Source organism: Corvus hawaiiensis, chromosome 2 (genome assembly GCF_020740725.1).
Source record: "Corvus hawaiiensis isolate bCorHaw1 chromosome 2, bCorHaw1.pri.cur, whole genome shotgun sequence".
Taxonomy (NCBI): domain Eukaryota; kingdom Metazoa; phylum Chordata; class Aves; order Passeriformes; family Corvidae; genus Corvus; species Corvus hawaiiensis.
In genome coordinates, this window is record NC_063214.1 from 8,043,795 (window position 1) to 8,332,152 (window position 288,358).

Below are 288,358 nucleotides of genomic sequence, written 5' to 3' on the forward strand. Positions count from 1 at the left end.
AATTAGCAGTAAAAATGAGATTACTTTACCTGGAAAAGGAGCCTCTTTCTGAACAGTGCATTTTACTATTCTCGTCCGCATTGCAAACGTTCACGTGTTGGAAATACCCCAGTAAGAGCAGACCTTTCTTCTTGCCAGAATTAATACCTTCCTGTTGGCCATGAGGAAATGGAGAGAGAAGCAAATTGCTCTTTCTTTCTATCGTCCTGCCTCTGCCTGCCTTCCCCTAAAATGTGTACCCAGTTGTACCTCTTTTCTTTGGGACAGTACCTCGTACCCTGTGCCACAGAGAGCAGCCAAGGCAAGGGAAGGATGGTCTTTAGTGGACTCTCCCTTCCAAAAAATCCCATCTGGCCAAAGATCCCTTCCTGCTGCCTTGGTCAGCTCAGTCTTACGTGAGGAAACAGCATTTATTTTCTAGGAAGTCTGTCAAGTCCAGAAGAGGTTATGAGTCTGGAATGCTTAAGCCCTGAAAGAGCAAAGAGTTGGGCAGTTTTTGGGTTTTTTGAGGTATCAGAAATGACCGATCTTTGACATGACTTATGTAGCCAGAAGACTGGATTGCTCTCACCTTAGCAGCATCATGCAAGTCAGGTCCTGCAGTATTCAATGTCTAAGTTATCCATTGAGAGACAACTAGAGGAAAACCATTCACCAAATCTGTTTTTTCCCAAAACATTCTGCAGAGGTACTACAGAGTAAGGAAGTTTCATGCTCCAACGGGAAAAAAAAATGAGGTTTGGGGTGTATCTTTGTTCCCCACAGCAAATTGGGATGTTTCCTGAGGAATAGATAGACCAGAACCTAAATTTCAGTAAAAAAATTCAAATGTAGGTTAAAAGTGAGCTTTGTTGGAAGGCTTCAACTTTAATTATTTTTTATTGACAGGGAAAAAATTCTATCCCCATAATACAAATTCCATCAAAAAAAAAAGCCTGAAGCCCTGCTGGATACTTTGCCAAATTTTAGTGTATTTAGAACCTTAGTACTCATTTTCTGTTTCTAGGTTTGTACATTACCCAGAACAACACTGGGTTTTTGTCAGTTTTTTCCTTTGCACTTAATATTGTGTATATTTTAAATATCAGTGTCTTTAATTGTCTAGGATTGAGAGAGGTATGTAAAGATAGTTCTTATTTACCTTTGGTCTTGTGTCCATCTTACAGAGCGGAGTGCATTTTACAAACTGTAATTACAGGAAAAGTCCTGTTGTGGAGAAACAAAATCTTACCTCAACTTCTCCAGTTTGCAGAAGCAAAAATGCAAGAGAGAAAGCCTTGTAGAAGCTTTAAAGCCTTTTAGTTCTGAGTTTATTTAAGGGCAAGTCATCTTGGAAGTGGACTGAGGAGGTTGTTTTGATTCTGTTGGTTTATTTGGGCTTTTTTTTTTTTGCTTTTACACAGTGTCTTTCATGTTAGAATTTCCTCTAAAGAAAAGCATTTTCAAAGTTATATAATAATTTTTTCATTGTTAACTGCAAGTCAAAAGGCATTATTATTCTTTATTTTTTTTTAGAAAATCTGTAATTTTACAAAACTTTTCACTGCAAGCAGTTTCTTTCCCTCTCCTTACTCTTTTCCCCTGGATTGCCATTTTAGAGAAAGAGCTGGAAATATCTGCCTGGCTCTTTTTACACCACCCCTATTTCTGTACTTTTCTACTGCTGGACTTTACACATGACAAAATGTGACTAAATATCTGTCAGATGCTGTCTGTTATCTCTTTGTCTCATCAGAGGAAGAAGTACGGGCAGTGAAGTGTTATGTTTTGATTGGGATTTAGGTTTTTTAATTTGCACACGTTGGTCTGTATTTCTGTTAGTATGTTCAAGGTCATAAAAATGTACTTTGTTCTTCTGGGGAAAAATAGTGCTTTCTTCATCCAGGATTTCTTTTCTCAGGGCCTAAGAAAACTGTTTTCAGCTCAGCCCAGGTTGGCTCAGCCAGCAGAGCCTGTCACTGGTTTGCATCCTGGAAGTGGGGGGTAATTTTTCACACCTTAGGCTGTTAAATGTTCAGAGCAATTATACTTTTCATTTCGATTATTTCTCATGTGGAGAGTGGAAGAGAGATTTTAGCATGTGTCTTCATTAGTCTGTGGTACTGGGGAGATGAACTGCAGTTCAGCAGCAGCAGACAGAGCTTCCCAAGAGGTGATTTTTTAAGAAAGAAAGAAAGAAACCCTCCAACCTGTCACTGTAATGTAACCAGAAATTTGCAATGAAACAAAACAGAGGTCAAACATCCATTTTATTTTATAAAAGTGGTATCCAGACCACTATGAAGAAGGAAATAGTAGCTAGTGTAGATGACACAGAGAATTCAGAAAAATCAGAATTCATTCATGAAGTGTGGAAAAAAACTGAGGAAATATGGCAAAGCATTCATAATGTTAGTACATATCTTGCTACAAGATTTTCAGAGCTCTAATCCCCATCTCCCAAAAATCCTGCTTGTCTTCTGAGACTCAGTTTCAAGCTTGGAGCAAGTTTCAAGCACTCTGGATACACTTTTCCAGACTCTGCTGTCTTGGTGGAAGGCAAGGGGTTGGAAGTAGAGGATATTAAGGTCCCTTCTAACCCTAAGAATTTTGTGGTGTTGTGTCAGGGAGGATATACCAACCTTTAGATGTTGTGAGCCATTGTGTGGCTGCTGACTGTTTCACCAAGTGGTTGTCTGCAGATGTTGAAAATCAATGTTAAATTAGGAATAACCCTTAATTTTTCAGTGACAATAAAAAATTCTGTGTATTGCAGCAGATTCAATTTGTCAGTCAGCACACTTAGCCTGCATTCTTTTAAGAAGGGCTCAAAACAGTCAGATATTAATCTCAATATTTTAATTTTTTTTGCAGTACAGTAATATTGTATAGAAGAGGTTTGAGTATTGAGAAAGAAGCTGAAAAATATGTTTGAATGTCTTCCCAAACTGTGACTGATAGAACTACTGAGTTGAAAAGGCTGTACTCCTAAGGCTTGGTGAAATTACTTTCTTTTAAATTGCTTGAAATATATCAGTTAATTCTGTTAGCTGGTTGTCTTGATTGCCTATTTGGATGCTAGAGAGAAGCAGACTGTGATTAGTCTGATTTATTTTAAATGCCTACCTTAAGTCAAGGTCAATCACATTCCTTGATCTTGCAATTTCCTTTAAAGAAATTCCAGATGAAGAGCTCAAATGCACATTCCAAAAGGCTGGGGAAAAAGTGAACTTTATATTCATCTGTAGAAAACGATTTTATGTATATTTCTTGTGGCATAGACTGTCATTACATTTGTATTAGTCATAACAGAACATATTGTCACTTGATTTAGATTTTTACCATTCAGAAAACTTCAGTAACTGTAAAGAAACCTGATCTGGGAGGCTACCATTGATTTTTAAGAAAATTTCAAAACATCTGTCTGAATTCCTATCTGTGCTATTAAGGAGAAAAATACTTTCTCTAGCAACAGTTCTTATTTCTTTGAAAAGCCTCATATCAATTTGAGGTGCAACGAGAACAGGCCTAAACCTTGAGAACTCAATCTTATTTCAGTACTTTTCTCACTACATTGATAGAAATTTTGATGCTTTTCGCTAATCTTCTTGCCTAATCTCAGTTCACAAGGAAAAATGCACCACTTCTTTAAGTTCAAAGTCAGGGAAGAGTGTCTCCACTGCTCCATGAAATAAGGGTATGATGGTTCTACTGATGAATGCACAGCTGTTCACCTACAATGAAAACAACCACCAACAGAAAGGCAGAATTTTCTGAGTCAGAAAAATGGACCTCTCATAAACTAGAGGCATTATAAACAGCAGATATTTGCACAACTACAATTCAACCTATTTTTCCTTTCAAAATGAGAAACTGCAATACAGAGGACTAGATTTCTACGAGCATAATTTATAAGCTTGGGTTTTTTTTGGAATCCTGCCTCTACTGATGTTTAAATATGTGACATTGATCTAAACAGTAGATACAGTAGTAGTAGGTATTACGTAAATTTAATAATGCACATTTCATTGTAGGCATATCTTTGTGATGTCATGCTGTCAAGAAATAAATAGTGGGCATTTTATCTTGCAAGGGGTTATCACAGACACCTCACTGTCACAACCTATTATCATCCCTGTTAGTGAAAAGTAGGGGAAGATCAGGTTTATCTTGCAAATGACCTTGAAGCTTCCCTAACTCAGCCCAGCAGAGGCAAGGAAATGTCACAAACCTCTCAGCAGCTGTAATGGTGTCAGGTTTTTGTTAGAATGAGGTCTCATTATGAGGAAAGAAGTCAGAGAAACGAGAATGAAAAGGACAAGCAGCAAACCAAAGACCTCTACTAAAAGAATTTCTTGGATAAGTTAGTAGAAACTTACATTCCCACTCTCACTTGAAGCAGCAGGGTTTTTATCAGGACAGTTCATGCCCTTACACGTGCCTGTGAGTAGGAAAAGGGCAGCTGTGACAGCTATTTGAGATGACCTTATGTTACACCCTTGTTAAAGCTGATGGCAGTGATTTCAGCCGAGCTGGCATTTTGCTCTCCCTCCAGTGTCTCCTACTGGTGACACATCACAGGCAGGCGGCAGCTGGAAAGGGTTCCAGTCCAAAATTAGAAAAGAAGGTAATTAAAAACCACTTGTAGTAAACGTTGCATGCTACAGCAATGTGCAAAAACTATTTAGTGACTGTTTTTTCAACAGTTCTCGTGTTAAATGAGACAACATAGCAACCCAAAAAAATCCTAAGTTCAAATTCTGTATTTTGAAATCATTGTTCTTTCTGAAAATGGACATATAAATTAGTACTATAGGAATTCTGTTTAGGCAGGAGGAAATGGTACCTTCAGTTATGCCTGCAGTGAATAAAGGAAAATAAACCAGTCATGGTTTCCTAAGTTGTTTAAAATGGAAAAAAGAAAAGGACTGAAGAATGTGCTTCCAAAAGTCATCCATACAAAAATACCAATTTTACCACTTAGAAGTCTTAGATATTTTTACACTAGTGAAGCATCTTTGAGTTGCTGACTTCTCTTTTGTTAAGAAAACTGTTACAGTGTGTCAAGCTATACTTGATGCACCTAAAATGTTTAAGATACTCTGAATTATCCATTGCAAAAAACGTCAGATACACACTCACATGCATCCACTCTTGTCCCACTTATCGTATTGACAAGTAGAAAAGACTTTAAATGGAGTATAAATGATACAGAGCCTCATGAAGCAAGGAAACTTGACTTGATGCTCTGCTTAGCTGACAGAGAACCAAATACTTGACAGCAGTCACAGCAGCAAATGTTACTGGTAAAGTTTTAAAGGATTGCCTGGTAGAAGCAGAAATACACTTCCAAATCTGCTCTGAGATACACATACAGCGTATGTGAAATACACACCAAAATCTGAAAAAGTACCCTTTAATCTGCCCAAAACTAAATGCTGTTTTTCAGTTCAGTTTTTTTCTGATGTATACAGGAGATGTTGGAAGTCTCAGAAGTGTCTGGAAACAATTTCTCTGTGACTGTTGAGAAACGAGTCCTGTGTCTTATCCTAAAGAGTTGAATGTGCTTCCAGTGGTCATTTTCTGATTTGTCATATTTTCATGCTTCAAAAAGCATCTTAGAACTCAATAGTAATATATGAAACAAATTAATGTCTGGGTGATAGGTTATCACTCATCAAGGTAACCTGAAGTGATTATTGAAGATCAATTAGTAAGGAAAAATTTCAGTAGGGAAGATAAGATGACAAAGTACAAGTATTTTCTGCTTTTCTGCAGAAAAGTAGAAAGTATCCTTAAAAAAAGTAAAATTCATAGGTAAGTTATGAAGCACAAGAATATTGCCTTAGAGAGTACTATGTAGGTCTTCTCTGTGTTCTATCTTAATTTTTTAATTTTTTTTTTTTTTTTTTTTTTTTTTTTTTTGGCTTGCTTGATTTCATAACACTATCATGAGTCGATTTGAGTAATTGTGTGGGGTAACTCCACTACTGAGATTATTTGTCTTTTCAGAATTTCTCAGGTAATGTACCTTGGTCTATCCTTGCTCCTTTCTTTGAATCCACCACAAGGATATTTCCAAAATGGCTCTGGCTCTTCTCTGAGATAGAAGAGGGGTGGATTGGAGAGTTGACAACTCAGAGCAAACTGAAGTGGAGAGGAATTAAAGCTGTTCTTTGATCCCCAATTTTGTGGTGTATTCTTGTTAGGGAAAGACATCCCTACAGAAGGTGGATACATGCTTTAGCAAAGGAGAAGGGTTGGGTCTTGTCCCAGTCTATGCATCATCAATATCATTTCATATCTACAGTAATGTGGTAACAGCTGTGGCCTGCTCAGACAGAACTCTCTGGTTTAGTATTAGTAACATCTGAGATCTCTTATCAAATCTAAAAATACTTTTAGGGATTTTTTTTTTTTTTTTTTTAAAACTTCACTCATTAGTTCCAGTGACTGCATGAGGAGCACTCATGACCGTTTGGGAAATTCCATAATTTGAGTTCTTATTGTTTTTTCAGAATGTCAAAAATGATCCAAGGAAGGGTTCTAAGGCCCCAATGTAGAATTTATTCCATCTTTGTTTTTGTTTTTTTTATTTTATTTTAATCTTGCCAATCTAACTGGTTGTTGGAGGAGACTGTTAGATGGGGAAATTGATGTGAGATACTTTAAAAATGTATGTGGGGGAAAATTCTGTCCTTATTCTGCTCCATATTTATTTATTTATTTATCCCTACCACAATTTTATTGTTTGTATAGCAAAGGGTGTGCTGCTCTTTACTGTTTCATGTACATTTCTGTGAAGGGCATGGAGTATTAATATGGCAGATCTGGTAGCTCCTCACTTCACTGCCCATGAAATAAACTGAGGAAAAAAAGAACACAAGGTTACCTGCACAAATACAACACACAGGAAATGTGTTTAGTCTCACAAGATGGTGTATAAGAGAAAATACATTTGTGCATTTAGACTGATGCAAGGTGAATAATTCTTAGCTAGCAATGAAGTATGCAGCTGCTGTCATTCTGTGTTCAGAGGTTGGGGTTATATTACTGAGGGCTCCTTAGTGTTTATCCAGAGCTTTTGCAAAGTCTTTTGCAGCAGCTAAACATGAGCTTCCTGCTTTGCTGTTCCTTTATTCACAAAACACGCCATAACTGGGATTTTAATACTTGTATACCACTTTGATATCAGAGTTTCAAGTGAAATGTGCTGCATATTTACAAGGTACTGATTTGTTTCCATGAACTGGCCCTGGAGCACCTGAGTACAACCAAAGAGATGTATCACAAGGGGAAGCAGAATCTGGTCTGAGGGTACTGGCTGCTATCTTAATAGCAAATCTTTAGAGATAGATCTGTAGAGAGCATCAGTTAATCTCATACTCTACTCAGTTCACAATATCTGGTTTCAGTGACACATTAAGGTTTTCTGGGATTCAGTTGTTCTTGTGGTTCTAAAAGTCAGACAAGAGAGTATTTAGTAGTAGCAGGTGTTAGCAAACTATCATTATGCAGCTCCCTCAGAAACAATTTATGATCTATTTTATAGATCCTACCACGCTCATGAATCTAAGCTTCATTCTTGATGCAATTGATCAAACTAAGCCTTGTAAAGGCAATAACAAGGCAGAGGGAGGGGATGCTTTTTAGAAGATTCTTTAAGGAAGTGAGAAAATGAAGAAAAAGAAACAGGATGACACTATGCTGGTTAGTACACCCAGCTGATTGATAACCTTATTATTAGCAAAGGCTAAAATGTCCCGCTCTGGGAGCCTTTTGTACAAACACCATTGTAATTGAGTGAGGATGGAAATGGGAGCTTGTGGGGATGCATAAGGGAACAGACACAGTGTTTGGGATTTCAGGCCATTCATTATTTACAAACTGCTTGTGGCTGGCAGCGTTAATTACTTCACTTCTAAAGGAAGTGGAGGGCTTGTTCTGCTTTTCTTGTTGAGAAGAAGCTCTTTACTATGCAGGATTATTTATGTGTTTCCAAGGAAGCAAACTTGTCAGTTGATCTCCTTATTTTATTTAAAAGCTGAAATCATTACAAACTGGTGAAGCAATAGTTGAGGTGAATCATGGCTGTTGGGGAGCTGCAGGAAAAAAGCATTCAAAGCCCCTGCCACAGCCATGCTTGCCATTGGAAGGCGATGAGGCTCCTGCTGATCCCATGGGAATTCACACCATGGGGCAAGGAGCTGGCTGGGATCAGACCAGTGGCCTTTCTCAAAGCAAGACAAAGAGAGAAGGAGAAAGAATGTGTTGCAGTTGTTTGACAGCCCCTGGTAAATTATGCCTCTTACCTGTAAAGTCTCTAAATCCCCTTTCAGCATCTCACAAAGAACAATAATTGTTTATTGATCTAAACGTTAACAATGTATCGCTTGTTCTTCAATAAGGTCTAGAAATGTAACTCAAGGGCAATAACTGCTTTGGATAAACAACAGACTTGATGGATGTGTGGCTTTTTTTTTTTTTTTCTTCTTCTAAACTGTGAGCATACTGTTGAAGCATTTTGTTGTTATCTTGATGTGATCCTTGTACACACCTGTACCTGTATCGGCTTCAGTCTGTCTTTCAAAGTGGCATTCTTCTTAGCAGTGTTTAATACTTCCCTATAAATGGCTGTTTTAAAGCACATAAAATGCAGAATTCTGTTTCAAATAGTTCTTTTTACCTTCCTTCAGCATCTGTGCTTTGTCAGCTGCTCAGATGTTATATAGAAAAATAAAAAGCAAAGTGATACAAGATAAAACACTTGGCAGCATAAACATCAGTGGAGAAGTTTTCCATACAGTACCAGCATACACATTTCCATACACAACCAGTCACAATTCCAGAGGAATGTAATAATATGGAAGTTTGTATTTGTGTATATTTAGTGGATTTTTAAATGAGTCTATTCTGTTTCATTTCAAGATAGAGTGGTAAGGTTGAAATGAAAGTGATTTGATGGCTGCCTAGCAGAGCAACAGGCAGGGGTTCATCCTGGCCTTTGATAATGACACTGACAGCAGGAGGCTCTAACCAAGTATATAAACCTCTGCCTCATGCAGAATGAGTACAACAAAATTTCCAGATGTAGGGCTTTCTCCGACCTGGTAGATCTAGACAGCTGATAAACCCTAGGGTATCTCAGCGAAAATTAGTTAATTATCTTTCAATCCTTAAAATGGAGGTGGAAAGTTAAGTAGCCGCATAAAGCTAAACACCTCTGGGACAGGTCTTGGGTCCAAGCTAGGCAGAAATGACAGAAAATCACTGAGAACTGAAGACATTAAAAGGTCAGAAATAAATTGTGATCCAGCCCTGTTTGACCAGTTTATCAGTTGATATTTTGGTCTCATTTTAAGAATAAAACAACATTTTCCCTTCTCTGAAGCTGTTTGTGTTGACATTAAGGTTTTACCTACCATCTAAATATGTCATCTTATTTAGATGTGTTTCATAAGAAGGGTCATGTTATTAGAGGAAACTTTGAAAACTTTTAGTGGAAATATCAGTGATAGTGTAAGAAATGAGTGGCAGAGGACTGGGAAGATGCAGCTGCCTGACTTAGTTACATTACAGTATATTCTGGTAATTCCTCCTTCCAACACGGTGAGCAAGCCAAAAGGGAAGCTCTTCTTGATTTCTTTGGCATCTCAGATTTTTAGCTTATGTAATTTCTATGCAACTAATCAGATATAGTAGATTTAATGTAGCAAAGACTGTAAATAAAAATAAAATATAGCCCTTTTTTTTATGAATATATCTTTTAAATCCTTTATATGTACTCCTTTTAGATTTGTATCTTTCTGGGGAATTTCAATCACTAAAATATTTCCTCTTCCCTTATCTCCCATATTTACAATTTCTCAGAGACCAGTTCTGGAAATGTAGGATTTTCCTAGAAATTTTAGACCAGTCTTATGAATTTGGAAATAATAATTCCCTTTGCTGCTATAGTCCATGAGGTTCTTGGAGCTGCAGCAGTTTTTGCTAAGTCACTGGGGCCTTGGAATGAGTGCCTAGATATAACCCTATTTGTTTGGATATCCACATCATGGTCTGTGACCCATGGTTCCCGTTAGCCCCCATTTCCAGATCCCAACAAGGAATTAGTCCCTAGCCTTGTTCTGCTTGCTCAGTTATGCTGGTAGCTCAGCGTGATGCACTTCAACAGCCTCAACAATCAGTCTCTTCTAGGAACAGATCCTTGCCTTTGCTTGTGCCCAACATACTCACAATAGAGAAGCCAAAACTCAGTCTTTAGCAGAGATCAAAGATTTCTCTGCTGCTTGAACTGAAGGTAAGTTGTTGCTGTCCATTATTTGAAAGATTCTCACCAGAAAAGCTCAGACTCCTTTCTCAGGCAAAACTTTTTTTCCAGATGCTTCAGTTGCACTAGGTATTTAGGTGGATTTATATAGAGACAGCAGCTGGATATAAACTAAAGTGAAAATGGATTTTTTTTCATCATTTTTTCTTCTATTCCAACTATTTGCTACATTTCACTATTTAATGTGCTTTTTTTTTTTTTTTTTTCCTGAGGCTGAAAACTGCTTTTGGCTGCATATCTTGACTCGGTTCAGATGGTGTTTTGTTCTTCACAACTGTAATACTTTGAAAAGAGTTCTGACAAGAAACTTCTATGTTATTTCATTAAATTTCAAGATTCTGTTTCCCTGGAAATTCTTGGACTGAAAATGATTTAAAAGAAAGTAAAGAAAACACAAGGAATGGCTTCACTGAATGTAGTGGAAATGTTCCTGGAAATCCAGTGTGTGTGTTTCACTGGATACCACCCTTTCTTCTAGGTGAACAACTTCCTAATCTGTGCCAGTCAGAATGATTCATTGTGTTTTACTGGCAAAGCAGTTAGTAGGAAAACTAAGCTGAAGATGAAAAGAACAGCAAAATAGAGAAGAAAATTCAATTGTCTGATTCTTTTGTTCAGATTGATTTTAATTACTCTATTCCTGTTTATTTAAAAATCTTAACACTGCTTTTTAACTATATGGCTCCTTCTCTAGTAAATTGTATTTTATACCTGAGGAATTTGGGGATTGCTTTGGTTGATAGGTAATGGTTCACATTAAGACATGTGCCATAGTTTCTCCAGAAACAGCTCTGAGCTGCCAACAGCCTGAATATTTAATACACAATATTAGAGTTTAGAGGGAGATGCAGGCAGGGATTTTGGGGGAAATACTGTTTGGAGCAGTCTAAATCTATTCTCTGTGGTTTTGTGCCTCCTGAAATACATGCTGCACTCTCTTTTAAATCATCTCCAGGAAATATATTAAGACATATTGGCCATGTCACTGTGTGTTGTGTGGAACTGTGAGTGATTTAGAGGCCCAGTTCTACTTTTTTAGGTAGAAATTCGTAATTTGAACTCCCCTACAGATAGTTGTGGTAATGGGCACTTTAACATTCTGATATGTGGTTGCTACTTGCTTTTCCTTCAGTCAAGTGCATTAGAACTTCAGCATCATTCCTGTGGAATATTTGTAATCAAAATTTTTATTTTTAAGTCGCCTGGCACTAAAAGTGTGAACTCTTAAATATCCAACTATAATTCTGTCTCATCTCTTTTACTGCCTTCTAATCACAAAGGAAATTAGTCAACTTGTCTTCAAGGGCACAAATACTGAATTTGCTGTGGTTCTTTATCTCCTTAAAGTTTGTCAGTGGGATTGGCTGCTATACTGGAATTCTTTGCTAGCTTTGCTCTATTAAGAAATCCAGTGCTTGCTGGAACCCAGTGTGGGCCAAAATCTTCGAGTACTTTGGACTGAAACTTTCTGAAAGGTAAATGTTTTGTAGGTATTAAGAAGAGAATCTGCAAATACTTGGTCGATATTATTTTTAGGTTTGGTTTGGTTGTTTTTTGTTTTTTGTTTTTTTTTTTACTCTTGTTTTTAATTCCTTCTATGTTTCCGTGTAGATAAGTTTCATGTTGACCTGGCAATGTTTGGCATTTCTATATTTTCTGTCTGGATAACTGTCTTATAAACCAGCTGTTGATGAAGCTGCTTTTGTACCTGAGGTCAGTATGGGATTCTTTATCTCCTGTAATGGATCTTATTCTGTAGAGCTTGGTGTCAACTGAAATTCATCCTGATTTATCCCAGAATGCACTTAAATGCCCAAAGGTGTGAAGTGACTACAGCAAATGGGCAAAAGTACTTCTTTAATGACTGCAGATATCTTTTATCTGCTTGCTTCTGATATAAAGACAGGAAAGACTACTCTTTTTAAGTTTACATGATTATTTTAAGGGATGATGTCTGGGATAAAATGTTTTGCATTGCTATACACCAGGAAATAGTTTCATTCTCTCTTCTGTGTTGCCATTTTCCCTGTAGCAAAGGAGTCTAAGAGGATTAATTTCGGGGAATATCTTTGAGTGGTATCTAAGGTGGAGATTATCCAAATTCTAACACAGTGCTACTGTACATGGGTGAACTGAGATTCTCAAAGCTTTCAACTTAGCAGAATAGGAGGATATTCTTTCAGAGAACAATTTGAATACTTTCATATCAGGATGAAACCTTTGTCAAAATTAGTTTATTTCTTGGAAGAAGCAGAAATATGCTAAATGACATGGGAAAGAGAAATAAAAAAATTAAAGAAAAAAGTTGGGCTGTGGGGCTAAAAAATCTTATAGCTACAGTCAGCTGAAGAGAGAGCCCTGTCACGGGAAGTGACTCATAGATTCTACTTCTGGCTGCTGTTGTCACCTCTGCTTACAATACATGTAATATATGAATGAAGACTTGGTGAAGTGAGCATTTTATAAGTACACATTTTTTTTAAATCTGAGCATACTTCAAGGATGAAGATAGCAAAGTAAAAGCAATATTACAGGCCTGTGTCCTGCAATTCCTTTGGCACATGCGTAGTTTTATGATAGAAATTTACAAGCTGAATGAAGAATATTCTGTTGCTGGTTTTGAGTAGCATTAACACCTTCTTTGCTGTCATTTTGCAAAGCTATTCCAATATTTTTTGTCTTTTTGCTCCTGTATTTGCTGTGATACTCTTTCTTAGGCTCAGCTCATCATTTGTGCACAGGTCTTTGTGGTACACATTAATTTGATAGTTTACTGCAGGTGAAGGAAGTGGGAGGAAACTTTCAAGCAAAAGGAAATGCCACACCTGGACAAGAATAAACTGAAACACAAATAAAAGCAGAGGGCTGGCTGGCTGAAAATCTGCTGGTCAGAAGAGGACCTGGGGGTCTCTGATGGACACCAAGTTGACCATGTCCTGACAATGCACTCCTGCAGCAAAGCCAGCAGCCTCCTGGGCTGCATGAGGCAGAGCATTGCCAGCAGGCCAAGAGAGGTGATGCTTTCCCTGTGGGGAGAACAAACCACAAGCCATGGGGTAGGTGCAGATATCCAGGTCTTTAGCAAAATGCCAACAGATGGCTTTGCATCACCGCTCACTGCAGCTGGATGGATCAGGCTGCTTATATTCGTCACCTGCATACGTCTGTGTTTGGCTGAAATCTGTTCTCAAGCAGATGGTATGGCCAAGTTCTCATCATCAAGCACAGCAAACTCACTCCAGGATACTTTTGCCAAAGACAGAAGAGTGGAGTCCCACAATTTTTTATGAACAGAAGGCTTTTATTTCTTCTTTTTCCACCTTGTTGATGTGGCAAGCTGCTAGTCCCTACCACAGAGAGTAGAGGTATTTTGTTTTGTGTCTCAGTTAGAATGCCTAATGGCCCTTCTTACGACAGAAGGGTTTTTTCAGCTCAACTTTTTCTTAGCTGGGTGTGATAAACAGCTGTCAGCACTAAATGCATTGATATTAAGGTGTTCAAATGCTAAGTTGAGCTTCCAGAAATAAGAAAGATGGTTCTTACCCATCTGAGATTCAAGAAACTGAAATGCAATTCATCAAGCTGTGATGGTCAAGTGATGTAAACTTGTGGAAAGTGGAAAAGGCAAAAGCTGTGAGTCTGTGGCTGTCTGCATATATTTGGACATGCACCTTAGGGCTGTGAAGTCACAGAATTTAAATACATCCTCCCTTTTTAAGTCATTTTGGGCCTTTGACCAGACAGCAAGGAGTGCATAGAATGTATGTCTATGTCCAAAGGCAGAAGCAAGAATAACTTGTTTAACTGTATCCATATATAGAGAGACAGGGGGTTATTTTAATAGTAGCTTATTCTAATGAATTATGTAGGATTGGTGGGTGGTTTTTTTCAATTTGCATAGAAACTACTTACATTATTATATCCTTGCTGATGGTTCTGTTGATGAAAACATAAGGAAAGGGGAAAGGTGAAACTATGCTGCCAGTTGTACAGCAATGCTATTATTTAATTCCACAGCTCTGCTGTGAGGTAGCTGTGGAGGATCTGGCTGACAGATTAAAGTATGCTTTTTCTTGTTGTGTCATCTTTTCATAAGAATTCACTCCCCAAATGCTTTACTTGTACATATAATGTACTTACAGAGATAATTGAAATGGCAAAAAATGGGTTAGGAGCATGAGGGACAAATAGAGATTTAACCTGAGATATAATGGTAAGATGGACAAAAAAGAAATGGGTTATTGAAGAGGAGAGGAAGTCAAAGAGCTGGCCTTATTCCTACTGTTATCTAAGACGTAGAAGAAGCCAATCTATTTTTGTATAAAGACTGTTAAATATGATACAGGTTTGCTGTAGCAAAGGTGACAAAAGACTTTATATACCTTTTTCCCCCCATCTCTGGTATATTGTTGCCTAAATAGTGAAGCAAGAATTGTTGTAAATGATAGAGATGGAGATACAAAATCCCAGGCCCAAATTCAAGTAAATATTAATCCCCATCTGGCATAATTTATTCCATCTCTTTCAATAAATTTGCAATTCTGATCTGCTAGATCTCTGATCAAATTTTTGAAAATACATTTTTGCTTTTTCTTTTAATGACAACTGCATCTAAAGGTTTGTTAACTTGGACTTTATTGTTCAGCCACTGGCTGTCCCTGTAACTTTTGACATGGTGGCTCATACCTAACAAAGGAGACTAAGTAGGACTGCACAGAATGGAGTCCTGACTCTTGGTGTTTTTTCTGAGCAAGTTTCTTCTGCCTCAAATAGGTTATATTTAAAGCACTATAGCTCTGTGCTTTCTCTTAACATTTGATTTTTTTCGATATTTATCAATGAACCATTTCCTTTACCTGTGTGGCTGTGTATGTACCTATATGGAGAGATAGAGAAATGTAAACAATATTAATTATAAAGCTGCACAGAAAATAACTAAAATTTAATTATCATGTCACTTTCTTCTTGCAACCTATAGGGAGTCCCATGGGCTTCCTTGGAAGTCTCTTTGGATATACATGTTCATCTGTGCAAGTCAAATTTCTTGGCTGGAATTATCTAATGAGATGACACAGTTCCTTGGATAAAGTCATCTTTAGATTACTTTAGATTAAAAAAGAGATGTAAAAAAACCCCAAATCCTTAGTTTTATTTTAAGTGTATGATGACTTTTCACTTTGCATTTGAAATCTAATTAATACCTTTTCATTTTTTTTGTCACATCTGCTTCTTCTTTCTTGCCCTTTCTGGCAGACCATGTCTGTGAGCTAACTGCACAAGCAGCACTTGTTATTTGCTTATTCAAGTATTGCAGGATATTCAATTTCAGATTTGTGAATTAAGGAGAGACAAGATGCCTCCCAGATCTCCAGGTGATGCTTAAAAGAGCTCAGAATTTTATAGTTCACTAGTTAAGATATCTTTCTGAGGTTAAGCTAATGACATTTTTTATACCTTATTAACTATCTGATGGTGCACTAACAAAAATATATTAAACTTTATTTAAAGAAAAAAAGATAACGAATGCAATCACAGGAAACATCAGTTAATTCTGAAAGCCCCAAGCAATATTGCAGAGCTGCACTCTAAGTTTGAATTTAATATATTACAAAAAAATAGAATGTTTATGATCCACTGTTCCTGCCATCTTCTTTAAGTGATTTTTTTTTTTCATTTTCTTTTTTCACCTGTTGTATCATGAGTGGGTTAAAAAGCAGAATATGTCTTCCCAGTCTTGATTCCTTGTCCTCAGTAAGGAAATCAAATATACAGAGAAGGAAAAAAAAAAAACAAAACAGAACCAAAAACCTTAAAGAATTACAACATCAGTTAAAAAACATCAGCTATTCTTGGGTCTTTGGAACACCGAGGAGCAACAGAATAAATGATCCAAAATTTTATCTTGCAGGATCCATCTCTGATAATCTGCTTTAGTCTGGCTTCATTATTTCCCTAGCACAAGTCCTAAGTGATGCAAATATGCCTCTTCCCTTGGTTAGAGATGTCTATTTATCTTGTACTAACACCCAAGGATTCAAGCTTTACTGCTGCATCATGTTCTGTATAATTGTCCTACAAAAGCATGGAAAGAAAAAAATTTCTGTTCTGAAGAGCTTCCAATTCAGATACTCTGAGAGGTAATGGGTATTTAAAATGAAGGAAGGAAGGAAGAGTAAGTTGGGAGTTAATTCTGGAAAAAAAAGAATTTTAATCTGGGGCAATAACATGTAAACTGCCTTATACCTGTGAGATGTTCATAGGTGTGAAAAGGGAAAAAGGTGACAACCAACACCTGCAGCTCCAGAATCATCTTGATTCTGAGCAAAACAGAAGCAGGAATAGTGAATATGGTTGCATGCATTAAAAAATAGTGCTGCTGTTCTCCTTTGTATTATTCAGATAGTCACTTTTACCATCCAGCCTTCAGCACTGATACTGCTGACGATAGTAGCCGTAAAATGGCAAACCCATAAAATATCTTATGCTCAGAAAGGAGTTTGCAGAGATAAATGTGCCAGAAATCTATGAGCCAAAATAGTTATTTTGGCAGAAAAATTTGAACAGATAGAAGTGAAGACATATGGCATTTAGGCCAGAGGGGTGGAAACTGCAGCAGCTGAGACACACAAGAGTGAAGACTTGGATGCAAACTCATTTCTCCTCTCATTCTGGACAGCTCAAGTGCCTGAAGAACCTTCAAGATCTAGATTATGTTGCATGAGATTATATGGATGGACAGCTAAAAAAAGATTATAAATTGTGTAACTGAGTTGGAGAAAAGTTAAGGTTTTCCTGAATCTAAGACTAGACTAACAGTAAGATATCTAGGGAAGGAAAAGTGAGAGGGCTCTGTTTGAATTGTGCTGAGGTTGGAGGAAAGCTGGGCAGTAACAAGAAAACCTTTGAAAATAAGGCCAAGATGGGTTTAGAGAAAAGAAAGAATTCACAGTCACCTGGACTTTCCTTTAGGAAATATTGCATTAATAAAGTATAAAGTGTGTGTCTACTCCATAGTTTCAAGATTTTCCCAAATGTCCCTGGTTGCCATGGAGATGAGAGCCTAAGGACTGAAAAAATAGTTTGTTGAAATTTAAAATTCTGCTCTGTAATACTAAACATGGGTTTTGCCTAAAGTGCGGAGACTCTTTGGGTCAGAAGAAGAGCAGCTTTTTCTTTCAGAAAGAGTTTGCCAGTGTCAGGAAAAGTATTTTCACTGGTAGTTACAAACAGCTCAATTCAGTGTAAATTCTCTGTGTTCCTTAGAGGAGATATTGTAAGAAATGGGAGCGGAGTTGGTGAGGTTCACCTCCTTGTCTCAACCTGAAATGCTCTGACACATGGAGCAGTGTCAACCAGGCAGGACAAAACACACTTCAAGCTAATAACTGAAGCAAAATGCTCCCTCATCCGTGCGTGGCGAGGCGATAGGGATCTATTCCCCCTGTGTGCAAATTACATCATCCCGCGCATCGCGGGGCTACCAGCGACGGAAGAAAGGGGATTGCTGAGTGAAGATAAAACACAGCCCTTACATTTGTGTGACCAGCATAAAGCCAGAAAACCTGTTTCTGAAGCTATGAGTATGAATCCTCTGTTATTTTCTAAAATATGCCCAGAAAGCTTGCTGCTTCGAAAGAAAAGTGCAGTTCAGGAAATTTCAAAAGGGGAAAAATAATACTGTTGCATTTGCCATTGCTCCTCTGTTTCCTTCATTTTCTCAATACATTACTGGAAATTGAAGACAAGCTTCTGATACGTACATCAAAAGAAAACTTCCCCTGTGATGGATGATAGCAGGACAGGGTCAATAGCAGAGGTGATTTAAGCATTTGCTAAGATTTGGATTATTCCACTGCAATGTCTACAAGGCAAAAACACACTAATAAATACTGAGACATATTATTCCACTTATATCTCTCTGTTCATAGGAAGAAATCTTTCTGGAAATTCCAAATTTGACATTCCTTCCACCACTTCAGGTGGCTATGATTTCATGTTTGCTTGAAAGATGCTTAAGAAGTGTTTACAGGTATTTAGGAGTAACCAAACCATTCTATGAACTTTGAAACAGAAGAAAATGTAGATTATTAAAGCTCAGAAAGCTCAAAATAATTTACATCATGTTACCTTAATAATTGTATAAGAAAAATAGCATATATTTTTTCATTGTTTTTAAAAGAAATTATTCCTGAGTTGAAGAAAAAGAGTTTACATTAAATTATTGGCTCAGCATATTGATAGTAACAATAACAAACACTAGCAAAACATGCTCCCTTTGGGACAGTATCACTGTCATGAAGAGATATAAAAACGTGTTAGGAAGGAAGGGGAACTGGAAGGAACAAAGAGAAAGATGTAAAATAAAAGCACATTTACACATTTCATAACTGTAGCTATCTCCTCAAGTGAAACAATGAGGGAGAGGTGGTACGAACAATATTTCCCTGATGAAATATTATTGCCAGGAAGAGAGTCTTGGTGTAGCACAAGCTCCCTATAGTGTACATTTTTTATTCTACAGTCTCATCTACAGCACACTCCTCATCATAATTGCACTAATAGATTTTTGTTTCCTGGAGTGACCAAATGTGTCTTGGCAGGAATCACACAGGCAAGTGTGTCCAGGCAGCATCATCTGTGACCCTTTCCACACTCCCATGGCACAGCCCTCCCCTGGTCAGGAGTGACCAGGCCATGGGGCATAAATTTTTTGGGTCCATAGGACTGGGAGGAGCCCTCTATGCACTGTTAATTCCCTAGCAATCAAATCTGCCAACTTAGGACTTCTTTGCCCTATTGTTTCAGCAATTCAAAAATTATTGTACCACAGTGAAATTCTTTTAATAAAGATTTCATAAATAATTAATGCATATTAGGCCTTAAATAGAAAATATTTATAAGGAATAAATGGTGTTCAATTAAGAAGCATAATTTCCAGTAACTTCTCTTTTTTATTAATATTTAGAGAATTTCTTCTCTAACCCTTTTTAGCTGACTGTTCTGCTTGGGGCTGCTGTTTCAATGGTGCTTCATTCTTGGCCTTGTCATTTAAGTTCCTCATTTAATTTACATATTAAAAATTCAATCAGTTTAATGTACTAGTTTTTCACTGTTTTAAATTAAAGTGGAAAATACATCCCTTTGTATACCACTGAATATCTGAGCCAGTTAAGCAGTTTTAAAGAAATCTTTTTACAAAACTTTCCTTTTCTGTGTTCTTCCAAAAGACAAGGAAGATGATAAATTTTCCTGAACTGAATCTTGAATCTATAAGAAATATGATGATCAATAATAGAATTTTGCTTTGCCAAGGCATCTCTAGGTTTTGCTTTCCTGTAAATTAACTCAGACCACCGATTTCAGTGGAGTTTTTTATCAGACATCTGCTTTCACTATCTATGGCACAGATTGCTCTGGTGATAAGTTATAGGGTTTAAAAGACCTTTGCTTTTCCACAGTTGTGGCTAATGCTGTTGGGTTATATGAAACCATCCATTTCTGGCACTAGGAGCTCTGTATCTCAGCAGTGCCTGCTGCCTCCAAGTGGGAAGCCCTGGTTTAAGTCCAGAAAAACTAAAGAAAGAGTGGTGTTAACTTTCTGGAGACTCAGGTCAGGACCTGTGACACCACCAAATTGTTTGCCCACAGAGTGCTCAGAAAGTCCTGTCATAGAGGCTCGTTGCAGTTTTTAATCTATTTCCATTCAGAGCTTTAACAAATCAAGTCTGAAAGGCAGAAACTACCTCCTGTTCAAAGAAGTACTTCAGTCAGGTAATCTTGCACTAGATCAGAACCCCTCAGGGAAATATTTAAATGTTGCCAGTTTACACAGAGGAACGGGTCTGGGGCTCTGGAGATATCCTCTGCATATATATATATATATATATATATAAATTTTTTTTAACTGCAGGAAACAGTGCTGCCAGAGCTGAAGCTAGTGATTTAATCATAGGATTGCTAGAGGCTGCAGTACCCTATCTGCTCAGAAATCAATATCTGTACTCTCAGTTATATTAGAGAAATGTTTACTTCTTTACCTGACCAAGATATTAATTTCTATATGCTGTGTTTCTGATTTTTTTTTTTTTTTTTTGAGCTAATGATTTGTGGGGAGAGTAGCCTAATTTATTTTGAAATCCTTTAATACTGCACAATTTTCCCGTTATTGACTGGTTATTCTGTGTGTATATATAGCACCATTCACATGCATCAAGATGCTCTGCAAAGGATTTGGAATACTCTGTATGTAGGAAGCAATGCTCTTTGCTAAAATGCAGCCATCAGCAGGGCAGGGTGTAGTAGCAACCTTTTTGTTGCTGGTGCTACTGACTTCAGCTGAGGAGGTGAATAGGAGAACTCAGCCTGTGCATCAGGGGAATTTAAGCAGGTGAAATGCAATTACCTGCGTTGGAATATGATCAGGATACCGGTGCTAAGCCCGTCTGGTGAAAAGCGCTCTGGGATTTTTAATGACCACAAGTCAGAGAACGTTTTATTTCTCGTCCTGAGGACAAAACCTCTATTAGCAGAGTGTCTCCTGCCACTCACTGCAATGTTGGTTTAATGCAGACCCGCAGGGAACAGGGTCGCCTCCTGTGGCAAGTCACCGTTGCCACATCTGCTCCCTGCGCAGGGGAGGGGGACGCGGAGGCGAGAGGAAAGTGCAGACATTTGCTGGCTGTCACGGGCGGTCTGTGGCAGGACACGGGGCTGGGTGGGATGGCAGGGGCTGCTCCGGTGTGGCTTTGGTAATGGCTGAACGTATTTCCTGGTGGGAGCTGTCCCCAGGGGATTCCCATCCACAGACTGACCTACCTGCGCGTCGTTTGCTTAATGAGAACAGATGAGATCGCGGCTCGAGGTGCTTGGTTACAAAAAGCACATTAAACATGTCGGGGCCACTGATTCTCCCACTATAAAAATTGACAGTGTGGGATTAGCTGGTGCTGCGGTGGAAATCTATTAACACTCGAAGCAGTTTGAATTAGAAGTCTTGATAGAATTACAATTACTTTCCTTCTCCTCTGTGAGCTTTGTTGCTATCTTTGTGTACCTTGTAATGAGAAGACTTATAAGCCAAGGAAGATATTTTCCAAAGTCTTACATGGAGCCATATTTTTCTGTCAGATTTACAAGCCTGTACATATAAGGGAATAGAAGAAAATGGACAGAGGAAAGAAAGGCAGTGGATTTCTGCTTATCGAGTCTGACAGCACACACCAAAGCATGGAAGTGGGCAAGTGGGGAGGCATAAAGGTCACAGTCTTGGGAACAGACAGGCATTGGTGATGTTCAGAATTACCCAGGACATGGGTAAGAGTATCCTGCTTTCTATACACTCAGTGCAGGCTGATGCAGGTAGAATAATAAGAGAAGGCATCATCTCAGTCAGAGAGATGGATTCATGTAACTTCTTCTGACTGGGATTCTGTTTCCTTTTGTGTTCAAGCTGACAGACAGGAATTAACAATGTGTGCTAGTGCTACAAAGTTGAGGATATGCAATGATTTCCTCATAACTGCATCTAAAAAGTTAGGAAGCTGCAATCTTCTTCACTCCTCTGGTAAGTGACTCCTAGACAGCCCTATAGCAGCAAAGTAAAAAATTACTACTGCTGATTTTAACTTGTGAGTGGAGTGGTGCCAGAATTAGTGCAGCATGAGAGGAGGTAAAGGCAGAAAACCAGGAGATGGAAAAGTGCAGCTGCCTGTTCGGGGAGCTTAGGATGGAAACCTGGGAGAGAGTTTTGAAATACACATTGGCCTGCTGAGCAGCCACAGAAAGGCAAAAAGGGAGGGAGAAAATGATGACTAATATCATCTGGGGGAAAAGTGAGTGAGCTATCAAGAATGTAACCCCTGGCCCTTTCATCCCCATGAGAGAAGAGTTATCAAAGGAGGTCATGTAGATAAACAGATCTACATGATCTGTAGATAAATTGTGAGCAGGAAGAAAACCAGAAGGACCTGAGAACCGGTCTCAGGATTTTGACATGAACTAAAAGGCACAATATGGAAAAGTATTGCCTGCTGTACGGATGCAGATATGTCTTTACATATTTTTTCCCAGATCCCAGTTTGCTTTAAATTAATGGAGACAAAAGAGGGGCGACCATCACACGTGAGCTGCAAGAAAGAGAAGCACTATTAAGTGATTACGCATTATTTATAAAAAGGCATTACTTATAAAAATAGGCTTTGTTTCTCATACTGTACTTCAGATTTCTTATAGAAACTCAGAGACATCTTAGATTTCATTTTCATCAGGCCTACTGTTTATTTTTTTAACTTCAAAATATTTTAGCTCAAAATGTAAAACTATTCTTTTTAAAGCTCGATCCTTGTGTGTCTCAAATAACTCATCTTTGGGTTTAGTTTATATCTTGATCCTTACAAAAGTACAACACCTATATACTCAAGTAATGCCTCTTTTAAATAATCTCTGTTTGTCTTTTGCTGATGGAACTTTCCAACATATTCCAAATTGGTTTTGTTCTGTATGTCTTGGTCTTCATCTCTGGATGTTAAAATATTAACATTTTCCATTCCTCATAATGTATTTCAGACCCTCACCTGGCACAGCCATCTTTGAGTCATGCCAAGAAAATAATAATTTTTTTATCTCAATATACAAACTTGTCAGCAGACCCATTTCCAGCAGGGCTCTTTGCGGCCTCTGGTCAGCTTGTAGACCTTATCTCTGGCAGAGAGCATGACATTTCATGCCGTTTTCACCCCCTTCTCCAGCAATGTCCAGGTTGCCTGTATTTCCTATTCCTTTACATCCTCCAGGTAATCCTTCCAACATAAAAAGTTCTATCACATGCTCATTTGAGGGTGTCCACTATATATATATATATATATCACATCTGAATTCAGTTATTTTGGTTCATTTATGCAAAAATTGTATTAATCCCTTTATCTAAGTAACAGTTCATCTGCTGATAATGTCTGCAGTTTCAAAGCTCTTGCAGTTCATTGCTTAAAGGTTATATTTCCTTCAGTTGACTAAGAAGAAAATCATCTATGAGATTAAAATATAGGATTAACATTTCCTGAATATAGCACAGGTATGACAAAGGAGAACTTTTAAATTTTGGAAGCTCAAATGTATCCTAATTATGAGGGGAAGACATCTAATTACCATTGTTGATAGTCTATCCAAAGTGCTCAGGGAACTAATATTTACTAATCACTGACAATCTGGGTTTCCAAATATCATAGGTTCTGATTTTTTTTTCATCCATCAATAACTTGACTTTGATATTAGTAAAAATATAGATGGTAATCCAGTTCTGAAAACAGTTTATTTCATTAAAAGCAATAATTCCATTATATCATATGAAATTATTAAATTTATGTTTATCTTTTAATATACTTTTTAATTTCTACAAGAGAAAAAAAAATCTTATATTAATTTATGCTATGTAGCGTTAGAAATAATAAAAACCCCTGTAGTCCACAAAGGTCATATTGTCAAATATCCTGTAATGTATTTTATGGTGTCTTCTAACAAAAAGTAATTAAAAGAGTTCATGAAATGGGAGCAAATCAGATAGAGACACTTCCTAAAATCTGTAATGCTAAGTCCACTGTTAACTCCAACACAGAACATTTGAGGAAAAATGGAAAAGAATTATGTTTTAGTTTATAATAAAATCCAGAGCAGAAAGGAAATGTCAGACAAGCATCACAATTTAAGTAACAAGTGAACAAGTCAATATTTGCACTACATAATCAAAATGAACTTAACCACCTTCTCTGTACAGGTCTGGGGAAACAAATATCTACAAAATTTGAATCAAAGAAAATATTCTTCCTTCATTTTAATCATGAACGACCTTGGAAACTAGCTGGACTTATTTAAACAGGTGTTTCTTTCAGTGTATCTCTTTTTGGTATAAAATGATTTCTGGTTTTTTTTAATAATTTTTTAAATATTGTCAGTAAAAGTGCCTTTAAAATATTGGGTAAACTAAAACAAGTAAAATTTTGAGACACCTCTGTCTCCACTAGAAGTTATAAATAGATGGAATGTTTCCAAGCATGGATGAATGGAACAAATGATTTATCAACTAGATCAATATCACTCCCTGTATCTAAAACCAGAAACATGTGAAAGGAGAGCGATATTTTCAGGCAATATATTTTCTTTCCCCTAACTAACCCACAGTGCACCTTGCACCGAAAAGATCCTCTACTTATTTACCTGAACATCTGTCAGGCAATTTGCAAGCTGTTTTCTATTCATGGATTATTTTCATGCCTGCAAAAGAGGGATCCCCCAGAATGGGGGGGCCCAGGGACTCCACCTCGTGCAGCTCTATCCACATAGACGGGGAGATACACCTGGTGAACTCACTTGTAATAATTGGATAACTCTGGTAAAAATAGAAGAAGCAGGGTGCTGAAAATGAGTGCACAGGTGATGCTTTGGAGGGTGTGTGATCCCTGCTCTATTACCTTCTTTCTCTCTTTTGAACTGTTTTATAACAGAGTGACCGAGTCAGTCCACAGCGTTTTACAACTGCTCTCACTTTTCTCCAGTGGCTAAGTCACTTTCTCATCTTTTGGAAGCTCTCTGACCTTTAGGTTCCTTGATCAGTAAAAAAATCCGTCTCCTGGCCAGTCTTCATGTGCAATGAATTGTCAGGAGGCAAAAGGCCCCTATTTGCATTAATGAGGCTGACAAAGACCAAGCAACACAGGTAGCAGAGAAGGAATTTATTTACGTCCATCCGCTGCACCCACAGCATGTCAGCAGGTGTCTGTTGTTTTACGATATTGAGACCTTCTCAGTGCAGCTCTTTGGTCAAATGGCAGGTTGCACTTAAGGACTGTGTGGCTCAAATTTTAACTTCCATTGCAATCTGTGATTCTGGCCACAGGGAAGTTTCATTTGCTAGCTCCCCCCTGGACAGCATGAGGACACCTTGACTTTCTTGCCCTTGGAATGCAATACTTTTCTCTACATATCACAGTGAGGGAGTCCATTTCCCCCAACAATAAGATGGGCTAAAGAGACTTTGTGTTATAAAGACTTATACCAGCTTCTTCCCATAAGAGGTTTGAGCTGAAGAAACAAAAATTATTTCCCCCTCCCTCCAAAATCTTGAAGAAAGAGACAGAATTCCAGATTGCTCAGGACCTACATAGTATACAGAGTTCAGGATGAAGTGGGAAAATAATATCCAGAACTAACAGAAACTTAATACATAAGAAATGCTTTTTTATTCTTGTAGACTGTAATTGTATACACAGAGCATGTATAACCTAAGAACATGCATATAAACACGTGAGATAGATAGATAGATATATATATATATAAAAGGTAATTTACATGTATATAGATAAGCAGTATTATATGTTTTATATATATGGTTATGATTTTATTAAGAAATAAAGGGTAGATGCTTTATAATTAATAATTTTTTTACTTGTGGTGCTTACCTCTTTTCATGCCAAAATGCCTTTTACAATGTCTAAATACAGCCAAAAGGTCAAAATCCTTTCCTGGCACTTGCATATTCTAGACCAATCCATATCTTCTAATTTTGGCCTAGAGCTAGGGAAATTCTCTTTTTTGTTCCTGTCAGTGGCAAAACTCCACTTCTGATTCCAGTGGGATCAGAGCTTACACCAAAATGTTATGTGGTACATGTCACCTGCCTGGTGAGACTAAGGCAGGAGCTGTAGCACTTCATTCCCTCCTCTGTTTTCATGCAATACAAAAATAACCTTATAGTGTGTCATCTTCAGGCTGAGGTCTTTGGAAGCAAGGAAACATGAAGATTTCAGCTTTTTTGAGTATGAAGCTGGAGAATATGTCATGTTCTTTCCCCTCACTTTAAAGCTTGCTAAAGTGAATAACCTCCATGCTTCGAAACACAAGATCTGCTGGAAAGGAGAATGTGATGGCTTATTCCTGATGTGCAGTGTGGATATGGCATGATGAGATACCTGGATTTAGGTGAACAAATTAACTGTGCTCAGGAGCCACTTGAAATTTTGTTTTGCCCTTTTCTTTTCCCTTGTTGCACAAATGTTTGTGTGTTCTTGTTTACCTCCCACCACCTGGCTTCCCTCTTTCAGAGATTAAAATGTGGAATTTTTCGTTCTGGAAATAAACTAGTTTTTGAAAGGAAGATTATGTATGGAAAGAATTATGTATTCCAGTGTCATTTACGTGGATAATTTGGAACATGTTTTGTGAAAAGGTTTGTATTTACAGGACTTGCATTCTGAAGCTATTGAGAGGTGCCAGGGAGAATGCACTTCTCTTCCTCCTGCTCTTACAGAGTCCTTGTGTGATGCTAATCAGAGCAGATTTACAGAGTGCATAGTAAATAAAGCCTGAACAAAGGGATGTATCTTTAGAAGAAGTAAAGAAAGTATTGACTAGTTGTTAGAAAGAGTAAAGTGTGTATTATGTGCTCTGAATGGCGCTAGTATTGTAGGGAAAAGGAAACTCACAGTATTAAAGCCAGCCTGTAAGCACAGTCACAGCATATCTTCAAGTTTCCATTTAAAGTTGCTGAGGCAACTGCAAGTGGCATTTTTCTAGGTTGGTTTTGGTTTTTGGGGTTTTTTTTTGTTGTTTTTGGTTTTGGTTTTTTGGGGTTTTTTTTTGAAAGTTTGGTTTTGAAACATTAATATTCTTTAAAAGGGGAATTTTTGCTTTCACTCAGTATAATGTGTCTATGCTGGTTTATAAGTAGACTTTCTGACAATAACAGCTTGCCTTACAGATCTTTGAAGAAAACTTGGCAAAAAGACCTTAGGTTAATGCCTGGTATGAAGCTGTTATTCCCAGCCTCACAGTACACACAAAATTACTGACCTGCCTGAATAAGAAAATTGCCATTTTATCACGAGTTGATTTGCTGTCTGGATAGATCTCTTTAGCTTAAGAACTTTCTGTTTAAGTAATCCTGGAGCAATTTGTTTTGTTTCTAGCTAAGCCTGAACAGTAAATGTATAGGATTTATGCAGAGAAACTAAACATTTGAAAGTCATAGTGGATCAAAAATTGCTGCATTACTAAATTATAAGAGGCCAGGGGTTACTTAGTAAGGTTCCAAAGAGTAAGTGAAAGATACCAAAAAAAGTTTAATTACAGATGTTGAAATACTGTATCAATGCAAATTGCACAATGAACTTGTTTATTACAGCAATTCAAATTTATTCCCAGCTGGTGTGTAAATACAATAAACATGTTTATGGTATTTGGTTAAATACATTAGCAAAGAATATAATTGGTTTTCCCTCAGTTTATTAGAAGATAAAGAATGAACAAGTGACCTGAGATGGGCAATATAATGACAAAGGATATGGAAAGAGTCTCTGCCTTCTTTGGCTCAGTGTTTACTGTGGCAAGGTTGGCTTTCATGCCACTGACATGTCCTGTGTCCAGTGTCAGTCCCTAGAAATGTGGACTGCTAATGGTAGAGGAAGACCCGGCCAGGGAGAGCTTAAGGAAACAGGAGAAGCATAAGTCTGTGGGGCTGGATACGTTCAAGGATGCTGAGGGAACAATCTGAAGTCATTGCAAGGCTTCTTTCTGTCATCTTGGAGAGGCTGTGGCCATTTGAGAATGTCACAAATTATGAGAAAATGGCAAATCAATCTATAGTCATTAAAAGCAAGGGGAAATATTCAGATAACTACAGGCCTATTAGTCCACCTTTGGCCTTGAATAAGCAAATTCTACAGATTTGCTGTTTGTAGGGACACAAAATACCCCAAACATGTTCTTATCTACTTTGCATTCCCTAAGGGGAAGTTGTGTCTTACAAACCTCTGATTGCCTTTGGGGATGACATGACTGGTTTGGTGGATGAAGAGAGAGCAGAGGATGTTGTTTATTCTGATGGCAGCAGAGCTTTGGACATGGTCTCTCATAGTAGAATTTCTGCAGCCAAAGTGGTAAAAATAGGCTGGACAGATGGAAAACTTGCTGGGCTGCCAAATATGATCAGTGGTGTGGAGTCCAACTGGCATGTGATTATTAGTGGCATTCCTCAGCAGCTGATACAGGGGCAAATACTGATTAATGTCTCTATTAATGAACAGAGTGGTGGGAATGATGATAAATCCTCATCAAGTTTGCAGATGACACCAGTGCTGAGACCAACAAATAAGTTGGAGGGAAGGACTGTCATTCAGAGATAATTCAATAACCCCAAGAAATGGGCTGACAGAAATGTCATGAAGCTCAGTAGTGGCAGACTGAAGAACATAAGGCTAGGGGAAGATCTAAATGTCACTTTCAACTTCTTAAAAAGGATTTATAGAGAAGATGGAGCTAGACTTCTGTCAGAGTTTCACAGCAAAAGGGCAAGAGGCAATGAACAGAGGCTGCAGGATGGGAAAATGTAATTAGATCTAAAATAAAAAATTCTTCACTGTGAGGATGGTTGAACACTGGACTTGGTTGCCCAGGGAGTTTTGGATTCTCCATTTCCAGAGACAGCTAAATTTAAATTATCCCTGCACTGAGATGGGAGTTGATACAGTTGACTCCCAAAGTCATTCCAACCTGGCTTATTTAATGATACTGTGAAGAGGAGACTGAATCACAGAATAACAGAAGTCACAGAAGTCCAGGACCCAAGCTTATAATGTTAGAAAAGGCCTGTTAGATGGTCAAATCTATTATTTCTAAGGGACAAAAAGAGATTTTTTTTTTGACACAGGCACAGAGGAGGTCTTAGACAGACCTCCCTGTTTGTGAGAATGTAGGCCAGGAACTACCACAGTTACTGCCCTCCACAAAACATTGCTGAGAGTCTTTTGGCCTCTGAAAGACAAACTGTAGCAGAGCAGCATGCCACACATACAGCGGAGCTTTGTTTGCAGTTTAAGTGAGAATGTAGCTCACCCTAATTTATGTCCTGCTGATAAAATAAGAGTCTGGACCTGTGGAAGGACTTCAGTAGGAAGTATTTGGAACTCATTTACTGGCTGAAAACTGCTCAAGTTTTTGTATGACTCCTATGGTAGAAGATTCTCAAATCTTCTGTCCTGAAACCCTAGCAAGTATTTCCAAATACTTTGTTTTAAGGGTTGCAGTTATCCCTAGAGATAAAATGGAGCCCCTCTTGTTCTATATAGTAGTTAACCAATATGTAGTCATCCTGACTTAGATCAGATATAGCCACTTTCTTGCATTTGACTAACTCTATTTTAGCTTTGACCTTTTCACACACTTTCAACTTTCTTTCAACTAGCTTAATGCTGATTTTCTGTATGCTACTCATATCATTAATGCAGATTTTCTTGTTGTAGACTGGTGTAAGAAAGTCAGAGTTTAAAAACCTGTTCCAGTTGTTAGCAAAACCACGGTCATCCTAAGGAAAGGGGAAAGATTTAATCATTTCCAAGAATTTAGGATGTATTTGTAAGTATTCTGATAATTTTGTTTCATGCTGTGATATGCTCCCTTGAGGATCATTGTGATTTTGGTATTTATGGTCATTTGTCCCTCAGCTCATTTGTCCCCCTTTAAGGTGTGTCATGAGACATAAATACCAAGGTGCACTTGCAAAATAGATTAATTAAAAGGCATTATATTAATAATTTCTTGTTTATGCCAACAAACAAGTATTATAAGTCAATCTTGCATAAAATCATTGGCTGTGCATACACTAACTTGCACTGTAGAGTGAAATTAGAGTTAAATATGTTCTTTTTCATTTCTTTCCTTCAAGAAGTAAGAATCTATTCGTTTGAATAATTTTTGAGACAATTCAGCACAAGATGCAAACATCAGTGTACATTTTCTTTCTGACAGTACGGCCCTAAGCCTAAGGAATTCATAAATGACTTTTTTGACCTTGATTCTACTCATTTTGCAGACATGAAAATCATTGGTCTAAACTTTGGGGCTTTTTAAATTTTATTTTTGTTCTAAAGGAATGTTTTAGCTGTGATAAGCACAAAAATTACCAAAGAAGGAGAATTTATGTTGATAGTCTCTCTTTAAAAGCCAAGCATGACTGCAGGAATCTTCTTAATTGATCCTTCAGTCTGTGCACGGTAGATGGACATTGAAGAGAGAATCTTAATTTTCTAACATTTTGTTAGGAACATTGAGATCTATTCTTTCCAAGATGGATGCAAGACACTACATGGCTCAGGAAAGTGGTAATGCAACACCAAGTCTATTATTACCCAATTCACAGCCTCAGATTCAGACATGGTGATGACTGAAAGTCATTACCATCTGACAACTGCTCCATAAATTTACGTCAAAGGCAATGATGATTCCAGTCTGGTTTGTTAAGGGCATCTGTCCGCCTAATAAAATCATCTCTGTTATTGGTTTAGATTTCAAAGACTAAACAGGCATAGAAAACAACCATTCAGACAAAAAGCCCAGGAGTGCAGCAGGGTTGTGCAAATAAATACACACAGCCCTCGCTCCTCCTGGGAGCTTTCTGGAATCCTTAATTGATTCCTAGACCTCAGCCGCTCTGGAACGATAAGCAAACTAAAGGCAGTTTTCTTGGCTGTTTTCCTTGAGAGAGTCCATGATATTTCCTCACAAATATAAAGATGTTGCATTCAATCACTGAGGTTGGAATGGGGATCTGTCTCTCCCAAAAGCAATAATTTTCTGATATAGAACTTAAACATTTTCTGAAGCTCGTGAAGAAGTTTTTCAGTCCCACGTTCCCACTGTTGCAGTTTAATGTTTATAGGATTGCATCTTCAGTGTGAGGCAGTGATTAGCTCCCTGTTTCAGAGGAAAACAAGACATCTGGCAAGCTGTCAAAGCCATATCTTTTCGTACATGTCCTATGTTCTTTTGTTCTCAAAATAAGCAGCATAAATGTGATGAATGTATAGATGTGAGCATATAAATAACTAGTTCAAGCCTTCTTTCATGCAGCCATGTTAAAGGTATCAAAGTCAGGAATTTAGGCCAGCTTATTTCCATAGCTGGAAAATTATCTAGATTTATTTCATTTTCCAATAATGGAAATGAAAAAGAAGCTTTTTTTTTAATGCTATTACTCATAGTGTGTGCAAATTTGTGGGTATTTCATAAAGTAAACTTATTTTTTGCAAAAGACAGGAAAGGGTTTTATTGTAAGCTTATCATGCTTGATTTTTTTTTTTTTCCTTTGCATTGCATTTCCAAGTGAGATTAAACCTCTTAGAAACTGATTCTATTCAAAAGTAATTTCATGTAGCAGCTACAGGCCAGTGGATATTCAGCATTTCTTTGACCAGGCCGGACAGGTGTGCAGGTGGTGGTTGCCCTGTTCAGTTGCATCTTCTTAAGTTAGTTTCCCTGCTGGTGTAAACCGATGTCATTCCATGAAATTCAAAGGATATGTCTGAATTTAGTTACAGGTGCATTTTATCGGAAAAGAAAATTCTGAGTGTGTGTTCTGGGTGTATTCAGACCATGTCATCAAAAGCTGAGGCAAGACCTAAATATGAAAGCTGCAGTTCAGCATCTTGCTAAGTTAAGAAGAAAATGGTAAGTGTAGAATTCAAAACTATGTATTGTGGGTTTGGGATGCCTAAGTAAGAGTGCAGTAAAACTGAAATTTTAGATTTCATTTTCCTAGCTGTTCCCCTCTTACATCCCCATTTTCCTGTTGCTATGCAGACAAACATCCTCGGTTATGTTTAGGATGCCTGTTTATAGGGCTTTCTTTCAACCCAATCAGGAAACTGATTTGGGCTAATAAAAAAGGCAGTCAGGGAAGGCTTTTTTCATTTTTAAGAGAGAATCCTAATCAGAGCTGTTGCACAGAGTAGCAAATGATTGTGCCAACGTAGTAGAAAGCAAAGTGCACCATGAGACAGGGGAAGAAATAGTTTAAGGTGCCATTGCCACCAAACACTTTGCATTTGAAACGATATCTTTAGAGGAGTTCCTATAAACATGCAAGTACTGCCGTGTGTTTGTTCAACAACATGCTAACAGCTGCCCACCAAAGACTCCAACAAGTGTAAAAGGGAAAGACAAGTGGGTTTACTTATCAGAGATTCAGATTATGTGGGGAAAACTGGGTTTGATACCAGCTGTATGTCTTTACTTAGAAACCAGTTTCATGATATTTTAGATATTTAGTGTGTGAGTCAAGAAATTTGACTCATAACCCGACATGAAATAAAAAGCAAAGCATATGAGAAAGTAGCAGACCAGAGGGATCAGATTTTCTGGCTGTTACCTTGATACTTTTTTTGGCAAGTGATAAAGGTTAAAGGATAAAGGATTTTAAGCAGCCAAGAGGGTGCACAAGTGAAGCAGGGTCAATATCACAGGAGGAAATAAAAGACATGTTCTTCCCCAAAGTCTAACATATAAAATTGAATAAGATGTCAGCTTTATGTAATATTTACTCTAGGGTGGAAATTAGTAGTTACCTTAGCAACACTGGCATCACCAGAGACATAGCCATGCTGACTCTGATTTACAGAGATGCCTTTACTTTGACAATGTATTAAGTAACCTTTCTGAGTGTTTTACTGTGTTTTTATGATGAACGAGGCACACTGCAACCAAGAAAAATGGATTCTCCAGATTTCAAAACACTACATGCTGGTCAGATCCTTATCTGGCATAAATCTAAGGCTTCATTTGCCAAGGAAATAATGTTGATTTATTGCAGTGGAAGAACCAGATCATCATTTCGAGCAGCACCATGGTTTATTACCAGTCACTCTTTTAACTTGTCAGCTATGAGGGGCTTTGATTTTGTAATATCATGGTCATGAAAAAGAGAATGGTTAACAACCCTCAGTGCTGCCAGATCTACTGGGGTGATTGAAGTTTGTCTTTGCCTCTAAATTCAGGGTTGGCTTAGATTCCCTTCTGTCACAGAGTGCTTCAAATATTAGCAACACAACAAAGAAGTCATTACTGAAAGCACAGCTTTTTATCAGGAAAGTTCTGCGTTTAGTCCTACGATTCTGCATGGTTCATATTACATGCTAGTTGAATTATTTAATCCAATAAAGTTCTCAGCACTCTGAGTTTCCTTATACACATACCACACAGCCATCTTCAAAATATACATTAAAGTATGCTGAATCTTATTTTAAATACTCCAAGCAAGAGTGAGTCTCCTGTCTTCCTGGCTGAATTATTAGCTCTCAACACAAGGAAACTGCTCCTTATTTGGATGCTGAATTTACTAAATTTTTAGCTTCTTCAGTCATGTACTGTGAGTGAATTCTGATACTGCCGATTTTCAGGTGACTTTAAAGTATAAGTACACTACTTACCATATTCTGTAAAGTTTTAAAATTATTTTTCTCCATAGTAAACAAAACAGATTGAATTTATGGCATGATTCTCTGAGTTATTTTGGGGATCTTCTTATAACTCTACTAAAATCTCTCCTTAAACCACAAGCACCAAGTGGTGGTACATGTTATCCTTTTACCACCTGTAGACACCTTGTCCCCAGAGGCAAAAACACATTCCTAATTTTGTTTCACTTTTTTATGCCTCCCAGGTCCACAGCTTATTGGGTGCAAGGAAGCTAGGTATTGATTTTCATTTTGTTCCTCCAGTTATATATTCTCTTTGCACCTGGACGTCTTGTCCTGTCAATTTTGAGAACTTGTTCTTTTGGCCAGGATTTCCAGGCATGTATCAGCCAATTCTAAGTGGAGGGCTCCAGCCATCATATGGAAGTGGGTTATAAGATGCATGAAGGAAGCCACAACAGCTACCCCATGTACAGAAATCTGAGGTATTGGCCAGGGAAACACACTGAGCATAATGAAAAAAGATGCAGAGTAACCCCATGGCTAAAATGTGAAATTTGTCTATAGATTACAAAGATACAAGCCCCACTTATAAACAATGCTGTGATGTGAGATTTCCAAACATGCTTGCATTAGGCAATTCCCAAACAATACATATGGGCTGTTTTCTGGCAAATTCTGAGTTAACCAACAACTACTCCATTTCCTGCATTATTGACTCTAGAGCTCATGTCCAAGTTGCTCCCTGCAAAGACTCTGTAGCCTTTCTTTGATTGGTATTTTCTGCAGCAAACTCTGCTGCCCTGCAGGGCAAAATCTTCATTCCTTATTACCAAGTGCATTTTCTTGTATTTTGCCATATTCATATACAATGTTGCTTTGATAGCAACCCAATCACTGAATTTACACCTTTCTGTAGCAGATCTTTTTTTAAATTTTTCCTTACTATAATGAACCTTCATGCTACCTACAGACATCACTAGGTATCACACAGACTGCTGATAAAATTACTCAATAATTTTGAATGATAGATTTATCCTTACTGGACTTTGCTAATAATGCATTTACACTCTATAATCAATTATTATTTTTAGAGATCTACCACATATTCAACTCTCATTCCATCTATTGTGCCATGTTAATTTTTTGTTAAAAATCTTGCCAATACCACGGATAAAACAAGGTAAACACTTTTAAGAAATGCTGGTATATTCCATTGCCATATAAACTAGGCATGTGACCATGTCCAGAAAGAGATAACAGTCCTGTACTTTTTAATAAGACCCACATCTCACAACTACCATTAACTTTCCGGTTCTGATGCCACAGAATCTTGAGTGAACTGACTTTTAATTATGCATAAAGTTTGAATCAAGTAGTGTTTGTTTAGTACCCCCAGCAATCTCCTTATCAGAAACCTTTTCTAATATCACAATTTGATCTTGATTTTTAAAATCCTTTAGCACTTTCTCAGATTGATTCAGATCCTTGATTCAAGCCAAAGTCCTTGTTTGTAGGGATGAACTCTACAGCTATTTTTTTGAAAACACCCATTCTAGTCAGGTTAAAACATAATATTTTTAAAAGGTTATAGATTCTGATACTGAATCATATTCTTTTGTTATGCTAATAATTTTCTTTTTTTCCATCCTTGTATTAAATTTGTTGTTCTTGCCATAACATTTTATCTCATGTGGAAACATCCTCTTACTTTGTCTCAAGTGTGATTCCAATTGTCAGCTGTATATTTATTTACCACTACTTCTGATTTTTTCTGTCTGGGGTTGATAATGGCCTATTTTATCATCAAATATTTTTTTCTTTTCCTACTATATAAGATATATATCTCTTTTTTTTCTCTCTTATTGGTTACAGATTTAGTTTCTGATTGGTTTTGGTTTTTTTACCTAGGGCTGTAAACTTGCTTATTGTCTTCTAAAATTAAACAATTAAAATTAACTTTATGTTACTATGCAAAAATAAATGTGAACTAGTAAATTTATGTTACTAGCAAAAAGAATGTGAAATATAGCTTCAAACTAATGGATTAATTTGTAGCCAATATTTATCAAACACAAAGATTGATCAAATATTAAATATCTGCATTTTCAGTGGGAATTAGAGGTTTTAACTAATTAAAATTTTAATGGTATTAATCTGTCCAGTCTGGGGTGGAGAAGTATGTTAGCCATTTCCAGGGTTTGGGTGTGTTTTGGCTTTTACCTGCCTGTTATTTTTGTTCATAATCTTATCAGTTTGTTTTGCATATGCTGTCATTATTTGAGATGAAATCAGGGGTTTTTTTAGCTTTTATTTATTCTTCCTATTTCTAATGATTAAGAATAGCTAAGTGAGGTCCCTAGTCCTGTTTGAAATTTCTGTGATCTGTGGACTTTTAATAGATGCTCAAAAGATTACTAATGGTACTGCATAACCCTGGAGGGATTGTGGGAACTGATTAATATCCATTCCCTTGTTTTGCTAAACATACAGAAGATAAGAATATTTAAATGTGCCTGCTTGGGAGCTGGCCTGTATTCCTTTCACCATGAGCTATTTGAAGCCTTTGTAGAATGCGTGGAACAGACTAATTCCTGACTTGGTTATTGTACCACTGAAACACTTGTGAGTGAGATGCATGTTTGTGGCTCTCCTTTTCTTCACTGCTAATTTCCAGTTCAAATCCATCCTGACAGGTATTATGCTCTTTGTGCTTTCTACTGCACTCAGTTCATCCCACAGATGAACAGTGCAGGACTGGGTACATCGTTGTTTGAACCAGATCTTAATGAAGGCCACCTATTTGTTCTCATTTCATTCAATTTAGCGTGCAGAAGTCTGAACAGCTGCACATAGAGTAGAAACCCCCCTTAACTGGAAGGTTTCAGCTGTAGAATCTGTCTTCAAGGTGCACAGCTGAACACAGTGCTCTTGAGCCATTGTTCACGCTCTTGCAGCACCAAACCTCCTTGCAGAACAGGTGGGTGCAAGACTGGACACTTTGGCTCTTAGGTTTCCCTTTCTTGAGTCACTACAATATTCTCTTCGCTAGCAAGCTACACAACAAACCAGCTGCCATGTATTAGAGGTGTCAGGAGTTAAGGAATTACTTCCTAAAACCACTATGAACTTGCAAGCAAATGTTATGGGGGGAAAAAAGGGTTCTGTTTAAGTGACAGATGAAACATGTTTTTAATTGCTTTGAGAGCTGCAGAAGTGTCTAGAGAATGGCTGATCCTGTGAATCCTAGTGCATCTAGCCCTGCAGTGTTGCAAGGGCACAATACAAGTCCATGAACTAAGGCAGAGCATGGATAAAATAGAGATGTATAACAGCTCTAGGAAAAAAAAAATAAAAAGAATAAATTAGAAATACTTTTTTCTACTGGTAAACACATGGATAACAGTAACAGTGCCACTTCTGAAAATAAAGGTTAAAATCAACTCCTTAGGTGCAAAAGAAGAAAAGCAAACACTTTTTGCATACATTTCTGGATTCTGTGGATTTCTCCCATAACAGTTTCCTTGGAATTACTTCTTTCTTGATAGGAGGAACTAATTTTTATGTACAGGAGCAGTGCCTGAAGAAATCATTAGGGCAATGAATATTTCAGAAAGAGCATGGGGAGCACTTTGGGGAGAAAGGCATATCAGCAGGAAACCTGTTCTGAGGAAGTTTATGGCATTTTAAATCATTTCCTGGCCTCTTTTTTTGCATGTTAGGAGATCATTATATTGGCAACATATTCATCACAATTTTGAAAGCTGGATTTTTCCCTGCTACAAGGGGAGAGGGTCAACAATAGCTGTGTAAGAAATGTATTATATTTCTTATTTGCTGCAATAGTGTTTGCATTCTGATTTTATTGTCTGTTGGCATTATTTTTTTTTTAATGGGAGTTATGAATGACCAAAGGGTCAGAATAAAAAGCTAGATCTTGTCAATCCACAGATGCGCGGGGTGAGAATATGATACTGAACACAATGAGAGGTGGAAGCTTATATCTTGCTGCCGATCCTGTGCTTGTCCCCTTTGCTTTAGGTAAGGACACCAGCTCCTGCTCTGCCTGAGTTCCCATAGAAGTGAAATGAGCTGCTGTCACCAGAAAAAATGTTTGCATTGTCTCTATGCAAGGTAGGGGCTCAGAGTTCCTGTTGCTCATTCCTGTTGTCCTCGGGAGCAAGCCTAGTTTGTGATTCCAGTTTGTGAAGCTAACTATGGGATATAATTTTTTCCCTTCTGCAAGCAACCACACCCCAAAGACAGGAAGCAGCTGTGGTGACAGTGTCCTTTGGAGGCCTTCCCCACCCAGCCCAACACCCAGGTCTGTGTCAGCACATTCACCTGCAACTTCAGGAACTTGTGCTTCTGGGTCCTCCACAATTTTAAGGCCAGGCAATATAAGAGGGGGAGGACAATACAAATTATTTTCTTTCTGTTCTTTCCTAGTTAGTGAAAAAAACAAGAGGGAAGAAGAGAAGGACATAGTCACAGTTTTCTTGTCTGGGGACTGCCTACTCCATCAATAGCAGGCTTGCTTTCAGTTCAGTCATCCCTGAGAGCTGTGCCTGCTGTGAGGGACGAGGACTTGTTGACACACCTCCAGGTCTCACTGCCCAACAGGGACAATGAAGAGTGTGCTTAGGTGATGTTTTCTGTGCAATTTTCCTTCCAGGTGATTTTTGAGCCATCATTCCCAGTGCAGTTCTCAGTCTGACTGTGGCTGGGGTTCATAGTCCAGCCAGCAGCTCTGCCCTGCCTGTCTGCAGCTCATTCTGCCTCATAGCACATGGCTCTGAAATGTGCAACTCTGTGCCTGGGTGATAATGAAGATGGTTAAAGGAAGGAGGAAATAACCAAACTAATTCTAAACCTGCTGGAATATCCTGGAGGATTCTGGATAAACCATTGTGACTCAAGTCTTGTCAAAAGTCATCCCTGACTTTAGCCATTTGGGGAAGGATTGATGAACCTTCCTCATGCTGAAATATCTTCACAAGGAGTGAGTTGATCTTGGTTGGCTGCCAGGAACCCACCCAACTTCTTTCTCACTCTTAGTGCTTGGAAGAACAGGGGGACAAAATAAAAAGAGAAGAGATCACGTGCTTAGGTAAAGACAGGGAGATCTCCTGCTAATTACTGACACAGGCAAAACAGACTTGGCATTAATTAATTAATGAGGAAATTAGTTAATGGTAAAAATTAATTTATTGCTAATTAAGCTAGAATTGGATAGTGAGAAACAAAGAAAAAAACTAAAGCATCTTTCCTGCACCCCATTCCTTTCTCCCAGGCTCAACCTCACTCCTTCATTCCCCATTCTATCTCCTCCCCATTCCAAGCCATGTAAGAGGTTGAAGGGTTGTTTCTTTCTCTTAGCATCACCTATCCCCTGCTCCAGCATGGGCCCTTCCCGTGGGCTGCAGTCTTTAAGGATAAACCTGCTCCAGTGTGGGCTCTTCATGGGCCCCCCTTCCTTTGGGAAATATCCATCACTCTAGCATGGGGTCTCCCACAGGCTGTAGTGTGAATATCTGTCTCTTCCAGCATGATTTCTCCAAGGGCTGCAGAGGAAGCTCTGCTCCAGCATCTGAAGCACTTCCTCCCCCTTTCCTCACATCTTTTTTTGTTCCCTTTGTCTACTGTGTTCTGCTTTTCCTTAACCAAGTTTTCCTTGAGACACCACCAGCTTTGCTGTATCCTGTGGTAGTTCAATTTTGGAGCCACACAGGGCAGTCCCTGACCTCTTCAGCACCTGAGAGTTGCTGTCTGTTAAAAAACTCTACCATGGCTGGGTGGGATGGAGTTAATTTTCTCCATAGCAGCCTCTGTGGTATTTTACTTACAGAACTGTCTTTATTTCAACCCACGAGTTTTCAGCATTTGTTCTTTGATTCTTTCTTCCATCCCACTGGAAGTGTGGGAACAAGTGAGTGACTGGTTGCAGGCTTAGCTCCTGGCCAGAAACAACCCACTACAAAGTCAGGATTTTGCCCAACAGGTAGCCTCAGGAAGACAGCAGCTCCCAGCTTCTGCTGAGTTGGAAACCTCTGCTTCATGTATAGATAATATACTTGTCACAGCTCAAGGCAGCTTGTGTCACAGATCAGGAGCTCCACAGCAGAAGGAACCTCTCATTACAGGGGAGGGGGACAGGAACTGTCTTGAGATGAAACTTCACTAAAAAGGTTTTGAAACAAATTTAAAAAATGAGTAGGAATAAATTGCCAGGGCCAGGTGCCATTCACCCATGAATATGAAACTGGTGAACTGCTAACTGTGGTTTGCAATATATTCTTTGTATCATCCTCAGTACCCAAGGAAAGAAAGTGCTAAGTATGACAGAAACTTCTAAAAAGAACTCCAGAGCAATCCTAGTTAATATAAACAAGTAAATCAGATTTCCATGAGAATAAATTTGGTAGGAGCTGTAAAATAAGGAGAATTAATTAGCAGAGCCATGAATAAATATGATGCAGCAAATGAAAGTCAATAGGTTTTTTGTAAGGGGAAGTAATTTTTCCCTCTATGTGACAGGCACAGGTGATACAGTCAGTGTCATTTACCTAGTTATGTAAATTAGCCCTGAAACACAGGGCTTCCTGAAAAGCAGGAAATTATCATTAGGAGGTGCCTTTGTTGGATGATAAATCATTAGGAGGTTAGGGTTTATAATGGAAATTCATTATCAGTGAGGGTCCAGGTCCTCTGTTTGGGACTCACCGTGCTCAATATGCAAGCATATTTTCACCTTGGAGAAAGGGATGAATTGGAAAGTTAAACATGGTGACACCAAGCAGGCTGCAAAGATGCTTTGTGTGATGAACAATTAGAAAACACAGGGTCAGGCAGTAGATAGTCCCAGTTTTGTGTATGTTTCTTTATATGTGTGCATATGTGCATGTGTTTGCAGCCTTGAACTCGAAATAAGCTGTAATGCAGGAGTGACCTGTGCTATTGTGAATATCTTAGTTTTTTGAGAAATTTTCCTCATTTTGCACCACTCTGTGTATTTCTAGTACAACGAGAGTTTGAATGCTGTGATGTTGCACTTACCCCATCTCAGAGAAGGAGCATTAGAGCTCAAAACAGCATATGGAGAACAGGAAGGCCAATTATGGCTTCATATGACAAAAGATGAAAAAGATTAGGTATATTTGTCATGGAAAATAAGTGGCTGAAATAGAGATATGGCCTGAAAATTAATTAATGGGGGGAAATTTAGGTATCAATTCCTAGCTGTTATACAGGAAGTAGGGGACATCTGTTGAAATTATTGGAAAATAAGATTAAAGCAAGTGAAAATGTTTAGGTTTTGTTTTTTGCTAAGCATGAATTGTGGTGAACATAGTCATACATTTCCATGGGTGTTTGCATACAAATGAGTTCAAAAAGGACAAGGACACTGACAAGTGTTAAACTTTGGGGATCTGCATTTATCTGTTGTCTTAGTAAATTTGTATGTTTTAGTCTGCCAGATCTAAGTGACTCAGCATAAGGATCATAAGGATCAATTTAATGCTATTTTACCTAAACATTTCTTCCTAGTCTATAATTTTACAGTCCCGGGCATAATGAAGAAATTTAGCCTTTTCACATTAATTAGTTCTTTTTATATAACTTCTGTTTCTATTATTTAAGTGCAAATAACTGCACTCCTACATCCATGACCGGCTTAGTGGAGAGTCACAGAGGAAAGGCAGCAAATTCCCAGATTAACTAAAAGATTACTTTCCAATGAAACAATACTTTACCTTGGAAACAGAAAAAAAATTTAGTAATGCAAAAAACTGTACTCTTGGTATTTACTGAATGTTGGATCAGCAAGCACTTGCTAATCAGCACCAGAATAGGTGGTCACAGAGGCTGAATTTGTCCTTTTTTACATGTGCCTCCAGATTGCTGGTTGGGAAGACTGAGATATGGGAAAGAATATTTTGCAATTTCCTTAAAGTGCAGCAATCTCTATGAGACAAGGAAGCTTTGTCTTGAAACATTCTGCTGTAGTGTGCTCATAATCCTAATGATACCTAATATTAATAATATATATGGGATATATATTACTTTGCTACAGCATATATATTTTAAAAAGACACTTTGCTTTACCTAGTGGCACTTCTGTGTATTAATCTTGGAGGGAAAATTGGAAGGAGAAAGGGTGGATGTTTCCAAGCTAATACAGACAAGGACAAAGTTTCTCACCTGCAGGAAGGGATAGAGGCTGAGGCTTGCTAAAGAAGTAACCTAAAGAGGAGTTCCCTAGGCTGTAATTAGGCATCTGTCTGCTTTGCTGTGGTGCAAGGCACCTACAACAAATCATGTGGAGAGGCTGGGTGCTCATCACGCTTCAAGGCAAAAAAGTGCCTAAATATGACCTTTGGTAACCCAGCTTCAGGAATTTATGTTTAAATGATGCAACACCCTTTGTAAGAATTGTCTAGAAATGTTTGTTTATGGTGGTATGTTTCATGATTTTCACCACGAAAAGAAGTTATACTTTGAAACATCTGAAAATTGCAAGTTCACTGAAAAATCTCATTTGTAAAATTATCATGTTCTCTTTTTCTGTTTTCTGCCTTAGAATCACATCTCAACCTTTAAAGGAAAAGTGCCGCTACCTTGTGAAAATGTGCTCTCAGCCTTGCTCTTCAAAGTTCAGATCAAGCAGTGCTGCCAAGATGTATCCTTCTGTGGCAAATAATTCACAGATGCCAGCTCATTGGAGAATCCAAAAGCTTTGTCTTATGCCAGCCTAACTTCAGCAGTATTTTCCAGAGCTGTGGATTAAGTTTGCTGAAGCAAAAAAATGACGATGTGTCTGATCTATTTCAGCAGCTCTGCCAGACGTAAAGATGATTCATCAGTGTTCCCTCTCTAATAGTGACTATCTCCAGTGGGCAGTAAAGAATGACCAAACTGACTATCAGATGGCAAGGAGCACAAGTTGGAACAGCATTTGCCTTGCTCACTTTGTACTGGATTGTGTATCCAGGCATTCCCATCTAGACTTGCAGGGGTTGCTCGAGCATTTAATTGCTTGAATCCCAATGAGCTGAAACTGCTTGGTTCAGGAGATAGCATAATAATGGCATTCTCCTGAGGTGGCTATATAATTTTTTTAAGCTTTACTGACGAGCTAGAAATAGTCACAGATTTTAAATGTTGCCAATGATTATATTCAAAAAGCATGGAAAATATGAGCCTACATTTTCTGCTACACCTGTGCTCCTTCAGGAGCAGCAAAAGAAGGGAATGTGGGCTTCACATGGAACTACCTAATTATCTGTCTGAGTACACACCGGCTTTGGCCACTGTTCCAAATTACACCATACTGTGGTCTCAAAAGGGGATAGTCTGATGCTAAACCCTCCCACTCCTGTACCACTCTGTAACCGCATCAAGATTTGGGAGAACTGACTCCATGTTAGCTCGAGTTTTGCAGTGCTTGAAGTACTCAGACTAGAGGTGTTTTGCCATTATGAAGGTGGCAAGAAAGATCAGACTAGCTAAGAGACTCAGGGAAGAGGGAAGTGTAAAATATTGCAAACTTGGATTCTGTATTTCACATGTATTTGAGGAAAAATGGATGTCTTCCAGCTTTGTGTATGAATGGTGTCACTGGGGTATCTGGTATCCAACTAAGCATGCACCTACCATGTGTCAGTAATTGCAAATGAGATGATTTTCTCAAATTTGCTACTTCAAGACCTTTGTATGGGGTTTTTCAGTTGTTTTTTTTTGTTTGGTTGGGGTTTTTTTTTTAATAGTTTTTCCCATAGAGTTTGCATGAGAGAGTGAAGGTTTCCCATGTAGAAGAAGACAAAGTGCATGGACTTGGGATACAAATCCAACTAGAGAAAAACATTACCAAAGAAATCCAGATAGACAGTGACTCATGTAAAACACAGCTTGACGTTTGAGCATGCAAGGTGATTCGTGGGATGTGGCTTAAAAACTCCCAATTTTTTATGTTTCTTTATGGGGAAGGCTGTCAAATCTGGAATAGAATATAGGATTTATTTTTATTTCAGGGTAGAAATTGTCTTTTTGATTTTCAGTCTGCAAAAGATGAGCACTTGCCAGTGCACATTTATACACAGCCGAAAAAAGAGAGAGCATGCTTGGGCCAAGCAGGAGCAGAATTAGTTACAGGCTCTGGTTTTTCTCCACAGCATGATTTATATTGATACGTTCATTTTGTTAAATGGCATAAAACTTCGTATTTTTCACTGGTTTAAGTAAGAAAAGGTCATACTGTTGTAATCCTTATGGCTGTGACTTAGGTAAGTAGAATAGGAATAAGAATTCTCCCCTTACAGATGAATAATTCTCTTCAGGCTTTCACTTAATTTTACACTATGGACTATATAAATACGACCCTTTTTCTCCCTGGGAGATAATCTGAGCTCCAGTTTAACAAGCCTTATTTATAGCATGGGGTTCTTTCACTTTAAATGTTCATTTTTCTGGGATTACCTTCTCCTTAAGACAAAGCATCTTCTGATTGGGTTTACACCTGAGAAGGAGGTACACGATAATTGATGCTAGGTTTGAAGAATGGCAAAAATAGCAACATAAGATCTGAACTTCCTTCATAATGCTTTCTTTTCTCCTGGGGAGGTAGGGTGGGTAGGAAAAGACATAATAGGCCCTTGAAGAAGCAGAGAGAAATAGAGAAAAACTTGTGATAAACCTCATATTCTTGTTATAATTGCTTCTTAGAGTCACTTCTCTGCTGATAAGGCTTGTGTGCTGCTTCTTCTTCCAGTCTCAGTTTAAATTCCTAGTTTAACCATACGTACCTTCCCTCTGGTAAACAGTGATTTGACTGTGCCAGTAGCATTATTTTACTATCATAGAAGGATACTTGGAGGTGATAACACTGTGCAGTGTAACTTTACTTGGCATAGTACTTACCTGTTTCCTTAATATATTCACTTTCACTTGTAATTCTAATATGGAAAGACAAATGCCGTAATCCATGGATAATTAAGAGTCTAGACTAATTCTGTCATGTCAGTGCTTTCTTTATCTGTCCCTAATCAGATTAAACACCTTAATTTAGACATTATTGACATTGTAGATTGCAGAACTCCAAGGAAGCTGCTACAGTGTATCATGTAGTTGGAGTTGTTGTGAATTTACTGGCCATTTATAATCTGTAATATTTTGCAAAGGGTACAAAAAATGAATTATGGAATCCAAAAGTATATTCTAACATAAGGAAAAATGAAAGTACCCATCTGTCAAGACATTAACTCTATTGGCCCACTTATCTTCTCAAGAGAGAGGTCACTAAAAGAAAGTAGAGATGAGGGAATTATTTTCTCAATAACTTTTTGCTGCAGCTGAGAGTTGCACAATGAGTTGCACTGTAAATATTAGTGAATCAACACAAAATCAGTCCATTAATTAGAGAACTCACAAGCTGTTTGTTCTTTATTTCAAAATCAACTGTAGTCACAAATGTTTTGGTATAAATGTTGGCAATAGCCAACATGCAGGAGGACTGGTTTAAATTTGGACTTTCTGTATTGTAGCCAACCCTGGCTCGCTAACATGGTTTGCACCTAATAAGAACATACTTTGATCATGGGCTGCTTGTGTGTTCCTAATGGGATTTCATGGAATAAAACCACAAATGATATCTCAGGATATATCAGGAAAAGTCTTCTAGTAAAGATGAAGAACTTGTAATTACAAAATTGCATCAGCAATTATGACCAAGTTTTATTTTTATCTCTGTTCCAAAATATATTTGAATAATTATCATTAGCTTTAAAAGACATTCTCCTTCCATGGTTTTGTTAATTCTCTTCTAACTACTTCTTCTCTTGATCAGAACAATATATTTTTAAAACAGTTGATTTGAGAGTGTGTACTTATGATGATGCCAGTCAGTTCTGAACACAAATTAAATTGTGACCTTGACTCTGGAAGGTTATGGCTTGCTTTGTACTTAGTCTTTGCTCACAGCATCAGCAGTTGGCACATCACAGGTAGTGCCCATTTTCTCTTGAGTCTGCTTTGGCAAAAGAGGTCATCACAAAGCATCTGTATTCTCACTTGGAATATCCTGACAAGAGCTGTATTTAATTTTTAAGTTAAAGTAACTATTGCTCTGATCTTAAAACAGAAGGCCAGATTTATCCTGAGTGAAATGCCTACTGAATTTGTTTTACTCTGGATAAGTTTATTTTCCCATGTCAGATTTCAGCCTAAGGCAATTGCTTCTGAAAGTTTATTTTGCAATGTCTTATATGTGTTTGCAGAAATGTTTCTCTCTGTAAATAATGCCCAAAAGCTGTTGTACAACACAGTGCAATACCATTAAAATGCAGACTCTGTGAATTTGAAATACCACTGGACAATTGATGATAGAACAATGGAAGAGATGAATTTATCTTAGAGAATATTATGCTGTTCTTCATGACTCTCAGACCCACACAAAGTACTGAATCAGATTTTTTCCATTATTGGCACTATAAAATTTAACTGAGAGCTGCACAAAATGTACTTGTATAATATGCATCAATCACAGATGCTGTAATCTGAGCAATAATAGTGCTAACTTGGCTTGGAGAAAAAGGCTACTATTTGGTAAGTTGTGTTCTTTAATGTCATTTAGGTACTCAGGATGTTTTTACCCTTTAGGTTTTTTTCCTAAGCTGTAAACCCCGAAAGGAATGAATGAGACGGGAGGAAGAAAAGACAGAAATTATTGTGTTCATATCAAATGCTAGGCTAAGAAAATCTCTCAGTTAATTGTTTGTAAAATGGACTAGCTACAGGGCTGTAAACTAATTAGGATATAATTCCCACCATTTGATAGAATAGATGCTACAAAACATTGTATCTAAGCTTTTTTACCAAATGCATTCTGCACTACGGATCAAAATTAACATTTAAATTCGTCCTGCTGACTCCCCTGCCAAAAGCCCAATTTGGTTTCCAGAACTTTGCACACTCTTATTAAAATGGGAGGTTTTAATACTATAATTTTTCTCTTTTTCTTTGTCACACTTACATAATTCTCAGAACTGTTTCTCTTTCATTTGTGTACCAGTTACCAGTCTCCTGCTGGTCTAGATGGGACACAGATAGAACCCCAGTATAAATCATCCACTGATTCTTCATGAATCGCTTTTGACTTGCATGTTATTCATTCTGGTTTATTTTTGAGTTGTGTATTCCTCTTGTAGCTTATATATAAGTTAATGAAAGTTGTCCCCCCATGCTCCTAAGGCCTGAGGATCTTACCCTTATTTACGAGAAACTGAAACCTGAACCAAGCAGGTGGTGTATATGCTTGTAGCTGGATGTAACTCTGGTGACAAGGACAGTGGTGTTAAGTGTGCTAAAGATATATATTGACCCACACAAGGACCCCAAGTTGTCCAGAGAAATTTTGGCTGCCCCATCCCCGGAAGTGTTTAAGGCGAGGTTGGATGGAGCTCTGAGCAGCCTGGTCTAGAGGAAGCTGTCCCTGCCCATGGCAGGGAAGTTGGAGCCGAATGATCCTTAAGGTCTCTTCCAACCCAAACCATTCTCTGATTCTACGGTATAGAGGATGAGATGAGCCCACCTTCAGAAGGGCCAGAATGGCCTCAGTCTCACTCACACCACATGAGTCGCTGTGTGCATGCCTTGAAACCTCTCACAAGATCAGAGTGTTCTGAAGGACCACCCTGAGCTCAGGTTTCATGACATGATCGTGTGGCTAAACTTTACTGCCAGTGGTCTAGAACGGCAGGACTACTGCCATGTCCAGCTCAATTCTGACTCTTCAATCCAAAGACTAGGTAAGCAGTAGAATTTGGTTTTGTAGACATACACCCTAGCAAGATGGCAGCCTTGATTGCATTAAAAAAATTAATAGAATTAATGATTTCACTTCTTGTTTTGAGTTTCTTTTGAGAGAGGACAAAGTAGTGAAGTGATTTTAAATTAAATGACTTTATAAAAAAGTCCACTTAATGCAAAGATTATACAAATTACTGCATCTGTAATATGATAGTTGTCATGGTAGTTTGGTTTGCTATTGAATACTTGAGTCAATAGTCTCCAAAATCCTGTTGACAATTTCAGACTTCAAAATAACCATTTTATTCTGCAGTTCTTATTACATGCATTTAGCAAGTATCACCCTTTGTTTGTGATGTTAGAAGTGCTATTTTTTTAATCTCTGTTCTTATTCAGATTGTAAGGAGAGATCAACCAACATTCAGAAGTAGAAATGTAATCCGCACTGGGGTGTGGATTTACCTCTTTATCCTGTTGAAAACAGAAAGTCATGCAATGCTGTGCTTATACCCTGTGTTCCCTCAAAACTATGCACCACATGTCACTGGGTATTCTGGGGTTGGATTTTTGAGCCTCCTGGTGATGATGAAGGCTTTTGTCTTACTCTTCTATCTGATTTCAGTAAGACTCCCTATTATTTTCTTTTTAGGCTGAAGCTGTTGTGGAAGTTGCCATCTAACTGTGTTCATGTTTCACCTCTGATGCATTCAGTTTGTCTGCACTCCTTAGACTTCTAGAAAGCAGAGACAATTCTTTTCAATTTTTTAGAAGGACCTTCCTGATAAGAGCAGTGCATTCTAGAAAAGTTCCTCACTGTTATGGTGTTTCAGAAATATCTCTAAAGGTGAGAAGGTATTGGAAATTGCTGTTATTGCATCAGTGTTGATCATGCTTCTGCACCCAAAAGTATTTCAAGTTTTTGAAGGACATTTGTTGCTTAAGGCCACCTTATGCCTGATGTCACTACTACAGCACCTATCATTTTCTAGATAGGTAAAAAGACTTGAAGTTTATAAAAAATATTGCTGGAATATTAACAGGTGTGCATTTGTTTTGCCTTTTTTAACAAAACCAGGTATTTCTGTTACTGATTAATGTCATCAGCAAATGAAGGTAACTCAAAATGGGTTATGCCCATTTATGATTCTCTTTCTCTTGATTCCAACAATAAATAATGCAAAAGTAGCAGGGCATGACAAACCCTTATTTTAATCTTTAGCTTCCTCTGCTAATTCTTGGATGCTGATCATCACCTCTGTACAATCAGGATGATCACAAGGAACCTGGAGCATTTTGATTACACTGTCCTATCACTTCCTACTATTTTTTTTTCACAAAACTATTTCTCGAATGGTCTTTTGGCTAGAAATACCTTCTCTCATATAATTATTTATTATCCTGCACTTTATAAAGAGGTTTAATATTTTTCCTTTGAGGGGGTTATTTTTTGAACCTGCAAAACTCAAACTTTTTTGTGGTACTGAACAAAAGTGTATAAAGAAACAATTCTCATTTACGTATTATATAGTTGAAAAGAAAAATTATGCAAGCATATAATTATGAGGTATTTGTAAAATGGAGAAGAGAGACCTCTACAGTAAGTTGAATTATCACCTTATTAAGTGAATATTGCTGAAAATTTTCCCCAAAACAAATGCACGTACACATGTATAATTTCTGTTCTCCAGTCTGCTATCACTGCAGTTGTCAGAGTCACAAAATGTGCACAATATCTCCAGCAATGTCATATCTCTGTCCTACATGTGGTGCAGTGTTTGACTTTGTTCTCTTCAGGATACCTGTCATCTACAAAGCAGGCAGCCTGCAGCTTCCACAATCTGGCCATTTTTAGATCTTGGCAGTGCTCTGAGAGAGCTACTCATTCGCAGGACGTACTTGTCATCATCACCAATTCTTCATTTTTGTATTTTCAGAGCATCACAGGTAATAACAGAATGGAGTACTTGATAATCTGATATAGACCTTAAGATACATTTCTTCAGAGGTGTTTCACACAGCTCCTTCAATATTTGTTTGTATCCAGAAAAAAAGGATTCGGCTGGCTTCTATCTCTGCTTTCCTCTTCATCTTTCCTAGAGTTCTGCTCTTTAAACTTTAACATCATTTTTTGCAGCTAGCAGAGAAGATGATACTTTCAAACCTTGAGTGAGTCAAGTCCAGTTGAAAAATGCAGGACGAAGCTTCAAAGCCCAGGATTTACCAATAAGATCCATAGAAGCTAAGGTTCATATCATTTGAACTAAATCTTGCAAACTTAGAGATACTGGTTTTTTTGGAAAATATTTTGCAATTTCACAATTAATTCCTACTGTAAGTCTGACATGATACTATGAAGTATATATGCTTAATGCATATATTGTAATAATACCATTGTCAAAATGTTAAAATATATTTAGTATGTATTTGATAAGTTAATTAGGAATGGATTGGCAAAGCTGTTTCAACAAGCTACAAGTATATGTGTAAAGGCAAACAGCTCCAGTTTTTTTCCCTGTGTGAATAATGATATCATAATGTTACAAAACTACAGGCCACAATTTGGTTCACTGATCTGGGATGAAAAGGAAAAGTACATCTATTTTTTATAAGGTATACTATATATATGTGATGCAGAGGGGGAAAAAAATTTGCATTTTAGTTTTCTAAATATTTGTTAAAAAACAAGATCTTGACTATGGCTTCAGTAATATAAATAGGAAATCTGCTCAGTGGAATGAATATGCCTAATACCAGTATAGGATTATTTCCCTGCCAATGGAAAAATGAGCTTCTTTGTAACAATTTCGCAGCAACAAGAAAGTTGAGGAATCTTTTAAAAATGCAGGAGATTTGAAAGGCAGAGCGTCTGCCAAGCATGCTTCTGAAAACAACTTTATACAGAAACTGTACTGAAACTTTTCCTAGACATCAAATCAGTCATAGATGCTTGAAGAAAGAATTATTCAGATCCCTTAAGGCATTTAAGCATCCAATGATTTTGAGGGACACCAATTGAGATTTTCAAGGATCTTTAACAAGTTAGATACTTTTCTCCCTTTGGCTTCATCTGTTTAGTCAATTGCAGGACGGAAAAAAAAAAAAAAAGGGCTCTTTTAAAGCCTTACAAAAGTAATCTATAAAATTGCTGTTAATGACCACACTAATGCAGTATTTTGCTGGAAAAGTATTTTTCCAAAGTACGGGTAATCTAAACTACAACTCATAAAAGATTGACTTACCTGGTGTAAGGACCATATTGCACTTTTGTAATCATATATGAATTTGATTATTTTAGTAATGAAAATATGCAATTAAAAAGAACAATAGAAGCGATCGTAAAAGGTGAGGGTGAATGTGAAATATGGACCAAATGTTTCTATACTATTGAACAAAGCAAAGCAGCCTGAATACAATACTTTTATCTATAGAACAGAGACTTTGAAAGCAAAAATGGTTTATTTCACACAGTAATTTAACTCAGTTCAAAGACACACATGATTAAGTTTCTTGCAGAGCTCTGGTGCAACCAGGTAGTGACAGATGAAATAAGTATTTTCATTTTTGTTTTACTACCTGCCATAGTAGTCAATTATACCTGATCATATAAAAATATATAATAATTTTTATTAAAGCCCATAATTTAATGTCAAGATGTTAACCTTTCCCCATATTATTTTCTTCCTACAGTTTTCTGAGCATATGGCTCTTGACTCTTCCAGCTAAACTCCTCATGTTTTAACTGCAGATACCCGGAATTGACATTTCTCACAAAGGTAGCATTCATTTTTCCTTTTTGAAAAGCTTCTTGAACTTTAGAACTGCCCTCAACTTTCTTCAATAGATGATTTGTTTCACTTATTTTTCTATTCTCCATTTCTAATTTTCAAGTCTGCAATTAAAAATGTTTGACATTTTACCAATCAGAAGCAAAGAGGTAGCTAATAAAAGACATGGAGTCTAATATGTTTAGAAGCTGCGCAAAAACTCTGGTATTTTCATTCTGTAGAGGAGACCCAGACCTTGATAAACTAGCAGAAAGAATTACCAATACTCTTTCTGTTGTTAAGTTTCACTGGAGAGCTATAAATGTTAAACAGAGGCTTAAACAGAAGGTGGAAATTTGAGACCAGTTTTCAGCAGGTTTTGTTTAAATTTGTCAAAAATATGTTCTGCAGAAAGTATTTGGCTTGTGTTTGTATGAGTGAGAATCCAGTCACTACTTTCACATCACATGGAGGCAATAAAGATAAAAATGAAGGCAAAAATGCATATTATATTAAGACACAATTTGTAAACATTGAACTATCCATATGAGTTCCTTACTTGTTAGTCCTTTCACCTGAAATTTACTCCTCATTCATTCTTTTGGACTACTCTGTATTAAACATTTTCAATTAGTAGAGCTTTTCAATTTAGCAACTTAAATTAAACTCTTGATTTAACAGTTACTGCAACAACTTTTGTTAGATGTAAGAAAGCAGTTTATTTGACCAAAAGTCTCCAACTGTTAAAGAAAATGAGAACCTGACATTTTCTATGATTTTATGATACTGGCTACAGTTCAATAGCTACCTATACAGAATATAGTCTAGCCTGTTACATACTTTTGGTATTTTTCTTGTACATATAATCATGAATGCTATCAGTACGTAGGCCTCACTGGTGGTGATAACCTAAATAAGGCAAAATGATTTTTTAAAACCCACAAAGAATTGTATTTAATATTTTTATCTTCCCAAGGCTATGCCAGGAACAGAAATTAGTACATGATCTCAGACAAATTGCATTAAACCAAATGGGATCTTGAATAAAAATAATATTATTTAAGTTATAAAATGTTCTACTTGAAAATGTTTAATCCAAATGACTTATTTTTAGTACTGCCAGGAGCAATATGCAGATATTTGCAACTACATTATTGAATTTCTGCTTAAAGCTGAATAAAAGGCAAATGCTCTACTGCTTTTAGAGAGATTGCATTTATATCCATATGTATGCATATATGTATCTCTATGGTGTTCTCATTCTGATGCACAGGAGTCTCTGTGTATAGGGAGGAAGGGTAAATGGGACTTACATCAGTATTTAGGAAGGTCAGAATATGCCAGGTGTTTCCAGCAGAAGGCAATAGACTGGCATGGGAGCTGGGATTGATCCAGTGAACCATAGGATCTGCAGCTCACAGCGCAGCAAGTATGCCAGGCACATACTAAACCCAGAAACTTGTTCAGTTCTTCTGCTCTGTGGCAAAACTTAAAAGGGCTCCTTTTTATGAGTTGAAATATACATTTATGAGTAGTAAAATTTTACTTAACTGATATCTCCTTTAAAACTGAGTAGCCTGGTAAGAAAATGCCAGTATATACACCCCAAATATGCACAGAAAATTACTGTTCTTTTTTAGTGTGTATAGGAGACTCATCAGAAATGCAGCTTGATCTTAATTTCTTTATGCTGAGACCCTTCTACACTCCATTAAAGGGAGAGACCCTTAGAGACGGCTTAGAAAAAGCTCCGTAATTTCTTGTACAGTAAGCTTCCCACTCAGCAAACTACATAATTATCGGGTTTATTTATCTGGGATTCCTCCTCTGCCCCATCTGATGTCCATGGGGAGACTGGGGTGCCAGCTAATGCGTGCTCCAGTGTGGCTGCTCTCTTTTCCCAGGCTAGAAGAGCCGCGGTTCTCAAGAAGCCCAAGAGCTACACACAGCATGAAAACCCACATGAAATTGCTTCCATTTAGCCACTGTGGTAGATTCTATATGGCCTCAGTGCATGCGAGGTGTAGAAGGGTTTTGAAGTCAGCTTAAGCCCTTTTCTAGGAGTTAAACTACAAATAACATTGACTGCAGCAACAAATTTTTCCCTTAAAAAAATAGAGGGTTTATTTTTTCCCCCATACTACTCATGGGATGTTTTTTCCCCCCAAGGTTTTATATAGTGTTTTCACTGAAAAAAATTCTAGCAATTTAAAAGATTTCCACTACCTGGTGGAGAAGAAAGAGAAGCAAGAGAAATAGCATAGGTGCAGAGGATTTAACAGCTTTTTTTATTTGGGTTTTTTTTTTGTGGTTTTTGTTTGTTTGCTTTTTTATTTGTTTGGGTTTTGTTTTGGTTTGGAGGATTTTTTTTGGAAATAACACATGTAAAGCTAAAGACCTAAAACTGCTTTTGCCTTGTTGACACAGATAGACTTTCACTAATACAAAAGTAGATAGGATTAAGCCAAAACTGAGTGTACAATGAACAGGAGCAGGCCAGTTCAAGGTTGAAATGGTGTTACCTTACAAGTTTGATCCAAAACCGTGTCAAATCAGTGGCATGGTTTTTACGAAGTTGTGTGACTCACAAATTAAATGTTGTTTCAAAAGTGGTCATTATTGAAGAGCAGTATAAAAAGAAAGAATAAAATACGAGAGATTTTTAATAGGTATACTTAGTGTATGAACAGTATAAAAGAAAAGATTAAAATACAAGAAACTTGTAATAGGTTTATTTAGTGTATGTGTGCTGTGTTTCTCCATATAATCTGCTGAATGTGAACCACTGCAAAATGTCATTCTCTGGTTACATTTTCTGGGAATTGGAGCCCTGTTAATGTCAGGTTAGGTACATCAAAATTTTTGCAGCACGTGGCCTTCTAATCTGCCAGGATCTTAGCTGACACTTAGTAAATGACTATCCAAATGTCTTTTCCTAAGCTGCTTCACAGAAGAATTTCCAAACTAAACCAAATTATTTCAGGACTATTCTTAACTGGGCATAGTACCCAAAGTAGTTCTGGAAACACGTGTTGAAAACTGGGAGAAGTGGGTTTTAACTGCTAACAATACTAAGGCAATTTCAGTAGCTGAATTGCATCATACATTCACTTCTATATAACTCGTTTTAATTCCTTAGCACCAGTCATCTCAGTTATTTAAAAAAAATAATTTCTTAGATTACTAAGTTTAGCTTGTTTAAAGCTTTGTAAAGAATCACAGGAAATATCTACAACCTAAATAAGTTAATAGTCCTAAGTGTTATAATTAAATCACTGTTTTCTTGTTCAGGCATGCTGAACCATCTTTAGGACATTAAATTTCATTAATTATTTCATGATGTGTTGCTTCAGTGTTTCTTTCAATTCTGTCACTCATTTTGAGACCAGATAAAAAAAAGGTGAGGGGAAAGTGGCTATACATTCATTGGTCACTTGCTTTGCAGTCTGAAATCTACTTCTTGAAAGAACTATGAGAACAGGTATACAAAAATCTTCATACTGTTTTATTACGGCATCCCGCAGTGGTAGGGAGGAGAGGAGAGATCCAATAGGCAGGAATTGTGCAGCAAGATTGATTTATTTAATTATTTTACAAACTCTTTTATAGACTTTTTTCTTCATAGTCTAATTGGACAAAGGATCAGCCACCCCTTGGGGTGATTGGCTAAAATCCTAAAACATCCATTGTCAAAATATTTTTCTACTGTACCATAAACAAGGCTTTGAAAGGTCACAGGCCTTCATAGTTTATAGAACTCTGCTACCACGTTCGTGAGAGAGAAAAGTATCTCAGGGGACTGGAAAGAAGCAAGAAAAATTCTTGCTAGCAGCAATATTGTATCCACACTGTTTTCCAGCTCAGAAATTCTATTCAGCAATTAAATTGTCTTTTCTTGTTTCTACAGGTTGTAGAACTTGTTGTTCTAGTGTTTTAATTGATTTAATGCACAAAATGTCCAGGAGGGTGTGGAGTGGTGTCAAGATTTTTTGACTTTAAGCCAGTAAGATGTCACAGCATGAGAACAATATATGGGGGACTTTTAGGTTCCAACCAATTACTTGGGCAGCACAGATGGCCTGTCTGATTATTAGTTATTCTCTGACAAGTCAGAGGTCAAAATGGGAACAATTTCAAGTGAGGATTTGGATTATTTATTCAAGAAAAATTCAACAACAACTTTGATATTTTCCCTAAAAGGCTGCAAACGTACTTCTTTTTTTAAAGCAAAATTCTGAGGAATGTGGCAAGGCTACATGAAAAATTGATATGGGAATTAATTATTGTGGCTGGCTAGCATTATGTAAACTTGTAGGAACAATTATCATAGAAAATTTTATGACTTTACCTTTCTTTTTCTTTATCAGGTCGCCAGTATTTGATGCCTTTACATTTCCATTAGGAAAACGTGGTATGGATCAGTTGTCTTCTGATATAAATGACTGTAATCTATAATAATGCAGAGGAAGCTGAACAAGGCTCAGCTTTTCCATTGAATTCCCTGGTTGGTTGTTTCTGCTCTCTTTCTCCTTATTTCTGGGCACTTCTTACAGTCATTAATGCACTTCTAGCTATCAGGATGCTGCCTTTGGTCTTGCAGACTATCCTAAACTAATCCTTTGGTCCTTATTCTTAATTTTTAACAAACATGCAGCCTCACACAGTGGTCTTCTGTTCTTAAAGTTATTGTTAGAAGAACTGTAATTACCTAAGCCTACCTAGGCTTGAGTGATAGGCTACAGCATTAAATTGAAGTAGATCTGTGATGGAACAAATACTACCCTGAAGGAAAATCAAGGAGAAAAATCTCTATAGTGTGGAAGCATTCTTGGAATGAAATTATAACTTAGTTTTCCTTCTAAATGACTATTACAGTAGTTTGGTTTCTGTTCCTCAGAATAAATGGTGTAATGGTTAAATGACAGAATTCATCAGTTTTGAAGAAATGGCAATATTTAAACTGAATTGTTAAACAACTTGCTTTATTGAGTAATTTTGAACCTAAAGTGGCAACTTATAAATTATGCCAAATGCCATATTGTCACAACTCCTGCCTTTTCCACAGTTCCACCAATACTTTTCTCTCAAGAATATCTCCTTAGTTATGTTTTACTATCTCTTTCTCTTGGCAATGAAACTTTGAAACAATTAATGGCTTAGAATCACTTAATTGCCGAAGAGGGATCTTGCCAAATACATTTTGAAAAAGCTGAATAGAGAGAAGGCTAATTAAATTACTTTTGTAGTGATTCTAAGAATTCCTGCCTTTTTTCATGGGTTCCCTACCTGATCCTACAAATGTCACTTTTTGGATTAATGCTGTATCTGTGTATTTTTCACACTCAGAATTTATGTAGATCTTCTAAGATTGGGGGACTGGGGAATGGAGGTTGTGGTCACCCCATAATCATTCCTCTCTGCCGCTCCTTACTCCTCACAGTTTTCCCCAGCCCAAGTGTGGGTCCTTTCCACAGGCCACAATTCTTTGTGATAAACCTGCTCCTGTTCCTTCAGGTCATAGCCTTCTGCTCCACCACAGGGTCCTCCATGGCTGCAGTATGGTTATCTATTCCACAGGCTGCTTCAGCATCTGGAGTACCTCCTCTTCCTCCTTCTCCTCTTCCTTCTCTCACTTTGGTGCTCACAGGGCTGTTTCTCACACTATTTTTGGTCCCTTTTCTCCCTGTCCAGCATTTTCTCCCCTTCCTTAACTGTGTTTTCCCAGCAGTGCCACCAGTGTTGATGTCCTGTGGCACATTCATTGTGGATCTGGCTGTGTCCAGGACAGGCCAGCCACTGGGCTTCTCTGACAGAGGTCACTCCTGCAGCCCCCTTGCTGCCAACACCTTGACACAGACACCCCACACTTAAATACATCATCTCTCCTTTCTTGTAGCACCTTCAAGGTTTTGCAGTGCTGGCTTCCCCACTTCAAATCTCATATTTACTTGCAATCCATCAATAACCTAATTTAACATTGAATCTCAGTGATTAAGCTGAAAATGTGCTCTTTGAAGCTTGTACTTGTGAGAGGTGTGGGATTTGCTTCACATGTGACAAGCTGTGTGAGCTGCATAATATCATTTGCTATCCCTCGCTGGTGGAGGTAATTCCTGATTCTTCTTACTCTGGAAAAAAAATCCAAGAGTTTACAAGCATTGCTATGTCCTGCACTCATCAACATTATTTTAAGAGTAATGAGGCTTTTATTTTTTTTTTTTTAAATAAACCAGCAACAATGGACTCAACATCTAATGCCCATGAATTCTTATGCTGGACAGGCAGGAATGAAAATGACATTGTCTCTGAGGATGCTGCATGCCATACCCTGCTTACAGGCTCCCCAAGGCAGTGGTCACAGCCCCAAGCCTGCCAGAGTTCAAGAATGCTTGGACAATGCTCTCAGGCACAGGTTGTGACTCTTGGGGATGGTTCTGTGCAGGGCCAGGAGTGGGATTTGATGAGCCTTGTGAGTCCCTTCCAACTCAGCAAGTTCTGTGATGCTGTGATCCTATTTAATAAGTAGCTTGTACTAATATTATTTAGTTCTCCGTCCTAATCCATCGGGTATTTATCAAACTGAACTGTGTGCTGTGAAACTTAGCTCAGTGCACTTATCTCAGTATTTATTTGAGTAATTCTGCAGTGATGGAGAGTTACTCTGTGCTTCCCTGCTGCAGCTCCTCTGTGAACGTGCACCTGGGCAGGAGGGAGGGACATTAAAAATAGTATTCCACTGCTGTGCCCCCTGGGAATAAAGATTAATGGGAGTTCCAGCAGACTAATGTCTCATACAGGCTTTGGAGGAGGAACTTTGCCTAGACTTGGGTGAAAGTAGGAGGATGCACAGGATACACCCTCTCTCTTAAAAGTGAAGGAAATAGTACCTTAGCTTTATGCAGCATATCTGTTTTCTGTGAAAATGCATAATGAAAATTTCCATCTTACAGGTGGGATTTTGAGCCACAGAGTAAATGATTTGTCCTAAGTCACATAGCTGAAACAAGGAATTGCATTTGGATTTTTGAAACTGCAAGCCAAAATCTTTTTCTGTGTTCTATTTTTCAAAAAATAATGAAATCATACCAAGAACTAAGAAGTCATTGATATTGCAATGGAGTATGAATATTACAAACCATCAGTTATTGGAATTAACTTCAATGGCTATTAAAATGCACACAAATTTAGACAGTCATTCAAATGTGTGGTTTTGAATGTATTTGTGTTTAAGTAGGATAAAGCTCAATAGGGCTTGTTCCCTGAATTTTGACCTGGACTTGTTTCTAATTTATAAACCCTAATATTTAGCAATCTAAAGGCTAATGTTGTTTATAGATGTTGAATGCTAATAATTCTATTCTATTGTATAAATATGTATTTACATTGGAAAATCCTTATGAAGCTGAATTAAAGCAAATGTAAATATCGGGGTTAATTTTTGCACATTTTCAAGTACATACCAGAAGGGAAGAGCAAAATTGGTCATTATGAGTACATAGTGATGAAAAATGGCTAGACACAATAAAGGATAATTTCTTTGGTTTCCAGAGCATAATGGAGTATGAATCATATTTAAAATTAATGACTGAGAAGACAGATCATGATTTGAATGTCATCAGTAGCTATTTTACTCCTCCCTAGAGCTGCAACAAGCCTTTTATGAGAGATGAGTTCCTGCAAACAAGCCCTTCTAAGCTGTCTGGAAGCTCCTAATTTATAACAGAGCTTTAGAAAATGTTTTATTTTTACTTCTTTCCATGTCTGTGGTAAGAGTAGCAGACTGAGAACATCACCTTACTGTCCAGCAAGTGATGTGCAGTTGTTTGCAAGTAATTTTTCAAATGTAAATTTTTGAGGGAAAGCGTTGGCAGCAAATGTCCATGCTATTGTTTCTCTTTAAGTGAACCTTTAAATCCTGTCACTCTGTATATGGGGTAGACATTAAGTAAAGATAATGAGTCAACAATAAGTCTTTTTCAAGAAAAAGGCATCCTGGTGTTTTTGATACTGAAAGATATTGAGCAGGAGCAGCAATAAAAGGAGAAAATTAGGCTGGTTTTTTATTTCCACATGTATGTAAAGTAATTTTTTTTCTCAGCATCAGCAACAGTCCTGTATTGAAAGTTGAAATCTGCTGTTGGAGATCAAACTTCTACTAAAAGATGAAGCACACCTTTTGTTTCAAAGGGCTGCAGGTTAAACCTTTCCTGACATTCAAACTTTGTGTTTACTGAAGCTGTTGTGCACATTCAGTTCACAGGTTGTCCTTAAGCTGTTGGAGTTATTACAGTGGTGTATTACCTTTCATCCTACCCACCAAATCTCTCATGGCTCATTTGCCGTGCACAACGACATTCTGCGAGATTGTTTTCATTTTTCAGTAACTTATATCACAGAGTATTTCATGTTCAGCCATAACTCTATTTTCACTGACAGGCTCTGCTCTGCTCTTCCTTTTGGAGCTAGCTCTTGAGGGGAGCACTCATAAAGCATGGCCACTTAGGATCTCAGTTTAAAGGACCTGCCAAATTACACCTTCAAATAGGCATGAAGGCAGGATCACAAGTTGAAAGCAGGAATTGGAACGGTTTATTTTTACAAGCAGAGATAGACCAGAAGGGATACTTCCACGTATAATACCTAAAATAATAGTCGGACTTCTGGTTTAGTGCCTCATTCTTTATGCTGCACTGTCCTATTTATAGTCTTGTAATGTCAGAAAAACACTTTCTATTGTATTTAGGTTCTCTTATTTTATGGCAATATCTAGAAAGATACAGAAGCAATTCTGCTAAAGGTAGCTGAAATTTTGTTGAGAAATGTTCCCCTTCACATATACATTACAGTATATTGTTTTGCAGGAGCTGGAATGGGTACAATGAAAGTTAAGAACTCTGGTGATCTGTAGGCTGGCAACTTCAACAGTGGCCTTAGATTTGGAAGGAACAGATATACTCAAGTTATTGCTCTGGTGAAAAAAATTCTGGGGATATATATATATGTATATAAATATACACACACACGTACATAAATGTATGTATTTTATATATATATGTGTGTGTGTGTGTAGTATGAAATAACAAAAACTAAAATTATCTCTCTACATACTACTTTTGTACATCCTAGGGCACAGTATCCTGACTATTACATGGCAGGATTCTGTCATCTTAATCAATACATCCTAAAACAAAAAAAAAGAAAGTGTATAAATACACCCCACCCCCAATATTTTGTATCATTTTCTTGATAGGCTTACTTCTTATTTCAGTGTGATGAAAAGCTAAGTGTCAACAACTGGAATTTAAAAAAGAAAAGTGACTGCTGTCTCTTGATCAGTTTTAATGTTATTTTCCATTCTCACTACCAAGGAGGCTCGTGAGCTACACCCTCTGCTCCTGATGACTCCTCAGTTAACAAAGCACAAGGACTAAAGGAAAGTACCCACCTTTTTCACATCTTGGAAGGGATGGTAATGGTGGCAAGTTCATGGGAACATGAATAAATGGAAGGCATCCTCTGGTGTAGGAAGACAACCAATACAAGTTATAAAACTGCTACTTCTAAAGGTAGTTGTCTCTAGACATTTCTCTGTTGCACCTTTTATTTTGCATAAGGCACACCTGATACAGCATTGTTGTGTGTAGGAGTGGTTCTGATGGCTTAGAAAGGCAACCCAAATTACGTATGAACAGCTAGTTCCAATGCTCATAGAAACACATTAGAAAAACATTACTCAGAAGCAATAATCTGAGATCCCAAACACGTTTTTTCCCCATTAACGATATTTTAAAATGCAGAAAGCACTTCTGTGAAGCATGAAAGATGGTCAGGGTTAGCTAATGAGGCTGATAGGTACAATTGCTGCATGCTTGATCTGCCTTGGACCCTAATGCTTATTTGGACATGTCTTATTATTGTGTGGGTGTTAAGTCTGTCCAAGCTCATAATCAGTAGATATATGGTCATTCACAGTGTTTATGTCTCTGTCTTGGGAAGCTGGAACAAAGTGATCAGGATGTACTTTGCTAGGTTCATACAGAAAATTTCTCATGGACAATCTGAGCAAACTAATTGCTGGCATTAACATGGGAGTCATATGAGCTGTGATAATGATACAGATAATGAACCCCCCACCTCTGGCCATCACTTTATTACCTACAAGGTCAGTAAAGAATTTATTCAACCCTGAGTTGCATTTTATAATTGCCTATTTGTACCTGGGAAGATTTTGATACTGTACAGTATCTCCAGATATCATTCATTGACTGTAAAAGGGCTTTAAGTGTATCCGAAAAAAGAATAGTGGGGACCCACTGTCAAAGTGTGTTGGGAAATGGAGAGTCAAAAACCCCATAATTTTCAGTCATGGATCTTTGAGCTTTAGAGAAAACAGTCTGAACTGACAGCTTAGCAATAGCTTAGCAGATTTATAAAAAGCGTACATCAACAAAATGGTGATAACTTGATGGTGCATGAACATACCGAACCAAGTAGGGCAGTGCTTTGCTAAGTGTAGTTCTGTTGTGTTGATATGACTGCTCAATCTCACAGACAGCAACATTCAGGCTGCATTTCTTTTTTAGCTGTATGAAAAGCCTGGGGAGAGTAGGATTTTAATTAAAGCTGGTTTTGCAAAGGCTGTGGACTTGGGTTTAGGCAGTTTGAGTTAATTATCCCAGGCACAGAGGCACAGGTGTCTGTCAGTGTCAGGGAGTTAAAATGATGCCCACAGCAAAGAATTCTGCCAACATCTCCAGTGTAAACTGTGACTTAGTGCTTGGTCAGACCCAGGCCCCTTTTCTAAGAAGAGCTCCTGTGCAGTTGGCAGGTGCCTCTGAGCTGACAAGAGGTGCTCTTTCCTGCCGTTTCACACCCACAGAGGTGCTAGCTCTCCATTTCTAAAAACACATTCCTACAGCCAGTCACCTGTAAAAGGTGGAAAAATGATACTAATAGCCATGAGGTGGCCAGGAAGAATTTCCTGAAGTATCTCTTAGCTTGCACTACTCATTTAAACAGGGAGCTCCTTAGCAGGACTGGTTCTCAGCTGGCTACCAGCCCAAGGAATGACTAGATTTCCACTAAGCATTTCAGTAGTTTTGGTTAGATGTTTTAGCTGTAGGAAATTACTTAGAATAGACCTAAATCTACTATGTGATCCCAAATCTCCTGCTCACTGGTTGCCTACAGTGGCATGGCTCTTATTTGCATATTTTTAGGGATCATGGGACTACCCCTGTTTGAAACAGCTCTGCCAGTAGCTTCAGCTAAAATCAGATCAAATGTCCACTATGGTAAAAAGTTCTGGATACTCAGCACACACCTTTTAAGATTAAGAAGCTGTAGCTACCCTCCTCACTATTTTTCCTGGACAAATGAGAATAAAGAGATTTTTATCTTTCAAGAAAGATTAATAGTAAAAGTATGTATCAGCTTAGCTAAGGAAGTTAATCAAATCAGGTTTAAGTTATTCCAAGTGTTTTTCTTATCTTAATTAAAAAAAAAAAAATCAAATGGCAACCAATTAAAAAAAAAAATATACATTTCAAAAAAAATACAAAAAATATATATTTCTTTACAATAGTAAAGAAATATACAAAGAAATAATAAATAAAAAATTATGTTTATTTAAATTTTACATTTCCAATTACTTCTGGCTGTAAAATTACTCCATGAGTAAAATTCCATGAAGTAGATTTAAGTTTTTAATTTAAATAGTAAAAAGCAGTTGTAATTTTTTCCCCCAAGCATCTTAAACCAGAGATTTCCAATCACTTTTTTAACATAACAATTGGAAAAGCATTCACTTAGTCTGCTTTTAATCTAGCTAGTAATAAGTTCAATCAGACTACACATTGATTTTATTATGAAAGTCTAAAGACAACTGTAAGTTTTAAAATCAGTCTAAGAATTTGTTTTTATAAGAATATGATTCTAAAAAATCAGAGTGGAATAACTCTGTAACTTTTTAGAATTTAATATGATTTCAAAATATGCTATTTTGCAGTAAAGCTTCAAGACAAAAATTGCTGCCACAGCATGGCGTAGCAGAGGGATATCTCAGCCATCCCTGCTTATTATGCCAGCAAACCAGGTGAATCTCATCCAAAGAGCTCTATAAACTCTCCTCACATGGTGGATCTGGGCCATAACTTTGCTAGGACCTTGTCAAACTATACACACTGTGCTTTTTATATTCCTGCAGGACATCCCATACACACTGGGGTTTTTTCTGGTTTCCCCAGGAGGAGCTCTGCCATTCCACTGTGGTTCTCCTAGGAAAACAGCGTCCAGCACCTGTCTGTCCTTGGCAGAGAGCTGCAGCCTGCTCACTGCCTCCTCCTGGGCAGATTTTAGGGCAAGGACACAGCCTATGTATGCTGAAGGATTTGCTGTAAGTTGGAACTGATACTCCCAGGGACTGGAACAGAAATGTAAATTCAGTGATCAGCTGATGTGGAAGAAAAGGAGAAAAAAAGTTGCTTCAGGTCTGCCCTACTGTCTGCACACTGTCGGACCTTGTGGGAATTTTAGATTAAGTTTGCTGCCTGAATTTTTGCTAGTAACAGGAGGGTACAGTATCAGGCAATTTTACAAGTGTGGCTGCTGCACTGAAATATTAAAATTTTTTTTTTTCCTTGTACTTTTGACCTGTGAGACAGGAAACGCCCTGTTCTGAGAATTAAAGCAGCAACGCAGTTTAGGTTTCAGCTGTGAGAAATGGAGAATTCTTGATATGACAATTGGTGGGTTAAGTATTTGTTTAAAACCAAAACCAACATAGGCAGCTAAATTGCACCATCTGGAGCAAGAGGCAGATGTAAGCATCTTTATTTAAGAATCAGTTTCTTATTATTTATAAAAGATGTGTGGTATTAATTCACTCAGTTTTTTTTTTTTATCAGGGAGCATCATTCATGGGAAATAGCTTTGCGTAGACATCTGGAATAGAAATTTCTTAATCATTTTGTATAATAAATCCAGAATAAATGCTAATAATTAATAGTCAAGATTGCTTAAGGATTTCAGACCAGCCAACAGCCTGAACAAAACACAGGCAGATGCTTTAGACAGGCTGTAAGGAAGACTGATAATTATAAGCAAAGCCAGGGAAGTGACCTTTTATTGTGGCAGGAACTGCAAGCATCACCACACTCCTCACCACCACATGCTGCTCAAATTAGACCCATCCATTGACTGCATCTAGAGAACCTTGTTTTCCAGCTGGTACTCTGGGCCTTTCAACCTTAGGCTGCTGGGCATTCAGAAACTGAGGCACATAAAATCATCAGTCATCTTCTAAATTTTATAGAGAAAGTGGTATTTTCATAAGAATGCAGTCATTTTGTTTTCACAATACTAATTTTTCGTCAATGATTAATGAAAGAGTAATCAGCTTTTACAGGGCTTGACTGGCAAAATGACTTTATTTATTCAGTGTTTACAGAAAAGGAGCGTATGAGAAATAATTTATATGTGATCCTCAGAAACTTTTTAAGCTTCATCCAAGTTTGTTCAAAGTGAATATATAAATATGAAGATAAAATAAGGCAGTAATCTATGTATATTCAGCCAGAAACAGACTATGATTTAGAGCCTCTTAGGATAAAAAATAATGAATGAAAAAGACTGCTTAATTAAAACTTAACATTAAGTTGTGCTCTTTTATAAAGGTCCATCTAATTCTGTGCAATTTTTTCCAGATGGAAGGCATGCAAAAGATAGATTATACTAGCAGAAAGAAAGAAAGAAAGAACTTCAGTGAGACTAAGGCAACATTAATAAAGCAACCATTAGCACATTTATAGAGCTTTGATAGAGGAAGATGTAGGAAAAGAAAGTATTTTAAAGAAGCTGCCACCAAAGAAACATAGAAAAGTTTAGTTTTGAATATGTGGCTATTTTTTAATCTTAAGGACTCTTATTTAACTCTAAACATAATTTATGGGATGTACAATTAAAATGTCTGCCTAAATATAAATGTGCATTATACTGCCTATCCAAAGAAAGCTACTCAATTCTTGTGTTGTGACCTAACATACCAAGAAAGGCCAAAATTATTTGTTCTTCAGTGGATCTTTGTTTTTAGTGAACATGCAGTCAGCATCAGGATTTATCACGGTCGAAAAATTAGGCCCTGGCAATTCTGCTCGGGGAAATTCAATTTAGATTTAATTAGAGATGCACTGGAGTCAAGACACATGGCTTCAAGAAGCTGTTGTTGATACTGAAGGGGTAAAAGTTACCTTTGTTTTATTGGAACTCCCACTGACAGTGACCCGTGAAGATTTGCCTTTCGGGTTGGGTGGCTGTAGCCACCACGGGCTCAAAACAGCACCTGGGGCAGGCGAGGGCCCCCATCAGCAGAGTGACAGACATTGCACTGTCAGCAGCCATGTCCTCCTGGTCTTGTGTCTAAACTTGGTTTGTTACCTAATCCAGCTGCTTTTCACATTGATTTGTCATAATTATCTTCACATGTCTGAGGACAGAACCTGATTAATCTCTATCACCACTAGCGCCTTTTTTTTTTTGTTTTATAATGACTAGTTATAATTTATAATATATAATATATATATATAATATATATAATATATAATTTATAATATATATATTATATATATTATATATAAATATATATATTGTATATATATAATATATATATTATATATAATATATAAATTATATATTTATAATATATAATATACATTGAATATAAAATTCGCAATGATTAATATGTTATTTCTTTAAAACTATCAGTTTTTAGAAACTATCTGTTTATTTACCTATTGTCAGAAAAATAGCTAAAATTCCTATCGGGACTCAAAAGCGATAAAAATCCAACAGAAAGAAAACCTATCAACACATTTAATAAGGTGGCTTAATGGTCTCAGACTGCTTTCAGATTATTTTAACTTTAATTAGCATTTTTGAAAACAGAGATGTTCAGCATGGCATAAGTTTCTTCTCAGCTGAAAAAAACAAAGTTAGAAATTGATCTTTGCCCTACAAGTTGACACAGCATTGTCTGGTGGCCTGAAAATCCTGTAACAGCACTGGAATGACTGAAGCATCTCTAAGACCAATACTTTTTTCCTGTAAGACAATGATGTTAGAGGTTTATAAAGGATTGCTCTTGCAATATTGTTTCTTTCACCGGTGTTATGGAATTGGGATATCTGTAGGTTGCTGGTCGACAGTTCATTTCTGGATGGCAATTACACCTTTTTCATTACATTTAAGAGCTCTGCTACAGATGAGTAGCATATGGTATTGGCTAAGGAGATGAGACTTTAATGAGATATAGAACATGCCAACAAAACGCATGTTAAATTGCAATGACACGCTTGTGTTGGTAGCATGTGATGCTGTGAAATTAAATTCCTGACAAGACAATAGAAACAAATGCACTTCAGCAAGCCTGTAGTCACCCAGCTTGTCCTCAAGCTGGTTCAGGAGACAGGGTAAGTGGAGGCTGCTGGGAGGGAGAAGGGTAGGATTGGGTTCTTTCCCTGTTCTGCTGTACAATTTTGTAAAATAATTTCATCCTTATCCTCTGATTTTGCACATGGATGTAAGGAGGCACAGTATTACTTACTGAAGTTGTAAGTATGGCTGGTGCTACACAAGAATCTCCCAAAAAGTGTTGCATCTGTCTTAGACACACAGATTTTTAAACAGCTAAACAACAAAAACAATCTACAATAGACTGTGAGTGATATGTGACTTGCTGTAACCTGGAACCATGCACACTATTTAATTAGCACCACTGAAAATTTTCCATCTGGGAATACAAAAACCAGTCTTCTCTTCAGCTCAAGCAGTGGCTGTTAAGCCTGCAGAAGGAAACAGCAGCACCCCTGAGTATCTCTGACACTTTGACTTTTGTGCCTGGACTCCCAAATCACCCATTTTTTGTAAGGAAGAGTAAAAGTAATAACACTAATAATATTGTTGTGAGTAGCTCACAAGGTTTGGAAGGGTTTGGTAACATCATTACTCTGTCTTGGGAGAAATTAAAGAAATTAAATGTTAGATTCCTAGCCAAGGAATACAGATCCAACAGACATAACCTAGGCTGGCATCATTTGATGGGTAAAATGAAGCTATAAGTGTTCCATTAAGCTTGTTCCTCTTGGGTCCCTCTAACACTCTCCAAGCTTCCTCTTGCCCTCCCTGAAATGCAGAGAAATACATGTTAGAAAAGTAAAGCGTGTAAATATCTTGTTTTCTTACCATGCCTTGGTAAAACAGCCAGTTAATTAAACATTAGAGCTTTCATCCCTCAGTCTTCCCAAAGCATCCTGAGTCTCATGGTGCAAATGTATTTGTCAGAAAAAAAATTTACATTTTATCTTTTTATGAAGAGTTTATTCATGTTTGTTTCATCTTGACAAAATTTGGAAAGCAAAAGGTAAGGAAAGCTTGCAGTCCAAGTTATTGAGAAATTGCATTTTTTCAGGTAGAAGAATTTTCTAGGAAATACCCCTACATTTGAACTAGAAATAATCTGAAATATTCAATCATTTGTGACTTTTAAGGAAATCCAAATGTCTTTGTGAACTTCATGGGTTGTTTTTTATATCTGTTGTAGAATTTAAACTAAAATCTAATCCTAGATGCAAATTTACTTTTTAGAACAGATCTGAACCAGAGAGAATCATCACAATTCCAGTTGTAGTATACTTGAGGGGAAAAAAATAAAAATCTGAAGAACAGCCATGGCATTATCCATGACATACATCTAAGATATGTGAACTGCAGGTGAGTGCAGATGTTCTTAAGATATCTTTAAAGCAGATTACTCTGGCAGTTCAGCTTCAGGAGCTGAACATTAGCTAGCTCTGGTTATCACACCAGATGCCAAAGTGAGTTTTGCACCATGCTGATCTTCAGGATGCCTTCAGCAGTCAGACAGCTTCACTGTGTCCCACGGTGGCTGTATACACACATTTGTGCACTTTGCTGTGTCTTTTACTAGTGACCTATTCTGTTAGCTGCTTCTTGAAAGACAGGAATCTCTCTCCTCATGCTACTAGCAGGAAAAACTTTCCTGTACTTGGCACAGCAAAAGGAGAATGATAACATCTTACAGTAGCGATGGAGCACAAGGAAAAGTCAGTTTATGTGTGAGCGGAGGATTTTCAGGGCACAGTTTGGTTTGCATGATTCTGCTGAGATCTGCAGGCTGGATTCACACATGATGGGCACCCGCCTCTCCTGAGCTGCGTGCACTTAGTGAGCTGTCTGAGCACACTTTCCCTGCCAAGGCTCCGTGGCTGTGCTGCTATGGGAAGGCTGGGTAGGAAGCAGGACAGGCAGTCTGAGCCCCAGGGGCTGTCTGATGGAGATTATCCCCAACCCATCTGATGTTATCTCCTCCTGGAGACTTGAGGCCCAGAGAACACTCTTGCTATTTCCTACGTGTCAGTTGTTTTTAAAACCCCTTTGGACTTGCAGTGCCTATGGCTTGTGCACTTCCTTTTGGCAGGGAGCTGCAAGGATCAATAAAGATTTGTGGAGACTTGCTGTTTCTATGCCAGCTACTTTCTACAAAATTTATTTTCCCCTCTTAAAGCAAAAAAAAAAAAAAAAAAAAGTGTCTTTGAAATCATTCAGAGACCAAGGATCTTAGCCGAGGCCTGTGTGGATCTGACAGTGTGGGAAGATGATTGGAGAGGGAGCTGAAATATCCAGCTCGGCAATTTTATTCGTACTTGCTCCCTTGTACTCCCTATTCACACTTCTCCCTGCTGGCACACCCTTATTTATCTCTTACCTTGAGCCGAAGATATTGTGCTATTTTGAGAGAGATTTTCCAAAGGAACTGTAGCGTCTCCTTGGGATGATGGATCCTGGTAAAAAGATTCTTTTGTTCACTTGGTTTTGCACAAAGAATCATCTGTTTCCTTCTAATAGGTTTTTCTTCTAGGCAAATGTCTTTTAACAATGAGAATTAGAAACAAATTATATTCAGCTATTCAGACCTTGCAAGGAAAGCACAAGGACTGCCAGCCTTATGCCTTTGCCTTTTTCCTTGTCTGAGAAGCAGGCTAAAGGACAAATGCTGCACTGTGCTCTCTGCTCCCAAGTACGTGAATGGTAATGTTATATATATGTTATAGGTATTTTTAAAAATATCTACTGTAATCTGCATAATACATATATGTATATTTTGTTTGTAAATGTTCCAGTGATATAAAGACAATAAAGTATATGGTAACAGGCTTTTTTCAGCCCATTTAGCCATTGCATTGCATGAAAGGAAAGATTGTATATCTGGGTGATTTTTTTCCACAGCGAACAGTAGCTCTTCAATTATTTTCTCACTGTTTTTATCAGGGCTATTTTCATCCTCACAGGTTTTTGCAGGATGGGGATTGTGCATCTATACTATGGGAACATGATTATCCATGAGTGTGGTACCTGGACAGTGATGTGCTCAGAAATTAATTTTGCTTTTTATTACAGAGAAGGACAAAGAAGAACAAAACTTGGGGAAAAAGTTTCCCTCATTAAATATTTACAATTTCAGCTCCAGATTCAGGAAAGGTAAGCTCTGAGTCATTACTTTTTATTTTTAGTATCCAATCTACTTGGAAATGAATGGAACACAATAACCTTCAAATCCCTTCAGAAGTTGTGAGTTACATGAAATCATTTATTTGAAAAGCACCATGAGATACTGGAGGGTGTATTGGGTTGGCCAGATTCTGATAGCAGGGAGGGCTACAGGGGTGGCTGCTATGAGAAGCGGCTGGAAACTTCCCCCATGTGTGACAGAGCCAGTGCCAGGTGGCTCCAGGATGGACCTGCCACTGGTCAAGGCTCAGCCCACCAGTGACAGTGGTTGTGCCTTGGGGATAACACATTTAAGAAGGGGGAAAAATGTGTGGTGACAGCCAGAGAGGGGAGTGAGAATGTGTGAGAGGAACAGCTCTGCAGACACCCAGGTGAGTGCAGAAGGAGGGGCAGGAGGTGCTGCAGGCACCAGGGGATGAGATTCCCCTGCAGCCCCTGGTGAGACCGTGGTGAGGCAGCTGTGCCCCTGCAGCACGTGGAGGGCACGGGGGAGCAGAGATCCACCTGCAGTCCAGGGAGTCTAGAACAGGAGGATGCCTGGAGGAAGCTGTGTCTTCATGGGAAGTCTGTACTGGAGCAGGGTCCTGGCAGGGACCTGTGAGCCTGTGGAGAAAGGAGCCCATGCTGGAGCAGGTTTCCTGGCAGGACTTGTGACCCCCACAGGGGCCCCGTGTTGGGGCAGTATGTTCCTGAAGGATTGTAGCCCATGGGCAGGATCCACACTGGAAGAGTTTGTGCAGCCCATGGGAAGGACTCCCTTTGGAGAAGATTATGGAGGACTGTGAAGAACTGTCTTCCATGGGAGGAACCCCATGCTGGAACAGGGAGAGTGTGAGGATTCCTTCCTCCTGAGGAAAAAGGAGTGGCAGAGATGTGATAAACAGATTTCAGACTCCATTCCTTGTCCCCCTGCACTGCTGGAGGGGAGGAGGTTGAGAGAGTTGGGAGAGAAGGTGAGCCTGGAAACAAGGGAGGGGTGGAGGGAACATATTTTTAAGATTTATCCTTTATTTCTCATTATCCTATTCTGATTTGATTGGCAGTAAATCAAATCAACTTCCCCAAGTTGAGTCTGTTTTGCCCACGACAGTAACCAATTTGTGATCTCTCCCTGTCCTTATCCCAACCCATGAACCTTTAGGTATATTTTCTCACCCCTGTCTGCATGAGGAGGGGAGAGAAAGAGTGGCTTTAGTGTGAAAGGGTGTCCTGGAGCCCAGGCATGTTCAAGCCACAACAGAGTTGTTGGCTGGGAGATGTAAGGCACCTTATTCCTGCAAATACCCATTTTTTGACTCCACTTTCCCCATATTTAAAATTAGAAGTCTGGAGAGAAGAATATGAATTGATTTTGTGAAATTGTTTTGTGTTATGTTAATTTAAAATGATCAGCTAGCACAGCAGTAATGATCACAGAGGATTGTTCTTTTGCAACAAAGATAACATATCATTGATCTGATGCTTCAAAATTCATCAGAGACTTTTAAGGCCACAAGAGAGTGTTTTGATCAGCTAGGCCTGACTTCTTGCACAAGAAAACCACAGAGAATTCCACTAACAATTCCTGCAGAAGTTGTGCTTCTGGACAAACATAGTACTTTTGTTTGTAGGGGCTCCTTAAAGTGAAAATAAGGCTTTCTGCCCTAGACTTTTATGTTCATTAGGTATTTTTTAACTTCTTTTCAAAGCACAGCTGAAGATTTAATTTCATTTTATCTCTGACTTGAGGTATATATTAAAATCATGAGTGGATTTCTGGAAGTGAATGAAAGACACAAGTTATCTGTGAACATTTGAGTAAGAAAACTGAGCCAAAATCCATGATAAAATGCTGAAGTATCATCCACCCAGTGGAGATTTAAAAAACCATGCCACATAAATAAATGCAAAGAAAGGAAAAATGGCTAAAGTCGTAATCCAGTGAAACACTAAAGCGTGCCTGGGACTGTAAATAGCGTGAGAAGTTGCACCAAAGGCAATGAGAGTGTTAAAAGTTTCAGAAGACATAAGCATGCCTCTAAGTGCTTTAATAGACTGAAATTGAAGTGCCTAGTCACAATTTTAGCAAGGAGGTAGAACAGAGTTTATGAGACACTCAGTAAAATAAATTACAAAACAGAAAGAACTATAAGAAAAACTTCTTTTCAACAGTGATGTTTGTGGTATTAGCTAAGGATCAACCTCAAATGAGGTTCCCACTGTGCAGTGTAATGCATCTCAGGAAGCACTAGGTGCTACTGGATCTGCAGAACATTCAAGCTAAAGAGAATGCACCATTTTCAAGAAAACACTCTCTTCCATTATTTTATTGTCTGCCATATTATTTCCTCTTGTTTTAGTCTTGATTCTGTTTTCAGTTACATTGTTTTCCTCCCAGTGCAGAAGCCTTTGGTTTGCATTTCTCAGCTCCCAGAACCACCCCTGAAGAAAATAGGGCAGCAGCCCTGCAGGTGAGATGCACCATAACATCTTTTCAAAGACTGAAGTGCTTTATTTTCGAAGAAGCCGAAGTACATAATTGAACAGAGTTGCCATGATTAAAATGCAATTAAGGTTGTGAAGCCCTTGAGCATCTTAAATTGTGGCATGATACAATATTTATCAGGCTTCAGAACACATAATCACATCTTTGGCCATCCAGCCATGTTTTGCTTTTTCCCTATGCAAGATTAACCCTCTATGACAATTTGATGCAGCTAAACTTATCACTTCTGTATATGACACCTTAAAAATTCTGAGGTGGAAGAGTAAGGACTAGAATTGCACAGAAGACAAGCCAATGAAGTGACAAGAAAATACCCATGCTTAAGCATTCATTTAAAAAGATGTTTTTTTTTTTTACTGTTAGTGAATAATGGAGCTAATACAACATTCTGACAGGCATAAACCTATTGAATAATTCTGATACTGCAATCTACAGGTGACTCACAAGCAATAAATTGAATGATGTTAGTTTTATGCAAGAAATAATCTTCTAAAAGTCAGTAAAAGGCAAATGTATAATTCATATGGTTAATATTTGAGGTATTTTGAAGGTAAGTTCACACATTTCTTGTGTTTACATGCACATGGTTTAAAAAAAAAATAAAAGGAATAAATGACCTTCAGTTAAAAACTTGGCAACCATTTCAAATTCTACTTCTAAATTTGACTTTGTCATGTCTGCTTATTAAGGATATAATTCATCGCCTGGGAGTCTGCTCTGAAATACCAGTATCTATCATAAATGCTCAACAATTTTTTAATGTATCTGCTTTCAGACATTGGCACAGGATCAGCTTCAATGACTAGGTCAAATTCGGGTGTTGCTAGATGACACTGTGGGCTCTAATGGCAGCTTTGTGAATCTGCTGAAGAACTAAACTACTGTGGTTCAAAAGATTTATGGTTATTTTGATTGTTTGTCACATTTAGAAGTGGAGACAAGAAGATCTTGTGACCTGTACCTAAATCAGAACAAAAGGTTGCCACCCTTACACACAGACAGCCTTAATTAGCTGTTAAAAATGCTGTCCTGAGTTTCTCTGGTTTGTTTGTTTTTTCCAGGTAGGAAGACTTGTTCTGGAGGGGAAACAAATATAGCCACCATATATTTTTCCTTAGAAATAACTGCCTGTAAGCAGAACAGATTTTTACCTTTAGGAACTTATTAATGTTTAACAGATTTTTGCCTGTTGTGATATTACTTATTATACCTTCATGCATACAATAAAGTCTATACTCATCAGTTAGGTGTTGAACAGACACAATCTGTCTGTCTGTCTAGAGACATCAAATCCAAAACTCCTTCCAAATTCAAAAGAAGGGGATTTAAAATAGAGCAATTTACCCAATAGCGCAGCAGACTGAGGACTAGAGATGCTACTGTGTTTAAGAGCTGAAGACTCAGCTTTCAGTGTTAACAATACAATTACCACAACTTCCAAACAGCAACTACAGCAGCAATAGAAAAGAGAATTATACCTGTTTTACACAGCCTTAAAACTGAAAATTTGCTTGTTTGGAGAGGCAAAAAAAGCTCTTAAAATGAGATTGTAAAAGATCATCCTAATTTCTGCCTAATCTTGCCCTTGCTGCTTCCTCTTTTCATTACTCATCTTCACACTGCCCTTCGGAGAGCAGCATGAGCCCCTTGCCCCTTTCCCTGCCCTCACCTTCTGCCTCCACAGGCTCAGCCACCACCGTGGGAGTTTCACAGGTTCTCCAGGCAGTGCTTTCCAACCCTTGTGCTAAAAGCAGGAGGCAGATAGAAATCTTCCCATGTTAGAGACATACTTGGGAACCATTTTGAGCCATCATCAAGGAGCAGTTTAGCAGGTGGACAAAACATATAGGGGGATGTGAGGAGAGTAAATGCTACTTGACCACACAGCTGAGGAATGATTGTTTGTTTCTGAAGGGGGTGGGCTTGATAATACCAATCACTTTGTTCTGTGTCTGCAATGCAGAAGTTCCTCTCTGCTAATCTTGGCACTGACATTGAAATTGATGTGTGGCCTTTAGGTAAGTCACTTAATCAATGTGTTTGTAAAATGAGGATAATAGCATTTATTTGCCTGCCTGAAATGGATGCAGTAAGGACAGACTAGTTAATGCTGTGAAATGCTATTTACTAGTAATTGCAAGTATTATTATGCTGTGGACTTAAACCTCTCCTTGACTGGTAATTGAAATAGCTGAAGAACCAAATAAAAGTCAGAAATGTAAAGGTGACAGAGGTTTCAGCTAAGGTGCAGCTGGTTAATCCGCTTCCTTTTCATGGAGGTAATTATGCTTTAACTGAGGCAATATACATCAAAAATGTCTCAAGCATGTACCTGCTCTTACTCAGAAACAGAATGAGAGGAAATAGTATGGGATTCATATTTGAGTCGGTGGGTAATGTGCCATTGATAATGGGTCAAGGGAGGAGCTGGGTGTAACGCAGAAAAATACGTGTTCAAGCCTCTGTCCTGGGATGCAGGTGCACTCAGGTGTCCTGAGAGCAGGACGAGCAGTGTAGATAAGACAGAATTAGATGCATCATTACCATTTTCAACCCAATTAACATCCCTGCTCTTCAGGATTAAATAAGGTCTGTACCTCGCCTTTTGGCATGGCAGGCTAAAAAAAAAAAAAAAGTCCTAAGGGTGAGCAGAATGAATAATGTTGTAGAGCAGTATGAAGTAGATTAGGAAATGAATTACAGTAAACTGGCTTATCTGTGAGCTGTGCTCTGAGAACTCTTCTGAGGGTTCAGACTGGCCCCCCTTCTCCCACAGATGTTTCTTTGAGAAGGCAGGAGCGTAAGATGGCTGCCTGGGGGGCCTAAAGAACCAGGTCCTCCAAAAAATTTTCTTTTTGCCATGTGTAATACTACTAAGAATCATCCTGTTACAAACAATCACGTTTGGTTGATGCAGTAGTTATAATAAACTTAGGTTTCTCTAACAACTAATAAAGGAGTTTAATCCTTCTTTATGCTGAGTGAAAGCTAACCAGCAGGGTAAGTGCCTCTGACTTGACTGGAACTTGGGGAAATAACTGCTTCAGGAATGTTACACATATCTCACTTCAGCTGCTTAATATTTTCATGGTGAATTTGCTTGAAATTTATCAAGGAAGCAGGGACTCAGACTGTGATTGGCAGTATCTCCAAAAATACATCAAGAGTTATGAAAAAAGAAGTGGTGGAATTGTTAACTGAGGAATGACTTACTTTGCCTTTATCCATTTACAGCCTTGCTTTCCAATTTTAAGTTTTACAATCCAAACTTGGGGCAAACCCAGCCAGGTGGCTGCATCTCCAGAGCAGCAGTGATAAACACCCAGGGGCACCCGTGGCTCTTGGCAATACTGCTTGGCATGCTGTTGGCAGGATGGCTTCCTGCATGTACTGGAGTGGATAAACTTTCCACCAAGCTACAGAAGGAGAAACATTTTGCTTTCTTCTGTAAAACAGTTTCTTGGGGAGATTGCAAGTCACTGCACAGTGGTGTAGAACCCAGGAGAACTGTCACACAAGGCAAATCATCCTTCAGCTTCCTGTGTTAGTAAGGTTAGAAACAAAAAGGTGCCTCTTTGGGCCTCATCAAAACCTGCTAGCTGTAGGACACTCAAAATAGGAAAAATCAAATGTACTGTAAGCCAGACATTAAAGGGATACACTTATGAGAAGGAGATTTATATTCAGAAATAAAGAATATGGGATGCCGTAGGCTTCTCAGGTTCAAAGAGGGCGTCTCAGGGGAGTTCTGCTACAGTAATACGTGGGCAGAGCCCTGTCACTCAGAAAGACTGCACTGAAGAGATTAGACAAAGGCAAGGTCCAGCAACTGCTCTGATCCCATGAGAGACAGTGCCAATGGATATAAAGGCACTGCTGTCTGCCAGACAGTGAATGCTTAGAAACATTTCTGGGAATATTTTGTCAAATTGGTAAAAGAACATGCTCAGTAAGTTAATGTTCCTTGTGGGTTTTGATAATCATAGCCTTACAGAAAAATCACTCAAAATGGCATTTGAGTAGCCAGGTCAAAATGTCTAGCAGTGGCAGTGTGCTAGGTATCCACAGGTAACAGGAATATCATACAAGTTCAGTTGAAACAAGACAAAGGCACTAAATTTTCCAGATATGAATTCTAGTCCCAGATTATCATGGTCCCTTCCAACCCAGGCCATTCTATTACTCTATGATTATCTGTGGATTACCTACAGATCAAAAATAATGCATAGATGAGATTTTAAATTCACAGAAAAGACTTTAAACAACTGGGGAAAAAGTTTCTAAAAGAATAATGCTCTGTATTTCCCTTCAATACCAGAGCGGACACAGTTAAGTACTTAAATAATCATGTACTACTTCTGGTTAGGTTTATGCTAAAAAATTGGCCAAGCTCCAATAAGATACAGCAAATTTTATTTTGTAAGGTTTCCTCTAGTACCACATGCTTTGAATGTGCACTGAAATATTTCTTCTATACTTTGTTGCTTTGTGATGATGACGGTCATGATGGAGATGCCTGTTCTATAGAAAAAATTCTACAGATGGATTGCCCATCTTATTAGGAACAGTGAATCCTTACCTGGATTTTAGGCAAGCACTGTCACTACCCAGTGCTCAGCAGCTCCTTGTTTGCCTTTCCTCTCTGACAGTTATCCCACAAGTGACACATTTGGCACTTCACAAACTCTGGACATCCATCTACATACACATAGAGAAAATCGGGATCTTATTTCAACAGCTGAAAGGAAAATCAAACAAGGCTGCATACGCTACTAGTTTTTTTAGGATATATTTGGAGGTGCCAAGAGGATGGAGCCAGGCTTTTTTGGTGGTACTAAGGAATAGCACAAGAGGCAAAGGGCAGAAAATGGTGCACAAGGAAGTTCCACCTGGATATAAGGAAGAACTTTACAGTGACCGTGCACTGGAACAGGTTGCCCAGAGAGGTTGTGGATCTCCCTCTGGACATACCAGAAATATCTAGATGCAATCCTGTGCCATGTGCTCTAGGATGATCCTGCTTGAGCAGGGAGGGTGGACCAGATGACCCACTGTGGTCCCTTCCAACCTGACCCACTCTGTGATATTTTTACTCACCATCCACTGCACTCCTGGAGGTATATTGGGAAAAGATGGCATTGTAGCCACATCTTAAACTGTGATTACACAGGGACTCTCCGTGTGCTGGGACAGGGAATATGGGAAATGGCAAGGGCAGTTCTGTGGAACCAAAGAGACACAGATCTGGTGATGTACATTCAGATCTGGTGGTGTCCATTCAGATCTGATGTACATATTCTCCAGCCTTTCCTCCTTACCAAGAGTTTTCCACGTATACTGTAGGAGCAAAGGAATGTTTTGGCCCTGCCTCCAGGCTACAGATGTCCCTGGCACCATTCACCTCAAGTTCTAAAGTTCAAGCACATTGCTACGTTTTACTACTCGTGTTTTCTGCCATGAGTGGCATTGTTGTAAAGTCAGTAATTCAGCACCCGGAATATAAGGTGGAGAAGAGCTGTGGATTGTCTCATCTGAGCTTACTGACTCAGAAGTCCTGTGCTCTATTCAAATTTTCTCTAAAAAGAAATAGATGCTGACTTGTTTAGAATAGAAATGTATGTTTAAAAAATAATCTTTCTCCATTTTCCATGTTTTTACTTCATTTGACCTAGTTATTCCAGGCAAGTGACAGTTTTAACCAACAAGAAACTCGGTTTTCATTGATACAGCAGCAAGGTATGTCATTCTGCCAGCAAAGACACATTCACTGAGTGTTATGGTAATTATATGTACATTAGAAAAGGAGACTTTCCATCCACCTTTAATGAGCTATTCTTAGCACCAGAAGTATTTCCCAACTCGTTATAGGAGAAGGAGATTTAACCTTACCCTGTCAAACTTAAGGAGACAGATCAAAAGTGTTACAAGAGGGGGAATTCCAAGTCATCTCAATTATGTGGCACCACATGAAATAATTATATTTGGTTACCCTTCAGAACGATATGTTCTTGAGGGGTAACTTTTATGTACTTCTCCTCCAAACATGGCCACACTCTGAGTGTGCTGCTTTTGATTTTTAAATAGCTCACACAGCTATAACCCCTGTGTGTTATCTCTAATGATGAATGACAGTATTGTATTTACAAGCAGATTCTTGATTTGTTCTTGAAAGATTTTTTTTCCCTTAACTATCCTGGTTCACAATGTAAGACAAAAGAAATTAAAGGCTTTGTTGAATCTTCTCTAACATAATGGAAAGTTATCAGAGAAGATTTTGTACTTTTTACTAATAGAGATGATACACAATGCAAAATAATTTTTTGAAAAGAAGAGAAAGAATAAAACTAATCAAACCTCCTTCAGTTAATATGCAAACTTGCACTCAAAGCACTATGTAAAATATATTAACCTTAAAGTCACAATGTACCCAATTTAAACTCAGAAAAAGACTTGTTTCTGAGTATTGAATAGGTTATAAAATTAATTTAATTTAGTACAGAAATACAACAGAACCCACCTCAGTTCCTCAGTACGAAAAGGTCTTGATGTTTATGAAAAACAGTACCCTGATATAAAAATGAAATCATGTGAACAAGCAGGACGGACACCAAAAGCTGAAATACTTCAGTTTATTCTAAAAATGAAAAAACAGGACAAGACATTTGACTGTTTCACGTTAAATTTGCAAAACATTTCTAGATTTAAGAAAAACAGAGACAAGAGGTGATTGCCTTTTTTTTACATTAATAGGAATATCTATACTTCACGGCATAGAAAGGAAATTAGAAAACCAGGAAACATATGGCACTTATTTTTCTGTTGCAGGCAGTGTTGGTGCTTGTTTTTACAGTTATGAATACTCAAGCCTTCCTTTTGCAGAAAAGGAATGGCTCCTTGTGCGGCTCCTTGCAAAACCAGAGTAATATTTTGATGACACTTGCATCTCATATTTCACAGTCCTGTCCCTTCATCAACATGCAATGACATTGTGGAGAAACCATCATGCCTATCTCATCCATTGATATGCTACTCAATTTTCTTCCATGTAACTTTAAATTCCTTAGGGATGTCAATGCCACACGACTTACTGTAAAATAATGGGGAAAAAAATCAATGTTAAGTCAAAAAAGAACTAGAAAAGAGAGAGGGAGAAGATACACATGCAAGCACATAAATCAAGAAAATAAACCTAAACCAAAAAGTATTACTTTGGGATCTTACAAATTTAATAAAGGCAGTATTTATAAAAACAGAGCTAGCATGAAAACTCCTAAACCACGAAAACAATTATACTGGAGAAGTCGGCTTAAAAGCTTTATTTCAAGCAATGTAATACAACTCAGATACAGAGCTCTTAACAAGTCTTCATGTAAATCTTGTTCAGAATTGCAAGTAACCCAGCAACTTGGACATAAACCTGAAAAAAATCCTAGTATTAATCACTTGTAGTAGTGCTAGAGTGGTTTCAACCTACCAGAACACACATTTTTGGCAAGCACAGAGATAAGACTGAGAACAAGTCCATCCATTGAAAAATGCAAAGAATGCGTATGATATTTTATAGTGCTAAGAAAATAATAAGAAATGAACAGTTGGTCTTGCTTTATCCTCACTTTTAGTGTGCCTAATACATGCCCTCATTTGTCAGCCCTTTTAAATGTTAGGTATATCAGATGACTTAAGTCAGATTGATATTCACAGTGAGTGTCTTTTAATGGTATGATTGGAATAACAATTTGATTGTACAGAAGGTTACGTTCCTTGCGACTCAAGGGTTCCTGAATGACAGCAAAGTAGTCAAAATTCACAGAAATTACACACATGTATAAAAACCAGTCCAGTGAAGATGTGAGTCTGTTTTGAAATGACAAATAAAAGCACACAGAAGTAAGAAGATAAATGAGTATTTGGCACTATGTAACACAAATGACACAAAGAAAATTTTGGTGGATGCAGCTAAATTATGTGCTTTTCAGTTAGACACAGAAGTAATTTAAAGTCAGAGAAGCTAAAACATCCTATGCAACATGACACAGTTAATACTTGCCCTTAGGTCCTGCAGAGGAAGGTTTTGTGTTCAGAGGACGACGGTCCAGATTTAGAGAATGACTCAGCTCCCTTTGTAAGTGTTCCTTGTGCATGTGTTGAATCAGATGACAACACAGGAGCTGCTGAGGACACAGCTGAAGGAGTGCTTAGGTCAAGAAGCAACAGATAATTCGTGAATTTTAAGAGTAATTCGTTATTTTAACTGTGTGCAGCTGAAACAGTGGAAGGAGGAGATAGAACAAATAATTCTAACAGTGTGGACAATTATCTTATGAATAAAGAAATCTCTTTATTTGCATAAATTGATTCCTTAGCCATAAACAGTAAAAGAACCAGATAATTACAACCAGAAAAATTTCAGGAGAGGACTTAGTCTGGTTTATGAGACTAAGCTTAATGAGGGTAAGACATGAAGGGCTTCTGAAAAGATTCCTAATTTATAGTGTACTATTCCTACTAGAGAGTACTATTATGGCTACTCCTTGACTACGATCAGCTTGACTGACCACAGACAGTGAACTGTATCACTGATTAAAAAAAGTTAAATTTATAGAAGGTTGGTATTAAGGCAAAAATATATATCTATAACAATTTATAAATATAATAATGTATATAACAATCATATAATATATATAACAATGTATTATATATCTATAATAAGATATATAACAACGTATAATAACATAAATCTGTAATGGCAATTTTGCCTGGAATATTGTGTTACGAGATTCTGTGATGGCACAAAGCAAATGGCAGATGGGTTCCAGAGACTCAGAATCCCTACAGGTCCACGAGTTCTCATTTATCCCACCACAATTATTCATATTTCAAATTCTTTGAGGAAAAAGAGCTGGAATAAAAGAAGACATAAAAATATTTGTTATTTTTTAGCAGGACATAGCATTTTGAATACTTAAGTATTTCTACAGCATATTTATCAACAGTTGGCTAATGTAAGACTATTGCACAATGAGCTGATTTGCTCATGGCCCCAAAAGCCATGGATATAAATTTTTGTTGTAACATCTGTTGGGATTTTAACATAAATTTGGTAAATTCTACAAAAGCAGAATAAATTGGAAGAGATATTGGGCTTAAGTTTTTCATGTTCTATATTGACAAACTACTGAATTGCAGACAGGCTGTAAAACAGGCCTTTGAATAGTATAAACATTCATGATGTCTTCCATTTATAGATGCTTTTCTTGAGTAGCTCAATGACAAATTTGAACTTAACAATGCAGTGACCTCCAGTTTTATATAGCTCTGCTGACTGTGCATTTCAGCAAAACTACTGTGATTTTGAAAAATCAGCCTGTCTCTAACTTGTCTCCTGGATTCTCCACTAAGGAATTACAGTTTTATATTGCTGAAACTACTGATTTTAGTAAAGTAAATGGTTGAGTGATAGAGAAATAAAATTGCAGAGAATGGTAGAAATCTGAGAGCCCTGGAGTGAAGATATTGTGCAATATTCAGACTGGCTGGGAAATAGGTAAGAGAGAAGCAGATGATGTAAGGAAAAGGTTTAAAAATAAAAGCAAATTTACCCAAGGCTGAGGAATTGGAATCCCTCAGTGTGAACATCACTGTTCTTGTGAAGGCCTCAGGGGCTGATGACGTATAAAGCAAGTCCTGTCTCTTGTCTGCATCAGGAAGACTGACAAGCTCAGGACTTAGAGGCACACTGGAAGGGTCACCAGAACATCAGAAAAATGGGGCATTTCTGCATTAATCAGATAATTTATACTGTTACAATATTTACTGGACTAACAAATTCTTAGTAAATTCTTAGCAATGTGTATGTGGTGTAGAAAAGAAGATTTTCAGTGTAACAAGTCAGGGGAAGACATGGGAAAACCCATCTGTGAACCCTTCTAGTTGGGCTGGTGAATAACCAAGCCTCTGCAAAAACTTTTGTACAAGAAAGCCTACAGTCACCATAGAAGACTTGGAATGAATGTAGCAGAGGCGTGCAGTCCTGTGTTCTGGCAATTATCCCATTTACTGTAAAATAAAAGAATTTTGGGCAACCCAGGTGCTTCAGGGTCACTAACGATCCAAGGAAAGCAGAGAAACAGTAGTTACATCAATTTATGATCTGGCTATGACTCACTCCAGCCAAGCCTTGCGCTGGTAAGTGGCAGGTTTTGTGAGGGACAAAGGAAACTTTGTTGAAAATCTGAGAGAAAGAGGAGAAAACAGAAGGCAGTCAGAGAAAGCTGCTGATAGGTGGACACTGAATGGAAACTGATACTTGCTTTAAAAGCCTCTGATCATAGTCCTCTGTGATCAGAGACCTCTGTCTCTGCCCCTTTCTCATGACCCAGCTAAGCAGAGACAGTTTTTGTTATGGCTTTACCTGTAAAGTACAAAATCAGGTAGACTGACAGAGGAATCAAGGAAGGAGAAAACCAAATCCAACCTCTTACTACACATGCCCACTCTGCCCCTAGAAATACCTGCCCTCCTCTCCTTTTGTAGAAGAAATGGCTGAGCTGAGGGAACGGTACATTCAGCAGGGACTAAGTCTTGGAGATGCAGATTCTTGCAAACCAGCTCTTCCTGCAGGAGCAACTGCCTGCTGTGACACTGTATGAGTTTGAACACTGTATGAGTTTGAAAAGGAGGCCCAGAATGTGACAGATTGTATTGTCTGAGGATGGATCACAAGCCAAAAGAAAGCAGAGATGTATTAGGACCAGAAAAAGCTGTCAGTCTCTGTTGGAAGTTTATGTGGTTGAGACAGGCCAGCCTTGAATTATGACCAGGGTGTATTTTAAGACTTGTAGTGGATGTCCTGGACACAGAAATGCATTCAGTTTTAAGGTCAGTAGACACTGGAACAGTACAGAATGAGCTAGCAAGCCGTATAAGGGAAGAAGTGATCTAGGGGACACTAAATACTAGCAAGTGAGAAAAACAAACAAAAAGTCCATCAGAATGCATGACTCAGATGCTGTAAAATCTGCTCTTTCTTTTTGTCAGCATTCACTCTCATATAATCTTCTCTGGTAAAAGTGGCAAAAGGGGGATGACAAAGTGAAAAGAGGCAGAAAAGTAGTCCATGCACACATGCAATGGTAGGAAATAGTGCAGTAAGGAAATAGTCAGACCAAGAACAAACACACATGGAAGCAACAGAAGAAAACTGGGGAAGGAATGCAATCCTGGAACTAGCAGATCACTAACTGAAGAGTGCCATAAGGAAAAGTGCAATTAATTGCTTATGCCCCACCTTTACAGACACCAAGGTGAACTTCCCCACTTGGGGATGGCCTGCCTTCCTGGCGGAACTACGGGACAAGCAGAAAATGAAGAGCCTGGATGCTGCCTGAGAAGATAATATAATGCAGAAAGAACCAAAGAAGCTGGATATTCATGCAGGAGAATTCAGAACTGCTGTGAGCAGGGGGACTGCTGATGTGTGATGATGCCTTGCTGCAGGAGCTGATGGTACAAGAGTGAGGAAACCTGCACCAAGTGGCTGCTCAAGCTCAAATGAGATTGGGCACCAATATTAACCATTTTTTGAGTAGGATTAGGTAATGGAATACAACATCCAGAGAGAATTTTGAGAGATAAACAGAAGGCTCAGATACATCAAAAAGGAAGGGTGATTGAGGAAAACTGACTGAGAGCCATCAGCACTTAAACTATTCTAATGGAACTGGGACTGCATTAACTTGGAAAACCAAAATTTACCCATATAATACATGATAGTAATTAATACATTACCAGTGAAGGTTGCTATTTGGATTAAAATATAAATATTTAGCTGTTCATTGCAAAGAATTGTCATCTAATGAAAGTTACCTAATAATATGAAGAAAATTTTTTTACTAAGTAGTAATGAAGTTTTATTACTACATACTTCAACATAAAATATTCAGGAAACAGAAATGCAGCTAATAATCCTGTATGTCCTCAGAAACCCATACTGAGGGAGGTGCTGGGTGCCTGGGTAACTAAGATAACTATTAATTATATTTGCTCTTTTTATTTCCCACAGATAACGCAGTTTAAGCAATCCCTTCCAAATGTACTCACACTGTAAGCTGCATATCCCTTAGTTTTCTTTACTGCATAATTTTATTAAGCTGCCTACATATGGAAAAAGTGAAAGTCATGCCACTTTTCTTTTAACAGAAATGCCATGGCTGATTTTAAAAACAAGCATGATATAAACCTTTCTAATAAGAGAAAAAGGATCCAACCTAAAGGATTTATCTCTAAGCAAGAAAAAACCTGTGTGAAGACAGATTAGTTCTTCCTAATCCATGAATATTGATGTTACTAACAAAAATGTCTGTGTGTACATATTTGTCTTGGATGAAGATTTCTGTATTTATAGAAATGTAGAGTTTTGAGTGTTCTAAGAGGAAAAGGTGAATCACCGAGGCATAAAAATTTTTCTATGGAAAATTGTATTGCATACAATACAATCACCTATGGCAACGGATTGCACACCTGTAAGTGTAGCTCTGTATCACTGGGATTGTGAAGGCTACACCTTCAGTTATTGTACTGGGGATATTCCAAGACAGAAATAGTAGAAACTATGGGTCCCTAAACTGATAGGGTATCAAAATGCGACTTATAGTACATGACCTTATGTGATTATTCAATTAATTCAGGTAACTTTGGAGATCTAAAGGTATAGCATTTCTGAGATGAGAAACGTGCATGTGAAGATGGGTAATTGAACATGATAGATGTTCTTCATAGTGTCTTTAGGCAGATTCCAGAAAAACAACGGCTCAAAACATGCATTATCTATGTAAGGAAATTAGTTTCCCATGTTTTGATAAATGCTCAGATCAGAATTTGACAAAGATGTAATTATGAAATAGCTCCAGTCATTGTGCAGTTATCTATGTAGGATCCAGTTACGTTCGGATACATTCAGAAATCACTGTGCACCATCTCAGAGTGTGTAAAATGCACACTGACAAGCACATATGAAATGTAAAGCTATAAATAACGCCACTACTTTAAAAGTAAGACTGTGGTCTCTAATATCTACAGAAACCTGAGCTTAGCTTTACACCTTACAGTTGTAATTTTAGTTGCTCAGTGGTTGTATAATTATACATAATTATACTCTCAGACCCTTTTGTGTGCTAAAGCATTTTCTGTATAACAAGTATGCATTGCATATATGTATATATAAATGTATTATTAATAAGGGTGTTGGGTTTTGTTTTTGGTTTTTTTTTTTCAAATGAATCCAATATTTTGAAAAATGATACTGTTAAAGTATTCATTGGACTAACAAGAAGTTCTTAGTTCCACATTTGGTGTTTTCTTCTGACTATAAAAAGATTTTGAGTGTAGCACTAAGGATCTGGTCCCTGTCCCATCTTTCTGTTCATTCAACACACTGGTGATTGCACCTGAGAATCAACTGGGTCAAATGCCACTGACTGCCATTAAAAAGTAAACCAGAACTAATACTGATAAGATCTAAAAAACTGTCTGTGGAAAGCATTTTGGACTTCCAAAAGTTCTGCATTTCACACACAGTTTGCACCAGATTCATCTGTTCTTCCTGTGGTGAAGTCGGGATAGACTTGAATTTATGAATACAACTGAGATACTATTCTGCTTTTTGAAAACTAAAATAGTTCTATACATACTAATGAATTTATATTGACAGAGCTGTCAGAGCATTAGCAGTATCCATCTCCTCCTTTCTTCTCACCTCACTTGACCTCCCAAAGGATTAGATGTGTTACCCTCTGAACGATTATCTGGCAACCTCACTTTCTCTTCTGAGTAAAAGGCCAGGCCGCCTAAATGCCTGTAGTGTTTCAGGGAGGAATATGGGACTATGCAGCCAAGAAATGCCCAAGGTAATATAATTCCTCAGGCGTTTTAGGAAAGACCTGAAAATGAACAGCAAGAAAGCAAAATTGCTGCTGTTGCTGTGGGGTTTCATTCTCAGTTCTAAGTGTATTGGATATAAAGCATACAATATTTGGTGAGTGTTAATAAGTTGCTTGTTTAATAGCAATACATTGTTAAAAAAGCCTCAGCAATAATAGCAAGAATGTTCCTCTGGGGTAACTATCCAGAGAGCTCAAGCTACTTATTTTCTAAGTGTTACACATAAACACACATTGGTAAGACAGAGGTGACAGCTACCAAGTAGTGTGGTATGGCATTAAGGAGAGAGTCCAGAATGTTTTATGGTCTTCCCCTAATGCATAAACACATATGCAAACAACAGGAAACAGCAGTACTGGGAGTTGTAGAAAGTTGTTACTATTGGCAGTAATTACTTCTGAGAAATACAGAAGGCATACAACCAATAGAGTACCTACAACATCCAAAAATATTATGAATTTCCTGAAGGTTTTATTTGTATTTTGTATCTGTGAACTGTTTCACAAATTCTTACCTGATTTTTTAGTAAGACTCGTAGACATTTTCACAACAAATATTGTTCTACATCTGCAGATATTTTAAAATTGGTATCACACTTTGAAGTACCTTGATTAATGTGTAAACAACTTTAAAAGGTATTTACATTTTTTGATATTCTGTTATACAAAAGAAGGACACCAAAGCATAATCACACTGCAATATTGTGAAAGCAAGAAGCAGTCATTATTTAGGACTTTCAGGTTGTTGGAATGTGTTTTTATTTTGCTCTGAATAGTAAGTGAAAATGGCATTCCCATCAACTGTGCTCACTGGAATCTTACAACCCTGAAACTGGCTTTTTAGTGTTTCAGATTGTATATTTGTTTTGATCTTTCAAGATGTGTGGTTATGTAAAGCTCCTGAAACCATGACAGGGCAAAGGCAATACCTTAAAAGACAGTATCAATACCCTATTTTTCTTATAAATTCCAACCCTAAAATTCTTAAGCCTATGAACTAATTAATAAATATATCAATGTATACTTGGAATGTTTGCTGCAATTTTCAAGGATATGTGCTTTGTTCTTCATATGTAATCAAACAGTTCAATCCTTGCTTAAGTACAGTTTTAATTATGGAACACTGACATGATGTGTCATGCAGCTGTGCAACACTGACCATTTCTTTTCTCCTATGTGTCTCACCTTGGCAAATCCAAAGATAGGGATAAGTGTCATGGGATCACAGAAAAGCTTGTTATGGAAGGGACCTTTAAAGGTCACCTACTACAACCACCCTGCAATAAGCTACAGCTCCACAACCAATGCTTGACCCCTCTGGGAAGACTACTGAGATAAAGGATAATTATTTTTTTTAACGGGGGCATTTGCACTGGGTCTGGATGACAGCTGTGCAGTTAAATACTTATGGATCCTTGAACAAATAACATGGGGAAGTATGGCTGGCCAATGTGGCAAAACAAGATAATTTTCTTACAAATTTTGAAGTCCACTTTGTGTTAAGTACTGAATGTGCAGAAACCAGTCCAAAAGTGGGAAGTTGCAATGGATACTGTAACATGCTCAGGTGTCTGACACCTCTTTAAAGGATAGGGGATCCTTCAGGAATCCATTCTTCTGGAATACTGAAGCATAAATCTTTTTGAACAGCTGTCTCTGTCCACAGAAACACCTTTTCTTGATAGGTCGCATTATGAGATCCAGTATAGGCATGAGTGACAGCTTGTCAGTCCTTGCTCATGGACTACCTCTCATCTTTAAGTCATGGAAAGGTGCAATGGAAATAAAAAATACAAACATCTCTCTACATGAAAGCAAGCAAAGTGGGCCAACCATAACTAGATGTAAAAAGACTTTCAGGAAAAGGAGTTGGGAGGAGTTTTGCCCAGACTGAAATGATAACAAGTCTTGATATAGCCATTAAGTATTGAACAGAACCATACTAAGGACGTGCCTTGTGACTTGTCACTTTGAGAGACCAGCAACTCTTACATGTTCTCAACAGAGGGTTAAAAAATATCCTGCTGCCTTTGGTACCTGCCATCTCTTCTCAGACAGGTTAAACTGTGGGACTGGGCAGTCTCTGTATTAGCTGCAGAACAGAAGCCTGTACCACAAAGGCAACTCAGACAGGCCTGGAAGCATCTTACAGAGCCAGGCCAGGACCAGGACCCAGGTCTGCTCTAAGCCACTTGGTTTAGAAGAACCTGAAATTTGCGCTGTAAGAGCCAGTCAAGGCCAGAGACCTCACAGATCCATTCTGGTTGAAATATGAACAGACACACTATTGATGAGGAAGAATCTGAACCAGTGCCTTAATGACAAAAAAAGGATTTTTTAACTTAGTTCCTATGGTTTATCATCTCTGTCATCTTTTTTTTTGCAAGATAAGTGCAAAATATTAGTGAATCAAAATGGAGGTGCTGCATGGTAGGAGCAGCCATTTTTATCTTCAAAATTTAGATTTATCTTTGAACTTTGCATATTAAAAAAAATCTAAATTGATTTTATAATTTTAATTATACCGTTACTGCTCGCATCACTATGCAAAAATTTAAAGTATACATAACTTAAGCATGAACATCCTTTGAAAGATGACTTTAGAGTAATTGATACACTCCAGCCTCACTGGTAACTGGGTGCGAGACACATGCCTTAGACACCATTCTTATATGATCCACTGCTGTCTACATAAAAGAGCAGTTATTCCCAACAGTCCTCCTCTTTCTGTTTGCACTGGCAGCAGCAGCTGGCAGCTTTGTATCCATCCCTGCCAAATGCACAAAGACACATTCAGCTGTTGGGACAGTATTCATTGTCTGAGCTGCTGGTTTCGCCTCCAGGTAGAGGACTAAATGGCAGTGTCCTGAGAGCCAACCTCGGCTCATGGTGGGGACACCAGGATCATGGTGTAATCAATGATCAAAATAGCATATGCCTTAGTATCTTGGATTTAATTGTGACAAAGCAGGCAGATAAAATCATGCCCAAGTTGTAAAATGAAACATGAGTAGATACAAATGGTATGCTTGTTCATATCCTGGTTCACAGAGTGTTAAATATATCATTGGGGCTTTCTCCGTTACAGAGACAGGGGCTATCTGCAGAATTTAACTTCCTGAAGTTCAGGGTTGCTTGTATATGAGGCTGGATGCTATGTCGTTTCTGCTTAAAATGAATGTTAGAAGGGGTCCCTGTCTCCAGGGAGGTGCAAGCCACAGCTACATTCCTACACAAATTGCTCATTTATAGATGTCTCTCTTGTGTTTATGCTTAAAAGCTAATAACAATGCTGTGAACTTGCTTGAGCTTCCTGACAATGAATAAAACAAACAAACAAAAAAGTGCTAAGGAGTGGAACTCCTGTTTCCAATGCTCATGCATTCAAAGGCTGCAGGAATTGCTCTCCCACCTCCACTTCAAACAGCAGGTACCCTCTCCAGTACTAAACACCTGGAAGCCCCAAAGCAGCAGCACATGCAACTTTTGTAAAAAACCCAGTTTCCTGGCTCTTGATAATAAGCTGGAATTTATCTTTTCCTTTTAGTTGACCACGCTAGTTAAGTGTGAGAGTAAGGGTGACACATTTGCAGAAGAACACACACACACAATATGAGGAAAGAAGCAAAAAGACGATGGTAAGAGCTGTTAAACTCAGGCACTGAAAGCACTGCCATGCAGAAAGTTTTGAGAAGCCTGGGAAATTTTAAAAACAGTTTTTCAGTCTCCAGTGACTGAAGAAATTGTGGCCACTGTGGGAAAAAAGAAATCTTGATGTATCAGAGCTGGATATGACAAGTAGTTCTGATACAGCATAGATGCTACTTGTTTCAATAACCAAACCAAAACTGGGCCTTCTGTTGGGGCAACTGCTCTAGCTAACAGTATAATTATTGCCCTACCCAGTCTTTGGACAGAATACTTGTTGCACTCCACAAGGAAAAAAAGGAACAAAGGTACTTTGGTCTTGCCTGTTTAGTTAGAAACTGCTACAAGGAAGGAAATACAGTGCAGTGAAGTGTACATGCACTGTTGATGAAACAAATCATTACGGAAACTTTCACTGTAGCCAGTTTTGGGTGAAGTAATAAATGAACTGTTAGTGTCCATCACACACGGTGCTGTTAGTCACCTGGCAGACAGGAAGGAGAAACAGCACTTAAATTCAGAGGAAGCCAAGATAGGGAGGATGAGTCCAACTGAGGACAACAATTTTGGAGATGGTTGTGGGAACGAGTTAAGGTATCTAGAAGCTGAAAAGTTCATAAACTGTGGCTGAAAAGCATTCAAAAGAGGCCTCTAAATAAACTTTCTCACTACATGTCTAAACAAAGCAAAATTGCTGGACCTTAAATAAAAGTGCTCAATGCTGGCCTAGAGGCATGGTCAGCCTGGTGATTAGTTGCCTTGGATATTTGGTGGCCTATCCAAAAACGAGACATGCTGATATTAGGTCAAAAACTTCCACAGCAATCTACCTGTGCTATTCAGCATTTAGAGCTGCACTAGGATCAGTTGAACTAATCTTACCACGTTCGGAAATTTTTCTGTGTCTGATAAAGCAACATTTTACAGTACAGACTCGGTGTTTATGAGAACTCATGGACGTCCCCAGAGTCTTGTTTTGCTGAGCTGTCTATGAGCACGCCAGCACCCTATCAAACAGTCGAGAAATTTATTCCAGCAGTCATGATGATGCCAAATCTGCTTTGGGGGGTGTTGATGTTGGCTGGGGTGTGCGGTGGGTTTTACGTGTGTGGGAACGCGAAGTTCACCCGGCAGCTGACACGCTGAAAAAGACATCAAAGAGCCACTAAGAAAACAAACTGGGGGACCGCCGAGCCACGGCGCGCAGACATCCCCCTCCTGCCGGGCGGGTCGGCTCCCGCAGATGCTTTTTTTTTTTTTCCCCCCCAGTTGTTTTTATTTCCTCTGCTGTCACCCCATGCTGTTCGGAGACCGGCGCTTCTCGCGCACCGCCCGCGGCCCCTTCCCGCCCCGCGGGCAGCGACCCGGGGCTGCCGGACCGAAGCCATCGCCGAGGGGAGGCCGGGCCGGGCCAGACCGGGAACCACCGGCACCCCCTCCCGCAGCCGCGGAGCCCCGGCTCCGCCGCACCGCGGGCGGGGAGGAGCGGCGGAGGCGGCCCCGGCGGCGCCCCGGGCGGTGGGCGGGGAGAGGCAGGGGCGCCCGGCCGCCCGCCCGGCCCCCTCCCCGGCTGTATTTAGCGGCGGCGCGGATCACGGGGAGCCCGCGGTGGCGACATGGCCGCCGCCAGCACGGAGCCCCTGCAGCCGCCCAGGCTGCAGCAGCTGCTGGAGCGGGATCCTTACCTGGCGCCCTTCCGGACCGACTTCCAGCGCAGGTACCGCCGCGTGGAGGGGAGCGCGGAGCGGCCGCCCGCCCGCCTCTGGGGGCGCCGGGGCGGGCGGTGTCCCCTCCCCCGCGCTGCTCTCCCCTCCCCTCGGCCGGGGCGGCTCCGCTTCCCTTCCGGCGGAGGCGCCGCTGCCGCGGGCGGAGCCGCTGCCAGGGCTCGGCGAGGCCTCCCGGGCCGGAGCGCTGCAGGGAGGCCTCGCCCGCGGGCCTCCCCGCCGGCCTGGTGGGGCCGGGCCGTCCCGTCCGGAGCCGGCACCCCCCGGGCTCTGCGGCGCCTCGGGCGGCAGCGCCGCGCCCCGCGGGCCCTCCCGAGAGCGGCGGGGGGGCGGCGGTGGCAGCCGGGCCCGTGGGCGCAGCCGGGGACAGCTTGCGGCAATCACGGAACCATAGAAGGGTTGGGGTTGGAAGGGACCTTAAACTTCATCTGGTTCCAGACTCCCTGCTGTGGGCAGGGACACTTTCCACTTGTCCAGGTTGCTTAGAGCTGCATCCAACCTGGCTTTGAACACTTACATGGATGGCGCAGCCACAACTTCACTGGGTAACCTGTTCCAGTGCCTCACCACCCTTACAGTAAAGAATTTTTTTCTGATACCTAATCTAAACCTACTCAGCATGAACCCATTTCCCCTTGACCTGTCACTACATGTAAATAATCTAGCCCCATCTTTCCTATAAGTTCCCTTCAGCTACTGTAAGGCTGCCATTAGGTCACCCCTAAGCCTTCTATTTTGCAGGCAGCGCAATCCCAGTTCTCTCACCTCATAGAAGAGGTGCTTCATCAATTTGGTGGCCTCCACTGGACTCGTTCCAAAAGATCAATGCCCTTCCTGTGTTGGGGATCCCAGAGATGGATGCAGTCAGGCTGTGAGGTTGATGCACTGAGTTGCTGTCACTAACAAAAGTGTTTTTCTGTTTATCTGTAAATAAACTGCTTCTGAATCTCGTCTTTCTGGGGAATTTTCCTGCATGTTTTGAGGTATCCCTGAACCGCCAGCTCAGCTGTTCAGCAGACCTGCAATGTGTGAAGTAGCAGAGCGTGCGTTAGGTTGGTGCCGGGTTGCCGGTCTGAGCACCCCTTTTTTTGTGCCTCTCGCTGGGAACTGTGACACCAACCCTCTGTCCAGGCCCTGGGTGAGAGCCTGCTAGCAGCAGCCTGGGCAGAGGAGGCCTGCATCCTGCAGAGCCAGGCTGCTGGCCTGGAAAAGCTGCTGAAACCTCACCCGCTGGTTGAACACAGCCATTGGGAGCTTTTATGCTGCACATTTATATGTTGCGTTTCGCTAGTGGTCCTCTGGCAATAAAAATAATTGTAGTACTGACCAATGCACTGTGTCCCAGAAGTCTGGAAAAGTCTCTGTGTGTGAGAGATGTAAGAGGAGGTATCTTTTTTTAAAGTCATTGGCTTTTTTTGTCTGTTACTATGTTCTATATGGTTTAACATTGCCTGGTGTCCTGTTGGGTTCTGGCATTGAATAGTGGTAAGTCTAGATCTTGTAAAATAGGATTAAGGATTGAGTAAACTATTAGGCTGACTTGCAGAGCATTTTCTCAAACTAATCTCTTAATGATAGAACAACTGAGAGTTTCATGCAATGGCTTCTGACAAGCTCCTGGCCATGCATGCAGTGCTGTAAAGCACCTAATTCTTTCAGTGGGGAGCTAGGGTGTAGGAATTAATAAATGGGCAGATCTGGCTCTTAATAAAAGTATTCATTAAAACATTTGGGCTTGCTGAGTGTGCCTGCCATCAAAACAGACATGTTGTGGTTAGTGGTGGTTGTATTTATGAGGATAGTATGACTGTTCTGAGTACCGTGAGTTTGCAAAACTTTTGTGTACTTCTCAGGTTTGTGCATCTGGAGCATAGAACTTCAGATGGTCCTGTCTGTATCTTGTCGCTTTCTGGCTCCTGAACCTCCAACTGGTCAGTTGCCATAGAATTATTGTGGAAACATGTATACTGTTAATTAATTTAAAAGAATAAAGGAAAACTTTTGTGGCAGTGTGTGATAAACTGGATGTTTTATTCTAAGCCCGAAGAAGCAGCAGGAGAAGGATGGTAGAGTGTACCAAGGAGGAGGAATTGTAAGCACAGGGAAATGCCTGTTGGTGGCTGCATGCAATGGTCATTACAGTTTCTGTGAATTGTGATTCAGTCTGTATTTAATGCTTCAAGTGTGTTTTATCAAGAGTGCCCAGGAAAAAGGAGTTCTGCAGCCTAATTGCTGTTTGTGTGACGAACCAGTTCTTTAGGGCCTTCAGTATATGGGATTTGCTTGCTTGATGTCCAGTTCCTGAGCTGGGGGAGGTGGTGAACAGCCCTGCACAACTGTGTGCACTGTGTCTGAAATCCTGAGCAACGTGGAGCTATGTGATCTTTGTTCCAGACTGAAGGATGCTGATGCATTTAACTGGTGGTTGCATGACCCATCACTGTGGTATGGCACTCGTTAAATAACCCAATGGATCTGGTTTCCTACACCATACATGATGCAGGAAAAGGCTGTGATGAAGCTGCTAGGCATATGTGCTGTTAAGCAAATCTGTGTGTTAAGTGTTGATTGATTGTCAGCTGCTTGCCATGGCCTCATCATAGATAGGACAGGAGGACTATCTATTAGCAATGAATTTACTTTTGTAGAATAGGAAAACTGAGTAGAAATCATGCTACTCAACTGCTGAACCAGTGGCAATCTGTTCATTATTCCTTCTGATGCTGCTGACTGATTTCCTCTAACTTTGCTCCTGATACCCCCTGCCCAGTGACATTTCTTTTTTTCCCACTTGAATAGTTTAGACAACAAAAGTACATGTGGTCTCTCAGTTCAGAAGGTTGAGTTTTTCCTGACAAAGGGGACAGGAGGCAGATTTGGTGCCTGGCACCCTGTTGCACTAAAAGTATTTTACTAGCTTGGATTAGGAAGCTTTGGGAAAGAATAGAAGTGAAAGAGACTTGTTCAAATATAGTATATGTGGATGCATTTCCTGTAGTAGTCTGGATCTCTTCTTAGAGTTTTCAGTGATATTGACCTTACTTAATATTAAACTAAATCATCATGGAGTGATGGAAATTTTATAGCTTATAGTTATTGTACTGTGTATTGCCTAAAGAAATAAAAATTGGGGCTTTTGGCAGAGGATTAAGGATGCTTGAGAAACAAAGCTTTTAAACATTTGTTGGTGGAGATCCTTATATTATGCCTTGTGCAGTAACATGTGAAATAGTCCTCCCTTTTTCTTGCTCAGTGAAAGTTTTGTAGAAGTGATGGTAAATAAAAGACTTGGGGCCAATCTTGGTAGTGACATCAGCAAGTTGCTGAGAGTTGCCCTTTGGGCTTGAGCCTATCTGCTCTCTTGTCTGTGGCACTGCATTAGCATGGCCAGATGATTGTTAGTAAAGAACTTTATAGCTGTGTATCCATGACTGTGTGACTTCTGCACAGGTGACTTGGTTATTCTCACACCCAAAGACTGACCATTTCTGGTGCTGGATTGGGCTGCTCAAGACCTTGTGGGGTTGTGCCAGGTCACTGAGGATGTGTTTCTTCAGCCCCCTTGGGCAGTCTCTCCCTGTGTTTGGCTACCCAAATTCTGGGAATTTCTTTTTTAATACTGTAACTTAGCTTGATGCAACTTTGTTGCTTCTGATCTGTTTTCCCTGTTTCTCTTGGAGAACAGCCTGGCTCGTTCTTTTCTTTAGGCACTCCCAGCTAACTGTCCCTGTAGATAGCTTAGAGCTGTGAGTGGATATGAGCAGCCCGCGCCTCCTCAAGTTAGCTTTTGCACATCTGTTCTGAGGAAACCCATCTTTCAGGCCCTACCTGTGTGCCATAGTAGATAACAGACCAGGAACAAAAAGCTGTCTTCTGGAGAGGCTCTAGTGTGTTCCTGCTCATCTATGCCTTGAGCAAGTGCAGGCCTCTCTTGCTGGGGTTCACATCTGCCTCTCCTACCCTGTGCTGTGCTCCTGCACCCTCAGGATGGTGACCAAGTCTGCACAGCAGCGTAGCTAATACTGAGATCTTTGTGCATTCTTTTGTTTTTCCTTTCTCTCGAAGGGAGTGGGTTGCTGAAGGACAGACAGGCTTTAGTCACATCAGACTGGATTCTGCAATGTAATATGATTATCCTGATTCACCTTGAGAATTGCCAGATTCATGATGAAATGAATCATGATGTTGCCTCAAGTTCTGAAAATTTTCCTCTTGCTTTCTAGGACTGTCTCCTTTAACCTCTTGTAAAGTGTAGCTTTGTGCTTTAAGACAACTGACTGCTTTTCTTCTTTCATAAAGCCTCCAAAAACTGCTGAATGAGTGCTTTGGTAGGAACAAAGGGCTTCTGTAAAGAAGTAATGCCTAAAATGTGATGGTAGGACCTAGTAATGCCATAAGCATGGGGGATAGTTAAATGAGTGACTGGGGAAAGAAAGACTTCCAGTCACCTTCCCATTTCAATACTTTGCCATGCCTGGGCATGTTGCAAATGGCGTTCATGGGGAAAATAGAAATCTGTAATTTTTTTCTTTTGATGAATGCCTGAATTTGATCCTGAGTTGAGGAAGGAGTATCTTCTTTGGGATGAGGGGAAATCAGTGTATATATAGCGAACTGCTCAGTCTTGACCCAAATACACACTATTCAGATCTCTAAACAAGAATCTGCTTAAAAAAACAAACAAAAAAAATCCTCAAGTGATAGTGTTTGTGTAGGGTATCACTGTGCTACATTGTTTGACCATCTGGGATATGTTTTCCCACAGGTATTTTGTTAAGTCTCAAGTGTTATTTAGACTAAAGACTTTGTATAATTTAGCATGTGTTTTTAGTCTTTTACCTCTTAGAGCATAATTGGTTCAATTAAAACCATTAATGCCTGTGGTGTAATTTCATTTCATGGTATTACAAACTGGTGTTAGAAAGTGCTGCCTATTAGAATTTTCCGCTATAACAATGCACATGGCTTGTTATATTTTACCAGTCCATGCAACTGCCTCTGTAACCTACTGACTATGTAGTCTTTGGTGAAAGCTTTTTTTGAGTAGTTCAATTTATAGAATAAATAAGAAAAATAATACCGATGCATAGCTTCAGTCTTTGTTCTCAAAAAACATTGATTTCTTCAACTAGATAAAATGGTTGGCCATGTGTATGGGTTGAGAGAGAGGAGTTCCATTCCTTCTCAAGTGTTGGTGAGTTGGTCAAGATGGGAACATCTACTCAGTGGCTGTTGCAGCAGTATCAATTACCAAGATGTCCTGTCACTTGGTTCGTAGCTTTCTCGTAGTGTTCGTAGCTCCCTCCATTCTTACAAAAGGGAAGAACTTGCCATTCTTCCCTTTTTATCTCCCATTTTGTATCTGCTTAATATCAGTTTAATGCTGCTTCATGGTTCTGTCTTTTAAAATATATTTTGAAGATGAACAGTGGTGGGTGTCTGACTGAGATATTGAAAATGTACCGAGTTGGGTGTGATAGGGCTGAGTAGGACGGCAGCTGTTGGGGTCTAGCAGGCTTGGGAATGGCAGTTGAAGGGCGACTAAGCTGGAATCCTATTTCTAGATGAAGATGGAGAGAGGAGAAGGACTGGAGTATGATCTGTCACAGAATTGACACAATTCTTACGTATCATCAGAAAAAGTGGATTTTCCTTGTCTATTTTATCACATACAGACTGTTGTATTGGGTGTGCAGAACTAAATATTTGTGAAAAACTGTGTCATATACATGGTCGTAGTTTTACTGGTTTTGGTGGCATCCCATCAGTTCAGTATGATTCTAGAACCCTGCCAATTTAATCCTTCTGCCTTATGGTAGTCTCTAACTCATGTGCATTTGGATTACTAACCGTGACAAGTGTAGTTGACTGTCTCACTGATGATCTTAGTTTTTAAGTGTGTGAGGAAGTACTCGCATAGGCCAATGTACATCTAGCATATGTGTGACTGGTGTAGTCCTCATCGAAAGATTCAAGTTGGAATTGTGTTAATAGCTGCCAGATTTATGAAAAGGCAGTGAAATATAATGATGTAGGTATTGCTTTTCATTAGCAGAGCAGTTGCCTCTGTTTAAAAGTTAAAACTTGGTATTCTCTGAAGAAATGAATTGAGGCCTCCTCAGCTCTGTTATGTAGTGTTAGCACATCTGAGCATGCTGGATCAACTCTGAAAATTTGCCTGGAATTCTAGAACAATTTATTACATGACCAGGAATCTGATAACTGTTTCATTGTAATAGTGAGGAAAAGCTTTGTCTTGCTGAATACTTTACATTCAGGTATTTATGCATGTTTCTTCTCTACTTCAAAGCTGTAAAGAAGGCATTCTTATGGAGGACTGTCTTAAATTGACATCCTATCTCCTGAAGATACTTTTCTCCCCCTGTTCAATTTCAATATTTATGTATAGACACTTCTCTTTCAGGCTCCCTGTTACCTTTTATTTACTCCCACTATCTAATCCTAGCTGTTCCTTCATCTTCTGCCTTCCACAAAAGAGAGCTCCTTTTGGCTTGTGCAGTGGCAGCGATCTAAAAGCTCTCACTCATGCTTCCGTTTGCTTTGTATTTTCTGCACCTTTGTTTCATACAGTTATTCATCAGGTTAAAAAGAAAATAATGTCTTCAGGCAAAGTGTCTAGTGCAACAAGATCAGGTCTTTGTATTTAAAATGTTTAAAACATAAGTTTTCTTCTGGAAAAAGAATATTCAGCAAAAAAAAGTTTCTACCTAGAATATGGCTGCCTCTTCCCCAAGTATCTGACAGTTTGATGCTCTTATAGCACCTCATGTTAAGAAATTGAGGGCCAGTTGTTAGAGATGAGTCCTGCTCATTCTACAGAGAATAGGCCCCCAAGATGCTGCTCTTGGAAATGCCTCGTTAGAATGTTATCTGGGCATTATTTGCAATTAAAATTTAGTATAGGCTCGTGGTAAAATAGATGTCTGAAGACCTGTCAAAGGACCAAGGTCAATTCATTCTATTACGTGAACATGTTGAAAAAACTGTTCCATGAATCTGGGAATTTCTAAGGCTAAACTTACTTGAACTTACTCTCTTGGGTATACTTAACAACAAAAAAGCCTTACTGACAGTTTTAGTCACTCAACTCTGATTCCATTGACTGGTATTACTTGCAGGTAGCTCTAATGCTTTCTGTTACACACACTCCTTTTCTCTTTGAAGCTGTTCTTCAGGCATAGGATACTTTGCTTCCTTTGTATCCTTGCTGTCCTGATGTGTTGCTTTGCCTCTCTTAGTGCTTAGCATGTCTGCCCTTGTGCTTAGTGATGGAAAGAGAAAATATTTTCAAAGTGGAGCATGAAGATCCAATAAGGGTGGACCTACATTCTCCAGAGAAGGAGTGCCACTGCTCAAAGGTTATGCCAAGTTCAAAAAAAAATGTAGCCTAGATGTACAAAAGGAATTGAGTGATGCTCGGTCACACAAAATTAACTGAGATGTGTATAGTTCATGGAATAGAAAATGTGAGTTTCAGCCCTTGTTGCCTGAATCAGTGTTGTGCTCATTGAGTGATTTGTGTGTTTCTCAGTCTTTAAAGGGAGGTTGGGGTCTGGATTCTCTCACAAGTGGTTCAGGTATGACATGCCAAAGTAAGGATGCTGTCCTTGATGGTAGGAATAAAAAAGTGGAGGAATCTTGCCAAAGTATTATATTAGGAGAATGTGGACTTCAAGCTTATCCATATTTCTCCTTTAATTTGTTTCACTCAAAGCCAAACCCTACCTTTTCAGTCAAGAAAAGGCTTCTGGAAGTGTGGATAAGTTGACGTACACAAACAGACTACACTGATCTTGAATGGTGCTTGCTAATCTGCATGATTCTAAGATAATTACTTCTCTATTTCTGGGCATTGTTTAGGGTCTGGTTGTCACTTTTTCTCATCCTTCTCTTCAAGAGGGGGCTGCTAGAGAAGGTTCTTTAGGAGACATTGCCTTGGGACAAGTGAAAAATAGACTTAGTGCTGATCACAGATGTAGGTAGGTTATTACTGTTAGTGTGGGGACTTTTTTTTTTTTTTGAGAAAACAATATATTAGATGGTGGCTATACTGTGCCAATGGTGTGGATCAGACTTCTGGTTTGAGGGCACTCTCTTTTTCATAATGTGTCCCTGAGAGGCAGGCTACATTTATGTACAGGATGTGTACCTCCAGGCATTCCCCATGGTCACATGTGAATGCATTGTCATCATCAGATCCACGTTTTTGGTGGTGTAAGCATTGGATAAGATGATTTGGAAGAAAGGCAGGAGGGCCAGGGGGAATTGTCTGAAAGACTCCTATTAAAATCACGGTGAGTTACTGTGTGTTGTAAATGAAAACATGCTGCACTACCACAACTGTTTGGAAATTGCCCATCTAGAATGTATTCACTGCATGAACATAAGAGTCAGCAGCTCATTTTAGCAGCTTTAGGGGGCATCCTGATTGTACTGTACCTGCTATCCCAGCAAAAAAAAAAAAAAAAAAGAGTTTAATAAATTCTGTCTTGTGTGTCAGGCTTAAGCAAGTTAACATTATTATTTGACACCTGTTAGTAGTTAACATAATTGCTTGATACCTATTGTAGTATATGTCCCTAGTATAAATGTTCCTGCTATGATAGGGATTGGTAAGCTGTAAGGTAATGGATGCTTTCCATTCCAAGGAAAAAAAAAAAAAATCCATTTCCATCATAAGAAATTATGACTCTGATCACTTTCAGCAAGGTTTAATTAGACCTGAATAAACAGTTCTTTCTTACAAATGCCTCTCCTTTAGGAAATTGTCGAAGCTTTATAGAAATACGGAATTTGCAATGCTGCTTTTGCTGCCAGCTTTTTGGGCAAATTTGGGCAGCATGTAAATACTTGCACAATAGGTTTGTATTGTTGCACAAACAGTAGTAATGACTCCATAGAAACATTTGTGACATAGCAGATGTGATGGTTTAGGACAGGGGCTGGTACTGGGGCTCTCCAGAGCTTAGAGCTAAAATTCTACTTTTTGAGAAGGAGAAATTAGAGAACAATCTATACTTGGTACATCAAGGTAAGACTTAAGGTAAATACTTTGTGTTGGTTCTCAAATCCTTTCTCAGTCTGTGTGTTGATGGGATTTGTCATCTTGTGTTATGTCCGTGTCCCACCCTTCTGCAGCTGTCCTTCTCACTCCCCAAAAACCTTTGACATCCCTAAGAGAAATACAGAAGGAATGAAGAAAAATCCCTCCTTGGTAAGAAAGGAAGGAACAGAGCTGAAAAAAGACAAGCTTTACAACTTCAGGGGCTGTTTAGACTACAGCTTCCTTTGAGAATGTTAAAGCAGTGGAGAACAAGGTAAAGCTTCTGCATGCTGAATGAGCCAGGTGATTTAAATCTACTGTCTGAACAGCCAAATCCTCTCTCTCAGTTGACGTGAACTCCCAAGCTTTAACTTAATCTTTGGAAAGCTCATGGATCATTGTATCTTTCAAGCTGAATAGATGGATATTGTTTTTAATAAAATATTTCACTTCTGGGAAGTAAACAGTACGTGTCTAGTTCTGCCAATGGCATGGCCCTCTCTGAACATCTTCTGTACATTTTCTATTGTCACTTAAAGAGGAAGTTATTTAGAAAAATACAGCTTAAAAAAAATCATCGTCAGAATATCATTAAATCTTTTATCTTGTAAGTAGTGTGGTGGCTGTACTGTCTTCTTCCTTTGGTCCAGCCTTTAGGAGGCTTAAATAGTTGTATCAATTTGCCCATGTTCTTTTTAGTTAAGGTGCTCTTTGTACCTGTGCTTCTATTTTTCTTCAGCCCTTGGCTACTTTCTTGATGCTGGTTATCAATTGTTTTGAGCAACGACAGGTACTTTTGGGTTACTGCACTAATTTCAGCATGTAGCATGAGTAGAAAAATAATCTCTTCTTTGGCAAGTTCCAAAGTGGTGGGAGAGAGGCTGCAGCAAAGCATGGCATTTGGGTTACACACTTTCAGTCTGTGTCCATTGTCTAAGCAGCTTTTCCCTTTCTTGGAGAAAGCAAATCCAAAGAGGCAGTCCTGGCTGCTTTGTCAGGCAGTGAGGGGGAAAGTCTAAAGTGATAAAGGGATTAAAAAGGTCAGTTGAGGTAGGAGTTTGGTACTGGTAAGAGTATCAGAAAGGTCTGTGTTTTAACTCTTTGCTCCCTGCCCTGCCTCCACATGCAACCTCCAAACACAAACCTCCCCCCCTAAAAAGGGAGAGGAAGTAGATCCCTACAGCTGTGTTTAGTCTGTGCCAAATTCAGGGTAGTTGTATCTTAGCTTCTAGTGGTGTAGAGTTTGTTTTGAGTGTGAAAGCTAGTTTTTCTTTTGTTTGCTGTGCAGCTTTTTATTTATTTTCCCCAAAGACCATAAAAATATCTTTATTAATTGCACTTTATGTGCTTAATGCATAAGTGTATACAGACACAGCTTTTTCTGGGGAGTTTTAGCTAGTCTGTGTGTAAATCCAGCCTCCACTAGAGTTTGTTGGCAAGTTTAACTATGGTTTATGGATTTCATTGACTTAATCTATGGTGTATTTGTTACAAATTTTCTAATAAGAGTTCCTTAATGCTTAATATGATAAACATCTGAAAAGTTTTTTCAAAATATTGCTACTTTATTTTAATCCTGTTTACAACAGTTGGAAAGTATTTAAGGAAAAAAAAAATCAGGCTTGTAACAGTTTTCTTTAAATAGCAGATTACTGTTAAAAAATCTGCTTGTCTTGCAGTGTAATTTGAATGTGATTACAGTGATTAGTTCTTTCAGACAAAAATTTATAAATAAGAAATGTTATCATTTAGAGATAATTACCAAACTTCTTTGTATTTTCTTTGTTTCATCAAAAAGTTTTGGACGGAAGAGCTTTTTCTATTTGCTACTTGTCCTAAAATAAGTAAGTGTATGAGTTCATAAATCAGATTATTTGCTACTTCACTTGAACACTGCAAATTCATGTAGTTAAAAACACTTCAAAGCTGAAGACTCCCCATTCATCTCCTTCCTGTGCTCTCAGTTTTAGATGCCACACAGTTGAAGTGTATGTAGCTGTAGGTAGGTGAATGTAGAACTTTTCCTCAAAAATTCAAAACCCTAATAATTAGTATGGTGCTTCTTTTTTTTTCTCTTTTTGGGGAAGAGTCTTTGGATCAAAATGTCACTGTCTAACCAAGTAGTGTATGAAATGAGTGTTGTTTTCATGTTGCTGTGGGAGACGATGGTTGAAAAGCTCAAGTTTGCAGGAGGGCAGGACTGGGGGAAATTAGAGAAGTTTACTACCAGACTTAATATTGCCACATGCTGATATTATGTGGGCACATTTAGCTTTGTTACTTGCATATAAATTCCACCCCTCTATCCCCTGAATTTGCCATGAAGTGAATGCTGGTTTATGGCAGAAGTGGTCTTTTGTCCAACTTGAATGTATTTTGTTCCAGAGATAGGTGTGAGCATGTTTTAGGACTGAAGATGGCACATAAAGTATTTTAAAATTCACTTTGTCCTCACACACAGGTAGCGACTGCTGCTCAGGTGAACCTTCAGGCTGCTCAAGCCTTAAGAGCAACTCCAAACAGAGCAGGTGTCACCAGCTCCTCTTCTGCAAGGCTCCCAGTACAGTGGGTTTCAACAGATTTCATGCATCTATTGCTTGAACTGTTTCAGTTAACTTTTTCAACTGAATAATAATTTCTTGGTGCTGATAAGGTTATTAAAAGGCAATGAAAGACTCAATCTATAAATCTGGTTGTTCAAAAATATGCTTTTTCTTCTGAGGAAAGCAATCCTCTTCTTCCCTGAACTGATAATAGGATGAAAAAATGTTGATAGTATAGAGGTTAACCTAGACCTTTACACCTTTAATAGGTACAAAGTATCTGTGGGTTCCAAATGAATCAAATTAATACACTCAGTTTGTGTTTGGAGATGTGTATATTTCAGCTACTGCTTGTGAATTGAGGAAGGACAAGAAAAGCTTTACTAAAAAGATTAGCTGGCTAAATACAACTAATGATTATTCTTACTTGAAATTTTATTAAATTTGGACCAAAATAGGGCTTGGATGTCTACTATTTTAGCACAGCCAGTAAAGCAGGAATGTTGTTACTGCACAGTAACAATGACTGGATTAAAATGTCTTTGCATTGTGAATAGGATCTCTTCTGGACCATGAAGTTATGGACTGAGTATTACAAGATAACAAAAAACGATGTCTTTGAGTGTGACTATTCGGCATTCTGTATTTTGGCCAAGCGATTTGGCTTTTTGCTTAGCAGTAAATAGCATAAACAATGACATCAACAGACTTTCTTCTAAAGCAGAAGCAAATACTTCATCTGCGATGGGGGCTGTTGAGTTGCAGAATAAGAAGTAAGGCATGACCTGCCCTAATATCACAAATAACATAGTGCCATCAAAGTAGGCATCAGACTGAGCTTTCAGCAACAGTCAGGGTTGTCTTGAGTGATTTCCAGCTTAAAATGTAGGTAGCTGTAAGTGGCAATTATGTCCATGAAGTGTCATTGTAGACCACTTTGACCAAAATGACTTCTGACAGAAACACCTCCCAAGCCCTACAGATGCAGGAAATGCCAAGTCTGTCAAGATCTGATTCTTCTCCAGGTATCTCACTGAACAGCTTGTTTGTCCTTATGTGGTAGAGTTCAGTGTAGTTTGCTGCAAACTCAGTACCTGTCAGTTACTGTTGTTGAATTTTAACAGTGTTTCCTCAAAAATGAGTGGTGGGTCCTGGGGTGTAGGTTGGATAATTGCACTCCTTGACAGGGAAACCAAAAGAGGGAGGTATTGAAGTAGAAAGTCCCCAGAAAGTAATAAAAGCCCACAAAAAGACATTACCAGTATAGCATACAATATTGACGCAGTTTATGGTGTAAGAGCATGCTTTTCATAATAGAAGTTGTTGCTGGTGCCCAGTCCAACCGTGTTACAAACCCTGTAGTGATGAATTCTTTCTTCTAATGGCATATCCAGTAAAGACTTTTGCAGCAAGAAGGACATTGCTCACCAGTAGCGTTTGCTAATACACTGACAAGCATTTCTAATGTAAACCTGGTTTTAGAACAACAGTCTTCACATTTGGGAAGGTTAGAGACAGATCCTGGGTACGCTTGCATAATTCCTTTAGGTGGTGCTGGGGCTGACTGAAGTACAAGGTCTGACACCACATTTGTGCAACTTGTGGACTTTACCAAAGAGGAAACACACTGAACTTCAGGTATTTAACTCCACTGATTACTGTGGGTTATCAGTTTCAAAGGCTGCTCTGGGTATTATTGACTCTTGTCAGCAGCCTCTGTATGTAATTGCTTGTTTAAATAACTGTAAAAATGCCACTGAGATTTCTCCACAGATAGGTTTTTATTAAATGCTTCATGACATTTGTCTAATACAAGCCATGTTTAGTCTGTGTGAAGGAAAGCAATGTGATAGTAGTAAACTGTGGTGATTTTTGTATTTATTTTTTGACATTTTTTTCCAAACTAAGGTTTGTCTGTCCAGTCCTTGCTTGCTCAAAAGAACAGATGTACTAAGTGTGTCAATATTTTTTCTTTTTGCTGTTCCCTTATTCTGTTTCTTAAGTTTATCTTGGTTCCCTTTCCTAGGCTGTGTGGATTGTCTGCCAGGAACTGTAAGAAATTCAGGGATTTGTCAGAAGGGAGAAGCCTTTTAGCCTCTGGAACCTTTTCTGGCATTCATTCTGTCGATATTACTCTGTGATAGGTGTCAGACAACATGGTGCTTACAGTCATGTCTGTTACAATGCTGTTTAACGCAGACAATGCATCGATATTGTTGAGTTGAACAGGTATGAGTTTTATCCTTTGGTTTTTCCACGATGTGATGATGACTAGTTGAGGAAAAGCGGGAGAATTAAGACCAGAAGTGGCTTGTGCTGTGTTTTGGTGTTTGTGGGGATTTTATTTTTTAGTTTTGGTGGCATTACTCCTGGTATTTCCAGTGAGTGCTGCTAGTTAGAGCAAGATAAGACAGATCTGTATCAGAGAAACATGGTATAAAACCTTAAAATTCCTAGATTAACTTGTTTACCACCTTTTTGGAGTGGTTGGAAGCTGACACTTGCTTCTTCCTGGCACAGAGAAACACAATTTTGATATGATGGCTCCAAATGGCTTTGATGCTTCTGATCGTGCAAAAATGTAAGTGATGAGTAGGAGAAGAATAAGGATAAGCTTTTGTTTTTCAAGGACTATAATTCTTGTGGTAAGGAAACTGTAATACAAAAGTAGTCTTAAACAGTATTTTGTGGCTGTTTTTGTAATGTCTTTCATACTTTGCAATGGTGTATTTCCATGAAGTTTATCAGGTGTATGGGTATTTTTATTTTAAACTAGAAGGTGGGGGTTTTTAATATGTCTGTAGTAGATTAGCTTTCTGAATCTATTTTGCTGAAATTTTTGATTCTCAAATGTCAGTGCAAAGAAAGTACTCCATCCCCTGCAGCTTGTAAATTACTTTTCTGGCTTTCTAAAGCTTTGTGCAGAATAGGCTGACCAAGACTGAGGTTGCATGAACAGCTCTGTTGGAGAAGATAGAAGGGAATTGAAGAGTGCTAGTTAAGAGTTCTCTGGGTCTTGCTGTGCTTCATCAAGGTGGTGTTCCTGTTGTGGTTTGCTTTCCCCTTCAGAAGAGAAGAGGCATTGTAGAAACCTCAAAATTCAGTGGGGTATGAGCTTTTACCTGGTAAAAATCTCATAGCCTGTAAGAAGTAAAGAGGCATCTAGAAAACAGGAGAGATGGCAGTGCTGTTGTGCATGTGCTTTGGCAATGAATACATCATTTGTTAGGCTAAAAGCTTTGGCTTAAAATTTTCGTTTTTCTTGCTGTTTCTATTGATACTCTTTCCTCAACTGATCCAATTGTGAATTATGAAAGAAACCATGAGGAAATTGAAGCAAGGAGAAAATTGTGGTCTTGACAGATGCACTCAGGAAAGGTTCCTTTGTGATGTGGAATAAAGTGGGGAGGTTTTACAGATTACATGTATGACATTAACTGAATGACAGCTATTTATTAAACAGTATTAAAATTGTGTATATCCCCAGCAAACAAGCTGTTTGCTTGGGGGATAGTCTCCTACAGTTGTGGTGTAGGATGTCAGATTATAAGTTTAGTGTTTCAAAACTTCTATTGACTTGGAAGCCTGGATAACTGGTGACGTGGTGAGGATAAATATTAGGATACTGTTGCACAGACTACCATGAGATTCTAATATACTTTGCTGCTTCTGCGATTCATAATATAGCCAAAGCAAGTTTGGGATTGAATGAATGTAGTGGGATTTCATACACTCACAGGCATGTACACACACAGTGGCTGTTGCAATATAAATTTGGATTCCTGTCTTATCTAATAACTTCACTCTGCAACTTTAAAAAACCCTTCACTGCTTCAACAAAAATAAAATTAAAGGGTATGGGTGTTGTGAGAGCCAAGGCAAACTTGGGAGCAGAAGGAAAAGAAAATTGTCTGCAAATCTGCATTTCCTATCTCTAAAGGTTGTGATGAAACCTTGGGTTACATCTCTTTCAGAAAAAGTGTCCAGACTCTGCGGTGTTCTGTTTTCCAGCTATGAAGGGGAAGTGTGTGGTATGGGAGTTGCCTGGGTAGGGTTTTTTAATAATAGTTAGGGTGGTCATAAGATGACAGGAGCAAACAGGTTGCAATTGCAACTTGTAGTGTTGCTTTTCATGATGGTTATTGCAGTGACATGGTAATTGCAGATCACATGAAATCTCAATAACTTTGGTGGTGGATTATTGCGTTTGCCTGCTTGTTCCTTTGTGCTCTGCTGTGATAGCTGACAAGGGAGATGGCCAAATGCAGGGAGCTTAAATAATTGCATCATTGTATCGTGTGTCTACCTGAGCAAGATGGCTATCGACCTTCAGGTGAAATAATGGCATATTTCAGTGTGAGTCTTCACTAATTCTTAGTGTTCTGATATCCTGACTAGATATGACTAAGAAATTTTTATTAGTAGATAGTCATGTAACTGCTTTTTGTTAAATTTTTGGAAATACAGGTAACTGTCAAATCTTAAAGGAATAGCTTCTGCATTATTCATGTTGCAATTTGTATTGGGTACGATTGTGCCAGTGCTCCAGGGAATGCTGTACATTACAGGAAATGTTTGTACCCTACCAAATCCCAGCCGAACAAAAATCAAGTCATAATACATTTCTGACAATGCACAACCCTTGTGATCACTATAAAGGTATCTTGAATTTAACTATTATAAAAGGATAAAATATACAGACTTTTTGTGTGTTTTCAGATCTTAACAAATATCTGCATCACATCTTCTGTTTGCTCTTTACATTAATTACCTCATTCCTGCCATGAGAACCGTTTCCTTGTAAGCATTTATTGTGTTCTTTTTACACAGGGAGCAATCTGGAGTATGTATTGTTGGTGTGCAGGGCAGCATTTCAAGGTCTTTGAGAAGTTTGGGATTCTGAGGCTGATAAAATGAATCTTTCTTTTGAAAAAATACAGCAGTTGGCTTATTTTGCAAGGTAGTGGAGGGAATTCACTCCATAGCATTAATTACAAAATAAAGCAAAATATTCTAGAAAGATGGAAATTTGATACTCAAACACCTAAGTACTTGGTAGTAATCTAGAACAGTTTTTTTTAATTGTTCCTGTAATGTCTATGGTGTATTTGTGTTGTAAGTGTTCTGAATAAAAGTACCTGTGGAACAAAATCTGTCTGATTCTGTGTTGTTGTTATAACTTATATATTTTAATAGCACTGAAATACTCAATTGGAATATGCTGCATACAACTGAAACTCTATGAAAACTCATGAACAAGGTGACCTCAGGGCTGAGGGAGTAGAGGATATTGTCAGTTTGTATGGAGCTGGTGGCATGGGATCATACAGCTCAGAAATAAAGGAGATTACAAGTGCAAACTAAAATTGTGGTGGCATTTGTTCTTCAGTTTTCCAAGTTGTTAAAAAATGGTTATTTGGCTACTCAGCTGTGTTCAAGGTGTGTTATTAATGGATTTGATGGGGGGGGTGCTCTGTGTGTGTGTGTTTTCTGTGACCTTTTGGGTGTGGGGTTTTGTGGTTTTGTTTATTTTTTTTTCCGTTCTGAATTTCTCTGTGAACTGTCCAAGGAGTGAGGATTTTCTGAACTCTAGCAGTAAGCAAAGTTTGAAGTTCACTGAATGGTCCTCGAATAGCTGTCCTGGATGGAAATTAAACTTAGTTTTAGGTTTATTTTTGTTTCTGGGAGAACAAACGAAATAGGAAATCAATAATTAAGTAGGATGAGATAGTTTCTTTTGCGTTCAACCCCATGGCCGCTGCTTTCACACCACCCTCCCACCAAAACCCAACCAGCCAGCAACAAAAAAACCCCAACAAACAAAACCGCCCACAAAACACTTTGGCCACTAGTTGCTACTTAGAATTTATTCTTAAAGGAAAAACGAAGGATGCCTGACACTGAATTTTGGTCTAGAAAGAGCTAGCGGACCAGCAATGAGACAAGGTTTAGTTTTTAAGTTTAGGCCTTGCATTCTGTTTGTTTTAGTAAAATGTTACCATATCATGTTCATTGTCATTCATGTCATTCATTTGCTGGCATCTGCCTCTCCCAAAATACATACTTTGGAAGTGCTTACCTGTTTTGCTCAGTCATTTTATATGTAAATAATGAGCTAATTAAAGAACAGTTTTTCCCTTCAAGATACCTTAAACTTTTAACAGAATTGATTTTGTTTTGTTTTCATAGGTTTGGTTTGTTTTATGTTGTTTTTTCCTGTGTGACTTGGCTATGTGTGAGCTATTTGCAATGTCAGATTCATAAAATTGTATCATGGACACTTGTACCTGTTTTGAGACCTATATGGAGAAAAGTTGCCCTGTTACTTGGGGAGTTCGAAGCCTGCCTTTGCTCCAAACTGGGGTGAAGGGGAGGAGGAAGGTCTTCCTAAAAGGGAAAGTTGTGGGCAGGTCAGGTCCTGGCTGTGACACCCTGCTTTTCGCTTGTCCTGGATTTGGGAAGTGCTGGGAGCCTGAGGAGCTAAGTGGGAGGGCTGGTGGGGAAGCTCAGTAGGTTCTGTGTGCTGTTGAAGGGTCTCATAGAACAGAGTTGTATAATATGTGCAAGTTGAGATTTGTGTTGGAGGATAGATGTGAGCCTCCCCCAAAGTCAAGTGTCAGACCTAAGTGCAATGCAGATGTAGCAACTCTTTTAATACTGGAAAAGAGGGATGAATTAGTGGTTTGGACTCTTTAGTATTGTCCAGAACACTTTTTGTTCATACTGTTCATTACATATACTGACTGTGCTTTCATGGATCTTGTTTTTGTGGATTTTACCTCAGTAAGCAACCTGAAAATTGATGCTTGATTAGGAATAATTGATAAACATAGGAAGCTTCTCTTAAGAAGTTGTCTGATAAGCTGAAAATTTGGTTTTTTTTCAGCTGTATTTCTTAAAATCATCAAATGGTTTGCATTGGAAAAGACCTTAAAGATTATGCAGTTCCAACCCCACTGCCATGCACAGGGGTGTCATCCAGTGCATGTAAAGGAAAAAAGAACATTTAAATTTGAAACTTGATTGTTGTTCTCCTCCTCACATGATATGTACATCTTGTGCTGGAAACCTTAAATGAGCTTTTGCTCCATGTAGGACATGAAACATAACTGCAGTCACAATCACCCACTCTGTGGCTTAACATTTAAAAGAAATTAAGAGTTCATTTCGTGTGCACATTCTTAAAGTCACTAAATGCTCAGCTCAATAAAAAGGAGTGAGAATAATTAGGAATTTTTTTGAGAGTAAGTGAATGATAGACTATACGAATTCAGTCTTCCTTCAGATTTAGAAGTAAAGTAGGTACATATTAACAGCTCTTTGCTGTGTAAGAGGCTACATAATATATGGCATTACACTAATTCTAGCCATCACACTGCAGTGAATCAAACTGTCTAACTCCCTCCTTGGTGATGTAGAGGTGTGTTTTGTGCTTTGCAAAGGAAGACAGATGCTAAACTTCTTTCAAGCTAGTAGCTGGGCTGTTTTGTCCGTGTTTTTTTCTGTTTTAGCCTTGTGGAATTCCTGTGTGCATAGATACACAAATGAAGAAAATTAATGCAAGCTTAGGGGGAGGTGTTTGTGATTGCCAGTAATCCAAGATATATTAGGATGCTTTGGCATTTGCAGTGCTTGTAGTATTTCTGTCATGGTCTCCATTGTTGTTTTTATATATCTTACATTCTTTGTGGTGGTTTTTAATTATTTTTTTTTTTTTAGCAGAACTGTGTAGCTACAGTAGATGTGAAGTACTAAATGTTCACAGAACAATTCTGGTTGAAGGGGACCTCTCAATGCTGCTTGTGTGTCAGCTTCCTGCTCAGGACTGGGCCGATATTGAATTGGGACTGGACTGGTCAGGATTTTGTTTTCTTGTATGTCAAACCTACAGGAACAGAGATTCTGCGCCCTCTCTGGGGCCTTGGTCCTAAGGGAATATTTATTTCCTTCTCTCTAGCTGGCACCTCCTGTCAATTTTTGCATATGTTTTACTTGCAAATCTTTCATCCTGTACCAGTTCAGGTGACAACTGAGAAAAGCTTCTAACTGGCAGTGCACAAACTGTGCGTGTTAGGAGGGAAAGAATAGGAGATTATGCCTATAGATGGTAATGTATGTGCAGCTTTGTAGAAGCTGAATGTGAGTTCAAGCTCTCCAAGAATAGAAGGAAAAGTTTAAGTATGGCTTTTTTTTGGGAGGGTTATATGCAGCTTACAGGTTATATAGGTTTATTTATGGAATAATAGATAGCCAAGCTACTCTGATGTAAAGAATACAATGTGATGAAAAATTAAACACATTAATTCTTTGCATAGCTAACAATACTGTTTTTCTTCCTTGATTCCTTGGAAGCATTAGTACCAGCTTTATTCTTCATATGCAGCTCACAAATGAAAAGATTAATTTGCTAAAAAAACTGTGAATACTTGAAGTTTTGGCTCATGGTTTTTCTGCTTTGTTATTCCCTTGTCCTGGTGCATATCAGGTTGACCTCAAATAAGGAGGCTGTGCTGACTGAAGCTTTGGGACTAACCTGTTGTCCTTCTTGGCTTCAGTTTGTAGGCTTTTCTCTGGCAGCTCTCCAGGCTGGGAATTGGAGCTAGTAGTATTTTCTAGGCTTAGTTCCAGTAAAAGAGATATTACTTTTATGTTTTGTTGTATGAGTTTCAGGTGGGAGAGGGGATGTAAGCAATCAGATTTGCAGATACTCATATATATACTTATATTTTTCAATCAAGACTATAGTGCACTGCTTTTTCTATTTTGTACTTTAAAAATAGACAGGTACTTTAAAATACAGCTCTTTAAGCAGGCCAGCCAGTACAAATTGTCTGAGTTCCTTTATACAGAGTTAAAAAGCATACAAAGTAGTCACAAGGATGTCATAATGAGTGGAAAATTACTAAGAAGGGAAATTCTATCCAACATATAATCCATTACTATGTTGCTCAACCTATTTGCTGTGTAAGTGTATCCATCTGAAGTGAGTGCTTAGTAATTAATTTTCTACAAAAAGTGTTTTGTATAAACAAAGCTTATGTCAAAATTTTATATGAAAGATGTCTCCTAACTTAAGTAGTTTTAGAAGGTGCTTAAGCAGACAAGATAAATCTGAAGTTTCAAAAACCAATTTTATCTACTCAGTAAATAGATTGTTCATCTTACATTTCATAAGTCCTAATATTAGACAAGTGTTTATTCCATGATCTCTGAAGTTTTCCTAGTAGTACTTCATAGTAAGACTAATTCCACCTGCATGTGCAGCGTATCAGGATGACTAACCCTGGCAATGCCAGGCTTTCTGAGTTTGTGGTTTTGCTTTGAATTGTTGCAAGTGGTTTCCTGTGTGTCCCAAGTTACCCCATCACTTCAGATATGTAAAATTCTGCTGTAAACTTCACTTGTTTGTCTTGCTGTGCCTTGAGTTATTAAGAGATTTGAGTCTTGCATAGTAATGAAGTACTAGTTAATACTCTCTCCTGTCTTTTGTTTGCAATTTTCTTTAGTCATATCAATCCAAAACTTGAATCATGAGCTTTCTAATGTTGTGACAGCCATGTCACATTGTAGAGAAAATTCACGTGCTTGCAGGCTGCAAGGTAATGATGTCTAAGATTATTGGGCTGTCCCTAACATCAAATACAGCTACAATCCCATCAGAAGAGAGGTGTCTCTGAAGTTATGTCAGAGCTTAAATCGTGTGGAAGTGGCTATGTGGGATGAATCCAACAGCTGGGCAGTGTTTCTTCTGCAGTTACGTGCTTAACAAATTTGTGTGATGCAGCAAATCATACAGTTTTAGTCAGATTAGAGATTATGTCAAAGAGATACAGTACCTTGATGTTTCATAAGAGTAGCCAGGCTATGTAAAAGCTGAAGTGTTCTGTTTTCTATGAACGTTAAAATATTCAGTATAACAACTTGGAGAATCTGATGTTTACCTTTTTTTGGATAATACAAACTAGTTAATGACTAGTATTTCTTATCTTGGTATTCATTCTAACTGAAGTCTGAAAAAATGTGTTTAGAATGCACCTTGAAAATGCTTGGCTGTGACTGACATAAACTGTTGTATAAACTACTCACAGCAGCCCTTAACAGCAATAGTTCCTTTTAGCTTGCTTGTCTTCTGTGGGAATAGACTTGATTGCCTGGGACTAGTTACAGACATTTCTCAAGTACACAAGTTCTAATTATACTTCTAGTACATTGACAGTAAATTATAAAGACTTGGCATTGTGGGCTGTTTAAGAGTGCTTGGCTTCCCTTGTTGGTCCTGTCTGCAGTGAAAGCGGTTAAGAATTAAATTTAGAAAAGTCTGTGCTGTGAAGCCACTGTGGTGCTTCTGCTGAGGTGACTGGAGCAGCTGTGATAATGGTGTTCCTTCCCCCACCCCAAATATCCCCGATCTTATTTTCCAGTCACTAGAGGTCTTCTACAAAGGCTGCTTTTCCCAGGCATTAAAGGGAACCCAGCAAGCAGAGGAGGAGTGCTGGGGGAGTTGAATGTGTGGTCTGTGTGAACAGCCCCCACAGCTCCTGAGCCTGCAGAGACAACACTCCCTGATCAAACCAGTGACGACTGATCAAAGCTGGCATAGTGGGCAGTAATAAAAGCAGTAGTCCTTCCTTCTCATTCCATGTTTAATACTTGTTTTTCTAGCTATGATGCTGTGTAAAAATCTCACACAGGCTGTTCTTTCCTGGAGTACTGTGAAGTTTTGTTGGTTACAATAAAATACAGAGGTAAATGAAAAGTGCATGATATCAAACACTTAAAGGCCAGCAAGAAACATACAATGGCAGTATATTTGTGTGCATGACAGAGGGATTTGGAGTATATGTTTGTGCATGGCAAAAAGAAAACAAATCATGTCTTTTAGATGACACAAGTGCATGAACATTCTAAAACTAATAGAATGTAAAGCATTATTTAATTAGGTGGAATACTGTAGGTTTATGGAGAGGAAAATTGTTACAGGGAGAAAGGTTTGGAGAGGTAGTAAAGAAGCCAGGTGTTGCAATAGGTATCTTTTCTCAAACCATCTTTTTCAGTCTCTTAAGATGGCTGTCCATTTAAATCTGTTTCAAGTTTGACAAAGAAACAACCCTGTAGTAAGGGGAGGTTCTGTTTGTTTGATATTTATCAAGAATGAGAATTTTTATTTAAGTTTCTAACACATCTTTCAAATAGAGACCTATACAATAGTTTGAATATACAACATGTTGATCTGGTCTGTTATATCACGACTTTAATTTCTGAAACATATTTTTAAGGGAGGTGAAATAAGACTTGTGGAAATGAGCAATGAAGCTAGAGCAGCTAGAGCAGCTGGGCAGTTTTCTGTCAGGGAATTCAAATAACAATTCTTACTCCATCACGTTGCCGCCAAAGTGGGATGAGTGGCAAAGGTCGTGAGGAATATCTGGTGTTTTTTTTCAAATAAATCAGGAGTTCTGATTTAAAAGCTTTTTTCAGTTTGGTAGACAAATAAAACTTCCAGTTTTAATTTCTTTTGAATTTATTTAGAAAGATAGATCTTCAGCCTTGTGTTGAGCTTCATTTGTTGCAGTTAATGTTACTTGCAGCTTTTCAATGTGGTAGTCGAACTGATGCAGCAGCCTTGAAATCCAAGTTTGAAAAGAATCCCATGTCTGCTTGTGTTTGCTGCTGTGGCAAGCTAATAAAAATCCCAAACCCACAGTATACAAACCAGCTTCAAACCAAAATTAAAGAGTTATTGAAGTCTATTATTTTGTCACTGTGCAGGGCTTTTACAATCCGTGGGAGGTGTGTGAGCTGGTTCTCACTGCACAAATAAATGTTTTAGAAATGGTACCAACTGGTGCTTCCAGGTTACTGAAGTCCTGCAAGAATTAATAACACTTGACCACCATGAGGGAAAATACAAATTATTTTTTTAAAAAATTCTGTTTTTTTTTCCCTGAAGCCTCTTGCACAGCTACTTTGTTTTGATTCCAGCTTTGTAGTAGTGCTGTAGTAATCCCTGACTCTTTCCCCCAAACTAGACTTTGATTTCTGTTAACACAAAGGTGGTCTGTTAGCAATAGTTGGCAGTAGAATCAAATGGGAATTGATAAGCTGTTGTTGACAGCTTCATTAAAATGAATTCTGGTAAATAAAATATCTGAGTTCTGTCTAGATTAAGGTACTTTTGAGCATATGTTGATGAGTAGAAATGGTTTTGGAATGTTCCATTAATAAATACATGCTTAGAAAAGGAGCAATAAGCTGTTTTTAGCATGGGGAGAAAATCTAATCTATGGTTTCCAGGTAAATAGTACGGAATAACAGGAAGAATTTGTGAAATTAAAAGAAAAATGCATTAGTAAACCAGATGAATTTTTGACTGTATTGTGTCCCTATTACAAGCAAATTAATAATGATATTGTTCCTGTAGGTTACCTGTGAATGTGATTAATGTTCAGTATTACATTTTCTAGTGCATTTTGGCAATATGGAAACCTGAATGTTTAACAAGAACACAATTTCAAATTAAAGCAATAAATCAGAGTTAGTGAAATAAGGTGTGCAGTGTGCCCCACTCCTCGGCAGTCACCGAGAGAGAGCAGTGTCTTATGCCACTACTTTTGGCAGCAGGAGCCTCTTTATCAGCTACTGTCTTTCCAGTCACGCTTGTGTTCACGTCTTTGCTACATGCTCTGCTGATTACCTTGGAAAAGGGCAATGCTGTAACTGTTCAACTGACCTTTCAGTTTATTTTCTCTTGTGTAATATGAAACATGAGCTAACGCAGCCTTAGTCTACTGATTCCGAGAAAATCTGTCGCTGCATTTCTGCAGCTTTCTGCTCAGATGTGATGGGGTTTCTCAGTAGTTACATTAATTCCAGAAACTCCATCGAGTTCAGATATCATCACAACAGTGCAGCAAATTATTATAGCTAGAAGAGGGGCTTTAGTGTACAATTCATGCATAGTAAAGACTACTTAGCAGAGGAATAGTGAAACAATGACTATTAAATGAAGAAATCCTATACCTAAATAAATGAAATTATGCTACTGGTAAATTTGTCTCCTTACATACAGAGAAAAAAATATATAGAACTCTCATTATTTTGTAATTGCTGTCTTATTTAGCCTGTGTCCTCATGATAGGGAAGCTGTCTTGAGTGTTTAGTCAGATACAGATATACATAGCTGTGCCATTTCAGGAGGTTGTAACACAGCTCAGTATTGTCAGGTTTGGGGGTTTGCCTGTGGTTTTTTTTTTGTTTTTTATTTTTCTTTGTTTGGGTTTTTTTGTCTTATTTTGTTCCTTGAGGAGTGTGTGCTTCAGTTGTTTAGTTTTTTTTAAATTACTATGTACCTTTTATTCCATTAGAGGGTTAAAGTAAATGGCTTTCTTGCAGGAAGTGTTGATACATGCTCACTTCTTTCTTCTCCTCTCCTGGAATTGATGTCTCTAAGTAGTTTGCTGGGCTTGTGATGGAAAGAAAATGCCTCTTGGTCCTTCTAAACACTAGTAATTTATTACACTTACCTTGTGAGGTGCATCCATGTGTTTCTAATAAACTGAAGTGGGTGAGAGATGAACAGGAGTGTGTATAAGAGAGCATCTAAATATTGGCCAGGGGGAGGTGGGTGGGGAGCGGGATTGTTTTTAGGATTGGGATTGGCTTAGATAAACCAGTGGAGGAATTGTTAATGCAATCATTTATTAAGTTATCATTTGGTACATTTTATAATCTCTCCTGCATTTGGTTCTGAATTGAGAACCGTGTGTGTTCATTCTGAAGCTGATGGCAAAAACATTACAGCTGTCAAATTCTGCCAAAGCCACTAAGTTACCTTAATGGTTAAAGCAGGGAAGGGAACTTTAAAGGTTAAAGAAAGTCAGCAACAAATAATCTTCTTGCTAAAATACTATGGAATGATATTTATCTGTATTAGACCTTGCAGTTTATAGGTCTTTACGTCTCTGCTAGAAATTGCTGGTAGGATGTCAAGAAAATCGGTAGTTTCTCTTTTTCTGCCCATTTTTTGTCATGCTTCTACGTACTAGACTTTTTGTTAGGGCTTGACTTGCATGTCATTGTACTTTAAATTGCTTGGAAAAGAAGTGATGCTGAATCAGATGCCTTGTTTTGTGTTGATGGCTTTCAACAGAGCAAGTGATTATGCATTATTTATCCCAAGCAAATCTTTCTTAATTTTTGATGCTGCACTTAGTTTGAGATATGAACCACATTAGTGTTCTATGCATAAATGCTTTACCTCAGCATTCTGAAATCATGAAACATCCAAAGAGAATTGGGAGTTATTCATTATCTTCCAAGTAGAGAAAATTTGGAAAAGCTTTTTTTGAAGTTTTTGCTTTTCTTGCTCACTCTTACAAGTTGTCTGCTGGATGGTCTTCCAGTAGCTAGTAAAAAACCACATTTTTGGTAGGAATTACAGCAGAAGTGGTTTAACTGTGTAAGTTCCCCCATTTATTTGGATAACTGTTGATTTTATTACCCCTGAAAAGGGGCTTAGTGTCACTGGCCAACCTGCAGAAACCTTAGTTTTCAGCTAAAAGTGTGATTTAATTTGCCCCTGATGTTCTAGAGAGGCAAATTCCTTTGTAGGGAACAATTTTGTGAATGGAGCAATTGGAATGTTTGGGAAATTCAGATTTAGCTGCAGAAAGACTTCTTAAGATCATGATTTCAGAATCATGTAACAACTTTATTTTTAACCTGCAGAAACAGAAAATTAAGTGGTCATCTCCTGAGTCTTTATAATCATCATCCATTGCTATCCTGTGTTTCTAAATCATCTCTCTCAGAATTGTTCAAAGGTTGCATGTGTTGCTTGTTGTTGATGTTCCTTAATGCATTTCAATGTGTATTAAAAAGATTGCCTGAACAGGACAGGACTTGTCTATGTGGCAAGTCCAAGTCAATCAGCTACAACTATGAAATTGGTAAAAGTTAAAGATACAGTAAATCTGTTGTTTTGAAGTAGTCATACCTACCCAAGATTTACTGTGCCTTTAGTTCCTATTTTTCTTAAGTGTGACTACTCTGTGTAATACTCTGAATAGCTAAATGAAAAGTGGATAACAGAGGGTGAAGAAAAGAATGAAGTAAAACCCAAAGCTCCTGTTTTGGTATATTTTCCCTAGTGATAAATGAAATTGAAGAAGAAGCTGCAAACAGGAATTTGCTTCTGTTGCATAATTCTAGTTCAGCGTGGTCTGGTCTCTTTCTGCCTGGGCTACAGAAATTTGCTTTAGGAAGAGCTTTATATCTCCTACTTCAGTCTTCCTTCAATCCACTGCTTTCTAACCTACTGAATGACAAGAACTTGAGGGAATAACTGGCTACAGAGTAAAGGGGAAGATGGGAATCAGGGCCTCACTAATCTGAGCAGGGACTCTGCACTGACTTTGGTGTCAGTGAAAGTCTTTGTAGCTGCATCTTCAAAGGCATTGCAGCAATATTAGAAAAAGGTGATTTGTGAACAACCTCATAAAGCTATGGACTGTGGTTTTGTCTTTAACACTGACATTAATTTCAGTGTTTGTATTTGCTGGAAAATGGAGGATTTGGTTACAGAGAGTACCTTACTGGGTATTTTCTTTCATATCCTGTTCCCTTTGGTATCTGCAGAACTGGGCTTTCCATATGGATACCAGATACCATTATCAAAGTCTCTCCTACTTGCTTTCATCTTTTGAATAAATTGGCATTAATACTGGGCCAATACTGTAGAAATAAACTATGACAAGAAAGCTGATGTGGACAAAAATCTGAAAGATGAATAGCTACTAAAATCAGCATCATAAGCAGAAGAGGGGCTAAAATCATTAATTTCAGTGTTGTTGCCACAGGTCTTACAATAAGCTGACTGACTGTTCTATAAACTGCAATAACAACAGCTTTGTAAAAAAGCATGAGTATGGACATAAAGATGTGTTGAAGTTTTGCAGCTATCTTGGGGTTCAGCACCAGACTCTTTAAATGAGAGTATCTTCTATGCTGCCAAGGCCTTTTTAGTTACATTAGTTACTGTGATGCCTAAGAAACTGAAGCTGATCTGGTTAAATCTAAAAGTTTAAAATACTACAATACCTCTTTGTTATTTTACAAGGTGGCCAGGAAGGAGTTAGTGCCTGTTCTGCTTAGAAGAATAAAGATGTGAAAGCTTTATGTGGAGCTCTAACTCAAAGTTTTGACTTATCATCAGACTCTTCAATAATTTGCCAAAAGTCTTATTTCAGTAAAGCAGTCTACTTTGGGGAGGAAGGAGACACTTAGCTTTATTTTTCTTATACTCCATATTGAGGCTACCAACTTTAATATATGCCTGAGACTTTTTTAATGGGCTCAATAGTTGAATTAAGTCAGTGGTCATAGGAACTGCAGAACCAGGGGTGTTTGTATATCAAAGTTATTAATTAAATAGAACACTTTTTTTTTTTTTTTTTTTTTTTTAAATAAGGCTATATAGTTTTGCATTAAACTGAGAACTCTTCACTTCTTCTGTATAAATTTTGGCTATATAGGTATCCATAAGACAAAATATTTGAGGGTGTTTCAGTGGTAGAAGTGTGAGTAATAAGTGCTCACCTGACATGTCAATTCTTGAAGTGGCCGCTGATACAATATTGTCTTTACATGTTCATTGGAATGTTACTTTATTGGCAAGATACTTGTTTTCTGGATAGCCATTATACTAATTCATGTTTGATGTTTTAATCGTGCTTCTATGGAAAGTCACCCAATTCCTACACTTCTATTGTAAGGCTTTAAACAAAGCTGCATATAAAGCATGGGATTTAAAGCAATGCTGTGTTACAAATTATGAATGTAACAATGGGAAAAGACTGTTGTGACCTTGTCTCAGGTGATGTTTACGATTACCAGTGTTTCACAGTGACATAATCGTGGAGAGGGGAAAAATTGTTGGTGTAAAGGCATTTGGTAACAGTGTAGTACTTAGTTTCAAACTAGGTGTTCTGTGTTGGGGGAATGCTAAGAATGAAGTCTTTTCAGTAAGTCTAAAGAAAACTATTTCAGTGTTTCAGTTTTAAGAAACATTGATCTATTAACAGAGGTGAGATGAATGAATATGGGACTTGAAAAGCTTGCTTTTTCATAAAAACTCCAGGAGCCAGGAATACACCAGAAGCAGTCCCCTTCTGCTGCCTGCACTTGTCAGATGTGTGTTGCTGTACCTGTAGTAAAGGCCTTTGCGTGCAACTTCTTTCAGTCACTTCAGACCCTCTGTACCTGAAGTTCTGTGGATCCTCTTGTTTGCTCTGTTTAGGTTTTTTTTTTTTTTTTTTCCCAAAGGTATTAGTTGTACTTTTCAAGTCACAGTTGGGTACAGTTTTTACCTTGTAATCCTCATCAGTGTCAATGTTAATGACAGGAAATTGAAAAATCTTAAGGGACTTCGAAGTCAGTTGTTAGGCTCTGAGAACTTGAAAAGTACGAAGACAGAAGTTGGTCTTTTGTTGTGCCTTATAGCTCTAGATGCTGAGGTTGACTGTTTCCATGTACAGAATTTTGAGATTTTCATTTATGAGATGCATCCAGAGTCTGTCATAAGTCATACAAGTATATATATGCATAAGTGAACATGGCATAACTTTCAGTGTTGAAGAGGAGATCACAAAATGTAGTCTTAATCAAGTGTTTATCTCTGGTTTTAAGACTTGTATACTAATAGTGAACAATATAGATATTTGGAATTGGTTGAACAACAACAACAAAAAAATCCTGTAATTTTCTATGTGTAATCCTGGGGGTTTGCTTTGGAAGATAAAAAAAAAAAAAGTGTTTAACAAGCCTTAGTAAGGTAGAAATGAAAGCTGAAATATCTGTGAAAGCAAAACCTTAAAGTTCCCTAAATCTGGACATGAGCATGTACTTAACTCAGTCCTTCCCTTCAAAGGAGCAACAGAGTACAGTTGCTGCTTTACAAGACCTTTCTGCTGTTTTGCAAGGCCTTCTATGACAAGTAATGTTGTTCTGTGTCCAGGTGTATTTCATCTCCTGAGAGGAGTTTTTGGAATAGTTCACAGCAAAAGTAACTGACCCGTTTTGGAAGTTGGTGGTTTTTTGGTAAATTTTGTGCAAAGTACAATTCTTGACTGGATAATCTCAGGAGGTGGCTAAAGAAAAAATTCTTTCTAGATTATAATTTTAAATCAATTACAGAGATCACTAGTTGTTGCAAAAATCTTTATTTCTGCAATGTGATGTAGCATTAATAGTACCTGAATTAACTTGGTCTATTCCAAGCAACATGCTTTTGTACAAATTGAGGGAGCATTCTTGCTCAATGTACAGGATGCTGTGTTGTCTGTTCCAAATCTGTCCTATATAAAAAGCTGTTATTGTAAAAATGTTATACATCCTTGCTCAACAATTCTTCTAATCATTCCCTTTCTTGCCTCTTCTCCCTCTCCCCAAAAAAATAATTTATTGACCATGTAATCCGCTCACCACTCTTTGTAAAGTGGGCAAAGAGTAGTCTTTTTTTACAGTAATACTCATGATCATTTCATATATTAAATGCCATGGTCTCTTTGTGTTATGGTTTGCTTAAACTCTGAATTTACTGAAACACAAAAATTGGAGCAGTGAGTGTATTCTTAGTACTTTTATGACAAAAATCAAGAGCTTATGATGTGTGTATTACTGTCAGTGATTTTTCCTAAAGATACAGAACCACATAATTGCCTTCTGAAAATCCATTTTCATCCATCCCACACTCACGTCCTGAATTTGTTAGATGTTTCTTTCTTTGGAATGAGATGAATGGGTTTGATTCCTAGAGAGGGATCATGTTGAGGGAGAGGAGTAGGCCACTGGCATGCATTGCACCTCTAGGTGATGTGAATTGCATCATACCCTTTTTCTTTTCTGCACTGAGATTTCAGTACTTCTTTATGGCCTGCTGTTCCTCTCTAGTAATAAAGGATTCATTTGCTCCTGCAGCTTTCAGGGGGTTTTGACTGACTTGTTTAAAAGTAAAGCTCACTACTTTTTACTTTTTGCTCAATGTGGGAAATGCTATATCCAACTAATCATGTTCTTAAAGCTGTGAAAATGTATTTGTGGTATGAGTGGGGAGGAAAAGAATAATTTTGGTTAGATAACATAATTCAAAACTTCCTCGTCTATTTTTACCTGTGTCAGGCTCATTGCTTCACTTAGATCTTCTCTGAAGCTACAGCAGCTACCTATAGTAAAACAGATCCTGCTTCAGCCACAGGGGGACAAGGTGGAAACAATGCATGTGGCAGGCAGCAATTTTGAAAAAGCTTTTGTATGGCAAAGAAATAGGGATGGCAGATAACACCCCAAATATACTTCTTGTTATATAATTTTTCCCCCTAACAAATTAAATATATATATACACACACAAAAAGTATATCTAAATGTACATAACTATATTTCTTGTATCATATTTTAAAGAATGACTTAAATTTCAAAGCTATAGTGGTTGTTTTGTTTTTTTCCCCAAGGAAAATAATTTGAATTTACCAGATGATATATGTTGAACTTCTGGGGCTGTTTATGACTTGCTCTGTTTCTGTATTTAAGCTTTATATAAATCTTTGTGATTGCAATTGTTTAAAATATAAGTCAGTCAACTGAGTTTGTATATGTATATAATACACTTATAGTTGGAAATCTGACAAAATATTCTCCCTCAAGCACATAAATGAAATTGATTATCAGAGCAGTAGTAGTTAGTAATGCACTTCTGAGGATTATGCCCATGAGCAAATTTTAAAGGAATAATGCAAGTGGATGGGCAAAAATAGTTATGAATGTATTTGCTACAGTGTATCCTGGAGGAATTTTAAAATCTTTCTCCTTTTAAAGATGAGCATCAGTCTTAATAATAAAATAATGAAAACTTGCTGGGAGATTAACCTTGAAAGTAGTCATAGTAGTCTAATACGGGTTATGCTGTTTACCTTAACTAGTAATTAGACATTTTAATCTTCTACCTTGAACTAATTAAGGGCCAAAAAACAGATCACAGAGTTCTAAGTCCTGACACTGCAAGCAGACCGCTGCTTCTTTTTCCTTAACCAACAAGGTGTTATTCCATAGTGCTGGTTTAGTACTTATATTTTCTAGTGCAAAACACAGGAAGTGTAATAAGGCAGACAGGTTTGGTTTTGCTGGCGTTCTTACTGGTTTCTATACACTTCAGAAGATTCTTTATAATTTATGGAAACACAAATACATTTCCAATTTACCTTGGGAGTGAAATATTTAAAACAAACGAACAAAAAAACTGCTGTATAGGTAGCATTATTTAAATGTTCAACTGCAGCTTTTAGCTGTGCTTCTGCACAAAATAGCTCATAACTTAGGGGTCAAAGTTGGCTCTCTTGTTTATATTGTACCCCTGATGTTACCATCAATTCCGGAAACATACTTGCAGAAAACATAGCAAAATATGGCAAAAACCTCAAAGCTGTTACTAGCAAAGTTTATATTACAGGTTTAGGGCATTTCTGTTCCTACTGGTGTAAGTAGGGTATAGTCCAAATAATTACTTTTATGAAGCTGTAATTTTTTTCAAATTGTTGCAGTGTCAGGGACTGACTGCAAAGTCTTGCTGATCATCTCTGTAAAGAGGTCACCTAATGAGCCCCTTCCAGCAAGGACCAGTCCATGCTGTCATGCTGTACCGCAAACTTTTCGATGGCCTGAGATTGTCTGTCTATTAAAACTGGCTGTGAGAGATGTGGCAGGCCTATCCAGCTCTCCCTAGGAGGCTTATGTCTGATATTAATAAGATGGAGGGAAAAGTGCTGGGCTGTTCAGAGTGTAAAGTTCTCCTGTTGTGTAGTAATACTGGGATTTCTTGGCTGCCAATCAGGAGTTGTAGTTCTAGACTGAAAGTGCAAAATGTTCCTGTAAAGTAGAGAAAGCACTGACAAACACAAAGATTGCAACTTTAGACAGTGTAACAACCATGGAAAAATTGTATGGTTTGTATTTGATTTTTTTTTTTTTTTTTTCTATTCCTGTAGAGAGCAGTGAATCTCATGTTAGTGTGTTTCATTTGATTTTTCTTTTTTTAGGTTTTGACACTTGTTAATGTAAGAGAGATACTTGCTAATCTTTCTAAAAAATGTTCTCTGTTTTCATTGCAAGGTATTCTCTGTTTTATAACCACTTGAAGAACATTGAGGAAAGTGAAGGCGGCCTTGATAAATTTACAAAAAGTTACAAAACCTTCGGAGTTAACCAACTCGCGGATGGTGGAATATACTGTAAAGAGTGGGCACCAGGAGCAGAAGCAGTGTTTCTTGCAGGTGACTTCAGTAAGTATTCTTAGGAAAATTTCTTCTCCCCTGAACAATGTTTTACAGCAATATTCTCTTCTTTTAAAGAAAATTTTGTCGCAGTGATGAAATTCTGATAGTAAAAATGTATGTCATGGCTTAAATGAATAATATTTTCCTCTGTGTTGCAGTAGCTTATGAAGATATATGTTCCTGTTGCATGGTCAGTGTTATGCATTTTTTTTTAATACCCCAAAGGCACAGTGACTCATGTCACACTGCAACTTGAGGCTGTGTCTAAACTACCTGAAGTTCTTTTTAAAGCTTTATAACTGGGCTTTTATAAAACTATATGCAGAGAAACAAAAATAACAGTAAAATAATTTGCTTTATCTTCTTTTACTGATCGAGCAACAGTGCTGTCTAAGGACCAAGGCCCTTGAGAATTCTCACCCATCCTGAGAGTTTAGTCAAAAGTTCTGCTGGAAAATGGTAGCCTAAAATCAAACTAAATACTACTGAAAGAGTAGCTACTCTGTTTTTTTGAGGGCAAAAGTAGGAAAGATGTTAGCAGAATGGGAAAGGGGCAAGGTTACATGAAGGAATTGCATTGCTTGCTCTGAGAACCAGGAAGACTCTCTTTGAATTTGAAACAAAAATATAAATTTGCTTCTTATTTAAAGGCTATCTACACTCAAATCATGTTTTGAAAATTTTTAAATGAAGGTGACATTCCTCATTGCTCTTCAATCCTACAATTCAATTCCTCTCTCTCCTTTCTGTTTGGAGTTTTGGAGAGCTTTGTTCTGTTTTTCTCTTTTACCTCTCTCTCTTCAGGGTTAGGGATTAGTCCATCAAGGTACCAGGTCTTGCATTTCTGGTTCTTACTGAACAGGGACTTAATCTGTGAAATTATTTTGTTCATTTAACCACATTTCAGAAGTGTGCAGTATTATTTGTCAAAGTTTGGTTTTGCAAAAATACTGATCTGGGGAGTGTTCACTGTATTTATATTACAAAATTGCAATAGGAAAAAAAGTGATTTGAAGCAGTTAATTACTTCTGCTTAAACACAAAGCTGAATGTTGACCATTCCTTACCCCTGCCTGAGGAAACTATTGAAAGGAAAATCTCTTTAGGAGGGTTTTTATTTAAAAGAAAAAAAAAAAAAAACCAAAAAAAAAACAAACCAAAAAAAAAAAAAAAAAAACCAAAAAAAAAAAACACAAAAAAAACCCCAAAAAAACCCCAAACCAACAACTAAACTTTTTTTTTGATGCAGAAGTTGAACAGAAAAGTTAGTGCAGCACTGTTTTCAGCCATGATCCTGTTTGATATGATTAACCTAGTGAATGATAAAGTAGCTTTCCTTGATGTACTGCTTGTCATTCTATTGGAATAGACATTGATAAATAGGTTAGTGTAGTTCTTGCATTTTCATATTGAAATTGGATATGCCGTCTAATTCAAAACTGAATAATGAATCGTGCATAGTTCACCGACTACTATATAACAGTGACTTCAGGTATCAATATAGACTGCATGGCAGGTAGATCAGGTTATTTTCATAGGTCAATTTTATGTGTATAAACATGAAGAAAATTCTCCTCCTTGTCCCCCTCTTCCACTTGCTGCAACCTTCCCCCCATTGCTCAAGGTTTTCATGGGGTGGGTGTAGGTTAAATTACTTAACACAACTAAAGACTGGAGTGCATTTATTTTAAATACGTATTTTAAGAGATGGTAATATTAAAAACAGACTATGAATGATATGTTTAATATTTTGAAAAGAGGCTATAACTTGTAAATTGGCTTAGGCTGCGGGGGGAAGTATACGTATACCAGAATAGGGCACCTAAAAACAATGGTTTTCTAAACCCTACTTTGTTTAAAATAGTTGATGTAATACATCATATGGAGCAGAAATTTGGGAGTAATATCTTAGAGTAGTTGTATCTAGACCCGGATGGAATATGGCAATAAGAAGTGGAAAAAAAAAAAAAAAAAAAACAAAAAAACCCTGAAAAGAAATTCATTTTAATGTGGAAAAACTGTTTCTCCTATATATCAGTCAGTCATAGTAAGGTATTCATTCCCAAAGGGGACAATAGCATACTTGGAAAGACTAGAGGAATGGAAGATTGTCATTCAATTCATATGATCTTGAATAATATTCTCATGAGAAATTGGATTGCAAAACCCTAAGATTTAGAGTCAGATTGCTGCAGATGTGTTTAATTAAAACTGAATCCCTTTAACCTTTCTTTAAGTTTTCAAGCAGGTTAAAGTCTCAAACTAAATTTATGATTATATTGTGTTTAAATTGGCTATCGGGATTGCTTTTAATAGGATTTTTTTTAAATAATTTTTTTTATAAAGAGAACTGTAGTGTAACCACATCAGGGGAAGTTGGAAATCTTAGACAAAGAAATAAACATTGAACTTAGATGACAGAAGCTCTTTAGGTTTTAAACTGAAATAGGGTGGTATATAATATAAAAACTGTCAATTCATGCTTTGTTTTTGGAGATGGATAGCAGTATTTTCCTTGATAATACAGTATTATCTGAGAATCTCTTAATGTTTGACGGAAAGACACAAAGTATTAGTCTCTACTATTTCATCTTAAGTTTTTTGAGGACCGAAAACTAGTAAAAATGGCAAATATAGGTTGCTTGCAGACCTTGAATTTTTGTTCAAAATTTATAATAAAACTGATAGTTGATAATATCTTTTTTATTAATTATGCCTAAGATAAACAAGAATAATTTATTTCTGTAGTTATATACATGTGAAGCCTCAGTCCTGTACATGTAAAGTTTATTGTGAATGATTTTTATGCTTTATAACAGACAATAAAAGCTTTGCTACTAAGGTATTTTGACCTGAATTATGGTATTTTTTTTGCCTTATTCTGAGAAACTTGTAATGAATGGTATCACTCCAATTTATAGAAAAATTCTTAGTATGACTGTGCATTTTGGGAAAAGAAAGAGCTAGAAACTAGTAATAACACACAAATCTGTATGTGGATTGGAGAATGAAAAACATGAATTCAAGAAAATCCCAATGCTTTTAGAGCTGTTTTTGTCTCTTTAAAACTCTATAATTAGAGAGAAAGGAAAAGTATTGTATCTGGTGTTTTAGTACGATGAGGTGTATTAAATGAACAGCCAAAAACATTAAGATTTGTCAATTAGTACTTTCAGCATCTCAGTAAATCAAGTGTATAAGGCAATTAGTCAGTTGAATTTCCAATAACAGAGGCACTGTCAACATTATAGCTCCTTCAAAAGCTCTCAGTGATAACACTGAATATTTCATTTGTGTGCTCTATTGCTGAGGAACCCGGTCACTGCTAGCAATTTATTGCTACTTTAGAGTTGACTATTTCAAAATAAGTCACTGAACTGTGAGTTTTGAGAGTAACCCACAGAATTTATTTGGGAATTGGAACACTCACATTTGTATTTGGTCATGCAGAGGCTCAGTGGGTTATTTGTAAACAATTCCTTGATTTTAAAAAGAAAGCTTCTGGTTTTAAGAAGCTTGAGAGTAAGTATGCATATATTAATTTGGAAGTTGGCATTTGCTATAATACATTGTTATATTTGTGGTTTCTGTTCTTTTATTTGTCTTCCCTTCCATCCTTCCCAATTAACGTTGATCTAAAATCTGATCAGTCTGGAATGTCTGTTTGGTTTGGTTTCTGCTTCCTTTTTCCACTGGGGTTGGAGGGTGGAGGGAGGGTTGGTTCTGGGAGGATGTTTGCGTATTATTTAAACTCAGACAGGATTCCTTCAGAGTGAAAAGAGAGGACCTTAATCCACCAGCCTTCATAGTTTGGGTATCTGACAGCTGACTGCAGACTTTATGTAGAATGTTTTGGGGCTTTTGATTCCAGATTTTTACTGAAATGGATTCTAGGTATTGTCATGATATGATACTGAATGTCTTACTGCTTCCTTCCAGGATTTTTATAGAAAAATAGCTAAGTTTGATGAGTAAAGTCAAACAGTGTCATATTTCTCTGGGTGCAAATGATTGAAAGCAATAGACCGAAATATAAGGTGGCATTAATATACAGGGAAACATCCTATCTAAGAAGTAATGATGCTTGTTTTTACGTCAGTGTTTGAGCTGTTTGATCAATTTCCAACAGCTCAAGAGCAGGATCATTAACATAATCTTCTTAAAAAGTGATTAATGTGAGGAAAGGAAGACCTAATTGGTCACTGTGTAGAACAGAATAGTGTCCTTGGAGAATCTCTCAAATTGTGTTGTGATTTCATATTCTAATCAAGTGGAATAAAGGTATCTTGTTGAGATACTGGAATTTTGATGCCCTTTCCCTTGTCTGAACTGCTCCTTGTCTGACTGACTTTCTTCAAGGATGCTGTGTGAGTATTTTCTGAACTCTCTATTCTCTTTAGGTGTCTTTCAGTTGATTGGAAAGTTTGTGGAAATATAATTGCTATGAGAGATGAATTGATTCCACTTGAGAATTCAGCCTTAGTTTGTGAATTTTTTTCACTTTTGAAAAAATAACTCCAGTTTTTATATTGTACAAAGTCAATGGTTTTGTTAAAATGCGAGAAGAACGCCTTTCTTCTAGGAGAAGCAAGAGAAGTGTTCGTTTCTGGTGTGAAACTCCAAGTTCAGGCATGAGCCTCAGAGGTGTATGGCTATATACCTGTCAATGTGAAAACAAAACCAGGAGGTTGAAGAAGGAGTCACTTTAATTATCATATAGCTAGAAATATTGCATTTAAATTGAGTTTTTTGTCACAAATGGTAGAACCCAAACCTTTGTAGCTTTGAATTCAATTCTACATTAAAGCTCAGTTCATGCTTCTTTGGCATACTAAGGGTGTAGTTTTGAGCAAGAAGTTCCCTTGTGCCTCCTGTTGCTGAGGTAAGATGTAATGTTTAAGTAATTGGCTGGGTTTGGAAGATCTAATCACAGAGATGAGAGGAAACAAAGTATCAGGCTGTTGAGATGAGAGGAAACAAAGTATCAGGCTGTTGAAGGTGTCTTCTGTGTTGGATTAAGACATAGCTGGGGCCTGAACTTTTGTACAGAAGCTCTTGCCTTTGTGCATGGTTTTATGGGTATTCTGCGATGGTGTCATTTTTCCCCTAAGACCTATTCAAGCTGATTATTTGAACTTCTACTGGTAATCTTCTCAGCCTTTTCCTGTTTGCAGTTATTGTCAGAATCTTTGAAGTCTATGTTCTCAAACTAAAATATTTCTTCTGACATTTTTCTTTTTCATCTTCATAATAGTCTACTAATCACTTGTTGATTAGTTGAGTTTGTTATTTTTCTTTTCTTCCCTCAGGCATTTTTGGCTAAGTTTTGCTGAAAATCAGAAAACCAAGCAGTAAAACTGAGAGAATCATGGGCCACTCTCTCTTTGAAGAGAATCTTCAGTTTTCAGGGAGTTTTATGTTCTTTATGCCTCTGGCATACAAAGCAATGTTTTCTGTTATAATCTTTCTAAGTGAGCTCCTCTCCAGGGGTAATTAGTAAACAGTGGGTTTAAGTAGGACCATCTGGGGCAGATGGGTATTGCATTGCATTTATTTTTAAATCATGAGCCACAGGCTTGCAATCATGGACTGTGGCTGAGAACAGGAGGGATTAACAGGAGCATCTGGCGTTGCTGGCGGGTGAAGGCGAAAGTTCAGGCAACTTCAGTGGAATTATCAAATCTGTCGGTGGAGAGCAGAAATATTTAAAAAGGTAGAGAAATGTAACCATTCCCTTTCTGAAGGAGGGAAGAGATGTGGTTCTAGTAGAGGTCATGAAAATCTTTTTAATATTGTAAGAATTCAGTGGTTTTGGTGAACATGATTAACTCCATGCAGGTTCCCCTGGGTGAGTTTAATAAAAACTGGGCCTAAGACTTTTTTGCTGTAACTTTTAATTTTGCTCAATATTCATCACCTGGCATATATGGTTCAGTTTGTGCATTGTAATCAAGAGGTGTAACTCCATTGGAAAGAGTTTCATGAGAAGCCATGGGGACATCTGGGGGAAGAAGACAGAAAGAAAGAATTTAGGGTAAGTCCCCCAAGATGGGTCTTGACTATCATAAATCCTAGCCAGTTTTTAAAGCAAACTTCTTGCAACTTCTTAACATCTTTGTTACATTTTTCATCTTTCTTCTGTTTTCATTTTTCCCTGGAATGTTTATTTGAGACAGTCTAACTGTTTATAGTTAAAAAAAAAAACCCAACTTTTTTAAAGTGCTGTATTCTACATCCTTTTACCATGCCCTGAAATAAAAGAAATATATGTATTTTAACATATGAACACTGTCTATAGTTTGCAATTTAGACATTTTATTAGGGAGCATTGCTTTATTGCCAAGGTGTTTGTTTGATGTTGGTCTTAGTAGTGTTTGTTTAACTGTTTTTCTTGATTGAAACTTCAGTGTAAAGCCAAGGGGGAGGAACCATCTAAATCTTACTAATATGTAAGCTCTTCTGCTGTTAAGCAATAGTTTAGTAAATACTTTCCTTCTGCTAATATGTGTAATTTGTCTCCACTATCCAAATACTTTAATCATGATAAAAACTATCATCTAAATGACGTGTTGAATTAATTGCATTTCTGTTTTACTCTCCACCATGAAATGAGTACGTACCAGAATATGGCATAGTTATTTTGTCTGGCGTAGTTATTTTTGTCACATTGTGTGGCCTTGTTTAATTTGTGTCTTTCAGTGTTCTTTGACTAAAGATTGGCAGTTCTTGGGTTTAAACAGCTATGCAAATACAACCAGCAACTTTGAAAGCAGTCTGGTCTTTCTCTGAAACTCAACACATCCATCCGTTGCTAGGGAAGCCAGTTCTTTTGTTGCACAGCAGATAATATTTGTGATTGCTGATGTTTAGGAAAATACATATGCTGATGAATAGAACTTCTTCATTTCTCTACCTGCCCTGCTGTGACTTCCATGGTGGCAAAAGTGATGATCCTGCTTTTAACCCTGACATGTTTAGTTGCAATGTTGTTTTATACAAGTGAGTTAATATTCTTAAACTGAAGGATGCTTATTCTTCTTTCAGTGATGTGTGAGTTTTGGTTTGTTGATTTTTTTTTTTTTTTTTTTTTTTTTTTTAATTACAGGAGGCCGTGGCATGCAAATGGATTACCATAGAGGAAGAATAACACGTGTTGCTTTAATGTCTTTTAATTCAATTTTCTGTGTTGACTAGTTCCTATTTAGCTTAAGAGTCTGTTGCCTTGAACTACGTGAAATAGATGTTTCAAGGCAAAAAGAAAAAAAAGCCATTTTGAAACTTAGCTTGTTACTTCCTTCTAGCCTAGAAATTATTCCATTGCTGAAGTGTGTCAGTTCAGAAGTGGTATCTTCACTCTATTCATAGGAGTTAACCTTGAATGTACTTACAAACACTCAAGACCCCCTTGGCAGGTGTCTGTTCAGCGGGACAGGCCATAGTGACCATCCTTGCACATCTCCAGTGCTCAGTAAATTCAAAGAGGACAAAGAATCTTGAATTACGGGATTTAAGCTTGCTTCAGTAAATTTTTTAATGACAAAGGAATCTTCCTGAAGACTTAAAACCGTGGCATTTCATTTTGCCCCTTTTGAATGAGTATGTAGTATCAGGTATAAAAGTATTTGTGTCTGCACTCACTGAAGTTTATTCTGAGAAAAATGGAACTCAGAGTTTGGATTGTAATTGCATGCATTTTAAGATGAACACTTAGTATTATTTCTTATATTGCAGATGGCTGGAATCCGTTTTCTCATCCATATAAGAAGTTGGAATATGGGAAGTGGGAGTTGTTCATTCCACCCAAAGATGGCTGTTCTCCTGTGCCCCATGGATCAAAGCTAAAGGTGTTGTTTCTAGACTTACTCTAATTTTTGTAACCCTTCTTACTCATAAGTAACTTTATTATCTTCTAATTGTTCTAAGTAGGAGAATCAGTTTGTCCAGCTGAGCAAGGTGACCTAAAGGAGTGAAACATTAAGTATCACAAAGAGAGTTAGATTTTTGGAACCGGCATCTGTGGCTGAAATGTGGTTATAGTGTATTGCACCATGTTATAAGATGAAAACTGTTTGCATATTGATAATCTGAAAAAGAAGAATTAAGTAATGTACAGATAAAATCTTTCCATATTTGATGGAACTATGTGTTAAGATCCTATTAAAATATCAATACCTTGGTAATTTTTGTGATCTTTTTAACCACAGCTTTTCAGGTGATCTTTTTTTTGTTATTTTAATGAATGGTATATGCAGATTTGTAAAACTTCTACTTATCCCTTAGGAATTCAGAGTATTGAGTGGAAGGCTTAAGTAAGTGAAACTGAATACAGTTGTATTTCATGAGCATCCATGAGCTTAAAATGCTGTCTTCCAGAAATTAATGGAAAATTTCTTTGAGCTGTGAAATGCCACAATTGTTATGCTTAGTGCAGACACACCTAATGACAACTAACTAACAGCTGAGTTGATTATTTCTAGGTGAATACTGATTTAAATCAGAGATATACTTCATTTCACTCAGAACCTGAATTTCAGAGATTCTGGGTGCTAATGGAGGGCAGTAATAAGTAGTTAAGGACAGAAATGTACTGAGATTGTCTATAGACTAGGAAAATTAAGAAACTTGGAGCATTTGTATAATACTGCTACATTTTCAGAGATCCCATCAACAAAATTCCTAATTTTTCTGCTGAAAATCAGCTTAAGGAAACAAGAAATCTGTTAAAACAAAGATATGTATAAAAATGCTCTGGAAATGCTTACTCAGTGTGTGTGCTTATCTCTATGCTTTTTGTTATGGCTTATGAAGTCATCCCAGTAATATATATGGATAAATTGAAATTTAGGAATAATCGTTCAAGGACAAGAAAGCTGTTTTTATTTTACAGAGCAGGAAAGAAAACAGTTGTCTGCAATTCAGAAATGCTGTGATTATGCAGTAATGTATGAGAGTACAGAATGGTTATTTAATATTTTCCATGGTTTTGAGATATAAGTAGGTTAGATTTTTGATTGTTGCTAAATTTACCTTCTGTGTTTTATCTACAAAACTATTGACTCATCTGCTGTAGAATATTCTGTGCTCTTTGTAAAGATAAGAGGTGTGAATGAGGATGAGTGTTGATAATTATTAACATAATAGCAAAAAAAGCATAAATTCTTAAATACTTTTGGAGCAACATAAGATGACTTTTTTCTCTTAGATAATCACTGGTCATATCTCCTTATTTTGAAGTACAGGTCTTGATAGTATTTTCTTCCTGTTCAGCATTTTCTTTGAAATATAAACTCCATAAAGCAAAGACTGCATTATATGTAATTTGTTTAGTATGCAGAATTTCTACTGATTGCACTCGGTACTGATGTACTTGTAAGATGAATTGCTTTACTTCTGTAGTTGCTCTGAGTTTACAGAAAAAGCCAGAAGATACCCACTGGCAGACTAGAATGTGAGTTTTTCCTTTTTTTTTTTTGATTGTTCTAGGCTTTTTCTACCCTGCCACTTTAGTTGTGCTTTCCATGGTCAATTTTAGACAAAGATACGTGGCTGTCACTGATGCTCAAAATACATTATTGTCCAACAGGCTTGTGAAGCAGGAACTGCCTGTCTGCATGTGAAACAAATTTGCTTAGGAGTATCCTTAAAAAAAAAAAAAAGACCATGTATTTAGAAACTTGATTCCTGAATGTATGTAGTCATAATTGATGACTCCATCCATATGGAGCTGCACCCAACCTCATCTGTAGCTTTGCTAGTAATCTCTCATGACACTTTGTTTTTGTCCTGTGGTGCCTTCAGGACTGAATCTAACACTTCACAATGTGTGCTTGTAATGTAGTCAGATGATGGGACTAAGAGAAAAAACCAAAAAGGTCTCGAGTTAAAGTAGTTCAAAGATGGTTTATCACAAAAGCTATTGGAATATTCACATAGTAGGCATGTACCTTACCCTCATGCTACAGCTGATCTTATCCTCTCCCATTCCACTGATGGGTTTAGGAAACTTCTGCTTTTCGTTAAGGTTTCCTTGAGCTACGTGGTTCTGTTAGTTTATGATTGTTCATAAATGTCTGTGTTTCTGGGAACATGAGGACTTGTGTGTTAGAGAATAGTTGTGCAGTTCTTTGTTCATATAGAAGCTGAGATATTGGACTGCCTGCAGATGGAAATTGCTATGCAGATTGCAGAGGTAATGTTGAAATACACAGGTATTGGTGTCTGCACTAGACTAGGCAGCAGACATCTTTCTAGTAATGAAAGTATTTCCCATTTTTCTTTACTAAAGAAGCATAAGATAATCACAGTTTCTTTTGCCAGTATGATTCTTAAATATTTAAGTTAAAGTAGTCAAGTTCAGACACTATTGTGGTGATTAATCTGTAGGAGGAAGAAATGTCTCCTCCAGAAGGTCCTTATCTATAGCTTCTGTCTATGCTGTTTTGATCTTAACTTCTACAGGCGAATGCCAAGTTCTGAAATGGTAACAAGGTCATTTCTTTTAAATAAGTAATATCTAAGCCAGAATGGGAAATGGATGTAGTGTAGTTGCTGACACTAATTTAGATGAGGTCAAAAAATATTTTTGTGGGAAAATAAATGAGGAGCAGAGGTCAAATGTTTGCCTGTTCTCAGTAGTAGCAGGCTGTCTACTCTAGCTCTTCAGGCAGTCTTCTCATAAGTAAATGTAAACATTGAAGAAAATGAGTAATTAAAAAACATGCTGTAAATCTTCTGACACTTTTCTGTATGAGGAGATGGATGCTTATGACAGTTGAATGACTCCCTTGTGGATTTTGACATCCATCTACAAAATAAGGTTACCTGCTAGAAAAGGGCATCTTTTTTCTTTCTCCCATGGATCAATTGGGAGCTTAGAGTGAGTTAAGTGAACAAATATAGTTGCTGCTGTGGTAGTATAGTGTTGGCTTTTAAGCTTCTGACAGATGTCAAGGGGAGCACAGATTAAAACCCAAAACCAAATTTTATGCCTTAATAAGTAAAGCCTCTTTACCTCTCTTTATTTGTAACGGGGTAGTTTGAAAGTTATTTTCCTTAAACATCAGCGTGTTTGACATTCTACAGTGATAGCAGTTGGGGTGCAAGTATTTGTCTTTTGTGGTAGAAAATGACAGATTTTTTTTTTCCTTCATTGTTGGTATTCTTAATTACCTTTTTACAGGACACAGCAAGCTTTTAAAAAAAAATTTCATGGATAGACTTTTATAGCAAGTCTCATCCTGTGTGGTCGTATTAATGCAGGAGTTTAATCAGTGTTCCACTTTGTCCTTTTACTGTTTATTTCTAAATGATTTTTCCAACTGCTTAAATGTACCTGTGAATTAAGTTTTCACTGTAGTTGGCAAGATCCTAATTTTGAAATAGTGTCAGTGGAGTTCAGTCATGGGGATAGTATTGGTAAAAATTGAGATCTTAGTATCTGCATTGGGGAACTTATTAAATAGCTTAATGCTATTTACAGGAATGCCAAGGAGCAACACAGAAAATGGAAAACAACTGGCAACTTGAATCCTGTAAGAACTCAAACCTAGTTGAAAATACTTTCCAAATTCATGGTCAAGTTCTACAATATTTTCACACATCTCAAAAAAATAGATGGCAAGATCAGTACTTAAAAAAAAAAAATTGGCATTTATGATAGAGCTACCTGCTGCTCTGGAACATTGAATAGGAAAAGAATTGGTATAGCAGTACCACTAAATTTTCTTTTGTGAGCTGGAGAGGATATATTAAAATAGAGAGAGAATATATTAAAATAGAGGATATATTAAAATATTGCTTAACTTTCTAATAATGACAATAGAGATGTGATTTCTGAAATTATTACCAGAACAATAATATTTTAGAGTAATAAACTCATCTGAGACTTTAGATAACCATGTGCTGGGTAGGTGCATGAATCGATATATGCAACTAAATATCACTTGTATATTCATGAGATGTAATTCATACACTTTTCATGGAAAGAACACCTCAGAAAGTGGCAGAAACTTTTTAAAAACTCTGCATTCCATTATTTGCTGAGTCTTTATCCTTTTCTTCTTCCCATGTCAGTGTATGTATATATGTATATTCAATGTATTTAAATGGTGACGTTTATAGTCTTTTTTGAGGGACCATCTTGTACTGTAATGAGGTGATTAGATTTGATATCTTGTGCACTTGTTAACACAATATTTTTCTACTGATATTCTGCTCTTGCGTGTGTGAGTGGTTTCAGTGATTGCTGAACAGCAGTTATAGGTGCCAAGTCCAATATAGGATTGGGGCAAGCACGAACAACACAATTCTTTTATAAGTTTGTACAAAGTGCTTTCAAAGTTTACTACGATTGGTTTTAATAGTTTTCCCGTCCAAAGGTATTACCCTTTTTAATATCAAGTGTGCAAAGGAAGAACTACATTGAGTCAGAACATTAACAGTTTATTAATCATGATTAAAAGTACCAGAAAGTACATTTGTATTCATGAGGTGCTGGGTAGAGGAAAACTAGTTGTGAAGAATAGTTTTAAAACATAATCCTTACAGTTTTACCACTGTATCCTATACTTCGTAGTAGATCTGCTTGCTCTGTGTTTAACTTGTAAACCTTGAAAAGGATTCAAATATGGTGAGCAGGTAGGTTAATCTGTGTCAGGGAACCACTGCTAGTAAAGTTCATCAAGTGTAATTACTGTCACTGATGAAATAGATGGTGTTGCATCTGACCCTACTGATCAGGAGGTGCAGCAGCATAGTACCAGACTGGTGTGGAGTTCAGGTCTCATGAACTTCAAGCAGTCTGAAGTCAAAAATGTGTTTATAATGAGAACATGAAAAACCAGGAAATCTTTTAATAATGTCAGGCTGGTGGCTAGAGTTCTAGGGACAGAGGTGTTAAAGATGTGGTGAACTTTCAGGGTTGTAAGATGTGAACATAAACATAGAATACCTGGTTGGAAGGGACCTCAAGGATCCTCTGGTCCAACCATTCTTGGCAAAACCATGGCCTAGTCACGATGGCCCAGCACCCTGTCTAGCTGTATCTTGAGTGTCCAACCTTGGGGAATCCAGCACTTCCCTGGGAAGATTGTTCTCATTGTGGGATAGGTTATGTGCAGTCAGATGGCTTTTAGAAAGGGAGTCTTGGGTACCCTGAGCAGAGGTACTAAACTTGATTTCAGTGGAAAGCTTCCTGAAGAAATGTTTGCTGTTTGCTTACATGTATACATTGAAATACTTCTAATTATTCTGGTTTGTACCTTAGCTTGGGGGAAGAGGGAATATCCTTGCTCAGTCTGCTAAGTTCTGTATCACTTAAATGTCCTGTCTTAAATGGTCAGTAGGATGCAAAAAAACACAATCCAAAAAGCAATCACGAGGTCTGCAAAGTTGAACAGTGAATGAAACAAGTGTTCTGCAGCATCACGGTACCTAACCTATGTGCAAGAAGAAACAGACATGGCATTCCTGGGATTTTGAATCTTACAGAACAGGATTGAAGTTATGTATTGTATACATTTCTAGATATAAGTCATGCTGAAGGGGAGTAGAACATTAATTCTGTGGCAGTACCCTTCATGTTTCACCATGTGATAGTGAGCCATGACCCTTCAGCAAGTTATTGTAGACTTTTTTGGGTTGCAAATGAGGTTTGCCAGCAGGAAGAGTTGTTATCTCATTGGGAGGTAAATGATCTCTTGATGTTGCCTGTTTGGATTTAGTAAACAATTTGCAACTCCTCATGGACTCATAGAAGAGGTTGCAGCACCGCTGAACCATTGTTATGCAGTGGGCTGTTGTTCTTTGGAGCCTTTGTTGCAGACTGAGTTCAGTACTTGAGAATATTCTTGTTCAGTTATTTTGGCAGGCTTAGTTCCCCTGTGACTTGAAGATTGCACAATTCTCTGGTAGGAGGTTTTGCTATTTAAAAATACTTTAAAATACCTTACTTTTTAGTTTATCCATACAGAAGACTAATTGTTTCAATTACTATGAGGTGTATGTTTAAGAAAATGTGATTTTTTTTTTTCTTCCTTGAGGAAAAGAGGGAGACCTCTTAAAGAAGAGGTCTTGAGACAGAATTTGAGAGTCCATATTAAGAGTATGTATGCATGGCTGTGATTCTTATGGGAATTGTTTTTATTTGGAGGATAGGATCACTTTCTAGGGAAAGCTCCTGACATTCTCTGCAGTGTGGCACAGCCACCCAGTAGCAAGGTGCATTATGCAGCAGTTGTCCTTGATACAAATGCTTTATAGTTGAGGATAAGTAATACTTAATGCTTGGGTGCCCCATTACATACTTCATCAGCTTCTTTTCTACTTGGCATGGCTTGAAACAACTCTAATAAGTTACACTTACTGTATGTGTATTGTATGTGTAATGTGCTTTATTATTATGGGTGCTTTTCAAACCATGCTCATGTACCCCAAGCCTCTTAATTAAAAGACCAACAGAATACACACAGGAATGCTTTTATATTGTGCATACAAATTGTTATAGTCTTTCACCTTCATCACTGTTTTTATAGTAACTTGTTTCTGGTTAAGTCATGGGGGGGGAAAATCTTTTTTGAACTGAGTGTTTTAGAGATTCCAGTTTTCCTTTGATGTATTAATTTTATTTTGGAAAAAGTTTTTAAAAATCAGGATTCTAGACTGAAAGAAAAATTTGAATGCTTTCCCTCAGCACAGATGTGTTTTCCCTTTGTGAAAATAAACTGGCTGTCCCTCATACCTAATAATGCTGCCTCTGCGTAATTAACAGTTATAAATCCATGTACTTGGATGATTAAGTGAAGTATTTTCTATGCATTTGACTGTTAAAATCAATTGGGAATGTTTCTGTGTGATGTTGCTTTCATTTTTAACAACTCTCCTATGGTTTCCTGGATTTTGACAGTTTGATTTTCCTCTGGTATTTTTATCTGCATAGATATTTTATAATACTAGGCTGCTGGCTTTGTCTTTTGAATTACTTTTTTTATTCAAATACCTAATACATTGTTTTCTGTATTTTTGTTAATACTAGTTTCTCTTTGTTTTCTAAGAGAAGCACAGAAATAGAAAAAGGAACAAAAGCTTTCCTTTTTTTACCTGATCTAGTAAACTAGTTAAAGATGTTCCGAAGTTCTTCAGTGCAATTGAAGTACTAAAATCACAAATGGAGCTGCATCTCCCTCTTTTGGAAAATCGAGGCATGACTTCATGACTTGGCTTAGAAGGATAGGCTTTTGTCTTTTTCATATCTTGATTGTATTTTATTTTTAGTTTATTTTCTTTCCCTGAGGGAGAAGGGAAGGGGAAAGAAGGGGGAATTGTGAACAAATATTTAATGTCCATAATAAGTTTAGATTGTAATAGCTGATGTTGTGATGTATTTACAGAGCAAATAAATCTCCAGTGCTTTCTGAATGACACAGATTTGTCTGCAGAACTTTGTTAAACATGTAAAACACCTGAAAAGTACTATTATGTCTGATAACTAAGGCATATTTTTTTCAATATTTGATTTAAATGCTTGCCCCTTTAGCAGGTTTCCTTTCCAGAAAACTGTTAGGAGGAAAAACAGCAAACCAGACAGCTTTGTATCAGCTGACATAGTTTTGACAGTAATCATAAAATGATGAGGAAAATAAACTGGGGGAAGGAATAATGTAACTAGTGTTCTATTACTTTTTCTTGCCAGTGTAACCAATTTGCAATTTAGGAAGGAGAACAGCCTGGAAGAAGTAACATGCTGTCCAGTCTTTCCAAAACTTCATTTCAAGGTTTATACTCAATTCACTGTAAGGAAATAACTTCAGTGAGTACAAGCACCTTGACAGATACACTTGATTTCTTGGTTATTTGGAACAGTATGAATGGAGTATGGTAGTTTTTCAGGGGAAGTTGAGTTCTGGAAAGATCTCCCATTTTCCATGCCTCTTGCCCCACCAGTTTGGGTAAAGGTTCATTTGGGAAGGTACTCCTAAACTAGGGGAAGCTGAAGTGTTGAAGAGCTTCTGATTCATTTGCTTCCTTGCTGCCTCTCCTGAGCTTTGTTACAGGGCTATGCAGGAGAAAGAAGGGCGAGGCAGTGGTGGAGAAGCTGTGTTTGCTTCTTCATTTCTTGCCTTCTATTTCTGAGGCTATTAAAGGGAAAAAAGTATCTGGCCTCTAAAATCTGTTAGGTAGAGTGAGACAATCACAGAATAACGCTCTTTACTGTTCTGTTCAATCCCAAATTTTTATCAGGCTTTGTATTTTATCTAAAGCTTCTTTAAAGCAAACTGTCAGAGAAGAAACTTTAGATTTCAGTCCTGGGCTCTGCAGCAGGTTGCACTGTGTTGTCAGAAAGTGTTCTGCTGTGCTCCCAGGCATTAAGAACCAAACATACCAAAATGCTGCCTCTATGCTCTAGTGCTTCTCTCACCAACTTGTACTGACCTGTAGAAAGAAAGGAGTAGTTGCTCTCTGTTTTCCTCTGTGTTTGTGAGGTGGTGATATGATTTTATTTGCTGTTGTAAATGGCCTCAGTGTACACTGTCCACTGGCAAAAGATCATCAGAACTGTGCATTCTGTCCTGGGTGCTAAAGTCAGGACTGATACTTTTTGTGGAAGAAAAAGGGCAGGCAGGGGTGTACAGGGAAGGGTACTTTCAGCTGCTAGATCGTAGCAAGGTGGGGGTCAGTCTCTTCTCCCAGGTAAGGAGTGACAGGACAAGGAGGAATGTCCTCAAGTTGTGTCAGAAGAAGTGTAGATTGGATATTAGGAAAAACTTCTTCACTGGAAGAGTGGTCATGCATTGGAACAGGGAAGTCCTGGAGTTGCAATCCCCAGAAGTTTTCAAGAAAACAAATGGATGTGACACTCGGGGACATGGCTTAGTTGTGAGCACAGTGGTGCTGGGTTAACTGATGCCTTTTCCTGGTCTTAAAATCAAGAGTCAAACATGGTTAGAAGGGAAAAAGGGATTTTACCTTGGTATTTATTTTAAAGATCCTTGGGGGCACTACATCCAGGTTGAATGCACCCCAATGCCCACCACAATGCACACCCCCAAAAGATCAGGTATAACATTATAGGTGTTACTAATTAGCAGATCTATCAAAGATTCCCCAATGAGAGGCTCGAGTGAGCTCCCCTCCCCAAGGAGCCTTCCCCTGGATGGTTCTATCTTAGTTTGCAGAATGTGTTCTGGAGAGGACCTTGGGGTCTGGGGCACACTGATCCCTAGCTATGAAGCTTCTAAAATGTTTAGTCTCCTAGCTGAACAAACAAGTCCAAGAATGTAGGCAAAAAGCACTAAGAATACAGAAGTTGTAAAAAGGTGCAACAGGGGTATAAAAGAAAAGACAAATAATCTTCATGGCATCAAACAGACTCAATCTTTTCCAACCTAAACAATTCTGTGATTCTCTTTCTGGAGCAACTTGAGGGCGTTGAGAAAAGGATGTACAATTTCAGGAAAAAGAGAATAGCAGGATTGTATTGGTGTCTTGAATGCAGGACATGTCTTTGAAAATGAACAGCATTTATGAAATAAAATCTAAGACCAGGTTTTCTTACAGGAGCAATGTGTCCAAAGTATATTGGGTCAAATTCTTTTGTATTCTTGTAAATTTATAGTGCTTTTTCTTGGTTACCCTATTTATCTACAGCAAATGTAAAAAGGTAAACTTTGATTTTCTACAGTGCACATTATACTAAAAAAATCTTGATATTCAAGCAGTTGTTTTCAGTCTTCATGTACTTATAGAACAACTGAGGGAGGGAAATATCTTGATGATAAATTTCTAGTAAATTTCATGTAGTAGAAAAACCTTGTTATGTTATCACAGCATCTAATATAAACTTCCTAGGGAGTCTTTAAGAGTTTATCCTGCCCTTGTTTTATGTTTTGGCTTGAACTTGCTTTTAAATCAGATGCGTGTTATTGAGATGAGATGATGTTTCCACCTGTATTCCTGTGGCTTTTATATTTGGATAATTTTGTGTCAGAAATGAATAGATCTGAAGCTGATGAAATACTATAGATTGTAAAATGCTGAAATAATAGCTTATTGCCCTTATATAACAGCTTACTGACATTTCCGTATTTATATTAAGGCTAGTCCACACTCTCATTTATTAGCTATTGTTGATTTGATGGCCAATTTAATTTCATCGTTGTATTAAAAGCCACATATACCAAGAATCATTCTAAATGCTTTCACGCTATTAAAGTAATGAAATAATAATACAGTGTTTCAGAGCAATTTATTGGCTTGCATATATTCATCAGTTAGTTAGTTATCATTTCCTCATTTTCCTTTCCCCAACTTGAATATAAATGATAAACCACTATATAACAAATTTCTCAAACAGCAGAAAGATGTCTAAATTCTTTATATATATATATATTTTTTTTTTTTAAGAACTAGTCCAGAAGATTATAGTTTTAAATCAAAATAAATATCTGAAAAATAAGGAATGACAGCATGGTTTTTTATTTCTGATGTTTGACCCTGTCTCCTAATTAATGGAAACAGAGGCAGACACCTTATGGGAGCACATCATAATTAAAAGAAATGCTCATGTATGGATTTGAAGTCTGCTTTAGATGCAGGAACTGAAAGCTAAAGGAGTGGTTGCTGAGCAGAGGATTTGTCTGATCTTGTACAACTGTCCCTTGAATTATTCTCTCACACTGTTCTGGAGATCTATGTGTGTGTACTTTGGAAGTTGGGGTAGCCAAATGGAGCTGATGTGAAGAGAAGATGAAGGTAGGCAAACACAAAGAAAAAAGGGATATTCATAAACATACGAATTTTAAATGTGGTAGTTTGTGTCCTGCTCTCCTGCACAGTTTCATCTGTCATAAATAGCAAAACCACATTAAGCTCCATTTTTACAGGTGGATTTATGTTTTAGCTGAATTTGTATTTGTGACAAAGCTTTTAAATTTGTTGTAAGCCTTTCATACTTTTTAGTAATTATAGATTGTTGTCTTGGTTTGAAAGACAGGTGTCTGCTAAGGAAGGCAGGAGCCTCCCTTGAAATGAAAAATGCCACCCCCTTCCCTCCAAATGGTTATAATTTTGAAATCAAGGGGCTTTTAGGCAAAGATATGGGAAATAGGAATAACAGTTCTTTACTATTATATATCTATATGTGTATAACCAGTCAAACAAACAGCAATAACTATGGCAGTAACAGCGAACAATCACAAACTCAGTGCCAGCCTTCTTGGCTGTCGGGCCCTTTCCCCTCGGGTGCAGTTCCGCTCGCAGCCGGCAGGGGCGCTGGCGGCTCCCGGTGAGCAGGGCAGGTGCGATGGTTCCCCCGCGGCTGCAGGGGGCGCTCCGGAGCGAGCTCGGGGAGCACGCGGCACCGGTGCCCTGGGATCCGGGAAGGGATGGAACAAAGGCTTCACAAAGCCCTGGGCAGCCGATCCCGGTGTCCGGCCGGACTCTCAGGAACAGCAGGCTGGAACGGCAGGGACGAGCACAAATCCTGGGTGGCAGACGAGATGTATCGAACTCCGGAGCTGCAGTGGGAACCCCCGGAGGTCTGGGCAGGCAGGGCATGCGGGGCTACAGGGTAGCAAAGGCTCAAAGCAATGGTGGGGTCAGGGCGGCTGCAGCCTGGCTCCCAGCAGGGCAGGGAAAGGTGGGCTTGGGAATCCTGGGGTTTCTCCCTGAGGCACTCGAGCAGATGGTGAAAAGGTCCCTCTTTTACCAAGGTGAGGTGTTAGGGTCCCGGTGCAACAGCCGCTCCAGCGGGCGAGCTCCACTCATGGTAGAAGGAAGGCAGCCAAAAAAGCAGAAGCCTGCAGTGCTGACAAAGGCAGCCTCTCTCTCCCTCTGAGAACAACTGCCCACAAACTCAGGTGAAACAAAGTAGCCCCGTTGGACCCCTCCCTCTGTGGCCAGGTCTTTTGTTTCTCCCAAGCACCCAGCAATTTGTCACCCCAGCAACATATATGGGAAAAATTCCTCAAGAGAAAAAAGAAAACAGAAGGGGAATTCCCAAAACCCCAACAATCGTGTAAGGAAAAAATGTGTGGTGTCTCTTCATAAAGACGCCAGAAGATCTCACTGAGTCACAATAGGTTGAAAATTGCCTGAATGTAAGCACAGAGTTTTCCTTTAAATGCCCCAAGACGTCCAGAAGGAGTTGGCAAATGTACTGTGGGTGATATAAAAGGCCTGTGTTATTTTGGAAAGGCAGAATAATGGGATACCCAAGAGTCTCAAATGCCTGAAAAATCAAGGCCTCTCAATCTCACTTGTCCTGCATTGGCAGCATCATTACATTAAATGAGACCTATTTCAGCTTCTGAATTGCTCCTATGTGTTATTGCCTTTTCTTTATCATACTGGACTGACCTCAGAGTGATGGTTTCCCCTTAACTGTAATAAACTGCTTTTGAGAGTTATAAACATCATCAAACAGACTCATAGCCCCTATATTAAGTTTTATCGTACAGCTTACTCCCCATTTCATGAATTTCCTATCCTCTAGTGGAAAGACATGGAACACATTGTCACTTTGGTACTAATGGTGTTGTGAGAAATAGGTCCTGCTTTGTCTTCCTGCAGTCCAGAAATTGGAAAATTGAGATGCACTTTTGCACACTAGTTTTTGCATACCTTCAAAGCCAGCCTTTGTTGGTTGTGTTTTCTCTGACTTCAGTCATACATTTGTTTTTCTACTGTTCTGTATTCAGATCTGAAAGTTCTTCAAAACTAATCACTTAGTAGCACTGATACTGTAAAACTCAGGTTTAAGGGCATGTTTTTTCTATGCTGGATGCAGTCATCTGTGAAATCCATAGCACTTACTGTGGGATATGCCCAGCCACTGCCCTGGAGGGATGTCTGCTGAGATAGGAGATTTTGCAATCACCCAGCAGGACTCTCTGGAAAGGACTTTTGAGTCATGGTGAGGAAAAGTAGACCCACAATCCTTTGGGAGACCCTATGCAGATCGTTCTGTAACCCATTGGTCTATCCCAGACCCTCTGTAATCCATTGGTCCCCTTGCTGATCCCCTGTATCCCTATAAAAGACCAGCTTGCCTCTGTGGGAGAGCGCTCTCGTCCCTGGCCTTCCCTTCGCCGGAGGGAACCCACAATAAAGCTCCCTTCGTGCGGAACCAGCCATACGGGCCCTCTCGTCTCTCTCTGGTCTGGTTTGGCCTGGAGGCTGCCCTGCAGAGCTGAGCTGAAATCACGAGCTGATATCACTAAAGAGCTGACAGCTTCTGCAAGGGCTCCTCTGCCAGCAGCTGAGAGGAAGACACCGGGCCTCAGGAAGGCGATTCCTTTCGGGACCATCTCCCCGGACCGGTCACCTCTTCCTGGGTCACAGCCTCGAACCCCACCACCAGCTGTAATAACTTACCACAGTGGTTTGGGATGCTAAACTTCAAGATGCTGAACACTTCAGACAGAAACTTTGAAAATACACCCGACATCCCTATAATGGAAAATGAATACCAAACATAAATTTTTAACCTCTCCATACAAAAGATGTACAGTGTAGGTTAAGGTCTTCACTTTTTTTGTACTTATATAAACTGTGTGTCTGTGCCATGTCCATTTTTAGAGCAAATTGACTTTTTAATGTCAGGTTTTGAAGGACGTTTTCATTCCATCTTTCTGACACTCATTTGTGTGAGACCATTTATTTACATGTATTTATATCTCACTTGGAAGCCAGAATCGTGTGACATTCCAAGGTCTCATCAAGGATTTTGAATGCTTACCAGTAGGAGAGTGGGGGGGGAGAAATGCTGAACTATTTAGGTGAGCTGTTTGTAAAGTCGATGTAGGCAAATTCAGCATGACTTACTTTGAATTTCCTACATTCTTCTGTTAGAAGTTTCCAATGGGAAAGCCATCTTGGAGACTATGGAATAGGGGAAAAAAAAGCTCTTTTTAATAGAATTCTAGACAGGCTTGCTGTTTTAAGACATTTCCCTCTCTACACACACGCACAAAATCATGTTGTCCATGTGTTATACAGTTTGATAATGTATTTATCTCATGTTTCAAAGAGGTGGTTAAGGTAGATGGTGGCAAGTTCTTTACCACTTATTTTGTCTTCATTTCATTCTGTCTAAATTTGGGCAGTTGTGCTGGTTTGGACAAATTTGGAAGAAAAATATCCTCTGATACAAGTCAGGTTACAACCAGCCCTCCCCCCACCAGGTTTGGGAAAAAATGAGTTTTCCTCGAAGAAAAGTGAAAGAGATAGAAACTATTTATTTAACAAACACACAGGAGAAGGATAATGATGGTAAATAATAAAACCTCTCACTGTGGAGAGAAACCTGGGAAAATTTCAGAGTCCTTCCGTAGATCTCTCTCCCCATCCTTCGAGCTGGGTTGTGGTGGGCCCACCTCTGGGCCTCGGTGGAGAACTCTCCTGAAGTGTTCTGATGTTGAAACAGTCCAAAAAAGAAGAAGGAAAAAAACCAAAGTCACAGGAAAAACAAAGTTCAACTCTCTGTCTCTCTCTGGAGTAAAAGGGCCGAAAGCTGGCTGAAAAGCAAGCAAGCTGCTTCCTCTGCTCTTGCTGCTGTTAGCTCAATGCAGAGAGCTGTCTCTGTGTCCTTGAAACAAACTGCATTGAAAAGTTTTGCTCAGGTTTTTTTTTTCTCTTCCCCCTCTCAGGCTCAGTTTAAAGGCATAGAAAGGCACAAAACTAATTTCTGGGCATAGAACGGCTATAGGGGATACACATCATAAAAGTCACCCCAAGACAGCAGTGTAAATATTACTCTTTTGAGATCCTGGTTTCTTTCTTCTTAACCAGTTTTCTCTGTTTTTTAACTATTTGGGGAGGATGTATTAGTTTGTGTCAGAAACTTGGATTTCCTTTGTCCCCCTGCACTTGTCCTCTTGTTGGAGTGTTTTCTGTAATAATAGGATCAGAAGCACAGGGGCTATTTTTACCTAGGATTTTCTTTAACTAAAGTCTAAATAAGTGTAAAACAGGTTACTTGTGATGAGAGGTTAAGCTTTTGTCAGTTTGCTTGGTTCACTTGACATGTGTTTCATGCTGTAGTAGTATGCATTTTAAAAGCTTTATTTAATGAGGGCTGTAGTTTTTTTATCAAATAGTGAGATGTGCCTCCTCATATACATTGAGGAATGATCAGGGCCTCTAGAAAATGATGTAGGTAAATCCCAAGGCCAGCTTGAAGAAGCCTAATTTAATGTACATTATGGTTTTATGTATGTTCTTTAGAGAACAATTTTTTGAGTTAATGAGAAAATGTAAAGTCAGCTATAAAGTGTTGATGAACTAAGTAGTAGCTAGTTAGGCTGCAACTTTTATGAATTTGTTTTTACTCATTTCAAACTAATTTGGAGGGAAACTACAGTATCTGCTAAACAGATTTGTAGGTACTCTGTCAAAATGGCTGTGTAATGACTATATTCAGTATTCCTTACATGTAAAATCTGTAACAGCACATTCAGAGTATACACAGCAGCTAATTTTTATATCTGGACACTGCAGAGAAGGGACCACAAGTCATAATTTGGGGTGAGTGGAGCAAGAGATTTTACCTGTCTTTGTTTTATATGTGCTTTATATTTTTACTCCTTTTGTTGCAACACTTATTTATCTGTAATTGTTTCAAGAAATAGCAAAAATATGGGAATTAAAGGTGTCAGACTGTTTGCAGTAGTTATTTTTGTCAGTCTTGGGCTGAATTGCTATTTGTTTTGTGGTGCCATTCAGCTTTTTCCAGTTTTTTTTTTTTTTTCTTTTTTTTTGCTCTTGCTTCAGCTAAGCATGATGGTGTGAGAATTCTATCTCAAGAAACTTCAGAAAACATTATTTGAAGTCTTTTTATTTCTAACTTTATTAATAAACTTTGTACAATATCAGGAGAGAGGAATAAGCTGAGTACAGACCTTGTTAATTAAGCCTAGGAGAGACTCTGTAAATGGTATTCATATAAAATTAAGAAAGGTATTAAACAAGTATAGGAGCTAAGAATTGAAATTGTCGGGGATCACCTGATAGATCTCTAAGGACACTGAGTTGATTATGCATCTACAAAGTAGAGAAGGAAAGGATTCAACTTTACCAGCTCTAGGGTTGTAATAATTGTTTTTCTTGACTCTGCTTTCTCTGTGGACAGCCCATGATACTCAAAAATTGCAGCAACAAATGAGCAAGCTTGAGGTTTGTACTGTTGGGGTGAGTTTAATCTATGACCATGGCTGGATATATTTGAAAAATGTTTCTTAAGACCACCTACACTGTAAAGAAAGCAAAGAATAAATTTTATGATTACTTGTTTAAAATAAGTGCTCCCCCACTTTTTTTGGAGATTTTTCTGATATTTGCATGGTTTAATTTCATGACTTCTATTGTTGGAGAAATGTATCCTTTTCTTTTGAGCATGGGAGTTTTCTTGTATCTTTGCATAATAGAACTGAAAGTAAAGTTCTAAAACCAAAATTTAGATTGTGAGCCTTAAAACAGAGCAGACTCTAAAGTTTGACTGTTCAAGTGTGTAAACCCAACCCTTAGAATGGTAGATCTGCACCATTTTTTATGGCTCTACATTATTACTATCATAATATATGACAAGTAAATATATGTATTTCTTGGAAGTTTTAGTTTTACCTATTAAAATTCTGTCTGTGAAAGTTGCTAGAAACTTGTACAACTTCCTGTAAGTCTCTCAGTTCCTGGAAAGTGAAATCATTAAACTTGGCTTTGTAAGTGTTTTGAATAAATGAAAAACTAGTACTTGAACAAAATGAGTTCCGAATAAATGGTAAATCAAATGTGAGACTGGTGTCTCACAAATGAGGGGAAATATAGTCAGTTTAAGTCACTACAGAACAACAGAAGTTCCTGTACTTTGTCAGAAGGATGGGGTACAGAGATTGGTTGTGCAGTATATATGTAGAAGTGTTAGTTGAAAAAGTGAAATAACTGGTTGATCATTTAAATGGTTTTCTAATATCTTTTTTTCCCCCAACCTTTTCATTGCTTAATAGTTTAAATTAAAGACTGTGCGTGACTGAATTAATATACCATAATAAAGAAATTTAAGTTTTCCCCTCCAGTATCATCTTTGGATTAAACCAGTACTACAGCTAATTAATGTTCTGAATGTAGATTAATTACTTCACATTTCTTAAATGTGCTCACCCTTCATAAGCCTGTCTAGTATGAATTACACTAAAATACTAGAAAAAAGGAATGTCAACATGAGTAGGTTATTATATGCAGTAATTGTCTTATTTCTGTGATGGGTAAATTGAGGCAAAATCATAAAGGAAGCAATAGCATCACCAGAAGTGTGATATTAGAAAGAGGAGATAAGTTTTATTATCTTAAGAGTAATTTGCAGATTGTCAATGCTATATCAGCAAGGAGAATCTTCACAGTGTTGATGTAATTTGCAGAAGTACTCTTTGGGTCAGCTTTGCTAGTGCAGTTAACGGAATAAATTTTCCATGCAACTGTACAATCTTTGCAATAACTTTCTCAGCTTTTTCTGATGAGGTTTTTGGTATTAATTACTCCATCTTATAAAACCTATTTTGAATTGTTGGAATTAATACTATATACTGAGGCACAGCAATCATACTTCCCTTGCCTTTTTCCTGTCAACTTCCATTAACCTTCTGCATATACATATTTTCCTCTTTGTTGGTCTAGATGACTATTAAAAGGTCCCTTTCAACTAAAGTATGCCACGATTCTGTGATCTTGCCTTCTTCCATGGTCGGGTTAAGGATACAGATAATCTATCAAAACAGTGAAAGACACTTGCCAGAGGTGAAAAGGCAATTCTTTGGTAATTTTGTCTTCCAGACTACCTGTTATGAATTAAGAGCAATGACAATTCACTTTTTTAAACCAAAAAAAGAAAAAAAAGAATGGGGAAAAAAGCTCAACCCACTTCCCTTTTTATTTGAAGCTTCTTATAACTTCATGGTTTTTCTTACAAAATAAAAAAGCCCCATAAAACCAACAACCAAACTAAAAGTGTCCGTCATCAATTTCTTCAAAAAACCAGAATTAAGAATTCCATGCCTTCACTTGCTTGTACATTTCTAGGTTTTAAATTTGCAGACCATCTGTGTTACTGTTTTAGTGGCACCCAAGATACCAAGCAAAACTAGAGTGGTGCTGTTCCTTCTGTGCTGAGGAGAGGGAAGGTGGGATAGGGTGGGAGGAGGTGAGAGAGATGGAACTTTTTCTTCATCTTTACCCAAAAGCTGTCCTGTGTTGCTTGTGTGATCTGTGGTTCCAGTCTGTGTGACATTGTTAAGGACTCACAGACCATGGAACAGAAGATGAAATTAAGATACTAAAATTGCCTTACTAGATTGTTTGTTTGCCAAGTTAAACAACACTTCTCATCCTAATGGCATTATACTGCATGTCTATTTAAATTTATAACAACATGGAAAGGAAATACCAATGACAGGGGTAATTAGGGAACCTAACAGTAATCCATTTGGGAAGGCTTCTGCTCCCATTACTTATATAAAGCTTGTATATATCCTCACCTTTCAGCTCTTGCTGGTGAACATCACTCCTGTCTGACATGTCTGGTTTACTGTCCCTTTGCAAATCATCTCTGCGAGCAGGGTCGTTCTTCCTTCTCTTGACTTGCATTGTGTGTTTGTGTGTTCTTTAAATTAAATTTCTCTGTAGCCTACTATTTCATTCCCTGCTAAGGCTTGCATAGAAGGTGTTCTGTGAGTTATAAGTGACTGCCTGCATATGTTGTGTTATTTTATAGGTGGTGATTCGTGCTCAAAACGGCGCCCTCCTCTATCGTATTTCACCCTGGGCAAGATATGTGGTCCGTGATGAAGACAAAGTGAATTATGATTGGGTTCACTGGAATCCACCACAGTCATATATAGTAAGGCTTCAGTATTATTTTCAAGAGGTGTATTGTGTTATCTTTGTATCCCTGTTTGGAAGAAAATAAAAGGAGATAGCAAACTAGTTAAAACAGCTACCTGAGAAATGAAGGGCTTTTATTCATGGCTTTGACAGAAATAAGTATCTTTAATGATGATGGTTTTGACCTGCTTTTTCAGCATCCTGTAGAATATATTAAAAAATAGTTATTAATGTGGTATTTTAAACTTGGTTTCCCACCTGTTAGGCAAGATTGGCAAGTATTCTGGGACAAGATGGCTCTTTGTGGTAGGGGGGAGAGCAGGGAATTATCTGTACTTGATTTAAGGACTGGTTATCTACAAATGCGAAGTTCAGTACTCAACATTGTTAATTTTGTATGAAGTCAGAAAGAAACTTTAAAAAATAAGGTGCCCACGCTCCAGTCAAATCCCAGTTTCTTTGTATCAGGAAAATCCCGTTATTGAATTTAAAGCCCTCTTACTTCTCATGCACTGCTGTAAGGGAGAGAACTCTTTGCATGATATGTGAAATATACCCTAGGAGAACATTTGGAAACTTTGGACTGAGTGATGTTGTTTCATATTAAACTTTTTGATGTTTTCCCTGAAAAATGGTATGCAGTGTTTTATATTAGAGGTGCTGTAGCCTCTATTTTGAGTTAAATTCAATTCAAATTATGAAGAGAAAAGGTTACTGACATGGAAAATACTTTCTTAAAAAATAGATAACATACTGTACAGTAACTCTTATTGAAGTCCATAGTCTTTATCAGTTTAGTGGCCTACTCTGTATATGATGCTGTGTGACACCTCAATCCCCTGTGAGAAAAGGAATTTGTAGGTATTTGGAAATGCAGTGATTGGGATGACCTCGAGTGAAAAGGAGGCCAGAACAGTCGGGTGAAGACAAGGCCTTACTGGAAAAAAAAAGTACTTTTGTGAATAGTAGAGGTGGAAATAAAACGGAGGTAACAAGCCTCAACCAAAAGTTTTATTCTTCACATTGTTTCTTTAATTTCTGTTCACATGTGTGTATTCAACTAATTTTGTTCTGCCTTTTCAAAATGTCACCTGAATAATAAACAAAAAAATAGGATATTAACTTCAATGGCCTCTATATTCTTCAAATGTTTTCACCCATCTAGAAATGCTGTGTACTCATCTCAAGACTTGGCATTTTTTAATTATATTTTAATCCTAAGTAATTAGAATATAGGTGATTCTGTGCTGTGGAACTGTATTCTTTAGGAGTAAAACATTTATTAATTTCAATTAAGAGAAGACAGCGATTTCACGTATCTGCAAAAAGCAGATAATGCTTAAAAAATAAAATCCTATCTTACTGTTTTCTCTATCTTCAAACAAGCTTCATAATAATTCAGAAGGACTCCAAAGCTGTTCCTAATGACAACTTTTTGTTTTTTTCCTTATAGCATAAGAATCCTTCCCCCAAGAGATTAAAAAGCCTAAGAATCTATGAATCACATGTGGGAATTGCTTCCCCAGAAGGGAAAGTAGCTTCTTATAAAAACTTCACATACAATGTACTACCTAGAATAAAGGATCTTGGTAAGTAATACCAGGAATGCTTGAAGAGATAATTTTTTTTGTGCCCGTGCTCTTGTTAGAAAAGATAACTGTCAAGTATTTATAGATTTTTTTGCATTTTACAATTATACATACTATAAAAATAGATTTTATTTTTATAGTATGTGAGCAAAAAATTATAAACACATGAAATCTATGGAGAACAAACAAAGACCAAAATAGGATATGTGAATCAAAACCCATTCCAGATTTTTAAGGAAAATATGATTGTTAAAGCCTAGGTAAGTATTACCAGGCAATTTGCTTTTGGCATGGTTTGCTTTCAGCTTGAAAAAGAATCTGTTTTAGTGACAGTCTTCAGAAAATACTTCATCCTTAATTGGTTCTACTAATGTAAAACTTAGTCCTAAGGAGAGACAAAATAAATACCTGCATATTTTTTCTTTGTTTTGCCAGAATAAGCATGCTAGACTTTTTTTATCCCTGAACAGTAGCTCTGAAGCATCAGAACAAGGAAACTTTAAATGTGAAAAATCTTCTTCAGGAAAAGAATTTCTAGTATATTGGAGAGGGTGTGTGAAAGAGCTGGTAATGTTATCTCAGGAAACAGAGCAAAACTGTTCACCTCAATTTCTCTTTAACTACTTTTTCCCGTGGTGTCTTTGCACTGTTTCTGTAATGGACAATGTTAGAACTTACTGGCTTTTACTGCCTTTTGATGAAATATGTATTTTACACTCTGCTGTAAAATAATCATGACATCCGTAGCTGAAACTTCTGTGGATGGTGGCTGTGTTTATGTTTGATTTTTTTTAATTTTATTTATCAGAGTGCCTGAAGAAGACATGGTCTTGTAGCTTTACATGTTGAGTCAGTGTTTTGTGGCTTTTGCCTTTCAATAATCTTGAGCTTGCAGGTGAGATGAGGGAGTTTGCACATCTGGAAGTCTGTAATAAAAAAGTAAATTTGGATTTTACATTACATATCTGTGACTCTTTACTGCAAAGGAATTTCACTTGTCACAGGAAGTTAATAGCATTTACAGAATTAGGAAAGCATTCTGCTTTGCCTACAAATTTTTCTTTGTGGAGAAATGTATTGAAAAGTCTGATTCACCAAATAATAAAAGCAGTATCAAATTGAGGTAGGGTATACAGAAATGATAACTAACGTTCCTTCTTGTTTACATTAAGTAAACATTGTGGAAATTAAGCACTTCTAAAATATATTTTTAAGGTCTGTTAGATTCAGTTCTGGAATGTCTTACTTCTTAGGACAAGCTTAAATACATCACTGTATGAGAGCTGTAATGTATTACTAGTTTGTAGAAATATGTGCATGACAAATAGCGAAATAAATAGCAAGCAAATTGAATGAGATTAATTTGATGTAATGTTGCTATTTATAAAAATGCTGTAAATAAAAATAAGTACAATAAGCCTGAATTTTAAACCAGCAATGAATCTGACAAATTGCTGCGCTCATGCCAACTGTCTTCTAATAATACCTCTGGTTTTAAATGTCACAGCAATAAAAAACCCAGAAAGAATAAAAAAAATCCCACAGCATCTTGTTGAAACTAAGGAATGAAGTGAAGATTTTCTTCAAACTGATAGAGAAGTGGTGGTGGTGTGAGTCTCAACAGCCTGTAGATAACACCTGATTCTTTAGAGTTCCCTTCCTTGAGAATGCACTGAACTATCTTAGGTGATACCACCCGGTGTCCCCCAGCCCTCCTGGACTTCCTTGGTTCTTGAGTGAACTCAGAATTAAAGCCCATTACATTTGTGTTTTCTCTTTTCGGAAGACTCTTGTAGAGAGAGGATGTAACTATTAAAGTTGGAAAAAGTGGTTCTGAAGGGGTAAAATGATTTCATATGGCGTGAAGTTGTAGTATTGTCTCTAAGCTGGAGAGATGTGAGTCTGACAGATGGACCACTTGGTGGATAAGGAATTGGAAGGATGGTCACACTCAGAGTTTCAGTCAATGACTTGATGTCCAAGTGCAGACCAGGGATGGGGTGGCTTCAAACTGAAGGAGGGTGTATTTAGATTGGACATTAGGAAAAAACTCTTTACTCTGAGGGTGGTGAGGCACTGGAATGGTTACTCAGAGAAGTTATGGATGCCCCATCCCTGGAAGGCATGTTGACCAACATGGTGTAGTGGAAGGTGTCCTTGCCCATGGCAGAGTGGGAACTAGAGGATCTTTCAGTTCCCTTCCAATCCAAACCATCCTGTGATTCTATCAGAGTATGTGTGTCTGGTGACTAGCCCTACACCCCCGGACTGCAAGTGTCAGGAGCGAAGCAGAAGTTCAGGACATGCAGGTTGGCATAACTAGTATTGTGAAGGTAAATAAAGATTACACATTTCTGTCTACATCTAGGAGATTCAATATGTGTAGGTCACTTGACAAATTGACTGTTTCATTTGTAATGGAGATCATGTAAGTATAAACTATAGGTAGAATTTCTTCTTGAAAGTTACTGAATCTTTAGTTGCTAACTGTTAGGGTCAGAGGCAGCTAAAATGAGAGAAGATTGGAATGGATATGTTACAGATATTGAATACTCCTTTAACTGTCCTGAATGCATTTGTTTGTTATATTTGTTTTTATTATAGGCTATAACTGTGTCCAGCTGATGGCTATTATGGAACATGCATACTATGCCAGTTTTGGTTATCAGGTCACAAGTTTCTTTGCAGCATCAAGGTAGGTTTAAGTGCTCCAGCATCTTCTCTGTTCTTTTCCCTTCCTTCCTTTCCACTGAAGTCAGTATTGCCTTGCAGGTGTGTGTTTGTAGCAATGGGAAGCAATGGCTTAGGTATTTGCTCTACCTTCCTCTTAAATGTGAAACCAATTTGGCAGAGTGATCAGCTGCTCTGTGAAACACTTTGGATAGGATAGAGACAAAAAGTTTGTAAGTAACTTCAGCTGCCATAGCGTATTCTGGGTAACCCACCTTCAGCAGTCTTTATGCATGGGTTTGGGGTTGTGGAATTCTTGGCAGTAACAATCAGGATGTGTAGGGCTTTCTTTTATGACAAACAGAACTGTACACTGTTCATAATGAACTTGATTAAAGTCATGGCTCTGTGTATTCTGTGGGAACCTGTTCCCAGGCTTGTAACAGACTGTACTTAGATTTGAGATGTAGAGTGAAAATAGATGAAAAATTACTTCAGGTAGTTGTTAAGAAAATCATGATAAATCTGGAAGTTTTGATTTTTTTTTTTTGTTTGTTTGTTTTATTTTGATTTTTTTGGTTTCTTTTTGTTTTAATCTTGGAGCAGCTTAAGTGGCTGAATTTAGATAGGAAGTTTTTAACTGGCTTAATTAGTTAAAAAAAGGTGTGTCAGACACAGGAGACAAAAATCTTCATTTAAAAATAAGAAAATGGTGTAGTATCTAAGTCAAATAACTAAGCAGGAAAACAGCTGATGGTGTATTTTGTGGACTTTGTGGATGTACATTTACTTTTGTGTAATCATTGTGTTACTTTATTCCAGCAATATGAATATATTCTTGTCCCTTATGAACTAAGGAAATGTTCAATATTAAATAGCAGCTTTAAGTTGTATCTGTTATCTTTTATACTGAATTTGATGTATTATTAAAAAGGGAAAAATAAAACTGAATCTACTTCTGCAAAACATTGTGCGGATGATGGAATTTTTATAATGAAAAATGGTTTGAAATGTTAGTTTGTAAGCCATAGCTACTGCTTAAGAGGCTGAAAAAGTAACCTGTGTATATCTGTAAAGTGGAGAACTGCTGACTTCGATGTGGTTTCCATGATGACTGTTCAGTATTGCCAGCCTAAGTCCTGATTGTACCACACTGCATTTCCACAGCCGGTACGGAACTCCAGATGACCTGAAGGAAATGATTGACGTTGCTCACTCAATGGGCATCACGGTCCTGCTTGATGTGGTGCACAGCCACGCCTCAAAAAACTCAGAAGATGGTCTCAACCAGTTTGATGGTACGGATTCTTGTTTCTTCCATTCTGGATATAGAGGCAATCACCAGCTCTGGGACAGCAGGCTCTTTGACTATGCAAAGTGAGTATAAAATGGCACTTCAGCTGTGCTAGTGGTTATTATTTCATACCAGTTCTATTAAAACTACACTCCTTGCTAAACTGGTAAAGTCATTTGGATTGTTCAACAGTTGCAGTATGTGGAGTTAAATTCCTCTACTTGCCTAAATGCTTAAAATCTAACACTAAATGATAGTATTTCAATTTTGTTATTTTCCTGTCATCCATGGCTACCTGTGTGCATGTTATATACCATGTGCATTGTATGTATTATATAATGGTGTAGTTACTTTTATTTAAAAATATATTTCTATATAAATACAAATTTCAGTATCTGTTATATAGGAATATATAATTGTGTTTTTTATGCATTCTAGAATATCAATATTTTCCTGCTATATAGTATATTGCATATATATAATAGATAATGTTTCTATATAAAAAGAAAAGCTGATGAAAACTTGTAAACTCTGGAAATTTATTGCCAAACTGTCAGGTTGTTGAAATGCAGGAAAAGTTTCCCCCAGCACAACTAACTCCATTTTAAAGAGCTTCTGGAGGTCAATCAACAGTTAATACAGAACAGGGGTCATTTTCAGTAGACAGTTCTAGAGACCCAGTTTGGTCAAGCTTAATTAACCAGTATAAATATAGTGTGTGTCAAAGCATGTATTAATGCCAGATGATTAGCAGTATTTAATATTGTTTACTCTTGTATTCTCTGAGGCATTGGGGGCAAGGAGATTGATCTTGTATGCTGAATGTTTCAGTGGTTTAAATGGAGAAACAGGCGCAAGCAGCCCGCTTATTTTAGTCTCCCTCTCACATTTTTCCCATTTGTTCTTCCCTGAACCACCTTGATTCTTCCCTTGCTTGTCTTTGTTTCCCTAAACATTCCACAATAAGTTTTGCATATCTTCACATCTCCTTAAAGCATGTCTTAATAAATTCTATACAGAATCAATCATTTATTCCAGGATAAATTCTCCTATTTCCCCCCTTGAGATGCATGATAATCTTGTGTGACCTTCTTATCAATTACAAAGTTCTGTTTTAACCCTTTCAAGGTTACGTTTGAATGGTTCCTGTGGTGGCTCATCACTCAGCAACTGTAGAGTTCTGGTCTCTTGTTAACCTGATAGTTGTTAACCTGTGTGCTTCAGGTTCAATTTCCTTTTTCTCCTGTTTTTCTCCCTTGCTTGCCTTGAATTGCCAAGGACTGGATGGATATGATTACGTTGCACTATTACAAAAGTCATGTTACATAGCATAGGCCAGTTGTTTAATGGAACTCATGGTGTCAAATAAACCAAGTGGGCAGTGTGAAAACTGACTTATGCACTTCAGTACTTAGTAGGATGAGCTGTTCTTTATTTACTTATTATTTGGGGCAATTTAATGTATTGTTTCAGGGGGAGTTTTTGAGTTGTGATTTAATTACTGTAAGAAATCCATTTTAGTCCTTCCTATTAAGCTTTAAATTCATATTCAAATAAGTTCAAATTCAAACTGTATTTCAAATAATCTTAAAGCTTTAATATCAATATGATAGCACTGCACATTTTATTTCATTTGATGCTTATGAATAATCAACAAGTGTGTGAGTACCAATATCTCTAGTGGGGAAATAGAATGCAGTTATGGACCTTTCTCTGTTTCAAACCGAGGCAAGTTCTTCCTGCTGGGAAAGAAAGTGCTGCTGAGTGTTTGGAAGGATTTGTAAGTGAGAGAAACAACAAGCTCATTTTGTGGTAGCTGTTAAGCATTTCTTCGGAAGTGAAGAACTGCTTCCGTGGCTCGGTTTGGTCAGTGATATGTGCCTGTTGGTACCTGTGGAATTTCTTTTCATGCTATGGGATTGGAATAGGTGCCAGACTGAATGCTGGAAAGGGGAAGTGGAAGAGCTGTGAGAGAAGGAGATGAGATTAGGGAGTAGCAAAGACCAGAGAAACTGAAACTCTTCAGTGGATGACTGAGGGTCCCTCAAATGTCATTTCCTATCCCCTGCCCTCTTGCAATATTCAACAACAAATTTGGGGTTGTGGAAGCCCTTCCTTTCCTTTCAAGCCTAGGAAGCTGTGAGCTTTGTCTAGTCATTAAGGGTTTCTGCCATCCTAATACCTGAGACAGTAAATATTCTTTATGTGTTTATAGTCAAGTTTTAAGGCTGAAGAGTTATAATCCTCATGTTTATTGTAAGTTTGACGGAATTGAATAAAGAATAGCATTCATGTTTTTCCCCTATTATTTGTGTGTGCAGGTCCCAAGGAAAATTCTGAAAGAATCAAACTGACATTTCGTTGAAAATGTTGGGTTTGGGTTTTTTTTCCCCCCATTTAGTCTGTATTGGCATGCTGCTAATTTCCATACCAGTGGATGAGCAGCTCTAGTCTGGATGAGGGGAGTATAAAAATCTGAGAGAGAGACTCAAGTTGCTGGCAGATGTTGAAAGTTTGCTCAAAATAAATGACAGCAAACACGGTCTATTGAATGGTCTACAGAAAAGCTTGCTTGCTGAGTGAAATTTCTACAGCTAGAACAGCCTTCTATCCTGTACAGAGCTTGTACTAAATCCCTTTCCTTCTGTAGTGGGAAGAACTGTTAAATCTACAGGTACTTAAGCATCAAATGCAAAGAATGCTCAATTCACTTTGGAATTGAGAGAAACTAATTCTCTACCGTGAAAGAGATTAAGGAACAATTGCTTTATCAGTTTAGTCTGTCTACATTTTCTTTGAAAGCCAAGATGTAAATAAGTTTATCTCACAGCATTTGCAAGATTATTCAGTTGTCTGTGAAGGGGACTGTGAATACTTGCTGTAACAGAATGTGGCAAAAGATCTGTATCCATGCCAGAAAAACCCGATTATATCCCTTATGTATTTAAATTCTACGTAAAATTCATGTAAGTAGAGAGTAAATCCAAGAAAAGCAATAGTAAAACTGTTCAACAGACAACCTGGATATTGGATCTTGCACCACAGTGCTACTTAAAAAGATGAAGGAATGTTTTGTATTTATTTTTTTTTATCCATATTTATACAAGTGTTGTATGAACAGGGAGATTTGCTGTAAATTGTGAACAGCATTTTAAAATTATGCTGTTCATGATGTCGCAGGAGAGTAGAAACTCAATTTAATTGAAATGAGAACTTGCAGGTAAGTTAACTGGCTGATAGAAAAATACTTTTTGCTTAACTTCTTTCAATAAAAGCATACAAACTGTACTTTAAAAATCAACCAAAGATATTCAGAAATAAACTTTAACTTTAATAATTTTAATAGCTCTTGCACGTTCTTGTGAGTTTTTCTAAAATCTAGATCCTGAGTGGTTTTTTTTTTTCCCTCAAATATGTTAATTTGGTGAATCTTCTTCTCCATCATCTCCATCCTGCCTGTCTATATCTGTGTCTACCCCCTGTTTCCCTCAGCGACCAACCCAAAAACCAGAACCTCAAAGCTTCAGTGAGAATTGCCATTGATTTTAATATTTTCTGTTGAGAAACAAACTTTTATATAATTTGCCTTGGTTCCTGTTAAAAATTGTGACTTTCCTAGCCCTGAATTCATGAGAGGGAAATGCTTTAATATAAAAGGGGTGCCAGAAACTCCAGACCTGTACTCTAGTTGGCACTGTCTAGTTAATTTTGGAGGAAGTTAATGGTCTCCCACCTTAGGTAAGAATTCTACTTGTAATTAATTTTGCACAAGGGAAGTATGTAGAAGCTGCTACAAAGTATAATAATTTTTTCTTCCTAAAATCATATTCAAAGGTTATTCAGGCTGCCAGGTTCATTAGAAGTGATGCTGTAGACTCTGGAGATCAGGTGGGATCACAACTGGAGTGATTGATTGTGTTTTAATTTAAATTAATTTCTCCAAATAGCAAATGTGTCTAAAATACTAATCAGGAAAACAATTTAAAAATAATTGTCAACAAGCTAAACAAGCTATTACCTAGTAAAGATTTTTCCCACAGCACTACATAAATAGAATGTGTAAATGATGTTGCCTTTCTAGACTTGTTGAGGTCTGAGAGTATTGTTTTGACTTTCAAGGCTTTTCCTGTTTTGTCATTAGACTTTGTGGGATTCTATTCTGTCTTAATCCAATTCTGAATGTCAGTAGGTATACTGATATATTTCTGTGAGCCTTTAGGAATAATGGTAGAAGTAAAATTCAGAAATCATGTGGTGTCTTAAGTTTTTTGGTTTTGTTTTGGTTTTTTTTTTTTTTTTTTGGTTTGTTGTTTTTTTGGGGTTTTGGGGGGGTGGGGGGGGTTTTGGTTTGGTTTGTTTTTTTAATACTATGACCCTTTTCGCCTGAGCACTTAGGCAAAATTTTAAGTTATTTCACAGTGTAGGAGATGACTTTGGTACAAAAGTAAGAGTTTGATTTACAATCTGGATTCAATTTTAATTAGTCCAGCTTCCTTGAATGCAGCAGTATAATCAGTAAGAGATGATGTTGGTTACAAGGATTTAGGGCCAGCAGATGTCCCGGCATCTCCTTTGGGCCTTTTTTGAGGCCTTATTTTCAAGGCTTTTTGAGACTGGATGTTGTGTCCATATTTTGAGGGTTAAAAGTCATAACTAAGCTGTGTAATGGAAGAAATCTTTTATTTAGTTTTTTTCCTCCTCCTTCATTTTTATGGAGTTTCGAGTGACATCCACGGCAGATGTGCTTTGAAATGCTACAGGTAGGGTTAATGTATATAAACACTTTGTCCCATGAGCCACAGTTTTTACATCAGGACAACAGATGACTTGCTAGTCCCCTGCTGCCAGTCCAGATGTTCTCTCCAGCTCGGTCTTCTGAACTTCTGGTGGAACAGCTGATTATAGCTCAGTACTTTTTTTTTTCTTTTTTTTTTTCTTTCTCTTTTTTTTCTTTTTTAATTCAGTTTTTCTTAAAGTGGGTTATAAGCTGCAATAGCTCAGAAAATGCTTTTAATCTTGCTGTCAGTGCTGCAGAAACAGGGCAGCTGTCAGGTGCTGAAGTTTGTGTGCTTGTTCTGGTGTAGGTGGCCTCCTTCCCAGCTTGCCCCTCCAGAGTGGGGTGGGTCACCTGAAGCTTTTCTCCGTTGTCCTGTGGTCCACCCTCGGGCGGGTATCTTGGGTGCTCTCTTGCATCTAAAACATCCACCTATGTTTGGATGCTGAGACAGTGGCCTTTTCTGCCACCCAGTGTTTAAATCCTGCATAAACCTTATGCTGTATTATCTGGGGAGAAAAGGTCCACTGATTTTGCTTGACTTTGGGATCAGACTCTTTAAAGATATATTTATCTTCTAACATCCTCAGCAGCCTCTGTTAAGCTCGGTGTTTAGTTCTTCCTTGAACAGCTGTTCTTCACCCAAATTGTTTTTCTTTCTTCTGATTGCCTACTTTGCCAGTCTTTATCTGCCCCTGGGAGATATTAGTAGGTGGAGTGAATTGGAACATAAATCTTTCAGAGCTTAGTGTTTGGTTAGTAGAGGTACCTGTCTGGGCTCATAATTCCCTAAACATAGCTGTCCAGAATATTTTTTGGTTTTGTTTTCCTTCAATTCAGTGATGAATTCTAAATATCAGTGAAGGTAAAGACTTGTTGCCTTCTTTGGGAGCATCCCCATGGTTTGTAACAGTTTTCAGGATGAAATGGATGCACTCCTATGTGGATACAAATATTGCTGCTAGCAAGAATTTTTCTTGCTTCTTTCCAGTCCCCTGAGATACTTTTCTCTCTCACGAAGATATTAGCACAGTTCTATAAACTATGAACACCTGTGACCTTGCAAAGCCTTGTTTATGGTACAGTAGAAAAATATTTTGACAATGGATGTTTTAGGGTTTTAGCCAATCACCCCAAGGGATGGCTCATCCTTTGACCAATTAGACTGTGAAGAAAAAAGTCTATAAAAGAGTTTGTAAAATAATTAAATAAATGAATCTTGCTGCACAATTCCTGCCTGCTGGATCTCTCTTCTTCTCCCTACCACTGCAGGATGCTGTGATACTGCTACTCGTTATTGCTCATACCATCAGCATTTTAAATAGATGTAAGTTAGTGCTCTGTGCAGTACCCCACGGTGTTAGAGATTCAGGTTCCTTGCCTAGTGCACTTAAGGAAAATTGGCACATGAGCATGAGATACAGACTGCAGATATCACATTGTGTGTGATCTTGGCATCTACCTCAGGGGCCCTTTATTCACACATGTTTTAGAGTACAAAGATTTGACTGCAAACTTCATGCACACAAAGGATAGGTAGGATTTCAAAGCTGCTGGGACACTCATTACCTCCGAGGTGACACCTGAGCAGACTCTGCTGGCCAGGCAGGTGTCAGGTGGGAGAAAGGAGACTGCCATTACTTGTCACAGACCCTTGATGGTACTGGGTTATCCTCTTTACTGTTTTGTGCTTTTCCACATTCTTCCTTTTGAATCCTAGTGCTCCTAACAAGCCTCTCTGTCTGTAACTTTACCTTTCTTACCTTGTATACTTCAAATCTAAAGACTTTTTTCAATTTTCTCTCAGCTAAGGAATTTTCTTAGAAGCTTAAGGGATACAGTTTGGGACACAGGAAGAGAGGGAAAAGCAAATAGGGGTAGCTTGCTCATAATTAGTGAATCATATTCAGTTGACTTCTCAGAGTGTAAGAATTGAAGTGTTCTCTTCTGCAGCTTCTGAGGATTTGGCACGGTAAAGGTGACATTCTCCCAGCTGCATTTAGGCAGTAGTAAGGACATCCAATGTCATGCCATGGTTGTCACAAACATGTTTTCATTGGGGAGAATCTTTGGCCATAATTCCAGCTAAACTAAAGGTAATACAGTGAGAGTTGTCAATGAGAGATTCTCAGTCATGTGATGTCTTCATGGTATATTGTTGATTCTAGGGTAATTACAATAGAACGGGGATGTGAGTTGTGTTTCATTATGTAAAACATAAAGCTGTGCTGATTTTAATTCATTTCCTGCCAGTCTTCCTCTACTAAATTAGTTTAGGAAAGCTCTGTATTTAAAGATCTGCATAATATGCATTGGAATTTCATTTGGCTGGCAAAGATTATTTCTTAATGACTGTTTTAAGGAAGCACTGCTTGCAGTGTCATCATGAGATTTTTATTCTTCCCCCCACTCCTCATAAATGTAATTATTTTGATTAAAGATTGTCTTTCAAAACACTGTCTGCCTATGTTCCTTAGCACTCTGCTTCTAATAGACTGGACTTTGATGGTGACTGTGACAGTATAAAAATAATTTATAAAATTTAAACCTTAAAGTCTAATACCTTCTGTGCCTAAAAAATCTTTGTTTCTTTTTGTTTTCTCCTCTTTTTAGTCATCATTGTGAATACTAGTAAGTAAACACTTTCAAGTATGGGGACATTGCAGTTTATAAATTGCCATTTTTGAAGGGAATGATTACTGAAAGCATTGACAGAAGGGATGATATATAGGAACTTGCTGCAATGTAATCAGAAAAATTAAAATAATAGTGCAAAAAAAAAAAATTCCAGCCATGATCATATAATTTATAGTATATGCAGTCTAGAGCTGCTGTATAATTGCTTTATTTTAAAATTTTTTAAATTTTTAATTAAACAAGCTTAATTATTTTACTCTACTGTACTTTGGTATAACAGACTGTGAAGCTTTAAATCCATAGGTGCTCTAAAACTCAGAGCTTCACGTAAGGATCCATGTAGGTTTCTTTGAAGTGTCCAGTTTCTCAAATTAACCTCCAATGCAGCATTCACAGCTTTGTGTGAAGTTTCTAAAACGTAGCTGCAAAAAAATTGGTACAGCAATTAAGCAAGATATTGAGATGTGAAGAAAGGCACACTGAAAAAATGCAGTCAGTAGTTCTAAATTTTGTCAGGTAGCACATTTCGAAATATAGAGGTCACCACTTGTAGCCAATTAAATTCAATCATATCTTGAAAAAAGATAGTCACACTTACCTGAAGCTGATTATGGTATTTCAAGAAATATCTAAACTTAGCCAAAATTCCACACATTGCAGAGAATCATTTTGCATCAGTCTAAATGCAGTAATGATCTGGCATTTAGTAATCCACACTTGAATTAACAATTTTCACAGCGTTCTTAAGTGATTACATGAGCAGCATCTGTTGTGAATAGAAGATTGTGCTGGAGAAAAGGCTGATGGTTGTGTAAGTTTGAGAAGAATCCACAACTTGGGAAATATGGGATGCTGACTTGCTTCTAATAGGGTTTCATCCCAAGAAATTCAAGGTTGGAGGAAAATCATGCATGGCAGGGAAAGAAGATGGAAACATTAAGATGATTGTCTGGGTTTTTTTGATTCTAGTATGTACATTTTGTATAATGCACAGATCCACTTGAAATCCGTTTTTTGAAAGCTCAGTGGAGAGAGCAGAAAATAAATAACAACAGGGAACAAACCAATTAACAACTATGTCTACAAAGTAGGAAAATATCAAAATGCTGTAGCATTTCCAAAAGCCAGTAGCATATGTATGGCTAACAGATCAGAAATAATCTGCAAATAATTATGTTGATCTAATTTATTACTTACAGTCTTGAAATGGGATGCCATGTTTTCTTGAGGACACCATAAAGACAAAAGTTCCTGTCTGTAGAAGGTGATTGAAAGTGGAGATGGAGAGCAATGCATACAACAGAGCTGGGCAGCCTGCTGCTTCAGGGCGTGGCTGTCTCTGTCCAGACAAATTGCTTCCCACCTGTAGCCACTGACTGAGATTCAGCTTGTGATGAGACTGTACTGGTGATAGTATGCTAAAATTTAGGGAGTATTTATAAGGATTCACTCAGCTGTGTATGAACTTCTCTGTAGGGGTTATTTAAATGCCAAAATTACTTTGAAAGTGATGTGTTACTGAGAGAAATTTTATTAGAGTTCATACTAAAGAAATAGCAAGAAATTATTGGTGAAATTATAAAGATAAAAAAATAAAAATGGTTCTACTGTTCCTGTTATAATAGTAATAGATGGACAGGGAGCAGCTTTTGGTTCTGGTCTGGCTGATTTAGTTACAGGAGAAGTCAGAAGAACTGAAATAGTGTACCATGTCAAATGTGTCTTAATGAATAAGGAAGGTACTGTATTAAAAGCTTTATCCCTGGAAACAGAGCAAATTGTTCTAAACCAGGTCAGGAAAAAGAGTGGTTGGTGGTTTTTTGGGTCTCTTTTTTTAAAGCATTCTATATTTGCTTGGCTATTGTCCCCATACATTTGCTTTGGGCAGTTTCTTGTAAAAAAGGTATCTTTATAGAATTCTTTCTAGTTTGCCATGAGAACTGCAATCAAACACTTGTTTGTCCTGGTTCATCCCTGTGTCTCCTCTTTGATAAGGGGGCTAACTCTGTACCCAATATTTGTATGTATCTATATTACAATTCCTTGTCAGCTCCTGAAAATTGGTGTAAAGTTATTTGGAAAAAAAAAAAGAAAGTAAGTGCTGTAGTTATTACTTAATAGTAAGTTATTCTACTACAATTAATTTAATGAGTTTATTTCAGGGAGAGGGAAGCGAGCGTACAAGTAATACTTTGTAGACCTTACTCCTCTTGATTTATTTTGTCTTACTGCACAATAATTAAGTCCTGTCAAGTGTAGTTTTAAGGATAGATACATGTGAGCAAATAAACAAGAATGAAAAAGCACATCCATAGTCACTACTATGTGCTCTAGTAATTTTTTTCTGTAGGAGACGACTTAATTTGTTCAAACAAAGAGCTGAGTATGAAGTTCTCTGAAGAATTATTAAGTAAAAGTATGGATTTTTTTTGTATCTATAATATATTTAGTCGTTGCACAAAGAGTGTTTAACTGAGTGTATTTGTCAAAAGGCTTCACAGTGAAGAGAAGAATGCTCTTTGCCATCTTTATTTTTATTCTTTATTCCTTTAAGATATGTGAAGAAAGTAAAGTAATGACTGTTGTCACTTTGCTGATTAAATAAACACATTAGATAGCCTCTTCTTGGCTGCAGGGATTTATGTAAACACCATAGAATTTGTCATGTGAAGTCATATTCCTTTCTCCCTGTCAAAAAAAGAGTTAGACCCTCCAGCCTGTGATTTTAACCCACAAAGCTTCAGAGATTGGCACTGTCCTTTACTGTTTTCTTCAGTGCTTTAGAGTGATCAACTTTTTCCCCTCTTGCTGTTTGTTATTTGGCAACATTTTTATTGCTCTGTAGCATACCTTTGATTAGGGCATGATATTTTAGAACACATTTGGCTTATTATTAGTATATCCAAATTTTCTAAGAGAGTTCTCCAGTAGAGTAATAGTGAATTGGTGAATAGTGAATAGAGTGAATAGTGAATAGGGAAATTGGTGTCTTTTGAGGAAAGCATCCATTTGTTATTAAACCACAGCTCCAAGGGAGATCATCCCTATTAGTACTATGAGTACAGTGTTACATTTTTGTACCCCGACCTTTTGCAAGCAGGTGGAGGCAGTGCTAAATTCCCCCTTGTCTTCCCTCCCTTCCCTTCTCCCCTGAAGGAAAAAAAAAAAAAAAAAAAAAAAAAAAAAAGGTGGAAAAAACCATTTAAGTTATTGTTTCATTTATTATGACACCAAGTTAGTCAGCCTGGTAAATAATCAGAACAATAAATAAGAAGAAGAAGAAGAAGAAGAATTTTTCATGCAGAGGAAATATATCTACTTCACTGGCTTCAAGTGTCAAGTTTATCTGAAAGAATGACATTTTGTGACTCTAAATGATGTAGCCACAGCTACAAGCCAAAAACATTTCTTATTCTGAATTATGTCATTTAATTAGAACAGATTTCTGTTACTTTATTTAGTTTTAAATGGACTAAGCTTGGACATTCAGAAGCAAGTTCTAAAAGTTGTTGTTTAAGGAACCAAATAGCATAATCTTTCAAAATGCTAATTATACAGTTGGTTTTAGGGATAACAAGTAGGTGAACTACTTTTTTCTTGTTGAAATTTATCTCTTGCTATTAAGATTCTGTAGATAGTTTCTGTGTTCAAAGAATTGGTGAATTAGAGTAATTAGTCAGCCAAACACAGAAGAAAAAAAAATATCCCAAAAGATCTCCACTGCTCTTTCTCCCATTTTCTGATTTGAGTGTTTAGTGTTTATTACCCTGGATTTTTAGACTATTCACTACCCGGAAATCTGAAATTCTGTATTTCTCTTTCTACAAATTAGCTGGGGGCTTTTAAGCACGCTAGGGTGGATGCTTAGGCCCTGTAAGTGATTCACAAAGTGAATGCTTTTTGGAGAGGAAAAAGTCAACTACAAAACACCAGAATTTGCATTATCAATGTTTTCAGGCTTCCTTTGCCACCACCTTCTTGGATAAGGGCATTGGAAAAGATGAAAATCTACTTTGACTTTGTTATAAGAAATTCCAAGGTAATTGTTTGATCACTGTGTTAACTGGGGAGGAAACTGAAAGTCTGTCAGGAAATGGGCAAACTGAAACAACTTTCAGCTGGATGTTCTTTCCAACCCTTACCCAGTGTTGGCTAAAAAAGGTAGTGACTTATAGAAAGTAGTGCAAAATAGCATTCTTATAAACTCATTAAGTGTGTACTGGAAAGAGGGAATGTTTCATGGCTTTCATCAACAGTTGCTCTTAGCACAGAACCATCTTTACCCAAACTTGGAAAAACAGAAACATTTGATTAGAGTCTGAGGCTTGAGCAGCTCATTTGCCAGCAATCCTAGACTGTCAGTATATGCAGGGGCAAACTTGTTTTTAACTATTTCAGAGACTCTTAGCTTTAGTTTTCTTTGTATTTTGTCCTGGCCTAGACAATGAAACTTGTTTTCTATAATATTATGAAGCTTTCACTTCAGATATGTTTTAATTAAAAGTTGCCATCATTCTGCTACCACATAAGCCAGGATCAGTAACAGATGCACTGAAATATGATCTGAAATAGAGGCTATCTGTACTAGGAATAGTTGATCTCATTTCAGTTAAAAATCATGGAATTTCATTAAAAGACCTTACTGTCAAAAATAGACATGTTTCCAGTGTATGAATTATACTGGTAGATTAATATGTCCACATGGAGATCAGTAACAAGTGGTGTCCCTAGGAACTTAGTGGGATTGAAGTTTGGGGATGGCACCAAACTGGGTGGTGCGGTTGATTGGCTTGAGGGAAGGGATGCAGGACAGGACACAGGTGGCAGGACAAGGGGCAACAGTTTCAAACTGAAAGGGTAGATTTAGATCATAAGGAAGGACGTAAGGACAAAACTTTTCATGATGAGGATGCTGAGACACCAACGAGGTTGTCTAAAGAGGCTGTGGATGCCCTATCGTTAGAAATGTTTAAGTTCAGGTTGGACAGGACTCCCAGCTGACGATGTCCTGCCCAAGGCAGGGGAGTTTTGACTAGATGATCCTTAAGGTCCCTTCCAACACAGATCATACTGTGGTTCTGTGATTTTGTAAAAGTTCTTGTGCATTAATCAGTTATCTTAGAAGAACAGAAGTTGGTTTAAAACTGTCAAAGGGTTCTATTGCCTTGTTGTGAGAGTTGCCATTCCATTGTTGACTTAAAAATGTTAATACAGTACTCAAAGCTCTTTGAAATGTGGAGGACCGTTTTGTTTTTAAGCAACTTTCTGAGGAAGCTGTAGGCAGTAGAATATGATTTTTGTAATTTATGTCCAAGGACACTGATTATTCTCTCAATATTTACAAGATACTATCTGAGGTTTCCATTGTCCCACGTTAATTTCAGTGAATTAGTGGAAATACAGCTGGATACATTTTGGCACAGTATCTTTCCCACCTGTCATTAGTGGAGCATACAACTTTGGTGGCTACAGAAAGATGGTGAATATGTTAGAATGTGTTCAGGTCACAAGAGGTTTTAAAATAGCTGCATAATTATTGAAAAATAGAATAATGGATAAAACAAAGTATAGCTGTGAATCAATACAAGAATTACATTGTAGCTATTTATGCCAGAGACTATTCAAATAATAATTTTGCTATGTATTTTACTAAGCAAAGCTACTGTAACAATCTATCATAAATGTGTTTATTATTCTCATATTAATCTTCATGAAGCACAAATTATATAGTTGAAATGACAGTATCTAGTAGGAAATTGAGATTAAAAACTAGGTGTCTTTGTATACGAACCTGTTTTTCAGGTCTCTGAGATGAAAAAGTATTTATGAAGCATACAGAAAGTGTATTTGCAAGTTCACAACTCTATTGGTACAGCACAATCTGAGCTAATATCTTTCTTGAATTACATTTCTGAAGAATGTAACTTCAAAAAGTGCAGCAAAGAGAGAAATACTGCACCGTGCTTAAGGATGGTTTCCTTTTTAATATGAACTCTGTACTTCAGATCTCCTGTGATGGTTTGTGCAAATGCAACAGCTTTGCATTCTGTGCTTCCTGAAGGGGAGTGGGCACTGATCCATGCCCAGGTTGGCTTTGCCAGGTGGCTGCCTAACCTTGCAGATCTCCTGAATCCTGTGCTGGGGATGATCTAAGACAGTCTTCAGGCTCTTTGAGCTTTCCACTGGAAATGTTTTTCTGTGAAGGTAATAATTCATTGTACAAACTTTTCTGCCCTTCATGCCAAAGTTTGTCATGTGGTTGAGAATCTTGTACCATGGTGCTGAAAAGAACATTCTGAACTGGATCCAGAGCAGTTGCTCATGTTGAGGATAAAATCTGGAATCTTAAGAGGAAGTAATCTAAGCTTTGTATTAGCTAAGATTAGTATAAAAAGTGAACTTCCCTTAGCCCCTGCTTCCCCAGGGTTGGAAATCTGTAGATCACCACTCAGGATGTGGAGTCAGTATCTCAGAAGCTTCCTGTGTTGTCTGTACTGCATGATGACTGATAATGAACACTTTTACTCATCTTAAAATTTTCTTATCCTTCTATAGATTTGGCGTTGCTACCAACTGCCTAGTTGGGAGGAAGGGAAGGATAGACTTTTAGTCAATAAAATACAGACAGGCAACTAAGTCTTCAGGGATTCAGTGTGTCTGTCTCTGAGGGTCTCAAGTAAAAGGATATTCAGATAATATGTTCTAAGTCGATGGTAAAATGCTGGTAAAATGCAAAAGTTTGCCCCTTTTTCAGTCTTCTCTATGTGATAATAACTATTCCTTGTGGCTTTTGATTTTGCTGTGTTAGCATAAAAAGCAGCTGACATGCTTTGTTGCTTGAGGATTAATGTTTTGCTTTGGGAATTTAAAAGTAATTACTTTAAAAAAATAATCTGTAGTAGCATATGGACACTGAACGGTAGACTGATAAGGTATTGTACAGGGTATCATGGTATAGATAAACTTGAGCCTCACACCACTGCAGCAACTCTGATTTGCCATCATCTGTGCACAGAAAAGACTTTTCAATCATCAGTGGGCTCTAACTTTTAGAAAAACAGATATTTGATTATATGTTTGTACTAATGCTGGAATTTTCTCAAGGGCAGAGGTCTGGTCTTGTTTCACTTCTCTAGTGCTTTTTTTGGAGATTTTTCAAAATGTTCTCTTTTGTGAAGAATTCTACTTCTTGGCTTCTTAAATACCTGTAGCTATTCATTAGCATTAAGAAAAAAAAAAAAAAAAGGCACCTGAATTCCAATTAAACCAGTTTGTATTTTCATTTTGAAGGTACAGGAAAAATACAAATGCTTTAAATATTTTTGTGTGTGAACCAGACACCCCCTCAGTGTCCCTTTGGAGTCACTATCTGAGCATAAATTAGGGAACCAGTATTTTAAAATAAAAAACGAAATTAGGTTTATAGAAAGCACTGTTTCAGACTTCTCTGAAATGGTTCTGATGTTAACAATTTGCCAAGTTGTTAATATTTTTGTCACTGCTAATGGAATGAATTGATTTTGAGTGTAATTTTGTTTTGGTATAAAGGGAATAAAGAAAGTTGAGAATAATTGTTTTCTATTCTTATACATACATAATAGCATACTATTTCTGGGGAGAAAAAGCACCTCAAAATAAAGTAATTAAATCTCCCTTGACACTTGATTCTGTACCAGCCCCCATCTCAACTCTGGTGCTGTTTTCTGGGTAAAGTTCAGGATAATGGTCTATTTAAAATCAAAAGTCACCAGATCTGTAATAGTTTGGAGCTATTTCTGCACTACATTTAGACTTATTTTGAAAGCAAACTCAGTGTTGAACAGTAAACTACTGTGAAATGTTTGAGATCTCAGTTTAATTATGGAAATCATGAATTTCATTTAATTGTATGCAAATTCTGACAGTATGTCTTTAAAGTTGTGATTTAGTTGTATTTTGCAGAACAGCAAGTTTTGTTTGTTAATTTTCAGGGTTGATTGTATGACCAAACAAATTTAATATTTTCTAAGAAGGTTACTTTGGGAGTATAGAATTTTAAATAAACCCAAATATTTTTGTTTTATTAGTGTATAATTTACTTGGGTAGAGTATAAGTGGGACAAATGCTAATTTATCCAAATCATAGCTGAAATCCATGTACACTTTATCAGTACTTAAAAGAGTTTTGTAATATTACTTTTGATACTTTTCTCTATTTTAAAATGTGTATGCCCTGCAGGCTCTGTTAAAACTGCAGGTAATTGTCTTCAGTACTTACTTTTTTTTTTTCTTTTCTATTTACCTGATGAAGCCCACAGAGCAAAAAGCATCAAGAATATTACATTTCATTACAATAAGTACCTACCTGCTCTGCCTCCAAGGCTGTTCTTATACTCACATTTTGCAGGACATAACCTTTGCTGAGTAGTATTTGAATTATTGCTTCCATTTCATAGGGCAAATAACTGAATGCTTTATTTGATATTAGTTTACTCCTACCAAGTGTGGATAGGACTAGCCAGAAAAATGTAAGCCTAGGACATTGCTGTGTACTTGATATATTAAACCCTTATATAGTCTATAGTTCATTTGAGGAGAAAATTTCTTTTTATGCAAATGGCATTTCAGTAAAGTCATGTGAATATATTCATAAACTTCTTTAATTCATTGGCAAAATATGAGAGAGACTTGATGCAGAATCAGCCTGCACAATTAAAATGATGTGTCTTTTCAAGGAATGATCAAATGTCTAAGCAATTGAAAATTGGGAAATTCTTTCACTTTGCTGTATGGCACTGCTTTGTACCAACAGAGGAAGTAGAATTTTGAGGGGGAAAAAGTTAAAATACTTTCATGAACACTTCAGAACTACTGGTTCTGTATGAATAAAATATGTGTCTATTTCTAAGAAATCATTTTCCCAAAGTAATTACTGAATATGAGTCTATAAGTCTAATAAATGCATATTGCTATTATATTGTTTACAGCATATTGAAAAAAAGTGCTTTCTCCCTACATAGCAGTGGACTTATGGGGCATCAGGATTAATAGTTCCAGAAAGGCTGTTCTCTGGTATGGCAGTCTAGAAGTACAATTTTAACTAAACTGGAAAATCCTCTGCATCTTCAAAGCTGCTCTCTTGTCTGCTCTCAAAACAGCAGCTGCATAATAACCAGTGTTCTGCTTACTAGAATTTTTAAATAGAAAAGTGTAAATGTATTGTACATAATGTATGTTTTGTGCAATATATATTAGTATTGTTATATATTTTTTCTGTTTTTATATATATATATACATACACATATAGAGCCAAACTGCTTCTCTTATGAAAAAAAGCTGAGGGAGCTCAGACTCTTTTGTTTGGAGAAAAGAAGGTTCAGGGGAGACCTTACTGCTCTCTACAACTTCCTGACAGGAGGGTGTAGCATGGTGGGGTTGGTCTCTTCTCCCAGGTAGCAAGTGACAGGATGAGAGGAAATGGCCTCACATTGCTCCAGGGGAAGTTTAGATTGTATATCAGGAAGAATGTCTTCACTGAAAGGGTGAGCATGTGTAACAGGCTGCCCAGGGAAGTGCTGGAAGAACCATCCCTGGCAATGTTAAAAATGTGTGGATGTGGCGCATATAGGGACATGGTTTAGTAGTGAACACAGTGCTATTAATGGTTGTGCTCAATGATCTTGGAGATCTTGTCCAACCTAACCCATTCTGTGGTTCTATATATTATGCATATAATATGTCTATTTGTCTGTGGCTTATGGAGAATTGGAATTTTGCCCACAAAAAAGGCACAGAAATAATTGTGCAACCCTGCATCCAATTAAATTAATTTACCACTCCTAACATTTGCCTAAGAGAAATCAGTGTGATTTAGCTTGTGAAAGAACTTCAGATCTTTACTGAACAAATGCCTCCAAATTTGAAAATAGTCCTTTCACTTTGAGTTCTCATGACGTTTTCATAATACTACTTAAATAATTAAGGACTTTTTTTCCTGAATGCTGGCCTTGAAATTCTCAAATACTTTTGGGCTTTTCCATTTAAATTCAGGGAATGGAATGTTAAGGCTTAAGCAAAGATGTCTTCTGCCACAACTGTTGATAAAAGTATCCATTATTTTTTACTGTTAGAGGAAACTTTAAATGTTTCAGTAAATTATTTGATATAGTCTGTAAGTATGTAATATTATCAGCTTTGTAATTATGCTGGCATCAATAAATCCTCAATTTCTGTGGCTAAGAATAAAACTCTCTTCCTGGATTTAGAGGTTAATTTGCTGCTTCTGTCTCCTCTAGGGACTGATATAGGGGAAATGGCATGTTGCTTCTGACCCCTTTTGCTCCCAGGTTATCATACGCCCCAAGAGGACAGCTCTTTTGTTTGTTGTCTGCACAGTCCATTTTGGAGACATAAAGCAGTTTGGATTGCCAAACAAAAATTCTTTTGGTCTGTTAAGGACTTCATCTCATTCTGTTGACTGATAGAGATGAGTATGTTGCCATGGAATGCTGTTTGCAATAACTGGAGTGCAGGTGTTGAGAGCAGTGTAGGGATGTGAGTCAGGATTGTCCCTTGGTTTAAAAAGGCACTGGGGCACTGCTTCAGTTACTCAACCCCTTATGGCTAAAGAGGGCTGGGGATCTTGGCAATGATATTATGTAGATGGCAGAAGGGAATTACTTGTGGTAAATTAAGGAGGTCGAAATTCAAAGGGATTTATTGTTGCTGTTGTTATTTTCCAAATAGGTCGAGACTGGTTACCCTTTTGTATAACTTTAATCAAACAAAGTAACAGGGAAACTGCTCTGTGTTCATAAGCATTGGTGAAAAACACTTCTCTATCAGATCTAGATGTTTTGGCCATAAAATAACTTGTACCAGATTCAGTGAAAGTTAGCATTATAGTTAGCAATGTATTCATTAGACTGAATTCTAATTTCTTTGTTTAGCAATCTTTTGATTGAATTTAAGCCAGGTAGCTGTTGAAATGTTTGGGGGTAGTTTGAGAAATAGTATTTTAGCAATTCAGTGCTACTATGTGTTAAGTTAATTAAGCACTAAGAACTGAAGCAGGTATATCATCATAAAAGTTGAGATTCTTATAAGGTCAGCAGTTCTCCAATACATAGTAATAAATGCAATTCCTGAAGGTCAGCATTAATATGGTTCAAGAATTACATCTTCAAACTGTATTAGACACAGCCAATATTATTTTCTGTCCATAGTGACAAAATTAACTGGTTTAAATGCATTGCTTGCATCTAAATATTTCATGTTCATCATGGATTGGAATTTAAAATGCTTTTGGTGAATCATTATTTTGCTTTTTTATTAGTATAGAGGAAAAGAGTAAATAATAAGTGTGTCTTGTAAGCAATTTCACAGATTTTCTGCTGATCTAGTATAGGAAAGTTGTTAAATTTCTCATCACCTCATGAAACCAGGTCATCTAGGTAGATGTGCTCATTTCACTTTTTCAAACAAGAAATCTGTTTTTTTAATAAGTGAGCTATGGGCTCCATGGGTTGGGAAAAAAAATCCAGTAATACTTCTCTGCAAAGACCTTCTTTGTTTTGAATGTCTGAGTGAATTCTGAATTACTTAGATTTCTTGCACTGTAAATCATTCTGTTCCTTAATGATGATACAGTATAACCTTCCTCTCTTTGATCATGCATGCAAGGAAAGAACTTTCTCAATTTTGTAATATGCAAAAATGTGAGATTTTTAGGATATCATTTAAGATATGGCTTTTTTCCAGAAGAAATTACATTCTTAATGGGTGCTATCCTGTTTCCATATCTGTCTGTAAAATACAAGAATGTACTGTTCAAGAAATGCTCCTGAATTACTGCTTCTGCGGTGAATGTATCACAATTATGCCTCTTAAATTTTAGCCTCTGCTGGCTTTCTGCAAAGTTATTTGTTCAGTCAACTTCTATGTCTAATATTGCTCCTCCAATGAACAAATTGACTTGGATGAAAAAATGAACCTCTGTATGGTTTGTGTCATTTGCATGTTTCAAAAACTGTTATTCTGGCTCATGTTTTGGAGCTGTGTAGTTATCTCTCTAAAAGTCAATCTGGTTGCTAGTACTTGATATATTTCCTAAAAATTGTCCTAAAGCTGAATTTTTCCAAGTTTAGACTAAAATCAGAGTTAATGTGATTGTTTATTTATTTATTTATGATTTTCTCTCCCATGTGCAATCAGATGCTTGGAAAACATCTGCTGCTCCTACTCAGGTTTTTGATCTCATCAATTTTCTAACTAATACTTTGGTGCAACAAATTCATCTTGTTTGTTCTTATTGTAGTCACTTTTTCATCTAAAAGTCATTACAGTTTATTTTCATACTAGTTCTCCATCTTTTCCCAAAAATCAATCTTCAGTGCCGGCAATGGTGGAAAAAATTACATTTGTTATCCATTTTGAGACTCCTGTGTATGTTTTACAAATGTACAAATCCTCTTCAGCATCTTAAGGACCTTGAGGTTATAAAGTCAAGCAGTTTGTAATGAGAAGAAATAACTTTTAAGTCTGGATGGTGCTTGTAGTAATTAATGTACTCTTTGTACATGCATTATCTTAATTCTGTGTGAGATACTATTTTTATTAGCTAAAATACTGTGCTTTTTTCTCATGGTATTTGGCTTGCAGGAAATAGCTTTCTGTGAATTTCATGCTGAGTCAGAAAGAGATACAGCAAACATTTGTACAAAATTGCTTTTTTGTGACTGGTTTGCCAGTTTGTAGGACTTTTCATACTTTTCTATCCCTTTCAATATCAGAGCATTCTCAATCTTGTTCATTCGCTGCAAACCATCTCACCTGAGATATAATAAATATATGAAAGGTTCTTGAGACAACCTCCTGAGATCTTCCTAGTGTAGTGTTAACTTGTGAATTGGATGATTTGAAGCAGGGGGGTGTAGAGATGGAACAACAACAAAAAAAATCTTGTTATGTAATGTATGCCCAGGAAAGGTGTTGAACTGAGGGAGTTCACAGTGAGCTGATTCACATTTCCTAAATCTGGAGATTTTGATTTGGTAACATTTCTGTGTTTATATGCACGAGTGTGTATCTCTTTACAGTGCATGCAAAAAGAAGGAGAAATATTATAACTCTATGGAAGCAAATAATAATTGGCTATTTAGTGAGATCAGGATTTGACTTTATAGTATGTCCATAGCCTCCCATCTTTTCCTGTAATACCACTTACTCAAGACTTAAAGCATCCCTCATATGAGGAAGTTCTTTGGAGGAAGGAAAGTGGGACATTTGTTTCGTCAAAACTGAGTTTATTCCTTGTGTCATAATCTCTTCCTGAATTTACTGTTTCTGATGTCTTTTTAATGAGATACAGGAAGTGTCCCCTTCACTGCCTTATGCCTGCATAAATTGTCATGTGGTTTGTGCAAGGTTACCCCTTCTGTCTCAGAAGGTGGCTGGAGAAACGCTGCATGTTGCTGTGTGGCTGGTGCTCTTCTCTGAACAGAAACTTGGTAGGAAGCGGGGTCATAGATCTGCTGTCTTGGGAAATTGGTTAGAGAGAAATCATCACATTGGCAAGTGTTGAAGACATGGGCAAAACCAGTTCCACTACATCACGAGATGGATGAATGAGGTGGGCGAGCTCTTTGAAGATGTGGCTTGCAGGAGATGCACCTGAAGGTGTCAGAGAGGGCTGTGCCATGGTGGGTGAACAGTAGAAACAAGATGTGAGGATCTTTTGAAGCTACAGAGACCAGTGTCCTGGGAGAGGAGGTGATGAATAGTAGGAAAACTGTTCATGAAACTATTTTGTTCCTTAATACCAGATTCTGTTCATGAATGTTTCCATGTGCTTGCTCACTTTAGAACCTCCTTTATATTTTGATTTCATCTCTGTGCTTTGTGTATGTGTGTGTGTCATACCCCATTCCTGTTCTGAATTTCAAAATATTTCTCCTCAACTTCCCCTTGGTTTACTTTTCAAATGTGTAAATTTGCCACACATTAGGTGATTTGGTACTCTACTGGTGACATGTGATTTGTAATTAATTGGGAAAGGCAGCTTTCTGACAGCAGCTATGCCTAAAATTTGCTGTAAATCCATAAAATCTTGGGGAGAAAATCTTGCCTATTAAAATTTTATTTCCATTTCTATAACATCTCTCCCCATCTTTAGAGAGGGAAAGGAAAATTACACCAGCAAGTATGGGTAGTAAAATACAGTATATGTGTTCAGACACTACCTTGTTAGATGTCTGTGTAGATAGCTGACAGTTTTTATAACCTCCTATTTCCAGTTCTTAAGATTTTGTGCAATAAAAAGACAAAGACTTAAAGACAAACATTTTAGGAAAAGGTTAATGAAAAACAGGAAAGAAGTCATTAAAATGGTAAAATGTATAGTACAAGTACCATGTGTGCAAGTGGGGAACATGGTATAAGGAACTCTAGTTGATCCCAAGGTTTTTAAAGCTTAGTAAACTCTGCTCATGTTGTTTCAGCTGGGAAGTCTTGAGATTCCTTCTGTCTAATTTGAGGATGTGGATTGAAGACTATCGCTTCGATGGATTCCGATTTGATGGTGTTACGTCTATGTTGTATCACCACCACGGCATTGGTAAGCAATTTATCTGCTCTGATCTCAGCAGTCCCCTTGCAGTTGTGTTGCTGTAAATTTTGCTGTTTCTCAGAGGGGAAAAAGGGGTTTAGCACAGGAGCTAGCACAGGAGCTAGCTCATCAACAGAGCTTGAAACTAGATGGGAGGGGGAAAGGGTCAAACCCAGGCTTGCCAGTGATGAGCAATGGGATGGCTGACCCAAAACTTGAGGACATAAGCACTAGGGATATCCCTCAATCTGCTCCACGAGTTGTTGGCTACAACCAACCACACTGGAAGTTCTTCTGTACCAACACACACAGCACGAGGAGGAAACAAGAGGAGCTTGAAGCTTTGGCTCAGTCCCAGGGATGTGACATCATTGGTATAAGCAAAACTGGTGTGATGAGTGACTTGAGTGCCACAGTGGATGGTTGGATGGGAGCACAGCACAGCTGGCACAAACAGGTTCAGAAGATTCCTGAAACACCTGAATGATACAGGGTGTGATTCTTGGGGATGGTCCTGTGCAGGGCTAGGAGCTGGACTCAGTGATCCTGATGGGTCTCTTCCAACTCAGGAGATTCTGTGAATGATCAAAAAATTCCAGATCTGCTAGTATCTTGCTTTGTTGCTATGAGGATAGATGGAAAATCATTAATACGTTTTGTGCTTATAAAATGAAATATTGTATAAAATACCTGTGTTTTCTAAAAAAAGCTTGACTGTGGCTTTTAAAACTCCTTGTCTTATTAGGCACAGGGTTCAGTGGAGATTACAATGAGTATTTTGGCCTGCATGTGGATGAAGATGCTTTGTGTTACCTGATGCTGGCCAATCACATGATTAATTCCTTGCACCCAGAATGCATAACCATAGCAGAGGTAAGATCATTTTGCCATCCTCAGTACATTAATATTGATTATTTTGCTTTAGGATGTGAATTTCCTGTTAATTATCAAGTCATACTTTGGGTACTCAAGCAATGACATGAGCTGAAAAATATTAATTAGTGGACAGACTTTGCCTGGTGGGGAAAAATGATCTGAATATGCACTTTGGGAATTTTCTCTGCATTAATAGATTATTAATTAATGTGGCAATTCCTTTTTCTTGTTTTTCTCTTCATCACCTTGAACTTGTAATGAGAATTGTTTTTATTAGTTTATTGCTTGTGCATCATAACCATTTGTCAGTAGTGCTCTGTAGTACTAAAGATTAACAGCCCTAACGATGTTTTGCATATTTTGAATTATATTGGTATATCTGACAATTACCCTTCAAATTAAATGTAATAAACTTATAAATGTTGAATATATAGGCTAATTTAAATGTATTATTAATTTCTCCAGGTTTCTAAAGGAGTAAATAAGACTGTATTGTTTGAGTTGATTGAGATCAATTTTTTTGACTGAAAAATGTTTCTGGGACATGGAGCTTCTAAGAGTAGGAGACAGCAGAGTTTTCAAAATTCTATTAATATTTTCACTGATATTTTGTCTTTATCCAGAAGAAAAATCATTTAAACATTGAGGATTTTTTCTGTTATTATGTTTAAATAATTCATTTTGTTTAAAAGAAAAAGTTGGATCAATCTGGTATCATTAGGGACTATATGGATTTCTAATAAAAGGGTTTGTGTTGCTTTAGAGTTCTCTATCTTTAGGAAACAAAATACTGCTTATATTAATTTCTTACTTATGGTAAAGTTTTTATAGACAACCACTGCTAAGAGCTACATGACAAGCTACCAAAACAGCATTTGGGGAGCAATCAGTAGCAAACTTGAGGTGGTTTCTTTGAGCTGTAGGCTTATTTGAAATTAAATCAGTTAATTTTCTAGGTAGTCCTAGATTATAAGCATTCCTAACACAGAAATTCTGAGTTTAGTTGTCTTGTATTACCTGGCCTAAGAGTTCTTTTTTTTAATAAGATGTGTCTTCAGTTTCTCCTGCTTAAGTTGAGAGCTGCTTCTTTTTCAATACATAATTTTCTGCCTCGGGAAGTTGCTACATGAATCATAGAATTGATCAATGTGCTGCATGGTTAAAGGAGAATTTCAGAAGGAGAAACTATTGACATAATTGAAAATTACAAAAGGCAATGAAGAATGTCAGCTTGCCTATAGAATCAGTGCCATGTGAGAAAAATGTTTTTCTCTAGCCATAACTAATTATAATAAATTCCTTAATTAATGTAATTAATTGATTATTTTTACAGCTTTTTAATATTCTGTATATTCACTGTCTTAGTAATTGCTAATTTTTTAGGTGTTACTGAGTATACACTTATTTTTCATTTTGGTCTTCTAAATAAAGCGGTGATTAAAGTTCTTTATAATGGGAAGAAAAAAATGTTAAGTAAAATTATATCATGCCTGAAGTATTATAAACATAAACAGGCAAAAAAAGAGTACACTGTGGTTTCTATTTTGACATGCATTTCTTTTCAAACTTGGCCTGAACAAATGCTTAGAAATTAGCTGTTTAATCATAGCATCATAGAATGGCCTGGGTTGGAAGGGACCTTAAAGATCATCAAGTTCCAACTCCCTTCCATGAACAGAGAACACCTTCTGCGAGGCCAGGTTGCTCAGAGCCCCATCCAACCTGGCCTTGAACACTTCCAGGGATGGGGCAGCCACAGCTTCTCAGGGCAACCTGAGCCAGTGTCTCACCACCCTCACAGTAAAGAATTTCTTCTTAATATTTAATCTAAACCTGCTATTTTTCTATTTGAAACCATTCCCTCTCGTCCCGTCACTACACACCCTTGCAAAGAGTCTTCTCCGTCGTTCTTGTGGGCTCCCTTCGGGGACTGGAAGGCCACAATTAGGTCACCACAAAGCCTTGTTTTCCCCCAGACTGAATAATCCCAATTGTCTCATCCTTTCCTCATAGCGGAGGTGCTCCATCCCTCTTACCATCTTCATGACCCTCCTCTGGGCTGGCTCCAGCAGGTCCCTGTCCTTGCTGTGCTGGGACCCCAGAGCTGGATGCAGCACTGCAGGTGGGGTCTCAGCAGAGCGGGGCAGAGGGGCAGAATCCCCTCCCTGCCCTGCTGCCCACGGGGCTTTGGGTGCAGCCCAGCACACGGGGGGTTCTGGGCTCCCAGAGCACACGGCCGGGGCATGTCCAGCCTCTCACCCACCAGCACCCCCAAGTCCTTCTCCCAGGGCTGCTCTGGATCTGTTCATCCCCAGCCTGGATTGACAACGGGGTTTGCCCCAGCCCAGCTGCAGTCCCTTGGACTTGTCTTGTTAAACCTCGTGAGACTCCCACAGGCCCGCTTAAACTGGTTCCAATACAGACATCACTGAGAAATGTGATTCCTGTCTGAGGCCAGCATGCCTGGTGCTATGGCCATTCCAGTGTCAAAAACCCCAAAATTTTGGCAGTGACACCAGCCATAGAGCAATGTATGAATAGACTCAGTCCATCTACTTCTTTCAATGTTGCTGCCTTCAACTAGAGTTATAGAGAATAGGGCTTCTGCCTCAGCTTCCCATACCAACTGCCCCAAGGCCCTGGAGTCCTTTTTGATCTCCCTTGGATCATGTGTTGCCACTTCATTGGCCCCCTATGTGGAAGATCAGTAATGGGTTGTAGTTACCAGGCTAGGAAGTTTCCTGGTAGAAGTACATTTGATGGAAGATCTACTAAACAAACTAATTATGATTTTTTTTGTTGTTGTTGTGTCCAGTGAAAATTTGTAGACATAGGTATAAATACTGTTAAATTTGGAATTTTACTTCCCAAAAATCTGGCTTTCAATATTGTGACTAATGTAGATGGGAGCTGCTTAAATCTCAGACTTGGACCTAGTCCAGGTAGGCATCATGGCATCACAGAAAAAGGCTTTTGTTTCATATCATCTTGTCCTGTATAACCTGGAGACCAATAGTCTGTGTCAATCCTTTCTGACTGATTTAGGAGTTATTGAACTTTTTATCACAACTAAAAGTTTGTAAAGAATTTCCACTTCACTGTTCATTTTCTACAGCGTGTGGAATGTGGATGCAGTTTTCTGTGTGATCCAATGGCTGCTGACTGAAGGGGTTAATGCCCTGCTTTGATCTCCTGGCTTTGCTGATCACACAGCCTGGGATGTGCTGGCCATCCCTGCTGCCAGGCCAGGCCAAGCTGCTGGCTCAGGCTCGGCTTGCTGCTGGCCCACAGCCCCAGGCCCTTCCTTCCCAGCAGAGCTGCTCCCCAGCCTGGCTGGCCCAGCCCGTATGGATGCAGGATGAGGCCCATCCCAGGGTCAGGATTAACTCGGTGTCATTCTGTGGTGACATTTCTGCTGATTGATTCCTCCAGCCAGTCCCTCTGGATGGCAGCCCTGCCTTCCACTCCTGGGATGCCATCCATGAGCTTTGTGGTGGTCTGGTTGGTCTCCTCCCTTATGTCAGTGTCTGTGCATGCCTGTATGTGTATATGTGTATGACTTCATGTGTAAATATCTTTTTCACTATTCCAGTGCAGCAACTGGATTGAAAACTGGACTGAATCCAGAAAATCAAAATGAGCTTCCTAATTAAGCCCTGTTTTTTTCTAGTCAGTATTAATTCCATAAAGTCTCTTGTATAGAAGCGAGAGGTGTTTGTTAATCCATAACCACTGTCAGTGAGAATCCATTTCCCCACAAAAGTTAATAAAATTGAGTACTGATGGATATTTTGAAATTATTGGAGACTTGCATTTTCTGTCCAGATAACTTTAGAAAAGAATGCTGTGTGATAAAATTGCCTAACAACATGGTGAAATAAATATTTTGAGAACTTGGAATTACAAATTTAAGAATAGTCAGCTTCCATCAATATGAAACTGGAAAATTATGCAGTAAGAGCATGTCACTTTCCAGGACTAGCTGGATCAATAGGTTTGGTTTTGGGAAAAGAGCAGAGACTGTATTTTTCTTCCTCAGTGTACTTTATATTTAACCTTTTTTTATGCCATTCCTTATGCAAAATATCAATAAACAAAATGAAGGTTTAATTTGTCTTTTGTTGACTACTTTGTACTTTCTATTGATTGCTTGGAGCTCAAGAGAGCTAATTATTTGAAACTCTGCATCTACTGAGGACTCTTCCCGTTCAAATATCTACTGGATTAAAATATTTTGAGGAAGAGTATTTGGTGAGAAAAGTCATAATGCTTTTCTTTGTAACTTTTGTGTTCAAACAGCACATCTGGGTGTAGTAATAACTGATTTAAATTTATTACTTTCTCCCTTAACTAGGTCAATCTGTGAAGCTGTTTATACAGTGTTTACATACAAGTGTAACTCCAGGGTAGAAAATAAGTAGTAATATTTTCAGTGCTGTGGAAATTATGTTGTGGGGTGTTTGATCTGTTTCAGGATGTCTCTGGAATGCCAGCTCTCTGTCGGCCTGTCGCAGAGGGAGGAGGGGGTTTTGATTATCGGCTTGCCATGGCCATTCCGGATAAGTGGATACAGGTGAGAACTTCCTAAGAAATACATTGTGCTCTTCCAAGTGGGGTGTTTCTCTGTCAGTGCATACACATAAACACTTCTGAACCCTTCTGACAAGTTTTGCTTTCTCTTCTGTTAATGTGCTATTGAAATAAATTCTGACAGGCTTGAGCACAGGTATTACAGGCTGAAATGAGAGCTGTCAGATGTTATGTAGGTTTCAGGTGAGGAAGTTCAGGAGCTGGGATTTGCATTCCAGCTGATAATTGTTTTCTTCATACAATACACATAAACTCGATTTCTTCGAAATGATCTGTATCTTGCAACAGCTGTAGAATGTGTAATCTATATTGAATGTGAACAGGTAGTTTAAAAAAGTTTATATGCATATAAATATAAAAAATACCCAATAAAGAATCACTCCAAAAACATGCAATAAACCCTCCTGACACTAGATGTAGAAATTGGCATTGAATATAGATAGGCCTGAAAGTTTAAGCAAAGTAGACTTAAGTGAATTACACAAACACTTGCAATTGGTACAGGGGGTTACAAAAAGAGTAATAAAAATCTGTAAATGCTGAAGAACAATAAGATATTAGTAAGTTCTGACTACAATAAGGATTTATATCACCTTTTCCTTCATATAGAGAGTCACAAGAAAAGGCATAAAACCCCAAGTGATCTGAAAAGGCTTCTAGTGATGTTTTAGAGAATGTTTTTCAGTTAGAAGATTACACCCAAATCCCTTGGGCTGTCACAATGATCTGAAAACAATAAATGTTTTATATGAACATTAATGCTTCAATAAATATAGTGAGTAGCTAAAAATAATTTTAAAAATTAACTTACCTTCAGCATCTTTCAATTTTGTAACTAGGAGGTAGAAGGGCAATTGAAAAACAGATTTCAGACCTCTTTTCTGAAGATAAACTTGACAGCTTTTCCAACAGAGACAGCTTCATTAAAATTTGGAATGTGTAGTTTAGATATTTAGGTCCTGGAATACAGCAAGGGCTCATATTTTTTTAACAATAAATACCTAATTGTGATGTTTTTTGCATTTCTTGGAGTTTTGTTATTTTGTTTTTTGGTTTTTACTTTGTTCCTTGCCACACTTTAGAGCAGGCAATATGAGCAGTTTCCTGGGTAGGCAAAATGCAAGTGGCCAAGTTCATGTTACATGGGGAAAAAAACAGGCTGTAGAATTTTACAAGTGAAAAAAATTGATAATCTGATATAGCAATCTCTGATATGGTCTGATTAATTTAATTCACAGTACTTGGATAGGAAACATAATAGTGCTGCAGTAAATTCTGTTGTTTAACTGGAGGAAATGTCACTTTTTCCAGCTTAAAAATGTACTTGACATGGGGCAGCATGAGACACTGATGAGATGTTGGGTGCAAATCGGTTATGATTGGGATTGTACAAGAACTTGTAGTGATGCAGGCAGGAAGCTTCTTGCCAAGGAAACTGCATATGAGTGACCACAGTAGAGAGATGGAGTTAGAGAAAGAGGTGATGGCAGAGTTTGTTACCACATTTCTTGAAGGGAAAAATAAAGCTGAGATGATTGGAAGGGAAAAGTTTAGAAAGAGTTTATCAGCTGTTATCAAACTCTCCTAGACTGCTTGCTCTCATTTCTCTCCAGTTTTTAAGTACATACCTGTTAATAGTAAGTTTTCTAGGCAACTTGCTAAAATCAGTTTGAAAACTGGAGAATCTCCAAAAGATTCCATGAAAGAATTCTGAAGGATCTGTAAAAGTAAGAAAGAGAAACTGTTTGTCCCAGCAGTGGCTGTACTAGTTCAGATGAAGGATAGATGTAGTACATAACACGATGCTGCCTAGGGCTCTGGATGTGTTCAGAGCCAGAATTTATGGACTTAAAAAAAAAAAATCCACAAAGAAAGGGAAAGAAAAGACTGTTTAGGAGTATGTGGGCAGTTACAATTATAATGTTAAATTTTACAGCGTGATATTGGCCATCTTGGTGCTATTGCCTTTTTATCACTTCTATTTTTATGTCTATATATTTGCATATATGCATTTAAGTCGTAGTGATCAATGGAGGTCTACAAAGTGTTGTAGAAAAAAACGAAAAAACTAGCAATGACATTGAGCTAGATTTAGCAGAGGAAGGAAATAATGTGATATGAGGCAGAAAATTCCTATTAGTGGGATTTAGTTTCAATTTCTAAAAATCAAGAGGTGGTGGCACCACACTGCCCAGTGGTTAAGCTTTAGTTGGAAGCTCCCACATGCCAGGGTAGCATCTCCTGATACTGTAAATCAGGCAGGTGTGTGCCCACATTTTTCTTCCTTGATTTTGGTGCAGTGCTCTCTTGCAGGTCCTATCAAACACATTATCCACTGTATCAGAGGAGTCACATGATAAATGGCAACTCCTGTTGTCCGTGCTTCCCCAGGGAGGTAGAGGAGAAACAAAGGATTCTAGTTATTATCATTATGTGATAAAATTGAAAAGAAAAAAAAAAAATCTCTTTGGATTATCAGAGAAAGCTCATCACTTCAAAACTTGGGAACACAAGAACACAGTTCACAATCCATTAGAAATTTCTGTGCCAGGATGATGTTATGTGCTTTTAGTTAAAACATCAATAACTTTTCAGAGATCTTTCTTTTATTTCTGTAGATAATTAAGGAGCTGAAAGATGAAGACTGGAATATGGGCAATATTGTGCATACATTAACAAACAGACGGTATGAAGAAAAATACATTGCTTATGCAGAGAGTCACGACCAGGTATTTTCAGCTGTTTGTTTGTTCATAAGCAAGTAAAAGATCTTGTTTAGAGGCTTGGTGGGCTTTATTTTTTAAAGATGAAAAAGGAGTTGAGAAGGATGGCAAGAATTTCAGAAATAGGTAGATTTGGACTACTGCTCTTTTTTTTTTTTTACCTTTTTGTTTTTTGGTGGTTTTTGGTAGCTATTTGTTTGTTTGTTTGTTTCTCGGGTTTTTTTGTTTTGTTGGTTTGTTTCCTTTTCTTGTTTTTGTTGTTTGGGGGTTTTTTTTTATTTTTTTTGGTTTTGCTGTGTTTTTATTTTGTGGTAAAAATCCTTCATTTTCCTAAAGGAATCCTTCCTGGAGTGCATGGGTAGTTGGTTTTCAGTTTTATTTTATTTTTAAGAGACGAGTCAAAGGTGTATAACCCATACTTTTGAAAATCCAGTTTCTGTTAAGTAAGCTGGAACACTACTTATGATAAGGGTAAACAATATCCCAATTTAAGAAATTTGTTTGTAACTTGGATTGCAAACATCCTCTTTTGAGACCTAAATGAAATATTCTGTAACAGTCTGGTTGAAACCACAGCAATTGTAATAGTTCTTTGTGTGGAAAAATGAAAAAGTAATAACAAAAAAGTGGATAACACTCATCTCCCACAATCTTTTTAACCCTTGTTTCTGAAGAGTCAGCAAACACGTAATTTGGGAATTGTGAAATTAGGAGTTTTAAATGTTTTATTAGAAAATGGATATTTTATGTAAGTAACTTACCTTCAACTCTTTCCTTTACATAGTAGAGGTTGATATTTTAATTCCTGTACTTTCAACAATAAATGTCAACAGAAGTGTCCGAAACGAGTTGTATACTTTAAAAAGTGCATTCTGAGTTTACCATTCATTATATCCATTTTGTGTACCTATTTACATTCTAATCTCAGAGTCTGTTGCAGTGTTCATTTAATGCATTCTTCTGGTAAAGAACTTCAGAAATTACTTGGAAATGCATATTTTTCTATGATAAGCTGCTTTCATCAAAACTGATCCTTCACCCTAAAACATGACATAAAACATTACTGTTGCTGTTCTTTTATTTCATGCTGATTTTTAGCAATTGAGTTGTTTTCCATATCACTATGAAATTTCAGTTTAGAATGTCATACTTTGGGAAAAAATCTCATTATTTTAAATGAAAATAAAACAATGATTACGGATGTACATCAGGCTGATGTGTGAAAAGTAGGATAGAGAAACAAAAAGGAAGTGTAGATAAAATTCAGTCTAAAGATGTCTGGAGTGATGCATGTGAGGGTACAATCCTGGTTTCTTACATGATGTAATGGGCTAGGAGCTGGCTGTTGCCAGTCAGAGTACAAGGCCTTGTGGTTATAAGGAGAGTGTGAAAACAGCAACTCCAAAGCTAATAGCTGTCAAAAAAGCAGATGCAGTCCTGGAATTATTATGAGTGGAATGGAGCAAAGAGCACCATCAGTATGCCACTGCAGTCTTTCATGGTTTGTGTGCATCTTGAGTGTTGGAGGCAGGTTTGGTCCTGTATCTTAAAGGATATACTGGAAAAAATGCTGTGAGAGAGGAATAGCAGCTGCAGATTGATTTTCATAAGAAAAAAACTAAACAGAGTAAGATTCTTTGGGGTAGCAAAGAGATCATTGAAGGAGGAAATACATCCATTTATAAAATCCCAGCTGCCACAGAAAGCACTTAGCTTCTCTTCCAATGGAAAGATTAGGGGATATTAAATGGCAGTAACAAATGCCACATTCTGAGTCCAGAAAATAGTTGTTCATTGCAGTCTTCAGTCTTGTCATTGTTGCATAGGGATTTTTTTTCCCTTTAAATAAACTATTTTTTACTTAAGGGAATAATCTATATATGCTGTTATATTGTCAGTTGGAAAATGAAAGGATGATGGTGCTTTTCAGCTAGACCTGTTTACAGTCCATCTGTATCTCTGGAATTTAGTAGGTTTTCCTTCAAGAGTATGAAATAAGAATTGGTCTAATTGAACAAAAATCAGCTATTTAAATATAAATGCTCCAAAATGTTTTTAACTACCTGCCTACTAATACATAGAGTAGCATTTTGTGGCCTTTCTCAAGTAGCAAGTTAGTAATTCAGCTTTTTCTTTTGTGTGAAATCACAGAAAACCAATCACATTCTTGACTGCATGTAAATGAATCGTTCATACTCACTCTGCATATCTAAATCAGAGTTTTGTTACTACCCAATTATTTTTGCATTCCAAGGACTTTTACTTTAGACGTTTGCTTTCTTATTTTCTGTGTTTCCTATAAAAATTCCCAAATGGTCACTTTTCACTCACTGAGTTGATGCTGATGTTTCACATTTGATATCTGTAGGTGAAAGAGTTCTTAGAAGTAATTATGCAGTTTGATCCCATCAGGTGAAATGTAGGGCCAGGGGTTAGGCAGTGGCCGGTCCATTATCATGTACACTCAATCCAGGAGCCCCAGTAAGGGAGGGAGGATGGCAAGGGGAAAATAGACAATTGGGGCTGACACCAACTCAGCTCATGGACATCCCTGCCTCAGTTTACATCTTTCAGTTTTTGTCAGCAGATGAGATCTATATTGCACATCACCCAACGCACAGATGCAGTGATCAGAATGTAGGGTCACCGTGACCTGATGGGCAGTGGCAGGATGTTTCCTTCAGGAACAGGGGCTGTATCATGCACACTGAGCCACGTCCTTGTTCCTCAGCAATCTTGCAAGTCCTCCCCCTACTGACCTCCTGCTTTAAAAAAATAAATAAAAGATTTAGAAACACTTCTATTACACCCAAGGGTTTTCTTCAGTGTCTTTTTGAACTGTTCTAGGCGCTGGTTGGTGATAAGACACTGGCCTTTCGCCTGATGGATGCAGAGATGTACACAAACATGAGTGTGCTCATGCCTCTGACGCCAGTTATTGATCGTGGGATACAGCTTCATAAAATGATTCGTCTCATTACTCATGCACTTGGAGGAGAGAGCTATCTGAACTTCATGGGTAAGTAATCTCAGGAAAAAGTCTCTCATTTTCTCATCTACAGAATGCGTGGCAGGGAAATAAAGTGATCTGACATCATCTTACATCCACATTATTTATCACAGTGCTGAAATTTGGAGCATAAATGCTTTTATAGATTTATTACAAAAGGTAATATGCGTTGTTTTTCTGTCTGTAAGATGCATTATAAGACAAGAAAATAAAATCAAGATGGTTCCTAACTGTAAGAGAAATAACTTTTACAACTCAGACTAGTATTTTAAGTGCTGTTCTGCAAGTTTGTCAGGTGGTGAGCTGTGGCTCATGCAGCTGGGTTGAATTTCATCTCTATTCTTTTACACCCCTAAATTTTTTAGGGTAACAGTGAATTTACTGAAGATAGCTCTGTGCTTATTTCAGTAATTAATTGTCAGGAAGCAGTCTGGAATCAGTTGACTTATTTCCTTCCTTCTTAGTGCTTAATGAGGTAGGCAAGGACAAATCACAGACAAAGGAGGCACATTCTGCTATCCAAGCACAGAAATTGTAAGTTAGTGGTACTTTCTTCTGGTCCATAAGCTGTAAAATAAAACTGTTGCATTACTTCCTAAGCATGGTTGCTACAAGAAAGTTCAATTGTTAGTCTAATTTAATCAGCAAGTTACAGTTTCATGTCGTCATCTTAAAAGTTCAATGTTCTTAACTTCATCCGAAATTCCAAAGCTGTTTGTGTTGTTTTTTACCACATTCAGTCCTTTAATATCTTTGCAAAATAGTTCTTACTTTAGAGTAAAAATATTGTAATGTGGTCTGACAAGTTCTGTATAGCAGTTGGGATAGTCTCATGGGGAAAAAAAAGACTGAAAGCCTGCTACAAAATCACCATCTCAGTTTTCTGATAATGTAACACTTGAAAATTATGGAAATTTTAGCTTAGTATTGTCTTCTATTTTTGTGGTTAAATGTTTTGTTATATAAAGTCTAAGGGGACTGTTGGAAGTACACTGCTCTTCTTCCATAACGGTGTATTTAACATCATATTTTCTGATTAACAAAATGACAAACATAAGACAATGGCAACACTGGATTTAAGCATGCCTGTACTGGTACATGTTCTCTTTCTTTGTATTAGGAGAAGATTCAGAAAATACTGTGTTGATTTTCTTAAAAATAATTGAAGCAACTTTGGTACAGAACAAATTAATTCACTATATGCATACCAGTAAAACTATTATTTCCAATAAAATGCAGGGTTGGTTTTTTCTTTCTTAAGAGTGAAGAAGAGTTAATGAAATGAATATTTATGAAATGTGCAATCAGATACCAAAATGTTCAAGGTATGAGGTGTCTGCTTCCATCCAAACTAGTGGTACTACAATAGTTAAGGAGGCAGGTGTTTACAAAATACTCCAGCTAAACTGCAGGTGTCTTCGCCCCAGATTGACTTAGTAAGATTAGAAATATAATCAGTAATGCAATATGGCATGTTAAATCCAGTGTGTCAATGCTGGCTGATTGAGCAATTAATATTGGGTATCTCTGAGTACTGCAAATGGTTCAGTAACTATATTATAGTTTGCTGTATGTAAAAGGTGAAAAGACTGTAATAACTGTTGGAGGAGAAACCATATAAATTCAGAATGCTGTGGATTTAAAATTCATGTTGCAACGTACTATCTAGTTAAGCAAATAAAGTGACAAATGAGTTCTTAACTTGCAGGTTTGTGTGAATGCAAAAGGTAAGAAAGAGAAGCCTCCTGTGGGGTGGGGGAAGGAGTGGAAATCTTTCACAATGCCTGGAGAAGGCATTCCAGGTGCCTCTGTTCTTCCCTAGGTCCTTCTGTTAAGAATCTTGTCCCTTCTGTCTCTGAAAACACAGCAAAGAAACACCCTGCTGTCTGAATGCTTTGTTCACCTTAAGGAAGAGCAAACCTCATCTAAAAAATGTTGTGTCAGGAGTGGAAATCTGTGTTCTCAAATATATCCTGGAATTTCTCTTTGAAGATCTGGAATAATATTTAATTAGACACATGTTGGAGCATCGTTTGGGCTCCATATGTGCAAGCAGATTCCCGTTGGTAGAAGTTGTGCATCAAACACTAATTGTGGCTTTCTCTCATCTTTCTCACTTTTCACACTGTCTTCTGTGTTCTCTGTCCTTCTTATATGTATCTCTAAGAAACCACTGCAAAAATCCTGGAAGTTGTGATTCTGTTTTTCATGTTTCTGGATGTTTAATTTTCACTGGAGGCTTTTATTTTTCTTCCCACTTGCTTATATCCCAGTATTGGCAATGAGTGATATATGCAAACCTTAATGTGGATAGGAAAGTTCTGTTGTTTCACTAAATTGGTTCCCTTGTAACAAAAACCTTTGGGAGTATTCTTTCCTCCAGTCTGTGTTTTGGTTTTATGTGCAGCTTTCCAAGTGATCTCTTGGGCTTCGTGTGTGCATCTGGCATGGAAGACTTAACCTAGATAGGGAAAAACTCCATATGCTTGGCTGAAAATGATAAACGTCCTGTTGCAGTGAATGCACTCTCTGGGAGGCCAGTTTGTTTCATAGTAATAGTAAAAAAGTAGCAATTGTTTTGAAACTTTGCTGTGTCTAAATTCTCTTCTTTCAGAGCAGGTAGAAAGCAACAAGCCCAATATAGCTGTAGTTTGTGCAACCCAGCTCCTGTTTTAGACTGATGTTAATACTGAGACAGGCCACTTACGAGTCAGAAGTTGTCACAGAGTTTTAGGAAATCACAAAAATTCCAAGTTCTTCTACACAATGCTTTAGTTAGGAGCACATATGTTTGCTTCTTAAGGGGTTTCTTTCTTTACTAATTTTCTATGAAGACCTTGACATAGACAATGCACATTTAAATGTCTGAACTTTAATGACACTTTATAGGCTCAAGCAGTTACAATGTGTGTATATTAAATAGTAGAAGTAGTATTTTTAATTGTAAATAATAAAAACCTCTCTCTTCCTACTCAAGTATTTTTATTTGTAATGATATTGGAATACCATGCACATCTAATTAACTTAAAACCAGAAAAGTATATGCAAAAATATTTAGAGCCATAGATCTCTGCCCTCCCTAATATCAGGATTTGAAAACAAATCCAAAATAAAAACTTTGTATCTCACTGAAATTCTTAATTGTCAATTTTAGTCCTCTACAAAGTAACAAAAGGGCTTGAGATTGAGTGAAATTCCTCAATCACTAACCAAGGACTAGAAGAAGTTGTTATAAGACTTCTAGAGTATTACAAGAATCTTCTGATCTCAGCTTGAAAATAAAGCAACCACTGTTGTTACCCAGCAATGTTTAACTTCAGTGTAAAGACTCACACATATTTCCTGACAATAATACTTGAACTTACCACTACAAAACTGTTCTGTCTCTGCATCCTTGCATTTTCTTTTTGCTTCATTTTTCATTCTGCCCCTGAAGACAAGCTGTAGACAACGGTAATTGCTGTTCTTTAAATGTTCCTTTTCTATTTTCTTGTTCATTGCATGTGCCCTGCGCTTAGGGAAACCCTGCAGGAGGTGTAAAACAGCTGTGCCAGTTCTTCAGAGGACTTATTTCCATGGTCTCTCCTTGTCTTGCAAGATATATCTGTGTCTAGATTTAGACAAGCAAGAGTAGTTGTTTTAATGCCTTGAATATACAGACCCAAAATAGCATTTTGGGTCCTTGAGATCCTTCATTGCACAAATACTTACTGTTTTATGCCACTATAGGGTCTTGCTTTTCATCTTGCTAACAATAATTTCCTTGGTTCTTTTTTGTTTGTTTGTTTGAAATTGGCTTAAGCTCAAATCTATTGATTTAAATGGAGATTAGTTCCTACATGAACTTCTAGTACTATTTTTCATGACTCTCCCATAGTAAAACAACTCTTAATTAAGACTCCAGAGGCCAAGTTTCACTCCCTGAAAAACAACTTCTGAGACTATATATGTATATATATATATAAATATATCAATATATAGCTAGGAAGTGATTTGAAGTAACTAGAACATTTTTTGCCATCATGAGCACTGACTGATGATGTTACTGTTTGGGTTGACGTTTACCTGTTTCAGTACTATCAAAGTTGTCTGTTAAGTTTCCTCTTTCCCACTTGTTAATTCATTTACTCAGTAGTTCTATCCACCTTCTATAATCTTAGGGTGTTTTGCATGCACCAAAAGAGGTTTCTTGTGATGAGACCTTGTTCTTTCTTTACCCTTAAAAATAAAATGCTATGCATCATCTATTCCTCAGTATTTTAGAGGGAGAAACTTAGATATTTTTTCAGCTACTTACTTTTAAATTAAGGAATTTCATAACAGCAGGCTCTTGAAAAAATATTGACAAACAAGAAAAGGAATGGTACAAAAACTGTATTAGTAGCACCAATATCAGTGTGAGAAAGGTGTGTACCATTTTTTTTGAGAATATTAATTAAAAACCTGAAATAAAAATGATACAGTGATATAAATAGGAATGTTACTTTAAACAGAATTTGAACCACTATTTTATTGCTACCCATTCTAGGTGAAAAAAGAGTTGTATCAAGAACAAGGATATTTAGCTTAAACCTAAGAGAGTTTGGTTCTCTTTGGCATGTTGCATTTTTACATTTTCTTCTGATCACTTTCTTATGCTTCTTACATCTGTGCACTGGTAACAGGGTGACTTTTTAGACCATCACCTAAAGAGTGGCCTTTGGACAGCAGATGCTCTTCAAACTTGCTCAGTTCAGTCAACTCCTCTTGATAAGCAGCCTTGAAGTGCTCACTTGGTACAGGCTGCAGCTTTAGGAGAGGTGGTTTGAAGTCATCCTTCTTAGTATGCTTGCCTAGGATAGGTGACAAATGTCCTGCCAGTCCCAGGGGGTGCTTTAATTCCCTGGCAGCCTGACAGAAAACAATTATGTTCCCTTAAAGGTAAAAAACAAGGGTGTAATCTGAAATCATCCCTGCAGTTTCTCAGAGACTTAGTGACAGACCACCTACAACTTTGTTGCATAATCCCCCATATGCAGCCCCACTCACAACTTGGGTTGGGCAGTGGCAGTGGGCAGAATCCAAATTTATCTATTAGGCTTCATTAATCACTTTGACAGTTTCTTCTGCAAGGCCTAGAGGTGCAAAAAAACCCAACACCTTGTAACTGAAGCACAATGTCATAATGCCTTATTTATTTTATGTTAATATTTGTTCATTTAGAGTTGATTGAAACAAGCTTCATTGCTACACTTGCTCAAAACACATTAGAGTGACTGGAAGAAAAGCAATTAAAGAGAGAGACTGTCTCATAATTTAAAACTCAATATCACACAGACCTGTCTTATCCCACCTCTCTTCACAAATTAAGTATGTCCAAATATTAGGAATCTGTTGTGGGAGTTGATTGTACATCCTCCTGGAAAGTGTCGGGAATAAAGCACTATACATGTGTGTATGTTATTCAAATAAATAAATAAAATTATTAGCAGCAGCAGTCTGTATGTGATGGTGTATCCATGTCCACACTATGACCTCTCAAGGCAGAAACCTTGAAACAGAAACCTTCATAGCTAGCAGCATCCTCAGAACTGCTTGAGAATCAACAGTTGCTGCAAGTGAGTTGATGGACTGAAATCCAGGTAGGATTTTCCAGGATTGTAGAGGGAATAGCCTTAATTGAGGTCGCTGACATGAGTGGTACTTTATTTTTCTCTGAGTAATGCTGATGTTTCCTGAGTTTGTACCCACATCTGCTGGGTATTGGATATGACTGCATTACCAGTGGAGAAGATTTGTAGTGTATCAAGGCATTCTGACATCATGCTTACAAGGTGTTGGGCTTTTTTAAGGATGAGACTGCTATTTTTTTTTTAAATTTTATTTATTTAATTTATCAATATGCTTATTGGCATCATTTAACCATGAAATACTGCTGTTGAAACTTCTGCTAGTGTCTCAAGCCTTGTGCCTAGGGTTCCATCTGTTGCCTTGAATGTTGTATGATTTGTACAGCTCATGCTTCAGACTTGTGACATCTCCTCTACCAGTGTGTGAATGCATGCAGCCTGGTCTGCTAATATAATACTTGATGTTATATGAGGGCTTGCTAAAGAATAATGAATGGAGTTGTAAAATAAATCTCGAAGTTATTGGAGTTACAAGAGTTCTATTTCTGTTTGTATGACAGCCTTCATTTTTGCTTTATTGTTGTTTTAAAGAACACAGAAATAGGCCTCTATATATTTTTATTTTATATAACTTTACACTATATATTATAACTGTACTATGTATTAAAGCTTTCAGCACAGATTTTTAGAGGAATTTCTCTTTTCAGTTGTTTAAAAATGCGATTTATTACAGAAATTATGAAAAAAATCATATTATGAAAAGCTTTTTTCACACCTTGATTTCTGACTCTACAGGACATGGCTATTATTCTCTCCTGACATAATTGTGTTTGTTTGGTGATTTGTTCTTTCCATAACTATAAGATTCAGAATTTATTTACAGTAAACTACAATTAAAGTATTTACAAATGACATTGATTAGTTTTACTTAGATGTCTTTTATGGAAAAATATAATTAAAGATAGATCCAAAGACTGCAATAATCTGACCAAATTGTATTTTGTTTTAATTTTCTTGATGTTAAATTCAAATACATTTAAAATCAACAGATTTACCTGACTTTTAGACTTTCTTGCTTTTTTTAAATTCAGAATGCAAGCTCTGTAGTAAAAGCTCTGTCATAAAAATGCATCTTAAATTTCTTGGGAGTTGTGCATATAAACACAGAGTTTTGTATGTAAGAATCTGTTTTGATTAGACTTTAGGCATTGTACGAAATTAAGATTTGAGTAAAAGACAATATATTTGCCTAGTAGGATGGAACTGCTAAGTTTTTTAAATTTGATAATATATAGAAAATTTTTTTGTATCTACATATGCAAATTTCTATATCTGTGCATAAAGGTTTCTTCACTCAATGGTTCATTGTGTAAGCAATTAAACGTAGCCATTTTAGACTTTCTATGTTGTGGCTAACTTTGATTCAAACGAAATGCTTTGAATATCTTCTGTTTATATACTCTTGAAGTTCTTTAAACTCTTACATATTACAATTACTTTAAAAATAGCATAAAGCTTGGTTCACTCTATGAACAATTTGTTAATCATTAGTGCTTCAAAAGAGCCTTTGCATTGTAAGGTGGTGTGAGCTGATTTTGCTCAGACTTCGAGTGCTCTGGGTCCTTGGTTGAAAGACATAATGCAAAACTGAAAGGAAATTAAAAATATTTTCAGATTTTCAAGTATTTTTTCAAGATTTTTAAATTGATCTGTTGATAAAACTGAATTCCAGTATTCAGGTCTCCATTATAATTTACCTTTTTGAGAGAGATAGACTTGTTTGGGGGGATTTTCTCTCTGTTGTACCTTCTTCAATAAGTTCTTGTAATAACATGTAGTTTTCACACAGAACTTGGCCTCTGCCATGTCACAAAGCAGATGAGTAAAGTTAATTTCTGAGTTTATCAGTGTCATTAATGAAATGCTTACTGCAGGAGGTCACTCATTTCCTGGATGCCAGGTGTCTACAGGAGTGTTGCACCTGATAAAAACTAAATCTATGCTAGAAGTTTATGTGTAAGAGCAGGGAAAAAAGAGTAAGCAGGCAGGGGTAAATATGACATGGATGTTAAAGCTTTTGTCTTTTCTCCCTACTGCTCACTGTACTTCATGCACTTTTGATGCTGATAATTTATCAGTACTTGTTCTAAGTTACTTATTTCTGAAACTCCCAGTGCTGAAAAGAAGCCGCAGTAGCCTCTTACCACACCCAGATGTGTTTTACTTCTGCTTTTTGCAGTCTGTCTGTACTCAGAAGTCTGGAAAGGGCTGAGAGAAAAATGGAACTATTTTGTTCAAAGCCATCTACCAAAGAGCAAAAAATTTCTTTCTGATTATACTTTGTAGACTGGTTTTAAAAGAGATAGAGAGAGATGATCCAAATCAAGTAATTGAGCAACATCAGACTCTAGTGAGCTGGTGCAGGAGCATGCAGAGGAATCTGTTAATCACAAGCCTGTCTCTGGTGACACACTGCTCTTTCTCAGACTGGTTTTGGGCAGTGCAGAGCCAGATAGAATTAAACCCCATGTGTTACTCCATAAGGAATTCCTGGTTTGAAACATGAACTGAGCAGGTGACATTTTGTATTTGTAAAGTCTGAAGAATAGATCCTTAGGCGTATATTCCAATTTGGGTTTTAATGCGTGCAGTTGAGGTAATTTGAAATGAGTTCATCTCAGTAGTGTCATTAATTCCTCAAATCAATGTAGCTTAAGCTGAGATAACACTTTGTGATGACATTGGAATAAAAAAATAGGCGTCTTTATGTGTTCAAGAGCTTATTTTCACAAGATGTTATTAGCTTAAAATCTTCTCATTGTCCCAATTTTTTTGAGGCCATCAATCCAACACACACAGAGGAATTTGCTAGAATGAGAATTTGAGCAACATTGTAGTTAAATTTGCATTGATCTTCAAGAGACAAGGTATTTTCTGTTTTTCCTGAGAAGTGGTAAAGTCTGCAGAGCAAAGCATATTAGCACTAGAACATCTTAGAGAAATGTTGACCTGTCTTTCTCAGATGTCCTTTGAGATCTTCAATTTGAAATTCCATAGAATTGTAGAATGTTTTGGGTTGGAAGGGAAACAACAAAAAGATCATCTTAAACATTATCTAGTTCCATCCCTCCTGCCATGGGCCGGGGCACTTCACTAGACCAGGTTGCTCTGAGCCCCATCCAACCTGGCCTTGGATAATTCCAGAGATGGAGCATCCACAACCTCTCTGGACAACTTCTCCAGTGTCTCACCACACTCACAATAAAGAATTTCTTGCTAATATCTGATCTAAATACACCCTCTTTCTTAAAACTGTGTGGGCATCAGGTGTCACTGGAATGTATCACAACATGCTTTGTCTTGGAGCTACATTTCTGTTGTAATTTGTTATAACCTTGTTGAAGTTTGGAAAAAGTGCTTGAAAGCACTCTAACTCACTTGGTGTGCTTCCATGTGGCAAGACATTTAATGGAAAAATGTTCTTATATAGTATCAGTCACAGAGAGGTAGCTGAGTGCTGGTGTTGGAGGGAGGAGAGGTGTGCAAGGTAGGACGAGGATCAGGACAGTGGGAGGGTGAAGGCAGTGCACAGTCAGGTTGGTGTTGAACTGAGGGCGCCATTAGCCCACGGCAGTCACTTTATCTTTCCAGCTAAAAAGATGCATTCCTATACATAATTCAGGGTAATATTTTTTTCTGTGAGCTCATGGAAATCAAGAGAATAGAGTGGAAATGAGGTATTTTAGTTTTACTTCAGAGTTAAGTGTTATGAGGTTAATCTTGAGTATGAACACAGAGCTGATTTTAGTAAGCTTTCAAGAAGGGAGAGGTGGAATTTATAGTGGAGTAAATTAGAAAGGGAGTTTATGAAGACAATAAAATTACTTTTGGCTGAAAAGGAAATGAATTTTGTTGGAGGGGGATTGCTTTTGGGGTTTTGTTAGATCTTTTTTTTTTCCATATAGTCCAGGTGCCTTTTGAGTTGGAATGCCTTGTTGAATATAAACCACTTCTATCTTAAAGCACAACTTAAAAGTGCAGGGCAGGAGGAGTAACAGGACAAGTGACTAATGTCTCAAGGAGAACAGGATTATTCACAAAGCCAAAAGTATTATTGCAGTCTTTTTACAGCTAGAAGCTTAGAAACTTCTACTCAGTTGGGATAAGTATTCTGATCTTCTTGTGAAATTCAGAGCAGGTCCTGCAAGCAAGGTATTTTCATAGAAATCTTCTCAAGTGGCATTTTTAGAGAGATTATTTAAAAGCAATCTAGTAATCCACTCACTCCTGATTTAAGAGTCAATCCATAGACTATGAAACAGCTCCCTTAAGCCTCTCTTTTTTTTTTTATAATCCAGCTAACTGCTAATACAAAATACTGCAGGAAAGGCTGGATCGTCTTGATGGTTGTATTATAGGGCAACTCTTTGTGCAGCTTAAGCTCACAACCTTTATCTTCATAGTGGAGAAATGCATGGTCTTATTTCAAAACACTAAGGGGGGAAAAAAAGGATATCTGGTGGAAAATATTAACCTGTGTTAACGTACACTCTTGGATTGGCAGCATGCTTTTCCACTATTTATCTTGAGCTCCTAAAAACAAACAAAAAACTTGGTTCAAGCTGAGCTGTTCTTGTTTATTTTCACAATGGGTTATTTATTGTAGTTCCTAATGGCTGCCATTAGGATGCAGCATTTTAGCAAGCAAGGAATTGCACACAATATTGCTGGAAGGGAAAAGTGCAGATGTCTGAACATGGGTGGACTTCCATAACTCACATTTTTCTTTCGTCTAACCCAAGATAGTGCAAGTGCTAGTTATTCATAGATACCAAAATATGATGTGAATGTATATTCTATTTTCCATAAGTCTTCACTTACCATGCTTTTTTCCTCCTTGTGTACTATTTAGCTGTACTTAAACAGCTTTTGTATATCTTCTTGAATATATGAGTGGTTAATTCTTTAAAACTCTGTAGTTTTCAATACATTTTGTTTAGCTTGGGGAAAAGGAGGCTCAGACATGACCTTATCTCTCTCTACAACCACCTGAGAGGAGTTTTTAGCCAGGTGGGGGTGGTAGGATAAGAAGAAATGCTGTCAAGTTGTGCCAGGGAAAATTTAGGTTAGGTATTAAGAAATTTTGTCACTGAAAGGGTGGTCAGACACTGGTACAGGCTGCCTAGGGAAGGGGTGGAGTCACCATCCCTGGAGGTGTTCATCAGATGTGGCTCTTGGGGGCATGGTTTAGTGGTGGACTTTGCAGATAACTGTAATGATTCTATGACTATTCAAAGAGACAAGCTGAGAAGCATGCCAGAGTACTGACATATTAATTTCAATAGATGTAAAGAAAACTTGCCTTATTTGTGCAAATTTCCTCAGTATGTGAAATTTATTGTTCCATTTGGAGAGAGAAAAAAAAAAAAAGAGAAAGAAAAATCAATATTGCACTAAGCTTGTTACAGTTCTGGCTGTGACTAGTCTTAGAAATACAGTATAGTTTATTAATATCCTGCTTTCCTATTTATGGGTTGGAAAGGGGTGTCCTGATTAAATGTGAAGCAGGGAGTATCTTCATTTGAAATAGTTTTCATTTCCTGGAGTTCATACATAATTGAAGTTTTCAGAGAAATTGTGAAATTCCCTTTTTGTATTTACTGGTTGCTTTTATATTTGTAGCTCAGGAAGACTGTATTTTTAGGTTTTTAATTCCTACACAGATGGCTATTGCTTGGTTTGTACACTGCACATAAGAGTAGAGAACTAAATCCATTGCTTGCTTCTGGAAACTGAAACACAGGAAGAGGCTTGTAGAAATACATAAAATTTATCTTAGTAAAGGTGCTGTCTACACATCATAGTCTCTCAGTAAGTTTTTGATTTGTGTTTTTTTTTCATTTCCCAGTTTATGAATGGGTGATGTGATCCATGTCTGAGATACCCCGAGGCTGGGCTCAGAGACATGAGAAGTTTTTACTAGGCCCCTGCTAGGGCCCTGTCTGTCTTCTCCCCTCCTGCTGTTACCATGACATAGTAGGTTTTTCAAAGGATATGTTGTTTTCTGACAGTAAAATGTTCCCATTAAGATCTAAATAAGAAAACAAGTATTGGAATAAGCTACCACCATAATGCGGCTGTGTAAAGGAATGAAATGGAACAAAACAAAATGAGTAATGACATTGGCAAATAATTTTTTGCAGATACAAGGTGTAATTTTACTTGTTTCAGAGGATTCTTCTCCCCTTTTTTATAGATAATCCACGTAAAGCATTTATCACTTGAACAAGTTTATTTTTTTAAGGAAAGAACCCACAAGGGAATGAAAAATCATTACTGAGAAATTTCATATGTCCAATTCAAAATGTCTTTGTGCAAGTAATCTCTAATGGGTTCTTGTCTGTGTTTTGTGTTTTGCCTTTGTCATTTTGAATTTCCATAAAGCATTGCTGGAAGGGGAGAGGAGAAATCATCTTGGTGTTTGTACATATTTGGCTTTCCTCAAACAGGTGTAGCAGCACTTTTCAGACATGGCAGCGGGTTTGGGGTTTTTTTTCTGAGATCAAAGTTTTCTTTTTCCCTTGACAAGGAAGTTTTGTCTTAAAGGCACACAAAGCATTATGTGCCTAATAGGGTTGCAGTATATTTTCAGCTTGGCCCCTAAAAAAGCTGTATCACTTCTTTGTGTACAGTGCAATGACAGCATGAAGTGGAGTACTTTGAATGCACTCCTATTTCAGTGAATTGAAACACTATTTTTGGAAATGATATTTTGAAAAAATGAATGCATGCATACAGAATAAATTCCAGCAGTTATGTGAAACTTTGGGGTGGGAAAAGGAGCAATACGTATGAACATACATTTTTAGTAAAAAGTTGATCAAGGAAGTTAGAGGTGGCTACCTAAATGAGATGGCTTTTATTACTTTGTATACTAGTTCAGACGTATTTGTTTCAAAACTGAAAAACAAGTTAAAATTTTATCAAGTTATAAGCAGCTGTAATGTAATCTAGGAATAGTTTCTACTCTGATTCTTATTTATTGGTGTAAATTTGTTTTCTGTCCATTAACTTGGTGTCACAAGAAAAATCTAAAATTTTTAGTTAGTTGTGTCTTGAAAGGCTCACAGCTATGCCTTCAGCTGATTTAGGTCTTGGAGCTAATCTAAATATATTTTGAGCATAAGATGAATACTGTCATGTTTGCCTCTGTATATAGCAAATTGTTGAATTTCAAAGCCAGAAGGGATAGCTGTCGTCTGCAAATAAAGAAGCATGAGATAATGGAATGAACAGAGGGGATGGCTCATGGTGAACCTCTTTTAACTAGAAGTTGAATCTCAAAAGTTCACAGTTCTAGACTGTTCTTTTACAGCTACTTACTTGCTTCCTAACCTCCTTTGAATAAAGGTATTTGAAAAAAATCATGTGTGAAGACAGATAACCAATCTGACTTCATGATACCTTCCCTTCTCATGGGAATTACTCTGGACAAAAAGTAGCGGTCTTGTCTATGAAGACATTTGTTCAGTCATCCCTTTTTTGGTTTCCACCATCCAAAATGCAGCTTTCCCTCCCACTTGCACCACAGGGACGGTGGGGACGAGCACTGGATCACTTTTCAGTTGTGTGCCCCACACTAGAGTTCTTAATGTACAGGCTATTATGTGTCTGGAGTTACCTATGTAATGTGCCCATCAGCAGGAAATGGAGTGTGTTACTGGGTCTTGGATTTCCCAGTTGTTTGAAAAATTTTCTCTATTAAGCCCTGAAAATTGGTGGACAGAATAGAAAATTGGCAGAAGCTCTGCATGATGATACTCAGAGTACCTCTTAAAAGCTCTTTATCAAATGACCTGTTATTAGGGAGCAAATGTCCATAATCTTTTCTCCAGTCTTTCTGGCTGAGGTGAGAGTGATTACCCAAAGGAATGGGAGTGGAATCATGCCACTTAAGTCAGGGCATATTGTGACTCTTCTGATGTCTCTTAAAGCTGATTTTTAAGGCATGCCCTGTTCAGAAGTACAAGGGAAGGAGAATGTGAAGGAATAACTAAACATGCAGAAAGGGATTTTTTGGCCACAACTGCTTTTTGAGAGGCTATGGTACTATTGCTACAGTCTGGTTTGTTTCTGTATTATGTTTTAAATTTTAATGAACAATTTGTTTTAAGCCTGTTTTCACAATATTGTGAGATTTATTTTTTCCTGTCTCTTTACATAACAAAAACAACAACAGTGACAAAATCCAAACCAAAACAAAACAACAAAAAAACACAAAAAACCCCACAAAAACCCACAAAAAAAAGCCCCAAACAAACAAAGAAAAAAAAAACCAACACAAAAAAAGTTGAACACCTTCTTGGATTAATGTGCTCAGTTCCTATAGATTTTGGTGCCTGTTTGATAATTCACCTGCTGCTTGCAGCAAAGGTGCCATCAGTACCAATTCTTTTAAGTCCCTTTTTTGTCTGAGCAGTGGTTTTGCTTCAGCTTTCAAAACTGTTGCCTGCTCGTCTGTATCTGAATTATTTCCTTCTTTGCTTTATTTTCTTTCTCTGGTTTTTTTTTTCTTTCTCCCACTTATCCCTTGTGCTGACACTGGTTAATGTTCAGGTGAGCCAAGACTATCTTTACATTGTGAATCCAGCCCATTTGGTCATCAGGATATGTATAAAGCTCAGGCCCCAGCCTGAACTGTAGCTGCAGTCTCCACAAGCCCACTGTGCCAATCATACTGGAACACCTGCAGTTAGTCTGGTATAACTAATTGTAGATTAGTATTAGAAAGTGATGCTCTTCAGAGGCTGGCTCTTAATTACAGCCTTTCTTTGTCCTCTTCTGGCATTGTAAACAGTCATAAAAGAATTTTAATAATATGCAAGTGTTATATTGCTATGATATTTTAACTTTTCCTTTTTTGTGACTAAAGATGGCTCAAGGATCAGGTTTAAGATGCTTAAAAACCAAATTTTATGACACTTCCTTTCATGTAAGATGTGCATGCATAACATCCCCATGAAGCAATTGTAAATCTATGGTAAATTTTAAAATCTGATGCAGTGAGCATTCCAAGACTTAAGGTTTTTTGTGGAAGCAGCACATATCAATGACTTTAAATGAATTCTGATTTTTAACGTTATTCAGGTGCAGTCTGATAGACACATTGTGTCTTGCAAGAAGTTCAGAATGACTCTTTGAGAACTGTATGAGACTTGGTCCCTATTCTAGTAAGAAGGAGAGAGAAGACCAGGGCAATTGCGACCTTGAACAGGTCAGAATTACATCATCACAGGTTTTTCTCATTAATACACACCTTTTGTGCACTTCATTAATAGATCTCATTTACAGACAAGGCATTCAGTTTAAGCCATGCATTTTCCATTCAAGAGCAGTTGACTTTAATACACAGAGTAATAGTCATAAGTAAATTAGTTGATTATCAGGCAGATGAGACTCTTCTTAAAACCTGCCCCTTTGGTAGCATGGCAAAGTACTAGAGACCCCTGAATCCTGATCTCTCCCTGTTCTTTCTAAAAAAACCCCCAAACTTGAAAATTTAAAGATCCATTTCCACATAGAAAAAAACAGCACCAAAAAACCAACAAAAACTCCACCCAACAATACAAATAATCTTGACTTAGACATCCTGGTTATGACTGACTCTAATGAGCAGAGATCTTGCAACAAATTATGCTGTCACTGTAAGATTTGTATGCTAGGAGTTTTGAAAAATGCTAAAACAAATAAACATGACTTAGAAAAATTGCTTTCAAGCATCTGGTTAGAGTCTTACATAAACTACTCATCATCTTGCATTTTTTATGTAAGAGTATCTTAAGAAAATCCCCCATAAAACAAAAACAAACAAAAAAAGCCCCAAACTGTGAAGCTAACAATGAACAAGATGAAGTGGGGGGAAGCAAAAGACTCTGAAACAATGAATGCAAAAAGTACATAAGTTGATGTGGGACATTCTTCTAATATACACATCAATTATGTTTATACCAACATAGATATTTACCATCCATTGAGGATATGCTTTTGAAATGCCCAGCAAAGCAGCAATTTTGTTCTTTGGAATATCAGTGTATTTCAAAGCTAATTTTCTTCCCAGATTAAGAGTCAAATTATTGTGAGAGGAAAAATCAGGAAATTATTTCCACTTGATAGAGTTTAAACTGGTTATGGTACTTGATTATTTATTTACTAGTAAACAGAAGGAAAATGAATCATGATGTAAATGTACTGTTTAATTTGGCATAGGCCTAATGAGAATTTGAAACTCTTGAGGCTTCCTCTTTCCTACACATTCAGCTATTTTCGTGAATCTCCTTATCTCATGTATACTGTCATGTATAACATTTACTTTAATAAGTATAGAAAAATGCATTATTTAGCTGATATATCCTGTCTCAGGACTATTTTAAACTATTAACAAAGTGAATCTCAAAATGTGGATTTTGGTGGGGTTTTTTTTTGGTATTTATATTTTCCCCAGCATGTTTGAGTTTTACAGATGGCTCATATTTCATTCATCCCTCAGAAGTAGCCCTTGAAGCCAAAGGAGTAGCTGGCTAATCTTTTCCAGAGTCAGTACTTGGCATTTATTTTCATCTGTTGTGTAAAAAAAACAAACCAATAACAAAAATCTCACGCAAAACCAAACTGCGAACAAAAACACCCAAAACCTTAACCTGATATGACCTTGGTTCCTCAGTGCATGATTATTTAGCATCAATCTTATGCATTCTTTTGCTGTGAGGTAGAAGTGCAATAAAAACTCAAATGCCTTCTTGCAAAGTAGTGAAATTGAAGTAACTGTAGAAAGAAAATGCACTTCTGAACAGTAGGAAGTCTGGATTTTGCTAGGGCTATGCTTTTTTATCAGCTCACTGAGGTGAGTCTGTTTCTTAAAACAAATTATTTGAGGACACTCGGTAAGAGAAACCTGACTTTAAAATGCTCGCAAGTCATTTTGGAAGACTTACTGCATTCTGAAACATTGCTAACATACAATTCTGGATCACAATATTTGCCTTTCTCCTTAATGATGGTTTTGGGTTTAATGACCAAACACTCCACATATTATGCTGGAGTGGTGTTGTCAAACTCCATAGTAATCGAACAACTGAAAAATACATCTGTATGTTCCCAATCTTTATTTTCTGAACAGTATTTAATTGGAAAATACAATTATGGTCAAAAAACTTTTTTGACGTGTTGCCATGATGTTTCATTGCTGAAGTAGGAACATGGAAAGGTAGGATTTTAATGTAAAAAGTTTCTTATCTAATATGATGTGTGGCTTATTTCAGAATCATTTTACTATTTTTTCACTTTTCAGTGTGGTAAAATTCTCTGCTAACATTCAAGATTTTCTGCATGAGAGTTCTATAAGTTGATATCAAAATTTATACTCCTTTCTTTCTATAAACTTTTATCTTAAGAATAGGATATTGAATTTTACTCTGCATTATGGTTTCTGCATATTTTTATTTTTGCTTTGTCCAAGGACATGGAAAAGGCCTTTGATCTTTGCAACTCACCTCAGAGATAAATGTCTAAGACTAAACTATTTCCAGACCTGATTGTATAGGGATTGTATTTACTCAGAGCAGGTTGGTTAATAATGTATTCACCAGAACTGTGCTGGAGTGTAAAATGTTTAAGCACTGAAAGTTCACATTCAGCTGTCATCGAGCACAAATATATCAGATTACTCTGTTACTCTTTGGTGCTCTGCACACTTTCCCATTTGTTCCATATCTCCAAATGAAGTGTTATGCTTGGACATGTCATACATGTTTGAAAGACCTGCTGGGGACCATGCTCACAGATGGGCATCTCAAACTCCAGGATAGCTTTATTAAGTGAAGCAGATCTATGAATGAACAGATATCAATGAAATGTGATCAGACAATGTGAAACAAACTCCTGGAGTAAAGGCTGTCACTCTGCAACCTTGTACTTGAAGTGCAAGCCATGTTTCAGCCTGGCTGCTCTCATACATCTAGAGAGCATACATTTGAACACAGCAGTGATAACCTGCCAACAGGAACTTCTGCTCAGTTATTTTCACAAAGAGTTTGAGGAGCAAGAAGACAGGCAGCACATCCTAAATGTTAGTGAATGTACTGCTGTAAAACATGGGGATAGCCTGGTCCCTGTTGCAGTGGAGGCTCCTATAGGGAGAATATTGCACACTGGAAATATTCCAGAGTAAGACTAGCTCACTTGCAGTACACCTAACTCTGTAGCTATTTTTCTGCTTGATTTTGCCATTTGTTTGTTTGTTCCAACTAATTCGTAAGCAAATATCCTTGTATATCTAAAGTATGGTTTAACTTAGGTGTTAGTTGCACCTAAGATTTCAGGTGTTGCGTAGAATTGTGTGTAGAAACAAATGCACCAATTGATTGCTTTTTTTTAATATAATATGTTTACTTGTATTTGTGTATATGCAAGTTCATAGCAGGAGACATTACAGTAACAGGTTGCTTTGAAACAGTGCTGATTCCTGCAAACAAAACACTTATTGTATCTTCCAAATTCAAAAATCACTTATGTAACATTCAGAAAACAACTCCATTTTCTTATCTGCATTAAAGCATAACTGGTATGGGAACTTAGAAATACCATTGATTGGTTTTCTGCATCAGAGGAGTCTTAACATTGGCAGCCTTGAGACTGAGTGCATCAAGGATCTCTGCACTCTTTAAGAACTGTGCAACAGTGCCCAGGTACCACTTCAGGTGCTATAGTGGCTGTTTGGGGTTTTCCATTTCTTTGAGGAAAAGGTAGTGTAGGATATGATGCTGTGCTTTTTCAAAGACTTTTACAGTAATCACATAAATCTGTTTTTGAAAATACCTTAGTAAGTACCCAGGTTCACTGGAAACAGTGGCAGATGAGAGATGTTTAAAATTACAAAGGTCTTGATATTTTCTAAAGCATATGTTTTTAGGAAGTTTATAAATACATTCTCAGCATGGCAGGGTTGAGCCAGCCTCAGGTGCAGGGCAGGAGGCAGCTGGCAGAAAGAAGGTTTAATCTCAAAGCAGTGATATGTGAGTCTAGGAAGAATCTTGGGAATGTACTCTTTTGAGGACATTAGGTAAGAAGTGTTTTAGACCTGCAACCAGAAGTATACTCTGATGGCTGATTTGTACTGTTTCAAGAAAACTGGGCCTTCTCACAATACACCTTCTGTTTTGATTACTGACATCTATTTTAGGTTGCCTATTTTTCCCCCTACTTTGTTTAAAGTTTGTTCCAAATTTTAATTTCAAATTTTCTCATTTTGTGCTGTTAGCAAATGCATAGTTATTTAAGTAATTAGATTTATTCCTGTAACAAGAACAATAATACTGAACTTTCATTTTTTATTTACTTAACATAAAAAGCTTTAACTTTCTTATGCATTAAATACTGTTCAAATGGTCTTTTTCTTCAGTTTACATTTTCTTTCTCAATCTTTTATATGCTTTTTCAAAATTAGACAATGAAATTCTTACTGACACCAGAAAGAAAACTGCTAGTTGTTGAATATCCCAGGGTGAAAGACTTGCCAGCTTTCTTGGACCTCTTTCTGTTCAGTCTTGTCCTAAATTCACTTTGTAAGCCCATTAACCTGTCAGTTGTGGTACCAGTCAATATTTGGCAGTGCACCATGCTGAAAGTTTTAGCTAGAACTTCTCTGACTGCATCTTCTGTTGAAAAAATTTATTGATACTGATTTATATACTTTTGTTAGATTTGGGGGGGGAGTTTGTCTGTTTGTGTTGTTTTTTTTTTTTTTTAACCTTTTCAATGTGTTGTGCAATATTGTTGTTCTTAAATATTTTAGTGAGCTCTTGGAAGAGCTCCAAACCTGACTAAATAATGTATACTGTGCGTGTTCACGTAGAGCCTGGTGGAAATGTCACGGTATCAAAGTCATCTCTTGTTTTTACCAGGATGCAGCTAATAGGAAACAGCAAAATGGCAACTGTTTCAGTGTAAAAGCACCCCAAAGAGTTTAATTGATACTTTATTGTTTTAAATACTATATAAGGGGGTTGAGTAAGTTGTACGTCAGACATATATTATTCTACACTGGAAAAAGGGGGCTGAAATGTAAACTTTGAGGCCTGCAAGTTTCAAAGAGTGGATTAATAAAATAATTATCCTCTCAAGATCCTTTCTAGTGTAGGTAACTTCTCTTGATACTCTTTTTTTTTTTTTTCTTGTATGTTAGTGTGAACTGCAGAAGCTCTTGTTCTGCCCAGTAAACAATCAGCGGAAAACATTCATCTGGGAACCGAATACTGTTGTCAGTGAGGCCACTAATATTTTATTGAATATTCCTTTGATGGAACACTAAACATAAGTAAATGAAAGGATAATTTATTCCAGATAAATGTTGGGGTTTTTTCCTGTGTAAATATAGTTCTGCTAAATACCAGCATGTGGGCATAGCCATCATATGCTTGCTTCTGTTGAAAAATAAATCATGGTAAGCAATGCCATGTCTTGCCTACTATGCCCGTGCCTGCTTACTCCTCTGTGTAAGAAATCTTCTCAGCCATCCAGCCCTTCCTAATACAGGTACAGAGTTGGCGCTTCTGAGGAGAATTGCTTTATTTCTTGTTATTTGGTTTTGGTTTTTTTTTCTGTAATTGATCTGACAAAAGAGAGATGTGGGTTCAACATCTGAGAACTGAGCAATGCCATTTAGTATGGTTGGCATTTTTGTTGGAACGACTGAAAAATTATCTCCTTTAAGAAGCTGGAACTATTTTATCAATGTTATAAAACTGTGTGGTACAGTAACTCCCAACTTTTAAACATCAGTAGGAAATGAGTGAAGACAGAGCAACCCTTGATGGGAAGTGGGAATGGGAGAGAAGCAACAGGAACTGTATCCCTGCACAGAGTACTGTGTCCCTGTGTGATTTAGGGCAAGCATTTTAAGGACTCAATCCTTTCCCGTGTCTTGGGTACATTGGAGGCATCCTTGTGTTTCCTTGTGACTGTATCACCCCAGAGGAGATGCATTCTTCAATCCTTTAATACAGGGAAGGTTAAGTATTCCCTCCCTTCTCCCCTAGGAAATACAGAAGATCCAAGCTGCAAAGCAAATATGGTGTTCATCCTGATTTTTATCTTTCATAATTTGGGAGGAGACAATATCTGGTATTTTCAGAAAATGGGAGAAAAATACAGTTTTTCACAGAACTGGCTTTACCAATTGCCCTCTCTACCATTACCTCATGCTAGAGATTTCCTCTAGCCTGGATTTTATGCAGAAGTTAAAATATAATTTGCCTAAATTGGTTTTGTTAGTCTTGTCTGACCCAATATGTCATTGAATAACAATGCTAGAGGATTAAAAAAATATTAAAGTCTTCGTGGCATCTAACCCAGGTGTTTCAGGAGTCCATTTGGAATTTCACTTTATTTTTGCGTGGATTACAAGACTAAAGGAATGCTTACAGTGAGGCTCATTCTCTCATCATTCAGAGGCAGTATAGTGTTTATTGTTTGGGTTTGGTAGTAATGAATGTTAAGAAGATTTGGTACAAATATGAGTAAATACAGAGTATCAGAATTACTTAACACCCAAGAGCTTTGCAACGAGAGAAAATGAAGATTCATTGTTTGAAGTGTTTATTGTTTGAAATAATGATAAATACCATATGCTATCTAGATCTGATTTACATTGATTCTATTTGTAGCCTGCAAATTGTTGCACTGTCGTCATCGTTCACAAAGGCACTGAAGTTAAATTCAAACCAGTTACAGCTCCTGGATGACTTAATTATCTGGCTTCTGTAAATTGGTGTAACTCCACATACATTGATAGATATACTTTAAGGTGGAGCTGTTGGAATTTTGTCCCAATGTGTCCAGTCTCCAGCTCATCAGCTTTAAATAGGAACTTTTCGTAGTGTTTTAGATCATTTAAAACCTTGTTTAGCCTTATACACCTAATTAAACTTCTTACCTTTGTTGTATAAAATAAACTACTTGTTTTAACTATTTTTAAAGTATTTAGTGTCATATGTAATTCAAAATGCAAACAACTCCAAATAACAGGCATCTCTTTAAACTGCCTGCTCCATCTTTTAAATATCCCTTCAGTTCTGCTTATTCTTTGAGAGAGAATTGCTACTAAAGATGTCTAAAGAAGAGAGATCAAGAAAACTTTAATGACCTGTGGGGTGCAACTTCAAAAGAATCCACAGCAGCCCAACTCCTTTGTGGTGTAAATGCATTTCTAGCCTCATAAACAAGGGTGACATAAATTTTCATTATGGTAGTAGAAAGTTAATTTATTTGTTGGAATTGTGATCTTGAAATCTTGTACATAATAAAGTTGTCCAGTGTGCACAATATGCAGGAAACAGCAAACTTCAATTAATTCCTAGATAAAATTAGCATGCATTGCTCTTCAAGGATTTGTCTTTGTTTTGTTTCTCTAATCAAAACTTCAGTTAATTTCAGCTTTGTTCTCTGCCTCCCCCGTGTTAGTTCCATTGTCTTGATTTGCATCATTTGTGGCAGCTGGCTTCTTGTCAATCTGTAGTTTGGACACTTACAAACAGCAAAGTAAAGGGAGGAAAAGGAATCCTGGTAGTTCTTCTTGATAGTTGTGAAAGCCTCTAAACATAGAAGTGAATGTTGCTGATTCTTGTCAGACATGAGAAGTGTAACATGGAGAAGGAGGCAGATCATGCTTCACACTTACTGAACCAGTAGTTATCTCTAGAAATAAGAGTTGGTCACTTATCTGTGCCTTTCCTTTCCTAGTCCTTCCTGTCATTTGTTATGAAGTTAAACTAGTAAAAAATAGCAATTAAAAAAAAATAGTATTAGATGTGGGGGTTTTTATAGGATGCATGGCCTTAATGCATCACAAGATGCAGATGCATCCTAAATATTACTTTCTTTTCCCTTTACCACAGTTTAAAAACCTAACCAAAACTAATTGAATTCATTCTGTTACAATTTATGAACAAGTTTTCCTCCTATAAAGAGAAACCAAGTGACCCTTTTACAGTCAAGCAACTAGTACAACAACAGGAGCATATTGTCCAGACGGTGCTCATAGACACAGACTGTCAAAGTACATGCAGTGTTTAGACCTTGGCTTGTGTTTTTGGCAACAGAAAGTATCTTAGTCTTTTGTCAAATTGCACTGTGCTAAATTCCCTTTTTTTCTTAATAGCCATTAGTAATAGTTAGGAAATTAGGGCTGCTTTGAGTATTTTGCTCCACTTATATTGTTCTTTTCAAAAAGCCAAGACAACAAAACAGCACTGGAGCCACACTAGTTACTGTGATGGGGAAATAGGCAAAGCAAGTGGACGTGAGGGAGTTATGCATTATAAACCTGAAGGAAGCATGCTCTACTTACAGTGAAATAGTCCATGGAAATTATGGGCTAGTTCAGTCTAATTTATTTGCTATCTTCTATTGCTTATTTTCCCCATTTTTGTTTTTTTCTTGAACAAATAGGTATGATTTCCTTGCCTATCAATTCAAGATATGTATCATCTCTGACTTTCTGATGTTTTTTGCTGTCTTTAGCTGAGCTATCTCATGTAGTTCATCTTTTCAATAGTGTGCAAATCATGAAAGAAGGTAATACCTTGCCTAGCTCTTCAGAGAATATTGAATTTGGTTAGATACAGTGTCTGTTTTGTAGCAATAGCTTTCCTCATTTTCCAAACCGTATTGTTAGCACAGTTTAAGAGCTCAGTCCAGCATTATTCCAAGGTCATTTTGAAAGTCCTGCTGTGATTCTGATTCTTTTGTATTTGTCTCCAGTTTTGAGCTGAATATGAAATTTAGTGGTTTAGCTTTTGAATAGGAAATTTAATTTACAACTTGTCAGTTCGTTTACAAAGCGGATACCACTCTGAAGGATTCTCCTAAATATATATGAGGCTTTTGTCTTTTATTCTCTGTTCATTTCTTTGTTCCTGTGAAGCATGGAATTATAAAAATCACTTCACAAATTGAAGTTCATAGTTGTCACTGCTGCCTGTATCCTCCAGGCCTTTTAGGCAGTGCCAGCTAGGTGGGCCAGCAGATGGGTGGTAGATGCACATGCTGGGTATCCAGCCAAGAATCTTTTGTCTTCCCTGGGTATCCCTGCCCTTTGTTGGCCCACAGAGCTCCAGTTCATTGAAAAAAGCTGAGTAACAGTTTGTAGAAATGTGAGGATTTTTCTTTTTCTGTTCTTTTTTTTTGTTTTAGTACAAGGCCTCTTAAGTTTCATCATGTTACTTTCTATACATATTTCCAGGTACACGTTTATGGTGAGTGGGGTGTGTCTAATCTGTGAAATGTTTGTCGTGAATCAACTGTCATGGCCTGTGAAATGAGTGTTTAGCTTGCAAGGTAATTGATACCCTTTAATCCTGTATCAAATGAATAGTCCAAAATGACTGAGAGTCTGCAGGACAGCAGGTCATAGCATGAGTTAGAATTATTAAATGCATTTGGAGTTGTCTCAAACTGTAATAATGACAGTATATCAACCAAGAAAACTTTGGATACATTAAAGTCACTCAAAATATTCAGTCCCAAATGAGGTCTTGCTTTGAATCTTTAGCTTTAACAGCTGAGATTTGCTTTGGAAATTCTACATAAGAGAAGCTAAACTTTTTCTTGATTAAATGTCAACATTTTCCTTCTTTTTGAATGTGATCCAAGTCCGAATAAACCTGTTCTTTGTCTTCAAGAGAAGTCTGCTCAGTAGTTTTGTGGGCTAGATAATCTGGTTGAGACTGGCAGACTTGTGAAGCTACTACTATAGAAAATCAAATTGAGACATAGTGGCACTTAGCTACACACAAATATTTTTGGGAAATTTTAAAGCATGGCATGATAGCATGGAGTTTACAATTCTTTCATCACTTTGTACTTCCCCTGGAGTCCATGGATATTTTGCTCTTGTGGTTTTAATGGCCAAACAAACTTGCTAACATGAATGGAAGTTCTGAGAGACGTATTAATAAATGAGAGACATAATAATAAAATGACTGGTTTATGTATGGAAGCAGATTCTGTGGAATTTAAAACTTGTAGAAAGGAAATACACATTAATATATTTTGCTTCTGCAGGCTTAGTGTATTCTTAGCATGTGATTTCACAGATCCTTAATATTTTTAAATACAGGTAATGAATTTGGACATCCAGAATGGCTTGACTTCCCCAGAATAGGGAATAATGAGAGCTACCACTATGCCAGAAGACAGTTTAATCTTACTGAGGATGATCTTCTTCGCTATAAATTCCTAAATGCCTTTGATAGAGATATGAATAAATTGGAGGAAAGATTTGGCTGGCTTGCATCTCCCCAGGTAAGCTGTATATACAAAGTGGTAAGTTTTAGTCACCAGTTGAGTACATGTGTAGAGTAACAACATTCCCAAATTTGCATGCTGAAATTTTAAACACTATAGTGCGCTGTGTAATGCCTCATCATGTATTTCAAGTTGTCAAAACATGGCACTGAAATATCTTCCACAGATAATAGAAACCTGAAACAGTCTTGTTTTAGCTTCATAGCATGGCCTTTTCCTATTATTTTTCCTATTTTTATTTAGTATCTGTGGATTGGATAAAGCAGACTATAAAATTGTCCGTAATCCAATCCAAGAATTGCTTTCAAAAAGAATAAATTGTTCTGACACTACACTTTATAAAGACAATTACTCCATTTCTGAGGAAAAACTCTCAATAGAGACTAGTGTAAGTTATAGTTTCCCAGTTCTCAGCCTGCCACTTCTGTATTTGCATTTTTTACACTAGTATCACACTGTAATTTTTATGAAAGAAGCTCAATTATTATCATTTCTCAGTATTTAATTATTTCATACTAGTCATAATCCACTTTAGAGATTTTTTTTTAAAATTGATATCTACTTATTTATTAATGGCTTGAGCAAATAGAACAAAGGTGGTATGTGCAGCTGTTTAATGTGGCTTATCAAACCTGGTTCTTACACAGATTTCTAAAACACAACCAAAAAAAACACATCCAGTGCTTCATTTTCCAAGTTAATAACAGTGTATGTGATGCAGATCCCCATAACAAGTAGGTTGAAGATTTCATTTGACAAAAAGAAATCCATTTTTTACTAAAGGAAAGTGTGATGGAAAGACCATGTTACCAATCTTTGAGCAAGAATTTTTCAAGTGCTCTGTGCTGAACAGGGTTCTACCTCCTTAATTTTACGTTGCCTTATAAAAAGTAAGCTAGAGTTTAGTAATCAAAAACTTTATGTGACATTTCATAGATAAACGATTTCATTTTGGATGCTAATTCCTTTATCTCTGTCACTTGAATATTTACCTATATTCCTTGAAATGAGGTACAGAAGCAGTGGGGTTTTTCTTGGTTTTGTTAATTTAGTTAGAAATGAAATATTTTAAGGTGTTGATTTGTTTTTTTCCCCTAGGCCTATGTGAGTGAAAAGCATGAATCCAATAAGGTCATAGCATTTGAGAGAGCAGGTCTCATTTTTATTTTCAACTTCCATCCATACCAAAGTTATGTGGACTACAGAGTGGGTATTGAAACACCAGGAAAATATCCTTTTCTATACTGTTTTGCTTGTGAGGAAAATTTTAGAAGTTGAAAGCTGATCTTATTTCTTTTTTTTCTAATATGAATACAACCTGTAGTTAAAAGGTAAGAAATCACTTATTTGTCACCAATATAATCTTGCTTTAATTCTTTGTGTAGAGCAAAAAGATAATTTAGAAATCTGTTTTCTTCATAAGAGATAAGTTCGTAGAAAGCAAAAGTAAAAAATTGCAATATAAAGGCTTGTGATGCTTTGTTTTTTTGGAATTCTGTTGAGGTATGAAAAAGCAAGTAACTCCCACTTCCTAAATAAACTACAGACAGCCACTACAGTGGGATGATTCTGTGCATGGAGTCACACAGGAAAGTGCATTAGTGAAAACCTTCTTCAGGAAGTTCGTATTTGTACATTTCTACTTTAAAACTGGGCGGACTGAGAATGTGCTCTTAGATCAGCTGAGCAGTAAATGAATACTCAAATAATTGGTTGGTTTTGCATTTGTGTCCAAATTCTGAGTGTTGAGGGAGATTCCAAAAATTAAAGCTGATTTTCAGGAGGAATTTTAGTTGCCCAAATTCAGTTTCTTTCTTTGCCAAACACAGCTTAGTGACTTGTACTGTGACAGTTTAAAGTTCCAGTTTTAGCCTACTCTTTATTTATCAGCCATTCTGGGTAATTCCGCATTTCAGTTGCTTTAGTTCAGTCACGGAATCGTAGAATAGTTTGGGTTGGAAGGGACTTTTTAAACACCATCTTGTCCCTGCAGTGAGCAGGGCTATCTTCAACTAGATCAGGTTGCTTGTCCAGCCTGACCTTGAATGTATTCAGGAATGGAGCATCCACCACCTCCCTGAGCAACCTGTTCCAGTGTTTATCCACCCTCAGTGTAAAACAATTCTTTCTTATATTTAGTCTGAATTGACCCTCCTTCAGTTTAAAACCATTCCCCTTTGTCCTAGCACAACAGGCCCTGATAAAAGGTTTGTCCCCAGCTTTCTTCTGGGCCCCGTTCAGGTACTGGAAAGCTGCAGTAAGGTCTCCCCAGAGCCTTCTCTTCTTCAGGCTGAACAACCTCAACTCTTTAAGTCTTCACAGCCCTCTAATCACGTTCATGGCCTGCTCTGGACTCTCTCTAACAGGTTATGTCTTTCCTATCTTGAGGATCCCAGAGCTGCACACAGTACTTTGTGGGAGGGAGAGCTCACCAGAGAAGAGCAGAGGAGCTATTTAGTATCTAGGGGAATTTCCTTATCTATTTTCTTTAAATATGTTGAGGTGTTTTAATGTTGATTAGGGTTTTTTCCTAACTTCTCTCCTGCTATTAGAACCATGAATTTTATGTATAGTTTTTTAATGGAACCATTTAACCTAAGACTTCAAAAAAGTATGTCCTATTACTAGGACGTATGGTACCGTGCTAATAAATCCTCAGAACAACTTCTCCACTTGAAAAGGAATTCTTTATGATCTCTTTGAAACTTGGACATGAAGAGGAAGTACCTAAAAGCAATAGTTTGTTGTTAGTCAGTTTGTTTCTTTTAATAAGTTAGTGGATTTTTAATTTGATACCCTTTGCTGTTATAAGCCAGAAGAGACAAATTGCTGTAATATATTGATTAAATGGTTTTTAATTAAACATTTTTCTGAATGATACTGGGAATTGTGGGAAATGGGATGATCCTTTCACTGCTTAGGTTTGAGTTTGTTTTGTGGATTGAACTAGTCAAATGAGTGCATACAACACTTGTCATTAAATTTGCCTTTATTAAGGACAGCTTTGACTATCAGTATATTGTAGTGATATATAAGCTTCTTTTATATAGAGCTTCTCAGATATGTTAACAGGTATGTTAAAGGTACAGAGCTTCCTGCCTGGCCTGCATTTTTGTAGGGAGTCCTCTGTTCTGAACTCACTGAAATTGTCATTCTTCTTTCAGCTGTTCTGTGTTCAAAGGCTGTTAGCATAACAAAGGTAATTCTACTTTTATAAGAGAAGTTGTAGGCAATAGACATTAGAGTTCTGCTGGTCCCACCTGGTTTGGAAAGTCTTTCTGTGGATATTCAGCCAGTCAATGTCTATATGAAAAGTCACAGTCGGTTTGGGGTCAGTTTTTCCTTCCTCCTTATACTTCAGTCTTCACTCTTGTCTTATTTTCCTTGACATTCAGTTGCTGTGTTGTACGACTTGTTCTCCTAAGATTCTGTAGCTTGGTGTGAGGAATTCAAGGAACGAGACCTTAATTTTATGTGTGAGCATGGGAGTCCATAAATGCTGAGCAGTATGAATTGCTGCTAGCTTATCTCTGTTTGTATTTTGACATTTGATGTTGTCATATACTGCTAAAGCAGGAAAAAAATGACATGGGAAAGAGTGCTTTCTTCGTTTTACATGTTGCCATTTTTGCATAGCATGTATTGCAAAGCATTGTAGTCCCAGACTGAATGAATACCAGAGTGGCATGAATTTAGGGTTCATAAGGACATTCAGGTACTCATCTTTTCTCTCTGTTGAGCAGTGACAGGGTCTGAGGGGATGGTATGAAGCTGTGTCAGATTTAGATTGGATATTAGGAAAAGGTTCTTTACCCAGAGGGTGGTTGGTCACTGGACCAGGCTCCCCAGGGCAGTGGTCACAGCACCAAACCTGACAGAGATCAGGAGCATTTGGACAGTGCTTTCAGGCAAGTGTGATTCTTGGGGCTGTCCTGTGCTGGACCAGGAGCTGTACTTGGATCCTAGTGTCTCTCTTCCAACTCAGGATATTCTGTGATTTGAAGTCAGAGTTGTCCATAAGCAAATAGCTAGATTCAACCTGAGGAATCACAAATATTGTCATCAAAGTGCTGCAAAAGCATACTTTTAAAAAAAATCCCCACATTAATTCAGGCTCTCTGACATTTACAGCGTGCACCTCGAGCTTCTAATGAACAAGGAAGGTCATTTAAATGAGTCAGTGGCATGCGAGTGCTGGAGGCAAAGACGCCGCTTTGAAGTGTGGTTGTGTAACTGTCCCTGCCTGGTAGAATTCTGGCACGTTGAGACAAAGGACTTAATTTAGGATCAGTCAAATACTGAATTCCATCAAGGTAGTTGATACTTAAGGTTAATAGGTGTGAATAAGAAATATAGCATACTAATGTGGGAATGCATCTTTGATCTGCATGGGAGAAGACGGAGTCTGTGTAAGTATCAGAGTGGTATATTCTAGTGCCCGATTTCTGAGTCATGTGAAGGAAAAAGAAAAAAACGTTTCTGTGCTTATGCTGGAATTTTACTTCATAAATTATGCTCTTTCAGAAGCCTTTTCATGAGAAAGGCAGCTTGAACTAACAAATTATTTCTGCCTAATTTGCTTCAGTTTTGAGGTAGCTGAATAATCAACATCTAGGTCAGCTGTCTCTAGTTTTCTGGTTGTAGATAAAACTTTGAATGTTAACAGGAAAACCATTCATAAGTTTCTGATTTTATGTTTTTAATACTACCTAGGCCTTTCTGTGGAATAGTTCTTGGATTCCAAGGCCAGTCTGCAGTGAAAATTCAATATGGAAACCTTCTTTCCTCTGTTCAAAAGGAACATGGCTGAAAGGATGGAGAAATAACAGAAAAGGGGCTTAAAGATTTCAGAAACGACTCCTTTTCCTTCCTTGAGATTCCACACTAGATTTTGTTAAATAATTTTTCGTCTGTGTTGGAAGTCTCATTAAAATGAAGCTATATGTATGTATCCCCCCCTTTTTTAACAAAGTTTGTTATCTTGGCTTAAAAGTAAATCTGCATTTTATGTTTATAATCACCAAGCAACATGAATTGATGTATTTCTAAATTTACATGTGGTTTAAACAAAAATCATATTTGGCTGAAGCAAAAAGGGACAGTACTGCCTCCCTCTCAGTACTTGTGCATGTGTCGAGTGCTTAAATGGCTTCAACTGTCATTGAAATATCCTGAGCTTAATTTTATCAGGCCAAGGTGTTTAACTTCATTACAAAATTTAGCCAAATACTCTCCATATGCTTTTTGTCACTTCTAGGTTGAATCCTTAGTCTTCAAAATTAACAGTGTGTGGAGCGGAGCAACAGTGGTACCCTTCATCTTGAAATTATTTATGCTAGTTTTTCTGTGAAATTCAAGAATTATTAAAAACAAAATGGCCAAATCACTTTAGACTCTATCACCCCCACAAGCACCACTTTGATTCTTTTATCAGCAGTAAGTGTTGGAAAAAATACGAATTATCCTATTGTATGATTTGCATTTACTTTGCAAATGTGTCACTAAACATGTAGAAGATTAAATTTAAAAATTGTGTTAAAATATGTATTTCAAAACATTGTGAAAGCACAGTAATTCAGTAATTAATATGGTAGATAATGTGTCAGTTTTTCCATTTTCAGCTCTATCTATACAAGGGTTCATTGCTTTTGCTGCTCTCCTCCCTTGTAGTGGGTAGGAAGTTTAGTTGGAGCACCAAACTGAACAGAAATCAGTTTGGTTTTTTCAGGTTTTTTTTTTTCCAGTGAGAATACAGGCTAGTATTTCCAACACTGTCACTAAAACAAAAGAGACCTCACTGCATAAAAAAATCCTTCTATTATGTACTTAGTTAAAATGTACATCTGTTGTTTAACATTTTTGTGAAAGTAATCTTCAGAGAACTAGATGCCTGAAAAGTTCTGAAATGTGAAAACTGACTTTTTTGTGAGGCTTTAAGTTGGAAGGCAAATGCACATGTTTACCAAACTAGTTATTTTTCCCAGACAAATATCTAATTTGTTAAGATCTTAAAATTCTTTTGTGACCCCATTATTCAGGATCTGGTTAACAATATTTACACAAAATAGGCTATATATGTGTGAAGACATGGTGATATTAACTTCAGCAGTGCTCTCTGGCAATACAGACATAATTTTATGAATTGTTTTTAAAACAGCATGGCCATAACGATGGCATTTGCTGTAAATAGTTTTAAGGGAATCATTAAACATGTAAGGACTTTCAACAACACTGATAACTTATTAAATGTAATGTGTAGTGTAGATCACAGATGCAAGCCGTGAAATGCTCCATGGAGACATTCTCCTGCCATGTTAATAAAAAATGTAGTGGAACAGTAGCAGACATTGCTGCTGCTGAAAGGACACTGAAGAGTGACTAGATCTTGTATTTTTGTGGCTTTGCTTGTTGTACATGACAACAAATGGATGGTAATTTGAACGTGTTTATAAGATAAAGGAGGGGAGAGGTGTGTGTGGTGTGCACATGAAGGCCTTTGAGGACTGAAGCTGGCAAAGTATAATTTTCCAAATTTTTTTTTTTTTTTTTTTTTAATAAGGAAAGATAACAAGCATGAGGATCTTTGGGCAACTGCCCTGTAGAACTCAACAACTAGCTTGGCAGTTTTGGACCATTCCTTCATTTTGCTGCAAACACTTGTGGGGAAGGGATTAGTTACCATTCGTGGTTTGGGAGATAATTGACAGCTTTGCTCTTTTCCTCATGTGCATTTACTTTTCTTCATTGCAATCTTCTAGACTGAAGTGTCTCAGAGTAAATTTGTGGTTACTTCTGTGTGATGTCATGCTTCAGCCTTCCTTGTCACTAGAGATTTCAATCAATAAGGCTGGTGGTTGGGAAATTTTCCAGCTCATCTGATGGAACTGTGTAAAGAGACTTGAAAACAATTCTGTTTATATCACAATCCTTCAGGTTTTGAGCAGGCCTGTTTTCAAAAGGTTGAGCAAACACAGAAGCCCAAGAACAGCTTGAGAACCACTGACTTTTTTGAAAGAGTGTTGCTTCACTCATCCCTAATCCTATTAAATACAAGCTCTAGGAAAATAAGATTCTTCCACAGCTTAGAATAGAGGAAGCAGATTGTGGGTTATAGAGCACTGTTATTTCCCTCTCTTTTTTGGGTGGTGGGCAATGGGGATTGCTTTCTGTTGTAATTTCAGGAGGGAAAAAGATGCTTTAATTATGTCCAATCAAGAAAATACAAGGTACTGAAATAATAAAAAAATTAAAATATTCTATTTGGTTTTGTCTCATATAAGAAAAAATTGACTTTTGAACATGAGTTAGATCTCTATTTCCCCATTTATTTCCTTATGTTTTCTGACTTTATTGTTTCAACTTTATCTTTCATTTTTCACTTAATCAGTTAGAATCCTTTTAAGTAACTACAGGTATTCCAACTCATTGCTACACTTTGTTAAATAATTCAACCCATTTTAACAACTCCAGTCAGAATGTTTGTCTCTTAAAAAGACTTCTCTTAGAATATATTCTTTCTTTTGTTCCTCTGTGTTGTAATAATTCAAACTTTTTTTTTCAGAAGACTCTCAAAGGAGTTACGGGGTTTTCTTCTGTAAAATTACATGCTTTTCTCATTGACACTTGATCAGATTCTGACAGACTGTAAAATATTGCTAAATACCGATGGATTTTGATGGTCAAAATTATGTTACTTCTTAAATGCAATTCAAATGCATCCTTTTGTTTAGTGGTACATTTTTAGTCTAGTTTGTCACCTGAAGTGCTGTGCATATCTGATGTAATGTAATAAACTTATCATTCATGGCAGATTGCAGAAGACACTGGCAGGTGCTCTCTTTCATAGGAGTCACTATGCTAAAGTTAAATTTTCAGGACGAAACTTCATATGACTTCTATGTGTTCTGAATGGTTTTCCACTCTTAGGTTTGTTATGATTTTTGCTTTATATTGAATATATCAGCATGCTTCCATTCCTGCAGTTCTAGATTTTTTGCTTTGATTTCTTTCCTGTTTAAGAGTAATTTGGCACAGTTCCTTAACAGTTGCCTTTAAGTATAAAATCCTTCTGGATTCTGATGCTGGAGAATATGGAGGGCATCAAAGGCTGGACCACAATACAGAGTACTTCTCTGAAGAATATCCTCACAATTATCGACCTAATTCAATTATGGTAAGTAAATTGTTTGGGGTGTTTGTTTGTTTGGAGGGGGTTTGTTTGCTTTTTTAAATTCTACTTTAATCTGTGTAAGTCTTGCAATTCTTTGGGCAAATATGGAGTCTATTCTAGTATCTGGGGGAGGGGGAAATTTTAATTTATTTCCTGAAATTAACCTTTGTCTAAATACAGTAGAGATAATAACATTATGATTTGATTTTAACCAATAATGTTAACTAATTTTTCTCTTTCAACCTTACTTTTATATTTCCATGCACTTTTGCAGTGTCTGGCGCACAGTGTTCCTTGCCAACATGCATGAAAACCTACTAATATGCTTTTGAGTTACTATCCTTGATATTATAATTTGCTTTATATTCATGTCTGAGAAACTCCATCTTCATGCTTGCTTTGTTTGAAGCTCTGCAGAAACTGAATCTTGGTTTGCTGTCTTAAAATCATGTGCTTAACTCTAAGAATTAGAGCAAATCATGCGTTTGCCAACTAGCTTTTTCCGACTCAGTTTACAGAAAAACTGCCAAATGGAACAGAATTTCTCTGTTCACATCAAGAATTTCAAAGATCTCTAAAGTGGTATGAGTAATGGACAAAGACTTTCCAACAAATCACCTGAGATGAATTGGGAGACATATCCTTGCATACAATTTCTGTTAGCTGAGGTGGTCACTAATAAAACTCTACCTTTCTTAATTGCTCTTGAAATCAGAATCATTACAATTAGCAATTTGAATACTATATTTTCCCCATTCTTTATGTATACATATATATGTGCACATATTTCCCATTCTTTATGCATTCACATATGTCTGTATGCTCACAAGCACAAGAAAATAAGATTCAAAAAGGCTGAGAATTAAGGCAAGAGTTCACTGAAAAAATTCTCGAAACACTTATATTGCTGAGTAGATTTTTATACTTAAAACATTTGTGTGGGTGAGGGGTATGTGTCTCTATGCACAGGTATATTGGTACCCATGAACACCTACAAATAAGTTACACTTGTAACCTTAAGAGCCTGCAAAAATGGAGCGTTTGCACTGATTTGTGTGGGCCACTCCTCTTCCATGGCAGAACGGAACATGAATTTCTAATGTCACATCTAAACTTTTCTCATGAGATCTAAACTCCTGAGAATGATTGTCACTTCTAATCTCTCCCTCTCTTTCTTTCACTGTATCCAGAGTATTGGCATTTCTTTCATTTGCCTGATTTAAAATAATTTCATTACATAAAAATTTTTTGTGCTTTCGTTGTGCTTGGTGTAAAGGATCTTAGGAATGGTTTTTTGTGGGGTTTTTTTTAAAGTATCTGCATGTGACAATGTCCTCATAACGTGGGTAAGTATTTGTGCTAATTTGAAATGAAAGGTCTAGGATTTCATTCCTGAAGGTTATGTAGCAAAGTAATGCTTCCAGAATTCTTGCTTCGTGTGCCCAATTCAAATACATTGCCTAGGTGATTGGAGAGCATCTTAATTATCTATCACTAACTTTTGCAAGCCAACAAACTGTAATTCGGAATTTATATTTCACATTTGGTCCGTTTGATGGTGAGTGCAAGCCATCCAAGGCAGAAAAAAGAATGACAGAATGTGAAGCTGCTGTTTGTTAGGAGCATGTGGAAGATAAGGCGTGGCAAACACAGCAGCAAATGCACTTGTGCAGCATAAGCTGTGGCATGGCAATGGCACCTCTAGGTAAGAAAGAAACCCAGCAGCGTGGGTCAGGTAAACTTTCTCTCACGTCCTTCATATTCACAATTCACAGACCACCTTCAGCCAACCCCCCAGAGGATGCCCCATGCACCAAATAAAGGTAAAATACCAGTGAAAGGACACCGAGTAAAAGTAACTGGGGAAAAAAACCTGGAAAACCTAAATTCAGCAAATAGATCTTCACGTAAGGAAGAACAGAAGTTACAGTAAATGCCTCCAGCTGCTATTTTGCAGTAAAACAAAGATGTTTTATTTTAAATAGCAATTTACATTGAAGTTATTGGGTAATTTGTCCTGTTTAGGTGTTTCTTTAGGCTTAATTGCAGTTTTTAAAATCCAACTCAAAAGTCTTCCCATCAGATTTCTTTTCAAGTAATGTATGATGCCACCCTGATAAACTCATAAAAGTTATTTTCCTGCCATTTAATAATTATTTTATTCTCTTTTCATAATGCATGAGACTTAAGTTTGTTCTTTCAAAAATTTTAGTTCCTCCTCCACCACAAACTTCAAGGAGGTAGTTTTTTAATGACAGATGCACCTCCCTTAAGGTGTATGAGTAAACATTGTCAGCAAAACATGCCCAGAGGGTCGTGACAAAATGAAATCACATGCAATAATTCTGCTTCTCAAGTCAAGCTTAAATAGCACCCAAATGCGTTACAAAAATAGAAGATTAAATGTGACATGATTCATTCTAAAAAAATCACCTAATAAAAGAAATATTCAAGGTGGCATATCAAAATGAGAAGAAGGGAGATATGAAATTCCTGGAGCAAAGAATCCTGGAAGAAGATGAAGCTTTGTAAGTGCTGCTGAGCATTTCACTGTACAGTTTTCAGGCTTGTTTAGTAAAGCTATTAGAGGGCCAGAATTCAAAATCATCAGAAACACCCTGAAAATGCCATAGAAAGTGCACAGAAATTTCCTTTGTAATATGACTTATTTAAATAATTGTACTAATTTTTCCATTTCACTGCTTTTTTATAATGGATTGTTAACAAATATATGAAATGTACGTAACATTCCATGTAATCAAACTTTCTAATAACGAGCTGTGAACCATTTTGTCACTTTTTACCACAGCTTCATTTCTGTTTACAATTCCACTGTGGTATTCTCATACTTGTCTTTTTTGGGGTATGTTTTATAAAAGATGTGTGCTTTTTGAATGCTTCTATAAACCTTTAGTCTTGCTTATGTCTCATCATCTCTTTGCAAGATGTAAATTAAGTGCTGCACACACATTTCAACCCCTGCCAGATCTTAGTGTCCCTTTAGGGATTAATTCATTTGTTGGTAACGAATTTGGCTTTTGTGGTTGGATGTGAAATTTAGGTGTGGGGCAGGGGGAAGAAGTAGTATAATATTTTAATAACATGTCACTCAAAATGTTTTGTTGGTCTTTTCTAAGGTATCCAACTTGACTGAATTTTACTGTAGGAAAGAGCTAGCTATCAATAAGTGTGCTACTAAATTTTTTGTACCCCAGCAAAAGTTTGGATTTATATGAAAATGGAGGGGGGTTATACTTTGTGCACCAACAGAACTGAGTAATAAGGCTAAGTGGAATATTGCAGAGGATGTTGTGTCATTGGAAAAGTAGTATATGATTTATTGTGAAATATAATTGCTTAACATATTTCAACTTCCATAGATTTACTTTTTCTGTAGTTCATTCCAATTAGTTAAAAAAATAAATAAATGTCAGAGTATTCCTTTTCTGTTGTCCCCAGTGCTGTCTTTTTTCTGATTCTCTATTTTTGGCATTCAGTGACATAATCTTTTCACATTAAATGAAAGTGAAATTATGTAGTTTATTTTAAGAATATCCTTATTATAGGCTTGGGTTTTTAACCTTGACCTCAATGTATACTATTCAATGTCAAAGTGCAACTTCCTGCTTCCTTGAGTCTGTGGACAAATTAAAATACTCCCATAGACTGAAATGATCTAAAAGCTTTTAGTGACCTTAGCTTTGAAAATACTCATTTAAATAACTTTCATGATAAGGATTTATGTATGGAATTTTAAGGGACTGATGTAATCTTTAACTGTTGTCTCCCCTGGCATGCACAGATATACAGATTAAATGAAAGAACATTTGTAGTTAACTGTTCAAACGAGGTGAATCAGTCAGAATTTAATACCAGAAAGGTCTTTTTGATTTTTAGCTCTTGATGATTAAGACTTCTAAATGCATTTGTTCATCTTCATTGGTTGTTTGACTTCTTAAAACCACCAGCAAATGTAATGCTTCCAAAGTTACTCTGTCAGTAATTTTGTTTTATCCTATCTTCCTTCTCAGTCTACTTGTTTTTCAGGGGGTTTTGCCATCTCTTTTAGAGTACTTTTTGTCAATGTGAAAGAAGAGTGCGAAGATAATACAGGAACAATTTTGAGACACACCCTGTGCAATATATGGACTTCTTTTGCATAAATGAAGCAAGACAGTCTAAGAAATTATTTTCTGCATATTCATGCTGTATAGCTGTAAATTGAAAAACAAATTGGAAGGCAGAACTTCACATTCTTTTAAGCGTACCTTCTTTGTCATGTGCAATATCTAGCAAAATGAAAACCAAAATGTGTGAGGTTTTGTATAATAAATTATAGTCAGAAAGGAAGAGCTATCATCTATTTTATTCTTTGATGGTTAATTATATTCTCAGAATAGTGTCCGTGTGTGACAATTAGTGGTGATACAGGGACAGGAGATTGTCTAAAGCCCTCATTTTAATTAAAAGTTTGGGATAATGTTGGCACAGACTCTTGTGACATTGCCTTCTGCATCTACCAGCTGCAATATGTGCTACTGAGTATTTTTCTGCAGTGCCTGATCTAGCTCTGAGTTCTAGTAATTCTCCCATCTGTTACAAAATGACCTTGAAATTATTTTTAGGGCTTGGTGTTTTCCAGTCCTGAAAGTCAGATGAAGAGTAGTTCATTGCAGTTCCAGCCAATTTCAGTTGAGCTTGCACCTGGTACTGAATTAGTCTGACAGATCTGAAAGTAGCAGTTGTCATTTGCAGAATCTCTTGCTTGTGGGTTTTTAGATACATTTGGAGATTGCTGAGTATTTTAGTCCTCTCCTGGAATATATAAGGTGATATTTCTGCTTGTAGCTGCTGCTGTTCACAGGTGCTTCCTACATGTAGTATTCCTGTACTCTTCTTAACTCTTTTAATGTCTTTTTTTTTCCTTGAAGTTATCTGGATATTCATAGAAAAAAACGTATAAGGAGTAAGTGTTTGGCTGAAAACATCTTGCATTCCTGGCCAGTAGTAGTACCAGTTGTTTTTTCCCTGTTTGTGAGATAGCCATCATGAATAGACTATGATCGTGACAGAACTCCATGTGTGTTGGTGGCAAAGCGGTTGGCTTTAAAAAAATCTCCTTTTTTTTTTTTTTTTTGTCTCTTTACTAGAGATACTGTTTGAATGCCAGAAGCCTTCATCTGTGTGGGACTTGCCTCGTTGCAGACAGTGTAACTGCCTCATATTGACATGCAGTATAAAAAGGTCAAAGGTGCTAACAAAAACCTGTTTTGTATTTGACTTATAAACAAGATTCCTGTCCCCCACCATCTTCTTTGTTAGCACATCTGCTGATGAAGTAACAGCAGTTACTCCATTCCTGCCAAATTGAGAATAAAAAGACTTTCAGTGATATTTTATGACTAAATGTTTGAAAGTTAACTTTGTCAAAAACTGTCTTTGCAGCTGAGTCATCCTGTCTCAAACAGATTTGATGTCTCCAGTTCCCATGTTACACTCCCCCATTGGAAAAGGCCTCATGAACCTTCCTGAGTGTCTTTTTAGATGTCTTGATGGCTTCCTAAAGTAGTGGAGTTTGTGTGAACCTTAGAGGGCTCAAGGTTGTGAGTTAGCAATTGGTATAGAGAGCAGAGGGACAATTTGTTGAGATCTAAAGACATGAATAACCTGGTCTGACCTCAGAGCTCACCCTGCTGAAAGCAGGGAGTTTGGGTCTCCTGAGGGCCTTTCCAGCATGGGTGAGCCTGGAAGGGAGGAAGTGGCTGGAAAGGGTGTTCAGGATGAGCAGAAAGCTTGACACAGAAGAGAGACTCTGATGGTGATTTGATTGATGCGAATCAAGATGTGGGTTAGCTATGAATGAATTCTCTTTAGTGTTCTGTTCTTTGGGTTTTCACTTCTGTCCATGTTCATCAAGTGAGCCTTGGGAAATGGTGAAGGAGACATGAATGGGATAAAACTTGAGATCAGAAAAAGCAGGTTAAAAGAACAGAGATCAATAGAACTGAAGCTGGTAATTGAAAGTATATAATTCAGCAACAGTATATGAAAGAATAAACTTCTGAGACACGCTTCCCAGGATATGGAAAAAGTAAAAAATTGCATATCTCTGATAATGTTTTTTGCTGATGAATACCTAGGTTTCCTGTGATGGTTTTAATCAGGAAATCTCATTGTACTTTTAGTATACTTGTCTATTTATAGATAGCTATATATCTCAGGCTGTATACTATATATATAATGAAGAAGGGCAAGAAGGTGATTTTGCAAATCCACTGATTGGAAGAACACCTTAAGAAAAAAAAGACAAGTCCCTTGACAAAGGGAAGACTCAAAACTTTGATGGAGAATATGGACAATACAGGAGTAGTCAGTGCCTTTTTTCGGCTCTGACTCCAAGGGCAAAGCCTGCTTTCAGACCCTTTCTGTGTGACAGTGCACCACTGAAAATAAAGTGGCAGAGCAATAGGTTAAAGATGCTGTATATAAGTGAGATACACCCAGAGGCTTGGATGATTTCAGTGATGTGATTGCAAGGCTATTGTCTGAGAAAAATCATAGTGGCCAGGGGAAATTTCTGACAACTGAACTAAGGCTGAAAAGGAAGGCTGAGGGGTCTGTAGGGAAGTTCCTCAAGAAGTCAAGAACCACCTCCTCTTGGAATCTCTGTCCAGGCAAGTGGGTTACATGAGATGGGTCAGTCAGAAAGCCATCCTGGATTTAGCAAAGTCAGAACATGCATGGTCAGCCTGATTGCTGTCTTGATGAAATGACTCAAGCTGTATGCACAAGGTTGCTCCAGTCAGTTCAGTAAGACTTTCAGCCTGGTCTCCTGCAGCATTCCTGCCTAAGAGCTGAGGATCTACAGGGCTGGATAAGATTGTTGGGTCACTGGGTTTGGCTGGGCCACTGCAATGCCAGCAATCAGAGGCCCAGTGTCCAGCTGCTGTTTGGTATCGAGGATACTGATACTGTTTGGAGTCTTGAGCAGTGACCAGCATGATGAGACAGAGCACAGTTGTAGGTGACACTGAATTGGAGTGAACCATTGATCAATTGAATGTTGAAGGTCCAATCCAGACATATCTAGAGCTAAGGATTGTCCATACTTTTATGTATTTGAAGGTGTCTGGTCTCAAACATACAATAAAACGCTTGCATTTCAACTTATCCTGTCAGCAGTGGATTCCTGGCTTTTTTAATCGTGTCATTTAGTGGCAGATTGAAGGATATGCTTGGAGCACAGTCAACTTGGTACAATGGCTTGAAACAGTCAGTACAGTCAGGAAAAATATGGAGAAAATAAATTTAAGTTAAGGGGGATATGTTACTACGAGAGTGGTAATTCAGGTGAAAGGGGCTGAAAGAAAAGGAATAATATTGGAGTGAAAAGGCTGAGTAAGTTCTGTGGTTCAGGCTATCAGAAGGAGGAGTGGAGGTGAGAAATCTGGGCTGAAAACCCTGCTGGGATCCTGGGCATATGATCTTCCAGTTTGCACCTTACCTCAGGAAAGACGAGTGATCTTCCCAACCTCGCTGGTCACATTTTTCTTCCTCAGTCCATCACACAAATGTTCTGAGTTCTGTCTGTTGAAACAAGTAACAAAGCCACAGCACACAGAACATAGTATTTCTGGAAATATTGTTGGACTGGGGGAAAGGAATACTACTTACGTATTTGTAACAAGTATTATCTAATACTTGTGTAGTACTTTTCCTTTTAAAAAAATTGTACACCAGTGGAATGAATAATTAGTAATCTTATTTGTAATTATTAATATGTTTAATCAACAATTGGTATTTTTTTCATTGTTCATGCCTTAATTGTTGCTTTTTGTAGCAAATAGCCTTGGAGGTGGTTACACTGACCAATGAAATAAGATTAGGAGATAGTGCCATATGTGGCTTTTCTATGGTTTAGCAAGAAGCCCACCAACATGAAAAACTCTAAAATGCATATTTAATTTCCCTAGGTAAGGACAAAGTATGTGACTAAAGTAATAAGCTGGCAGATACTTCTCTTCACAGCAAATGGAAAACACATCTGTCATTAGTTTAAATACAATCATCTGCACAAATTCTGAAATTGTGCTTAAACCAGTTTTAAAATCCTGATTGTCGGTGAAGTGGTTGGAGCTGGATGATCCACACTGCTCTCAGATTCTCAGATGATGTAAATTGACTTTAAAGGAATTGGGCTAATTTACTCCTCCTAGGATCTGACACATTATTGACCAGAATATAACTGAGAATTGCTGTGTCCTCTATTAACGTTAATTTTTATTCCCTTAACTGAAGTAACATTTTACAAATTCTTTCTTAGAAAACTTATTTCTGTTTGTTCCTTCTCCTTTCTCACTTCATCATCCAAACCCAGAGCGATGAATTTCTCAGTACACAACTTCAAAATCTCTCCTTTATCTATATGTTTTGAGGTAGTTGACTTCATTAAGTGTTTCCTCTCCTGCACAGGTTTATAGAAGCTATTTATCACAGAAACCTTAGGGGAAATCATTATGTTCACTGCCTTTCAAGTAGCATTGGACACAGTTCTGTCTGGTTCAGTGAAGATCAGCTGTTCTTTCCCTTTTTCTCCTTTTCCTAAAGCTCTTTCCTTTATTGCTTTACTCTGTTTTGAAAACAATGAAAGCCTTTCATGCCATCAGGCTCTCGTTAGCAGATAACGCAGTCGAAATTGCAGAATATTAGACATTCCACAGAGATGAAGGATAGTCAGTTGTCAGACTGAAGCCAATAATCTTCAATCTTGTGTTACCTTTTATAATTGCATTTTTATTGACTTGTTCAGAAAACACATTCATAGACCTGACAATTGATGGAGTACCGTGTATCAAGGTAATTGGTGGATAGCACATATCGGTCTTGTTTGCTGATGGTGACCGCTCAGCTTGGAAGGAATGCTGTGAAAAATACATCGCCACATTTTGTGATCTATGAGGACTCTTTTGATTATATGTGTTATTTTTGTGGTATGCAGGGAAAAAAGGGGAAGACAAATGCGATCATTTACATGGTTAATTTTGATTCTGTCCAATCTTGAGAGTGAGTTTTATTGCTCAGACACTGACATTCCATAGACATGCCAAGAGTGTGAACAATATGCTGCTGTGTCATATTGCTGGTATTTACCTGTAGCAAATGACATCACAGGCCTTGGGGCAACTGTAATTCACGGCAGAAGGGAGTTGCAAAACTTTGTCATTTATCATTGACCAGTCTGTTGACCTAGATGTCCTCAGGTTTCTGAAACTGGTCGTTGTAAGTCATATGAGGCCCTCTCCTGGTAGCCACCTAAAATATATCATGATGAGATATTTAAAAAAAAAAAAAAATGTAGAAAAGAGATTGAAAATAGATTGTAATCAGTCTGCCTTTTAAATTTTTATCTTGTGTAATTCCAGTGCTAGGGACTAAGCAGTCAATAATCATACTTTAAATATTATATTTATGACCCAAAACACTGCACAAATGAAAGATTTTTAACAGTTAAAATATGGGGATTTTTTCCAAATGCTGTTATTAAGAAGTTGGGTCCTGTAAGGTTTCTGGGTTTTTCAGCTGTTCTTGTTCTTGTCCCGTTTTTCCCAGGTGTACATTCCAAGCAGAGTGGCTCTTGTGCTTCAGAACACGGATATCCCAAAGTGAAGTTCTCTGTATCTACCACCAAGGAAGCAAGTCACCAAGAAGTGCTGATACACTGTACTAGTACTAAGTATAACAAAACTTGCTCTAAGGAGGCTTTCTGAGACTGAGTATAGTAATATTAGGTGTTTAAAATGTAAGATTAATATTCACATGTAATTGCAGAGCTCTTGACTTGCTAGACCCTCTTTTGAGGAAGCTTTACAAAGAGGCAGAAAGGAAAACGTTGGGTTTGTAGTTCTAGTAGTACAAAATTACACTTAAGGTGTTGCAAAGCAGCAGGTATTCTCAATTAAAATGTTGTTTACAGAACTTTATCAGGAGTGATAAGAGTGATCCTGCTCCAAAGTTTGTAATTTCTTATAATCCTCATTTTGATAGTGAATTCAAATATTCATTATATATTAATGCTTCTTACTAAAAGTAAGTAGTTTGCTTAAATAAAACAGAAGTTTTTGGCTAAAAGGCAGCCTTAACGGTTTGTGGGACCTAATTTGAGGCTCCTCTTCTTCAATGAAGTCTAACATGGAATTAGAAATGTTTATCCAAAAGGATGAGAAGGTCCTCTGAGAGTCTTGTACTTTGCCGTTTTTTATTTAATTAAAAATGCACAAAAATGCTGGGCAGCAAAACGAGCGGGCCGGTTGAGTGGTGGCCTGCTGATGCTATTGTGTGTGCTGGTTATCTGCTCCCACCTAATCGCTTAGTCTGAGCATCTCACTTGTTGCAGCTGGACAAAAGTCACACAACTCTTCTACTTAGATCACTAAAATGTTCAGTGAGAAGCATGTTTTGGTCTTAATGCAACAATACCACACTGGAAGAGGTACTTAAAGTGCAGTTCTTCCCACTGCATTTATTTCACTGACATCAGGACCTTGCAGTACTGATTTCACTACTTCCAGAAGCTGCCTTTCAGCTTGGAACATGATGATGTTCTTGCACTTTTATAACTTTTGAAACATTGCTTCTCATGAAGAAGCAGTCTCAAAATACAGTGATCAAACTAAGGTTTTTTTTTTGATTAAAATTAAGATAGTTAATTATTGGAGTGCTGCTAAGATAATTCAAGTGAGTTCCTTCACGAGCTACAACTTTTTTGTAAAGAGTAAGATTTTGTATATTTGAAAATGTATTGCAGAGTATTCTGGAAAATTAATACCAAATTAACGAGACATGCTTTATTTTGTTCCATTTATTTAAAAACATATTTGAATTGGTTCTGAAATGAATGTCTTTTGTACAAATCTGAATTTTCTAACTTTTAAAGTAGCCAAAGAGGAAGATGTCTGTGACCATTTCCAAGTCATAATTTTACCCAGTTTCCTTTGTGAACCATTGTGTAAACTACTGAAGAGTTGGTGCCAACACTGGCAATCTATTCACAGTTCTTGGAATGCTTACTTGTGGCTTACTTCCTAAGCAAAATAAGGGATGGAATAATGCAGCATGATGGAAAAGAGTCTTTTGCAGAGTTCACACTGAGAAGACTTTGTGGACATCCCCAGTCTGATATGTTCTGTGTGGCAGAGAATGTTATATTGCAGTTGAGTACCATAGGATCATGCTTCATTTTCCTCTACACCAGTTTGATCATTGTTTGGTTGTGGGCTAATAAAAGCATTCCTGTTACGCTATGACTTTAAATAAAATATACTGAACTGTTTTAGCAACTGGAACTGATTATCTTTTTTTTTTTCCCAGATTGTTTTCCTTGTAGTGAAATAACGAGCAACTTCTAATACATGTTATATTTACATTGTATTGATCTAATATGTTTTATAGGGTGGTTTGTTTTTTTTTTTTTTGTTTTTTTTTACTGGCACCAGTTCCAGGTTTCAAAATGTAATGCAAGGCAAGCGTCTGTGTCAAAACTTTTTCCAAGAGAAGGAATAAATGTATGATGTGAAGTAAAAACTGTAAAATTACATGCAAAATAAACTCTGAGGAGGAGAAAACAAATACATATATGGTTTCATTCCTTGCATTGTAAAGTGATTTTACAGTGGTCTTAACACTGAAAGATTACATTTTGCCCTATCCTGAAATCAGGGACTTGTCTTGGTCAAAAAAAAAATCATAATGAGATTGGTAGAATATTTTTTCCTATGCATATTTTCTTTAACATAGTGATAGATTAGTAAAAGTGAACCACAAAATTTGCAAGGTAAACATGCAACTACAGAAAGCATAATAATTAGGGTTTTTTGGAGCCCACCTCTGCATTTGTGAGAGTGCTACTGCCTGTCTTGCAAGGCTGGAAAATTTTCCCTTGCAATACCCCTGGAAAGCCAATTTCTTCCTCCTGCTGTTTGAATTTTGATGGATTATGAAGAGAAATTAAGCTTTCACCTTCCTTCTAGTGACACTCTGATTGCAACCAAGGCTCCTCCTTACGGTCATGTTCTGAGGCTGTCACCATGTCTGGTTGAAGCCTGACACATTCTGAGAAGCACAGGAACTCCAGAGCTTTTTTGCTTGGCCACACCTCAAATCAGCACTCCTTAGTTCTGTCACAGAAGTAAATGAAGTGGTCTGTGGTGATTTATCCCAGGGCACAAAGCTCTCCACAGATATTCAGACATAGTGAAGGAACACTCTTTAAAGATAACCTTTCTTAGTCTACAGGACTGATAAGGATTTATATTTCAACATGTAGAAATGCAGACCTCCCCGTCACCTGGGAATTCTTGGTAGCCCTGGCCACAGAAGTTGTTGCTCCACAATTTCTCTAACACTCCATGAGAACTCAAGCTCACCTTCACCTGCCAGTTCATCTAAAGTTTCAGACTGACCTTCCCTCTGTCTTGCACTCTGTGTGTGAAGGGTTCTTTGTACTTAATAATTCGATTTACTCTCCAGACCAAGTGGTTATTATGATAACAGGCAGGCGTCCACTACACTGCGGTGTTCTATGAGCAATGAATTTTAATTTCCATGCTGTTTTCTCCTCCTCCCACAACTCAAGCTTTACTGTCCTGAGGTTTATTTTAAAGATGAAGAATGGAGTCATTGTTTAAAATTGGTGAGTACTTCTGGAAAACAAATTTTAGTGGAAAAAACTCCACTTTGTGGGGTTTCTTTCCTATGAAGTTTTTCTTGCTCATTCTATTCAATTTAGTAAAGACTTTTAACCATGTGCTCTGAAAGATGGGAATGTGGTGCTGGTAGTACCCTGCCAAAGGGAGAGCAGCTGTGTGAACAGTAAGATACCAGATAAGCAATTGTGTGGTACTTGCAGATATTGCAAGGTGATATTTTTGTGTATTAATCTGTCAGTCACAGTTCTGCTTTCAAACGATGTTTTAAGCATCTTGAAGTAGTTTTAGCTTCCCCATTTTTTTCATGACTCCAGGTTCTTAGCAGCCCATCAGTGGTTAAAGGAAGAACTTCCTGTCTATTTAAGTCTCATTTCTTAGAGCTTAAAAGTAACTCAGTAGTTAAGAGTGAAGGGTAACTGAATGAACATCAGAAATTGTTTCCTTAAATAAATGTGGACATTCTATTCTGAATACGTTAAGGTGTATGATTTGTCTGTCTTCTGCTTCATAATTTGATTTTCTAGGGATTTAAGTATTCTGCATTTAAGTGTTTTATCATTGACTGATGTTTCCAAACTGGGTGTGTTGTCATTGTTGAACTACTGCTACGGAGATGAAGCAGTGTTTTACATATTTTCATATATCATACCTTGGCTTATATCCCAGTTTCATAAAAATCAGCCTGTAAGTGGCATCTTTGTAACAATTAATTGGAAGAGTTTGCCAAGGAAGATTCTGGACATGTGTGTGTTTTCACACCTCAGAGTTTATGGTGCAAGTGTTTTGAAAGGGTTGAGAGTGTAATTTGCTGTGATGGAGAGCTGTCTCTTATGCCAATCTTACTTTTTAATTCGGTTTAGATTATCTAGAGTTGGTTTCAGATCCTTGAGGAGAGAAGCAGCTTCTTTCTGAAAGTTTCACAAGCATTTAAGAAAAAAAAGGAAATCCAAAGGGTTTGGTCATGTTTGCCTTTACATAGAGAGAAAAGGATTTATTTTCTTCATGCAATGTTTCCTTTAGGTAGGCTTTGTCAGGTTTTGATTTATGTGAAAATAAGCTGCAGTAGTTGTGATGGGCTGACATATGACTGCTCTTATTAAAAATAATTATATAAGTTGTTGGGTAAAAATAACTCCAGTTTAATACGCTAAAAATATTCTGCTTGTGGAAAGGTAGAAACAAAAGCTAATGATGACTCATTAGATGAGACAAATTATGTTTTTCATGCCTGTGAGTACAATATGTACCCCGTAAATATAAATAAGTTTTGGCTATTCATGGGAAATTAAAGCCTAAAATAAATTAGGAGAAAATGTAAGCACTTGTATGTATTGAAGAAATCAGTCTCAACTTAGCTGCTGGTTTTGCATTTTTACAAAGCTAATCTGAACTTTTAAAAAAAAATCTCAAGTGAACTAGGTCTGAAAACTGTCTTAAAAAGTTAAGACAGATAATAATTTCTCAATATTAGGAGAGTATTAAAATTGATGCAGCACTAATTATCCATGCCATTTGACTCAACGTCAAATTAACTTCAAATTTTCAGCATTGTTAAAAGCTAGGAGTGAACTTTCTCCACTTGCTTGTTTCTTCTGACTGTGCCACAGATGACAATTTAAATGTATAGAACAAGGACAGTCTGTTATTGACTATTCGATGCTTTACCTCGTTTTGTCTTTGCTGGTGGTATGAGGTTTATGACAGAACAGGTACAGTGCATTTAGGAAGAGAGCTGTGTCTGCAAACACTGAAGAAACCAAGCTGCCAGTGCTGTAATGGGTGTCGTGGTTTAGCCCCAGGCAGCAGCCACGCCTGAGGCAGCCACTCAAAGCATCAGAAAGGTAAAAGCTGGAAAACTCATGGGTTGAGATAAAGACAGCTTACTAGGAAAAGCAGAAGCCATGCACACAAGCAGAGCAAAGCAAGGAATTCATTCCCTGCTTCCCATGGTTGGACAGGCCTTTAGCCATCTCCAGGAGATCAAGGCCCCGTCATGCCTAACACTGACTTGGGAAGATCAAACACCATCATCACTCCAAATGTGCCTTCCTTCTTCCCCCCGCTTTATATACTGACCACGATGTCACATGGTCTGGAATATCCCTTTGATCAGTTGGATCACCTGTCCTGGCTGCGTCTCTTCCCAACCTCCCAGGCACCCCCAGCCTCCCTGCCAGCATGGAAGTGTGAGAAACAGAAAAAGCCTTGGCCTGTTGTAAGCCCTGCTCAGCAATAACAAAAACATCTCTATTACCCTCACTGTGTTCTGCACAAATCCAAAACACAGCCCCATACCAGCCACTGTGAAGAAATCTAACTCTACCCCAGCCAAGACGAGCACAGAGGGACTTGGGAGCGAGCACCCAGCTGTCCCGGGATACTGGGTCTGGTGGGGCAGGTTCATGCTAAAATAGTGTTAATAAATCAGTGTTTTGGCTGTTGCTGAATGGTGCTTGCACAGTGTGAAGGCTTTCTATTTCCTACCCTGTCCTCACTCACCCCTTGCCAGGAAGTGCCTGGACATCTTCCTGCTCATGAGAAGTTGTGAATGAATTCCTGTTTCTGCTTTGCTTGCACGTGCTCCTTTTGCTCTCCCTGTTAAAGTATTGTCTTCATCCACAAGCATTCTCACCTTCCTTCTATTCCTGGAGGAGAGGGAAGTAACCGAGCTGCTTGTGAGGGTGTTTGGCTGTTTTCTGGGATCAACCCACCACTTCCAGCAAAATCTGAGTGAGCTGTGCACCTCAGAAGGAAGTTGGCTGGTGGGATGAAAGCAGGTGAAGTTGCATGAAGTAGTTTGAAAGTCATTTGAAGTCAAAGGTAAGAGATAAATCCCAGCCTTCCTTAGTTGCCTTTCACAAAACACTGAGTGTGTATCTTGTGTTTGCTTGGGTTGTAGAGTGACACAACTGGAGTAGGTTAATTATCCTGCTGTTGAGGTATCACCTGTATGAAGGAGCAAAGTCTATGTATTCAGTCCATTTCATGCTAAAAATCCTTGGGCCTGTTCTTTTTCAGTAGTAGCATGTGATCATCCCTGTAGAAAAGTGTAAAAATACTTTTCTACTTCAAAATGGAAGTAATTTCTAATGTAAAATCCTTCATAAAGGTTGATTTACTATTAAGGGGGAGTAGGGGAGAGAAGCTTCTGTCTAAAGACTACCTTCTGGTACAATAAAGATATGGGAAATTAACTGAAGTGAAAACCTGATCTTTAAAATGTATGGAATTCTAACCATCACTTTTGTACAAAGCTACTTTCAATCTGTTGAGTGCTGCTTCTGGTGTTTTGTTGGGTTTTTTTGTTCATAACTGTGGTTTTAGCCCAAATGCAACGCTCTGAGTCTTTCTGTATTCTGTAATCTGTGTCACTACTACTTATGAAAGTTTGAGGCAATCACAGTTTTCAGTCATCAGTCAGAAGTTGGGGTTAGCCTTGCTTTGGGAGTTTCTAGGGTGAGGATAAGAGGAAAGACTGAAGATGTTTCGTGGTTTTGTTAAATACCACTTAAATTCCTGCCTTTGCAATTCCACTAAGCATTTTAAATCTTTGACTATGGCAGGGTTTTGTGAGAAAACAGCTAGCCCTATGCAGCACCAGAAAAAGCATGTCTTTCGTCTGGCATGAGAAAGCCAATTATGCAGACACATCATGTCCAAAACTGAGATGTATTTTTCTATCCAGGTTTGTTTATCTGAAGGGACCTAGTGTTGATCACTTCATGAAATGGAGCAGATGGGCTGTATGGCATAGAGAACAGGTTTTAGTGCAAAAAAAGCTATTTTCCCAAGGCAAAAAATGTTCCAGTATTTCAAATATGGGAGTTTTTTCATGAAAAATATTGGATTATGACAAGTGAGCACTTTCATAGGAAGATATTTGTCAAAAATCCTTCCAGAACTGTTCTATAAAAATAAAACTACTGTTCAAAATCAATGCTTACATTATGTGCAAAGCATGGGACACTCACAGCTTTAACTCTGTTAGTATATGCAGCTGCTTAAAGGGTTTTCATTAAATTTGTTGTGTAATTGAATTACTGAGCAATTTTTATGAAGAAAAAAGAAAAGATTTTTAATAATCATGTAAAGTGATAGGGCTATTGGGTTGGCTTTCCACAGGCCCCCTTGGGCTTCTAAAATTCCAGTCACCCATGTAGCTTTGTCTGGTGCCTGTTGGGAGCTTGGCAGGCAGTGGTTTGGCCAAGCTGCTGCCCTCAGCATCTTCTTTCCTGGGTGGGTCAAGCTGTCCTGGTTGTGGTCCTTGCACAAATGCTGGTGATGCCAAGTGATGAACAGGACTGGGGTACTGATTTTGTGGAAATATAACTCTCTAGAATGGCATAAGCTGCCAAGATCTGTAGCTCTAGCTGGGAAACTGATTCTTTACAATTGAAAGACGTCTCAGTCTCCCTGCAACCTGTCAGTGGGGCTGACTGCTGCATTCAATACTTGTGTTTGCTCTAGTTGTGCTATTACACAGAACTCACTCTTCCTTCTATTTTTCAATAACCTTCTGGATCTACCAGCCCCTGTTCCTCAAGCTTATCAGATAAGTGCAATGCAATACCTCATACTCATGGATTAACATAGTGGACAGTTCTTTATGATAGTTAACTCCATTTTAAAAATTCCCAAGGAATCATTCAGTAATGTGAGTAAGTATTTAGAAACATGCTGAATATGATTTGCCTAACTGGGTAGAGCTGGTACAAAACATGAAAGGAGCAAATATCCTGGAGTTATGCATCTGCTGCTGCTACAGAAGCTCTCACCGGGAAACACTTTCCTTGCACTGCCTGCTTGTTATAGTGGCTGATTGTAATAGTCCCATTTAAGCTTGAGTGATGATACACACCTTGTTATGTAAAACACTGTGCAAGGTTGTTTAAACATGAAAGATAATTGCTGATTTCTTGCTGGCTGTAGCTCACAGGTAGACATTCCTGTGACTGATTAAATACACTGACCTTTAGCATTACCAGCCTTGATGGGTTTAAAGCCATGTATGCTTTGATGCGAGGCATAGCTTTCAATCTGTCTTGTCTGTGTTTGCTTTTTCCTGAACACAGAGCTTGTGAATCTTCCTGTTTATTCTGGACAATGTAAGCAGGTGTCTGATGTGCCTGTGCTCCCTGCAGAGTCCTGCCACATCCCAGGACGATGCCATGGTCAGCCCTGTGTGCCTCCAGCTGTTTTCTTTCTGTTGCATCGAGCCATATGGATCTTCTGAGCAGCCCTTGTTCCTCTATCCCTTCCTATTTTTCTGTCTCCCACCCCCTGGGAGATGTTGATGTGCAAGTATTTACAAGGGTTTGCACCCATCAAAAGAGTTATTAAACACAAATCTCTCAGGTGCTTGGAGACACAGGGAACTGCAGCAGAATCAATTGTGTTGGCCCATGTTTTACTTCATCCTTAAAGTTCCAGTTTCTACCTCTTAACTTCCCCAGATTTCATGGATTCCGCCACTCTGGTCTGGGGGCCCCTTTTCAGGGCTGTCCCTGACCTGAAAGGATCAGTAGCAGTGTTTCAGCTGTTGCCTTCACAGCAATGACTAGAACAGCACAGATGTAAGCTGCAATCAGAGCTGTGCAAATGAACCACCTTCAGCTTCTGAAATTTATTCCTCCATGTCCTCTGCTGAGCAGTGCTTGTATGTTGCAGTTTGGGAATTTTCCTCATGAGGAAAAATGGTAAGTCTGAGTATGTCTTTGCATATATCTCAAAGTCAGTTTTGTGTTCCACACATCTTTACTTTGCAGAGCTGATATGTCGCGGGTGACTTGCCCAGAATTTGAGAGAATCACTCCAAAACTCACCAGGTAGAGCCTTTTGCTCTGAGGGAAGCAAAGCAAAGTATGAAGACGTGAAGGGCTTGTGATGACACAGCACCTGCTGAGGTTGCTCTGATGCCCAGTGTGTGAGTGAGTGAGTTCATGTGAGTCCTGCTGCAACCTGCTGGTTTGATACAACCAGATTCACCCTCTTCCCACCTCTTTTAGGGGAGCCAGTCATATCCATACCAGTATGCAGGTACTGCCTATGCTCCAGGGATTACAGAACTCAGGTGACAGAGTGACCAAGGTAAACAAGTGCCCAGCACATTCACACAGAGTTTAGTGTTTCTAACTCCCAGTTCTTGCTGGAATTGATCAGGTGCTCACCTCATCTTTCACAGTGACTGCTGCTGGCAAAAGACACAAGGAGCCAGCAGCAGGTACCTGTCAGATAACCCTCTTTCTGGGGAAGGCAGGTGTGTTTGGGGATGGAGGGCCTGTGATAGGGGAATCGATGTGGAGCACAGATATCCAGATATCTTCGGTAGGTGTCTGTAGTGAAGCTGTTTCTCCTGCTTTGAAATCTTCTGTTAATGTATCTCTCAGTCACAGAAATGTGAGTAAAAGGCCCTTATTTTTAAAGTACACATTCTGTAGTATTTTGTACCCACTTCTTTCTGCATCTCTAAGTCGCATCATTAGCAACAGCAACCTACTGTTGCACAGTATTTCCGCAAATTATGCTGCTTAATTAACCAAGTGATGTGTAATAATGCTATGTGGCATTTTTCTAGAAGTGTTACCTAAAAGGCCTGAGCCTCTTAAAGTGATAACAGGAAGGTTGTAGTTGAGTTCAGAAAGATAAATGTGCTGCAAGTTGCTTGGTGGCCCTGCAAGTCTGTGTCTACAGCAGTGGTTCAGATCAGAGCAGTAATGTGCAGTTTTGAAGTGACTCCCCTGATGGTCTCCTTTTACCACATGCTAACGCAGTTCCCAGAGCAATTTTGGGACAGAAAAATGTAGGTTCTTTAGAGGTGGAAATAAACAGCAGCCTCTTCTCCAAAAGCACTCTAAATGTCCCTTGGTGTGATTTGCTTAGACCCCCAATATCTCCATGCACGGCCTCTGTCCACTGCAAGGACTTCCCACGTGCATCAAATAAATCTTCCTGTCAGGAAGCTTCAGCATAGGAGGTGAGACGGGCTCTAATCCAGAGCATACTGCCCAAACCACGTGGAATAGCAGTGCAAGGAGCTCAGCAGCCACTTTGATCTGTTCCTAAAATTTTGCTAACACAGATGTAACATAATAGGCCAGCGCTATTATTCCTAAATATGCAAGACTTTACTACTGTCAATCCATATTCCTTGGCTTAAGCCCTGTTCTTTATGTAACACTGCAAACCAAATTAAAGTTATAGAAATGTTTCTGGAACTATTTACACAGAACTGATGTTGTGAATCTGCAATTATTTTTGCAGTTATCTTAATGTAGCTGTTATGGCATAATAACAGCCTTTAGTCATTGTTTTTCTGCCTGCTATGGCAAATAATGTGCTTGTCTAATGCAACAGAAACTGCAGTCAGTAGCAAAATCTTTAATATCTGATTTACTAGACCTTATTTTGCACTTTTTCATGTGAAATGCAGATTTATAAATTGAAGCAGTGCATGTAACATTTCAGTGAATGAAATCATTACCAACAGGATGTTTGGATGGCAACTGTAATTTGGCTGGGGAGGTTTTTTTAGTAGGACTAATTTGTCTTCATGTGCCAGAAGATTTTTTAAAAGCTAACACGTTTTATGTCGTTGTTGGTGGGGTTTTTTTTGGTTTTTTGGGTTTTTTTTATATGAGGAGGTTTTTGATTTATTTAGCAGCACATAGTGAAACATTTAGCTCCCCTCACCCCCTGCAGCCTCCCTGTTTCATTTCCAGGCTGCTTCACCTGAGGGTTGCCATTCCCACTCGTACAGCCATAAGCTCAAAATCAGGAGTTGGTTCTCAGTATTTGAGTTTGGTTCTTCCTGGTGCCACAAACAGCACCTGAAGGGAACCCACATGAAAGATGGAGAGGGACTATTTACACAGGCATGTAGTGACAGGACAAGGGGGAATGGCTTCAGGCTGAAAGCAGGTTTAGATTAGATATTAGGAAAAAAAAATCTTTACTGTGAGGATGGTGAGGTGCTGGCACAGGTTACCCAGGGAGGTTGTGGCTGCCCCATCCCTGGAAGTGTTCAAGGCCAGGTTGGATGGGGCTTGGAGCAACCTGAGATAGTGGAAGGGTGTCCCCTGCTCATGACAGGGGGGTTGAAATGAGATGATCTTTAAAGTCTCTTCCAACCCAAACCATTCTATAATTCCATGATTAAGTTCACATGAGGGATAGTGGGGGATGATTTGCGTCTTCAACAAGAACTCAGAAGTAAAAGTGATCCAGGCCCACTTGACAGATCTCTCACAAAGAGGATGCACTGCAGGATATTCATTCACTGCTTTCAGAGCTTGCAATGTATTTCTCTTACTAAATTCTTCCTTAATTGCAGTAATGAAAAGAGCCCACCTCTGTGCTGGATGGGATGAACACTGCCCTTGATGCCCTTCACATATTTGATTTTTCTCATTTTCCACTGCATTTTGTCATTGCACTGTAATGTTGCATTCTGCAGCAAGTGGAGTAATCATGGAGGGTATGGAGAGTATCAATGTTGTGTGATAAAGGTACAGCAAAGGTATGAAAAGGTATAAATGGCAAAAGCTGTATTTCTGGAGTAGGTAAAGGAGACCTCCAGGTGCTGCCCATCTTTGGTCACTGGAGACATGCACTGCCCAGGCATCTTGTGGATGCAGGGTATTACAGCAGAAGTCACAAAAAAATTACTGACTTCAAATAGACTTGTTACTTAAAGAATAATCCCTGCTTTCATTCAATATCACAGAAAGCAAAAATTATTTATAAATACAGTTTAACTTCCACTAAAGCTTAAAAAAAAAAAAATTGAAGAAATTTTAAGAGAGCTAAGCAAAAGTATTAAAGCTGTCACTCTCATTCCAGCTGTCCAGGAAAATTTGTTTCTGTTTCTGTAAAAATCCAGCAATAACTTAAAATTAATTTCTCTGCCTAAGCAGACCTCAGTGTCTTTCTGGGTGAAGAATGGAATTTACTGGGGGGTTTTTCAGCACACTGATAATATACAAATATTTAAGAATCATATAAAAAGTTCTCATTTTTTTTGCTGCCAAGGTAAAGCAATGTTCTGTGGTGCTTCAAACACTTAATTTGGCCCAATCATCATTTTTGGACATCTTGGTCTTAATGTGCCTGGGGAACTGAGCAAGGTGGACCTGGGCTCCTTGATCCTGAGTAGGGGAAAAGCCAGACTGGATCTTTGTCATGACCTTAAGTGGAAATGGTACTAAAGCACCACTTTGTGCTTTTAGGAATACCTGGCCTACTGTGTCCGTGTTGTCTCTCCTTTTTAAGGCTGTTTTGTCTCCACAGAAAGCACATGTGTACGTTTCTGGATGTGTGTGTGCCCTATGCATGTGCAAGATTGCATCAATACTTATCAGAATCCATCTGTTTTAGGGTCAGGAACAGCTCGTGTTTGTGTGCCTGAACAAATATAACACAAAAGTTCTGGTTTACTTAGGAAACTCGTAGACATTTAGGCATAACAAATAAATAATGGAAACTTTCTTAACATGTCATCAGACTGTTCATTTACAGAGATTTGAGTTTTTTAGGGGGTTTTTTTAGCAATAGGATGAAAAGACTGATCTTCCTCTTGTGGAGTTTTGCTACTGAGCCTTTTTTTTGTAGGCTGTGCATTCATTAAGGAATATATACAGACAGGCAAATACTACATGCCTGTATATTTCTTTCACATTATATTTATTTAAATATTAAGTGAAACTGTTGCCCTGACAACTTGATAAAGCAGCCATAGAGTCTGTGTACTCCTGAATGCTCTTGCTTAAGTAGTTTCAATGCTATTTGTTTGTTCAGTGAATTCCTTTGAATCTTTCATTGAACGGGGTTCCCTTAAGGAAGTGAATCAGGGAAGTTCTGGGATTACAAATTCTAGGTTGGTGGGAACTGTATTTCCTCCTTAAAGCTGTGGCTTTGTCTTGGTAACACAGAGATGTCATTACCAGAACTCTGATACCTTGGGATCAGAATTACATGCAGTGGAAAGCAGAATTCAAGGCTGAGTATACTGAATTTGCAGAAGTCTTCTAATATCGTAAATTAGCACAAAAATTTAGCCTCATCAGGCTACATATGAATTATGAAATGGAATTTGGGTTCCTACAATTCCTGAGATATAGATATAGATAGATATAGATATCTCAGTCAAATAATAATCATATGATAAGAGCTGATAATGATTGGCAAAGTATTACATCTTTTTGATTACTTTGCCTTCACCATCAGTACTTTTGCTGCATCCCCAATCTGCTCTGCTGTGATTTACCTGGTTATTTTATTGCAAGTTCTCTCAACAAGCTCCCAGAAGTCCCTGAAATTGTTGTGCCACTTATCTCATAATGTCTGATAACCTCTGCAGCCGACTCCCCTGGGTCAGAATTTGTCACTCAGGTTCTTGCTTTCAGGATGACAGTGCCTTGGATGTTCCTTTAGCACCATGGAGCCTTGGCCTAAGCACCCTTTGGTGCTTTCTCATTGATAATTACTCCATGAGAGAAAAGGAATGCACAGGAATGTGCAGAAGTGAATAAGCAAAATGAACAAGTCTACACGTGGTATAAGCCACTGCAGAGGGGTTCACCTGTTACACCTGTGTCAGAGAGGTGCTGCTGTGCCCCACCACTTCTCTTTGGCCACTTGAGACAGGAATTTAAGAACTTGCTTAATTGAGGGATGCCAGTGAGAGAAAAGCCTTAGAGAGGAATATACATTTTATTCTTTTTATTTTGTGTTCCTTTTTCCTTCAGGACTGGGGAGCTCAGTATCACATAGAAATGACACACAGATATGCAAGGAATCACTCTGCTTGACTCGTATCAAATCACACTGGAACTCCTACATCTTGCCTTTTGAAAAAAATCCCTGGAATTACTCTGTAGGAAGTGCTGCAAAAGCTCATTTAAGGTCAATTAAAGCAGTCACAGTACTGTCAAGAGTTGCCAAATCTAACCCAGGCCATTTATTTTCTGGCTCCCTTTTGCTTACCGTTTGCCAATTATAAATGTGTTTTCCCCTCAATTATTGAAAAGTGCAAATGCTTTTATGCTCTCCTGATTTATTTATATTTTTAAATTAAATTTTGAAGGACTGTGGTGCTTATGATGAGAGTTAAACACATTTCATATCTTAATAAGTCTATTTTTATATTATGCTGCTTGAACTACAATCATGCTAAGGAATGGAGTGGGGGGAATAAAATTAATGGGTTACTCCTGAAGTAGAAAAAATTATTCATTTTCGATAAAAGATCTTTTTGATAATTTACTCTTGACTTCACTACTTGATTTATCTCATCTTCTCACATTAATTTGTTTTTAATTTTTTTCCCTTATGAGGTTTTCTAGCTGCAGTAACAGCTCCAAGATGGTTGGATTGATGAACTACAAAATTTCACATTTTTGAACTAAAAGAAAAAATGGCTTAAACACTTGAGCTAACAAGAAATATAACTTTCATGTAATAAACTAGAAATTCAACTTTCCAGTGCCTTGATTTAAGATGCTGGAAATTGATTATTTAGTTCACCTGCTCCATCTAGAGTAGATATGAACTAAAGCTGCTTGGGCTCTCCCTTGAGTTACCACTTATGGGCTCAAACCTCAATTGTTCAGTAAAGTTTTTGACTATAGCAGCCCCTATTTCCAGACATGTTTCCGAGTGCATTTCCTGCATTTTCTTGTTTTCCCTCAGCTGTGTAGTTCTTTCCTCAAATATTCCCTGTACATCTCCCTGAATCCTCGTTAAAATTTTAGCCCATGTGAAATTATCAGTGTTATTACATCTCAGCATTCTCAGTGCACATGTTTTTATCTCATTTGCAGCCTGTTGGTGTGCTCTCAGAATGAACTAGGCTGGTCAGAATTAACAATCCTTGTAGGGCAGTTATGTTAGTTAATATAGAGTCAATATATTGCTTTCAATTCTGCAATGATTTTAAGAACCTAGCCTGCTACTTACAGCAAATGCAGGGAGATTAGAGTGAAAGAAAAAAAAAAAAGGCAAATGAAATGAGAAAATAATGAAGTAATTAGAAACATTAAAGTTGAAGACAAACTGGTTTAATCCAGACAAAAATAATTTTGTTGAAACTATGGACTGCACTAAGGACTGTGAGTGATTCAGAAAAAGAAAAGGAGGATACTTTCTGAGTTAGTTGACCAAATGTGACAGGTCAGTAATAGAACCTATCTGAATCAAATGGTAAAAATCTTCTGTCATATTCTTTGTCAAAATTAAAAAAAACAAACAAACACTCCCCAAAACCACTCAAAAAACAAACAGCCCCCCCCCCAACTTCCCCCCTTCCCCCCCACCCAAGAAAACAACCAGAAAAGGAAAAAAAACCAAAAACAAAAAACCAAACCCAAAACCAAAGCACCTGTGGACAGGGAGAAGAGTTAAAAAGACTTTGGCAGATCAGCTGGATTTACTGAAAGAAGGAAGATCGTTGCTCTGTACCCTCAAGAACTTCCTGCTGCTTTCCCCCAGTACCTGTTCTGTTCTTTCTTCAGTGGTTTTCATCCACCTTATTCTGTGACTGTGCCCCAAAACAACCCAAGGTGATTCCAACAGCACCTGCGAGGCATCAGAACACCTGCCCAGGCACTGAACTGCCCAGACTGGCCAGGTGATGGTCTGGACCAGACAGCTGAAACGAGCAGTTTCAGCTGAGATGCACAGTCTGTGCCTTCATGGATGACGGATCACATTTTATCCACATATGTATAAAATAAGCATTTTCCCCTTTACTAATCTCCTCTGTTTGTCTGAGGTGGCAGCAACACAGCACGAATCAATTGAGATTCAATAGGAACTCTGTTTCTTTCTTCTGTACTAAGAAATATTACTCCATGTACAACAGTACTGAATATCCCCTCTCTAGAAACATAAATCTGATAGTTTTTAGTAAGTTTATCTTGTGCAAGTGTTGAATATCAAAGTCTTATTGTCATACTATTATTTTTTCTTTAGAGTATTCTAATTCTTTCTCACTGTTATCTTTGAACTAATGAGTTATCAAACTGTGTAGTGAAATGTTCTCAAGCTGTAACCTTTAAAAGATCCTATTTTCATCAATTTATAAGTTCTTGGGCAACAGCTCACATGTATGACATATCCATCTTTAACATTTTCTTGGTTGAGTACCATAGATGGTGGATTTTGTATTTGAATGATTTAATATAAAGCCCAACTTAAATTTAAGTTCTTCTTTTCCATAACCTGATACCTTAAGTCTTTGGTGTTTACATACAGATATTTTTTAAAGATTTGTGACTCAAAAAAGAGCAATTTTTATTCTTACTTGATAATTATCTCTAAATTTGTGTGACTTTTATTCTTACTTAAGGTAGTCTGAGAAAGTATAACTTTTTTGCCCTCCCCAGGTGCTTACAGCCCTCAAGTGTTGCCTGTTCCACTAATACACCCACATTTTCTTTTCCACACTTTGCTTTTTAGTCAATTCTTGGCCAATTTGCAATGATTTTTGTCCTTCATTGTTAATTAGTAACTGAGCAATCACCAATAGTGTTCCAATTTTGTGAGATATTTAGTGGATTGGTTATGTATGACATTTAAAGCACCTAGATTCTAGGCTCTTCTAGCATATGCTATGATTAGAATAATGAATACAAATGTGAAGGAGGAAAAAAAAAGAAACAAAACAGGCTGTTCCATATCCGAGCTTTTTTAGACTCGCTTTTTGCCTTTTAAATAATTTTTCTACTTCCATGAAGGAAAGAGATGAGCTTTGCAGCTTACGCTGGGAGGTCAATGGCCCAAGGCTGCTCTGAGGAATGAGGGGAATGAGCCCAGCACTGTGCCTGCCTGCTTGGCAAACCCTGTTCACTGCTGTTCCTGTGCTTCTGACCACAGCTGGAGTTGAGAGGGGTTTTCAGATCACAACAAATGTCTTAGGTAGGGTAACTTTCCCTGGAAACCTCCAGGCACTGAATACATCTCCTGGAAGAGCAGTAGTGTTTTCACAGGGAAAAAAAAAGGAAAGAAAAAAAGAAAAAAAAAATCCTCTAGTGAGTGCCTTTAAACATTATTTTCAGAATTCAAGTTAATGAGTTGCATTTTTCAAGTTCAGCTTGACAGGAGGTGTGTAACACCACCAGAAGCAATCCTTGCCACAGCATTAGCACTCATCTTCTACCAGGCCTAAACCACTGCTGAATTTTTGCTCCCAGCTCCACGGATATCTCTGCCTGAAAACACGTGTGTGTAGCTTTCTGTAGTACAGAGGAGTGCCAGGTGAAGTTTGAGTCTATTTGGCTGTTATTTTTCAATGGCTTTTGCCAGATGTTCAGATTTTAAATAACCGTTCAGAAGAAATGTAGGCATAGGCAAATATCAGCTCCCCTGGCTCGGGTGCTGGGTTTTGTCTGCTCATCCAGAGTCTTTTGACAGGTCTCTAGAAGCTGCCCCTGTGTGGTTGGCAGGAGCACAGAAGGGTCTGGTTCCATCAGTAAAACTGTGTTAACTCAATCTACATTTGACTGGAGATTTTGCAGATCTTTGACAACCTTTCCAACCTCACCCAGTCTATTATGTCCACTCACTTACTGAAATCTATTCTAATCGATGAAAGGGACACTGCATTTCTTGGGAATAGGCTTTGGCTTGCTTGCTTTGCTTCCTGTAAATCTCCATAGGCTCCTGCTGGAGGGAAGCAGGTCTATTGCTCCTTAAACTGCCAGGCAAGGAATCAACACTTTGTTAGGCCCAGACAATATTGGTAGATTAGTAGCACCTTGTAACTTGAACTGAAGAGGTGAGGCATGAAGATTTATGTGTTTTTTGAATAGATTGATTTTCTTTTTGCTTCTCTAGTGTCTTCATTTTCCAGGTGATGGTGTCACTTCACCCAGTTCCCACATATAAGCACTACTTAATAATCAAAAAAGTCATATTCATCTGACATTGTTTGGTTTCTGTAAAACTTACTGTATACCCAGAATTAATGAAAGAGCATAATGCATTTCAAAATACTTTTTTTCTTTTCTCACAAATTTACACAACCAAAGCAATTGCTAAAGATTTTCCAGTTGTTCAGTGGGACAATGTTTTCATGTTAGTAAGGGCTGTTTTTGACCCTAATGTCAGAAGTCTAGTTGGAAAAGAGTGAAATGGTAAATAACACAAGAAAAGTTTTAAATATCAGGTGTGTCAAAAGGGTATGAACTGGTTGTATTTAGATCTTACAGTTTTGAGTTTGGAAATATTGAATCTTACCAATGTTGAATTTTGAATTGAGTTGAATACATATTGAATTTTACAAATGTTTCCCTCATGCATTTTTAATGAGTACATGCAGTCAGAGTGCTTTACTTTAATAGATGCCCTGGGTTTAAAACAAGTCACATGCAGGAAATGCTCTATATATTTATAAAAGAAATGAGCATTACCTGTACAGTGGCAGACTCAGTCTTGCCCAGTGAAAACTACAGACAGAAAATGTAATCCTCCCACCCCCAATTCAGCTTCACCCGTCTTTTAGGACATGCCCAGAGAAAGTGACATCTGTTTTCAGAATAGAAAATATTTGCATTCTAAAATTGCAGCAATTTTATTAAGGCATTAGAATCATCTCTCTCTTTTTTTTTTTCTCCTTAATCTTCTTATTCTCTTTTAATATTACTCATTTTGTAGTTTTATGGAGTTTAATTTGGGGGAGAATTATTTACAAAGCTATTTCTTTTAGATTTCGGTTGGGGTTTTTTCTTTTGGTTTGGTTTGTTTTTTAGGTTTTTTTATATATGTTTACAGGGTTCTTTCTTTGCTTTCTAAGAGGCAGTGGTGGTTAGAGTTTCTTTTTACTGAATTACCAGGGGGAAAAGCGGCATCTGAAAAATCAGAATAGTGTTTGTTTCCTGTGTGATCATCTGTTCCTGCTGTTTATGCTTCACCTGGATACCTAATCCTTTTAGCAGTGCAGAAGATTTTGAAGCTACAGACAAGAGATTATGGCTCCAGGTGAGGGATAAGCAGTTGATCAAATGAATGAAGGAGAAAAAGAGATTGTTTCAATGCAAATATTCCCTACTAATTAGGGCTAGGGAGAAGAATTGAGAAGAAATGTGATTAGTAGTCTCTCTGTCTGTCTCAATAGGATTTCTTTTTTTCCCAAGGAGAACGCCTTAAAATTTTCGTAAGGGATTTAATCAATTCTTCAGGAGACCAGTATTACCTGTACAGTTAGTACCACACTCTTGTGTCAGCTTTGTGAATGTTTTATCTGTCATTTGTAATATATGTTTGTTTTAAGCTTCCTTTGGAGCAGAATTTTGCAGGGTCAGGAGCTAAGGATCAGGAGGAAGGCTCTGTCGAGGCTGCTTAGTCAATGTTTTCCATGACTTTGCTTGCAGAAATAACACATCACCACTTCATTTTGGACTTAGAAGCATGTATATTTCTGAATTTTATCTCTCTTGGCAAACAGTGAGTGAGGTAACGACTCAGCAAACGTCTTCCTTGCCAGAGGATCACGCTTTTCAATCATGAAGATATTGGAGCCCACAGTAGCAGCCAGTGCAGTCAGGTCTTTAGCATGTTTAGCACTTTCCTCTTAGTGTACTCTGTGCTCTGACTCGTCCACAGAAAATCTTCCACGCCTTGTGTGACACAAAGAGCAAACTAAGACACTAATTAGCTAAATAATACTAGAGCTACTCCTTTCCCCACATCCTGTCCCTGAGAGGAACACATCAGAACAGAGGCAGTTTTCTGCTGGTTTTACCTGGACCTCTGGGTCCCACTGCAATTCAAATATTTGGAGTTTTTCTCAAGCATTTAGTCATCTGTCTTCCCTTCCCGTTATCTTTGCAGGAAGTTGTGGCCACAATTGGAAATTAGTGGATTTTACTGAAGTTAATCCAATTTGCAAATAGAAGCGAACTGGAAACTGCATGCTTAATTTCATCTTAGCCTGAGTTGGTGTTTGAACTTCTGCAGAGCAGTCGCAGGGTATTTTGTTCCCATGTGCAGGTTTTGTTTCTTCAGTTCTCAGAAAACTGCAACAGAAATGGGAAATACTTGTCTCCACATCAACACAAATGCCAGAATGAGGGTGACATGGCTTGTCCAGTGTCCTAATGTTTAACTGGTGCAGCCGAGAAGAAAGTGGAGTTATTCTGTTCTGACCCTAAAGCCTGGTCCATGCCTCTTTACTGGTACCACTCTGTGCTTTTCATTGTCTTTTAAAAGAAAAAAAAAAAAAACCAGAACACCAACAAACCATGGCTCAAAGACAGCATTTGAGTTAAGTACAGAGAGAAAGAATTATTTATTGTGTGAACTATGCTGTAGACTCAGAAAACCTCATAAATTGTTTCCCAATGTGTATGTGCAAGACTCAGTTAAATGCAGGTAATTAAAAGCTCTTTCACAGAACTGACAAAACAACTTCCCTACCTGTGGAGACCTTCCTTCTGAAAAGAAATTACCAGTTCCCAAACATGCTTGGGATTAAAACAGAAATTTACTAAGCATTTTCATGTCTTTTAAAAGGACACTCTTGATTTACTTGTGACAGGCATGCTATTTTACACTCCTGTTCTTTTATTTAAGCTAAAAATAAAATTCTGACATGTTCCATAGAAAATAACAGAGAATAGAGAGAAGAAATGCAAAATATTGTTTGTTGTTATGGATGATTTAAAGTTTTACCACCTAGCACAGCTGTCTGAGTAGGTGCAATAAGGTGAACTCAACATACAATACACCACATGATAGTAGAGAAAATAATTTGCAATTAAATTAGGTGGCCCCTGCAGTCTAATATATTCATCCATGAAAAAAATAGATGGATGCTAACACTTGAGTCAGTATTTAAATCTGAGAGTGGTGCTATTAATAATCAAATTCATTAAGAAAGGTATCTGCAGTATATCTAATTAATTGACTGCTGCACAATACTAGTCTTTTCCAGCTTTTGAAGTCAGCCAGTATTTATAGCAAAAAAGTGCTGCTAGGGACTTTTAAGTTGTAATTAATAATTATTATGTCCCATCATTTAAAAGGCTTGTCCCATCAATATGCTGCTTCTGTTTATTGCTTAGGAGTCTTGCAATAACTAAAAGTAAAATGGTGGAAAGTAAATTAAGTTCTACATTATAGAGATATTAATGGGGGAAAAATACACCTTGTACAATTAACAACAAAGGAGTCAAGTGTTTCTTCAAAAAATAAGAGCCATGCTTCTACTGAAATATGTGAAATACATAAAATACGGAGTTTTAAACCAAAATTGAATCTATCAAGTATAGTTATGACAGATTTCAGGTTACAAGAATAATTTTCAGGTTTTAGATAGCACTAGTAGATAAAATATTACTGGACGATTTTTAGGCCCCTTCCAGCCCCACCCATTCTGTCAGAGCAGCCCCCAAGGAACTGTTCAGGTGGAAAGGCAAAGGAGTGGAGTGAGGAAGTGACGTTTTCAAGGTCAGGGCTGATGTCAGTGCAGCAAATGGATGGCTGAAATCAGGTACTTTTCTGAACAAAAAAAAGCTGTGTTTTTCTCTCTCTCATTCACTGATGCAGACTTCTGGTCTTTCCCTTGTTAAGCACATGTGAGCCCAGCTGTTTCTTAAACTTTATGTCTGGTCACAGCCTCTGCTAGTTCAAAAGGTAAATATCTGGGGAAAAAACCTTTCCTGAGATAACTTCAGAACAATCAGTGAAGCTGCACTGATGTCTTTTTCAAGCAGCTGTTACTTGGGCCCTAAAGTTGTGCATTGAGTGAAAGATATTTTTCCTGCTCTTAGGTAGAAGCCCAGGCTGTAGGTTCTGCTGACAGCTCCTGTTCAGCTGCACCTCAGCCTGGAGATGGACAGTCCTTTCTTTATTGTTTTTGTATGGCAAAATTCTCTCCAGTGAGATTAATCTAAGTATCTTTATGCTGTTACTGTTGGGAGAAAACCAGCATGTTTCAGAGGGTGGAAAATGCTTCACTGTTCCCATGCGGTAGCTCCCGGTGAGATGTATTTTCTCAGTGATACAGAACAGTTGTCTCATAACTTTGTTTTACCTTTGTCCTTCTAATGCTCCTTATGTTATAGGAGCATTGATAATTCTAGATCCTAATCTTTCTTCACAAGCTTCTGAATGATATTTTCATTTGCTGTACCACTGAAGCTGTTGGTCCCCCAGGCAGAGACAAGAAAAGAGCCAACCCAAAATTCTTTGGGAGAATTTTCAAGGTTCACCTTATACTACCCTTTGATGAGCAGGCCAGAGTACCTGCTCATCAAAGATGAGCTACCAATGAGCCATTTTTGTTCCCCACAATATTTTCTGCTGTAACATGTTTGAATGTTTTTCAATATTTCATTTAATTTCTCAAACCTCAGGGAAGTATTGGTGAGGTTTCAGAGCCCTTTGACTTGCAGCCTGAGAAACCAACATCCAGTCCATTTGCTGGTTTTTCCATTATTTTGCTCATTTTAGAGCACAACATATGGAGTTCACCATCTTCTGGCAAACGATGCTAGAAATGTTTATTGATAATCCCTCTCCACACTTCTTTTCACTCCATCCCCTGGGTTTCTACATGAGCATGGGTAGCTTGCATAATTTGGCTGAGAAAGTTACTGCCCTCAGCTGCAGAGTGTAAATCAGCAACTACTTCCATTTACACTGGAGTTCTGCACTGTAAACTATGTCGTTCAAGGTCTGCTTTTGGATCAGATAAAACATCTTTGCGGCGGTGTCTGTGCGAAAATTAACTGTGTACTGTCTGAAAATAAAGCATCTTGTTTGTAATTAAGCCCCCTTTTTATATTCTTTGCTTAGTGAATCTAGATGACTTTTCTCTCCTAAGTGACACATTCATTACAGAATTACTGTGGTGATTTGAGGAGCAGCAGCTGAGATTATTATGAGTTCTTCTGGAATTGGTGGGACACAGGCGGAATATAGCATGAGTTTTCTGTCCAGCAACATTTAGTATCTGGAGGAGGCAGATTGATGCTACTTGCTGCTGCTGGCTGTCTCATTCTGTATGTGTCTGGCACCTTAGGGCAAATGCTTTGGATTAGAGATGGCACTGAGCACGCAAAGGAAAAATGGCACTTTGTTGTGTGGTGAGAGAGCGCCTCACAACAGCCCTTTGAACCAGCTCATTTGTTCTAGTCGCTGGCTGGGAGTCCTGTGACTTTATCTGGTACATGCAGGCATGAAAAAGGAAAAAAAAAGAAAGAGCCTACTTATGCTCAAGGTTGGTCTGTGGGCCAGTTTTTCAGTGTGTGAGTTGTGTTATGAACATTTGTTTATCCAGGCAGTTATCTGCTCACCTGTGTGCTCGTGCTGGTAACCAGGAATAATGGGCGCTCTCTGTCAGAGCCCAGACACGCAATGGCACAATTGTTTCATTCTTCTGCAGTGTGCTTTTTTTCTGTTTTGTTTCTCCAAGTGGCCTACTGCACACTGAGTAGCTTAAGCTGCCATTATCTGTGACTAGCAGCAGTTATATAGATAAATGAAATCATTGTATTTGCCTTATTGGCAGCATAGTGGGTGGAAAATCTAATGGCCTCATTTGCTGGAGCATTTTGGCATTCACTTTTAGCTTCATGGGGCCTCTATCATCCATTAGCTTTTACTAGTTAATACTCTCAATATTTACCCTGGTTCTTAAATAACTCTGTTTTACATAAGAATATAAGATAAAGCCAGCAGGAACATTTTAATGTTCTGATTATGGTATTATTTAGGAGAAGAAAAAACAACTCAATGGCTGAATTTTGCACCTTGCAACTTGTAGTTAATTAGCAAAATCCCCTCAGCTGGTGGTTTGGGCTGGTGGCAAAAAAAGTTGTGATGGATTGTTAAAGGGTGAGAAGGATGATTTGCTCCTACAAAAGAGACAAAAATTACCTGTTCATTGTGCGCCTAATTTCCTTTCTTGAATAAATAGCAGAGGACACAACTACGATTATACATTTTCCTATACAGATGAACATTTTGACACTAGGAAGGAAGCTTTTTTCCACTTAAAGAATGATATATGGGTATGTAGGCATGTTTCTCTTCTCTATTGACAAAACAACTCAGGTTTAAGAGTTTTCTTACGTGTGCTTCAACTTTTATCTCTGAATCACTAATAACGAAATAGAAAACTTTACACGAAATGCGGATGTTGTTCACTTTGCAGATAAAAAAACCTTTCCCATCTTTTTAATTCCTCTTCTGTTTGTGCTGTATTTACCTGAAGATGTTTGCATGAATCTGTAACCTCTCCCTTGCAATCCTGTTTGCTACAGGTGTGGTCACTTGTAAGCCTGTCAGGAAGGACTGGGGAAGATAAGTGGATATTCCCCAAACTGTTGTGGGAAAAAAAAACTTAAAAATTGATGGATAATATGCATTTTCAGAAACCTTTCCATTTTAAGTACATATTTAACAAGTCTCTTTTAGTGACATCTTTGCTTTTGAAATATTCATATTGCACTGCTGCAGTGTGACTCTGTTTAGGCCTGTGTTTCATTAACCATTCTCTTGTCAATTTTCCATAGCTTCCTTAGCCAGATCCCTTTCGGTTTGCTGTGTTCCATGGTTGGCTTCAGATCAGAAATTATGTTTCAGAGTGTAAAGAAAATTTAGTTAGCTTTGGATTTCTCCATATGTTTTGAATCAGGAGAGCTGTAAAGATGCAATTTAATGGACGATGCAATAATTGGATTTTAGATCTTTAGAAAAAGCAAGGCAGATTTGAACCAAGAATATATTTTGTAGGTTTGCATTCTTAAGACATTTGATTTTCACTTGTTCTCTGTAATTAATGGAAATCTGCTGTAATTTTTATATTGTGAGATGGATCAGCAAATGGGCTGGAGAGGTGTTTCTCCCACTGGATTTTTAGACCTCTGGTCTCATCCAGACCTCTATGTTCAGCTGAGATCAGGCACACTCTGAATAAACCTCCATTTCTGTGCTATTATAAAAGTCTGGTTGACCAGCTCTCACATACCTTGTACATTATAGATACATGTTTGGTAGGCAGGCAGATGACTCCTGAGATGACTTCAGGCAAGTGAAACACTGAAACCTCCTTTGCCTTGCTTTGTCAGTGTTCATGAAGAGAAAACTTTGAATTTTAAATCATATTTAGAAAACTCTTCAGGGAACACTAATTATATATATATATATATATATATATATATATATATATATACAAATGCATGTATGTGTGTGTATACATATGTATATACAAAAACGTACATAACAAAAGTGTGGATCTAGATTGTTTTCAAGCAAAAATTAGGGTTAGGAAGAACTTTTTTCGTTACTGTAAATATGATTACTGTGAAACAAACAGTCCATTTTTACAGTCAACATGCACATTCTGGTTTTGTTGGATATATATGGATTTGTGTTTGTGCCTTCTGAGTCCAGGTTGGTTCACAAGTTTGATTACGTGAAATGGGTCTCAATTTTCAGAAATCAGCCACAAAATGATCAGGAAATGAAAAGTGTACCTGATTTTACCTTTGATTAGATATTTTACTGTTGTGTAGGCAGAGGGAAGATGCTCCCTGTAATAACCTAGAACAGCAGAGAGAAACGGGTACTTTCAGTATTCTGAAGTCCCTTGGTACTAATCCTTTAAGCACTCTCCAGCAGATTGGGAAGTTGATCTAACCTTTGCTGTCAGTACCTATCAGCCAACCTTGCACTCAGTAAATGAATGAGCTGAGCAGGTACAGGGTTGCAAACTTACCGTTTATTTGAAGTTCTTGCAGTAAGTGGTGTCTGTTGCAGAATCTGGTTTTAGGTATGTTTTGGAGGCTTTTAAAAATGCTGTAGCCTTTGCTTTATAAAAGGAAAAAACCTCAAAATTATGTGTGGTTTCTTTCACTGTTTCAAAAGCTCTTAAAGCTTTTTATTTCAAACCAAGAGTTTGAACTTTTTGTATGACTTGGAGTTCCCAGTACTAGAGGAAATCTGTATCTCTATTGTTAAAATTTAAAGATCTCTCGCCTCATGATCCAAAAAATGATTTTGTGCCCTACCTAAGCTGCTTCTGTCCAAGGACAGAAAGAGTGAAATACAGCAATGAGAGTTTTGGTAATTGTCCTTGACCTTTTCTGCACATCCAAAACAAGTGTTCTTTAACCTTTTTGTGATAGAAGAGGCTACTGCCTTTTTTCACACCCCAGAGTGTGTGTTGCAGGTTTTCAGGAGTTTTGTAGCTCCTCCAGCTCTGATGATACTTTGAGACATATACTGTAAAACACTAAACCAGGTAAGATGAGGCACAATACAGGAGTGCAGTGCAAAAAATAACTGTCTTGATGTTGAAAGGGCTGTGAATACATACCTATACTATTTTAATGGACCATCCAAGGTGGCTAGAATTATTTTTTCTCAGCAATGTAGCCAAGATTTCTATCTTCATGAACAGGTATTTATTTCTCTAGGCTTGATTGAGCTTCCATCACATGATAAAGGTATCTGGAGGAAGAGTAAGCACTGAGAAGGTTCCCCAGACCTGATACATATCCCTGTATTATGATTTGAAGGTCGAAGTCTTAATTGATTCTCTACCTGAGGAAGGCAGACCCTTGCTTGTCCTTTCCCATGAAAGTCTCCTAATTGTAAAGCTGGAGGCTAGATTGGCCAGTCTTTTAGAAAAAAAGTGAAGGATTGTCTCCACAGCCCCGTGATAAGGGCACTCCCCGGGCAAAGAGAGGACTGAAGATTGATCCATGCTCCCCGTATCAAGTGCAAAACCCAGTGCAATCCTAATTACTGCACTGCTATGACACATTTATCATCACTGTTCCCTGTCTGCCGTCTCTGCTTAGTGTTTCACAAGACAAGAAGCAAGCGGAGAATGCCAGCCCTGTCACTGCATTCCTGGTCTAGAGAGGGACAAAGGCATGGTGATGCTTATTTATTTTGTCCATGAATGAAATGCTCTGCTCCTAGGTTGTTAGGAAAAGAAAAATAGCAGCACAACTTCCACTTCTATTTCTAGCTGTTTTTAAAAGGAAAGTGTAAATTGCCTGCCTGTGTTAAAGAGGTTCCCAGGTCCTGCAGGGCTGTGGATCCTGACTGAATTAAAACAGCTAACACAGATCACATAGAGACACATGAGAAAGATGAAATTTTAAGCGCTTCTCTCTTCCGCATTTCCTTCCAGGTAGTTTGGATGATCTTTGAATTATACAGGAACTGAGAGCTTAAAATGGGCCTTCTGTAAATTTTGTGGAGGGATGTGGGTGTCAAAAAGCCAAGAATCACCATGTTTTAGTCCTGTGTAGCATTGGACTGCAGTGGCAATGCTGGCATTCTCAGCTTGCTTTTTTGTCTTGTGAATTATTTTAGTAGAGCCAGTGGATAAGAATGAGTAATTATGGAGGTGTCATAGCAGCACCATAATTAGGATTGCATTGAGCTTTGCAGTTAAATTTTATGCCTAATGCTCCCCTGCTGTCCCCCATCAGTGCACCACATTTGAAGTACAGCTACAATTAAGCCATCATAAAATAGAGTACACAACTAGACAAAATGATTAAAAGGAGCCTGAATCCATGTGTTCTTAGTCTAGAATGACTTTCTTATGACTTTGGTTGTTCTTGCTATAGGTTGTAGATTTCCAAGCACTACAGTTTGGTAATTTCTCACTCTGCCCCTCTATTAATATTATAGTATGTCACCTTGGGCCCTATTATTTGTCCAATTGCAACATCCACCGTGACAGAATAGAACTATAAATATTCTTGGCTCTGTTTATGCTTGAATAGTTCAACATGCCTCAGATGCCTAGGCATAGTTTGTGAACACAGCTATATAATAATCCATAGGATATAAAGCCAGTTCTCCTTTTGAAATATACATTGGGGTTTGTTTTCTTTAGCCTGGATATTCACATCAGTGTTGCTTTCCAGGAAGCAGGCAGAATATGAATGAAAAAATCTCACTGTGCTGTTGAAGCCCAGAGCACCTGCAAAAAACTGCTGGAGTTTGAAATAACCCCGGGGTTATTTGTCTTGTTCTTCTTTTATATAGCATTTGTTAATTTCTTTTTTCCTGTGGTATTCTGCATAAGGCATGAGGTAGCATCCATCTGGTAGAATACAGCCAAGAGTGAATAAATGGCTTAATTTGGGGGTTTAAAAACTAAATGGAACACCTATGTACTTACTGAATCAAACAAGCTAACTAATGATTCAGGTTTAGGGGTTAGGTTTTCAAGTCTGCTTCCAACACCTACATCTTCTAGCAAAGCATGTAGGGTTGCAGATGTGCCCCAGAGCAATTATTATTAGGTGTCTCTGTGTGGGTGAGGCTGTATAATCCAGTTCAATATTTGGGAGCTTCCTGTGAGAGAGGTGGAAAGGCTTTCTCTGTTGTATTTTTCCCAAGCCTTTAGGACCTGGAATAGAAGACGAACGAGAAGAGGAGGAAGGGAGGAGCATTGTAGCTGAGAACAAGGAGTGGGAGAGGTGACCTGGGAGTAGAGAAGGGAAGGCAAGTTGTGTGGAGATGGTCTGGGAACAGCCAGCACACGGCTGTGTGCAGCCCCCAGTCCCCCTGCACGGAACCAGGGCTAGGAAGCAGCACCAGCTCCAGGGAACCAGCGCAGACCTGGCACTGCTCGCCAGGAAATCTCAGTGGGAATGACTCCATGTCCTGTACCAGCCTTGATTTTCTGGGAGTCAGGAGTCCCCACATAGCCCCTAGCCTTGGATAAAAGGGGGATGACCCATTCAGTAATCCCATTTTTTAGGTCCAGGGGTCATGTGCTGAACTGGCACAGTTCAGAGTCCCAGTCCATATGTGGGTGTATGTGCTGTGTGTGTAGAGATGTTGGGGATCACCACCTTATTTGATGGCAGTGACAATCAGAATCTCTCTGACTTGCCCTTTTCCAGACACACTGTTTTACTGCTGGGATCTCCTTCTGCAAAGTTATTGGGCTCCATGGAGTAGTAACAGAGAGCCTGAGTTATACAGGAATTTGTGTTTGCTCATCTAATGAGACTGACATTTGTGGGCCTGCTACAAATTAATGCAGCATTCTGATGTAGGGCTGAGCAGGGGTCCTAGAAGCAGGTTTTCCTGTTGTTTACAAGTTGTTTTGCTTGTAAAACCGTTCAAAGAATCCCTACCAGATAAACCATTCAAACTTAGTGAAGTTCTCATTTATGAAGACCTTACTTTGGGAGGAAGATGGGTTACTGTAATTTTTGCAGGCATGTGTCCTGTTTCAGAAAATATTTCATTGCTTGAAAATACTGTTGCTTTTCTTTACTCTAGAGCCTGCAATGCACTTCAGGCAGAGAAATATATTTTATTCCAGGAACTTTTGCAATAAACGAAATGTTATTTATTCTATTTTTGTTACACTTTGCACTACAAAAGCATTAATATCTTTTAATAACTCATTAAACTGACAGTCATTACAGCAGATTAATTTAAAAACATTAGTGAAAACACTATAAACTGCGCTGAGGCCAAAATGTGTGCAATCACCAAAGTTTACTAAAGAATGCCATCTAGAGGGCTTTGACAGAGCAGAAAGAACATTTTAATGTTTTCAGGGAAGCATCACTATAGTATCTCTGTAAGTATTTTGTCTTAGCTGTATGTAATCTTAGTCAAAATTCAGCTTTCTGCATGAAGCCATGAGCGAGCATGCAAGTTTTGACTGGTGACAGGGAATAAGCTGAGGTTAGTTCCATCATTTTTCTGATTCGAAAAAGCAATTTAAAACGGAGTGCAGTTTACAGGTTAGAGTTTTTATCTCCTGTGTATGCAGCAAGACTTTCAGTTTTCATTCACTTCATCTTTTTGATGTAGAACATAAAAAAGACTTTTCAAATGGTGCTGCATAATAAATATTTGCATCAACCTTACAGTAGAGAATAATAGGTAAATGTCCTCTTGTGAATATAGATGAGTGAAACTGCCAAAAACATGAGGAATAATTTTTCTTTCTACTGCTGCCTGTGTCTTAACAGGCAGTGAAACAAAGCTTGATAATTCCGAAAGCAAAGAAACTTTTGCTTGAAAAGAAAAAAAAAAGAAAAAAATGGAGTGGCAATAATAGCGTCCATGAAGTTCATTCAGTAGAAAGGAATTCTGTAATAATCTTACAAGATAATAATAAAAAAAATTCACATCCATTTTTTTTCTTTCTTTCCACCAATTGTTCATCAGTTAAATATGTGGGTTTCTTGTCAAGATGGCAATGGGCATTGCATTTATGTGACAGGACTGTAGTCATATCACTCCCTTAGAACATGGGGAAATGGGATTTGGAATGCATTTTGCATGATTAGGTACAGCAGGAGTGCCGAGGAAACATTAAATTTTGAATTTGAATTGAGTAATGTTGGTGATCCAGGGCTTTCTTATCCCAAAGGTGATCCTGAACCTCTTGGTAAGATGGGGAAAATTAATACTGTAGTGTGCATCCTACTCTGTCTTCCATAAATATCTGCTGGGTTACCTTTCAAATGGCAGTTTTCTCATCTAACTATTCCGGGCAAGACTTGACTTTATACCCTGTAGCTCCTGGTGGTTCATTTCTGAGGGCAAAAGGAGGAGAGAGACTGGGAAATGGAAGCAAGTGGCCTCTGGTCTTATTTTGAATGGGCTGAGAACTTAAAACGGCACAAAGGTGTGTGTGTGTGAATTTCCTTTTCATGTTTAAAAGACAGGAAGGTACCAAACTGGTCCATTTTCAACTTTATTTTTAGGGTAGAATGAAAGCAAGTAGTCCCAGCAGGAACCTCCCCGTGTGAACACAGAGGTTATGCAAGGACATGTAGAGAGATCTGTCTCAGGCAAATCTGAGCTTTGATTCAAGTTTTACATGTGACTAATTGTGAACTGGTTTTACCTTTTCCTGAGGAAAAATTGGAGCAAAGATTGCTCGTGGAAGGATTTTCTTCATTTCCTCTTTTCTTTCTTACTTTGGTCTCACTATAAATGATGTAGTTGAGTGCACCCATTATGGAGAAAGGACCAAATATTGCATTCTGATAATAAATGTGGAGTTGAGTCTGTGATGGAAATCTTTGCTGATATAAAGGAAGATTTCTCAGTGTGGCTTTGTAGAGGGGGAAAGAAAAAGCTTTTGCACTTTCTGGAGACTCGGGCAGCAGGGAATAAATTGTGCTGGTTATTTAAGTCCAGATTTTTGTCAGGAGAAAAATCAGTCTGAGACACTAAAGAATGAGGCAGAGAGAAGCTCAAGTCTCCAGCAGACTCTGTGCATTCCCAGCATGGAAGCTGGATTTGGTCCTTCCCAACCAAAGAAAGAAGCCAGTCTGTTTTATTTGTATTTTAATGCAGGATAAGATTAGATGAGAGTCCATGTGCGTACAGGCTTTCTTTTTCATGGATGATTCTCTAATATTTCCTTCAATTATTACTTCAGCAGATCAGTATTACAAAAGCTGCTGGTCAGAGGCTCCTGAAAGCAGCTGGCACAGAGGTAATTTCAGAGAGACAGGGAGTGATGTTCAGCCTTGGGTGGAATTGTGCTTGTGGATGTGCACATAAAGATCCTAGGAAGGAGCAAAGCTGCAATCTGCTCCACAGCGTAGATAACAATATTAACAAGTAATTAAAACTTGATTCCCTCCTCCATCTTCCCCTGCACTGTTCCTCACCTACCTTTAAAAATAACCTAAAAACTGGTTATGAATATTAACCTTTCTGCTGCTACAGAGAAACACAACATGTGCTGGTGGATTAATAATTAAAATCAGGAAAATAAGAGCACCAGCACTCGAGGGAGTCACCAGCAATAACGTTATTGAAACATCCAATTTAAGAGTCAGAATTTCTCAAATAATTTAAATGTTAACTTTTAAGATGACCTATAAAAGATCAAACAACATATAAATCATCAGCAACTACACCAACTTTTTGCATAATTAGAAGTTTGTAATTGTCCTGTTTCTCTGTCTCTCTGCGTTAGGAGAAACAGTGAAGCCTCAGAAGCTCAGACATCTTTTTAGAGGGGGTGTACACAAACAAATGAAATTTGAGCACTTCAAGTGAGATAAATACTGCAGCCAGAGGAGGAGAGGTGAGGAAAAAAACATAAGTGATTAGATGCTGAACTCCATGCAGCCAGCATTAGGTTTTTGCCTATAATCAGGCCTGCCCTGCTACAAAGGTGGTCTGAATGTCTCTGTATTATAATATGGGCACTGGTATGCTTGAACGAAAGCCAAACCTGTGCTGCAGGTTTTGTAAGGACTTCTGGGAATTGCTAGCCTTCTTCTAAAGCTGTGGCTTGCTTATTTTTTAACCCAGGCAATTTTTTTTGTTCTGTTTCTTGTTTTGCTCTCATTTTCTTTCTGCCTCTTACTTGTTGAGGAGAATATCTTAGCCTGATCTTCTGGCATTCTCCTTAACAAATAGTTCTTCAAGCCCTTCCTAGCTTTGCCCTTGGATCAAGCACTCAAGGCCCTTTAGACCCCAGGAAAAATCTCCTGTGGGATATGTATGTGTCACAGTGGGTTCTAAACAAAGCCAATTAGTCCATACAAGTTGTTTTAACCTTGCTGCACGGTCCTGTCTTGTACAAAGTAAATGTGAAAATCTGAGCCAAGCTTTTCCTCTAGCTCTGAGGCTGCATCCATGATATTTCCTGGTAACAGCTCATAGAGCTGTTGTTTGGTTTCTATTTCTTCCTCTTTTCTTTTTTTAATTTAGAAATGGAGGTTATTGTCAAAATAACATTTTTTTCCTCTCTTCAGTTTTCTAGCCGCTGCCTCTTTGAATACCTCTTTGCACTGAAGGGCCTCTAGATGTGCTTCAGAGGAAGCCTGCCAAAATTTCAGAACCCTGCTGTTTCTCAGTGAGGAGAGAGCACTCTCTCAGATACTGATCTCAATAAAAGAGAGTTTTTGTCATTAATAGCGACTAACAATGGGAAAAGCATTAAATCTCAGGGATCTAAAATGAAATAGATGAGGAGTAAAAAGCTGTCATGCAGTGAATTTTATTCCATGGAGGTTAAACAAGGAATTATTGTATCTTCTGCATTATTCTTCTGAATTATTGTATCCTTCTGGTTGCTCAAAGAAACAGGAAACCAGGGGAGTTAGTGTTTCACACCAAAGATCTGAAATCTTCATGAATGTTAAAAAAATGTGGTAATGTTTGCCTCCACTGTAAGTGCTGAATATTGCTTATTTTTCAGTTGAAAGTTACCTCCTCTGTCTTTTCCCATGTCCAAATGGTCTTGCTGTTGTCATATTGATTGAAAGTAAGTTACCTTTTTCTTACCTGTGGCAAGTTCCTGTTGTCTGAGAAAGGAGGGGCAGCACTGTGCAGTGTTTTGTCTGGAGTCTTTCTAATTGGGACTCTGCCTGTGTGCTACAGGTCTTTTTGATTTTCAGCACTCCCGGAGGCAAACTTGATTTAAATCATAACATTGGAAGTAAAATATGTATGTGTGTGGGGAAAGTAGTTTTTTAAATACTTTGGGTTGTGTAAGAATTTATAACAGAAAATGTGGCTTGAAAGTCCACATTTCTTTTTCCCCCTTCATCTTTTGTGGGCTTAGTCCACTGTAAAAGTATTAAGGCTCCAATTTCTAGTCTTTCTAATTTGAAGCACATTGCCTTTGCCCACTGCCATGCCATGTTTGTTTATTCTACATGTTGCTGTATCATCCAGGGGCCAATATTATCATGTAAACCTTGGAATGCTCTTTGATGTACAGCAAAACAGGAGGACACAATTTTTCCACTCCCCAAAGTCCCTGTCCTTCCCTATCTTTTGGAGGTAACATAGTATGTGTCTTACAGTATTAACTGTTCAGCTATGTGCATGTATCACCTCTCATCCGCCCATCTCCTCCCTGACCAACCATCATTAACTCTTTGAACTCCTATGGCTACAAGAGTAAAGAACAGGTTTGATAAATGCTTAAATGAATAAAACAGTACAGTGTGAGAAAGAGATAGAAATGTGAATTTTTGAAACTTAATGGTAATTTAAGGGAGTCTTGAATTCTCTCCACTACCTCCATCCTACTTCTAGGTGCCTCTGATTGCCCTGCATTCATGTCTCTGCTCTACCTTCTTTTCCTGTACTGTGTAGTTTATTCTCCCTCTGTTAGTCTGTTATATCCTCATTTGTATACAGTGTGTTTTCCTTCCTTTTCCAGGAATAGGCCTATTTCTTCCCCTTGAGCACTCTCATTTCCCTCTCCATTGCTCCCCCCACTTGCCTGAGATTTTCAATCATCACTTCATGGCAGTGGTCTCTGAACCTCCCTGTGCTCACATTGCGCTACCTGCCACGGAAAGAAAAACACATTACCTGATTCATTTTAGAAATTATTTTACAGTACGTCAAGATAAAAGGGCTTGGGGATATAAACAAGGTCAGAAATATTTTGAGATCAGGTAGATGTAATTAGAACACAGGCTGTTGATTAGATTGCTTTATTTTGCAACAATGCGAGTTTAATCATGTTGGAAATTGGTTACGGAATTTCTTGTGGTGATTAGATATTTCTATCATGTTTTAGTCTCCTTTAATTACACAAATAAATACTGGTTGTTTACTTTTTCAGCTTACTTTCTTCCTGTCAGCATGCAGACAGTATCTAGGCCTGCTGCTCAGCAGCCACACTGAGTGTGACCAGATTCCTCACAGCACCTGCTGGGAGAGGAGAGGAGAGCTCAGTGCTCTTCCGTCATGAGAGGATCACTCATTACCTGCTTCCCAATTCACCCCTCTCCCTGATCAAAGCTCTGTCTCCCTCTGTCCAAAACCCCAGACTCCAAAGACGAAGTGACTGTGTCCAGTTCTCCATACAGAAATGCTTTTCTTGAGCAAAACCACAAAAATCAAGAAAGCACCTTGATGCCCGAATTGCTGAGGGTAAGCACAGGGCCCTGTTGCTGTGTGATGCACTTAGCAGGGTCAGAGCTGAGCCTGGACGTCTGGGATATCGTCCAGAGCAATGTGGTGGGCTGCAAGGATGGCCCAGGGACGGTATTGCCATGGCAGTGTGATGGCAGTGCTGAGGAACGCATTTGGTGCAGGGAGCTCAGGGTGCAGCTGCAGATGGAGCTGCAGGTTGAGCTCTGGGTGGGAGCCTGAGACAAGTGGCCATGAACTGCCACCCTTGGCACAACAAAGGGCACAGGGACCTGTGGCACAGCCAGGTGAGGGACACTGAGAGGCACGGCAGGAGCCCTTGGCTCGATGGCTCAGGAGGAAGAGCGAGACTTTGTCATGCTTGGACTGTGAGTGGATAAAAGCCCAGGGGTTCCTTTGTTCAGGGTCCCTCCATGGAGGCACCAGCTCAGGCTGTTCCTGTGTTACTGCTCTGTGGATAAATGGCTTTGTGGAATGAGACCTGTGATACTCTGCTTTGGGAAACCTGGGACTGAGCCAGTGAGGAAACCTGGTCTGGCTGTGAGTGGGTGTGCAGGGAGTCCAGCAGGGACCTGCTGGGTCACTGGAGCTGAACCTGGGAAGGGGCCTCAGTGCCAGCAGTGCCAGTCTGTGACATTGGGAGTGTGGCTGCCAGAGAGTCTAGTGAATGGTCACATGGGGAAGTTTCCTTAGCAGAAGGACCTGAGTTTAAATGGCTGTTCCTGCACTATGCAGAGTTGGCCTCAGCTCTTCCATCCCTGGCCATGCTCACATCCAGTCTCCTGTGCAGATGCACTGACACAGGTTCACCAGATCCCTTTATTGAAATATATACACATAAATGTTGTGCTAGGCTTGCAAAAATAGGTAAATAACTTAGGAAACAGCAGAAACATCTCAGCATTCTTCCACCCTTTGGCCTGTGAGGCTGCATTCTCACTGAAGTAAAGGTCTCCTACTTCCTTGGCAGTTCATGTTAGCTCCCTGCCAGGTTCTGTGCTGTCCCTGCTACGTGTGGCACCGCTGGTTCCCAGGGGAGGGAGAGCAGAGCTGTCAGACCCCTGCCTTTGCTGACACAGAACAGTGCACGTGGCAGCAGGAGTTGGCCAGGTCAGGCAGATCCAGGCTGCCATTCCCACAGATCAGGTTTTGTACTCTGGACATATTGAGGTCCAACTGATGAGATGTCAATGCTCCTCCTAGGCTTCTGCATGGCATGTGTGAGAGCTCGTTGTCCTTCAGCATGACAGAGGAAATTTGTGGGATACCAGGAAACTGAATGTACCAAACTGGGCCTGATAATCTTGCAGGAAAACGGATTCATTTTTTCAATTATCCTCCCACATTTTGAGCTTCTTGAATCAGTTTCTCACAGCTACCTGGCCAGATTGTTCACACTCTGCCTGGGCTGCCACTCTTGTACAGTTCCTATGGCATTTAATGCACCCACAGGCTCAGCAGATAACAATTCTATGGCTTTACTGTTATATTATATAACATATCATAACTATCCTCCCATAATTATTTCCCAATTGCAGAGAACTTTTTTTTCTCTCCTTCCTGTCTCTACTCTGATGTGTCAAATACAGTCTGCTTCAAAATTTGCAGGTACATGTTATCTTGTGGGCAGGCACAACAATTTCCAACATTAATGCCTCTAACATTAAGAAATAGATGACTTAGTATGTGATTCTGCATTATTGAGGCTTAGGAACTTTTCTGCATTTATCTGCAACATTAAATTCTATAAAGTAAACTTTTACAGTTGTTGTTAACAGAACTTTTTTCCTGCAACAGAAGTCTATTTAACTTTGGGCAATCTCTCTGTGTGCCACCCCGAACTCCAACTAAAGGCATAGGACATGGCAAAAGGCAGTAGCTGTGTGTGTATATATCCAGACAGTAATATTGTCCTCTTAAGGTACTGTTTCAGGGAAGGGAGAGTGTGACAGGTAAAGGTTTTTGTGTCTCTTTCCCCTGTAGATTGTTTTTCAGAACTTAATTCTAATATGCATGCTGCTGGATGCAACTTCTGATGATACGAGAAGCTGTTCCTGGAAATAGGTCAATATGGTGAGGAATTAAAGGGAAAATATTGAGAAGAGAATAGACAAATGAATTTTTTGATACCAGGAAAATAATGTTGATGAGAATTCCAGAGAAAGAGATGGTAGTAGAAAGATAAGGAGTGTATTTGAATATGCAAATTTGAAACATATGAAGACTTATGGAACAAAATAGAGGAGATCAGAATAGTAAAATAAAAAAATTGATTGGTTATTTCAAGACATGAATAGAAAATATGGTCCTCATCAGGACAGCTCTGTTACTTTTTCTATTAGAGACTGAATGTTCAGTCCTGCTTCCTCATTTCTTTTTTTTTAGTTGAAGGTTTTCTGTGGCAATATTGCATTCTTTTCAACCAAACCACTGTTTCCTCAGTCATGTATCGATCCAGAAACATCATCAGAACATTCTGTGGCTCATATGCCTGTCTCTTAATGGTAGAGTTGCCTCTCAGAATGAATGGTCTTATATTCCTGGAGTGAATTCTCATATGGCCAAATAGGCTTTGTGAACCAAAGAAAGTAGTGTGCGATTCAGAACATCTCCAGTTTAATGTATTTCCTCCTCTCTCCTAGTTCACCCTGGTTTGGAAGAAACCAGTTCAAATCTGATACTGTTAAAACTGTAAAAATTTAACATAAAAAAGGAGAAGCATTTCTCCACTGTGAATACCAAAACATATTTGATAACACTGCCTTAGTGTAAGTGTGATAAACCAATTTTTAGCATAGCATTCTAGATCATTTCTCTGCATAATACCTAGCAACTCTTTGGCAGAGTAATCCATAAAGGCAAAATAATGCATAAAAGATGCAGTACACAGAAGAGATGAATACAGGGCACAGATTTCCTTCTGAGGTCCAAGCTGTGTCATGAGAGGAAGCACATTCAGATACCTTCTGTCCATCCACAAAAGTCAGGATGCCTCATCTTTGCAGCTTTGAAATTAAGTCCTTATCTCTTAATGAGGTAAGTAATGTTTTGCCTAGGCCAAACCCACAGAATACAGAATTTCAGGGTCTCTGAGGTAAATTAGTTTTTATTACCCCATGCATGCTTGGGTTAAAAGCACTGAGAGATGTGTGTGTTCTCTTGCAGGGAGGTGACAGAATACCACCAGCCCTTCAAGCTTCTCCTCCCCACAGTCTCTGGTCACAGTCCCCCAGTGTTATCCAGGGACAGAGGTTCAATGGGGTAGAGTGATCATGTATGATGGTTTGTAGCATGAGAGCAGTTCCCACAGGAGAGGTTATTTACACAGCCCATTTGGGTGAAGCACAGAGATTGCCTCCTCTCCTGAGAGGTGGGTACACTTTCCGAGCAGGACTTGTGAGGCTCAAGAAGCTCCTGAGCATCATTCACCATTATTAAACAGTCATGACAATGTTCTGTGGCTCCCCATCATTTTCAGGCCAGCAGTGTCAAAATCCATGACGTGTCCCTGAGACAGAAAATCGGTGTTCTCATTTTAGCCATGCAGATGATGAAGCAGAACGGGGCGATGAATCTGTCACGAGGACAAACACAGTAGGACTGTGGCAATGGCAGAAACATTAATGGGATTTTTCTGTCGTAATCAAAAGATGGCATTTCCAGCAGACCAAGAATTAAACTCTAGGCTGAGGGTGAATCTTGGGGGAAAGATGTGCAATGATTACACTAATTCCTTCTCCCTCACCACAGGCTTAATGTTATTTAATGATTGTTTTACAGCAGTGCCCCTGGGCTCTACTGTGCTAGGCTCCTTGCACACAATTAAAACCAGAGATAATCCTTACCCCAAACCATAGGGTATAGACTGTTATAACTTTAAAATAACCAAGATTTCCCTAGAGAAAAAAACCCCAAACCCTAATCTGGCTGTATTTCAGCCAGAATATTGGGGAATTTTCCCAGTGCTCTCACAGGAAAAGGAGATACGATATATTGGGTTTATCGTTTACTAATAAGTTACATAACAAATTAAAAGAGAGTATACTAAAGATTTTTGTCATTATTTTCATCAGTTCTTTCAAATCTTCTCTGCAGCGCAAACTGTAAAGAAAAGAAAAGGTGAGATTGATGTGGTTTCTATTTTACTTTTTTAAACTTTTTTTCATCTTTACATCTGAGGTAAATGTGCTAAACAGTAAATCCCAACCTGACAGATTTCATCAGGTCTCTGTATAACAAGCACTCTCTTTCAATCTTAAAATGTCACCACTGTATAAACCTTTTCAATGTTCCCTCCTGTTCTCTGAGCCCTTTATAAACCCATTATGATTTTAAAAAGATTTTATTTCTCACAGCTCCTGCATAGGGAAGGTAAAACCAATTGCATCCTTTCCAGTATGTTGTGACCTGAGGTAATTTCCAGAGTGCTTGAATTGAAACTTTTATGAAGGATATGCACCCATTTGGCCCCTAACAAGAAAAAATGTGATCGCATACATTGCTTAAGCTGTTAAAGATAAAAAAATGCCCATAAATATGGTTGTGTCACTTTAAATATTTGGAGTATACTAAAGAAAGTAAATAACACTAAAATTTTCACTGCAGCAGCCGACAGCTGGCTGGCTTTAAATCTTAGTGGAAACAACATTCTGGATGCTCAGAGCCTCCACTGTTCCATTTCAGCTAAAGGCAGGATTACTTGAGCTGTATTATATCCTCCATCTCATTTTCAGCTCTATTGCACCAATTATGCAGCCTGGAGGCTTATAGAGGCTTATATTGAGTTTCAGATAGATATAAGAAAGTCGTCTATATTCTCTGTGATAAAAATAGTCATTAATTACTGAGATTTGTAAACCGCTTAGCATCCTTCTTAATGTGGTACATCAGGCACTTTACTGCATTCTATAGCTAATCACCAAAAAAGTGTGGGGAATGTGAAGAATTCGTGAAGAATGTGATCTTTCTTACTTGGAATTGAATGCTGGAGTTAGAGGGATGAACAGAAAAGGCTCAGCCACTTCAGTATGAATTTGGTTTTCAAGGGCTTCGTTGTCTGTGTCTATAAAATCGATTAAACATTGATGCTGGAAGCAGCCCCTTGTGCAGGGTTCACCAATATAATCAAAGGTCTTGTGGAATCTGCACGGTGGTGTGATTGCACATATATGAAGAAAAAGAAGCCTTATCCAAACAGAAGAGATATTTTCAAGTGCAGGAGGATACCAGAGTGAATTAACAAAAGCCCTTTTAGACTTCTTCGAAAAGGCAGGAACAACAACAAAGATTTGCTGAATTTTCTACCCATGTTAATTATGCACCAACCACTAGAACGACAAAATGGCTAATTATCATTCTTCTGTTGGTGGGTTTTCATAAAGTGAAAGACAACTGATCAAAAATAATTTAAAAAATCCATTCAAATCATTTTTTAAATGTCTGAACCTCATATGCTAAATCAGATAGGATTACTAGGGAGTAACTTCAGCTTTCAGTTTGTTGTTGTGGTGGTTGGATTTTTTTTTTTTTTTTTTTTTTTTTTTTTTTTTTTTTTTTGTTGGTTTTCTTTTTAAGAGCAAGAAATTCAGTCTATTAAAGGAAAACTCATTTAACCTGTGTGGGTTTTAAACATTTATTTACCGCCTAATTTTTCTTAATTTGAAAAGTCTCCATTTGCATCTTTTCCTTGATTCTCCTGAGATGGATGATTTAATTACAGAAGCAAATGGGTTTAAGTCTTTTATGGCTTCCATTACCTCAGGAGAGAAGTGGTTCTCTTTGCATAACTTATCCACATAAACTTGCCTGTCTAGTTGGGAAACAACAACTGGAATCAAGATACAAAGATATTCCTAAAACCTTCACCTGTCTTGCAGTAGAAAAAGCACTCTCAGGTGAGTTTTCACAATAGGATCAGCTAATGGGGATTCTCTGGCAGTCCACTGGACTGACTAAAAGTAGACCCAGACTCCAAAGCAGCAGTGAAGACTGATATGTTTAGAGGTATTAACTGAATCACAGCAGGGATTTCATCTATTCCAGAGCTGAATCAGGCTCCAGCCACGGAGAATCATTAGCAGATCAGCATCCATTGCTCACTGCAAAGTCCTTCAGGAGAAAAATCATAACAAAATCCAGAAAATTATCTGAGAAATAAACTCTGAACAACTGAATTTAGGGATCATTCCTTCTATTATGTTTGTGTAATTAAATACTACGAGTGAACTACCATTTTAGGCTGTACTAATCTTTATATATTGCTACACCCCCTAAGAGTCCAGTTATGAAACTGTGAACTTAATTTTATTTAGGACTTCAGACAGAAAACCATACCTCACAGTTTCCAAAATAATGTTTCACCATTGACAGAAGACAGCCTATTTATTTTTTCACAATTGACTAATTTTAGGAAAAGTTTCAAATATGTCACATCAGCCTGCGTTTGTAAAATTTTCTTCTTACTTTCCTCTTAATATTAATGACAAGACCAAATAGGGTCTTACTCATTTATTTCTGTGTTTGTCCATGTCCCTTTAGGTTTGTACCTCTGATGGGGTATGGGAATCTTGGTGATGGAGTATCCAAGCACTGCATGTGGCTCTTGAACTTCTGTGAGCAGGTAGAGGTAGACAAATTTATCCTGGCAGTTTTGAAGTGTCATAAACAGCAGGGACCTGAAAAGAGAAAAGGTTTTTCAAATTATTTACCATTAATTACTTTTAGTGTAGAGTACTCTTAGCATTTTAAAGATGCAAAGAAAATCTTGTGCTGACTGAGAAAGGTATATGCATGAATTGAAATTTTTTATTTTCTCCCAATATGTATTCCCATCTTTTAATTTCACCCAGTGTTTTTCCTGACCTTCATATCTTCTGCAAACAAGCAATGACTATGCATGGCATTTTCCATCAGATTTGCTTGCTGTTATATATTGGTTCTAAAATTACAGGTCTCACCCAGTTTTAATTTTTTTCCTTGTCACCAATACTATTACAGATTATGCCATGACTGTGCACCAGAAGTACTTGCAGCACTGTGGAAAGGAAATTCACATCCTTATTTAGTGCTTTCATAATATTTCTCTATTTAGGAAATGGGACAACCTGCAATGCAGATTTCATAGCTTTTAAACACTACTTTACTCTTAATACTTTTCTCCCCAATTTGCTGCAACAAGATAATTGTACTGACTGTGCAATGGTGAGTGAAAAAAAGATTGGAGTATGTGGCATTCCAGTGTTTTTGACAGCCTGATGTATTGCAGCTTGAAACATACAAGTCTTTTCAGTGTTATTCTCTTGTGCTCATTAAAATTGAGAACAAGCTTTAGGAATCTGACACTACTTTTCTTTCTGTTTTTAACGAAGAGCAGAAATAAGCCTTTTGCACCAATCCCATTCACATGTTCTTACTTGTAACCGAGGGGCTAATTTCCTCTTTCGCTTTCATTCTCATTTTCAATCTGAGCCTGAAGGAAAATGAGGATGGAGACGGCCGAGTGGCACCTCCAATATCTGTGAAATCGGATGACAGCATTCTGTGCTGAGTACAAGTAAGGGCAATACGTGACTCTGCAACTATTATCTCTGTGAGATGGTGGCCAAGGAGAAGGAATTACATGACTTTGTAATGTAGGAGAGGAAAAGACCAAGTCCAATAATTTTGGTTTAATATGACCTTTGAGTGCACTCCCAGTGCAACCTGAGCTTTCTGTCACCAGTTCAGCTGTCACGTGGCTCTTGTCCCTAGTGCAAGACTTCTTTCTTGCAGAAACAGGAGGGATAGGGAGAGGAGAGCTTTAGAGTCAGTTATCAGGATGCAGTGAAATAGCATTCTTGATGGGGTTTCTGCTAAGGGGCTCGGTCCTGTGCAAATGCTCAAATTTAGGTAACTCATTTCACAGAAACTCATTTCCTCTCCTCATGGAAGTATGTCTTGGGTTATGGTAAAATCTGGATCAAGTTCTGCCTTATTCCCTATAAATCACCATGGACAACAGAGCAGGAAACTTCATACCAGAGAAGGGATTGGGTCAAACAGCATAAACATTGGTCCTGGAAAGAAAAGAATATTCCTGTCAAGTGATAATAACTCTGCCATGTGCCTTAGGTTCCCTGGGTTGACACTTGACACTTGCCTGGTGTCACTTACATACCTCCATGGCCATAAAGATTTGATTAGGAGTGTAGTAGTTCAGCAGAGCAAAGTGAAAGATGGGCTATCATTCCAGCAGATGTCTCAGATAAGTCAATCTGACTTTTGTACTTTGAGTTTAGTATCTATCGTATACCAGCCAAACCAACCCTTTAGATTTAATAGGACAGTCTCTTGACTTTCTGAAAGTTGCAGTTCACTGGGCATTATTCCAAAAAGCATCCATTTCCAGCATTGAAATGACTTTCAGGATCAAACCACTCTTTGCATCTCTGGTTTTCACTAAGATTGCGCTGTATCCATTATCCTGTGAAAACTAAAGACAAAGCAGCAGTAACTTTTCTCTCTCACTTAATCACCACCGTTAAGAGCTAGGGTTGTAAGGGCAGTGCCCAGTGGCAAATTTTCACATTAAGGTGTACTGTGAGAACTCCCTAAGCCTGACATAGGAGATTTTAAGTACTGTCCCATGAAAAATATAAAATTTTTTCTGTTCACTCTGCCAGCTGAATATTCAGAGGCAAAATTCAGGTGGCTTTGAAAAGGTTATGTCTTTTAATGAAGGTGCAATATTTGAAGACTATTAAGGGATTATAGAGATCAACAAACTAAGTAGAAGTAGACAGAGCATTGCTGTAGCCTACTTGGAAGAGAAATCTTTGTGTTTTCCCCTAAAGGCTGTGGAAGTTAGGCTTTAGGTTCAACAAAAATTTGGGCAAAATAATAGGAAAAATAAATCACAAATATCTGGAATTATTTTGAAGGGGAAACAGATGGCTATGTTTTATTGACTTTTATTTTCATCTCTTCACAAATATTTGTATTCATGTGAGTGAAATTTTATACATGTAAAAGTTTGAGAAATAGACTTTTAGGTTGTAAGCTGAAATCAGTTTCGTACTATAGCATATCCATTTCAGGTAAAAGTGAAAGTAATAGATTTCTGGGTTTCCAATTAAATTTGTCAGAAGGCTCTTTTCTCTCTCTTCCCTGACTTCCTCTCTCTTCCCTAGGTAGCACTCCAAGTAGAAATGGGTCATGATTTTAGAAAAAAATTCTTGACTGAAAAGGTGGCCAGGCGTTGGAACAGGCTGCCCAGGGAAATGATGAAATAAACATCCCTGGAGGCAGGTTGTGACATTTAGGGTCATGGTTTAGTGGTGAATGTGGTACTCACGAATTAATTGTTTGACTCCATGGTCTCAGAGGTCTTTTCCAACCTAAATGATTCTATGATTCTGAATGACCCAGTTCCTTGCTGTCCCAATTGCCACATTACCTATCTCCATATACAAAATTCAGTACTCCATAGAGCAATTCAGTCTCTCCAATAGTGAGACTTCTCTAATATTTTACTTTATAGAATAACTATAGAAAACTGTCTCAAACAGATCTTTAACACTCCCAACATAAAAATTATTTCTTCTTCAGCTTAGGGTGATTGTTGATCTCTCTTCATTGAGTTTTTTCTCTTTCTTTCTATCAGAAAGACTTCTGACACAATGATCACACTTCTTCCCCATCCATAACAAACTTCTTTCCAACCAGAACTACCTTGGTGGGCTGAGAAGTACATGCTGCTGGTAACAATTTGAATCTTTTTCCTGAATATCTAAACAAGATCTGGGGGGACCTGTTTTGAGAAATTCCCTCCCTCTTCCTGCACATCCCCCTGCCCTTGCTGTTTTCTGTCACTCCTGGGCCGGTGATATCTGCCAATGAATAAGGAGGGTATATCAAGAGAGAAATCCTTCTCTGAACCAAGCAAATCTGCACTGAAATACACTCTTCCAAAGGTTCAGCAAGGAGATAACATTCTTGTGATACCTCCAGCACAGCCCCACATCAGGCGAACCAGAAACCTTAGAGGTAGGATGAATTTCAGGTAACATAGCTACACATCCTTGCAGTGAGAGCAATCCCCCATTAGGGATTTTAGCTAACTTTCTTAGCCTAATCCAAATCATCTGGCCAGAGATATTTAGAGGTGCTCAGAAAGAAATAGTTTTTCAAAAGAAAAACCCAGACCCCTTAACTTTTTATTCATTAACCTGGCTTCCCTTAATTGCTTTTGCTTCAGTCTGTCTCTTCCAGGAATGTACTCAAATATAATGAAGTGTTATCGTCAAGAAAGGGAAGAGCTGAAATATATCCCAAGGTGACCTACTACAAACAGCAATATTAATTCTCTAAACACAATATTCAAGCTTGTCATAGGCTAAATGCTACTAACATAAGATCTCCAAATAATTACAGACTGCAGTCACACTGAGAAAAATAAAAGTATCTTTGTGAGCATTAATTTATTTATTTGCTCTCCATAGTCTATGTACAGACAAGTGGCAGCTGCAGATGTCTAGTTCACATGCTACCTAAGAGGTAATGGTTTCCTTCTATAGCTTTGACTGGTGGTGAACGAGAGGAGTGTGGTCAAATTAACAGTGAAAATGGGTTTCATAAATGTAGCAGTATTGAACCTATTCCAATATTGGTATTTGGTTAAATTATTTCCTTGGCTAGTAATCAGATAAGTAATTCTAAAAGTAAACAGGTAACTTTAGAGTCCTCCAGAATTCAGAGCTGGATATAATTCCTTCATCCTCTTTTTCATCTGACTATTGAGCAAGTGTCGCATTCTCCAGAAGGGAAGCAACACTCTAAGAAAAGGTGTAGTAGATGTTGGTTTCCATAGAGCTCTTTAACTTATTAATTTTTATTTAATAATTGTTTGGGCTTTTCTTAACTACTTATATTTTATTCAGACTAAGTATTACTGTTTGAAACTAATAATCAATGAACACATCTGGAAAACAACAGAGGGGCTGGTAATATTGATTACAAATCTAATATTCCCTTAGCCAACACTGCCTCAAGCTAAAAAGCTTTTAACATTTTAGAGTCAGGCAGCTTTTCTCCTTCCCCAAGAGTCTCTAGCTCTGCATTATAAAACACTGAGCTGTATTTTCAAATGCTTTTCCAAAAAGATCAATCAGTTGTTTTCTATTTAAAAGGCAAGGGAATAATCCTATTCATCTTTCATCTGAAAACTTCCTGGGAGATTTTGAGGAGTTCCTTGGATGAGGACCTTTCCCCATCTTCATTCTACAAATGCCCCTGACTGTTAAATTCAGTGGCATATGGGCTCCCAGACACCTGTGTGTTTCTGCACAAAGCCTCAGAAGCTTTTCCTTGTGCTAGTTTCCAAAGTTTTTATAGGCCTAGAGCTGGCATCCAGCATGTAAGGAGCTTCCATCCCTCTGAGGTGTTGCTGACTGCAGCAGAGAGCAGCAGAGCTCACAAGCACTGAGTGGAGTCGAGTGTCTTAGAGGTTAAGATGCAAACTCTTCATCCAGATAATGGAAATTGCTCTGTTGACAGGGATTACACCTTCAAGCATTGACCTTATGCCATTCAAGTGAGTTTAAGATGCAGTTGTGTAAAAGACTGCTTTAAACATAACTCCACCTTATCTATGGAGAGTTTTCTTGGTCATTAAATAATGATGAGGAGAAGCTTTATGAAAGCATCTTGAAGTGTTGCCAATTATCTTACGCATAATAAGTGCTAGTTGAGCTTGTGGGTTTTTTCATGTTCTGTTCTTTTCTGAGACAGCTTCTCAGCTTGATGGAAAGCTGTTTTTCATCTTGGGCAGGAAATACGCTCACAGCTTTTCCAGGACTAATGGTGGTGGGTAGAGTGGGGTGTGTAAATCAAAGATGTATAGGGCAAAATATTATGGGTTTTACTAACAATTAACGAGAGGAAAGACTAAAATGTTTGCCCAGCAACACCTCTGGTCTGGGTGTTTTTTTGGTTTTTTCTCCTCATTGTAGACCTGTGAGTTCTGTATGTGGCTCCTAATGAAAGCCTGCTGGGTTTAGACACCCTTAAGTCTTAAACTTCATTGTATCCCTTGGAATCAGAAAGTGGATGTGTGTAGCAGATGTTCGCAGCACGCTTTGCCTCATTGTAATTCCTACAATACTTGGTTCCTTATCTTTAACCCATTTCTGAAATCGATGGTGTCAAGCCTTTCTGGCTTCACATAATCTAATATGTTTTAAAAAATGATTTTTCTTGCCATCTTATTCTTTCTGCCTCGCTTCTGCATCTTCCATCGACTTTAATTAAGCTTTCCTTGGGCTTGTGACCTTGGTGAGCTTTTAAAAATAAAGTGAACTGACTTGCAAAGTGATTTTTCCCAATCTTTTTTTAGCCCTGCTGGAAATTCCCTTTGTGTGATGTTTGAAAATATAGGTTGTTCATTTTGGGATCATCATATGGGCGTGGTGTGGCAACAAGGAGAAACCTCAGCCATCTAATTACTAAATTATAGTAAATAATTTCATTTCTCTATAATTTCTCGTTTGACTTTTCTAACCCTTTAAGACCTAACTATACACTGTTGTTTTTTAAAAGAAAGATGGAAAAAAATTGTTCTTTCAGACAGGCAGTATTGAAAGAAAACCTTTTAAAAAAAGTAGAGATCAGAGTAGAAGATGTGTAGAAACACCTAACACAGATTCTCAGCATGCTTGTTATCTTCCTTACCATTTTTGCCCCCCAAAAAATCCTAGAATAGTTGGGTAGAAGGAGATGACTCTTCTTAACTCCATTTATAATTACAGTCGTCTGGCTTCCATTGGAAGTGTGAATAGTAGCTTTTGTCCTGATTTTCACTGCTATGGAATCTACTGCACACTGTCATACTCTGGGAGGCTGAACCCCTGAAGCTGACAGTATAGGTGGTATATCTACAGAGGGTCTTACAAGCAGAATGACTAAACGGGTCTAAAACTTCAAAGGATTTTTTTGGTTTGTTAGCTTGGTAACTCGGAATCATTCTTTTTCCAGCTTCTGTGCCTTGTGAATGGTAAGGAATGGACAAGCCCAGGAGTGTACAATCCCACACAGAGCTTTATCTAGCTTTGTAATTACCTGCCTTTGCACAGGCTTCTCTTCCTGTGTTCACGGGAGAGCTCCAGGAGCTGGCAGAGTGTGCGTGACCTGCCCGAGCCTGGCTCTAGCAAAAATCACATCATGCTGGAGCACCCACTGGGGTCAAGAAATGAAGGCAGTATTGGATGTGGCTGCACAGAACAAACTCACAGCAGGAGGGAGAAAAAAGCTTTTATAGGCACTACATAATGTAGTAAATAACATAATACAAATTTTAGTAAAGGCTGGAATTTTAGTTTAAGTCTGGGTAAACACTACAGGGAAGACTACAGTGTGCTTTGACCTAGTGACCAATAGAAGCACAACTCCTCATTTATTTTTGCTTGGAATATACTTTGGATTAGCCACTACTTGTTACTTGTAAGCTCCTTCCTTTTGAAAAAAAAAAAAGAAAAATCCAATCTCTTCAAAGAGATTATGCTCAGTGTTAGCAAAAACCAAACCTTGAATTAACAGTGTCTGACTACTGCTAAATTCAGCAATCCTTGATATGATGCATTTAAAACTCTCCAAATTCCTAGTATTCCTGAAGCCATATTCGAATATGTTGTAATTTTTCACTGCAGACAAGGCCTTTTCATGAGGTTTTGAACAACAGATTTTTTTTTTTTCTATTTAGATGACTTAGTGTAGAGCCCAGCAAACTGCACCGGGTACCTGCAGCAGTGTTCAGACCTGGAAACAGAATATCAGACCAAAAAAGTGTGACACTTTCCTAGCTCTGCAGCAGTGCTTTTGTGATCCATGTGTATCCTGTGCTTGGAATGAGCCTGAGTGTCCCTAATGTCCCACTGCAGTGCTCTTTACGGACACAGCCTCACTGAGCAACAGGGGATGACTCACTGCTGTGAAATGAGACACGTGTCTTCCAGTGCTACTAGACCAAGTCATAACCCTGACCTTAAAGAGCATTGATTTAGTCACTCAGGTCAAATTTAATATAAGGTGTTAATGATGTCATAAAATGATTAATATCCACTCCTTGCTGTCTATGAAAAGTGAATGTTTCAAACAACTATGACATTCAAGTAACACCATATTTCTTTTTTTCTCTTTTTAGTTTTTTGGAGTCAGTCTATTGTTGCTATCAGATTAAAGAGAAAAGTGAGAAGAAGGATGTTGAAAGCAGACAGGTTGCAAATTATTTTTCATGTGCGTTTTTTGTCATGAAGCACTTCTTGTTATTTTCAAAAGTATTTGAGTGTTTTTCTGCTCCAGTTTGGAAGGTAGGCAATTTGCCTCCACTAGGACTGCAAGTCTTGAGCCTTTTAAGTAAACTTGTATTGAAAGATATGAGATGATGAAGGAATAAGAGAGCTGCTCCTCAGAAGAGCCTGCGCCTTTGGACAATAGGGATACTGCTTTTGGGATGGAATGGGCACTATGTGCTATTCCAGCTATGTGCTGGGATGAAGTGCATCCTTTTGCCTGGCATTTCACCTAAACAGAAACTTCTGCTGTCACACAGTCTGTTGCATTCTGTACAGACATTCTGCTCTTCAAAAACAAACACCTTTTTTCCATATGGCTTGAATTAATTTACTGACACATTTGCAGATTGGGGGTGTTTGGGGGCAATGGAATTCTCTGCCTGTGCTAAAACACACAAAGATGCAAATGTTTTCCTAGATTTACTGAGGATGAAGGTAAGCCCTCAAGTTCCTGAGCATAGCTCAATGTTTGATTTAATAAATCTGCTAGATAAGAGTGAGGCTTTTTTTTTTTGGTCATAATCTGGAATATGTACAACATCAGCAAGGAATTTTCAGGCAATTTTATTTTGGTATCTGAAACTCAGCATCTCTTAAGCGACTTAAAATTAAATTACCACTTTTTACAGTCCCCTTAGGAGTTCATATTTAGTCAACAACAGTTAGGATTCAGTTTCAAATAATTCATTGCTCCCTGTCCTGGTGGTATGAGCTAGTATTCATGCAGGACAGATTTATAAACTTGATTTTGAAGCTGCATTTGTGGGGACATTTTGGAAATTTCCTTTCACTTATAGGTAGATCCAGACCATTTGATAAGACCTATGATCCCAGTGCCTTAAATATTTTCTATGTTAGTGAGTGGCTGCTCAAAGTGTATTATGGCAGGTCAGATCCATTCTAGGCTTGTCTAATGATACAGTTTCAAATTTAAAATGTAGGTTACTTGTATCCATAAATAGATGCTGGGTTAGAGGTAGATTCCTTGAATACAGGGCTGCTTTATTCACCAGCATTCTGAATCTGCCCAAGGTGGCAGTTTGGTGGTCTGCTCCCTTTGTTTAGAGAGCAAAGCAGCATGACAGAAAAGGGCCAAAGGTGTCATAAGTGTTGGTCAGCCTGCAAAAGGTGTCCTGGGTTTATTTGGGTCCTTTTGACAATTGCATACTTACCCTCCAGGTTTTCCCAGGCTCAAGTGTCCATTAAACCAGATCTTTGGCATTTTAGCTCTTTCAGGTTGATGTAAATTAGAAGCTCATTATGAGATTTCTAAGCAGAATTGCATAAATGGAGATGAGGATGTTAGGTGATATTGCTCTCGAATTTTTAGACTTCTGAAATGGAAATGGTTTGTTTTTTCAGGTAAAAAAAATGATCATGACACACAAGTAAGGGTGATATGTTTTTGCCCTTATCATATCTTCTGATAAAATAACTTGAATTTCCAATACATGTAACTTTTCATGTTAATAGTTGGTGAAATTCCTTGTAGTTTCAGATATGAACAGAGCCATTTTTTCTTGGCATACTGATCATTCCTTAGATCAAAAATTTATCTTGCGTTCACTTTTATTTCAATGTGCTCAAAAACGTTTTCCTGACTGAAACTGCTGCAATTCAGTGCATACATGCTGCATTTGAAATAGTCCCAACAGAACCTGGTGACAAATCTTCCCATGTGGAGGACAGTTGCCCATGTGAGAACAGAGAGGAATTAAACTGAAAGTCATGTTACAGGTCAACTTCAAAGAGGATTTCTGTTCATGTTTTATTGTTTTCCCACTTTACTACCGGTCATGAACTGTATATGACTGATGTTTCTGCAAGCTTTGAGAAATCCATCGGTATTGCATTGGATGCATCATCTTTCCTGACAGAAAAATTGATAAATAGGATGTGCTTCATAGTTAATTCTTATCCTTGCTATACAGACCATATGCATGAAAGGAATAGCTCTGTGATTGTGAAGAAACTCATGGCAGAGCATGCATTCAAAATGATACGTGCAGATGAAGAACATCTGAAAATTTGCTTTCATAGTCTGTCTGATCAATATCTGTAACTGAGGAAAAAGGGATTCTGTGTCTAGACACGCAAAGATGCATATCAGTTACACTACAATAAGTTTTAAGGCAAGGTACACAGCTTCTTGGCAGATGGTAATTCATTCTTTTGAACTTCCTGTTTTCCTCCCTGACTCTTGAGTTGTCATGATAAACTTGGCACAGTTTTGTTGCTTGGAAGAAAGTTAGCTCTGTGACAGAGGAGCATGTGTGTTGTATGAGTATGTACCCATGCCTTAAATCATTGTTGTATAACACACCCTCAGGCACTGTTGCATCTATTTGCAGAATAGATGGATTGCTGAGCTTTTTGAATTTGAATAAATCATCTCTGAACAAAACATCTGAGAAGCTCCCAACTGCTGGAACATCCTCTGATATGTGTTTCTAAATCTCTCTGGGTAAAAGGTTGAAAGTGTTGAGAACAGCCAAGTAAGAAACCCAAGAAGAGATGCAAAGCAGAGAGAGGTGGTATCAAGGAAGAGAAGGCTGAACAGTGTGGTGAGGTGAAGTGCTGCTAATCATGGAGGGCCAAAGTTGCTCCTGCTGTGGAAACCAAGCCCAAAACCTGCAGCTTGTTCTGCCAGCTGTGGCTATTTGATTTGTATTCAAATGGTTACCAGAAGGCCTCACCAATGATGAGTTCAGTTACAGCAGGTGTTGGACAGTGCATGAACATTCAGGCCATTGGGCACAACCTACAAGCTAAAAAAACCAGTTAAGTCTTCCCATTTTATTACAATCACTAGGAAGTAAGTGACCAAACAAGATTTATGGGTCTGTGTCAGCATGACTATAAAGGTCAGCTATTGTTTATTATAGTAATCTGATATATTTAAAAGATACAAGGGGAATAAAAATGTTTCAATGTACCAAAAAAAGAGCAGTGTAGGAAAAATCCAAGTCCTAGAAGTAGAAATGTAATGATATTCCAATCAGCCTTGCCAACGGGGCAAAGGAGTTCTAGGAGGAATAGTAATACAGAGAATCAGATTTGTCTTGCAGGCTTCAAATAGTACCAATGAGAAAAATTTTAAAGTCTAAAAAATTACTTGAACCTTCTTAGATTTCTCCCTGACCACTCTTTACATGCTCACAGGCATCTTCTTTTTAGCAGAAATATGGATGCTATCACTATCCCAAGTGGAAAACCTGTTCACATGAAAAAATTAATACGAGTAATCTGAAAATGGAGAACAGAGAAAGGAGAGCTTGGAACGATTCAAGGCAATGTGTGTAGCCTTCATACTGGAAATGTTTACACATATTTAATTCTTTTTGCTTTCCTTTGTTTTCCAGCCTTGTGGATGACAAGAGTTTCTCTCTTACGAGTTTCTATCTTCCTTATGTTAATATAAATCAGCAGTTGTAAAAAGGAAAATGTTATGGTTTTATTTTTCTGAAAGCAACTTTTCCTACCTTTATCTCTTGTTGGGAAAAAACCTAACTCAAATACAAGTTGTAATTAAGGGCAAAGATTGTCACTTTAAACAATCTTGGTTCAAATTTATCTTGTCAATATTAGGGAAAGTTAAGCAGCTATGGCAAAAAAACCCACCAATTGCTTATGACATAAAATTCTCCTTTCTAGCAGTATATTAAATTAGATGTCTCTGCTGCTGTCTTTGCTCTTTTAAGCTCCATCACGATTATATTAGTCAGTGTGTGAATGTCCCTGTCTTTCCAACTCTAACTGTAGTGGCAGTTCAGATCAGCTGAATTTGTGTTCTTCCATTTAATTTATGCTCAGTAAGGAATATGAATCACTCTCTCATAAAAGCCAGTGTGGAAAGCTAAGAATTTGGACCAGTGAATTTCTGAGAGTGGGTGCTTGCTTCAAGGGAGTTGTATGCAGCCGTGTCCAAAAGAGGCAGCCCTGTTTTCAGAGCTGAAGATGAGTTATCTTAGTGAAGAATTCCTTGTTCACATGTGTTGTTTTGGGTGGTTTTTTGTCTTAATGGGAGCAGGGGTATTGGGTCAGGATATATTCTCTTTTCAGAGACCTGAAGGAAAACCTGGCTGTCAAAATACATTTGGAATGAGGGACAGGCAGTCCTCTCATCTAAGAGGGAATTGAGGGGCCCTGACTGATGGCATCTGAGCACTGCCTAACACTTTTGAGGGATGACCATTCCAGATCTGTCCTTCAAAGATGCCTTTTTGCTCCAGCTCCAATTACACTTGTTTAAAAGAGAGAGGGGGAAAAAAGAGAAACAAATGGCCCACAACAGGTTTCTAGTTGATAGCATGGATTCAGGAGAGCTTGTTAGAGTGAACAGATATTACTTTCCAATATCTCTGCAATAAAATTTTGCTGCCAGCAGGAATCCATATTTTTAGAGAAAAATAAACAAAGATTGTTTAGCCAGATGTATTACAATAGACCTTGGAGTGTGGCTGGGGAAGAGCACATAGTTAGCAAAGAAATAAATCTTTAAGTTAAATGTATTTATTGCCAAATGATATAATTCAGGTTTTTATGTACTGGAGCATCTTAAATTTAATGGCTAACCAAAAAAGAAAAAGAAAGCACTTGAAAAGGGATAATATAAAAAAAAATAAAATGAGGGAGAAAAGGGAGTGAAAGATGATTAAAAATCTGTGCTAATAAGCTGAGCTCTGCTTTGCTAGAGGCATGTTTAGCATTGGAGAATAACCAGAATGTACGAATGAGATTAAAGCTCTGCAGTAATAGTGGGGTTGTGCAGTCAATGTGCATTTCCAGAACTGCAGAAAAATTAAAATTATGATCACTTCTTAAGGAGGTTTGTTTTAAACTGACTGATACAGCTCATGTTTTCTAGTAGATATGAATCTAAAGATAAAATTGACCTAAGTTGTCAGATGTTTTAAGATTTGGAGATTTTATATATACCTATAACAAGTTATTATATAAATTAACTTACCACAGTGCCATCACTGACTTCTTTTTTTCTTTTTTTCTTTCCTTTAGGATAATATAAATATAAGTGCTTCCTATTTAAGTGCAAGAACTTCTTGCCTTTCTAAAACTCTGGCTACTTTGAATCATCAGAGAGCATCAAGGCAGGTAGTTCTAAACTAAGTCTCTCACTTCAGCCATGTGCTGAAGGTTTTTTTTCAGTGGTGTCTCCTCTCTCTTTCCTGAAGAGCTCTAAACCTGCATGAAAAATAGTGGAACAGAAAACTTTAAGGATTATTGGTAAAATGTGGTGGTGGTGTGGGTTCCTGTAACTATGCCTTGGGTTAATAAAGGACAAACGGGTGAGTTACAGACACTGTGCCTTGTTCTTCTGTCTTAAGGATAATGTGAATACTTACTGACTCCAAAAACATATTGTGAGGCTTCATAAATAAGTATTGCCTTTTACAGGAATATATCTAAGTCTTATCAATTAACCTTGTATTGGCTAAAATTTAGATGTTGATTTGGAGTCAATAGTGACAGACCATTTCATTGAAGGAATTCTTGATATCATTTGGTAAAATGCTGAGGTTTGCAATTAATATATTGTAGGTTCCAAAGTGATAAGATTCTTACAGGACTGTAAATTACTTATTTCCCGTTCTGCTTTCTGCAAGTAGGTTCTAGCAGTTCATGAAAAGCAGCAGAAAATTTCCATTAAAAGAGTCCTCTTGGATTTTGTACACACAGTGTGTGGAAACAAAAGACATTCTTGTCGTTTAATTACATTGTATGGGAGAAATCATGAGTTAAATTGTCGGTATTTTTATTTGGGTTTGCTTTTAAAAGAGGGACAATCTGCAACTGACTTAATGGTGGCAACCTGGTAGTGAGTTACATTGGGCACTTTAAGGTGTATATGCCAGCTGAGAGCAGATAACCCTTCTGCACTGGCCCGGGAGAGGAACCAGTTTCAGGAGCATTGTGCCACAGATGCTGCCACAAATAAAGTTAAAGGTGCTAGCAACCATGGTGTTCCTCTTAATTGTTCTGAAAATTATACTGGAAATGATAGTCCTCATCATGGAAGTGATTATTCTGCATTCAAAGGGTCTGCACCTGCTTTTACTGAGCTCAGCAGTAGCTCTGAAAGGGACTAAAGTCAGTGCTAGCAGTATATTTGCAGTTTAACAGAGTGAGCACAATTTCATCCAGCCCCCTGCTCCTTTCTTTTTTTTAACAGCAATTAATTTCAGCAATTACTCTTCCTCTTTTCTGGTTTATTGCCTGGATACCACTAAGGCCAGTGTTGTGACTGTAGTATCAATTTTACTGGGGGTTTACTGCCCAGCTC

General features: G+C 37.9%; 1 protein-coding gene and 2 long non-coding RNA genes across 9 annotated transcripts; 2 read left to right on the top strand and 1 right to left on the bottom strand.

Annotated features, from left to right (window-relative positions):
- Positions 1-69,498: 69,498 nt before the first annotated feature.
- On the top strand, positions 69,499-234,791 carry GBE1 (1,4-alpha-glucan branching enzyme 1). 3 transcript variants are annotated; one of them, XM_048326884.1, is made up of 16 exons: positions 69,499-69,662; positions 124,253-124,422; positions 132,148-132,260; positions 151,172-151,297; positions 152,735-152,870; positions 155,475-155,565; positions 156,708-156,917; positions 178,723-178,838; positions 179,575-179,702; positions 184,180-184,278; positions 186,914-187,024; positions 189,866-190,037; positions 214,809-214,993; positions 216,095-216,225; positions 223,052-223,169; positions 232,776-234,791. In XM_048326884.1, exons 1-16 carry the CDS (start codon positions 69,514-69,516, stop codon positions 232,830-232,832), a joined length of 2,112 nt encoding a protein of 703 aa, XP_048182841.1. In that variant the 5' UTR covers positions 69,499-69,513; the 3' UTR covers positions 232,833-234,791. The 3 variants fall into 3 exon arrangements, with proteins under 3 accessions (XP_048182841.1, XP_048182850.1, XP_048182859.1); XM_048326893.1 differs by lacking the exons at positions 69,499-69,662; positions 232,776-234,791 and adding exons at positions 91,317-91,479; positions 224,942-232,545; XM_048326902.1 differs by lacking the exon at positions 69,499-69,662 and adding an exon at positions 91,319-91,479.
- Positions 70,129-91,600, bottom strand: LOC125337329. Of its 5 annotated transcripts, none has more exons than XR_007208021.1 (5): positions 91,448-91,555; positions 90,645-90,904; positions 78,695-81,952; positions 76,757-76,875; positions 70,129-70,540 (listed from the first exon to the last, which is right to left on the bottom strand). It is a non-coding gene; the product is annotated as an uncharacterized LOC125337329 (long non-coding RNA). The 5 variants fall into 5 exon arrangements; XR_007208020.1 differs by having other exon boundaries at positions 78,695-81,076; positions 81,777-90,904; XR_007208016.1 differs by having other exon boundaries at positions 78,695-90,904.
- LOC125337339 lies at positions 91,799-93,214 on the top strand. Its single transcript, XR_007208023.1, has 2 exons — positions 91,799-92,063; positions 92,228-93,214. It is a non-coding gene; the product is annotated as an uncharacterized LOC125337339 (long non-coding RNA).
- Positions 234,792-288,358: the final 53,567 nt, after the last annotated feature.

Bases quoted from the DNA above. Each gene is read 5' to 3' on its own strand.
- GBE1 (XM_048326884.1), top strand. From the start codon at position 69,514: ATGATTATCCATGAGTGTGGTACCTGGACAGTGATGTGCTCAGAAATT. The intron at 155,566-156,707 runs GTAGGTTTAAGT...GCATTTCCACAG, and splicing joins AGTTTCTTTGCAGCATCAAG to CCGGTACGGAACTCCAGATG. The intron at 216,226-223,051 runs ATATCCTTTTCT...AGTTGCCTTTAA, and splicing joins GGTATTGAAACACCAGGAAA to GTATAAAATCCTTCTGGATT.